The sequence below is a fragment of the Leuciscus leuciscus genome (genome assembly GCF_965113295.1).
Source record: "Leuciscus leuciscus genome assembly, chromosome: 18".
In the NCBI taxonomy this organism is placed as follows: domain Eukaryota; kingdom Metazoa; phylum Chordata; class Actinopteri; order Cypriniformes; family Leuciscidae; genus Leuciscus; species Leuciscus leuciscus.
This window is the reverse complement of record NC_138742.1, coordinates 22,931,988-23,204,730: the sequence shown is the minus strand read 5'-3', so window position 1 is coordinate 23,204,730 and position 272,743 is coordinate 22,931,988. Positions and strand designations below refer to the sequence as shown.

At 37.8% G+C, this 272,743-nt stretch overlaps 9 protein-coding genes across 14 annotated transcripts; 4 read left to right on the top strand and 5 right to left on the bottom strand.

The window, feature by feature from the left end:
• Positions 1 to 44,045: 44,045 nt before the first annotated feature.
• Positions 44,046 to 76,394, top strand: pdzrn3a (PDZ domain containing RING finger 3a). The gene is made up of 10 exons (XM_082144521.1): positions 44,046 to 44,863; positions 47,628 to 47,714; positions 50,292 to 50,399; positions 72,909 to 73,174; positions 73,300 to 73,390; positions 73,597 to 73,692; positions 73,881 to 73,943; positions 74,037 to 74,138; positions 74,374 to 74,454; positions 74,603 to 76,394. The coding sequence occupies exons 1-10, from the start codon at positions 44,150 to 44,152 to the stop codon at positions 76,088 to 76,090; spliced, it is 3,096 nt and encodes a 1,031-aa protein (XP_082000647.1). The 5' UTR covers positions 44,046 to 44,149; the 3' UTR covers positions 76,091 to 76,394.
• A 176-nt stretch (positions 76,395 to 76,570) lies between these two features.
• Positions 76,571 to 91,470, bottom strand: ppp4r2a (protein phosphatase 4, regulatory subunit 2a). The gene is made up of 9 exons (XM_082144522.1): positions 91,317 to 91,470; positions 90,645 to 90,726; positions 87,186 to 87,356; positions 85,806 to 85,899; positions 85,675 to 85,712; positions 85,460 to 85,534; positions 85,156 to 85,293; positions 81,691 to 81,989; positions 76,571 to 78,018 (listed from the first exon to the last, which is right to left on the bottom strand). Exons 1-9 carry the CDS (start codon positions 91,348 to 91,350, stop codon positions 77,678 to 77,680), a joined length of 1,272 nt encoding a protein of 423 aa, XP_082000648.1. The 5' UTR covers positions 91,351 to 91,470; the 3' UTR covers positions 76,571 to 77,677.
• Positions 91,471 to 92,613: 1,143 nt separating this feature from the next.
• rybpa (RING1 and YY1 binding protein a) lies at positions 92,614 to 106,380 on the top strand. The gene is made up of 5 exons (XM_082145218.1): positions 92,614 to 92,766; positions 93,189 to 93,314; positions 98,746 to 99,384; positions 102,140 to 102,232; positions 104,901 to 106,380. Exons 1-5 carry the CDS (start codon positions 92,741 to 92,743, stop codon positions 105,148 to 105,150), a joined length of 1,134 nt encoding a protein of 377 aa, XP_082001344.1. The 5' UTR covers positions 92,614 to 92,740; the 3' UTR covers positions 105,151 to 106,380.
• A 2,463-nt stretch (positions 106,381 to 108,843) lies between these two features.
• eif4e3 (eukaryotic translation initiation factor 4E family member 3) lies at positions 108,844 to 114,433 on the top strand. The gene is made up of 7 exons (XM_082145263.1): positions 108,844 to 109,177; positions 110,385 to 110,457; positions 110,905 to 110,999; positions 111,350 to 111,410; positions 111,585 to 111,651; positions 112,254 to 112,409; positions 112,601 to 114,433. Exons 1-7 carry the CDS (start codon positions 109,002 to 109,004, stop codon positions 112,645 to 112,647), a joined length of 675 nt encoding a protein of 224 aa, XP_082001389.1. The 5' UTR covers positions 108,844 to 109,001; the 3' UTR covers positions 112,648 to 114,433.
• Positions 114,434 to 114,920: 487 nt separating this feature from the next.
• foxp1a (forkhead box P1a) lies at positions 114,921 to 159,564 on the top strand. Of its 4 annotated transcripts, XM_082145125.1 has the most exons (18): positions 114,922 to 115,191; positions 116,350 to 116,437; positions 134,739 to 134,890; positions 138,132 to 138,221; positions 144,544 to 144,681; positions 146,480 to 146,569; positions 146,863 to 146,989; positions 147,730 to 147,895; positions 151,696 to 151,800; positions 153,831 to 153,918; positions 154,182 to 154,265; positions 154,377 to 154,584; positions 154,784 to 154,860; positions 155,021 to 155,122; positions 155,209 to 155,330; positions 155,403 to 155,466; positions 156,032 to 156,195; positions 158,262 to 159,564. In XM_082145125.1, the coding sequence occupies exons 3-18, from the start codon at positions 134,753 to 134,755 to the stop codon at positions 158,419 to 158,421; spliced, it is 1,923 nt and encodes a 640-aa protein (XP_082001251.1). In that variant the 5' UTR covers positions 114,922 to 115,191; positions 116,350 to 116,437; positions 134,739 to 134,752; the 3' UTR covers positions 158,422 to 159,564. The 4 variants fall into 4 exon arrangements, with proteins under 4 accessions (XP_082001252.1, XP_082001251.1, XP_082001250.1 ...); XM_082145126.1 differs by lacking the exon at positions 116,350 to 116,437 and having other exon boundaries at positions 114,921 to 115,191; positions 146,866 to 146,989; XM_082145124.1 differs by lacking the exon at positions 116,350 to 116,437 and having other exon boundaries at positions 114,924 to 115,191.
• A 158-nt stretch (positions 159,565 to 159,722) lies between these two features.
• tns2a (tensin 2a) lies at positions 159,723 to 211,866 on the bottom strand. The gene is given in 29 exon segments (XM_082144971.1): positions 159,723 to 161,145; positions 161,355 to 161,384; positions 163,410 to 163,478; positions 163,613 to 163,781; positions 163,861 to 163,938; positions 164,361 to 164,438; positions 165,015 to 165,110; positions 166,296 to 166,427; positions 167,036 to 168,030; positions 168,166 to 168,325; positions 168,460 to 169,911; positions 171,139 to 171,255; positions 171,435 to 171,500; positions 172,016 to 172,145; positions 172,275 to 172,350; positions 173,599 to 173,659; positions 173,883 to 173,995; positions 174,096 to 174,179; positions 175,115 to 175,179; positions 175,585 to 175,707; positions 175,836 to 175,886; positions 175,982 to 176,165; positions 177,231 to 177,280; positions 177,779 to 177,817; positions 178,650 to 178,688; positions 191,567 to 191,604; positions 192,773 to 192,878; positions 211,471 to 211,683; positions 211,685 to 211,866. Coding segments are annotated over 29 exon segments (4,986 nt in total). The 5' UTR covers positions 211,715 to 211,866; the 3' UTR covers positions 159,723 to 161,003.
• A 7,734-nt stretch (positions 211,867 to 219,600) lies between these two features.
• eif4ba (eukaryotic translation initiation factor 4Ba) lies at positions 219,601 to 237,172 on the bottom strand. 3 transcript variants are annotated; one of them, XM_082145111.1, is made up of 15 exons: positions 237,105 to 237,172; positions 235,135 to 235,275; positions 232,642 to 232,847; positions 230,979 to 231,095; positions 230,445 to 230,499; positions 230,181 to 230,324; positions 229,073 to 229,192; positions 228,064 to 228,252; positions 227,723 to 227,963; positions 226,313 to 226,401; positions 225,347 to 225,590; positions 224,734 to 224,771; positions 224,324 to 224,453; positions 223,640 to 223,712; positions 219,601 to 220,524 (listed from the first exon to the last, which is right to left on the bottom strand). In XM_082145111.1, exons 1-15 carry the CDS (start codon positions 237,115 to 237,117, stop codon positions 220,447 to 220,449), a joined length of 1,878 nt encoding a protein of 625 aa, XP_082001237.1. In that variant the 5' UTR covers positions 237,118 to 237,172; the 3' UTR covers positions 219,601 to 220,446. The 3 variants fall into 3 exon arrangements, with proteins under 3 accessions (XP_082001237.1, XP_082001235.1, XP_082001236.1); XM_082145109.1 differs by lacking the exon at positions 237,105 to 237,172 and having other exon boundaries at positions 235,135 to 235,817; XM_082145110.1 differs by lacking the exons at positions 223,640 to 223,712; positions 237,105 to 237,172 and having other exon boundaries at positions 235,135 to 235,818.
• A 22,145-nt stretch (positions 237,173 to 259,317) lies between these two features.
• Positions 259,318 to 262,548, bottom strand: krt18a.2 (keratin 18a, tandem duplicate 2). Its single transcript, XM_082145220.1, has 6 exons — positions 261,272 to 262,548; positions 260,750 to 260,832; positions 260,282 to 260,438; positions 259,984 to 260,148; positions 259,766 to 259,891; positions 259,318 to 259,676 (listed from the first exon to the last, which is right to left on the bottom strand). The coding sequence occupies exons 1-6, from the start codon at positions 261,623 to 261,625 to the stop codon at positions 259,443 to 259,445; spliced, it is 1,119 nt and encodes a 372-aa protein (XP_082001346.1). The 5' UTR covers positions 261,626 to 262,548; the 3' UTR covers positions 259,318 to 259,442.
• Positions 262,549 to 262,696: 148 nt separating this feature from the next.
• krt18a.1 (keratin 18a, tandem duplicate 1) lies at positions 262,697 to 266,592 on the bottom strand. The gene is made up of 7 exons (XM_082145187.1): positions 266,077 to 266,592; positions 264,476 to 264,558; positions 264,217 to 264,373; positions 263,938 to 264,102; positions 263,706 to 263,831; positions 263,329 to 263,549; positions 262,697 to 263,191 (listed from the first exon to the last, which is right to left on the bottom strand). The coding sequence occupies exons 1-7, from the start codon at positions 266,503 to 266,505 to the stop codon at positions 263,077 to 263,079; spliced, it is 1,296 nt and encodes a 431-aa protein (XP_082001313.1). The 5' UTR covers positions 266,506 to 266,592; the 3' UTR covers positions 262,697 to 263,076.
• Positions 266,593 to 272,743: the final 6,151 nt, after the last annotated feature.

Here is a 272,743-nt window from a genome sequence, read left to right as displayed (position 1 = left end):
GATTGCTAATGTGACCATATATATATATATATATATATATATATATATATATATATATATATATATATATATATATATGGATTGGATAAAAAATACAGTAAAAACAGTAATATTGTGAAATATTATTACAATTTAAAATAACTGTCTCAAAAACATAAAAAATCTTACTGACCACAAACTTTATACAGTATATAATAGTGTACCACTACAAGTGAGTGTGATTCTCCCATAAAGGTTTACCAAGTTTACCCAGTGCCTAATGTGATCATACTGCCTTCTATAATATATAAAATCAAATCATTACCTTAGTCCAAAAGCTCACATAAAAACACAAGAGCTATAACAATATTAGCACTTCCTAGTGTCACATTCGCTGGATTTAACCCTAATATCATCACAAATATCAAAATAGTGCACATGCTTTTAATCATTAGTTTTGCACAAGCAGTTTAATTGTGCTTATTTTTGAAATATCTGTCACAAATGCTGAATTATAAGTTTGCCTTGCACCACAGCTGCCTTTGTCCCATTGTTTCACTATTAAACCAGTTAGAAATAATGCATGAGCTGTTTAGGCCTGTTACATGACTAATAGATTGGAGTAGAACTGCACTATTCATCTTAGCAGTTCACTGACAGCCTCTAACCCAGGGGTGTCACACTCATTTTAGATCAATGGCCGGACTGGATTAAACCATTTTCTTTTTTTTTTCCTGGTGTTATCCATGTTGTACGCAGTCTCTTTGGAGGCTTATAAATAATTTTAAAAAACTTGCAAGCTATGGTAAAATGACCCAGGCTACCACGGGACAGTTGTGTTACCCATTGATCCAGTTTCAGATGAACAGAGAGAGATATACTGTAGTACTGCTGATCTCCCCTGAATTAACAGCTGATTTTGATTATAGGGCATGTGAGAGGATAATACAATACACACACAGGTTATGTGATGTGATTCATACATTATAATGGTTCTGGATGAAGGGGGGCGGGGATAATTGCGATGGGTTTTAGTTTTTGCTCATTTATTGAGAAAATGTGTAAGCTATGGCTTTGACTTATATGAAGGCCAATGACATTCAGAACACCCATGCTGTATAATAGATCTGTATTTGGTATTTGATAAATATAATTTGAAGTTATACATTTTATGTAAAGTCTACAAACTAATGTCAGTAGGTCCATCAAACTATATAAATATAGTGATACTAGATACTACACAATAGTGATACTAGTGAAACTGACTGGACGGACGGATGGATAGATAGATGTACAGATAGATAGACAGACAGACAGATAGATAGATAGATAGATAGATAGATAGATAGATAGATAGATAGATAGATAGATAGATAGATAGATAGATAGATAGATAGATAGATAGATAGATAGATAGATAGATAGATAGATAGATAGATAGATAGATAGACAGACAGATAGATATAGATAGACAATATCCCCCCCCCCCCCCCCCCCAAATAGTCAGGGCTTATTCGAACAAATTTAGATTCGTTGGTTAGTAGCAGAAAAAAAACCCCACAGGAAATGGCGAAGTCACGCGGTCTGTGATGGACAGATCGTGGCTGGGTCATGGTAATCGGGCAGGAACTCCAAACATTCGCCTACACGCTAATACGAATACCAAAACGCTATCAGACGTGAGCAATGGAATGAAAAAAAAGCAAGATCTCTAGATCAAGATCATGAGACGCTGCAAAAAACCTGTCCCCCGACCAAGCGCATGTTTACAATGGAAAAGCAGCGCAGTGGAATGCAAAAATGTGTATGCCATCGTTTTGGGAGTAGAGCTGTGCTTGCATACAGCTGCATATGACCACTGCGAGCTCGTTGTGCATTCAGAGTTATTACTGAGATTTATTGAGCGTCGCAATCATCCCTGCTATCCCCTATGTGCTGTTCTTGAGGAGTCTCTATTGGTGTCAAAAGCCGTGATGTGCAGAAGGATTTACTGCAGTCCATTTTTACGTATCGTGGGGTGAACTATATTTTTTTAAGTGTTTTTTCTCCTCTTTTCCTTTTCTGTGCCTTTGCTTTGGCAGTGATTCATGCTGTGCCTTGCAAACTGGTAGCCCCTGGAATTGCTCTCCTGGCTATGTCCTGGCTCCCTCTGTGATGAATGCTGTATGCTCTGTGCCCTGTCTATGATAAACTGTCCATAGTGCCCTCATAAATTGCTGTGTGGTCGAGTCCGAAACAGCTGTCACGGGGAAAACAAACAAACAAAAGTCCACCGTCAACCGCGGTGAAATGCTTCGCGTGTCAGCCAGAAAACATGCCTCCCATTTCAGCCAATCTGTTTGCTCCTAATTTGCTTCAACACATTTATGAGCACTGGGAAATATTGAACGGCGCGGGCCTGTTTTATGCTAAATATAAAATGAAATGTTATTACAAAGTACAGTTATTAAAAATGACCTCATTATATATGCATATGCATTTCCATTTCCATCCAATTAATTCATAAGAAAGGCCTATATGTGGAAAAAGCCTTGAGGGTTTATTGAAGAGTCTCTCTAAATTTAACAGTGACAGCGGCCTCTAGAACCACCTGACATTTAAGTAAATCTTTTGGATCAATATCTCCACCGAGTATTTTACAACCTCTTGGCTCAGGTAGAGGTGATTTAAAGGGAGAAAGCCAGCGGTGCGCAGAACCTTATTAGATAAAATTTGTCAATTAAAACTGTCTCCTGAGTCCTGCTCTAAACGACCCGTGGCTTTAATACAGCCGTTGCCATGCATACTCTTCCTTACGCTGTCCGCTTCACTTGGTAACTTCAACATTATCTCTATTATATGTGAAACACCCGCAGTTTCCATGTGTCTTCTGCGTAGCATAGCGCTGTGTGTTTAAGAGTGTGTGCTGCTGCTCTCAAGTGCTAATGCGTAATGGGCCTGAGCGGAAGGATGAAAGGAAGAACATAAAAAGGACAGACAGACAGATAGATAGATAGATAGACAGACAGACAGACAGACAGACAGACAGACAGACAGACAGACAGATAGATAGATAGATAGATAGATAGATAGATAGATAGATAGATAGATAGACAGACAGACAGACAGACAGACAGACAGACAGACAGACAGACAGACAGACAGACAGACAGACAGACAGACAGACAGACAGACAGATAGATAGATAGATAGATGTACAGATAGATGTACAGATAGATAGATAGATAGACAGACAGACAGACAGATAGACAGATAGATAGATAGATAGATAGATAGACAGACAGACAGACAGACAGACAGACAGACAGATAGATAGATAGATAGATGTACAGATAGATGTACAGATAGATAGATAGATAGACAGACAGACAGACAGATAGACAGATAGATAGATAGATAGATAGATAGATAGATAGACAGACAGACAGACAGACAGACAGACAGATAGACAGACAGACAGACAGACAGACAGACAGACAGATAGATAGATGTACAGATAGATGTACAGATAGATGTACAGATAGATGTACAGATAGATAGATAGATAGATAGATAGATAGATAGATAGATAGATAGATAGATAGATAGATAGATAGATAGATAGATAGATAGATAGATAGATAGATAGATAGATAGATAGATAGATAGATAGATAGATAGATAGATAGATAGATGTAAGTGTTAAAAGGATCATCCTGTGGGAGGAATATCATCAAATTCAAGCAGAGCAATCTTTGTTGAGGTCTTCAAATAAATGCTCTGTCTAGAGAATAAGTGTCTACCTTTTTATAACTGGTCTCTTGTTCAGACGCTCTGGTGTCAAAGTCAGCTCTTACAACTGACAAGGTTTTTTTTACATGTCAAATGTTTTATTCAGTTTGCATCAGAAAAAAAAATAAAACCATTTACATCATATAAAGCCGCAGATCTCGACCAGGGGGCTGGGGGCCTACTAGGGGGCCTCGGGATTACTTAGAATTATTTAAATTAATAAATGATTGTTAATATATCAAAATTATCTACATTCAATCTAAATTAAGGTGTTCGATTATAAGGTGTTTTAGTGAAGAACACACAGTTTTTGGTAATTCAAAATGATTTGTGGTTCGTTCATTTAATATATCAATACTCCCAGTTTCAGTTGATATAAAGTTTGAAAAAAAGTGCATTTGTCATAAGCAGAAATACTGAAAATATCTTATAAATAGCATATCCAATGTGTTATTTGGGTCAATGACATGAACAAACATGAACATGAACAAAGAATGAACAGCTGTATTTTAGGAGTCACAACACATGACATTTTACAACCTGAAGTAATCAAATTATATTTACACATATTTTAAGAGTCTAATTAATCTTCATACACAGTGATTCATGGGTCCTCTCTCCCAGCAGCAACATATAGTGTCGGCCCAGATCCGGGCCGTGTGGAATCCACGTGTACCACGTGTACCGTTTTATGTTTGTTTCTCAAAATAAATGTAAATTCAGAAATTAAAACATCATGGAAGTGATGTATTATTTTAGGCCTATGTACAGTACAGTAAGTGTATGCAAGTCTGTGTCTTGTATGTATAAGTTACATTTGTATGTATTTTTGAAGGAATTCAAAAATACATCCGGACAACGATGATAGATCACATTCACAATATATATATCACAAAATATTGTGAATGTGATCTATCATATATATATATATATATATTTATTTTTATTTTTATTTTTTTTATGGGGGGGGGGGAATAACATGCACTTATGATTCATGCACAAAGAGACCAGCATGTATATAAAAAATAGGTAGGGTCCATTTTGATTTCATGTTGACTTTAAAGCTGACTAAGATAGCAAAGCAGCCCTGGAGTATATTTGGACAAGAATCCAGTAAGACTCATGGGACACTTTGTCATTCCTGAAGAAACAGGACAAAAATATAGTCCCTCCCCCAGGAGAATATAAGACTAGAATAAAGAGACCCCATGAGAGCAGTATTAGACACGACTTTTAAAGTTAACACGCAGGCTCTGCCAGAAAATAAATTACTGATAAGAAAAAAGGTTAGTTTATTGTTATATTATCACATTATACATGTGTTGTGTGGGTTTCCCAAATGTGCGTTAGCACCAGATCCTCAAAAGTAATCTGCCTTCAGGGAATTTAAATATCATTGCTATGACAACACATCCACATGAGCACAATCCCAGAAAGTTTGGAATGAAATCTAGTTCCTCAAACTATGCTCTCTTGCATTCAAACGTGAAAGTCTGGCTGTTCAGTGTGTGGGATGCTGGAAAGAAAAAAGTAAAAAATAAATAAATAAAAATAAAATCCAAGATGGCAAGATGGAACAGGGAAATCGGATACACATATTCCAGGACAATAAGAGAGCCAATTTACTGTCCAATGCCACACAGTCCAGCACAGTAATATATTGAGAAAAATTCACAAATACATACAGACAAAACTATATTCCTTCTCCAATCAAAGTCCATCAAATAATTTTGTATCTAAAGTACCTTTAGAGATTTTCTTCGGCGACCACTGCATTGTACTTTCAAAACCTCCATGGGAATGAACAGTATGAGTCTACATCAGTCGATCTCCCTATTTTTTATATATATATTTTTTTATCAAAGCATGAACGATTAGTACCGGATGAGAAGAAACACTGAAGAATTGCTCTTTCAACACTTTAGAATCAAAGCTTAAAGTCCTAAAGTCTTAAAACTCATCTTTGATCACCAAAATTACATATGTAAACGTTTTTTCCTTGAAAAAATAAATTCTTCATGCCTTAAAGGGATACTTCAGGATGTAGTGTTAAGCTTTGTATTAGTAGAAAACCTGTAGTATTTTCAAATTACCGTGCTTTCTACCCTCATATCCCCCTGAGACGAGAGATTTATGTATTTTTTGTCTGGAAAAAATCCTCCGATGACGCAAAAATCGTCATTTTGCGTCATCGGAGGATTTTTTGGCCAGAGGCTAAAGACTACAGCCAGTAGTAGGGGCTGTCCCGCATGTCTTCAACCCGCCCATAGAGGGATCTCACTCACAGAATGTACACAGTATCAGCCGTCTTTCTTTGGAAGCTAAGCTAGCAGGCTCTTGTTCTGTGGAGAAAGCTGAGTAGTAGGGGTTACCATCCTCTTTTTCGGCCGTCGAGATCGTCCAAAATGTCCGGGATTCGGCTTTTGGTTTCTGCAGTTGCCATTCATTGTTTACATGCACACCTTTTGTTTCAGTCTTACTGAATTCATTTAGATTGGTGAATCCAAATGTAGTGTTAACATGAACGCTAAACAAGTGATCGGTTGATGTGTGTTTTAACATTGCTAAGAAAATTCCCGCTCCTCGTCTCAGTAATCATGCCACCGGCCTCGCGCCATTCTCCCGCGCCCGTCAGCCTCGTCCTGCTCGCCACAGTAAACATAATGAATGGCGACTGTAGAACGCAATAGCCGAATCCCAGACATTTTGGGCGATCTCGAAATCCCGGGCAAACTCGTCAGTGAGTCTCACTAGTAGCCTAGCCTTGTTGTTTTCAACTGCGCTCTCTTACCGGTAGGCATGGCTTGGGAGTGGCCTCGTAGGGCAGCGAAGCAAGTGCATTCTAGGAGTTGTTGTCTTTCATCCACATAAGCCAAAAATACATTTCAGTCAGGACCACTTCGCCAAGTATGGATAAATAGATTTATTGCGATAATATAGCATACAGTTAGTGTTGGCGGTATGGATCTGTTCTGGGCAAAACTCCCACGCCTGTCCATGCAGCTATGCCTGGACAGAGCGGGAGAGCAGCAAGGCAAACCCCCCATGGGGTACAGAACAGAACCAGTATATGCATGATTACAATTCTCAATTACATGAGTTGAAATGAGCAATTACATGTGAAATACAATACATAATAGAACATTTGCCAAGATTACCCTGTAAAGAAAACAAGTGATCAGAAGATGAAGGTTTGGTTAGGAGGAGTTGGGGTTGGAGGAGGGAGTTTAGATGCGAGCAGCAAGCTATGTGGGAAATGCTGAAGGAGTGAGATTTATGTGTGCCGCTGAGATAGATGTCGACACTGATTGGACCACGTCATGAACAGCTGGCTATCAGCTGATGCGGGCTTGGCTGACGTGGCCTGCCTGAACTAACGCGATGCTTGATTTTCTGGCTTTTCTCAGTCTAGAAAGCTTCTACATAAATGACCTACTTTAAATACACATTCATCTTTCCAGAGGTGCAGTATCCCTTTAAAATAGCTTGAATGTAACTCTACACCTTGCCTCATTTAGTATACGCTGTTCTATGAATATGCAAATGAGCCCCACCTCAACTCACTCACACCAGCTCAGAGATCCACTGGTTGACGATCACACATTGACCTGATTGGTTACAAGGTAGCTTGTGACGTCAGAAACACCAGCGATTTCAAACCACGTTTTTGTGACTGTCTTTGGTTCACTGCAGATTTAAGGAGAAAATATTTAGCAATGGTGTGTGCTTATGAATTTGCGCATGGTTTGTCTGAAAGCATATTAAAAACACCATATAGACATATAAACACCATTAAAAGGTGGATTTTCACCACAGGGGGACTTTAAGACAGCCAACAAGTCTCAACGAAACAAAGATCCTCGTCCTTCCTCACAGAGCTGTTTCTGTGTGCTTTTTCCACTGCCCTTCTAAATGAGTGTCATCTTTGTTTTTTACTTTCCTCGCCACTATTTGAGGACCATTAAACCCTAATTCCAGAGGAGCAAAAGGAAGAAAAGCATCGGCTAGGTGAATCTGAGACTGAGGAGGTCATTGTGTTGTTCGGTTGGTGGTGACTTTTAGCAAGCAAGAGGCTCCATAATTTCATTTGCCTGGGCTGTGATTCTTTAATATTGGCGTGTTGTCTAACATCCATGTCCCCAGCCGCTCTGAAAGAGGATGCTGCTTATTGCTTTTTGGAGACGAATTCAATAACGTGAGATTTGGATCTGAGGGAATAGTGACACCGAAGGACCTTGCAGGTCATGGACTAATGAATGTATCTCCTCTCATCTTGAGGGTTGTAAGTGCCTTAGCACCCCGCTAAAACGTGTTATCTGCCTTCACAGTCAATGCTCATGGTTCAAACCCCCACGCCTGACTCAACGGCTTGTCTTTAAGCACTACAGTACATCTAGATATCATGGTGAGTTTTCAATAGTTAGGTTTGAGAACTAACTCTGGGTTTAGCCAAATACATTGAAATTTTTCCACTAAGATGTACAGTAGACGTATTCTTCTACTCTAATTACTTTCAGTAGCCCTTGCAAGTTCAAAGCAACTTCCTGGCAACACAACAGCCTTGCAACTACATAGCAACTCCCTGGCAACCACTCAGAATAACAACTAAATAACACCTTCTTATCAACCACCCACAACAACCTAGCAACTGCATTGTGATGTCCCAATAACCATCCACAACAGCAGAGTAACTTCCTATAAACCATATTTGTATCCACCCACAACACCCTAGCCACTACATAGCAACACCCTGGCAACAACCGACAATGACAACTGCATAAAAGCTTCCTATCAACAACCAACAGCACTCTAGCAACTACAGTGTAATGCTCTAGCAGCAGCATAGCAACTTCCTATAAAGCAGCTATGCAGTTGCTAGGGTGCTGTGAGTCAAGTAATCACTCAAAACATTCTAGCTACTTCTTATCAACCACCCACAACACCCTAGCAACTACATAGCAATGCCCTGGCAACCACTAACCCACTATAGCAACTGCAGAGAAGCTTCTTTACAACCACCCACAACAACCTAGCAAATGCAAAGTAATGCCCCAACAACCATTCACAATACCCTAGCAACAGCATAGCAACTTCCTATAAACCATATATAGGGTGTTGTGTGTGGTCTAGCATCCACCCACTACACTCTGGCAACTGCATAGCAACACCCTGGCAACAACCAACAACACTCTAGCAACTGCAGTGTAATGCTCTAGCAGCAGCATAGCAACTTCCTATAAGGCAACTATGCTATGCAGTTGCTAGGGTGTTGTGGGTTTATTTATTATTATTATTTCGTTTTTGTAGTTGTCACAGTGTGGTTGCAGCAGGGATAAAAGAGTATGATCTATTTGCAGAAGTATCTTATGTAACAAACTCAAAAAATAACAAAGGTAATCAGGAAATAAAGGAATCAAAAAACATGATCAGAACAACCAGCTAGCAATGAAGACTGAAAAAGACTAACTAAAAACAGACTCAAACACTGCGTCCGAAATCGAATATACAGTATGCGAAAAACAGTATGCCAAAAGAGTTGTATGTCCTAATACATATTATAAAAAAAACAGTAGGCGAAAAGTCTCCAGATGCCCTACTACTTCCGCGGAGATTCTGAAGTGTGCATTCGATGGACACTTTACTATTCCATGAGGCCACGGGAGAGGATTTATGAATGACAGTGAAGTGACACAACTGACACTGGTAGGTCACATGATAGCAACAATATGGCAGATGTAGTACGGATTACATTCATACACACATACTACTATGGAATGTACTTTATTTAACATTTGCAAAGTAAATTCTAATTCAGGTGTAGTACCTACTCACACAGTATGTGATTTCGGATGCAGCAAATATATACTAAAACAAACCAATGAAAAAAACAAGAAACAGGTGCAGTGCATAATAAATCAATGAAGAACCAATTGTAACAAAAAGTAAACAGAACAGAAAACCAACTCAGAATACAACTAAAACTCATATAAAACGTAACTGTCAGGGATTATCTGTTCGTTTCAGTTTCAGGTGGTTTTATCATGTGCTTTTGTTTTGTGACCTAGTTTTCAGTTACTTTCCTTGGTTACTCATTGTTTGATTGATTTCCACACCTGCCGTTCATTTCTTTAATTAGTTTGGTCTGTGTATTTAAACCCTGTGTTTTGTTCAGTTCTTTGTCTGATCTCATCACGTTATGTTTGGTTGTTTTGTTCTTGTTGCCTAGTTCCTGAGTTGTAAAATAAACCTAAAACTGCTGCATATAGATAGTGATGGCAAAATCGAGGCCTCGTGAACCAATGAAACAGTTGAACCAAATGTGCCATATTGTTTCGAGGCTTCGAATCAATCCGACACCCGTCTCAACGGTGACACCTAGTGGTCACTTGCAGGTGTTGATCTGAAACAACCTTGACGAGCCATTAAAAAAATTTGTTTTTTTTTTATTATTATAATGTTCTAATATGTGAAGCTTGTAACCTATAGGCTCCTCACTGTGCATAATGTTATTTTGGTCATGAAAAATGAATATTAATAAAAGAAATCAAGCCACAATGTCTCACTTTTTTAGAGATTTTTATTCAAAAATATTAATTTATCTGCTGTGGAAGGACTTAGCCTACTTCTTTTTTTACAGATAATTTCTCCAGCCTTTGAAAAAATCCTCTCACAAGGGACACTTGTTGCTTGTCAAATGGCGCATCATGGATGATGTATTGTTGCAGTAGGCTAGCTGCCGATCACAATACACACATCTCACTTTATTTGGGGTTTCTAAATGGAAATGCTCCCACACCACAGATGTACGGCATCTCTTCTGGGGAGCCTCCATTTTATCTATCCATCCAAATCTATCTATATATGAATCGATCGATGTATCTAGATATGTATCTATAATCTATGTATCTATATATGTATCGATCTATAATATATGTATTTATATATGTATCTGTAATCTATCTATATATGTATCTATCTATTAATCTAGCTGTCTATATATATTTATATCTATGTATCTATTAATGTGTCACTATATGTATACTCTGTCTGTCTCTAGCCTATCAGTCAATGTGTTGTGTAAATTTAAATGTAAGTCTAAATTGCCTATAACTAATCAAATCGCACTATGTCACTATATCACCAAAAATCCGCTATCTCAAAATCAAACTCCTCTCACAAAAACCCACGAGGTCAAAATGCGTTTATTTCACTTTTATACAGATGTGCGATTGTGTGGTCTGTTCCCGACCGTGTCAATCAAACGCAGATTCGGCGGACCACACCTGATGAAACACTAGTGAAACACTTCGAGGCTTCGTTTGGTCATAGTCACGTGACATGGGTGTTTCGAATCACGCTTCGGATCAGTGTTTCGACACATCTGCGCTTCGGGATTTCGCAAAGCTTCGGAACGACTGTTTCGCTTCAGCCATCCTTACATATAGATCCTTTACTCTTCTTTATTTTCAACCAAACTGTGACAGTAATAGTAGTGTTCTATCAGCTGGGATGTGTGGGTCCCATCTACATCTGTATCTGTTTAAAATGGGGAAAAGATTTATGTTGAACACAAAAACACAGGCTTTAATATCAAATGCATGTGTCAAAGAATGTGTGTATATATATATATATATATTTCATGGTACCAAGACCAAATACACACGGTTTGACGATCTGGAGAAAAAGACAGACAATGGGGAATGATGTGCTGTTTTGTTTGTTTCTTTTTCTTCAGGAGCACAGCCAAGCATTTAATAGCAGCCAGTTCCATCAAGTTTATACACAAGAGGTATTTTGGATTAATTGCCTCTAATTTTGTGAGGGTGTAAGAAATTTTACATATTACACTTCATAAAACCAGCAAAACTGTGACCAAAAATTCACACCAGAGCAAATGTGATGAATAACACCATGGATTTTGACGATGCCTAAAGCATAACCTATTTTACTCTCTCTTTTTTTTAACTCCCATTTTATATTCCTGTTTTAAAGTCTTATTTGACTTCTAAAACATCTAATTATTAAATTCAAATTTGTGAGCATATCAAATATGACAACTGAAATATGTAATTGTTACACATAATTTTCTGGAACTATGGTCACAGAATATTAAAGACACTGTATTCATTATCAAATCATTTATCGTCACATTAAATGTAAATATGTTGAGATGAGACCACTGCTGAATGCTTTATTTTTGCATTTTAATACACTTTCTTCATTATGCATTATTTTATCACCATAACAACTTCACTGAAATGCTGAAATGTTTCAGCAGCACTCATTTCAAAATCATTTTACATCAGAAAATGCCTCTGTTTAAATTATTTTCTTTTAATTGTATTACCAGGTTTAAATTAGATTTTCAATCCCCGATTTTCAATCTTGCAGGGATATTTGAAGCCAAAATACACTTAATTTGATTTAGATCTGAAGCATGCTTAATTTGGCCTAATTACAGTAGTGTGCTTATTATTCAATTCATTTTTCAGTTCTAGATTATTCTTAGCTTATTTTGACATCTGATTTTAAGTACTGACATCAGATGAGTTTTATAGTGCATGCTGGCTCTCACATAGTGCAAGATGAATATAATAGAAACTCTTGCACTCTCCAAATAATATGCTTACTCTATGCCAAAAAATCTCTCTAAAGTAGCGAGAGGGCTGGCACGTGTTCAGAGCCAACACAATCGGCCAGTAATGCACTAATGACTCTCACTGTAAAAACAGATGAATAGGGAAAGGGAGGGGAGGAGGAGATGAGAGATTTCTCCATCTCTTTCATCAGGTGTCTCACAAGACTGCAGAGTTCCAGCTAATCCTGCTCTGTGGAAGCTGGGGGGTCGATGCAATCAATGCATGATGCTCCGATGCAATCAGAAACAAGCAGGGCCTGAGCTCCATGCTCTTTAAACACCAGGGAGCTCTTTATGATTACACTGTCTGACAGCTGCTGTGACAACTCACTGCATTTTAGCCAGAAGCATCTTAAGCATGTCTGTACGGTCCACCATGCCATGCATGAGCCCCACGCAGTGCCAGAAAACATGAACTCAGCGTTTCAACCTTTTTAGGCTTTCTGATGTTCAAATATCAATCAATCAATCAAGTCAATCAATCATGGTATACTACAATTATCTTTTAGCAATCTGAATGTTTCTGTTTTACCTCTGTTTTGGGTCTTGAAATTAATATTTTTTTCACTTCACAATAAGGTTTATTAGTTAACATAAAGAAACTAACATTGCAGATACTTTTGAAGCATTTATGCATCTTGGTAAAATTGCTATATTTTTATCAGAGTATCATGCTGTTAGCTTAGAAACATGCTCTTTTGAAATCAATATTCTAGACTTCAAATGAGACGAAGAAAAAATAATCTATCTACAAAAATGTGAGTGGTGCATTCATTTTCTCCATAGACTTTCTCCATGATAACTAAGTACTGTGAGATTCGAGGTTGTCAATCGATCGAATGGGCTCTTGTTTAAGTTGTCAGCCAGCATTATTTCAACTTCTTTTTCTAAATAATCGCATTTAACAGTGGAATTCCTGGTGGGAAAACTACATCCACACATGATCATGCAAAGAAATCTCCACCAATCAGAGAACTGAAACAAGCAAATCGTGCAAAAAAACCAAAACGCTTTACCGGCCATGTGATAGTCAATCTGCCTCTCAAACTACTCAAAGTTGGAATGAAATGGAAGTCTTTTCTTCCCTATTTTGACATATATATATAAACAAGTAAAATGGCTTCTGGAACGAGAAAAATGTAGGAGGAACTTAATTCCGTCCTTAGGAATTGATTGGCTCGTTAGGTGTTGCTACTAAATGGAGGCAGATCTGAATGCCAGTTTGCAGTCAGTTGTGGGGGTTATTTAGTCTCACCAGGGCCGGCCCGAGGCATAAGCGAACTAAGCGGCTGCTTGGGGCCCCCTCGCCACCAGGGGGCCCCCAATCGAATTTTTTTTTTTTTTTTTTTTTTACATAATATTATTAATTAACTTAAACAAGTGACATAAATGAATGAAAGGATTAATAATTCAAGACAAGAAAATTCTGATTTCATGATCAATATACCTGCCTACAACTGCTGCTGTGTCTGCCAGTGTTTGAGTCATGCGCATGTAACCTCGCGTGCATAGACAATTTGTGCGCAAAGTCACGGTAATGTTAAGCCATGTCACAAAAATTTGATTTGATCAATGATTTATCCTTTAAATGTAATGATATTCAGAACAGAACAAGAATAAAAAAATAACTATAAACAAGCCAAAACGAAATAATTTAAAGCGAAAGTGAAAGTAAGCGGCGTTGGGCTCACGTATCTCTCTCATTAGAATCAAAATGTTTCAACATTCGCGATGGATTTGGATGGTAAACTATTCTTTATCATAGGCTTTGTACTTCACTCACGTTCCAATATCGACGGAAAAAATCATCCTCTTCACATGTGCAAAAATGTGCTTGGAAACATCACAGTGGAAGATTACAAAGCTGGAATATGTTGTGTGTGTGTGTGTGTGTGTGTGTGTGTGTGTGTGTGTGTGTGTGTGTGTGAGTCGCGGGCGCGATCGAACAGTGGAAACATAAAAACATACTCCGTCATGTTCATACAAGACATCATTCAAACTGCAAAGTGTTGCAAAACGTTGGAGGATATTTTGCAAATAATTTTTTTAATATGTTTTGTGACAGTTTGTTTTCAGAAGTTTCCAAGAGTTAGTAAAAGAGTAAAGAAAAAGTTAAAACTTTTTTAAGTATCTATTTTTTATTAAGTATTTATTTTGTATTAATACATAACCTCATTGTATTAATTTATAATGTAACATTATAGCGTGACATTGTGTCAATAATCGTCAAGCACAGGTGACTCTGCGTGGTGGGAGGGGGCCCCCAAATCAAATTCTGCTTAGGGCCCCCAAAAGGCTCGGGCCGGCACTGAGTCTCACCCTCCGCCGAGATACACAAGTCACGAGGAGAACAGATATTGTATCAACACTCTAAAAATGGCTGGGTTAAAAACAACCCAATTGGCAACCAGTGCTGTGTAAATATTGGACAGAACACATGCTGGGTTAAATTAACCCAGTGACATTTTAACCCAGAAGGCTGGGTTTTTGAGAAACCCAAGATGTAGTCAATTTTTTTACCATTAATGGATTTGCTATTCTGGGTTATTTTTGATGGGTTATTCTTATAATTTCACCTGTGCTTTACTATAAAACTATGAATTAAGAAATAATGAAGAACATGTTTAGACTGTTAAAATAATCATTTTTAATGCTTGTCAACTGACATTCACAAATGTGTTCAAATTGCCAGCAATGACAACAAACTGCACATTAAATTTAAATGCTAAAATCATTTAGTGCTGACATCAAAGTAGTTAAATATTACAGTTTTAATAAATAAAGAAGATTAGTTCTAAAACTATTACATGTTTAATGGTTTAAATACAGTGACATTGACAATTATATTTTAAATTCAGCGAATGCAAAATCATTTAAAAATACATCAAGTATTAAATAGTCAAATACAATTAAAGAAAGAAAGAAGATTAGTTCTGAACAATGACATTTATACGTTTAACTATTAAATGTTTAACGGTTTAAATACGCAGTGAAATCAGCAGACAATTCATTTTAAAGTCAGCGAATGCAAAATCATTTTTAAAATATGCAAAAATGTACATAAGTATAGTTAAATAAAGTCAAATACAGTTAAGAAAGAAAGAAAATTAGTTCTGAACAATGTAATTTATACCATTTAATTCTTAGGAAATTAAAGTGAAATTCACAGATGTGCAAAATTTTATTTTACAGTATGTACACAATGAAATTTAAATTATTTAGACTAATCCAAATTAAGAAGACTCTTAGACGCTGGTTTTGTAGACTCTGTTCGTTCCGAACTATAAAAGAAAATAAATACAATACAGATTGTCTCAATGGCAACGGTTTCATTATTCAGTTGAAGTCAGTTCAGTGTTGATTCAATTCAGTTCAATAACTGTGTAAAGTTTATCATGAAATGAAGATCATCATGATTTCAACAATCAATATTTTTATTTGGCGAAAAGCCATACAATAAGTGGTATGCTTTACATTATGTCTTGTTTGATCTTGTTTTTTTGTCTAGGATCAAAGTTGCTTAACAGGAATTGTTTTGAGGTAATAAAGTTAAGTTAGATAATGTACATCCAGTCAGTTTTCATCACAAAATAAACTCCTTCAGGGTGATACGAGATCCCTCCACTTTGTGTTGATTACCCTTGTTGAAGTTTATTCTGCAGTATCAACTGGCTGGATGTACAGTATCCCTTGCTTAATGCACAGGCAGTTCCAGTCAGGTTACAATGCAATTTAAATAGCAGTTATGCGGTTTTATACTTACTAGTTGAAGATCAATGAAAGCCTTTCTAGCTTCGTCAATAGATGGACAAAATACCTTCTGACCAATTATGTACACCGTGGCAGCAAGAAGAAGAGGAAGGACCAAAAGAGCAACATCACCTCTATTCTCTGCAGAAAAGAGACATAACATCTCAGAAACAGGACCAGCTACAACAAATATATACTAAAGTTAGTGCAATAAGCTACAGACATAAAAAATAAATATGCAATAATGATACTAAATACCTAAGGTTGCCTTTTATGTTGTATCGAAGATTTAAAACAACAAACATCACCTTGTGGAATGTTTTCCAAAGAATGATTCAACTTTTCTTCATTAATTGCAATCCTTAAAATTCTGATACATAAAATAGGCTATCTCCCTTTGGAGTGACTGAGATTTGTAACCTTACAGATCTTTTTTATGCTCAAACAGGAACATAACATACTAACTAAAGTTGAAAAAATTAAAAAGCATAATAGGGCCCCTTTGAGTCATTTTTTACTTAAAAAAAATTAACGTAGCTACTGCATACGATATTTATAAATTGCTAAATTCAGAAGTTGGCAGCCTTGTGAGCTACCTATATTTAACTATAGCACGGATCAAATTTATATGCGTTAAGTTACGCGAGGTTGAGTTGATTATCACAGGCAGTCAATTATATATAAAAGCAGCAAAAGTGTATAATAAACATGAACTTACCGTTAAACTTGTCGATAAGACTGGTTTACATCACTTACCAAAAACGAATTTAGGTATGTAAAACATACTTTTTGTACCACACATGCATCAAATCACCTCACTGGTCCAACCCACGGCACTGATGCACGCACGCACTTTGAAAGTTTTCGCAGTGCTGAAAAGTCGATTAATTTCCGGGAATCATTTTGTTTAAAAATTGGTGAACCGGTTTATTTGAACCGGATGGTAGTTTCTTTTAGACCTGCGGTCCCACGACATTTTACGTAGGCTACTTTTTATGCCTCTTACATGTCGGTATGGACAATTGCAGGCGTTTTACATAAGAGCAGTGAGTCATATTACTCATTGTTTTGTTTTGAGTGACTCGACTCACTTTGTTCAATTCGCTTGTCAGTGATAGAAACGACTCTTTCCTCTTTTTTCACAGATATTCACATATTTCATGGTTCCGTGTGATACAGAATCATTGTATTAATCTGTCCTCTCACCTTAAAAGGACTATGCGAGTCAATATCTGATTCATGCGAGTCAATATCTGATTCTGAGGTAACAATTATTTGTCGTAGAAAGTTGCATCACCAATTTTAGTCTGTAGCCTATAAGTTTAAGAATTATTGCTGCGAAGAAAAGTTATAATTGTGCTAATTAAAACGAATTATTAATAAATAAATAAAAAAACATTATATAAACTTACCTTAAAACAGTTGCACCCAGCTGCTTTGCCCCTTTGTCCTCTCAAAAGTTTGGGAGCGAATTTAAACATCTCCAAGGCGCGAAGCTCGTGAAACAACCCAGCTGGGCAGAAACAACCCAGTGTTGCGACCCAGCAGGTTTAACCCAACAACTAGAAAATTAAAACTACCCAAAGGTGTTTAAAATGTGATAAAATAACCCAACAACATTACCCAACAGACTTGACCCAGCATTCTGGGTTAAAAAACAACCCAGCATTTTTTAGAGTGTTACTGCTCCGCACTTTGCTCTATCGCTTTTATATTTTATCTCCTAATTTTAACTTCAAAAAATCAGCAGAGTGCTAAATCGACATCAATGTTAAAACTAGAAACTTTTGTGACTGGAAGACTACTACAAAAAAGCGGTCTTCCTATCCGACCAGCCTCCCACTGCCATCAGCTTACATTCCGGAGAAGGGAAAACACAGCTGCCTACATCCAAAAGGATAAGAAAGAAAATGCCTCTTCTAGAATCTACTTGCTGCACAAACTGCCACAGACTTTTACAAAGGATTCCAGTTCTTGAAACAAAGTTAATTACGGGACTAAACCAGACGGAACACCCAACAGAGCTTCGTCATGGAAGTCCCCAGCAGACAGCCGGTGAATCCCATGAATCTAGTGCTCCTCGACAAGCCATACTGAGTGTAGAGAAACAAGCCGATCAACACACTAATCGATGGCACAAACAGGGAGCGAGACCCAAAGACATCAGATTGTCACAAGCATTACATATTGCCGCAGTAGCATCCTCTACCCCAGATATGGCTATGACAAGGATTGCAAACACTGATTTCCTACCACCGCCTATACATCTTTAGAACAGATTTGTAGTATTAATGAATGTAGATGAGGAATCTCCAAACGAGATGAATGTGATCAAATACAGACCGAATAAGCCAGTAGCTAACACTGAGGCCGAGCAGACAGCGGCACTCAGCTCAGAGCGCAGCCGAGCCCAGGACTCTGATAGTGGGTGACTCTATAATCAGAAACATTAGCTACAACTACGTGCTGGCTTCCACAAGCAACAACTTCTGATGTAAACAGGGAACTTGAGAACATTCTGATTAAACATAAGATTGCTAATTGACTTATCATTCATGTGGGGAAGAATGATACTCAGAAAGAGCAGTCAGAACTCCTAAAGAGGAATTTCAATGAACCTTTTGAAACAGTTAGAAGACTGAAAGTTTAGACGTTCATCAGTGGACCACTTCCAGCGAGAGGAACAAATCGGTTTTCACGGTTGCTTGGGCTTAATACATGGCTGCAAAAAACCTGCAATATAAAACGAGTAAACTTCATTGACAACTTCAATCTTTTCTGGAGTCAGAGACAACTGTTCAAAGAGGATGGCCTCCACCCAAACAAACTTGGTGCAAAGGACAATATTAACTTCTCCTTCCATCACCCTTCAGCAGTGTGTGCCAATCAACTCAACCTGAATGTCACACACACACCTGGAGAGAGTATAAATGAACACAGGAATTGACATGTGGTTGACATATCACACAAGGAAAATGAAGCGGAAGTTCCGGGAGTCTCCCGCATATTGATAGCGGCTCCCTGATGCCCGCAAATTAGTTAAAATCTCCCGGAATCTAGAGCAAGCGAGCAAGAGCGTGCATGCGAGAGCAGTGAGACAGAGACTGTGTTCCAAACCGTGTAGTGCGCACGGCAGAGAGGGAGAGGGAGCGAGAGACCTTGCGTGTGTGTGCGTTTGTGCCTCATGAAGCGCATGAAAGATAGAGAGCATCCTGATTGGCCTGTTTCGATAAAACAACCAATCAATTGTCAGTGTGGGCGGGCTTTTATCTCTTCCCCCGAACCTAATTAATCGGTACAGTGTAATACCTCCCTGAAATGACTTTTTTGCAGGTTGGGATGTCTGCCCTCCTCCATCTGATCTAGGTGAACCAAAAACAACTGATACCAGCTCTCAGTGATATGTGTCGGGTACCCGCTATGTTAAAAGTAACTTTCTCAAATGTTTACAGAGCAAGCGGGAACCCAGTGTTCCTGTATCTTTCTCTATTTCTGTTATATTACTTGCTAGAAAGTCTAAGGTCTTCCCAATCCGTACAGCAAACCAATCTAATCTGCTGCCTGTTACATGTCAAACTAAGATTGCTGTGGGGGGGAAAAATGTATACTGTCAATAGGGTTGGGTACCGAAACCCGGTTCCAATAGGGAACCGGTTCTGACGTAAACGGTAGTAACGAGACCGAATAAGAACGAAACGTTCGGTGCCTGATTTCGGTGCCTGACTTTTTTCACCGCCCCCTATAAAACATCTCGCGGCACGAATGATCCAATAACAAAACATCTCCAGTTAACCAGCAGAGCATTCATTTAGTTCGTTTGTTAAATAAGACGTGATCTAGCGCTGAACTGTGTTTTTTAAATCAAGTGATCAAAGTGCTCGTTGCCGCTGCGATCAGTGGCGCGGATACAGTGTTTTCTCTTGTGGCTCGCGCACACCGCACTTTCTTCACTCGGACGCGCGCTTCAATACGTTGCAGAGATCGATCTATTTATGAGGCGCCGTCTATATGAGTATGTGCGTGGAGAGTTTGTGTGTACGTGCTCGCGTCTCAGATGAGTATGTGCGCGAGTTTGTGTGTATGTGCGTGTGTGCTCGCGTCTCAGATGATGTGCGCGGAGAGTTTGTGTGTGTGTGTGCTCGCGTCTCAGATGAGTATGTGCGCGGAGAGCGCGTCTCGTGTGTGTAGAGTTTGCGTGTGTGTGCGTGAGCGACTTTAGATGTGACGTTGTGCATTTCATATAGTTGGAGCATTCAGCAGTATACATGTATGTGTGACTACAGTATATGTGTATGCAAGCGTTTTATGTGTGCGTGAATGAAGTTCGATTTAAGCCCTAGACGGCGCCTCATATCTATTCGTTCTGGTGAAATCACAAAATATAATGCACACAAAGTGTCCCTGCTTGATATACAACCTCTGATGAGCATAATCTGTAAAAAAAAAAAAAAAAAAAAAAAAAAATCTACGAATGCGGATTAGAACCCAAAACCTCTGACACTCTTGACTAAAGTTCAAGTTCAGCTGCAGTGTTCCTCTTAGGGTAAGTCTAGTATTTTAATGCCAACTGCAAATCTTGCATATCAAGTATGAAGTATATCAAGTATATTTATATGAGGCTATACTATGTGTGTTAAATATTTCTGCTCAGTGTCAGATATTTCTCTGTTTTGTAAAAGTCTATAATATATAATATGTAATATAATATATATATAATATATATAAATAATATGAGAAGACAAAATTTTGATCTTAACTTAAGTGTATTCGGCTACATCAGTAGCCTTCTAAACGGCACAATTTTTTATTTAATCAGAAATCAGAAAATCTTTTTCAGAAAACACACACAGGTATTATTTTTTTGATAAAGTGTGTGCGGTTTCGTTTCTTAAGCACCGGTTTAAGAACCGTTTAAGCACCGGAACCGTTTGAAAAATACCGAGTAGGTACTGGTATCGGATAAAACCCAACCAATACCCAACCCTAACTGTCAAGTTAGCACTTTTAAACATCCGTTCACTTAAAAATGAATCACTTCTAGTCAATGACATCATAACCACAAACAACCTGGAATTTATGCTTCTAAATTAAACTTGGCTATAAGACAGCTGCAGTGCAACAGTCCTCAATGAAACAGACCCTCCTAACTTTACTTTTATGAGTGTCTGCAGAGGAGAGGTGGGGGTGTAGCTGTGCTATTTAAAGATGTCTATCAATGTAAGCAAGTATCATTTGGGAATTACCCGTCTTTCAAATATTTAGGTATTGTGTTAAAAGGTGCTCCACGCATTTTACTTATCATTATTTACAGACCTCCAAAAAACTCTCCAGCCTTTGCTGAGGACTTCACAGAGCAAAATTTATCAAATTTCCTCAGAGTTTGACTGTTTTGCCATTGCTGGGGATTTTGATATGCACATAGAAAATGCAAAAACCAATATGGCAAAAGAAATCATAACTGTTTTAAATTATTTTGATCTGACTCAACATGTACACGGACCCACACACGATCGTGGGCACATTCTATATTTACTTATCAGTAAGGGTCTAAACATTTCATCGATTGTTATTAAGGATGTAGCACTGTCTGATCAATTCTGTATTTTCTTTGACATATTGATCTCTCCTACTATTAAAGCTGTTAAGAAGAGATGCTTAAATAAAAACACTTAGTGTGCTATTTATGAAGGCCATATCTTTAACACAAAGCATATCTGCAGACTCTGTTGATTCTCTCCTTGAGTCCTTTAACTCAAAAGTACAGAGTGTAATTGATGATATCAACCTCAGTCCTGCTCAAAAATACTAAATGTTTAAAAAAAAATCTGGATTTTAACTCTTTAATTGCCAAATTCGTAAATGATGTCACTGATTTGAAAAAAAAAAAACACAAAATTACTAATTTTCAATATAAAATGTGATTGTGGACTGGATTTTTTTTTACCTTTTATCACAGTCTTGGACATGTCAAAGATTAGAAACAACATTGGTTTTGATGCATTGTTAGTTTTTGTGCAGCATCAGATTTGAACTTTTTCTCCCTCATTTACTGTTCGTGGCTGTTTTTGCCCCATTGACTTCCATTATAACCACATTTTTTGATTGCAAAGCCATGACACCATATAATCATGCATTTTTGATTGTTGGTGGTTTTCCCTGTTGGGAAGAGGTCAAATTTGTAATTTTTACTGTTGATAACCAGGTGGCACCATTAACCCTTTAGATAGGCCTGTGCAAAAAAAAGCTTAGTTTCTGGCTTTTACATGGAGTTATATGGAGTATAATAGCATATTTGTGTGTGTGTGCGTGTGTTTGTGTTTGTGTTGTGTGTGTGTGTGTGTGTGTGTGTGTGTGTGTGTGTGTGTGTGTGTGTGTGTGTGTGTGTGTGTGTGTGTGTGTGTGTGAGAGAGAGAGTATGAGAACTCACCTTGATGCGTCTGAGAAAATCAAAATATGCACCTCAGCTCTCAGAATTACAAAGTAAGTGTATTTATGCATCTGCTGTCTTTTGATGGTGAGAAATGCAGACTAAACAAAGCAAGTGGATTTAAACACTTGCATGCAAGCCTGCTGGTCATTTGATGGTGAGAAGAGCAGCAAGCAACATGAGAAAGGGCTTGACTTGTAGTGAAGTTTTAGAGATGATTATGCAGCCTGACCCCTCCAGCGAGCTGCAGGATGTATCATCTTCTCCCTCTGACACCACAGACTCAGGAGAGTCAGATCCTGATTTGGATGTGGCACCCTCATCATCATCTCTCCTTCAGTGGAAGCTAGAGGAGGATCGGAGAATCCTGGATCTGGGTGGATTGGGAGAAAAGGCGAAGTGTGGTTTTCCACCAACGCGGAGACAACTCCCTTTCTTCAGCCTGCCAACTCCCCTGACTCCAGGGCCGACGCGCTATGCCATCGCAAGGGTCCAGAACATGGATTCTGTGTTCAACGGATTCTGTTTTTTACGGAGCAGATGATTGACCTCATTGTCAGCATGACCAACCTCCATGGGCGCCGCACAATGAGAAACTGGACCGGGGTGGACTCCACAGATCTCCGTGCCTACATGGGGCTACTGATTTTGGCCGGCGTCTACAGGTCCAGAGGGGAGTCCACACGTTGCCTGTGGGATCATCGCCTTCCCCTCCTATTTTTACACCGTAAAAAACAGATTGAACACAGAATCCATGTTCTGGACCCTTGCGATGGCATAGCGCGTCGGCCCTGGAGTCACGGGAGTTGGCAGGCTGAAGAAAGTTGTCTCCGCGTTGGTGGAAAACCACACTTCGCCGTTTCTCCCAATCCACCCAGATCCAGGATTCTCCGATCCTCCTCTAGCTTCCACTGAAGGAGAGATGATGATGATCTGGATGATGAGGGTGCCACATCCAAATCAGGATCTGACTCTCCTGAGTCTGTGGTGTCAGAGGGAGAAGATGATACATCCTGCAGCTCGCTGGAGGGGTCAGGCTGCATAATCATCTCTAAAACTTCACTACAAGTCAAGCCCTTTCTCATGTTGCTTGCTGCTCTTTCCACCATCAAATGACCAGCAGGCTTGCATGCAAGTGTTTAAATCCACTTGCTTTGTTTAGTCTGCATTTCTCACCATCAAAAGGCAGCAGATGTATAAATACACTTACTTTGTTTTTGTTTACTCCATGTAGTTCTGAGAGCTGAGGTGCATATTTTGATTTTCTCAGACGCATCAAGGTGAGTTCTCATACTCTCTCACTCACACACACACACGCACACACACACACGCACACACACACACACACGCACACACACACACACGCACACACACACACACACACACACACAAATATGCTATTATACTCCATATAACTCCATGTAAAAGCCAGAAACTAAGCTTTTTTTTTGCACAGGCCTATCTAAAGGGTTAATGGTGCCACCTGGTTATCAACAGTAAAAATTACAAATTTGACCTCTTCCCAACAGGGAAAACCACCAACAATCAAAAATGCATGATTATATGGTGTCATGGCTTTGCAATCAAAAAATGTGGTTATAATGGAAGTCAATGGGGCAAAAACAGCCACGAACAGTAAATGAGGGAGAAAAAGTTAAAATCTGATGCTGCACAAAAACTAACAATGCATCAAAACCAATGTTGTTTCTAATCTTTGACATGTCCAAGACTGTGATAAAAGGTAAAAAAAAATCCAGTCCACATTCACATTTTATATTGAAAATTAGTCATTTTGTGTGTTTTTTTTCCCCAAATCAGTGACATCATTTATTAATTTGGCAATTAAAGAGTTAAAATCCAGATTTTTTTTTAAACATTTAGTATTTTTGAGCAGGACTGAGGTTGATTAATAGATTTATGCAAAAAAAATTGAAAAAAATATTTATCTGATACATTTTTACAGCAGTTTAAAGTAGTGGCTGTTTTCAGCCACGAAACATAACGAAAGGGTAGTAAATTTGCCCACAGTGTACTGTTGAGTTTTTGAAAAATTTCAAAGCATTTTCCCAAAATATGTATCAAAATAAGATTAGTCACCAAAAATCATTCCATTTGCTGAAACATGGAGAAAGTTATGGCCAAATTAAGACTCAAAAATACCCCGTAGTGGATGAAAACATTCCCAACAGCACATAAGGGTTAAAACTGCAGTTGTCAAGCCCCTCCTGAATAAGAGCAATCTGGATAGCAACATATTGAGCAATTACAGACCAATCTCAAATCTTCCTTTCATAGGCAAGATCATTGAAAAAGTTGTCTTCAATCAGCTGAACAAATTCTTAATCTCAAATGGATACTTTGACAATTTTCAATCTGGTTTCCGACCACATCACAGCACAGAGACAGCACTCATAAAGATAAGAAACGATCCTCGTTTAAATACTGATACAAGCAAAACATCAATTCTGGTACTACTCGACCTCAGTGCTGCATTTGACATTGTCGATCATAACATACTTATTGACAGGCTGGAAAACTGGGTCAGGCTTTCTGGGATAATCCTGAAATGGTTCAGGTCATAATTAGAAGGGAGAGGTTATTATGTGAGTATAGGAGACCATAAGTCTGAATGGACATCCATGACATGCGGAGTCCCTCAAGGCTCGATCCTTGCGCCACTCCTGTTCAACCTGTATATGCTCCCACTGAGCCAAATAATGAAAAAGAACCAAATTGCTTACCACAGCTATGCAGACGACACACAGATCTACTTAGTCCTATCGCCTTACGATTACAGCCCCATTGACTCCCTGTGCCAATGCATTGATGAAGTGAACAGTTGGATGTGCCAAAACTTTCTTCAGTTAAACAAAGACAAAACTGAAGTCATTGCATTTTGAAACAAAGATGAAGTTCTCAAGGTGAACGCATACCTTAACTCTAGGGTCAGGAATCAGGAAGTCAGGAATCTCGGTGTGATTCTGGAGTCAGACCTTAGTTTCAGTAGTCATGTCAAAGCAATAACTAAATCAGCATACTATCATATAAAAAAAATATTGCAAGAATTAGATGCTTTGTTTCCAGACAAGACTTACTTGTTCATGCTTTCATCACCAGCAGGGTGGATTATTGTAATGGACTCACTGGCCTTCCCAAAAAGACCATAAGACAGTTGCAGCTCATACAGAACGCTGCTGCCAGGATTCTGAGCAGAACCAGAAAATATGAACATATCACACCAGTCCTCAGCTCTTTACACTGGCTCCCAGTTAGATTTAGGATTGATTTTAAAGTATTATTACTGGTATATAAATCACTCAATGGCCTAGGACCTCAATACATTGCAGATATGCTCACTGAATATAAACCTAACAGATCACTCAGATCATTAGGATCATATCAGCTAGAAATACAAAGGGTTCACTCTAAACAAGGCGAGTCCACTTTTAGCTATTATGCCAGCTGCAGCTGGAACCAGCTTCCAGAAGAGATCAGATGTGCTCCTCCAGTAGTCACATTCAAATCTCAAAACACATCTGTTTAGCTGTGCATTTATTGAATGAGTACTGTGCCACTGTGCATCCAACTGATTACAGTGTATTTTATTTCTGCATCCTCCTTTTGATTCTAAACTCAAATGGCGCTGAAAACTGGGTAAGAGACAAACATAAATGACTTCATTGGAGAAATTGAGAGATGAAACCATGCTGGTGGCCTGGGTCTGTGGTGGAGTAGTGAGTTTGATGTGTCAATTCTGTGGGGTTCTGAGGTTCTGTGGGGTGTGGACTGGATCGACTCCATAGATCTTCCAAACAAATGTGTTTTTTACGGATACGGACTGATGGGGCAGTGAACCCGAGGTTACCCCATGAGCTCCTCCTGTCCGATTTTAGGGAAAAACCGGGTCCATCGGAGACATCCAATGGAATTCTTAGGCGCGCCGAATAAACACCACAGACTAAGTTTACAGTAAGTAAAAAATATGCAAAATAAGATACACCGGTGTTTTGCCAGATGAGAAGTTTATTCATAAATTTTTTTACTACTTTAATTCATTTTACTCTAATTCATTTTATAACTGTATCATTTATCTCTTTTAATTCCTTTTATAACTGTTTTAATTTCCCTTGCTTTTATTTTGTGCTTATTTTCTATGCAAAGCACTTTGAGTTCCAATAGTGTGATATTTTAATTCCTTTCTATGTAAAACATTTTGAATAACTGTTTTAATTTTCCTTGCTTTTATTTTGTGATTATTAGAAATAGAAATAGAGCATTGCAATAATCCAGACGTGATGTGATTAATGCATGAATTAAGGTTTCAGCATAAGCTAAAGTGAGAGAAGATCGAAGATGTGCAATATTACGAAGATGAAAAAAAGAGTTTTTAACAAGAGAAGAAATATGAGAGCCAAAAGATAGAGTTGAGTTGATTAAGACACCAAGGTTTCGAAAAGATGACGAAGGCTTAACATGAACTCCATCAATATCAAAGGACAGGTCCATCCTTTTGACTGAGGCAGCAGAGCCAATCGTCAGTATCTCAGTTTTTTGGGTATTTAATTTGAGGAAATTCAATACCAAATTCTGATACATGCAGTGAATGAGTCAGGCAGGGATGGCTGGTGGTAAGACAAATTCGAATGTCATCAGCATAGCAATGAAATTGAAGATCATGAGAGCCTGTGTATGATGTCACCAAGTGGATATATATAGATGATAAACAATAGTGGGCCAAGAACTGAACCTTGAGGAACACCCTGTTTAAGCGAAGCAGTGGCAGATCTATACCCTTGTATGGTGATATAGTACTTCTGTCTTGCTGATGTAAGAAATGAGCCAGGTATCAGAAAGCCAAGAGATAAGTATTTCATGGCAGACTGTGTCAAATGCAGCGCTTAGATTGAGAAGCATCAAGATGTTTATCAACCCTGCATCCACGGACAAAAGAATGTCGTTAACCACCTGAAGAAGAGCAGTTTCAGTGCTGTCAGATGGGCGAAATCCTGACTGAAAAGGTTCAAAAAGACCATTAACATGTAAATATGATCGCAATTGCAAAGCCACAACCTTTTCAAGGATTTTGCTTAAGATTGTTAAATTAGATATTGGCCTGTAATTGTCCATATTTAGATGGTCATGGCCTGTTTTTTTTAAGAATGGTGGTCACCGCAGCCATTTTGAGTTCTGCTGGGACAATGGCGGAAGCCAAACTAGTTTATAATATGTGTTATGAAGGGTACAACCTCGAGGACACACAATACAGCAATACAGATAAGCAATACAGCAATACAGTAGGTGTAGGATCAAGCTGGCAGGATGTGGAATTAGACTTCACAATTAGATCACTTATGGCAGCAGGAGTAGTCAGAATCAAAGCAGAGAGAGAGTTTGTTGAGTGAGCTGAATCAGATAACATCAAATGAACATTTGAGTCACTTGTATGAGGGGTGTCTTTGGTGATGGATTCAGTGATTGACTTCAATTTGTCTGAAAAGAATTGGGAAAAGCTATTCACAAGCACCCCAGAGCCCGAAATAACATGTTGTGGTGGACCATCTGACCAATCAGAGCAGAGTAGACTTTCCGAAAGGAGGGCTTTAGAGAGGGTGAATCCTTGATAGAGCCGTTTCAGACTCTTTGATTAAAGAGGTGATGCTACAATGTGTAATATGACCAAATTAAAGTGTTTCTTTTTTTTTACCTTGGATGCATGTAAACCTATTGTAGGAGACCTCCAAAACAAAACTAGGAACCTTTAAAATAGCATAATAGGTGCACTTTAAAAACCCTGTGGGAAAAATACTTCTAGAACCAACTCTGCTGAAAAAGTGCGCAATCTGGGCTCAGCTGTTCTGATTGGTTGCTATGGTGTTGCTAAATGGTTACAAGGGCATTGATGCAATTTTTTATGCTTCGAATACCATGTTGTTAGCTAACATGCTAATCCCAGACTCAGTTCCAGACTGAACTGAAATAAATTCCAGACTGAACTGAAATAAATTCCTCTCCTCAACCAGCCACGTGATCTGAGTTATGTTCGTAAAACAAACAGTGTGGGAAGTTTAATTCTGAAGAGCATTTGAGCAAATAGAGATGTCTGCCTTAGCAAGAAACACTAATTATCCTACACGATAACACTGCCTTAGCATGCACCAATTATTTTTATTTGGCATCACGGCAAACAGCACTGATAATTCGACAATGTATCAGCATTGTAGTCAGACAGGGATGTTCTCACCTTATCAAGGCCAGTGTTCCAACATGATGCCAGTTAATGCATTTTCATTTGAAAGCAAACTACATTCCTGCCCGGCTGGAAGATAAGGAAATGAATTAGTCAGGGTTTGGGGCACGTCATTAACGGAGGTCCTAGAACATATTAAACCTGAAACATATCTGAGCTGAGTGACCTGGGTGAGAACAGGCAGGGAAATCCATATCTGCCTCCGTCTGAAGTTAACAGTGCACAGACCCTCTGGGTCTCTGCTTGTAATGAAGAGCCACTCTTTATCTTCCAAATCAATGCAGAGACATATTAAAATGTCTGGTGCGTGCACTCTGCCTTGTAACTCATGATTGGAAAAACTCTAAAATGTTCACCTCAACAGAGCTTTTGTTATATTTAAGATTTTGTCACATTCACGTCACATATTTTTTTAATGAAGATTATATGATTTGTTTTACATGACTCTAAAACACTGTAAAGATGTAAATAAAACAAAGATTATTGGAGTCTGTTTTACAAGAAAATACTATTTCAGTCTTTCTACTTCAAAATGTAACGTTTACTTCAGTTTGTACGTTTCTTTGTAATTATTTGTGAAATTTGACCAATCAGAGCAGAGTAGACCAATCACAACAGACTGGGCCATCTGACTAATCAGAGCAAAGTAGATAAATCACAACAGACTGGGCTATCTGACCAATCAGAGTAGAGTAGACCAATCACAACAGACTGGGCCATCTGACCAATCAGAGAAGAGTAGACCGATCACAACAGACTGGGCCATCTGACCAATCAGAGTAGAGTAGACCAATCACAACAGAATGGGCATCTGACCAATCAGAGAAGAGTAGACCAATCACAACAGACTGGGCCATCTGACCAATCAGAGTAGAGTAGATCAATCACAACAGAATGGGCATCTGACCAATCAGAGAAGAGTAGACCAATCACAACAGACTGGGCCATCTGACCAATCAGAGCAGAGTAGACCAATCACAACAGGCTGGGCCATCTGACGACTAATAGCAAAGTAGACCAATCACAACAGACTGGGCCATCTGACCAATCAGAGAAAAGATTTTCAGAAAGGATCCTGAGGGGTTTAGAGAGGATGAATCCTTGATTGAGCCGTTTCAGACTCTTTGATTAAAGAGGTGATGCTGCAATGTATAAATAGCAAAAATAAATAGCAATGTCCTTGTAACCACCCTAGCAACACCCTAGCAACCAATCAGAACAGCTGGGCAACTGCACAGATTTTTTTCCCACTTATTCAGTTGAGTTGGTTCCAGACATATTTTTCCCATAGGAATTTTAAAATAATTTTGAAATTCCTAAATTTACTACCAATTTCAGAGTGAAAATAGTTTCAACGCCTTTTTTTTTCTTTTTTTTTATGTAGATTTTCTCCCCAGATAATTTAGAATTTTTTAGGCTGATTTTATTACATAAAATAAATGCCTGTAATTTCCCATGAGCAATAAATCCCAGCTATAAAGTATGATTGATGCTTTGTGTCATCAGACAACATTTTACTCTACCACCATGAAATGTATCTCACAAACCGCTAAACAGTCTTGTTCAGATAAGCACTTCACTGCCAAGATTCTGTAGCAGAATAAAACAACATTTGATGTATAAATTCATGGCTTGCCCTTCTAACACCAATCAGATACTAAAATAAAATGTCTCAATGGAGGTTTAGCTATTGCAGAGACTAAAATTGATCTTTGAGTCATAATATAGGCCTAGTCTCAATGCAATGCTGATCCTGTGATTCAGAATAATAATAGACTTTGTGTGTTTGTGTGCGTGTGTGTGTTTGTGTGTGTGTGTGTGTGTGTGTGTGTGTATCAGTAAATTCACAGACACATCCTGAAATGTTTTCAGATTAAACTGAGGGCAACCTCAAGGTCCATGCTAAATTACTATTGATTGCCGCTTTCTGTTCCTTTCTAGCTTTTGTCTGTTGATGCAAAACTATAACAGATGTTTGAATTGGTAGAGAAATTAATAAATAAATAGGCTACATTTTAGCATCCAGGTTATTTTTAGTATATTCCACCAATCTCTCGCTCTCTATGAGGTGTAAATTCCTGTCAGCGTGATGTGCCTGGTGGATTAAATCTGAGCCGAGCATCTTCTTCCACAAGCCTATCGCTTTATCACCTTTCCGTATTCCACATTTCAAGCCTTTGTTCCAGATTTTTAGCTGCGATGGTTAATTTGTACAATCAGAGATGACAACCACTTCAGAGAAAACAGTTGGACGCAGAGAAGGAAGAGGTTTGGAAATGTCTTTGTTGCATGTAACTCATGGCAGGAGCACTATTCAAATATCACAGACTGTAAGCACTAATGTAAAGCTGGAAAGGTAGGCCTGATCATCTCTATTTCCACATCAGCGCCATTGATTTTCAGGACTGGTCTTGTAGAACCAGACTTTTGACAATCAGCATTAAATCTGGTCCACTTTGCAGCTTATTCTGGCCAAAAACTGCCCAAAAACGGCCAACTTTGTTTCCAACAAATTTTTAACTCTAGTTCACATATACTCACAGGATTACATATACAAATGTCAAAAATAAATCATCTTTTATATATATTTTTTTTTTTTTGATGCAAAGACATTTTTGAATTGTTATTTAAGAGTCCAAATGTATATCTGCCACTGTATATTGTGATATATCTCTCAAATAAATACATTGTGGATTTAATGGAATAATTAAAAAAGAAAAAAAATGTGATTGTGACTTTTTTCCCCTTGCAATTGCGAGTTTATATTGCACGATTCTGAGCAATAAAGTCAGAATTATGAGAAATAAAATTGCAATTGCAAGAAAAAGTCGCAATTACCTTTTTTATTTTGTGGCGGAAACAAGCTTCCATTGCAAATTAATGCATTGTGTAATGTTATGTTAATAAACTGAAAGAAAATATGTTATGTGTCAAAAAAATGTGTTTGAATTTATTGATATGTTTGAAAAAGAAAGCAAATGCAACGACTCAATTTTAGATTTTTCAGTTTTGCATTTTTAAGGCTATGTGCTGCTGTGCAGTAAGTGACATACATTAATAACTGTCTAACAAATTGTTTAATAATGTATAATATTTATTAAACACTGCCATATGGGAAAGATAATTTGATAGCTCCAGCATTCACAAATCTAAGCTTTTTTTTCTTCTTTTTTTTTCACTTCCCCAAAAGAAGAAAACAAAGGAAACAATTTAAGACCTCCAGCATGTGTTTTGTCTTAATTACTCCTTTTTTCACACACAGTATACTGTGGTTAATGGGTGAACTGTGATGGCTGTTGGTCTTTATGTCCACCTGCCTGAAGATGAAAACAGGGCCTTTAAATCCACCATGGCTCTCCCTCACTGAGTCAGCCCGCTTTCAGAGAGGAGAGACACCATGAGGGTTGCTGAGGCAGCACATTCACTTTTTATTTGAGTGCGGTGTTCACGCTTTGACACACACCGTCAGATCACATCCTCTCTAATGAGTTCTGGACTGATAGCTCCTGTAACACGGCTCCTTTAATTCAGCAGGCACTCACCCTATCATTGGCTTCATAACTAAAGCATGGTGTCGCAGCCCGCTGAGAAAACTCAAGGTCTGCAAGACGGAGATCAAGATCTAAACACAAGCATGTCAAACAAGATAATAAATTGTGGATTTTTTGTATGAAAAGCTTTACAGGGCAAAAAGCATGGTGTCTACTTGAAATAAAATATTGTATTCTGAACAAAAAAAGCCAAGGCACACTCTTAAAAATAAAAGTTCTTTATTGGCATTGACGGTTCCATGAAAAACCTTTAATATACCATTACACAAAAGGTTATTTTAGTGGGAAAATGTTTTTAGATCATTTGGGCCATAACAGAATATGGTTATCAGTCCTTGTCATTTGAGCTACTTTCCGAACAGTTCAGTTATTTACGGGAAGAATACATTCAGATTTACTCAAAAATGTATCACCGGTTAATGAAGATTTAATGGATGAACTCGCAACTCGATTCGACTCTCGTCGTGTCAAATGTGATAAAACTTTTCATTTTTATGGACGTCGCCAATCGCCATCTTTGATATTACTTGGTCACTGTCTGTATGGTTAGCTGGTATCAGAATTCAGCCTTGACTCCCATTGAACGTTCACATAAACAGTATCCAAGACGCTACTGTAAGTTCCTGTGTGAACGGGACACTTCTAGACTCACACCTGTAAGTAAACCAACGCGGTTGTCAATCCCAAAAATTGACAGTGTGAACGTAGCCTTAATGTCTTCACGCTAACAACGGTTGACAGCGCTGTCAAAATAAAAGTCCTGCACAACAGCCAGAGTTTACGTCAATTAGAGTTCCTTCTGCCGGTGCGAATGCAACCAGGAAAATGTCCGTAAAAGAAAATTTTGTTCTCTGGGAACCGCCCTGGTGGTTAGTTCCTATAATTGAGTTCCTAGTGAGAAAGTCCCTACATTGCAAAAAATCTTTTCGGAACCTTAATTTTAAGAGTGCAGATCAATAGCTTTTTCTTACCTCAGTCAGACGGCGCAGCACAGAAGGACCCAGAACACCTTGCCTCAGGTTCACCTCTGAAGGACGGACCATGTTGTCCATTAAGGTGTTCTGCAAGGTGAAGTCTCAAATATTTAGGAGAAATAGGTTCAATGTGGCATTGTGTCCAATTTCCCGCGGCCCACGGTCCAGTCAGGCAGGTGACAGAATGATGTTTTTGCTGATGAGAAAGCTGTTTAATGAGATTTTTTCCACAGCATGCTATAATGGCGATGATCAGTTTTGGACAAAAGACGGTGATGAGAAGTAAATAATTGATTATCCTGCAGGCACAGAAGCAGAAATTATGGTTTTATGTGAAGGCCAATTGAAGGACATTGGATGGGAAAAGCCAGTTAGATCAGCTGTATTAATCTAAAAAAAAAAAAAAAAAAAAACAGAGTCTTAATTGATTTAGACGTTTCTAGTGTTTCCTAGAAATCACTGGACTGTGTTTCCTAGTGAAGTTAATTTGTTTGGACATAGAGCAATGGGTGCGTTCAGAGTCCATGAATTAATCAAATACTAAAATCTAAGTACATGTTACAAGGTTTCCTCACCTGGAACAATTCAATAAAAGCTATTATTTTTCCATTGTTCTGAAATATTCAGTGCCGGAGATATGGGCGGAGCATACATGAATATGATTTGCCTGTTTTTCATGTCAACACATTAAAACTCTATAAGAATTAGTTTTACCTGGATCACAGGAAAACAAAAAAGGACCCTAACCCTATCCCTGGATTGGATATTGTTTCAGCATCGAACAAAGCTAAACTGAATTTGAAAATGTAATCTATATCAATTTATAGATTGTGCTGTGTGTTATGTTTGATCTGACTGAAGCCATTACACACATTAAAAAAAATGGTTCTTCAGCGGTTCTTCAGGGGTTCTTTGCGGTGGTTAAGGTGCTATATAGCACCACTACCATTTAAAGAACCTGTTAAGCCCAGTTTGGTTCTTCAGCGGTTCTTTAGCGGTTCTTTGGGGTGGTTAAGGTGCTATATGGCACCATTACCATACAAAAAACCTGTTAAGCACCTACAGTTATTTAAAGGCTCTCTTAAGGGGGTCGCACACCGGACGCGCAGCTCGGCGGCGCGCCGCGCAGCGCCACGTCTTTTAAATTCGAACACACTATTCTCTATGAGAGTACACACACCGGCGGCGCCTTTCGGCGTCTGTCCGCGGCGGCTCAGGACCGTGTTCAAAATCCTGCCGCGCCACAGAGCGCCATTTACATAGTTTTATATTAAATTTACATGTGTGTGTCTCAAATCGTAGTTAATGTATATACGGACCTCACCCTGTGCTGCAATATACATTTAGTTGTATATTTATTTACAGAAATCAGAAAATTGCTGATGTTATCGGATTTTCAGGTGACAGTTGTCCTAGACGTGGCGCGGCGCGGCGTTGAGCTGCGCGTCCGGTGTGCGGCCGCCTTTAGTCTCCTAGTTTAGTTGGTGATAGGATTAGAAAAACGACATTAAAATATAGTGATTTTCCTGAATACAAGTCCCGCCTATATATATTCCAGGGCCCCCACACAAGACTTTTTGACCACAGAAAAAATTTGTGTGGATGTGAAGTCAGATATATAGCCTGCTGAAATTATGTCACAAACTTCAATAAAAAGCTATATTCATATATTAACTGCTTTTTGTTATTTGTGTAGGCCTAGTCAAATAATTAGGCTAAACAAATGAGTGACGAGAGAAGTTATGTTTAAAAACGTGTTTAAATTTATACTTACACAATTTGAAAATGTGTCAAGAACTTGTTGTTGAATTCTGTCATTTTGAAAGTAAAAAATAAATAAAAATCATAATAAATAAATATATAATTAAATAAAAACGTACGCGCCGATTAGTGTGCACTGTGCATGTCAGGTGCACGTGAGCGAGCGCGAGCGCCGCATTCCTCAAAGAAAATTAAGTGCTATATAGTACCAAAAGAGGTTCCCCTATTATTACGAGCCAAAGAACCACTGTTGGGTACTGTTGAGCACCATTTTTGTTGAAGCAATTATAAACAACCAAGGTGCTATATGGCACCTCTTATGGTTCTACATAGCACCATTTGACAAAGGTGCTGTATAACACCTTTAAAGATAGGTGCTATATGGCACTTAAAGTGGTTCCCCTATGATTACAAGCCAATGAACCACTTTTAGTGCTATTTAGCACCATTTTTGTTTAGAGTGTACAATGTAAATTCCCAATTTTTTATGGTAATAATTAACTTTGATATTTACAATAAAAGTGCACTATTACTGTATGACCTATTATTTTAATTTCACTTCTTTTGTAGCAATGCTTATGCCAGTGTTTTACTAAGACTTTGAGTTGAGTGTTCTGGCCATTACATTATTATTGCCCTTACTGTTAAATAAAATATGTAGACCTGGACCAATAACAGAGGCTCCTGTATTATTTCTGTTGAAGGAACCTGCTAAAATAATAATACAATCGGAGCAGCGGCGGTTTTGTTTGCACGTTCATAAAATAAAAATGTATTCCTGCAGGGATTTTTGTCCAACTAACACATAGGCTAGTATATAACTAATACATAGCCTATATCAAAATCTCTACACATAGCCTATAATGATCAAAACATTGGTGGAGTAGATCGAGTCCATCAACACCCCCAAAGCTTCAAATTCATATAAGCCTACCTCTTCTTGGGTCATCATTTCATTCTGTAACGTTAAGCAATTTTGAATTTATATGCTGTTTAATGTTTGATGATCGTGTTATCGTGATCGTGATGATCGTGTTATTTTAGGCTACATTTGCATAAGCAATCTTCTATCCATAGACAGTATATGCTTCTATCACTTGTTTCTGCTTCTTCACCTGTGTTCTGATCAGGAGATTCAATACTCTTTCAGAAGATGTGTAATAGCGCCCCCTATCGTATAACAGTGAAAACATGGGAAAGAGTTAAGCAGATTTTAAGTAAATTCCAATTTAACTGGATTTTAAGATTTTAAGTGGACTAGCCTATCAAAAAAATCACATAGGCCTATGGGGGGGGGGGGGGGGGAGTATTTAATAGGCTACTCAATCAAAAGAGTAAACACAAGTACAATCCACTACTTAGAATACTTAAGACTTAAGTATATCTCGATCAAAATATTGAGTACAAGTATAGACCAAATATACTTTTCTGTCAGTATAAGTTAAGTATACTTGAGTGCAATTTTAAGTATATTTCTGAGAAGTAAATTAAAAGTAAACTGAAAAAAGATCATTTTTAGTATAAAGGAAGTATACTAATAATAGCACACTTGAATAAACTTCTTTTTTGTAAGGGTTGTTGCGCTTCCTCCATCCTACTTGAGGAGACGTTCCAGTTAAAAGTTCCTACTGAGGCCTATGAATTTCCCACATCCGAGGACAAAGGAATGCGAAATGCAATCAGAAAGAAATGAAGTCAACATGTTGACCAACAAAATCTTACTGTGGGAGGAGCTAGAAACCAAAGCTGCGTACGAAATTGTATACTTCCCTATGTAGGCGAAAAACAGTATTTGACAAAAGAAGTATGTCCGAATTCACAGTACTCATAAAAGAGTAGGCAGAAAGTACCTGGATGACCTACTACTTCCAGCGAGAAGTGTGAATACGATGGACGCTTTACTATCCCATGAGGCCACGGGAGAGGATTTAGGAATGGCAGTGAAGCGATGCAACTGATGCTGTATGTCATGTGATGTGTATGTCATGTGACTTAATTTAGTCCCAATTTGTAAGTCGCTTTGGACAAAAGCGTCTGCTAAATGACTAAATGTAAATGTAAATGTAAATGTGATAAGGGCATCATGGTGAATGCAGTACATCCGGATTATATCCATACTACACACAGTCACACTCAAACAGAACATACTTTTTTAGCATGCTAATACCTACTCAAGAGAGTATGCAATTTCTGATGCAACCCAAACCTGTTGCTTTATCGCATCAAAATTACGCTTTATTAACTTGGTTGAAACCACAAAACCAGCTTGACTGAAATGTTTTAGGCCACTTAGAATGAAAATGAACATTTTTACCCAATAATGCAGCTCTATATCATTCAGTATTGTAAAGAAGAAGAAGAAATACTTCCAAGTCATGCATTGAATTGTCTTGAAATTTCCCTGAGACCCGAATCATCTTACAGAGTCTTTATTAGGGTTCCTGGGATCATTCCTGCGGTGGCGAAGTGAGCTTGTCAGTGAGTTAATGATTGGAAACAGTGAAGAGAAAATTACACTTCATTTTCACTTATCAACAGAGCTGGCTACTAAATAAAGACGCATCAATCAGGAACATTTCTCATACAACCTAGCATTAAAGTGCATGTGCTGAATACTGGCACTCAAACTCTCGTATGTGGGGTCTATTTTATTTGTATTATTATTTTGAATTCGTATTGGGAACAAACAGATTTTGAATTTTTTTTAACAACTAACAGTAATGAAAAACTGCACACACAGTTCCAAAATGTAAAGTATTTCAGATTCTGCAAATAAGGTGCATTAACGGCATTCGTCTTACGAGATACAGGTCCTCGTAGAAACTCGTAATCACAACTTGTAAACTCAACATTTTCTGAGAGCACCAACTTGTATACCACCTGCAGCGTCATGCAAAAACATTTACAATGGAAGCGGCTTCAGCAGTCAAATGGGAATAACATTGTACAAATATTTAAAAAAATCTATAATTTACATCTATAATGACACTTGACCTTGTCCTTACCCCTTAACTGACACTTAAACCCACCAAACCTGTCCCTTGTTGAAAAAAACAAATATCAAGCGATTTCTTTTATTGTAATTAACAACACTTCAGTCAGTTCATGTTCATATTATTTCCTCTCTGGTGCTGTTAGTCACTCCTCTCTTTTGCCAACCACTGGATTTGGAAGGTTTTTAGTTTAATCAAGTACTTATTTGGAGATTAGTTCTTATTAATGAAGCTAAATTTGAACCCAGGCTGATTAATCAGCTCAATTACATGAGGTTTAAGCATGCTATTTTCCACCATAAATTAGGGCGAGCATCAAGCAAACATGGTTCAGTCAAGGTAAATGAGCTGTGCTCTCGCTTTGATCACACTTGGTGTCTGAGTATCCATGTGTGGTCTTGTAACGTAGAAAAGTGCAATGTTAGCTGCGTTATCCGAACTCACTGATAAATCCTATTACCTCCTCAGCAAGTAAAATGCAATGATGGGTTTCAGTTCAAGAGGCCTCATCTTGAAATTGCTCCTCTTTGGGGGAGGGGTTCAGTCCCACCTCAAATGGATGACAGCGTGACGGTAGTTTGCCATCGCCCCAAAAAAATCAATACGCTTTTGAAATCTGCTCCAACATGCGTTACGGTGAAGCTAAAACTTCATGATTTATTGCTCATGAAGATAGGCATCTGCAGTGAAAATATCATCCTTCGTGGCCTGAAGGTCTAGTCGTGCTCTCAAAGCGAGACAGGGATGAGACAGCAAAGAGACACGGACGATATGCTTTATAGTTGGTCTTAGCACTCAGGGCTTAGTGAAAAGAAAAGAAAACAAGACCTTTTCAAGAGATAATGCACATTTAAATGTGAATTTAGCAACTGTATATTGAGCTTATTCGTTGCCTAGCAATTCAATTTAGTTATGTTTGAAACATTGCTTTTCCCCCTTTTTTAAGAGCTAAATCGGTCTACAAAGATAAATGTAGTTCTACAAAGCAACACATATGATCTAGTCTGAATATTTTGAAAGGATTTGCCTTTTGTGCAACAGTCATGGAGATGAAACCTAAATTTCTGAGATTAAATCTCACTGAAGCAGAACTTTTGCGTGCTGGCATTTTAATCATAACTCTAGACGGACAGTTGGTTTAATAAATAATTATAAAAGATGTTAGTGTCAAGTGTACTAAGAAAAAGAACTGCAATACATATTTCCCATATAAGCCTGTGGATTCTTTTTAGCCTATGTGAGCCAATGACTTGCTGTAGGATTAAAACAAAGCAAATTGTTATTTTTTTGCAGCATGCGTGCATGCAAGTAAGTAATTATATTTAGCAAAACAGCGCCACCCAGAGTGTGTGATGAGAATTACACCTACTGTTGCCGCATCAATAGATGGCGCTATTGCACGAAGATTCAGCTCGGTTTTATCAACTTGCGTTCTGAAGGTGAACTAAAATGATTTCATCAGCATTATCTTAGAGACCTCCACATGTATTTTGTGAAAGACAGGAAAATTGGTTATCTTGCTTTAATTCAAGCACCCGGTGTAGCAAATCGTCAGAGTTTGCAGTGTAATCAGGAGCAGAGATTACCCGAGATAAGAGCCAGAAGAGGAAAAAATACCATCCTCGAGCATTTGAAACTGTTAATTTAAGAAGTGCACTGTGGGCTCTGCAGATTTTTTTAGCTTGATTTACTCATTCTAATGGGCCTTTAGGGAACTAATTGGATCTGGGAGCTCTATAAGACCTAAATCAAGCCCCAGCGCTTCAGATAACCAGAGATGCAGTTAGCAGTTTTTCATCTGCAGAGAAATGGAGAGAGTATCAGAAAATCTCCTTTCACACACAAATTCATATTCTTTCTCTGTCTTTGTCATTTCACACAAAGCATTGGTCATGAGTGAGTGGCTTCATGGATGAGATGGATATATTGGTTTGGCTGTAATTCAAGGCAGAGGATTTAATGTGTGGCGTGAGTCATCGGGTCACACAATAATTCAGCAGCTGTTTCCTCTTGCAGATGTAGAGGTTGCCAAGCATTAGCCCGTGCCAAGAATCTCTCCTTGACTGCTTGCATCTCTGTATTCATATGTTACATTTGTCATGTTAAAAATGGCATTGTACTGAACAACATTACATGTTCGTTTAAGAGAAAAAAAATTTATTCCAAGAACGTTCTGGGAACGTTAGTTTTCCCAAAACAAGTGTTTGTGACGTTTGTTTTCGGTTATCCAGGTGAGTTTCCGTTACATTTCCTTACGTTCTATTAACCTCTTTTCATCAATATTTACAGAGATCCCACCCTGCAAAAACTCATGGCACAGTTTCGTAGGTTATAAAACAAATAATCTGCAGGGAACATTCTTGAAAGGTTCTCTGTACCTGATACATCTGGCCCAGTTGTGGTCCACATCTCACACATTCTTCTGGCCCACATACCGCATGGAATGGCGGCAATGACTAAACCGAAGTGTGGCTGGCAATAGCATACATATCTGGGCCTCATCTGGGCCAACTGTGGCTCAGTTCTGGCAGCGGCAGAGGTCACATTATTTATTTTATAACCCAGGTAACATACAAATCCGGGCCTCATCTGGGCCAACTATCGCACATACTGTATGGCTCATTTCTGGCAGCGGTAAAGGTCATATTGGCTGTGTCTGGGCCACACACATCAAGCCAGTTTTAGTGTGAGGCTGTGGCTTGCTGTGTGTGGCCCATGTGACCACTGCCGCTGCCAGAACTGAGCCATAGTTGGCCCAGATGAGGCCTGGATTTGTATGCTGTCTGGGTTATAAAATAAATAACCTACAAGGTACATTCTTGGGAGGTTCTATTTAGGTTATTAAATAAATATCCTGCAGGGAACGGGGAACATTCTGGGAAGGTTCTCTTTATGTTCCAAAAAAAAGAACCTACAGAGAAAGTTCCTAGAACATTCTTATTTGGCCCCCATCCACTTTCATATAGAACAGTGCAGCGTGAACTTTCTTCAAAACTTCTCCTTTTTTCAGAGAGTAAAGAAACACAGAAGGGTTTGGAACTTGAGGGTGAGAAAATGATGACAGTATTTACATTTTATTCTAGCTTTAAGGCATTAAATCACACTAATGAAGTGACAGTTCACACAATTTAAGTTGTTACATGTTTCCTTTTTTGTCTATCCTGTCATGCAGGCTTCATGCAGACAATGGCTGTTAATTTTCACTATTAGCTGTCAGATGTGCTCTGTTGTCAGTTGATTTGTCATCTTTCCCTATACGCTTAATTCAACGCAAGTGCTGATAACAACATGAGAACACGAAGCAAAACATCTGCAGTCTCTTGACAGCTTTCAAGCAAACCACAGACCAAATCAAGCAAATATGAAAAATATGGCCATTGTTTTGTTTTTTACAGTTAATTTCTTTTAATACCACACCAGAACATAATCAAATAATTGAATTTTTTTGATTGTTCATCTTTTTGCTTGTGTCTCCACTGGGTACATTAGCTATTTCTTATCAGCACCTGCGTTGAATGAGCCATGACAGGCACCTTCTTTATGCTGTGAATGTTTGCTTTGCCTTTTTTATGAATGGTTCCAATAGACATCATCATAATAACTATGCAGAACACTAGATCCAGAGGGTTTTTTGGGGGGGGGGGGAGACTTCAAAATCGTTCATTTACAAGGTGAACTGTCAAATGGCCTGTCAGAGAATCCCAATAGGTTGAGATAAATGCCGTTTACCCACACATGCCTTTAAACAGTGCCCTTTACCTCCCCTTTAATTAGGTGCTGAAAAAATAACAAGATGTTAATGAATAGCGTTGTTCCTCGTAGCCTATGCCTAACAGAAAGTCTTTAATTATTGCGCACTCTTCCATCTTCCTTTTCCTCCAGCAAAAACAGCCAGCTGTCATGTAAGACGCGGAAGATTTACCTCCCAATCTTCAGGAGTTTGATAAGGCAGCCTCTCACAACACTTTTTCTGCCATTTGACCCTGTGCTGGGAAATATATTAACACTGCTGTATCTACACAGGGGGATCAGGCAAGTGCTGATGCTTTAGAAATGCAGCAGGCCTGATAAGAAGCAGTGCATTGCTGACATGAGCTTCCACAGCAGGCCACAAAATTCAATGTCCAGCTGGCTTAAAGATATAGGCTACTATGTAACTTTACACCATGTGATCTGTAAAGAAATGCACTGCATGCATTTTGTGGAAGAACATTATTTTGGTTGTGCTTCGGGTGTGCATGACTGCGGATTAATATAACCCTTTAAAATAGATAATGCTTTACAATTAACTCTGTTAGCTAAATATGGCAATTTATCTGTTCAATAAAATACCATACTCACCTGTTGAGTAACAACGCAATCTCTTTCGCTTCAAATCCCTTAGTTGTCGCTATCACTGAGCCAAGCCAGTGTTGATTCTTGTTTTATTACAAGCTCTCTTTCGTAATTCTCGCATTCTCTTTTTGCCTGCAGACTCTCCCCTGTTCGCCGTTTGTTTAAAACTGGTGATTCCCCGTGATCCATGTCAACCTCTCTCTCTGTCTCTCATCGTGACATCTATGCCACTCCCACACCATACAAAGTAGCCAGAGCAAACTTTTCTCTATTACAATTCAAATATGACGTGATATACGTGCACAGGCGAGTGACGTATGTATGCAATTTCCCATGAAAAGGTGACAGATCTTAAATATAAACACTTACATTAGGCTTACCATAATGAATCAGGGTAAGACAAAAACACCTTTGGAAGAAAGATTGATGATGTAAGTTACATTGTTTACCCTTAAACCTGCCATATTATTCAGTGCGTAATGTATGCTGCGATAAGGTGTGTAATGTGTATAATTTTATCATTTAGATTAGATTATGTTAGCGACATTTATGAAACATACCATTGAAACAAAAGAACAATGTAAAAGAAAAAATATATATATATTGTTATTAATTAACTGAGGACAAAAAACTCTTAAAACCAAAGGCAAAAACTTTTTGTCTTCCTTTTATTTTTCATATTCTAAAGTTTTGGGTCAGTACGATTATATATGTTATATATTATAATGTTATAAAATATTTATATTTCAAATAAATGCTGTTCTTTTGTGCTTTCTTCCTCAATGAAATCCTGAAAAAAAATGATTGTAGTTTCCATAAAACTATTAAGCAGCATAACTGTTTTCACCATTGATAACAATAAGAAATGAGCACCAAATCAACATATTAGAATGGTTTCTGAAGGATCATGTGACACTGAACAACACTTAAACAGTTTTTTTTTTTTTTTTTAAATGTATGTAATAATATTTCACAATGTTAGGGTGATGACCCCTCCACCTTAATTTTTTGTCCTGACCATAACACAAAATCTAATTTCAGCACTTTTGATGAATGGCCACGCTATGTTTAATTTTGTCATTTAATCTGAATATTAACATTTGTGAACACTTAGTAAGCTGAAACAATTTTGAGGTTAATTGATCTAATTTTGTATCTCTGGAAAATTGTGATCTATGACATTGTATTATGTTGAATATCAAAAACAAAATTTGTGTCTATTTGTTAAGAATGGATTTGTGGACACATTCATGTTTTTAGATTTGTGGAGTAAAAGTTAGGCTACAGTTTTGATTTTGAAATAATTGTAATTATTTTTATTTTTTTTATAAAAAGACTTCTTGAGAGTTTTTATTTAAAGAAAATAATACTTTTATTCAGCAAGGACTCATTGAATTGATAAAAAGTGACAGTATAGCAATTTATAACATTTCAAAAGACATTCTATTTAAAGTTAATGTATCGTAGTCATCACAAAAATAATATGAATCAGCATTAGGCTAGGCCTACTGATCTGCTACACTCGCTTCATCTTCTGTATAGCCTATTCTTAATCGAGCACTCGTGCACGCGCGCACTGCTCTGCTCGTTGAGTGTTTACGGTAGCTCGCGCCTCTAGTCCTGAGTGAAACTCGTAGTTTATTCTCTCATTTCATCCGCGTGGGAACTGGGAAGACAGCTCTTTCCTTCTTTCGGAGTCGTTCCCGTTCGTCACGTCAAGAGTATGGGTTTTGATTTAGACCGTTTTGAGGGTCCCGTGGACCCGGACTTAATCTGTAAACTGTGTGGGAAAGTTTTAGAGGATCCTCTCAGCACTCCGTGCGGGCATGTCTTCTGCGCCGCGTGCGCTCTACAGTGGCTCTCCAAAGTCAGCAGCTGCCCTGTCCTGTGCCAAAAAATCACCACTAAAGAGCTGAACCACGTCCTGCCCCTAAAAAACCTCGTTCTCAAGCTGGACGTCAAATGCGACCACCGTGAACGAGGCTGCAACCGGGTGATGAAGCTCCAGCATCTTTCAGAGCACGCGGAGATGTGCGAATTCTCTCCGGTCAGATGCAGGAATGAAGGATGCGACGCGGTGCTCATCCTGAAGGATGTGGCTTCACACATGCGGGAGAGATGCGAGCACAGGGCGGTGGAGGTCTGTAAGGATGGATGTGAACTGGTGCTGAGCCTCAAGGAGAAGTCGGAGGACCACAGCTGTCTCCAAGCACTTAAGACACACATCTGTCTCCTCCAAACCAAAGCGCTGAGTCTGGAGGAAGAGCTGAAGAGTCAGTCCCTGAGCTTCAGTAAGAGAGAGAGGTCTCTCCTGTCCAAACTCTCTGCTCTCCACTGCGAGCTGCACATCACAGCGCTCACATTTCAGAAGAAAATCACCGAGTATAAGAGCAGGATTGACTCGCTGTCAAACAGATGCCTGTTGCCTCTTGATAAGGTCAGTATATCGTGATGTGTGTGAATGGAGTGAACAACACTTTAAAAAATCCCCCAAAAAACAGAAATCTAAATCTTGAAGATCACGTTTAAATTTGTAAGTCAAATCAAAGTGGAAACCTGCTGTAAATTGTATTACCTTTTCGCTTTGAATTTAATTACGGATCAAGATGAAACTAAGAATAGGTTACTCTTTAAAACAAGTCCTTTATGAAACTAAATGGATGGAAACAAAGATATTGTCAACGTGATGTGAACATTTTGACAGTGAGGCCATGGGACCCCTCAAAAGTGCAGATTAATAACTGGAAAATGATGACAAGGCCTATTAATGTTTTGAGGAAAGCAAAGAAAAGAGAATTTCTTTTGAAATATGGAATATCATCTAAAACAAAAGGCCATCTTTGAATTTACAACATGTAGGCTATTATAGTCAATGGCTTTCATATAATTTCTGAAAACAAATGTAAACACAGGCCTACTATCTGTAAGTATTCCCAAACTATCTGAATGGCGGATAGAAATTGCAGTTAAAGGGTTAGTTCCCCCAAAATTAAAATTATCCCATAATTTACTTAACCTCAAGCCATGTGTATATGACTTTCTTCTTTCAGCCGAACACAATCGGAGTAATTAAGTGATATCCTGGCTCTTCCCAGCTTTGGAATGGCATAGAATAGAGTTTTTGAATCTCCAAAAAGTGCATCTATCCATTATAAAATAACCCATTCAACTCCAGGAGGTTAGTAAAGGCCTTCTGATGTGAAGTGATGATTTTTTTTTGTAAAAAAATAAAATTCATATTTAAAACTTTATGAACGACAACAGCTGTGCGCACATTCACAAGATAGTTACATGGTTTTTGCTAGAGCCGCCTATTCTATTCTATTCTATATGGATATGTGTCTTACAAAAACCCATCGCTTCGCTTCAGACAGCATTTATTAAGGCATTTGTGGATTACTTTTATGGTGGATGGATGGACTTTTTTGGGCTTCAAAATCCAAATTACCATTCACTCCCATTATAAAGCTTGGATTTTTTATATACCGTAACTCTGATCGTGTTCGTCTGAAAGAAGAAAGTCATATACACCTAGGATGGCTTGAGGGTGAGTAAATTATGGGATCATTTTAATTTTTGGGTGAACTATTCTTTGTATAATAATATTAACACTTGTCTCAAGAGCTACAACAAAAATATGAAGATGTTTCAGATATTACGGGATGGCATATTGGGGCCTGTGTAACCAAATATTTTTTCTGAAGTTAGCATTAGCATACCAATCTCTGCTTTTTACCTTAAATTATTCTAATAACCAAGATAATTAAATTAAATCGATGGTACAATAGAAAGCTACATGATGAATCAGTTCATCTTCAGTAGCATGTCCATAAACCATGACCATTACTCATATAGCCTATAGACGTTTACAGGGTCATACAAAGACTAAAGACCATTAGAATAAAACACACCACTAAAATAATGCAATAAACAACAGAAAATGCATCACAATAATGTATATTATTGATAGAATAAATGAAAAAAAGCTTAATAGTTGAGATAAAATATAATCACTTGTGATGTGTCACATAGGGACATCTGTTTTTGCTGCATTTTTACATTTGTTTTTCCTGTAAAAATACAAACACTATTTACAATGTATAGATTAAGATTCTACTGAAGATTCTACTACAAAACAACTTCTGGAAGCCTCTTTTTTTGAAATTTTACATTTCTCATTACTCTCCCTTCACTAAAAACACTTCACTGCCACCAAGCCAGCATTGTCAGTTCATTTTCATGTCAGTTTAAAGCATTCACACTTGAATGATCTAGATCTGAACAAAAGAAACAAAACTCGAACGTCTTCATTCTGTATTCAGATGCATAATTATGGTGTCTCTCATCTTATGCAAGCAGTCTGAGTGGCATTCTGAGAGGATAGTCTGTGAAACCAACAAACTTAAGACATAAGTCTAATTGAATTGACAGGAGGCATGTCTTGTGGACTTCAGGGACATTATACGTTAACAAAAGAGTCAGACTCTAATCAAGAGCTCATGATGTTTGTCTCACTCACTGTGACAGATTTCCGCCTGCAGCTTCTGTTTCAGCTGGGGATGTCACTGCTGGGGATGTTTGATAGACAACTCACTTAAAGTTCAGATATTTTAAGGCTATCTTAAGTCTGTCATTCTTGAAAAGTCACAGGCCTTGCCTTGAATTCCACTCGGGCACATCTGCTTCATGACAGCTGATCAATCCCAGCTGCTGAGACATTTTGATGCCCGTCATAAAACAGTAAATATTCTCAAATAAACCCTTTTCCACACCTGCCGCTAAAACATATCTCCTACCATCCATAAAACTACCAGATATTTGTATTTTCGCCCTGATCTGAAGGAAATAAGTGTGGTTTAATTCCTCTGCAATTTCTTCTGCATAGTTCACTGTGTCGCGAGTGTGATATACACCTGGCCACATGTTCATAAATTATTTGTAGACATTTATAGTACCTTTACTGTGATTTTGTCAGGTGTCTCTGAGGGTGTGATCTGTCTTCACTGCTTGATATATGAAAATACCCTGAATCTCATGTGGCTTTGCCGTTTCATTGGGTAACTAATGGAGAGAGCCCCGCTTCTTAGGGGAGAGATGGTTAGTGTGGTCAGTGAAGCTGTGTTGAAACCTGCTGTATAGCAGTCTGTTGCAGCATCTGAAATATGTCTTCTTTCTTTTTCTCTCTTCCTGTCCTATCCCAGGGAGAAGAGACAAGGAGCCTTAAAGTCACCCTACACAGAACATCAGGATCTCTTGGATTCAGCATCATCGGAGGAAGATTGTGTGAGGTGTGTAAGCTTACATTGCAAAGAACCATGTATAATATAGTTTTTAATCATAATTTTCTTTATTCCGTCCGTGGAACATAAAAGCATATATTTAGCAAATGTTCAAGTTGCTTATTTCCATACAATGGAAATGAATGGGCAAAAGGAGGTGTCAAGCAAAAAAAAAACAAAAAAAAAGTTCTGAAATGTACATTACGTATTTATATTATACATATAATATATTATATATATAAATGACAGAAATAGAAAGATAATGCTATGAAATGCATGTAAAGTTCGTCTTTTGACTCAACCAACCCCTCCATTGTAAGAAAGAAAAACAAAATCAGCAACTAAGCCATGTGTAAAAAAGATAATTGCAGATCGCACTATTTGAGCTCCACACATTTCTCTCGAGTACACTGTGTGAAATGCGAGCGTGGGAGCCATTAAATTCTCACATAGATTGTGTCCAAGTGGAGAGGAGAGAGCAAGCTGTGGGTTTGGCTTTCACTCACATCACATTCTCTTCTCTAATCTAGTGGAGATTCACCACAGGCTGTTTACCACCTGTTCACTCCTAATGGACAGCCTCAGCTAACCTGTTTTTCATGCAAGTTTATCCTTGCTGTACATACATTTATGCATAGAGAGCGTGCCCTTGAGTCAGGCTCATGGACCATTCAGAATTTAATTGAATGCCTTTAACATTTTAATTAAATTCCCAGAATGCTCTAATTTACGGAGCCAAACAACATGAAGGGGTGTACAAGATAAAAACAGAAAAGTCCTTGAACATTTTGTTGGACTAATTAAAGTCTTCTGTTGTGTAACTGTTAAATTTAGTTTGAATTAATAATAAAATAAAAAAATAGACGTACTAATTAAACTAATTTTTTTTGTTTGTTTTTTGCTTTGTTAAAAAATAGCTATTGATTTTTTATTGTAAGCTATTGATCTAAAAGTAATTGGCAGTTGTTGTTTTTTTACCATTAATAGTTTAGACATACCATAATCCTCTCTGGTCACCACCTGTGCACACTCCACAATCCCCACTCCTGTCTGCCATCAGGTCCATCAGTTCCTCTATATAAAGACCAACACCAAACACACATACTTTGTCCGGTTACGTTTACACATAGCGTTTGTTTATCTTGTTTTGTATTACCTTCTGAGTGGATTATTAAAGACGTTATACCTGATCTTCATCTTCATCATCGTGTTTACTGCATCCGTTGGTGACATTCACAAGGAAAGAATATCTACAATACATTGATTTCTTGAATTGACATTTAAGCTATTGAAAAAAATACTTAAAGTTTCCCTGTAGTCAATAATTGTATCCCTTAAAATTCATCTTTGATCACCAAAATGGCATATTTAAACGTTTTTTTTTTCCTGTGAAAAAAATTATTCATGTCTTAAAATAGCTTGAATGTAACTACACCCTTGCCTCATTCAGTAACTATGAATATGCAAATGAGCCCTGCCTCCCTTCACTCACTTATACAATGTCGTATACGAGTCGATGTATCAGAATGGTAATGCATTTTATGTATCGCTCTCTATGTTTGACACATAACGTATTATTTTAATTTAATACTGTGAAGCTGCTTTGATACAATCTGTATTGTGAAAAGCGCTATACAAATAAACTTGACTTGACTTGACATAACGGTAATTAATATGATTAGCCTTTGGCGTGACTATGTTATCAAACAGCTAATAATGTGTTGCTAATAATGCCACACAAACTATGTTCCCATTCGCCATCTCAGAGTCAGACAGAGTCCTTCTGAAAATCAGCATCCTTAGAAACTTAAAACATCAGTGGAGAAAGTCATATAGTTCATCATAACATCGTAATATACATCATATACATAATTCACCCGCTATATTGCAAAATGTACCCAATTTTTCATATCAACAGAAAAATATACCGGGATAACCTGGCTTCTCTTGAGACTTCACTGCCTCTGAGTGGTCATAGTTAATGATATGCTAAAGCCTGCCAGCACATTGAAAAACTGCCACAAATAAACATCAGAGATTTCAACCACGTCTTTTTTTCACTGCAATTTTAAGGAGAAAATACTCAGCAATGCTGTTGACTTATGAATTTGCACATGGTTTGTCTTAAAGCATATTAAAAACACCACATCAACATTTAAAACTTGATTTTCACCTTTAAAGTGTAACTTTCTCGATTGTAACTCAACCCGCTTTGTATTGTTACAATGCCGGTAGTTTATATGTAAATAAACAATGTTTACTTGTCCTACGTCTTACCTGGACAGAGAAATTCATGTTTATTTGTCAGCAAAAGTAATTTAAGCATTTGCATCATCCGGCGGACTTTTGACAGCTACAAGGCAACATGCTCAATGCATTATGGGTGTTGAAGTTTTCCTACCTATTTGGCAAAAGGGAACCCAACAGCCTTTTTTTCTCTGTTTTCTCTAGTCAGGTAACACATATAAAAAATTTTTTTTTCGCCTTTCTACTGTATAGAGAGCTAAGTTTTATTGAAAGCCCATTTTGCCAGCGGTGAAGTACCCCTTTAGCTTGTCTAATTTTCAACATTTGCTTCTATCTAAGGAACCAGAGGAGCATGAAGATATCAGTGATGGGATCTATATATCCAAGATAGTGGAAAACGGAGCAGCTGACAAGGCCGGACTGCATGTTCATGACAGGATCATTGAGGTTTGTCAGTGATGGGGATGAGTTGATTTTATGGGTGCAAAATGTATGTTCCAATTGCATATAGCGCAGGTCATTTGCACAGTTTGTGAAGGTTTTTCTTAGACAGGATGAAGGCCAACATGCTGGATGCAATCAAATTCAAAAGGGTCACCAAGACAACCACTAGACAGATGAAAGCCAAAGTAGATAGACATCATACCGCTAGTCTGAGCTCCTCAACTGGTGCCAATGTTTTCACAGTCTGTCTGTTAGATTTGTCAGATCTAGTCAGACTAACAATGTTGGCGCCATTGTAGGTTGATTTCACACTGGGCAGATTCCTTTAAAAGGGGTGTTAGTCTGTTCATCCAGCAGTACTGTTTCAGTTATTCACATCTAACAGGAACAAAATGTTTCATCTAACAAAAGAGAACGTTGTCTATAAGGGCACATAACAATGACAACACAACATCAAGATTTAGTAGCTTGTAAATATCAACAAAAGAGCAAACAAAACCTCATCTCGTCATTGAATGTCTAAGAAAAAACCCACGTTTTTATCGAGTGGCCTCTTATACAAGCAGAGCAAAGCATGATGATTTCTTTCTTGACTCACTTTGTCTCATGTGGGCTCTTTGCTGTCTGTCTGACGTGATGAACATAACAATGGCAGTAGAGCCTTTTGAAATCTGTGCATCACACCAGAGTTGTTCCCCAAAGAATGCATGATACAACTGCTCGTTTCAAAGAGGATGTCAGCCATGGAGCTTTTGTGGTGGTCTCAGGGCTCCCCTTTATAAACTGAGAAGGTACAGTTTGTTCTAAATTGTCGTTTCAAATCTGTATGATGTGTTTTTCTTGACATACAAAAAGAGAAATTATAAATTATAATTATAAAAACAATTGATATGCCTTCTATGCTGTATTGCAGGTTTCCTGAAGTCACGAGATTGGATTTTCCATAAATAATACAAAGCTATTGTACGGTGCATTGAATGCTTGGAATATAGCTCACAAAGTCAAATAGACTGCTTTTATTGTGCTTTTTCTTGATAGTCATGAACATAATGAATAGTAGACTACCTCAATCGGCACTGTGTATGCATGGCTATATTAGCAGAGCTCGACCAAAGAAAAGAAAAAAGAAAAAGAAGAAAAAATCAGCTTGGGATTATAAATATATAGAGATTATAATATATAAAGAGAAAAAAAATTATATTTAGATTTATAATTTATTATTTTATATGATCATTTTACACAAATGTATCATTTTCAGACATACATTCACAAATGATGGCATACATGGCAAATGTAACGACGATACTGTGGCTGAAATGAGCGCACAACGAAGAATAAACAGGAACAGTCTTTATTTTTACTAACTAACACACAGGAGATCGCTGGAGAAGTCACATAAACACAACCACAATACCTAACAATTATACAAAGGAAACTACGGCAGGCCACACACTTGAAGACTTTAAGCACGATTTGCAACCCCCAACGATCTAGGGGGTGTGGCCCGATTCTAGGCTTCTTCTCGCTACCGACTTTTCGTCCAAATAAACCAATTGTGCGGTGTTATTACAATTATTTTACTGCTCACGATCGCGTCGGAGCCCACACAATCCCAAATCGTAAATATCAAACATGTTTGTTTGATATTTGCTGGCTGACATCCTCTTTGAAACGAGCAGTTGTATCATGCATTCTTTGGGGAACAACTCTGGTGTGATGCACAGATTTCAAAAGGCTCTACTGCCATTGTTATGTTCATCACGTCAGACAGACAGCAAAGAGCCCATGTGAGACAAAGTGAGTCAAGAAAGAAATCATCATGCTCTGCTCTGCTTGTGTGCATTTAGAGAATTATAATGCTAAAAATCGGTTGAAACTACCCTTATGTCTGTGGTCTCCCACAGTTTTTAAATCGATTAAGATTTGAGAATCGTCTTGTGTGTCCCAGGCCTAAAGGCTTAAATACATGGAAGAGTAATCAACTGAACAGGAACAGGTGCGTTGAACTAATTAACAACCAAGGAAACTAACTAAGGAACACAGGCAATCCAGAACAAGGAAAACAACCAAAACACAATGAAACTAAACCAAAACATGTATATTCCAAAAATGTAGCGTTGGCCTAATATGTGTATGCCTAATATGTTGAGCCCAGATTAACAATTGTTTGTTTGTTTGTTTTCTGTTTGTTTCTTTGTTTTTAGATGTGTGGTATAGCAGGAAAATCTGCATGCTGCAATGACAGTTAGATGGATTAACTTAAGGCTGTCTTGCATGTACCTAAAGACATGCTCAGGTGATTCACATACTGTAAACATGTTTGTGACGTCCTGTAAATCTGGACAAACAAACAATTGGAATGTTTTTCTCCTGAGTTAATCTGCACGGGCAGGACAACGGCAAGCACGTTATACTCCTCCCTCAGGTTTTGGGGTTACGAAAGCATTCCTCCACTGATACTTTCACTAAGCACACCGGTGTGTGGTGAAAACTATTGCGGTGAGCCAATTCAGAGGTTAAGACCACCAGCCTGGGAGGTCAGTGTCAGCAGGACAGCAATGATATTTTAGCCTTCAGTGTTTATAAAAGGTGCTTTGAACTTGCATCTCACGTCAGGGGGTCTGTTGCATCCTACAGGAAATCTAGGTTAGAATGAGGCGATCTGGATCGGACGGGGTTTGGAAGAAATAGGAAATATGTTTGAAGGGAACTTGATTTTTTATCTTTTTCTCTGAAGAAAATAGTCATTCTCAGGCTTGTCTTTGAACTTGACAGACCTTAAAATGTGAAAGAGATTCTCAAGAAAATCACTCATGTGCCTGTCATGTGCCAGAAAAGTCATCATCAGAGAGAGCCCGTCGTACCGAAAGGAGACTGTCCTTTTTATGCGATTGTCTAATGTCCGTTTATGACCAAGGTCCATCTCATTTGAGAAACAGTGTTGAGAGCGAATTCTTTGATCTCGGTGTGCCGTGTTTATGCGAGTTAAACCCTGACACCGCCTTTCTCGACTTCAGATCTCCAAATGCTGCTTAGAATAATCGCAACACGTGGTGAATTAGATTAAAGGTACAGGAAAAAACATCAGAAAGGATCATGGAAAGATTAGAGGAATGAGGAAACAGGGCTCTGACAATAGTCACTGTGCCGAACGGAAGCTCAGTGAATGAAGGTAATGCAAACTGTGTTTGGCCTTGGGAATGAAAGCTGTGCTGTTGTATAGACAGTATGTTACATAGTACAGCTGCAGTTATTTCGTATGAGTGGTGGTGTATATTTTTAAATAAAAATGAGTGAATTAACATTTTCGTCAGTATGCTTGTTGATGATATTGAGTAAGTATCATGTATCTGGTGGTTGTGATAAGATAGTAATGACAGAATACTGTATTAACTGTGTGTGGCTGCATCTGATGTTTTATGGCAGAACAATTCAAAGTATGGACATACCATAGTCATGATGATTGTGAAATGTTCTTCATATTTAAATGCAATAAATGTGCTGTAATTATAGTTTAATTATAATTATAGTATATTATATATTATATATAGTATATAATTATAGTAATTATAGTAACTAATGTGTGTGAAACTAATGAGATTAAATTGAGGAATGTGTGGACATGTACAGCTCCACATAGCTGTAGCAAAAGATGGTATTATTATACCATATTATACCATTACCATTATAATTTGAATATTAGACTAAAATAAACAAACAGCAGTGCATTGGTTTATTCCAAACACATATATTAGAGTGATGTCATTAATCACAGGGATGTTAAATGCAGATGTTGTGTGGTCCTGTTGGGCCGTATGAGGACATGCGATAGCTTTGCCCTATTTCAGACTCTCTTCTGTCTACTGTTGAGGGCAGTTATTTTAAAGTCACCATGAAATTAAAATTGGCAATTCTTGTTTGTTTTTTGGAATTCTGCAGTATTTAGCCTACTATTAATGATTTATCCGTGCACATCATTATTGATTTTTAAATTCACATATCCTCGGAATCTGTAATCAAAATAACTTCCCCTCCCTCTTGCAGCTCATCTCTTCTCCTCTCATGACGTGTTTACTGGTGTGAGGGCGGGACAACCTGTCACTCACATGAGATCCACCAATAGCAAACCAACACCGTCCAATCAATTCCCCATAGACAAAATCAAGTCCCGACCTATATTTTTTCTTGTTCAAGAAGCCGTTTCAGATATACTGAACAACAAGGGCTTTCGCACCGGAGGAACGTTTTCATAGTTCCTAGAACTATTGATGCTTTTTAGTGTGTTTGGACCGCACTAGGAACTAGGAACGGTTTTAGTGAAAAAAGACTAAATTCGCTTCTACTTCAGAGTAGGGTCTAACCCAGAACGATAGGAAAAACCAGTGACGCAATTGTACGTTGATTGGCCGAACGCATGTGAAACAGCAGCACGTGCTATTTTAAAAATTCTGTGTAAACACTCGGATTATAGCCTATATATTTAGTTTAGAATTTAGTTCTCGGCATACCGCCATGGTGACTAGTTCCTATAACTGACTTCTTATAACTACCCAGTGCAAAAGCCCCTAATAGGGAAGAAACAGCAATCGCAAATTCAATTTAATGCTGACTTTAACACAAGTATTTAGACTGTGTTCGAACTCAAGAAGTTTGGTACTTTAGAGTCTGAATTGTGTGACTTGACTATTATTATACAACCTACTTAATTAACCATACACAAACATGGTAAAAAGGTTTTTAAAAAGTACATTTTGTGATTGGTTATGTTACCATTGTTGGTTGTACCTTGCGGTACGATTAGATGTAGGCAGAGTGCAAATGAATGAAACCAAGTGGAAGAGTCTCGAGATGCAGATTCAGAATATCATTTTTTATTGTATTGTATTTTTGTAGAGTCCTTGGATGGTAATGAGTGCACTTTTGTCAAGGAAATTTGATGCTAATATTTTATTATTTTAGCATTCTGATATCTGCATAGGAAATATTCACATCTCAAGTAAAAGTAGAGTTATGTTTTTAGCTGTGGTGTAATGGCAGAATGTATTTTTACTGTGACTTCTAAACTCATTGCATCCAAGTGCAGATCTCACCACACCTGACATTTAGAGCAGATCATGAACGCAGTCATGTGGTGCATTGTTGTTCTGTCATAAACGCTTAAGACCAGATGTGTATTGACTGTTTACCTACGTCATAAAACATTCAGATGGAATGAAGATCAGAATTGACATAAGATGATTAATGTTTGTGGTATGGTAATGGTAAACAAATATAAACAAAACCAGCGAGATTAGTTTTACCATCGGTCAGCATTCACGTGATCCAATAAATGTCTTCCATGCAGATTTATTAACATTCCTTTGGTAATTCATCATCAAATGATGCATGTGTTGTTTTGTTCTGTCATGTGTAAGAGATACTCTGATGTACATATTATGTGTCACTGGACACATGTACTCAGAGTTTTAGTAGTCACATTTAATGCCAGAGTGAATTCTCTAATTTGAGGTTCTTAACCTTTCTTGGGCCTTTTGTGTTCATCTAAGACCCACAATTAAAAAAACATGTATCTATATCTATATAAATCTATATATTTACTGTTATTCTTTCACAGACATAACAAAGTGACAAATGTTTTTTTTTATTTTTTTATTTTTTATTTTTTGATTAATAATAGCAGTAATAATAGTTGGCGGAAGCTATGGAAGATATTAAGTAAAAAAAAAATGGCCAAAAAAAATTTGTCAAGAAAATCAAAGCACACTTTTGTGAACAAAGTATATAATTGCATTTTATTCGAATGTCTTAACCCAATACTTTGAGAAACATTGCCCTAGATTATTGTTCTGTATGTGTATAAAATACATTTGGATGATTCACATAATGTTAAACATAACCACTGCAAAACTTTATACCTAGATACTAAAAAATTTTATGGTGTGATGGTTATTTTAGACATGCGTTTATAGGGCCAGAACTGTGGGCTTGGCAAGTTCACTTTGAAAAGTCTGGCACAGAGAAGCTCTTGTGCTTCACAGATTTGACTGCTTGTGCAAAAAAAAAGTAAAAACTATTTTTGACTAAAAAGCTTCATACTGTAGTGTATTGGGCAGCCAGCCATTAATTTGCATTAGTGTGTGTGTGTGTGTGTGTGTGTGTGTGTGTCTGTGCATGAGTTCAAATGTCACATGCCTTCCTTGCTTCTGGTTGGACTACTCAAGTATATTAAGGCATTGCTATTAATCATATAATCCTATTTTAAGTCATTTAGTCTTTGCTTTATAAATAATGTTGCCAAGGATACAACAATCCAAGTGTGTCAGTAAGGTGTCACTGATTGCACAAACAGAAAGGAATCAGGGTTCAGTGTTCAGAAAATTCCTTTGAAATTTCGTGATTTTAAACAGATTTGTGTTTAAATATCCATTATTTAAATTTCATTTCATTTTTTAGCATGTTATTATACAACATATGGGATAGTTCCAGAAATTATGTTAGATGACATATATTAGATGATATAAATAGAACTATAGAATTATGAACTATGGAACAAATTATATGTGTGTGTGTGTGTGTATATATATGTATGAACATCTCTTGTTATAGACCAGGATAAGCTGAATTTTTTTTGTAATTTATTTAAATTAATTTTATATATATATATATAAAATTAATTTAAATAAATTACAAAAAAAAATTCAGCTTATCCTGGTCTATAACAAGAGATGTTCACGGTTTAGCATTTTTCCTCATATGAATAGTAACAAAAGCTTTGAGTGCATTATGAAAGGTGACTGCAATAAATCTGTTTTCTTTGGATAAATAGAGGTATGAACAGTTGTGAATGGCCCCTGTATAGATCATCCATTTACAGGTTGCAGTGGCCCAACCCGGGACAGCAGTTTAAAAGTAGCCCAATTCCGCCTGAAAACCGTGGCAAACCTGAAAGGAAGTACCTTCTTTTGAATTCTGTGAATGTGTGCTATTTTTTATAGGAGCACTGAACGGAAAGGCACATCTTTGCAAAGCAAACCATTACAGCGCTTCTCTTCAAGTCATTTCAAGTAATAAAGCCACGTTTTCATGGCTTAATAAAAACATGCAGTACCTCCTTTCCTTCTTACAGCTTGTAAGGTCATCTTATATAAATAGCCAGAAAACAGACCAGACCTGTTTAACTACAGTATTATCTGAATTCACCAGTGTTAACAAATTATGTCTAGAGCATAATGCACACTCTGGCTGTGCATGTGTTAGATGTACATTAAAGGAGTGAAAATTCATCATTTACTATCCACCATGTTGTTCCAAACTGTTTTTATCTGTCATTAAACGTGATGGTCAAATCAAAAGCGATGTGAATCTCCTGAGCCACAAACATTTTAGCTTGCTTCTACAAGTCTTTGAGCTCTTTTATTGAGGAAACTGCAGTGATTTGTATGTATATGTACATATTTGGAGTTTTGCACATTCTACTCAGTATAATGTGATGTCTGAATATAAAATTGTAAAATAAATTTGGACCAATCACCCCAAAAATGATTTTTTTTTAAAACTATCCCTTTAACGGAAAATATTCAGTGAGGTTATATATATTTTCCTTTTCTTTTTGTCATCCCAAACTGCTGCTTTTCATTTGCTGGTGAAATTATTTCCCTTTAACAGAAGTAGAATTAGCATTTGAAATGTTGCTGTGATAAAGCAGACAGACAATTGCAAAGAGCAGAATGTTATAACACCTCAGTTTGTTTTGGCGTCTGTTGGGTTTGTACTAAGGGTCAGCTGTCGGTGTTTGAACAGTTGTTGTTGTTTTATTTCATAAGCTCCATGTTTCATTTCCAAAAATATCCATGCTTAATTCTGCAAGGAAGCTATGTAGCATTAGCATACTCCATGTAAAAGCCGCTCGACTCCTGCCCCCAGAAGTTTGATGGGTTTATTTGTGGTTGTTATTGTACAAGTTGTCCTAAATGTGCACAACGAGGTGTCGGTGTGGCAAGTGCTTTCATGTCAAGATGTTGAAAACAGGTTTACTGGCTCGTCTTCTGTGGAAATCCTGAGTGAGTGTGGTGCGACTGTGTAATTATAAAAATGTTGTTGATGTGACGAGAGAGTATCTTATGGTGGTGAGGGCGAAAGTGATTGTGGAGAGTGTGGCTCCTTTGCAAGCAATAATAGTCACTATTTGAATCATGATTCATTAGGATAAAAGCAAAGTGTTACAATGATTTTACCACAGTTAAGTGTAGAGTTGCATGATTCAGGTTAAATAGAGAATCATGATTTTTTGTTTCAAACAGAGATCACGATTCTCCCACGATTCTAAACAGACAACTAAACAAAATAACATGTAATTTATTAGAGGTTCTGACAAAACGTAAATTGCTGCAGTCTATTTAAAGGGGTCATGCCCATTTTCCACAAGTTGGTATGATTCTTTAGGGTCTTCATGTAAAGTTTGTAACATAGGCTACTTTGGTTAAAATTCCTCAATGGTTGTGTAAAACAACACCCTTTTTTACCTCCTCAAAAACAGCTCTGTTCACAGCGACCCTCGGTGCATGTCTCTTTAAATGATAATGAGCAACTGCTCACCCCACCCCTCTCTTCCATGGGGGGCGTCGACGCAAGACACGTAAAGTGATGCCTTGGCAGTCAGTATACAAATGGCTGAGGGCGGAAATATGCTAATACGGGACAGTCCATCAGCGGTCATGGGCAGAGCATGAGCAATATGACATCATATTGGCCAGAAAATCCAAACGGCTTGATTATTGAGAGTGTTTAGGCTTTTTGAGGGTAAAAAAAAGAGGCGTGAATGGATTTTTTTCATTGTATGGTGGTTGTGTCCACACACTGCAAAGACACATTTATATGCAAACACCATATAAAAGTGAATTTGCATCCGATGACCCCTTTAAAATGTTTTTGAACAGTTGAACTGTTTTGAATAAAATAAAATAAATGGTTTGAATGAATGATTCAATGACTCACTCATAAATACTTCAAAAACGCTGATTAATTCAGTAATGAAACAAGTAAATGCATCTCTTGAATGAATGATTCAATGACATACATTAAGTCACTTGTCGCTACCTGTTGGTATAAAGTTACTTTGAAAAGGTGATTTGCTTGATTTTGATTGCTACTGTAGACATCAGTGTTTATATCTGAACTAAAAACTTTTATCCCAGTACTCCTGTGATAATATGAATATTTGTAACAGAAATAACGGAACTGTGTGGTTGCAAAGACTGTTTGTTTCATACCTATACTGTACATGACAACTGCTCTCTCTGCATCAGATCTGCGAACACAGATTTGAATGTTCCGGTGTGATTTTGTCAAAGATTTAATAGACGCCGATGAATCAATGTCATTTAGGAATGAGATAGCATGAATGTTTGAATCGAGATCTCAATCTTTTAACGATTAATCGTCCAGCTCTAGTTAAGAGTAAAAAGACATGGTGAAATCAGTAACTTGATGTGTTTAGATTTACATATTCAAGGTGTACATTTATTGGTTTATGCATTACCTGGGAATAAAACCCATGACCGTGGCGTTGCTTGCGCCATGAAATACTGGAATGCTACATGGTGACTGTCGTACAGCCTTGAGTTATATTGTTTGTGTAAAATGGCCAATAGCAGACACCAGTGTTCAATAAAACAAAGGCATTCATGAATAATAATAACGAAGACTTAAATAGTTCAAGCAAATTTGAATTGATAATGACTTGATCTGAAATTCCACTGAAGCACAAATACACCTGTGCGTCTGCCACTCTCTGTTCGTAGTGCTGTGTCAGAGGGATTGAACCGCTTGCAAGCAGCTGGGGTGATAGAACGCAATCGACGCCTCTGCATGGGTGTCACCAATTGATGTTACGCAGAAAAAGTCAGGTAAAATTAGGATGTGCGCTGACCTCAGAGAGCCAAATAAAGCAGTGATCGTGGACTTTTTTTACCATTGCCACACATGGATGAACTACTCTCTGTTCTAAAAGGTTCTACTGTTTTCTCTACCATCGACCTGACTAATGCTTACTACCGAGTGCTGCTGCATGAGGACAGTCGTGACCTCACTGCCTAGAACATAAACAAAATGGATGAAGTTCGCTACTCCTGTCTCGTGTGCTTTATTACTTAAAGGTGCACTAAGCGATGTTGGGTGAAGTCACTTCTTGTTGACGTTCAAAGTATTGTCAAACAAAACGGAGGCTAGCTCGACCCTCCCTCATCCCGTCCCCTCCCCTTCCCTTCCATGCTTCCTGAAACAATCATGAACCATTTAGAAAAAACAAACTGGATTTACTCACCTGTCCAGCAAAAACAGAGCCACCTGAATGTCGGATTGGAAGCCCTTCTGCCGTCTTAGTTCTCGCCACCTTTTGAACGCTTTTCCGATGTAAATTCGGGACTTTGCGCGTTCCTTCTCCTTTTCTATGGCGGCAAATCAATGCCAATAATAAACGAGCGCACAACTGATGCGGGCGCGCGCGGTAAATGACATACGCGAGAGGATAACAGATCTACACGCGAAGAAACGGGAACTCGCGAGCTCATTCAAACCCTGCGCGCGCGCATGACATCATCTCTGCACGCAATACAAGCCCTCGCGTGCGCGCATGATCATTCCCCACGCGCTCGCGCTTGATCTGCTCTCGCCTGCTGCTTTTGCTCGCTCGAACACTTTTATTTTTGGCAGTCGAGGGGCGGGACTTACTGTTTTAATAACCTCAAATGTCATTGGTTACTTTTCCCCTTTTCCAGAAGTCAGTTGCGATTGGACGCCTGTCCAATGACTCGTAATTCACTTGACTTGAGACATGAGACATCACTTCATTTGTTTTATTTATTGTGTGTAATGTGATTTAATGCATTGTTAATATAGAATAGATTCTTACCAGATACTTTATTAACAGAAAGTCTTATTGCATTGTGTTGTTAAGAGATATTTAGGCTACAGACTATGACGCATTTCCATGGTTATTAGCATTGCAAATTGACCCAAATTTGTATAAATTTTTACATTTTATATTTATAACACTGTGATTTGTGATATTGGCATTAAAATATCTAAAATAAATTGGAGAAAAATGGGAATATAAAGTCATACAGGTGAAACTCGAAAAATTAGAATAAGTTCATGTGCAAAAGTTTATTTATTTCAGTAATTCAACTTACAAGGTGAAACTAATATATAGACTTGTTACAGGCAAAGTGAGATATTTCAAGCCTTTATTTGTTATAATTTTGATGATTATGGCTTACAGTTTATGAAAACCTTTTCACAATATTCTAATTTTGAATTTGTTTCTATTTTTGAACTTTTGCACGATGTTCTAACTTTTCGAGTTTCACCTGTATTTGCTGTATATCACCACTACATTACCACTATACTCTCATTCACCACTATTTACGTTTACCCAACCAAAATTATATTGGTTCTGAGAACCTCAGAAATGTAAAACGTGTCCATTAAATAGTTGCAAATATAACAAGGGCTTTGGGTGAAAGATACATTACTTGTTTATCAATATTCAAGAGTTGTTGTGTAAGCTTTTGTTATCATCCTGTGTATTACTATTATGTCAATTTTGAGTGGTTTATTATATTTTCTATTAAATGTAAAAGGGATTCTGGCTTCTCAAGTTAAGATACAGTACACAGCATAAATGATTACACCCCTCTGAAACCCAAACAAATTCAGATTTTTTTCTTTATCTAGGGCTTTTTTTTTTTTTGAAGATATGTTATGTTCAGATGGGGTGTAATCATTTATACGGTGTACTGTACTTGCCTCATACTTTCTCTTATTAGGTTATTAGCTTACAAAAAGTTAGATGGTTAAGATCACTATATAATATTTTAATATCTAATTTGCTGGGTTTAATTTTGTTCCTCTATATTTTGTAGCAAATTCTGAAAAGGCATTTGTAAGCTAATTCATGCTGTGTACTGTATCTTAACTTTGAGAAGCCAGAACCCCTTTTGCATTTAATAGAAAACATAATTAACCACTTATATTACCTAAAAATTTATAAAAGATTTGGTCAATTTGCAATGCTAATAACCATGGAAATGCGTCATAGTCTGTAGCCTAAATATCTTTTAACGACACAATGCAATACGACTTTCTGTTAATAAAGTATCTGGTAAGAATCTATTCTATATTAACAATGCATTAAATCACATTACACACAATAAATAAAACAAATGAAGTGATGTCTCATGTCTCAAGTCAAGTGAATTACGAGTCATTGGACAGGCGTCCAATCGCAACTGACTTCTGGAAAAGGGGAAAAGTAACCAATGACATTTGAGGTTATTAAAACAGTAAGTCCCGCCCCTCGACTGCCAAAAATAAAAGTGTTCGAGCGAGCAAAAGCAGCAGGCGAGAGCAGATCAAGCGCGAGCGCGTGGGGAATGATCATGCGCGCACGCTAGGGCTTGTATTGCGTGCAGAGATGATGTCATGCGCGCGCGCAGGGTTTGAATGAGCTCGCGAGTTCCCGTTTCTTCGCGTGTAGATCTGTTATCCTCTCGCGTATGTCATTTACCGCGCGCGCCCGCATCAGTTGTGCGCTCGTTTATTATTGGCATTGATTTGCCGCCATACTTTTCCCTCTTCTTTGTTCACGCGCTCTAACCCCCCAACCCCCACCCCAAAATCATTCTTGGCGGTTATTGGCTGGAACACTGTTTGTTATGTTTCGTGGTCCAGGCTGGGCCAGTTTGTTTTTCTTGCCGTTTGTGGAGCCTGGGCTGTCTACAGAGGCCGTGTTTTTTTTTACAGTGTGTTCAGGGGACAGGCAGCTAGCGGATAATTAGGAGATGTTTGCTGTATGTGACAAAAAAATGTTGGGCCTAAAACATGCGTGACATCGAGCACCTTTATTAACTCCGAACAGATACCACAACAGGCTTTGGTACACTTTTATATAAACATCCAGATGGATTAGAATAGCAGAACAGAACAGTTTATCTGACAGTCAGTGTGTGAGTCATGGTTTTCCTAAGATGTTCAAAAGAGACGAAGCTTCTCTCAGCACAGTCACGAAAGGTGACTCAGTCCTGACACTGTGTTCTTCCACAAACTGAATCATCTTTCCTCAGTTTACAGGCAGAAATCGAAGATATATGACCGCACTAAACTACAGCACACAGACACAGCTGTCCAAAGACATTATGGATCTCTACAAAGCACAGAACAGAAAAAGCTCTCTATTTCTGTAATGAATCAGTTAAATTACCAGCCATTGCTGTGAGTTTCATGACAAATGTTTTAAATTGATTCCACACTGGAGGTTCCTGCAACTAAATTATAAGTGGGATGTTTAATTTCTGCACCACTTGCATTAGCAAACGTAATTGCAGGAATAATGACTAACGCTATTGGTTGAGGAAAGTGCACATTAAATGCCACACTTCAGCTTTAGGTTGGCTGTATGCACTGCGGAAGACACTGCAGCTCTGTGATACACAACCTCGAGCAGAGATTTTCATTAGCCTGATGGAGCACTGAACCATGTGAGGGGATTATATGGACCCCAAGGAACAGCTTAATGATATCTGAGTATCAGCACACAATAGTCTAAAGGGACTTTCGACCCTTTACCGCTGCTTTTACCATGTGCTTCCTCAGTGGTTACATGCATATCAAACATACTGTATGGAGTCACTGATCTGGAAGAGGCTGAATGTTACGTTTTCTTTCCCTCGAGAACGCCATGTGTCTGGTTGCAGTCACCAAGATTACTCAGCATTCGTCATACTTTTAGTTTTCTTCCCTTTCACCAAGTGTAACATGGTATTTCCATATGTACATATGTATTTTTTTTTACCCTTTTTAGTTGAAGCATAAAGAGATGAGACAGGAAATGATGAGGGGGGACAGAATCTGTAAGCATCCCATGTTAGATCACCCACATGAGCACCAGAGTTCAGTGTGAGTCTCCAACCGCTGCTGAATCTTCAGTGACATGGCAATTTGACGTTACTCCACTTGTGAATGTGAGTTTGCAGTCTGAATGTGATAAATACACATCTTTCTGCTGATTTGTCCTTGCAGGCTGCACTCAAAAACAAACGTTCCGAACCGCCAGTGACATCTGATGCAACTGAGCCGGATCTTTTAAAGGTGCTCTAAGCGATGTCGCACGTTTTTTAGGCCAAATTGAACCCTGACCACACTGTAAAAAAACGCAGTCTCTGTAGACAGCCCAGGCTCCACAAACGGCAACAAAAACAAACTGGCCCAGCCTGGACCACGAAACATAACAAACAGTGTTCCAGCCAATAACCGACAAGAATGATTTTGGGGTGGGGGTTGGGGGGTTAGTGCACATGAAGGGGGGTGTGGGGAGTGGAGGAGAGAGAAGCATGAAGAGGGTTAGCTAGAGGAGAGATGTCCTAGACAACGACAACGACTAACGTTAAAAATGTATATTCTTGAGAATTTTGATATGGCCGACACATGACCAAAGAGACGACGTTCCGATGAACAAATAACAAAGAAGAGGGAAAAGGAGAAGGAACGCGCGAAGTCCCGAATTTACATCGGAAAAGCGTTCAAAAGGTGGCGAGAACTAAGACGGCAGAAGGGCTTCCTATCCGAAATTCAGGTCTGTTTTTGCTGGACAGGTGAGTAAATCCAGTTTGGTTTTTCTAAATGAAGTTTTATGTAACAAAGTTCGGGAGGAGCATGTTCAGGTAATCATCCAATCAGCGCAAGAAGAAGCCAGTATAAATAAAGCCTTCCCTTACCTCCTGTCTCATTTCAAATTTCTCAGCATTCCGCCACCACCCCATCACCTCACACTCGGCTGGGTCTGCTCATAGATACCTATGATCTATACATTCATAGGGGGGACTGGGGTCGGGATTCATAAGGTACTCTGGGGTCGGGCCGAATTCCGAGCTCGGAGCCCTCCCCCGGACAGCAATATTATTATTTTATAATATAATATATTATATATATTATAATATCAGCATAATATTACATCAGATTTCATTAACATGTGAACTCGTGAAATGGTTCATGACTGTTTCAGGAAGCAGGGAAGGGAGGGGGAGGGATGGGATGAGGAGGAGGGAGGGTCGAGCTAGCCGTTTTATTTGACAATACTTTGAACGTCAACAAGAAGTGACTTCACCCAACATCGCTTGGAGCACCTTTAATGAATCATTCAAGAAGACCGGTTACTGGTTTGAATTAGTCAGATGAATATTTCACTGAACTCACTCAACTCACTGATTCAGTCAGAGCGGTGAATCAATCTGAGAAAAACAAATGTGAAGAAAACTTAATATTTAATGAAAAATTTAAGTTTCTATATTCAAATATAATTATTTTACACAACCATTTAAAAGTTTAAGGGTCTATAAGGTTTTTGCAATTCTCTTCTGCTCACCAAGGGTACATTTATTTGGTCAAAAAAATCAGTTAAATCTGTAATACTGTGTGGTATTAATACAATTTAAAATAACTGTTTACTATTGTACTATATTTTAAAGGGGTGGTTGATTATGGTTTAGTAAATAGGCTTTTTTAACTTTAGTCAATTTTGTGTAATGTTGCTGTTTGAGCATAGCCTGATGTCGTCATACTCAGATTCTAGTCAGAATGTGAGTCTGATACTGCTCCATTGAGCTTTGATTATGGGGCGTGTTTCAACCGAATCAGGAAGGAAAATGCCTCTGCACTCAATTGGATAGACCTACAACCAATCAGAGCAATGGAGTAAGTTTTCATTCATGTTTCCGATCGACAAATACCTTGATCGCGGTTCTCTGTTCCTCTTTTAAAATTAATGCGCTGTTGATATCTTCTATAACAGCAGCCATATCACCCTGTAGCCAAAGACTGGTTGCCCACTGAAGCTAAGCAGGGCTGAGCCTGGTTAGTACCTGGATGGGAGACCTCCTGGGAAAAACCAGGTTGCTACTGGAAGAGGTGTTAGCTCACCCTGTGGTCTGTGTGGGTCCTAACACCCCAGTGTAGTGATGGGGACACTATACTGCCAAATGAGCACCGTCCTTCGGATGAGACGTTAAACAGAGGTCCTGACTCTCTGTGGTCATTAAAAATCCCAGGATGTCCTTTGAAAAAGAGTAGGGATGTATCCCCGGCATCCTGGCCAAATTTGCCCCTTGGCCTCTGTCCATCATGGCCTCCTAATCATCCTCATATACTGATTGGCTTCATCACTGTCTCCTCTCCACCAGTAAGCTGGTGTGTGGTGGGCGTTCTGGCGCAATATGGCTGCCGTCGCATCATCCAAGTGGATGCTGCACATTGGTGGTTGAGGAGATTCCCCCCTTCTATGTAAAGCGCTTTGAGGTCTCAGAAAAAGCGCTATATAAATGTAACAAATTATTATAACAGACGCGATGGCGGAATCTACACATAATGTTTCATAAACAAAGTTCGGCAGGAGCACGTTCACATAATCAATCCAATCAACTTGTCATCAAACACCATGTCTACCCTATCAGAATGAGAGGAAACATATATTTACTCTGTCAACTCACCTAACATTCCTTGACAGTTTCCAGCATCCCTCCACTCACTCTCGGCTTGTTCTTCCACAGCCTGGAATACGGGGGGAGTACTTTGGGTTCGGGCCGAATACCGAGCCCGGAGCCTCTCCTCGGACAGCACACCAAATATGCATTTATTCTATCTAACTTATTTGTAAGTATGAACTCGTGAAATAACAATTCTCCAGCGGCAGTCATCTTTGTTGTAAACGAATTCAACCCAAGCGCTCGTTGGTGACGTGGATGATTACGTTGCTCATCTGTCCATCATCGTATAAAGCCTGCCCTGACAATTTGATTGGTCCGAAGAATTTTTGTTCGGGCATAATAGTTCCTCAACGGATCGAGTCCAGACCAAACTTCCCGACCTAAACATTTTGTGGGCGGGGCTAAGTTCGGCTGGCATCCAGGCTAGTTTGAGCATTAACAACAACTGAAAAGTTACGACCCTCAAAGTTAAAAGCAATGGGAGATTTTTCTTTTACAGAAATCGCTTTTTAAGGACTACAACAAACGGCTGGCTACACGAGCTTCCTCCCGGGATAGTGACATCACTAACCCTAAAATTTACATAAACCCTGCCATAAAACCGCGACTTATAGATTATCATGAAAGAATATGCTAATCAATAACTAGAAGATAGTTAACTCCACATAAGCTACATAAATTCATCAACTAACCATTCAGAAATGTCCTGTTCGTTTCTACATGTTGTCACTTCTTCTTGAGTCTCTTCATCTTTGTCCAACACCGGGTGGAGCATAAAAGGCTAAACATTTTTTAAATGTTCAGTGCGTGTCTGTGTGAGGTAATCGGAGCTGTGCCTCCCTCTGTGCCGGAAGCAGCAGCTCATTTGCATTTAAAGAGACAGACAAAATAACGGTGCATTTTTGCTTACCCTCAAAAAGTGACAATTTTAACATGCTATAAAAAATATCTGTGGGGTATTTTGAGCTAAAACTTCACATACACACTCTGGGGACATCAGAGACTTATTTTACATCTTGTGAAAAGGGCATTATACCTTTCCTTTAAAATTGTAATTTATTCCTGTGATTCAAAGTAAAAAAAAATGCATCATGACTTCCATGATCCTTCAGAAATCACTCTAATATGATGTTTTGATCCTCAAGAAACATTCATTATTATTATAAATGTTGAAAACAGTTGTGCTGCTTAATATTTTTGTGGAAATCATGAAATTAGTTTTTTTGTATTCTTTGATGAATCCAAAGTTCAGAAGAACAGCATTTATTTGAAACCTTTTAAAGTCATGCTCGTTGTCACTTTTGATCAATTAAATATGGAAGCTTATTTCCACCATGGAATAAAACAATTGCGATTAATTTTGACTTTATCTCACAATTCTGACTTTTTTTCTTGCAATTACGACTTTATTTTTTGCAATTCTGACTCTTTTTCTCAGAATTGCGTGATACAAACTTGCAATATCATCCAATGCTGAGAAAAAATTTGCCTTTTAATATACCTTATAAATACCAATTACCTTTTTAATATTTATTTAGTGGTGGAAACCAGCTTCAATAATTAAATGCATCATTGCTTAATAAAAGTATTACTTTCTTTAAACAAAAATAAATCTTACTGTCATTTTTACAGCTTTGTTTCAAAAGACAAGATTTTGAAATTACAGTTTTTTTTAGCTCTTATACGTGAAAGATCAAATAAAATTTGATTCATAATATAACCATTTAATTCCTGTTAATTTTTGCAGAAATATGGTCCGAATGAATGAACACATGGTGTTCCTCAGTAACCTTTACCCTGTCTGTGACATGCCAGATTACATCACAGACCGGAGCCCACAGGCTGATCATTTTGGAGGAAAAACAAATGGCAACACCCTCCGGTTGTGCTTGTACCGCTGTTGAGCTTGCTGACATTACAGGAGCTGCTCATTTTATTGCAAGAATTTTCCTATCGAAATGCTCGTGCCAGTAATTGGAGAAGTGAGCTTTTTAATTGGCCTGCAACAAAACATTTTCACGACTTGTTTCCGCACATTACGAAACCTGAGGAACGTGGTTATTATCATCTTTGGTAATGCAGTGGATTGTTGATTACAGGGTTGGATTATTTTTATGATGATAAAAACAACATAGTTGAGGATATAGAGAACACTCTTCTTTAAAGAGAGAGAGAGAGAGACGGTTGCACTGAATGGGAGGAGGGAACAAGCTCTCACATGCGTGTGGCTTACAGACACAAACACAGACTCACGCTGCTGTTGTTGTGTCTGTAAGCTTCAGTCTCTGTAGATACTTTCTCATGATCACGTTTTTGAGCCGGTGAACCATTTGCTGATGTGTTTCCACCATGGGCTGCAGTCTCTGTACTATACAGCGGTCAGATGAGCACTACAAACTACTACAAGGCACATGTCAGGTAAAAAAACAAAAAAGAAGAAGAAAAAAAAAGCTACATTGTGTTGCAGTTGACTTGACACAGTGTCGTTTTGGTTTGTTTTTTCTTCATTAACATACTCTGGATGTCTGATTAAATTTAAATTAATTAAGAAATGTCACTCATTTTTATTGCATTAATTATAATTTGATTGAATGAGCAAATTTCAAATGCCTTTGAGGTTACGCCGGTTGTTTGCATGCTAAAAAGGTTGCAAAAGGTTATTTTGCCGAAGGAAGGAATGTGTTTTGGAGACTGTGTACATTTGACAGGGTCATGAGAGGGTCACACTCTATTGAAGAAGAGCGAGACATGTTTGAGGTCCTGTCAAAATACTTAAAGGCTGTGTGTTTATTTGTTTGTTTATGTGGTTTGGTTTATTATAGAACGGTAACATTCCCACAATCCCTGTGAAATTAGCTTCCACTGTAATTTAACCTCCAGCTGACCTCCTATATGGCTGGAACTGTGAACTATACTCTTTAGAAAAAGGCAGTGCGCAAGGGGGAACAAATGCAGTAACACTTTACTTAAAGCCTTTATGTATAATGCATTATGAAGGTATTCATAATGTACGTTATAATGCATTATAGTATTTCCAGATTCCTTGTTAAGTCTGAAATTAGTTGTTTGTAATGTGTTTTAATGCATTATACTTATTTAAAAATATGTAGCTGTAGCATAAGTATTGTATTATAACTGTGGTTACGATTTTTAATTATTCATGAGACCATATAATGCATTAAAAGGTGCATTACATGGCATAATTAATGCATTAAAAATAGTTTTGTAATGCATTATATATAAAGACTTTAAGTAAAGTGTTACCCAAAATGCAAAATGCAAATAATAATAATAAAAACAAAAAAATGTATCATAGTTATGATGACAGAATAAATAGGCTTATTAACTTAATATCACATTCAGTGCAGCCAATCGAACTCTATTATATTTTGGTGCATCACTTTGCAGAAACTAGGCAGATGCCAACATGAACAGGTTGTAAAAAACTGAAATATGAATAGTTTATGAATAATTTTTATATGGTAAGTAATTTCGGTACTGTAATGTCTGTTGTGTTGTACACTGTTAAAAATGTGTAAGTAAAACAAAGATCAGTCCCAGGCAGCCGCATAGTGTCGGCCAAGATCCGGCCCACATCTGGATTCCAGTGTTATCAAACTGCAATTCTACAAACAGAACGTGCTTTACGACAACTTTAAGAGTCGCTATAGCCAGGCAAAAGGTGTCTCGTTGAATTAACCTCAAGTATATTCAGTGACTTTTCTGCCCCGTGTGCCAAAAGGCATGAGAGAAACCGTGTGAGTGAGTGAATTTAAAGTAGTTTGTCAGCTCACACATGAATGGGCACACTGACAAAGTTCCCATGTGTGCTATTGCCACTGCAAGATTCCAGAACAGACAGCAGATTGAGTCGAGGTCCCTGAGGACATTAGCTTTGAGATTTGAGACTTACAGCGCTTTGATAAATGAAGTTCTCTCCCATTAGCTATCTGGCACATAGCCATTTCCTTGTGTGATTCAAAAGCTTTTACACACCCTGTTGGACTTCAATCAATGAATGAAATCTCACTAACTGTGTGATAATGTTAAAACTGAGCTTCCGGACATAAATATCTCGGTGTATTGCCCTTGCACATTCAGGACTGACTTTGCAATGTTTAGCCAAATGAACTGTTTTAGGTCAAGAAGTCAGTGTTTCAGATGACAACATTTGTCCTGAGTCTTTCGTTCTTGGTCACCAAATCATTAACCTGTGTCTTGCAGGTTGTTCGCAACTCTAACAACCTTATGGTGTCTTATAGTTTCTATACGCTTTTCTCATTCCAGTCAGCTAGTTTAATAATTGAAAAATCAATATTTATATGGCTATTAAATTAATTCATTGAGTTGAATGGACAGCATTAGACTTGCTTTGTCTTTCCGTACCATACACCTGCTTGAATTCCCTTACCAAAAAAAGAAAAAGTATACTTCAAGTTCATTTTATTAAATATACTTAAGAAAGCTCAAGTAAATGTTTAAGTATACTTTATGTAGTAAGTATACTAATACCAATGTACTAGTAGTATACTTGTAAGTGTACTATTTCAATACTACTTGGGAATAAATTGGCCCACTTTTTAGTGTATAAATTATACTTTAAGTGTAACAGTAGTAAACTTTGAGTACACAACTAGTTTACAACTAGTTTTATACTACAAGTATATTTGTAAGTTTTCTTTAAGTGAACTTAACATCATACTTATAGTTTAATATTAATATTTTATTTTTGCACTTTAAGTATACTACTATGTTCCTTTTTAGTTACAAATTTTTATACTTGAAATATACCTGTACTTAACTTTCCCCGCAACCATTTTTTTAAAACAGTTGCCAGTCAGTGGCAACAATTATTGATCATTTTCACAAAAATGGCCCCGGGAATATTTTGTTGGTTGGTTGATCTGAACATGCTATATATCAAAATATAGCATCATGCATTTTTTTTATCAACACTTCAATGTGGGTTAGTTTAATAAAGCAACATTTTGAACAAAAAGCTGAGACAATCACATCAGACAATGTCCGGATTGGATTCAGAACTATGATCAAAACATAGATCGAGTCAGACAGGTTTTGGGATTTTGACCTCACATCTGGTTTTAAGGTTAATGTACAGCCACACATGGCACTCAAGTTCAGTATATATGGAAAAGTTGGGATGACAAAGCATACAAATGCAGTGCATAAGATTAAAAGAGTTTAAAGTGATATTTTAAGTGTATTCTCTAAAATATAATGAAATGCTCAGTATGCATGTCAGAAATAGACAGAATGGTTTTGTTCCTTACGTTATGAACATGTCAGCTTGTAGAAGACTATTATATGAAGTGAACCTTGCAAAAGCAGAGCTGAATTTAAAGTCTGCTTTTGTACAGTAGCTCAACTGGTGTTGGAGTGTGGCACAAGCAATGCCAAAGGTCATGGGTTCGAATCCCAGGGAAAACTCATACTGACACAGACTGACCCACAAAATAAGTAACAATATTGCTAATAAGGTTAGTCGCTAATGGACTTGACCTGCCAACAGTGTTGGGTAAGTTCCTCTAAAAAAAGTAATTAATTACATATTCAACAGTGTAATCAGATTACTGTACTAATTACTCTCCAAATATTAAATTACGTATTACTAATTACTTTCTAAATCCCATATCAACCTCGAGCAGTTTAACAATACAAAGACAGACATGAAACTGCTCTTTTAATTCATTCATAAATTGATCTTGTATTGTATTTCTTGTATTTAAAGGGAGGTTACATTAAAACATACATTTTAACTTTAGACATTACATTTTGATGTCAAATTGATTGAATTGTTCTATAGTCTATACAGTATGTACTGCAATTACATCAGAAGTAATTGTTATTAAATTACAGGTTTTTTTTAAGGTTCTAAAAGAGCATCCTGTAATATACATTATTATACCCAAAAAATAGTTTTCATTTTTTTCATTTAAACTTCCCCTTTTTTGCGTAGGTAAATGGTAGGAGCCTTTCCGCCACAACCCATGACCAAGCAGTAGAGGCCTTCCAAGCAGCCAAAGACCCCATTGAGGTCGAGGTACTGCGCAGGGCGGCACACAAGACTCTCAATACTCATGAACCAGCCCGAGGAGTGGACAGCAGTACTCAGACCAATGTTACACTGACATATATGAAACATCTAGAGACCATGGCTAAGTTACCGTCACCTCCGACACCACTGTGTATGGCTGTGCTGGACAGTTTCCATTCACCTTCACAGTAAGTGCTTGTCAGCATTTGTCAAGCATTTCTTTGACCAGTTTTATCATAACAGTGAAACTTGAGATTTTCAGATTTGCTGTGAACGAGACTTCAGTTAATGTTAATTTTTCATTATACTGAAGGTGCCAAATGGCAAGACGTGACTCCCCTTACTCCACAGACTTGCATGATGGCGTACAGAAAGACATTGAGAGTAGAGGACTGGAATATGAGGTATTGTGTTGGTATAGACTGTATTCACTAATTTTCCCAAGACCTCATTAATTTCACATGGTTTTACTATGCAAATGAATCATCTACCGTATGTAAGAGCAGCAAGCACTATACACTCTCAGAAATGCTTTGGCTAATGTTTTATGTTGCCAATAATTAAAATGGTAAATCTTTGTCATCCAAATAAAGAATCTGTGTTTTCATAGGAAGTGGATCTGCAGAGGAAAACTACTAAGGATAAGCTTGGCCTGAAGATATGTTACAAGACTGATGATGAGACGACTGCCATTTATATTAGTGAGGTAGGGTTCTTAAGAAGGAATTTCTCAGGACAGCAATTTATCAGGCAATTTTTGCCTGCAATGTCCAATTACACCTCTGATTTAGTATACAGTATATATTCACCAGACTTGCTCAGTGAAGCTTTAGGTATTCCAGTGTTTCACAGATCAAATGTTAAGGCTAAATACACTGTTCTTACCATGCTTAGATTGACCCAGAAGGAATTGCAGCAAAGGATGGCAGAGTCCAGGAAGGAGACCAGATTATCCAGGTAGACTTTATTCCATATTGCTTTTTGTTTTTTTGTTTGTTTGGAATACTTTGACTAAAACATAAAATCTATTTTACTTTTCACATGTTGAAGATCAATGGAGTGGAAATCCAGAGCCATGAGGAGGCAGTGACACTTCTGACCAAGGTGGAGAGTAAGAATGTGACCCTCCTAGTGGCTCGACTAGAAAGTCAGGTCTGCAAATTGTTGTGAACTTGCAGATGATTTTGGTAAATTTCATTTGATTTATGTCAGGGGTTTCCAATCCTGCTCCTCTAGGACGACCTTTCTGCAAGGTTTAGCTCCAACTCAATTTAAACACACCTGAACCAACTGGACTAAAACTCTGGAGGAAGGTGGCCCTCCAGGAGAAGGTTTGGAGACCCCCCCAAGTAAAAGAATAACATTGCATTTTTGGTTTGGGTTGCAGGATGTTGGCTGGTTGGAGAAGGATAGAAACAACTTGGCAGATGACTTGCACATGCGCATGCTGGAGCAACAGCATAACAAGGTCAGGGAGTTCACTGCAAGTATACTGAGGCAGATAAGTTAATGAGGGTCAAGTCAACAGTAAATTGCTTCCTTGATCCAGTTAAAGGTGCTAACATCACTACAATGATTTGCAAGCCATTTAAACGTCTTCCCACTCACTTTAACAGAGCACACATGAAGAAGATGGAGGCACTACTGATACGGCAACCTTACAGTCCAACCATCACGAGAAAGACAGTGGCGTTGGCCGCACTGATGAAAGCACTCGTAATGATGAAAGCTCAGAGCAGGACATCTTAGGAGATGACCAGAATTCCCTTTGTGACACTCTCCCAGAAAACCACAAGACGTATAGTCAAGGCACTTTTGAAAGTGGGTACATGCACTTAAGCAATGACTCCTTCCTTTTAGTTGACAATGGAGACAGTGGAAACTTCCTTGGCATACCTGGAATGGCATGTGAACGTTTCCAGAAACAGCTTGAACTGAAATGCCTGGTCAATGGTAGTGGTCTTCAGGGATTTCTGGAGCATGACAACACACTACATGGAAAGAGGGTTAGTGTAGACTGTGATGATCAGGAGGTTCAGATGCTTAATGAGGAGTTGCTGAACATTGAGCTGGAGTGCCTGAGTATCATACGAGCACACAGACTTCAGACTGAAGGTGATGATCAGCAAGCCAAAAATTGCTGCACTAAGCATTCAACGGAGCAAATAAATACTAAAGTCCATCAGGACCTCATTAAAAACCAGGTTGACTACGAAGGCTCTACTAGTGCTTACAACACTGGAGAGAGCTGTTGGAGCTTACATCCTCCTCTGGAGTCAGATTCTCCTGACTCCCAAAGGATGGTTCCTGGAGACAAGAGTAAAGGTTCTCCCATGCATAGACGCAACTCAACAACAGCTTGCTCCAAACATCAACTCTCTCCAATTCAGGAGATCAGCCCCACCAAGAGTTTACCTGGAGATGCAGAGGTCACAAATCAGGGGGAAAGAAAGCAGAGTAAGAAAAGGAACCCAAGGAAGACTTCCTTACACCATTCTTCATACAAGAACACCTACATCCCAGCCCATGCTCAACATTACCAAAGCTACATGCAACTTATCCAGCAGAGGTCGGCTGTGGAGTACGTCCAGAGTCAAGTCAGCTTGGCCAGCCTGTGCAAGAACCCAGAAACCACTCCCACTAAAGCCAGGCCCAAGATGGGGTGGAGAGTAAAGATCCGTGGCGATGGAACAAGGTACATCACCAAAAGGCCCATCAGGGATCAGCTGTTGAAAGAGCGTGCTTTGCGCATTCGAGAAGAACGCTGCAGCGCAACTACAGATGACGATGCAACAAGTGAACTAAAGCTGGGTCGATACTGGAACAAGGAGGAGCGCAAACAGCATGCAGCACTAGCCAGGGAACAGCGTCAACGGCGTGAACTCATCAAGCAGTGCCACACGGAGAACAAGGGACAAACGGGAGCAATGAACGACAAGGACAAGCCTGATATTATCCAGCTTAGCCGTAAAAAGATGCTGAAAAGGAGGAACAAGAGGATATTTGACAACTGGATGACCATTCAGGAGCTGCTGACACATGGCACAAAGTCCACAGATGGGACTAGACTCTATAATTCCTTTCTTTCTGTGACTACAGTGTAAGGGATTTTTTGGTTTCGGGCACTTTACTTGTTTACTGTGTAAAATTGTGTGCGGGTGTTTGTGGGAAATCTTGCCTCATTTAAGGAGGTGGGTAATTTTTTATGAAAATCTATAGCGATTTGTGTGACGCAACAGTTGGAGTACATAACAATGATGAGGAAACAAAGTACAGATTTCATGTCTTAATACTTGAGGCCGCACCAAAAATTCACATCAGTTTATATAATATGAAATATTTTATTGAATGACTGACCATAATTTGTCCAAGAACTGATGCAGATTTGAAGTAAAATTCTAGCTCTTATTTGCAGTCACTGCCCATTACTCACATATCACCTACTTATTAAATGTGATGGCTAATCAGTTTTAGGTTTCACTTACCAAATATTATAGTGCAAATGAATTGTGTCTATGACCTGATTATTCCAAAGAGTTTTATTCAGATAAAAGGTTAGAAATGCCTCAGATTAAGCATACCACTGCTTTTAACGTGAACTTTTATTGCTCTTCAGGAATACTGTTGAAAGCCCAAGCATTCAGTTCACATGGAGTTCATACAATTTCACTTTTCACAAAAGCAGTGAACACTTATAATCTACAAAATCTAATTTAAAAATTCTACATATCAAAAAGGAGCTGTGGAAATAAGTATGGGTTGAAGGGGATATACATGTCTGTAAGGAAGCATGTAAAGTACAGTTTAAGAGATGTGGGTGTTGACAGTGTTGCTCATTTAAACCTTCATACAAATGTTTGCCATTGTTTGATGAAACGAAATGAAAAGCTTATGACAAATAAGGATGGCTCAATAGTGGTTAAGCATATTATGTCAGTTGAAAAGACAGGCTCACTATATTAAGTTACACATTGCAACCAACAGCACTCAAGTATCTAGTGCATGGAAAATCACATTAGTCCATTTTAGAATCTATTTACCAGCATCAGTGGATTAATACATTTCGGTGCTATGCTGGGAAGGCAGTTAAAATCAAAGGATCTAAAAATAAAAGAAAAAGGAAATCTGTCTAATTCTGCTACGAGCCAGCAGATGAATACAGAAGGCAATTTGGGAGAAAAGGGGTGTTCTCCTGGAATGTTTAGACACTGGTCTGCAGGTCAACGGGAATCCTGAGATCATTCGTTGACTAATCAAAACTAAAGGAAGTGCACATACACCCCTTTCCCCTACAAACATATGCACACATTCACACAAATTCAACCAAAGATTTGCCACATTTTCACTCTTAGAAGAGCAGGAGAAAGATTGATGTGAAGTGAAAGGTGTTGATAGACGCTCATGATTAGAACAGGATAACAGAAAACTGCCATGTACACAAGGCTTTCTTGTTATTCGATGGCAAATGCTCCCCTAAACCACCAGAAAGATGAGCTTCCAGTTTTTGAAGTTGAACCCATATTAAGTCAAGATGCCCTGAGAAGGGTCATAAGGAGGAGATGTTTTCACGAGAGGTCTTTAGGGACGTCACCGGATGCCCTCCTCTCCTGGTCTATAAAGGATCTGCTAAACTTGCAGGATAAGTGATTTTTGGGGTGTTTGTACAGTAGAGTGTAAAAATCAACAACGCCTCAGTCTTGCTCCATGGTGTCTTCTGCAGTCTCTGAGCTGTCTGAAGTGATTTGTGCAGTAGTACTGCCCTCTCCTGCCGGCTCTGTGGAACTGCTGGGACAGGCAGATTGAGTCTCTGCGCTGGACACTCCCTCGTCTCTGCTGTTTTTGCTGCTGCTGCTGCTGCTGCTGCTGCTGACTGGGTAATTTTTCTCCTCGGCGCTCTCTTCCCTCTCAGACTGCTGCTCTGATAGGTCCGATTCCCTGACGGTCGCCTGACTGTGGGAGGGGTCGGGGGAATCTTCCGAAGCAGATTTGTCAACCCCGTTTTCTACGACCTCTGACTGTGTACTGGAGGGTTCTGTAGAGAGAGGAGCAGAAAATGTCATGTATGCAAACAGCTGCTGATATGCAAAGATATAATATATTAGCACTCACGTGACCAAGCTGGTTGAAATAAAACAAGAACAATTTACATTAGTGACTTATTTTACACCGATTGAACCCAAATATTATGAACACACACTAGAAAGTTTGGAACAATTAAGATTTTTATAGGTTTTTTAAGCTCATGAAAGCTGCATTTATTTGATTAAAAAACAAACAAAAACTAATATTTCACAATATTACCATTTAAAATAACTGTTTTCTATTGTAATATATTTTAAAATGTAATTTATTCCTGTGATGTAAAAGCTGAATTTTCAGCATCATTACTCCAGTCTTCAGTGTCACATGATCCTTCAGAAATCATTCTGATATGAGGCTTTATTATTGGAGCTCAATTATAAAAAAAAAATTGTTCTTATCAATGTTGATAACAGTTTTTACTGCATAATATTTTGTGGAAATGGTAATAGATTTTTAGGATTCTTTAATGAATAGAAGCTTCAACAAACAGGATTTTATTTAAATAAATAAATACCTTTACTGTCATATTTGATTAACCCTATTCATTTCTCTTTATTTATCTTACCACAAACTTCTGAATGGTAGTGTATTATTGTTTCCACAAAAATATGAAGCGCAACGGTTTTCAACATTAATAATAAATGTTACTTGAGCATTAGATCTTCTTTTAACAAATTGCTGGCTATTTCAAGAACCAAATATAAAACTAAAGGAGAGCATTTGCAGTAAGGGCTCCAAACTTGTGGAACAGTTTGACAGTGATACGATCTGCTGAATGCGTGTTGTCTGTTTTTAAATCTCACCTAAAACTTTTAGTATTTTGTGATGTCTTTTTGTGTGCTTTAGGGTTTGATATTTCATATTTACATAAAGCTTGTTTATATATTGTGTATAGCTCTTCATGACTATTCTTAATGATTGTGTTCTTATATTGTGTAAAGCTGCGTAGTGGCTATAAAAGTGCTATATAAATAAAATGTTACTAGATCATATTAGAATGATTTCTGAGGATCATGTGACACTGAAGACTGGAGTAATGATATTGAAAATTCAGTTGTGATCACAGGAAAAAAATGACATTTTAAAATATATTGAAATAAATGTTTTTTATTTGTTATTATTATTATTTCACAATAAGACCGTTTTTACTGTATTTTTATAAAAAAATAAATGCAGCCTTGGTGGCCATAAGACGCTTTTCAAAAACATAAAAAAATCATAATTATAAAAAAAATTTGACTGGTATTTTGGAATAATTATGATTTTTAATGTTTTAATGTTATGGCCACCAAGGCTGCATTTATTTATTTATTTTACTGATGATTTTCAGTCACCCAGGCCATTGAGGAATGTTAAGAAAAATACAATCAATATATAGAATATGCTACAAGACTGAATGCATTTCTTAAGAAGTCCTAAAAATCCAAATAGGAACTTCTTTTTGTGAAATTTAAGTTGTATAAAGTACATTAATATCATTATCATCAATAATCATAATTAAATTTAACATTTAACTAAATTAAAATGTTATATTCCCATACTTTCATGTGCGTTCTTAGTTTTAACCTTTCTAAGATTCTAAAATATGTATAATAGTAACAATTAATAACGTGTCCAAACTTTTTACTGTTAGTGTATAACTGCAGAGCAACTCTTCATTTGTTGAAGGCATTCACAAAAGCTTGCAATGACACTGATTAAGACCAATTAAATGTCCAGTGTAAACGCCACCAGACTGAAAGGCAGAGGGGGACGAGTCTGCTTTCTGAACGAGGCTGCGCACCAAACCTCCAAAATGGGATTTTGGGGTATGGTTTACGTGAACTCCAGTACCGTTAGCAAATGGGATCAAAGTAATCTGGTTTGTTATGTGGAAGCCAATTATAGTACAATGCATTTTTCATTGCTGCTCGTGTCTGCAGAAATTGCCTTCGCTGTGCATGTCAGGATTTAATTTTGCTTGCAAAGGAAAAAAAACAAGTGAAAAAAAGTGAACCAAAAAGCACTTTCCATTTTTGGCATGTTCTCATGAACGGTTTCCTAGCAACAGTGGTAAACAGCTGACACTAGTACTCATTTTGATAATACAAATGCATTGCATTGTGGATCTGAGTCACATAATACAATACTAAAAAGACCTTCGGTGGAATGAGAATGAGACTAAATTTGAAAACAGCCTAAGATATATGCCAATAATCCAACAGCAATAAAGCATCAGACAGTCCTGGAAACAGATGAAGCCACTCTGATGATTAGCAAAACACTTTCAGTGAATGCTTCAATTAAAATGTACCTGACATTCTCAATCTCTGTCTATAAGGGGTGTAGTGGTTCTCATTAAAAAAAACAATCGAACAATTCTCCACTCACGGTTCGGCACGCACTTGCACCGCGGTTAATCTCAAATCTGACAACGCATCTATGATATAGATTGTTGGGGAAACATTGTGTGAACCCTAATGTATGTTTCTCTCAACGGATACGCTCCGCATGCGTATCACATGCGAGTAGATGATCAATCAACTGTTAGCATGTAAATCTGTTGCTGAACTCAGTTCCTCACATGCTGGTGTTTCACAGACAATCTCCTGTCTGGGAACTTTCTGGCTTCCCAACACCTCAAAAAAACAGCCAATCTTTGTAAACTGTTTGATGCGAGTGCCGTACGCTCTAATATGAGCAGTCATTGACACCATCATTACCCGGGGGTTGATAATGCGCGAGCACAGGTGAGACCGAAACAGCACACATTGCCTTATGCGTTTAAACAGGCACTCAGTGCTAATTCGGACAGGCACAAAACAATAACGAAAGCGCTGGGCAGGACTCGACAATAAAGACTGCCCGAGGGCCCAGGGCCAGTGTAAAAGACACTCGGGACAGTTGACGGAGCGGACGGGCCAGAATCTTAATCCTTGGCAATTTAAACATTCAAGCGCAAGAAGACGCAAAAGAACATGGAAAGCCGCACTTCAGTCAAGGCGTGACTACTAAATTGAGTTCGCTTTCAAATCTTCTTATACTTGAACTGACAAAAATGGTCAACATGCCCGTCTTGGCGAGTATCCTAGCAAACATGTCTTAAATGTAAACAGCCGAGAAAGACAACGCATGTGTGTGTGCAGTAACAGTTTATTGAATCTATGCATTATGTCTTAAAGTGACGGCAGCCTAATATTCCTGCTGCTGTCTGTGCTTTAATGTTCATCAAACAAAAGAAAAAGAACAAGATCAATCACTCACTGCTCTTGACTGAAGAACTTTTTGTAACTTTAATAATGATTTATCTTCTTTTAATTTAAAGTGAAGATTAAATGCAGTTATTTTATATTTGATTAGTAATTTCTATATCTGAAAACTGTTAGATCTACCTGAAAAACTTGTAAAGCACTGTGTATTTTATTTGCATCTTTGATCTATTGTATTCTTTTGTACTATTACTTGTAGTTTGATTATTTGTTCTTATTTTCTTTTTCTAAAATGTATTTGCTAGCAGTCATTTTGTCCCTCAACATGGCACATACCGAACCGTACCGAAACCGTGACCCTAAAACCGTGATACAAACCAAAGCGTGATAATTTTGAATACAGGATGTTAGAAGCAACTGTACAAAGGACATACCTTGGTCTTCAGCGACAAATTCGTCAGGTTTATTATCCTTCACCTCCGCAGTGACGTCTGATGAGGACTGCGGTAGATCCGATGAGCTCTCTGCTATTGATATGCAGGACAATGGCTTTTCAGCTGGTTCTTTCTCCATCCCATCTTCATCATCATCATCATCATCATCATCTTCCTCTTTGTCAAACTTGAGCCTCTTTGCTTCAGGCGTCTCAGGATTCGTTGCATCCTCGTCTTCACAATGTTTACTCTTCACTGAACCGACGTGTGAACCTTCTGCTTCTGATGCTGAAGAGTCACTAAAAAAATATATAAAAAAAAGTTTAAGACTCCAAATACACACCATTACAGATCCATGAAGTCACAATTTAACTTTCATGGCTTTTATTCCATAAGTTAACTGCCAAAGCCATGTATTTATTCATAAGTTTTTTTTTTTTTTATGAAAACTAACAGATTTCATAATTTTTTTAATATAAAGATGACATTTAAACTGTCTTGGAAACTTTTTATTATGCCTTCATTTATTTTTGTTACTTTTAAAATGCTTTAAGTATAAATTTGTTGTGCCTTTATTTTACCAGACTTGAATCTTAAACTATACAAATCATAAAAATGATTGCGATGATCTTAACAAATAGGGAAATAAACCTTTAATATTCATTATGTGAAAATTATCAATAAAAAAAAAAATAAAAAAAGTGACTGCACCACAGTTGCGGTGTCATTTCCACCACACAATTCAATAGTTCAATTTTCATTTTTATTTTTTTCCCTAAAATCCAATTTTCCGAAGAGCAGGCATGTGATCAGCTAAAGACAAAAAAAAGAAAACCTGACCATGGCCCCATCTAATTATTATAATACATTTTTTTATCAAATTAAAAAAAGATATCTTATATTGCTATAATACATACTATTGTACTGTAAAAGTCATGATAATATATTGTAATACAACATATGTTATAATAAACGTATTAAGCTTATCGCTTCTCTTTGTTGACAACAACAGATTTATAAACTATTCTCATGCCAAATGACAAACACAGTGCTGTTATAGTACTCAACAGTTACACCGTTGTGATTTGATGATCGCACTAAGCCAAATCACATTCTCACCACCATGCATTGTCAAAATTCATACAAAAAAATAAATTAAAAAAAGTAACCGGGCACCTGGCGAGTAACACCGTTTCAACAGATTTACTCACATTTGGCACTTTGAACCCATGCTATTAGTGTCCCGCAGATGGCGCCGCGAGCATGTGCAGCGCTGTCAGGAGCGATCCGTGCATGAAATAAATGTATTAGAAAACGTAACATTTTGCAATTTATTTACTAATTGTTAAGTCCATTCCGCGATTTCAATCATCATACAGTAACCAGCATTTCTTCCCTCCAAAACCATTTTTTCCCTTAGATTTACGCAATTCACGTGGGTCATACTTTTCAGTTAGCCTGGAAATCCAGACCTAAATCTGAGCAAATTCAACTTGTGCTCTCGCGAGAACTCTGGTTTACCAGGGTACTTTTCAGTGCAGAAAATACAAAAATCCATTCAAATATGCAAAAATCACATCTTTGAATGAGGCAGTCAATGAGAAAGGCAAATATCCTTTCAGTTAAACTGATTTTTTTTTTTGTGTGTCACTTTCTGCAATTGTCAAATTATGCAAAAAGTCTGAAAACATTACGATTTTGAATATGTAAACGATAGCTGTGAAATTAGTAACACACACGCACAAAAAAACCTGCATTCATCAAATCTTCCATATGGTCTTTAAACAGTGGGGCTACAAGGTTTGAACAAGAGGGTCACATGCACACCAGTGATGTGCGGACAGCGGCCAAGTTATAAAAAAATAACATTTCAATTAATTGCAGGTGGATGAGAGATTAATCAAAGAAAACATATGCCTCAAGAACCTCCTAGTGGTCATTATATAAAACACAAAGGAAAAAACTTGAGTGAGATATCGCTTAATAACTTAACAGCTTTAACTAAAAAATATTCACAAGCTTGACAGAAATCATTCTAAAAGGTTCCTTGCACGAACGGCGAGTCTGAAATCTTCGCACGTTAAAAAATGAATATGACATCAAGTGTCAATCACGTTAACACACTGCCTCCGGAACTTTCTTCCGTCATATAAAAAAAAAAAAAATTCGGACCGGGTTCGATTTTCTGCGTTTTTCGCATCCGTAGCAAGCATTTTAAGAGGCGTTTTGACAATTCAGAGCCATGAATTACTAATACAAAAAAACCCGCATATGAATATTTCAGACTTTGTGCAAGGACCTTAAGAGTGTTGTCCAACATGATGGAAATATTAAGGCGTTTAAAGCTTCATTTGCAGACTCATTTAGCTACGGTGTTGTAGGGTCCACTTGTTTAAGCAGCAATGGAGGCAAAACAGATCTGAGAGAATTTTTTAAAAAGGAGAATTAAAAATAAAACAAAAGGAAGGAAAGGAAAGTACAGTGTGGGAGCGTTTTACTGAAGTGGTTAACCAGTGCCAATCAAGTGCTGGGTGTGTGATGTATAACGGCTGTGAAGCAAAAGCCTTTGCTTGGGCTGAACATATTTAATTTCTTGTGCGTGTGTTCGGGAAGTTGCAGTGACGGAAACAGTGACAATTTAAGTTTGAAGGGAGTAAAGCCTGTGTTTAGGCTATTAAGGAAATGTAATTTTGCCAAAGAAGAACTACATTTAAGATCAGCCTAATTCAGTGTATATTTTACCATATCATCATGCTTAACACTGAGAATTAGACTAATTGTAATGTGACGATGGTAGCCTACATCAAGATGTTAGGTCTGGCAACTCTCCATAGACCCGGCTCAATCCGAGGGGCGGGATAAACGGCTGTCTTTCAAATTCCCTCTGCACGCAATAGGACATCGCTTCAACCAACCAGAGCGTTTTCCCAACAGCAGAGCTAACGTTCGTTGATAGATTCAACTTTTGAATCTGGTCGGCAAAACTACGAACACATCTTCCTTTTTTAAGAATGACTTAAGTGCCGTTCTTTGCTCTTTTCTCAAAGAAAAACTCAACTCCAAGTCCTCCAGAGTCGCGGCCAAAGTCGATTCGAAAGACTGTTCTCCAGCAGCCGTCATTCTTTGTTTTCAAGTAGCTGGGAACCGTCGCAACTCTGTCGTCATTATGTTAAGCCCGCCCCGCCTACTCTATACACGATGTGATTGGCCTGACCCAATTTAGGTTTTTCCAGCTCGAAAGTCAATGGAGAGTTGCTAGACTACCCTGGCTGCAAAATACATTTTGCTGCCGCTAGGGTGCGTCTAGATTTCTAGGCCATGACGATGGGGCACGGATATCTAAATCAGAGAAAATCATAGGTTCGGGTGTGTGGCGGGTGGATGATTTATTTTTAACAGCAGATTCGGGTGATGTTAGAGCTGATCCACGCATCTCTAATGCACACACTGGCATTTGGGACTTACTTGACCGTTCTCTCCGATTGCTCGGAGGCCTGTTCTTTGCTTTCTGTGCTGTCGGGAAGGCCGTTGGTAGCTACACTGCTGGACAAGGAGAGTTTTGGTCTGTTCAGTGGCCGGGGTGTTCCTGGACCATTCACATTTCTATCACAGACAATCAAAGACACATCAAAACCATTGGACAGTAAAATTAGGTTCATCTACTAGTCTCTCTTTACAGTGAGCAATAACATTTCAAACTGAATTGGTTTAGTGATCCATAAGGATATTTTCAAAGTTTCCACAATGGTGGTTAAAGCGATAAACTCACCTATCTGGAAAAGCTGAAGTGTTGCCAGGGAACATGACACCATTCATTCTGTTCACACAACCTGACCCTTTTTTCCTTTAAAAATAAAAGATGCATAATAGTATTAAAGACAGCGGAATGGTTTTTAAAAACATTATAAGCATAATTAAAAGCTGATATTGAAAGCTGCCCACACACAAAACCATAAAAAAGAGCAGGAAGAGAGTTTAACTCACTCTGAGGTAGGATACACACAACTGACCACCATCACATTCTGAAAACAAAACAATTTATACGTTTTAATCTTCCTGATTCAGGGAAAAAACCTGTTCCCAAAGAATTGGTCATTTCATTAAACACAACATACCTTCTCCACACCCCTGAGGAACTTTTCTGTTCCTGCGTAGTTTCTTTTTGGCTCAGTAAGAAGCTCACAAAGACGCTGAATAGTGAAAGGAATCCTAAAGAAAAAATCATTTTAAATTTTAATAAACAACTAGGGGTGGGAATCACCAGAGGCCCCACGATACAATATCATCATGATTCTTAAAGGTATAGTGGAGGATTTTCCCGAATTTTATTAAATAACCGCCCTCTCCACTTTTTGAAAAAATGCACATGTGCAACACTCTTGGACTCTTACAAGTTGCTGTTGGCATGGCTCATATAAGCCTACTTTGAGTGTGTGTCAGCGGAGTGGATGTAATTTTATCATAGCTGTAACAAATATTGAATTATACACATGTTAGTTGTTTGTTCTAACAAAGTACAAGCATAAAACATCTTTTAAATTTTAGTGCACAGATATGCATCAAAGTAGATTGTTTGGAAGGTCATCCAAATTTGGCTAGTCACGTTTGGTGGCACAATTATGTTGCAAATTATAAACTAACTCAAAAACATTCATGCAAGACAAAATGTAAAATGCCCTTCCGTGTTTTATTTACTTATTATACTGATCGATTGAGTGAGGACTCAAGACATGATCTGCAATGGAGAAGTAGCTTGTTGCTACTATGGTGAACACATTGGAATTATTAGCGAAAACTACCTAGGGATGAGCACGTACGACGGCCTTACGTAAACATATCACCAGAATGATTGACAATTAGGAGGATCAATAGTCTTGATGATCCACCCGGAAAAAGAAAATCCTCCACTATACCTTTAAGCCACAATAAAATATTGTGATTTTAAACATTTTGCGACATGCTGAGTATTGCAGTAAAATGCATTGCGATTACCTTTTTTCAACAGCAAATGTCCCCAAAGGAAAACTTTGTCCATATACGTTTTTATCTAATAAGATAAAGTTCTCAGTCTGTTCATTTCTCATCTTCATATCCATCTCCTTCGTTCAATTTTTTCCTTCCTCATATTTTAGACATTTTAATAAAAATTACAGTTGTCAAGTGAATTTGATTTGCACATTTGAAGCCAATGTATTTGTTTTTAAAATACAAATTATGTGAATGTGCTTCCTTAAAACACCGCTCACTGTGTGTCTCCGAGAGAGAAATTATTTACTCGTTCTGATCGTGAAATTACAGCTGAGAGAAAGATTTCAAATTATTATTATTTCCCGTATTTATGCACAATAATCGCAATCCTGAGCTAAAATTCAGGCGCTAAATCAATTAATACTTGGCCTCCATTTATCAATAAAATAGCCCCACTCAAAATAAAGATTATGCCATATCAATGTTTTCCCCACCTCGAACTGTGAAATACGTCAGCTGTCTCTTACCCGTTGTATCCATTGACGATTTTGAGAATCCTCTGCTTCATCTCCTCAAAGGGAATGTACTCAACGTTAGGATTGGCAGGTCCCCGTTGCTCTGGACACGAGGCTTTAAAATCATCCATCACTTTCTCCAGTTTGAAGAGGAAGTAGTTTTTAAACTGAGACCACTGAATGCTGAGGAATGTTGTAAATGATTCAATAAAGGAAATTAGAAACTTCTCTATTTTAACAGTTTACTCTCACAACACACTCTGAATGGATAACATCGTGTTTAAGGTCAGCATGAAAAGAAAATTATGATGGCCATTTCCACTCTATTGTGATGTATATCCGAGTGAACCGGCTTCTCAAACGAGAAGAAATGTAGGGCGAGACATCAGAATTGAACTGTTGTTGTTTTCTAATTGATGCGATCTCATGTGAGTGGCAGGTGCTGAAGGGGAAGGGTTATTATTGTCCCGCCCTCACGCCGGTGCAAACTGTCACTCACATGAGATCAACCAATAGCAAACCACAACCATCCAATCAATTCCCCATAGACAAAATCAAGCCCTGACCTACATTTGTTCTGGTTTAAGAAGCCGTTTCACTAGTATATACGTCACAACAGGGAAGAAAAGACTAAAGAGAATGTAAAGATGACATCACAATGTGTTGAGTTCTGGGTAACTGTCTTTAGACCCCATATCAGGAGGATCGCGCTGCCTTTCTGCGAAGGCAGAGTGATTGTGAAATATGTCGCCATTGTAGGTCATTCACACTGCATCGAGACATGCCATATTAACTCACATCATCGTTCAGTGAGAAAACTGGACAACACTATACATTTTTTCACCTTTTCTACGTGTAAAAACACTATGGGAAGCAGGTTGAGGGGGTGATGAGAAGACATTGGATAACAAGTCTATTAACATTGACACGGATTAAACCCATTGAATATCACTCAATAAAATAATCACATTGCTGAGTGTTTTTGAAAGTTTTGTATTTTGTTTGGTTTAACATTACCTTTGCAGATATGACTGTTGCAGTTTATCGGCTTGTGAATTAGCAGAACTTGCACGCAGCCACTACAAAACAGTTTACAAGCTTTAGGGATTGACTTTGGCGGTCTTGTGTAGAAATAAATATTTTAAAAAACCAGTCTGTGTCGGCGTCTGTCCACTGATGGTGACCCACAGTCTCTGATTCCCCATCATGACCATGGGGAAGTGGATATTTACAATGACATCAATAAAACGTTTCCAACTAAAATATGGATCGACTTCTTTCCGCTTGTTGAACACGTTTTTGTTGTTGTTGACTTTTATTATCCCCATGGGGAAATTTTGTTTCAATGAGTTTCATCATGCGTTCACACACAAAAAAACAAACAAAGTAAATGTACTAAATCTTTCTGAAATATTTAGCTTAAGGTTTAACATGTCACACCAAGAAATAACTTCATTCAAAACAGGTCCAAGACTGTCCTCATCCCCCCAGAATGACAAATGCAGTATCATCTGTAAATTTAATTGCGTATCTCCCTGGAAGGGTACTACTTATACAGTTGCTTGGGTACAAGATGAACATAAGGGTGAGAGGACACAGCCTTGTGGGGATCCAACATTAATAATTTGTTTCTCAGACAGTGAGCCACCCACGCACTTGTTGAACTCTGTTCCTTAATAAGTCCTGCATCCACAGAATCAGTCCTCAATCTAGGAAAAACTGTGGCAAGTCTTTCAACCAAAACAGACAGCAGGATATTATTAGGATTTAAGATGCGAGTAAACAATATGCAACAATGTTAAGATTGCATCATCCACTCCCTTGGTTTGACACTAGGGTTTAGCGGTATACTACCAGTATGATAATATATTGCGGTATGAACACGTACGATTATCATATCATGCACATTTGCTTTTCTATGGAATTAGGGAAAAACATTAGACATTGACGAACTAAAAACATTTAGTTTGGTTGTCCTCGAGGATAGATATCCAATTTGCAAAAAATGTGGTGGCTGCAAAAGAAGGAAGTACATCAAACCTATATTTGAGAACACCATCCCTCCGTGCAAATAAAGGTATGTCCCGTTTATAACTTAAAGGGATGGTTCGGAGTAAAATCAACCTAGGGTCCTTTGCACCATGACCTCGAGGTGTTTGGCTCGAGGTCATGGTGCAAAGGACCCTAGGTTGATTTTACTCCGAACCATCCCTTTAGGGGCGTATGATTTCCGAAATGCAGAAGGAAATGCGGAATCCAGTCATGAAAATGGAATTTAGAGCATCACGTAAAACGTTTCAGAAATGTCACGTAAAACACATGAATCGATGGATGGATAATTAAGTATATCGAAAGTAGAGCTGTACAATAAATCAAATCGTGCAATGGACTGTGAATATTAAAGCGCAAAAGACTGCTATACAAGTATATAACCTGCTTATTCTGCGTGAACATATCCAGAGTTGCTCTGAGAGAATGCTTAAAGAGCATTTCATTTGAGAAATACCATTGTCAAATATACTCTGAAACTTCACTACAACCAGTAATTTAATTTAATGCTTAAAGAGCATTTCATCATTTTATTTGAGAAAAACCATTGTCAAGGTTTTAGTTTAGTAAATTACTGTTGTGCAGCACTTTGCCAAAAATAAAAGGAAAAAGTTGTTCTTTTAATTTGATCACATTTTAAAATATTAATCAAAATGTTAAGCATTTATTTTCTTACCACCGTTTTTTGATAACATATTTGTATTAAATCATAAAAAGAAAAAATACATTCTCTATTATTCTTAAAAATGTTCATTATTAATGAAAAAATAAGTTGTTAATCTAATCCATAATCAATTCTGAAATTTAATTGATTAGACACGTTTCTGATTATTGAAATTAATAAACAAAAGCAAATGGTTTCAAATTTGTTATAATAAAGTATTTGTTCAACCAAAAAAACCCTGTTTTCATTCATTTAACGCTCATGTTAACTGATGATAATAAGAAGAATTGATTGTTTAATACAGTATACCGTGAAACCGTGACATTTTTTGAGACAGTTATCATACCTTGAAAATATCATTCCATTACAACCCCATTTGACATTATTATTTGGACAATTCTACCATGTGACGGCTGAAGCAGCAGCGAGTGCCCAGCGTGTGACACTGCTTTCATTGTAAACAGAATTCTGTAAAATCGCAGTGAAAATGTCAAATTATCATGCAATACAATATGAATATTAAATTAAGTCAAAAACATCAAAAAGTGCAGGTATTGGTATTAATTTCAGTATGTAGCATAGGGCGACCCTCTAAAGATGGAGGCACCGCCCCAGAATGCAACGCGGTGTGATGTAACTTCACATTCTCATTTCATGCTGACTTTAAAATACTTGTGAATAAAGCAATATTCTCTCTACAATAGCATAAACTAAAGAGCATTTGACTCTGAATCTGTCTGTGAGAGTGTTGGACTTACATGGTCTCTCCTGTTCTCGCAACATGCGATAGAAACTGATCCAAAATCGGGCAGGTTTCATTTTCTCCTTTCTTCTCGAAATCTACAGTGAACAGAGTAAACAATAAAGCTTCATTAATATCATGTGAAATGTTTATTTCATTCTATTGTGTTTATCAAAATGACTGACATTTTATTGTCATTGCCTGTCATCGCTTGTAGTGTGCGTTCACGCGGTTATTTTGTATGAAAAAATGGCAATAAAAGCACTTTGAAATTGACATTTCTGCTCCAGACTCCTCTACAAAGTTAAGTCACACAAATAAGCGCCCGACAAACTTTTTTTGCTGACTATGCAGCAAAAGTTAATGCAAGTAAGAAGTTTCAGACAGTAAATAAGCGACTAAACCTGTGTATTCTGTGCTCACATAACAGCAGTGTAGCTCACAGCTAACCGGCTTTCTATCTGTTACCGTGTAGCAAAATACTTTATCAACTTCCGACGTGGTACATCTACAAGATAAACTCATACACATTATCTGTGTATTGTTGAGAATCGATTATTAGTGATATTTAAAGCTTTTCCGGCATGACCAGCACTTAGCATTGGCTGCTAGTTTGATTTCCTAGCTTAGCTTACAAGCTAACGAATTTGCCAAACCTTTTCTGTTATTCATTATTTGTTAGCGGTACCTCGAAATGCTTCCAGAAGTGTATCGATTTCCATTGTGGAGGTATGTTTGCTACTCTCTGGTCTCTCTGAGTCCAGCTGGAAACAGAAAGATGGCAACAGCGACACAGAGAAAACAGCAGCAAATCTTTAATATGGCGCCGATGACGTCACTGCCCGACCGCTGCTACTGAGCATGCGCCAGATCTGGATGTTTATGAAAAGTGTTCATTTTGCATAGAGGAGCTAGAAACAATCTTGTTTGTTGCTAATATGTTAGATATTGAACTGTAAACCTTGTGCATCAGTCTACGTCAAATAAAACGTTGACGGTAATATAGCAAGCAGAACTTGTAACATTTATACTGTTTATAGGCAGAGGCAGTGATTTCTCTGTCTAGAAAGAGCATAATAAAGCATTTCTGTTTTTTTGTTGTTGTTATCTTTTATGTCTTGCTTATGAGGTTGCATTGAAATAGTACTTACAATGCCATCTAATGAAGAATATCATTGAGGACTAACTAAATAATAGCATAAGAATTTTGGATACATACATGCATACATAAATACATACATATATACATGCATGCATACATACATACATACATACATACATACATACATACATACATACATACATACATACATACAAACAACGCATACATACAAATTACATCTGAATTCTCATAGAGTGCTAAAAAAAGTGTATGTGGATCTGATCTGATTTTGCTGTCATTTTCTAATCTACTACTTTTTCTTCTTTTTTGAATTGCATTATTAAAATGAAGTTACATGCTAAACCTGATGATCATGATTTGAGATGATACAAAGTGCATCTTGTGCTTCAATAGAAGCAAGAACATCTGACCCTTTTTGTTGCTAAGTCACAAGATCAATGGCACATTTGCTCATTTCATTAGGGAGTTAAATATTACATTTTCAAGTTACTGTATATCAAAATCATGTTTTTCTGCAGACAACCCAGACTGGGAGACCAACTAAAACCAGAAAATCATCTTAGGCAGGTTTGAGCTGTTTTTTGTTTTGTTTTTTATATCCAGAGTTGTTTTAAGTCCTAAACATTTTTGCTTATTTCCAGGTTCGAATTACAGATTTTCATTTTCAGTGTGGACTTATTTGGACTTCACTCTATATCCTATAAAACGTGCCATACTTTGTTTATTTGTTTGTTATTTAGTTGCATAGGTTACAATAAAAGTATGCTGTATATAGTTTTCCAATGAGCACATTTCTTTATAAAACATTTAGACTTTTAAACGTGCGGAGGCTGTGATTGGCTCAGGGCGAGGCCACGTGACGGACCGACGCCTCGCGCTGCAGCGGTCAGCGAGTGCAAGTGTGCGATATCAGCAGCAGCGGCTCTGTCTGGAGCTCACACTGTACATTACAGAAGCCCCCTCCTCTGGAAGACGGTGTTTCTCCCATTATGGGCGACAAGAAAAGCCCATCCAGGTATAGAAACATCTAATTTCCTCTGTTTTTTCATAAAGCATCTTGCGCGTTTGTGTACATGGAAGAGTAGCCGCGTAGTGCGGTTGAAGTCTACTTATTTTTCCTGGTCGGATTTAACGGAAAAAAAGCGCAGCCATGGCGGATACGAAGCCTTGCCTGACTCCCGGTATCCAGCTTTAGACAAAGGGAATTTAGGAAACGCCTCCCCTCTTCTTCTTTCTTCGCCTTTTTTTCAACAGATAAAGCCCTTTTAGCCTTTAGGCATGCAAAATCGTCAAATTGCAAGTGTTATTGTGTGTTTGTAAAGGACAGGCGTCTTCTACGACAGCACGCAGAATTAAGTGCATATGATGACACTCGCACTAATTAGGGTGCAGCATGCTATTTAAATACCCTAACCATTTCCTCTTTAAATCTTGCAGGCCAAAAAGACAAGCCAAGCCCTCTGCAGACAACGGATTTTGGGACTGTAGCGTCTGCACCTTCAAAAACAGTGCAGAGGCATTCAAATGCAGTATATGTGATGTGCGGAAAGGTACATCTACAAGGTAAAGTGACACTGCAGCTTATAAGAAGGAGTTAGGCATTCATAGCCACCATAAACACGTTGCACATGCATGCAGTGAGGATGTCAAAATGGATATTAAGGCTTGTTGTTGTGGATTGTGTCTTTATCCATGCTGACGTCATTTGATTCCTGTAGAATTTCAATGACACTCTAGGACAGGATCCGACTGGTATGGAAGTGTCCTGGTCTGTGCGCAGGGCCCCATTATATGATCCTATAGGAAATGAAATGCTGCATTAAGCATCTGATTCGTTAGTGCAGCGTTGATGTTTTGTAATGCACGCTGAGCTGTTTGTTCAGTACTGTGCAAAATATGAAACATGCTGCTGTTTTTTGCAGCTACTGCTGTGGTCACTAATGCACTGATGCTATCATATTAATGATGTTATGTGCTAGAATTTAGGGTACGATTGGCGCCTATGGCATGCAGCCAAGATGTAGGAAAGGGGTCTGTGTAAAAAAAGGAAAAAGATATATAGGCCCATGGTGAAGAAGGATGCATTTAAAAATGTTGGAGTTGATCATCAGAATGTGCGTAATTCTTTTTCTAGGTCACTAATCAAATAAGCAAATGTGTGGCATTGGACATGTGACCTGATCTGTACAAAATATCAGAAACATTAGGTTCTTTCTGGAGCATTCTCAAAAAAAGATGGACATACCAAAGACATTCTGAAATGTATTTTTTTTTTTATGCTGACAATTCTAATAAAAAATTGTGTATTATATCCTTAAAAATGCAACAAAATATATATAATTCGGCAGTGGTCTCAGACGTTTAAACCCCAATATATTTGCAAAGTTTTTCATCTTTCATGTTTTTCAAAAGGGTTGCTCTTGAAATTGACCGATCATGAAAGAAACACCACGTCCTTTTAAGTTTTGCTCCATTACCTACATGTTTTCAGCTAGATCTTCTAGTGGGATGATTGTGGCTCTATCGCAGGTGTTATATATCATATCAAAGTGACAGTCTTTTCATGTATTGTGTGTACGGTGTGAAGTACGCAGGCATCTCCTCTCGGCATAAATTGCATGCTTGAATGTTGATTTTCTAGCTTTGTTGAAGCAACAGGATCAGTCCGTGCTCTCTTGTAGAGTGGTTGTTTGATGATGCCGTTCTGCTGACTTGAGTTAGTGTCATCTACACCAGAGTAGCAACAGCTGAGGGAAATTTCCCTGCCAATACCGATAGCCGATTATTCAGAATGATATCTGCCAATACTGATACAGATAGTTTAATTTTCTTAAAGAGTTGGTTCACCAGAAAATGAAAATGGTCCCATAATTTACTCCCCCTCAAGCCACCCAAGGTGTGTGTATATGACTTTCTTCTTTCATCCAAACACAATTGGAGTTATATTAAAAATGATCCTGGCTCTTCCAAACTTTATAATGGGAGTGAATGGTAACTTAGATTTTGAAGCCCAAAAAAGTGCATCCATCCATCATAAAAGTAATCCATACGACTATGTGGGTTAATTAATGCCTTCTGAAGTCGAAGCGATGCGTTTTTGTACAGAAAATACCCATATTTATAACTTTATTAACTATATTTACTGGATTCTGGTAACAGCCGTACGCGAGTCTAGTTTCGGCGTAAGAGGGACCTCTGACTGGACGCATGACGTGACGTATGATCTAGGAGTAGCGTAAGCTTAGATGAGAGTAGACGCCTCTTGCGGTTCAAACAAACCTTAGTCACAAACTCAAGCTCCTCCTACATTTCTCTGTAAAAATTCTCGCTTTAGACTTCTGATTTGTGACTGGTGTTTTGTTTTGCTCTATCCTCTGCGCTTCCACGTTCGTCAATACGTCATGTGTCAGGTTAGGGGTCACTCTTCCGCTGCAAATCGATGCATACGGCCGTCTGCTGGAAGCCAGTTATTATAGCTAATGTAGTTTTAAATATGGATATTTTTCTTATGCAAACACATCGCTTCGCTTCAGAAGGCCTTTATTAACCCCCTGGAGCCGTATTGATTATTATTTATGATGGATGGATGCATTTTTTTGGGCTTCAAAATCTCACCCCCCATTCACTACCATTATAAAGCTTGGAAGAGCCAGGATATTTTTAAATATAACTACGATTGTGTTCGTCTGAAAGAAGAATGTCATATACACCTAGGATGGCTTGAGGGTGAGTAAATCATGGGATAATTTTCATTTTTGGATGAACAATCCCATTAAGTGACATTATTCACAAGCTGTTTTATTGATGTCTTTCCGCGGTTGAAACACTGATTGAGCGATTACATGAGGCTGAGGCATGATACATTTCGGTAAGTTGTACTGTATCTTTCAACATGCCTTTTGATGTTCATGCATGTCTTTTTTTGTGCTATAACATGTATTGAAGAGGAAGAGAAGACTCGCGCTCCAGACACTACAGCAATCTGTCACCTCACATTTAAGAGCGTGAAAACACCATCTATTGTTTCAATTTCGTGATAAAATGGACAGAATTTAAAAGCTGAGACGTTGTTTTTATCAGAAGTACAAAGCTCTTTGCGATTATTAGATGGGAGGCGCACTACAAATAATATTTGGTGTGGGCAAAACCGTGGAGCTGGTAACCCTGGCTTGAACTACAGGTGATTCATAGGGTCAAATAGAGCCTGCTTTATGTCGCTATTGTTATTGTCACGTTAACTTAGACAGCCCTAGATTCAACACAAGATATTTTCTTCACACACACACACACACACACAGTATGATTTGCAGTCTGACACGTTTTTCCACCCTCTTATGATTGACAGGATATCATTGGCTGTTTTTAAACAGGTGGCCAAAAATGATTGGCTGATACATCTGTGCATTCCTAGTACCACACAGAAACCCAGTACTGTACTGTAGAGTGGACCACACACCTATAATAATGCAAAAAATGGTCAAAGTAGTTTTTCAGTTGTCAAACTTTGCAATGGGGATTTTGGCAAAAGTCGAAACTGTGATATAACACCATAATCGCAGTTAATTGGTGGTGGTGGGGGGTTGCAATTTGACCAGTCTAGGTATTATAAAAAGGGTTTATGTTAATGTTTAGGACGTTGCAGCAAAGAGAATATTTTTTATTTGGATTTATTTAGCAGAATGAACTTCTTTGTTCTTTTAATGAGATTAGGGAATGGAGATAATGTGCCGTCAGTATGAAGTTAAATCTGGAGCAGGTAATATAATTAGAGCATCATAGAGAGCCGCCAATCAATGACTTGAACTGCCAGCGGGGTATTATTAACTCAGATCCATGAATATTTACTGCGATTCTCTCTGAAACTCACTCTTTTTTTCCAGAGAGGTAATGTTTCCAGTAGACACCCCTCACTCATACCCTTACAGCAAGCTTGGTTGCCTAGTATTGATCTCTTAATGCTCTAATATAGTAACTTCATGTGTTGTAATTATTGATAGAATGATATATCCAGGGCTGGATTTACCTCATATTGTGACATATAGGCAAAAGCTTCTTTTGGGCCCCCTCACACCGTATAACCAAAACCGCTACTTTTAAAGGAAATAGCCTAAGTGGGAAAAACACTTCTTTTTAAAAAATAAAAATAAAACACTGTGATTGTCAAATTTGATTTTGTGGCTTTATATATGATCATATACTTGCATGTGCCATTATTATATTATTAACACTTTACCAAAATCAAGCTCAAATGAAGTGTTTTTCCAGTGAATGTGTTTTTTTGTCATTAGATCGGCTGCATTGGAGGCAGTCAGTCCATCACATTATGTTTTCATCAGCTTAAAGTTATGAAGATTATTGTAGCTGTAGCTTTGTGGGCGCTTGTTTTTACCCCTCTGGTTTTCTGTTGTTGATTTTTCTGTCATTTGGCCAAAAATCCACATTATAATGTAGCGCTACGCACAGGCTGTTTTGGCTGTGACTCGAGGACAAATGAGAGACGCTCTTATCCACTCCTCAAATACATAAAAGATTACCCTTTAATATAGTGTTTCTTGACTAAAGAAAACACTGTACTTATTCAGAGAACCAGTTTTTTATTTACCCTTGCATTGTAAATAAGCTGAGACGCTCCAAACTGCTTGTCGCACTTCATTCAGGATAGAGATGTGCCGGAGTTATGAGGTTTGACTGACAGTTTGAGGAGGCAATGGAGAGTTTTGTCACAAGCACTTTTTAATACTTCTCATTGATTAAATATTTGCAAAACCCACAGGCAGACGTAAAGGGTGACCATAGTTATGATTTATGTTTAAAAAAAAAATATATATTTTTTTTATTAATTTATAGGTTAGGGTTAAATTATTGTCTTACATAGTTTTAGCATTAGAGTGAAATAATAATAATTTAAAAATATTATTTCTCCTCCTGGGTCCCCCCTGGACATGCGGGCATAGGCACAGGCTCAGAATGCCTATGCATAAATCCGGCCCTTGATATATCAGGCAAGTCATTGCCATTTTGAGAGTATCTGCTTTGGTCAATAGCATGCCATTTTTGCAAACAGAAGAAGTTGCTTCCATAAGTTCTTATATATTGACAGCCTTTAACAATAGACAATTCACATTTGGCAATATTTTCAAATAGTTTAAAGCTTTTTAATTAATACACTACTGGTCAAAAGTTTGGGGTCGGTAAGATTTTCTTTTATGGAGACCGAAAAAGAAACGTAAAACAGTAATATTGTAAAATATGATTACAATTTAAAACAATTTGTTTTCTATTTGAATACATTTTAAAATGTAGTTTATTCCTGTGATTTTAAAGCTGAATTTTCAGCATCATTACTCCAGTCTTCAGTGTCACATGATCCTTCAGAAATAATTCTAATATGATGATTTGATGCTCAAAAAACATTTCTGATTATTATCAGTTGAAAACCGTTGTGCTGCTTCATATTTGAGTAGAAACCACAAATCTTTTTTCTTTGAATATAAAGTTTAAAAGAACAACATTTCTTCAGTCTCCCATGTCTTTACTGTCATGATTTAATGCATCTTTGCTGAATAAAGGTATTAAGTTCTTTCAAAAAATATCTTTCTGACCCCAAACTTTTAAAGAGGGGTGTCTTTTTGATTCATTTAACATTTTTAGGGTCATTATAATTCCCATACATCCATTTAATAGTTTTCATGATTTTACTATTAAAACTAATATGGAAACTAGTAGTACTTACTATGTGTGTCCAAAATGTACTGAACATATTAGTATAAATGCAGGTAAAATGGGACATGTTAGGTTTTGTATTTAACATTTCATTTTGCATTTCTTTTGCATAACATTTCTAAAATGGTGTCGTGTGAGGGTTGTCTGGCATCATATATTAAAACACCAGTGGCAAAGTAGCAGAAACGGTCCCACTTTACCTAAGTTCATCCTGTCCTGCTCCCTATATATTGGCTTAGCACTTGATTTCTGGTAACATTATCTTTTCCAGAAAACCTAGGATAAACTCTCAACTCGTGGCACAGCAGGTCGCTCAACAGTGCGCCGCCCCACCCCCAGCCAAGAAAGAAAGAAGGGAAAGGACAGACAGACACCTGCCTGACGACGACCACTTCGACATGGACAACTCCGACTCAGATAGACTCAGCAGTCTCCACCCTGACTCCGACCATCCCGAGAGATTAGGTCTGGATGGAGTTCAGCTTGAACGTGGACATTCTCAAAAGGATCGGAGACAGGAACGCGGGCTGGACAAACCGCAAATGCTCGATACAGACAGGGGGCCTGAGCGAACAGGACTGACCCCAAACCTGCTGCAGCAGCAACAACAACAACAACAACAACAGCAGCAGCAACAACAGCAGCAGCAGCAACAGCAGCAGCAGCAGCACAACAGAACAGACAGAGAGCACACGGACAGAGCAATTCTGGAAAAACTTCAGCCTCACAGAGAGCACATGGATAAGGATCATCCGCACACGGCAGACTCTGGAATGCAGCCCGCAGAGCGGATGGGTGCAGAGAGAGAGGAAATCAAAAAAGGGAAAATAGAGCGAGCCATGGTGGAGAAACACAAAGAGAGACATAAAAGCCTGACGCCCAGTAAAAAACCCACTGCTAAGAAGATAAAGTGAGTGGTGTTATGCAACCATGCGCTGCAAATAGTCTTTTATGGTCCTGGTTTGATCCAAACAGATTAGGGCTGCACAATTAATCGCAATTAACATGAAATCGCGTTTAAACCGATTTGGCTAATTGCGATTATGAAATAAAAAAAATTAAAAAAACGTATTTTTTTATGTGCAGCTTGTCAGTGAGGTACGGCTCTGTGATCAGTAGTAGGAAATGCTGCTCCATCTGAAAGCACTGTGAGTTTGAGTCGTTTATAACGTGCATTTGAAAAAGCAACCAAACATCTTTCCAAACATGAAAAGCATTTATGAACTTCTTGTCCACCAAAAGTCAACATTTAATAACATGTTTTTACTCCAAACTCACTTCATAACGACAGTTGAGCTCATCCTTTTGTGAGATGATGTGGCTTCTTATACAGAATAAGGCAGTCGTGTGTTTATTAGTCAAAGCGTTTCAATCCTCTGTTTATTCAGCTACAGCGATAGTATGATGCCCATAGGGATTTCCTAGAAAGACATGGGTTGTCTACTTCTGCGGGGCATATTTGTCTGCGTGAGAGCGCCCTCTAGCTTTCAGATGGAGCAGCATTTACTACTGGTCACAGAGCCGTGCTTCACTGACAAGCTGCGCATTAAATAATCGAAGCCTTTGCCTAATCGCTTGCGGTTTCATTTGGATTAATCGTGCAGCAGTAAATCAGATATTGGTATAAGGGCTGTCAAAGGCAAACACATGCAACTAATTCATGATGTAAATTTCTTCTAAACCTGTTGACACGTTGTCAATTTTACATTAGGGTGCAACAGTCGGGTTCCAGAAGTAAAAATCCCATTCATTTCGAATTGATTTTTGACGATAACTTATAAACCATTGAAGATACAACGACTACTGTGAGCTACACGTTTGTTAATCGATGGTATATTTGTTGAAGCCATCAGCCTGCATTATTTCAACTTATTTTTAAATAATGTTTAAAGGTTGGGTAGGCAATTTTGGAGAGGATGGCAATTTTGGAGAGGATAGCAATAGCAAGCTTACTTTGAAAGTATAAGATCCCTTCAGTGAGTCTCCAAAGCCACACCTCCTCTACAAGACATGAATGTGCACAATTTCGTCATTTCGGCGTTGATCGTGTTGCCAGAGAAACTCATAAGAGTCAGGTGAATCAGGTAGAACATCACAGGTTGCTGTCTTGTGCTATTATGGTTACGACATGGTGTGAACGCAGCATAAGCTCATTGTTTTGGTTCAGGAGGAACTGTGTAAGGTGGCTGGTGTTTGTTTGTGGTGCTTGGTGACTGTTTGTCTACAACTTGTCTGTCTACCTCATGAAATGAGGATGATGTGTGATTGTCTACGTGAGTAGGTGCGTGGAGGTATGGAAATGCATATGTTAACAGGCAGGTAGAACATCATGTAATAGCTTCAGATATCGGACTGAATGCAATAATTGGACGAACAATATTTTGGTCCTGAGACTTCCACAGAAGATATATATATAATTTTATTTAATATATATATATATATATATATATATATATATATATATATATATATATATATATATATATAATTTAGACTGCTACTGTTATTGATTGCTATCAGGATGTGAAGAGAGTTTAAACCAGAATAACAAAGTGTTTTCTTTTTTTTCTTTTTTTTGCCTACCCTACCTTTAACGGGAATTCCTGGTGAAAAACTACATTACCCATGATTCTGCAGTGAATCTCCACCAATCAGAAACAAAACAAGCACACTTAATGGCCGCCCACTCCCATGAAGCAATTTTGAATTTGTCATTGGCAGTGCTCTTTCGAGTCAAGCCATCTTTATTTATATAGCGTTTTATGTGATAGATTGTTTCAAAGCAGCTTTGCAGTGATAACAGGAAAATTATTCAATGATGCAGTTCGTTTCGGCTGTACAGCAGCTCTAAAAGAAAATAGTGTCATTGTTCAGCTGATGTTGATTCAATTTCCGTTGTAAAGATCATCAATTATTAAATTAGTTAATTTTATATATATATAGAGCAGTTCTGCAGAAAACAGTGATGTCATCATCCAGCTCAGTTCAGTTCTCATGCAACCGTGTCAGTACAGTAATATTGTTGAATATTAAGTGTCCTCCACTAAGCAAGCCAGATGCGACAGTGGCAAGGAACCCAAACTCCATCAGATGACAGAATGGAGAAAATAAACTTTGGGAGAAACCAGGCTCAGTGGGCAAGTTTTATCCCATTTTAAATTACTTTTTTGCTTCAAATCAAAGTTTGTAATGTTGGGATTCACCTTGTAGCTGGTTGGTTTGGTTAATGGCTTATAACGCTTTAAAAAATCCAGATGGGAAAAAATAATGCTTCCGGAACCAAGGCCGCTGCAAAAGTGGGCGGACACTGTTGCGCTCTATAATGGTTTCATTCTGTTTTGTCTTCTTTCTATTCAGGGCTGATTGAAACAGGAGCAGTACAAGTATTGTACAAAAATATTCACTTTTTGGACACTTGACTCATGTACTGTATGGGTGATAGTTAAATGCTAAGCTTAAATGAGACAAGCACCCATTTTTGTAATGTTCCTCATTTGTAAGTCGCTTTGGATGAAAGCATTTGCTAAATGAATAAATGCAAAAGTTAATGAAAACACGAATGGAGGACTGCAGGCCAGCTACAAAAACGTGTTAACACTTGAGTCTAGGAAGTGTGGGAATAATTGAATGGTAATAGTTTACTAATGCATATTGTACCTTTACAGGCCCAAACTCGTTCAGAAAGGTCCAGCTGGGGAAAGTAACGGCATGAAGGCTGGGAAGTCTGTCACGAAGAATAACAAATCTATCATTTCACGGTAAGTTCAAAACTGATCTGATCTTAAACAGTTTTCTTAAAGTCGGCATGAATTGGTATGAATGGATCTATCCATCCATTCAATAACCAATGGATACAGCCAAGTCTCCCTCCCCGTCACCCTACTTTTTTTTATTTATTTTTTTATAATGGCGTTAAACTTGGTTGTACATCATGATACGTAAAAAAAAAAAAAAAGCTTTGTTGTTACTTCAATTACACTGTGACTTTAAGGCAGGTTTCTACCTGCATTATTCGAGTATTCTTGATTCCTACTAAAGACTTCACATTGAGTTTAAACTGTTACTGCTTTGAGTTATTAAGGGGAAATCCAATGAGCGGCTAATAGTCTTTTCCATTGCATAATCCATGGGCTCTTTAACTTGCCTGCAATGTAGACCGCTAAAACTGGATTATCATATATGCAGAACTTTGGGATGAATGACACATTTAAATATACACTCCGTAATGAAAGTTTCACAGTTTAAAGTACTTTTAGTGTACATTTATACAAAGTATATTCGTATAGCCATATTAGTGGCCTAGAAAAAGCTGTTTTATTGTGCAGAAGAGAGTCCAACCCTTATAAAGGGTGTTATCACATGACCAGCTAAATAATACTCTTTATCCTCTTATTAAAAGACTGAATTAATTATTGGTTGCAAAAACATTTACTTTTGCATACACTTTGCCAATGGTTAATTGCCAATGGTTTTTGGAAAGACTGCATCCGCTGCCAAAACAATCAAAAAACTGCTCGTCACACCTTTAAACGATGCTAACTTGCTTTATATTTAAATGGATAGGTCAAAAGAAAATGAATCTGTCATTAATTACTGTTTTTCCAAACCCGTAAGACTTTCATTCATCTTCAAAACACAAATGAAAATATCTTTCATGAAACCACCACGGAAATTTTTGTCACTCCATTGTCCATTCCACCAAAACTTTGACACTTCAAAAAACGAATAAAGATTGTAAAATTAATCTGAATGAATTTAGCGGTTTAATTCAAATCTCCTGAAGAGACACGGTCAATATACATTGATCAACGCATATAGAGCACTACAAATATTGTAAATGTAAGCTCAAACGCACTTGCTTGATGCAAGGGAACAAACCTCATTGGTTGCAAGCATGTTTGGGCTTACATTTACAATATTTGTTTATGTGTGGATGAAAGCCTAGACTAATCTGTTCATCGTGTAAAGTGATAGTGTCTCTTCGATTCATATGGATTACTTTTACAATGTTTTTTTTTAACTTCATGATGTTTGAAAGTTTTAGCTGTGTGAACTTTCAATGGAGGGACCGAAATCTCTCAGATTTCATTAAAATATATTTATTGGTGTTTCGAAGATTAATAAAAGCATAAGGTTTGGAACCAGTGTTATTTTAGTTTTTTTTTTTTTGTGTGTTTTTGTCATTTTTATAAATTTTTTATTCAGTTTAACTAATCGCAAATGAGAAATGATGCCTTGACAACTAGCTTCAATAAATGTTGAATATTTTTATATATATATTTTATTTTAGTAAACATTTATTTCAATGTAATGTAAAACATTTTTTTTTTTTTTTTTTTTAGTTAACAATAATCAGTGTTGGTTAAGTCACCATATCGATATAGGCTGATATATGTAAAAAAAAATAACGATGTTATATTGTTATCGATCTGATAAGAAAATTTGGTCAATATCTTGAAGCCGATTAATAATGGATTATTTCCTTCAGTTGAGACACTTAAGATGCGCACTGTTTTCCATTATGGTTTTGAATTGCTTGAAATTAGTTAATTTTTCTTTTTTTTGGTAAGGAAAGTTGGCCATAGGAGTGTAAAATTAAACTTACACTAGTTCAAACTAGGCTACTGTACTTTTTATGTTTGATTTATGTTGAAGTGCTTGGGACTTCTGTTTTCTGACTTCTCTCAAAAATTATATAAAAATTTGGATTTAGATTTATTGTTTGTCGGGTTTCAAATGTAAAGAATTATGAGTTATCGATATCAGCCAAAATGTTCATATCGGTGCATCCCTTCTAATAACATCTTGCAGTGTAATCTGATTACTGTATTAATTATTCTCTCTAAAAAGGTTTGAAGATGATATACATGAAACTGCTCTTTTAAATAAATAATATAAAATTGCATTTTATACATTATAAAATTAGACGTTAAATGTTGATGTTAAATCCACTTTTGTTTTATATAGAATTTTTCTATAGTCTATACATTATTTAATGCAATTCCATCAGAAGTAACTAATTAAATTACAAAAAAATTAAGAGTAATCCCTTACCTTACTTTTTCAAGTGAAAAGTTTGCAGTAATTAGATAAGTAGATTGCAGTAATTAATAACTTTGTAATGCAAAATGCACTATAATATATATATATATATACACACACACACACACACACACACACACACACACACACACACACACACACACACACACACACACACACACACACACACACACACACACACACACACACACACACACACACACACACACTACACTCTCTCTATAATACATATACATATACATATATATATATATATATATATATATATATATATATATATATATAAAAAATATAAATAAATAAATAAATGTATTTTAATACATGTGTAATTCCTTCTTGCTCTGTTTTTCTGTTGCTCTTCAGACCTAAACTGAAGAACATAGACAGGAGCTCGGCTCAGCAGCTCGCTATTACAGTGGGCAATGTGACTGTCATCATCACAGACTTTAAGGAGAAGACTCGCTCCTCCTCCACCTCCTCCTCCACGGTCACCTCCAGTGCTGGCTCTGAGCAGCAGCACCTGAGCTCCAGCTCGGAGAGCACAGACAAGGGGTCGTCCCGCGCCTCCACGCCCAGAAGAGACCACTCCTCTGGGCAGAATGAGACCCTGTGAAGGGGAAGAGATTCAGACACGCCAATCTCACTGGACGAGGCCTGGAGCTCCTACACTCGTAACTGTACATGGAAGAGGGATCTTTCCAACCCATTCAGACAATGTCCATCTTGACACACCGGCAGAAACGTACCTGTCGAAAACCCTCGTGGAGCACCCTGTAGATTGATGTGTTGATGTTCACGTGAGTCACTGTCACGCCGAGACCCACTGTATATTCTGTGCCCTACTCCTACCAGATATAATCCATGTTCGTGCACCACGGAAATCAGCGCTCCCAAGTTTGCATTATTATTGTTCATTGTCATTAAATCGTGCAGACTTTGTGTTTAGAACGTAGATTCGTTTATGCTAAATGTACAGTATCTGAGCTCATTTCTTCATTTCTCAGACAGCTCCGAGTCAACGATCTGTTGCTGCAGCTGTTCTCGACAATAAGATCACGCTTGACCACCGTGTACAGGGAGATTTGTTCCCTTATTATTTCATATGACAAACTCTTGTGTGTTTACATGGTGGAAACACAAACTGTGATTATGTGAGTTTACAGTATTATTATAAATGCAAGGCCAACTTTGAAATCCATACGGTGTACCATGTAGACATGTTTTGTGGTTCACAAGATGATAAGAGAGTATTTAGAATATCGGTCTTTATCTTTCTCTGTTTTTAGACTTTAAACCTTTGAATATTTCTTGTAAAATTATATTGAGATTCACAGGACTGTCTATTATTCATCTTCATGGCAAAGACGCTCAGAAAGTGTGAAGAATGAAACTGGCAGTTGTTGGAATATGAAGCAGCTTATCTATTTGTGAGATTTCATACAGTATATTTACGGTTTACCAAGATCTCTACTGAAAATTGATCACTGATTAATACTCCCAATATAGCATTATGTTGTAAAAACTGGCTTCTTCTCGCCCATAAGGACGTTTTGCACAGGTTTACACTCATTCTGACCTTTGTTAAAAATCTAGAAGCTAATGAAGCTAATAAAAACCTTCTCAAACTCATTGAGGTCTCCAAACGTTTTGGGCATTTTGATGTGATCGTTAACTTTTTCCACAAGCGGTTATATTCTTGTATTGTAACCAATGTTTAATGTGCTAAAGTCAGCATGAAATGGAAATTTGCCCTATCTATTCTAAATGTGTGTTGTGGATCTTATTGTGAATGATTTATCTGTGCATATCTTTCATTTATAAACATAATTTTTTTTTCTCTTCATTTTTAATCAAAATGTCATAACTGTACCCTCTGGTGAAGTGACAGACTTCTCTCTATGCAGGACTTTTCTAATCATTTAGTTGTTTGTCTCCACTTTTGGGAGCAATTGCAACATCTCAACATCCAATCAACAACTGATGCACAGAAGAACCAAGTCAGATGTACGTCACAATACTGGGGGGAAAAAAGATCTGATGCTACTTTCATTTCATTGTGACTTCAAGATGGGTGCACATAATCCCACAAGCCCTTTCACTAGTTCATTTATTAATTGTTTATTGCAATTTTGATGTAATAGAGTTCTATGCTCATCCAATATTGTTTGCATTTGATGCATACTAAATGTATAGCTGCAGTCCGTCACTTTTTGTGTTCAAAATGTATATAATGAGCGAGCACATCATGAATCCAATATCCAAACCGTGTTTTTGTCTTATCCTGAATCACTACGGTACACCTATAGTGTTTATATTGGGACTGTTTTAGACTGATACTGGTCGTATCGCTGCGGAGTATCCCAGTACCCGTGTGACTCGTCATAGACATAAACAGAGAAGACGTTCCGGCTATAATGTTTTTCTGGTCGACCCATTCAGTTCTGTTTATTAACCAGCTTTAATCATTTAGCCTTTATTTTAGATAAATTGACTTAATTCCCCCAAGTGAAATATACTTAATGATCATTTGTTTAAATGTTGATATTTAGGCATATGTACATGACCCCACTGCCTGAAGCAAGAGATCTATCTACATGTTTAGCAAACCTGCGCAGCTTAATTTAGAAAAGTAAGACATTCTTGTCTTGTTGTTTCTGAAATTCCTTCCCCCTAACCCTTTAACTTGAAGGACATACAGAGGAAGTTGATACAGTAACATGTCTTATCCACCCTCTGGTGTCTGTGTTTTGGAACATAATTTAGTTAGTTTCTAGCTGGTTTAAACTGGTCGTTAGCCGCTGCCATGCTCCAAAAAACTACCTTAAAGTCAGCATGAAATGTAAGTTGCGATAGTTTTCGTCCCTATTGTGACATATGTCCAAGTGAAACAGCTTCTCGAGCAAGAAAAAAATGTAGTGAGGGACTTGATTTTTTTCTATCAGAAATTGATTGGATGGTTAGATGGTTGTGGTTTGCTATTGGTGGATCTCATGTGAATGACAGGTTGTCCCGCCCTCATGCCAGTATCATCAGAGAAGAGAAGAGATGTCGCTGCAATGTGAAAAATAAGATTTGTCAATATTGATCTCATGGTGACTTTAATCCGGCCAGAGCAGCAAACTGGTTTGGTGTTGTTTTAGTATTATTTACAAACGTTTCATATTTAAATTAGTCATTCAATTTATTCATTTAATTTAATTGAATTTAAATTTTTTAGTTATTTTGTTGTTTGCTTTTGTCATTTAATTATTTTTTTTAATTTTTTTTTACATTTCAATTCAGCTTTTACAAATTTTATATTTATTAGGTTTGTAATTTTAATACTTCAATTTAAATGTAGATGCCAAGATGCCATTATCTTAACTCAATTTCACTAATCTAATCACTAATTTGCATTTAAGAATTTTAAGTTTTTCATGTAATATTTATATTAGGCTATATTTAATTTTATTTTGGAATTATTTCAAATTTTAGTTAAACTGTTTTTTGATGGTCCAAGATGCTCAAATAACTATCACCAGCAAACGGACAAGCTAGAAATCAGCTACCAGTTTATGATTGCTCTTTCATCAGGGTTTTTAAAATTATTTAAAGGGATATAGTTCACCCAAAAATGAAAATCCTGTCGTAATCGGAGGAGTCCAAGACAAGACACTAGGACTTTTGTCGCACTTGAAACAAACACACACACACACACACACACACACACACACACACACACACACACACACACACACACACACACACACACACACACACACACACACACACACACACACACACACACACACACACACACACACACACACACACACACAAAAATGTTTTTAATGGATTCGAGGAGATTTGATGTATTGTTTTTATGTATTGATCAAATCTAGTAGTTTAAATGTAAATAAAATAACAAAAAATCTCCAAAAAAATGCATTAAAAATAGAAAAAAAATATTTTCTGGACAAAAAAATGTAAGTATAATTTTAGGGCTTCGGGTCATTTTGACCCGCGAGTGAAGGATTTGTTACAGGACGCGTTAAAGAATGTTGGTAATCAGACAGTTGACTTCCATGGGGAAAAATACGATGGAAGTCAATGGGTGCCGTCAACTGTAGTTGATTAACAACATTCTTTAAAATATCTTCTTTTTTGTTCAGCAGAAGAAAGAAAATCATACAGGTTTGTAACAACATGAGGATGAGTAAATGATGACAGGATTTTCAATTTTGGGTGAACTATCCCTTTAAAACATGTCTGTATGCTTTTATTTTGAAATGTATATTATTTGAGACAGAGTGCGCTGTGTGTGGCTTCACCCTCTGTTGTTGTTGTGTCGGTGACGCGGCAAGTCCAGCCGGCCGAACTGCAGATGAGTCAGCAGCATCAATAATCTGCTATCTTTGGATGTGGAAGTTAATATAGATCTCCCAGCAAAACACTCACATATCGATTAGAGGTAATAAAGCAAAAATGGCGGTTCCTGCAGCCCCGAACCTGCAGCTGAACACGGCGAGACAAAGCAGCCCTGTGAACTCTACAGAGAACAACATCCACATCGACGAGAGAGAGCTGGAAAACATCACCAACAGCGTCGAGGACGGCACCTCTCTGCCTCTACACTCGCCCTGGACCTTCTGGCTCGATCGGTAGGGTGATGTTGTCATATTACTGTTATAATGGATTCGACTTTCTACATTCACAAGCCTGTTAACAAAGGCCCAAGATTTAAATTTCTAATTTTTTTTTAATAGTTAATCTTACTCTTTTCATGTTCTAAACGAGCACATCTAACACCATTACATGGTTCAAGTGCCTATATTTAGTGTTTGTATGATTTCTGGGCTCTATAATGCAGAGCTGATATAATAACTTAGTAAAGTAGGTCGAGTCACCTGTAGGTCATGGTTGTTATTTAATATCAGATATCATGTCCTTTCTGAAGCTCTGGAAATCATGTAGCAGTGTAAGGTAATACTGTAAGGGTGTACCTCAAGGCTCTGTCATGAGCCCAGTTAAGTTTTGTTTTGTTTGAATTTTTTTAAATGTAGGACACTGTCAATGCAAAACAACTTATGAGATTGTGAAAAGGCCACATCTAACGTTATGTTGATTGTTAATTTGCATAAAGTTTAATTTACACTATATAATGTATCTGAAAAAATGCTGTAAACCTTTGATAATGTAGTTTCTTTTTTCTTCAGCTTATCTTCTACAATTCTCTTTTGGTAATGATTTTCAAAGGGTTGAAGTCCTATTTACTGACTGACATTTGGTTGCCATAACGATTGTGAAAGGCTTGTGTTCTGTCTCGTTACATGACCACAAGCACTGCATTTGACATTAGACTGAAGATAAAACCTCTTTGAATCTATGATTTATGACACAGATATGGGTGATGTTCCCAGCTTAGTGAAGCACATGTCTTATTTGAAGGGATAAAAATGAAACCTCTATTATTATTTGCTCACACCCATGTCATTACAATGACGATATTGTATGACGTTTTTGCCTGTGGAACACAAACGGTGAATTTCTGAAGAATATCCTGACCTGACCGCTCTTTTATCACATAATACGAGGCTGTCAAGCTCCAAAATGACAAAAAGCACAGCTCTTCACAGCAACCAGCTGTCATTTTGAAGCGTGACGGCACCAGTTCTCATTCACTTTCATTATCCTGACCACTCTTTTGATAATATTACTCAGAAATTCACCTTTGTTCCAGAGAAGACAGAAAGTCATACAGGTTTGGAATGACATGTGGGTGAATAAATGATGACAGAATTCAAAAATGTATTCTTTAAAGCTATTTGTCAACATACACCTTGTAATTCTACTTTATTTATCTTCCAGGTCATTACCAGGTACAACGGCAGCAGAGTGTGAATCAAATCTGAAAAAGATATATACCGTCCACACTGTACAGGTAGGTGTTGCACTTTTATTATAAGTATTTTTTAATTGCCATTTACAGCTAATTGAGCACAAAATGTGTGTTTTGCCGGACCAGCCTGAAAAACGAGTTGTTTTAATATCTATGAAGGTGTGGTGTGTGTTGTTTCTGTTTTGATTGTGAAATATGCAGATGTGGAGGCAGTCAGAATTTGACAGATGCTAATAAATTACTGATGTTTTTTATGTTGGTACTGATAATAAATATATTGTATGATTGTTTTTTTCCTGTTATTATATCTTCAATTTGGATTTGAATGCCTCAAGTGATATTAGGAATCAAAACATTATTATCTACATTAGTAAACAACACAATTAACTGTTAAATGCTTTTAACTAGCAGAAATTGTTTTTTTTTGTTAGAAATGGAAAAATATTGTCTCACATACATTGTGTATCATTTTTTTTAAATTACATATAGAGTTTCTGGAGCGTGTACAACAACATCCCTTCTGTGTCCGGCCTTCCTCTGAGGTGTAGCTATCATTTAATGCGAGGAGAAAGAAGACCACTCTGGTGAGTTTGATTTTCATGCAAGAAAATTCAGCCAATTAATTACTTTTATTCAGCAAGGATGCATTATTGATCAAATACATGCTGTTTTTGTACTCTCTATTCATCAAATTATCCTAAAAAAGTGTTTCCACAAACATATTAAGCAGCACAACTGTTTTCATCATTGATAATAATAAGAAATGAGCATCCAATCAGCATATTAGAATGATTTCTGCAGGATTATGTGACACTGAAGACATTAAAAAAAAATCTTTTTAACGGTAGTGTACATTTCATATGTCTTTAGTTTTGGAAATGTTTTTAAAGCAGTTCACACAAACCATTTAGTTGAATCCTCTATGTCAACCCAGGGAAGAGGAAAGCAATGCAAAGGGAGGCGTTTGGAAAATGAAAGTGCCAAAGGAGAGCACAGTAAGTCTGTTTATTAATGGTTTCAGTTCAAGCCTAAAGCTTTTTGACTGTTAGATTGCATAATGTAAATACATAAAGTTCACACTTCACAGATTCAGTATTTTCCTACACTTTCTGCTGTGTTTTATCGCTGCCAGATTGTCATTTTATTGCCCGTATCTGTTTTTCTTACAGTCAGCTGTGTGGAAAGAGTTGCTGTTGGCCACGATTGGTGAACAATTCACGGATTATTGTGCATCAGGTGAGTGTAGATATTAGTTTTATTAAATTATTTATATTTGTTTGTTTTATTGATATCATTTAACCCCTCTGGTGCTCCTCATTTAGGGGTCACACTCATAATTATCCCGGTGTAGAACAAATATAAAAAAAAAAATTTTTTAAATGTATTTTTGTTTAATAATATTTTTTATTTAATGTTTTTATTTTGAAGGAATTGTATGGTACTAAATAAGATTTAGGCAATAATTATGATGTTTCCACAATTTTCACTATACAATAACTTTATTAAGCATCGTAACTGATTTGTAGATTGTAACAAATCTTTATTTTATTTTATTTTTTTATTTCCCATTCATTTCTATGGTAGTAATTTTTGACTGAGGTGTACAAGTGTGTCTAATTTTTTTTTTTTTGGACTATTTAACCTTTTTGAAATAATGTCCACAATTTTTAGCCACAGAAGTCACAGTGTCATACCATTCCGATGAAGTACACTTTTTTTTTTTTTTTTTTTTTTTTTAAACATAAGTTTTTAATCAAAAGTGACCGAAGAGCACCAGTGGGTTAAATTTAAAATGAATAAGAATTATTAAAGAAAAATAATATCTGTCTGTCTTTTAGAGGATGAAGTTGTAGGAGTGAGTGTCAGCGTGAGAGAAAGAGAAGATGTGGTTCAGGTCTGGAATGGAAACGCCTCTTTTGCCAATGAGGCAAAAGTTTTAGGAAGAATCTACGAACTTCTTCCACAGATATCTTTTAAAGCAGTATTTTATAAACGTAAGTGTCAGTGGTTTGCATTCTTCTCACTTAATGTCACACTGTTTATTGTTAGAACATTAGATGACATTAACATTACATTAGTTCCTATGAAACCATAATGCCGTTCATTTATGTTTGACACGTTTTTTTATTCGAATTGTATTCAAGTGTAAGAACAGTGACTGATTTAAAACTTCTTCTTTTTTCAGCACACGAGGAGCACCATGCATTTGAAGGTGGTCGCTCAAGACATTAGCAAGCTTTGCACATTCGTCACGTTTTTCCCTCTTTTTGGACTGATCCTAGAAAATGGACTGAAAACGGAAGACAAAAACAAAAGAACTCTTGGGTTTTGTAGTCGTTTGATATCATAGGGAATGTTAAAGCCCTGTTTTTAAGTTGTAAGCGTTGCAGATGATCCCTCCAAGCTTTGCGTGAGGAGTTTTCTCACACCAGGTATTTAGGCGATATCAATAAAGATCACGTAGTAGCATATGTATTATAAATCATCACAACAGAGCAATGTTGCCAATTGTTATCATTCCCCCTCCCCTATTTCTAGGTTTATTGATTAAATGTGCAGACAGTTGCTGCTTGTCAAAATATATACTCGATGTGTTAGACATTTTATTTGAAGAGTTCGAGCGTCCATTAGGATCAAACTCTTAGGGCTGTTTTCTCAGACGCACATTAGGCATAACCTTAAACTAAAAGAAATAGTCCAAGGCTAAGCTTAATGCGTTTCTGGGAAACTATTTTTTATGCAAAAGTATTGCACATTTCTCTTTAAAAAAAAAAAAAAAAAATCTCTTTGGCTTGGAGGTTAATGATTTCAGAGCAAATGTAAGTGGGTGTAAGACAACCTTGGTTGCAACCGTAAATATACAGCAAAATGCATATGCAATTCCTCGTTTTCACCCCCGAACTGAATATTTAAGGACATTTAAATAATCCTGAATTAATCACATGAGGGTAAAAATCTTGCATCTTGCAAACGGCTTTGCTTTTATGATTTGGAGAAAACTGTATCCAGACCTCCTCTTGTAGTATTTTATGTAAATGAAAGCTGTTTTAGAATGGCGTCTGAGCACTGTTTAACTTCTCTTTTCTTTTTTTGGTTACTGCGTTGTGGTTTGAAATCCTGCATTATGTTATTAACTGTAGCCCCAAATCCCATAAGTGTCTCGTCTTTGTCAGAATAGTCCAAATGCTTAATATAAGTCTATCTTTTTTTCTTTTCTTTTTTTACGTACGCATTTGCTCCTAACTGCCTTTTTATTCAGTATAATCACACTGTGTCTTGTTTCAGAGTGCTTATTATTGTAGTTTGTTTTATTGTGTTTGGATGGATGGTTATGTTGGAAAACCTGAGTCGAGAGGGGCTAGTGTAGATATTGTCAAACTATGTAACTGAAAATGACTTGTGTAATCATCAGAGCATATATTTTTTAGTTTTTCAGTACCAAAGAAATTTCCTTTCTGTTCTCCTATGTTATAATTTATCATGTCCTGCGTCCTTCTGCACAGGCACAGAGGGAGTTACAACCACGTTTCTCATGTTTGTCTTTACCGATGCTTTTTCTTCTCACTTTATGCCGTGTCTCCCATGATGCTGTGTGCCGATTTTATTTAGGTTTGTCAAGCCCGAAAAGACCTGCATCACGAACCAGGTCTCTCAATGCACTAAAAAAAGCACAATTATGAGTTTGTCCTTCATATGGACAGGGATGTGCAAAATAACCTGTACATTCAGCTGACCTTTCACATTTAAGCCTTTTCCTACCTATCACTCATCTCTAAATGAGATATGTGAGTTCTGATGTGGATTTCTGGAGCATTTGTCGGTTTTCCAGGCTCCCAATCAGGATCTGAAACCTCAAACTGATTGTCAATCTTCTGGAATGGTGCCTTGTGTTCTCCCAGGGTTTCACTCATAGAATGTTTTGGTTTTTCTCTATGTATTTAATCAGTTATATTATTCTTTTTTTTTTCTTTTGCTTATAGGTTTTGAAATATTGAATAAATACGAAGCAGAATTCGAAGTATGAGTATTGCAGTTATTTTCGACATAAAATTGTGTCTTTTATTTAAATTGCATGCACTAATGAAGTACTTACTGATTGTATGTATGTATGTGTGTGGTCTGCAATGAATGAAGAATCCTGTAATTGTGCACAATTTGTTCACCGCAAGGTGGCGCTGTCCCTCCGTCAAACGCAATTTCACGTCGTCACTCGTCCGCATCTACATTACATTTAGTTAATTCACATTTCACCAGATTTGTGGAAGCTCTATAGATTCTATTTTACCGCCCGCTCGTGTTTATCATGTCAGTGATCAATGTACCATGAAAGGACTCATATCTAGTCTTGTGCGCAACAGTATTTGTTCCTCGCTCCTTGAGCGACGAATCACTTCAGCCCTCAGCAGCAGGTGGACGTGACGTCACGCCTCTACAGTTACCCTGAAACCTACGACAAAAAAATCAGTTTTGCCTCGACTCACACAATAACTTTATCCAATTAATATCGTTTAAGGTTTATAATTCAACGATCGCGGTAAACGGCACCGTATACGTGCAAAAGCTGTTTGCGTTGTCCGTAAAGTAGTTCCTAGGACGCGCACTGCGGATGAATACACTTGTTTACATTGTGCTACACGCGGCAGTGTCGGCCAGCGCGCGCTGCTACGCGAGCTTCATGGGAGAGCGACGCACTGCGCTTCACAGCTCGCGAAAGTTCGTTCCGCGGTCACCGTGAAAGTTTTCATTTCTGCCCGTTGAGAAACCATTTCATCCCCGGTGAGTTTATTCTTTTTATCAAGTTTCTATCTCTGTGTTCATTCCTAATTTACATGTGAGGTTGATTTGCTAGTTATTAGCCTTATCACAACTAACGGCAGCGCTTGAGAGTAGACAGTCAGACAGGAGGGGCAGCTAATTCAACGCTCTCCACAGTTTTATCGCCATTTATTTAGTATTTTATTACAGGTAATTTGCCTTGAACAGAGTCGGTGGCTTGCATAACACACAGTTATTGTCGTAGGGCAGCATTTAAAGCCCTCATGAGAGTGTTAGCTGGCTAACATGTGCCTTTGGTTCAGTTCATGTGGAGAACAAAAACACCCTGAGTAACTTCAGTTCAAGACAGTCTGTCTCTGTCGTAAATCACCTCGTCTCATCACTGTTTTTTATTAATAAATTGTTACGACAACAAAACAAATATCAACACAGCTTGCATAAAATATATGTACTGTACATATATCCTACAATCTTATCTATGAACGAACGTACAAATTATACATACATTAATTTGACTATTTATCATATCAAATATACCTACACATATTGTTTTCTGACAATATGAATCAAATAAAATACATTTAGAATAAATAAAGCGAAAGTAAAGCATCCTCGTCCATTCAAACGTGACATTTTTTTTCCTCCACACTTATTATACAGCCTATATTACAGTGTTTGTCATTTGGCATTAGTCAAACATAATTCAACTGAGTGTTAATCCTAACTGGGTGGTTTGATTTTGGTCAGCAGGTTTAAACAGGGACTCACATGCAGGATAGAGGTGTAACTTTGGGTTTGTCTCAATCTAGTGAAGCTCCTTCCTAGACAGTATTTTTAGGCACCTCTAATGCCTCAAAGTGCTGCCTAGGCTCGCAGGACACTAGGCTTTTACAGCCACTATTTCTTTTGTTTGCTCGGTGTGCTCAGTTTCGTTATTCTTCATGAGTGTACTAAAGAGTTAAAAAGTTCTCCTTTAGTTTCACTGTTTGATTTTAAAGTTGTTGAAACTACAACAAACAAAAAAAATCAACGCCCCTTGACATGTTTCATTTCTCCTTTTGCCTCTGAGCGTTTACAATTCACTTAATCATTTGTTGGAGCACTTATACAGGCATCCCATTCTGTCTTTATTACCCGAGTTGTCTGTTCTTAAACCAGGTGTTACCTGCCCTTAGGATCGGGTTCCCTCACTTTACAAGTCCATTGTGAGGATCTGTCTATTCAGCACAACTGGAAAACACTTTCAGTAAGGCATTCAAGAGATTTTAATTTGTTAATGCAGGGGTTTCCAAAGTTTTTTTTTGTTTTTTTTGTCAACCAAAACCCTTAGCATAAAATAATTACTTGAAGTTCACCCTGAGATTTAAGTTAATATTTAAACAATTTAATGACACATGTTCACAGTTCACAGTTATTGGTCACATGACATGCAGGTAAACAAAATATTCAATCTTTTTATAGTTTTTATTGTTTTTAATGTCTCATGTTCACTCCTTACAGGAACCGACCAATTCTACAAGGTGCAATACAAATATTTGTCTTATTCTTCACTTTCAAACATTCCTCAAGCTTTTAACATGTAAAATCATCAAGCGTTTATTGGAGGAATGCTGTAAACTTCTTTCCCTAAAAATGTTTGACGTAAGAAAAAAAACCTATAGCACACATTTCCTTCCCAATTCCCACTCTGAAAACACAGTATGGCCACGTTCACACAGCAGCAGAATACAGTTGTCAGTCCTGTATTTGATTCCTTAATGTGTTTGTTTACACACAGCTCAGTTATATACGGGAGTGACACCGTATTCTATAACCGAACTCACACCTGTACATTTTCAGGACAACCACATTCTTGGGAAACATGCGCTGTGTGAAACCGAACCGGACTGGACAAAGTTGTCTGTCTCGTCATACAGCGGGAGAGAGCCGCTCCGCGTTGCACAAACGCACTTCTAGCGCGTGTTGCGGGTTTTCATGTGTGGTTTTCATGTCCACCGGAGCGGCTCCCGTCAGTTGTGTGTTCCACGTGCTCCGCTCTCCTCTAAGATGAAGAGTCACTTACTCCTGTCAGTTAATGAAGAGTGACTGTGTGAAGGAAGCCTATATAAGCTGCATGCAAATGAACCAGGGCTGCACAATATATCGAAATATCACAAATGTATATATCGCAACAGCTTGCAATAACTGGGATCATGATGAAAGACAAAGAGAAAATCAATCACTGGCTAAATAACTTTTGTAGCTTTAATAAGAATCAGTATATATTTAATTCATACAGTGAAAACTAACCAGTGTTTTATTTTTTACATTTGATTATTCAGTTTTTGTTGTTAAATAAACCTAATGTAGGCCTTCCTGAAACCCTAAACCCTGTGGTTTACACTGATGTTATAATACCACTTCTTTTGTTTCAGTAAAACACTGCTGTTCACTTTCAGAAGTTGTAGGGATGTTTTCTTGTCACTAAAAGAATGTGAAACACGTATGTAGGGTATATCATTTAAAATATATTTTAAAGATAATTTAAGTTTACTTTACACGCTTTTTAAGCATTATATCGAATATCGCATTATTTAATGAGTTATCGCATTTTTCTTCAATATCGTGCAGCCCTACTATGAACACACTCCCGCTCTTCACTCTGAAACTTCTACTACATAAACTAAATCACAGCCTCTGATTTGATCATCTCTATTTGATAAGATAATCATTATTTCAGTTTTATATTTTAATTAATTGTGCTCCATTTGTTTGTAATGTGACGTTCAGTTTAATTAATCATTAGCTTTTCATCAACTCACAAACCCCCTGCGGTTCCCTCCCGAACCCCAGACTGGGAAACCCTGTTCTTTCAGATCTTTCTCCTCCAGGCATTTTTCTATATCCTGGAGCTTCGTCACATTGCTTGCAAACCTGTTTTGTCCCGTCTGGTGTTTCACAACTGTGTTATTGAAAGAGTTATTGTCTATTTAGAATTTACAAACTGCACATTGCCTATTTCTGTCTGTTGCTCTCAGTATCTGACTGAATTATGTGGCGATTGACAGATTTTGCCATGATTGTGTAATAACAGCTTCAATCACTTGCGCAAAAGTGATGCCTTAATTCTTAACCTCCCCCACCTCCTGCTACACAATGAATTTAGATGGTCAGAAACCGGTAGTGTCCCAATGTAATAATCCGATTAATGATTAACAGTTTTCTAGACGTGTCTCGATAAACACTTTTATGGCATATCATACTCAGATGTCTTTCAGTGATTGTTGTCTGCACAAGAAGCAAAAATCTATACTACATTAATTGCTATATTGCACCTGTTAAGACAAAATGGTGTGATAGTTGAAAGGAGCGCCACGAGTTTGAGAGAGTGTAGGAGTAAGTGTAATGCGGTTTGTTCTTTCCGAGGAAGCGGCACGTGTGTGGCGCTCATAGGCGTGGATGTGTAGATGAACGTGACAGATATTTCCTTTTTAGGTGGGAGTGTTAGGTTCTGTTTCCCCTTTCTTAAATTCTGGCTTCACTGAGGGTTTTCCCCACAGGTGAAGGGGTTTCAGACGAGTGCGCTAACATTGAGCAAACTTTGTTGTGGTGAGGAAGTGTAATGGCTGGTCGCGACTCGCTTGGCTGGCCAAGGTGACAGGTTCTTTCTTGTTTAGTGTTATTCAGTCGGTACATTTTCCCGTTAGAGTAGTGAATAAGCCTAGTCCTTTTGTGTGGGTTATTTCTTGTTGCAAACGAAACTTATAGCTCATAATGTATGTGCATAATAATCAGTTTCTGGAAAAGTTGACCTTGTGGGCTGGAAAGGTGTTGCTGAAGAGTTGAGAAGGAATTGCTTGTCACTCTTCGCTGTCTATTGGTGTAATCTATGGAAATGGTGATTATTCTGTTGCCCTATCTCAACTGACTCACACACCTATTCAAATGTTCCGGGACAGTAAGTGTAGTTATGCTTATGCTATCTGTGTTTGCCATCCTGGAGAGTTTGAGCACTTGGTGCACCACTGATGTGATCTATAAAGGAGCATACGCTGCAGGTCTGTTTTATTGTATGATTTGTTTGCTCGAGGTTAACGGTGTGTCATTTTTGGAAATGGAAATACTTTAGGTTACATCAAGATTTGTGGTGTTTTATTTGTATTTTATTTTATATATATTATATTATATATTATATATATATATATTATATATATTTTATATATTTTTTTCTCTCAAAATGAATGTAATTTTTCATAATGAACATTATGATGTTATGATGCTTAAATTTACTTGTAGCATTAACAACATTAAGTTTAGTTTTTAATATTTTATACTAGTACCATTCAAAATTTTACTTTTTTTTAAGACGTCTCTCATGCTTACTCACCAAGTTCATTCAAACATTCAGTAAAATTCATTCAGTAAAACAGCAAGATTGTGAAATCTTACAATTTAAAAGAACCATTTTTTTTATTTTAATATATTTTAAGATGCAATTTGTATTCATGTGATGTAGAGCTTCACGATTCTGGATAAATTGAGAATCAAGAATTTAATAAAAAATAAAAACATTTAAATAGAGATTACGATTCTCCCATGATTCTGTATCAGACAACTAAACAAAATAACATGCAGGTTAAGAGGTTCAGACAAAATGTTAATTGATGCAGTCTATAGTCTTTATTTATTTATTTATTTATTTTTTATATTCTTTTTATATATATAATATTCACTTTGACGGACAGGGTCGTAAAAATTTGTCGTGATAATCGAAAACGTCATAATCTATTATTACCAATATTTTAAAGATAATTAGACTTTTAGCTTTTTGTTTTGGTTCACATTTTCATTTTTAATCATGAACTTACAGGACGAGTATATAGGCTAGCCTATATTATGCATTTTATTTATTTAAGAAAAGAACAGATGAACAGAGACCGTGCTTCACTTTTCATGTTCAACACCACACAAAGCAGATGAATGGTAACATTTTTGGACTAAATAGTATAAAATTGTAATATTGTTTAATTATCCGCCATAACTTGAAATACTAATTATTGGCTTATCAGTGTTGGCCAGATGTTTAATATTGGTGCATCCTCCAATATTGTTCATTTTTAAAATCTAAAACCCCCCAAATAATACAATGTATTAAAAAGCAAAAGGACAAACATAACAAGCTACAGTCCTATTTGCTCATCTTATGTCCTTGGCAACAAAATGTGCTTTTCAGCCTTGGCTTTTGTAATCTGCACACTTTATTTGTGAAGTTTAAAAACTTAAATGGACTCAAAATCTAGCCTAATGCTTGACAAGCACTCATCACCCGTGATGTTCAGTCTCTCTGTAGAAACCACATCATTTCCATCTCAGTAAAGTGTATTTACATAGTAGTACACCTGAATGAAAAGCAGGCACTAAAGCAAACTGCTCTCTGTCCTAAGCCTGTCACACATCTCCAAGATAATATTGTCTAGTCCTGTAATTTCACTTATGCAGCCTGCCTATCTTTTACTCGGCTTGTATCCGTACAGTGTGGTTTTGTGTATCTGCACAATTTGTCATGTGTTCGTAACCCGGCTATGAAATGTGATATTCTATGAGGGCTGCCTCTTCCATTATCTCAGAAACCTCTCTAAAAATAGACCCATGCATCCAGACACTATAGCCTGGCTACTACATAGTCCCATTAGCCCCTTCTTTTTGGCAACTGCTCCCATCAGCCTCGCCCTGCTGCCAAATTTTGATTGAATGAACTCCTGATGCTCATTTTTAGCCGTCTACAGATCATTTGCTGTTCAATAATTTTTAGACCATTTCAGCCGTAATAAAGTGTCTGATGTGAATGGAGTGAGAGCATACACAATTGTCATAAATCGCAACTCTCATGAGTGTTAGCGTTTGAAATTAGCCTTCCCAAAATACGTGTTGTACAGGTTAAAGGTAAATGATTGATTGCTTCATAAAGTTCATGGAATATGGATGTCTTGTTAAACATTCTGGTTGTTCTGTTAGTAATAGGGGTGGGGGAAAAAATCGATTCTTCGATGCATCGCGATGCGGACGTGGACGATTCTGAATCGATTCACAAATGTCAAAAAATCGATTTTCTAAAAAAATATATATATATATTTTTTCTAATAACGTAATATTGACGGAACGCAAAAGGCGGAACTATACAGACTCATGATGGCTGAGCGCCAAATTCGAACGGCACCTTCTTCGTTAAAAGCTAACGTATGTAAAATTGGCAATTTCATTGTTACCTATTTAGTATTTTTGTATGAGAGCTGCTTTCTGTATTGTTTAGTTTTCACATCAGTACACTGTGTAAACCGATATGTTACGTACGTTATACTGCAATATGTGCAATTTCAGTCACAAAAAGTTACATTTTGACTGTGCTCTCTGCAGATGTTCATTCACTTTTTTTTGTATAAGCTGTTTTTGATTGTAGTATACAGCAAACATTTCAAGTCATAACTCTTTATTATTTAGTTGTGTATAAGAGTGGCTTTGTATGTTACTAATTGAAGCTACAGTAAGTTGTTCAAAAATGTTCATTTTGTCTTCTTAATGATTAAATTGGACAATTTTCTTCTAGAAAGACAAGGTGTTCAGGTGGAGAAAACTTTTTCTTTACCTTGACATGTTTCAACTGCAACCTGCAGTCTTCTTCCACCTGAACACCTTGTCTTTCTAGAAGAAAATTGTCCAATTTCTACAGTATGTTGGTTCTGATCTACTTCCTAAAGGAAATAAGCCTTTCATTTATTTGTTAATGTTTAGTTCAACTTGATGAGTCACAACACAATGTGATGTATTCATTTCTGTGTTCTACAGAACATAAGAAAGTGCTTTGAGTTGTTGCTACTCAATAAAAGAGTTAAGTAATTCAGTAGCTGACTTTTTTTAATACTGCAATCACTTTGTAGTGTATTTTCGTTTACTGTTGTGAAATGGAAAATCAATAATCGCTAATCGAGAATCGTTAATAATCAAAAATCGACTGTAATCGAATCGGGACTTCAATAATCGTAATCGAATCGAATCGGGAAATCAGACAGATTAACCACCCCTAGTTAGTAAGCACCTTCTTGAGTGGCTTTTAGGGTGTGTTCACTCTTGGGATGTTTGGTTCGATTAAACGAACCCTGGTGTGGTTGCTCTGTTTGTGCGGTTCATTTGAATAAGTGTGAACGCGGCCATCCGAACCCTGGTGCGCACCAAACGAGCCAACCTAAATCGCTGGACAGTAGGGCTGTCAACGAATATTCTAAATTCGAATATATATTCGAATAGTTTTAAAAAACAGAAATTCGAACGTTAAAATTAATATTCGAATGTGAATTTCGAATATGGAAAAACACGCCCGCGGAAGCAGAGGCGCGGCTGTCTGCTTTGCGAGTGGGCGCGTGCGCTGCCTGAGGGACAGGTCACACGAGTCGAACTGTCTAGCACAGCGTCACTGCTGAAAGTGGACAGTGCACTAAAAGACAATGGAATAAATTGCAGTCAGTTTTTCCTTTTTTTAATACAAGTACCAATAATGTAAGTAGCCTTTTTCTTTTTTAATAGCGCTTTATTTTTTTTGAACCTCAGGGTAAAAGTTCTTTGTTGTCACATTTCTCGGAATTGTGTGCCTCATTTTATTTAACGTTAAACAGAAATGTTCCATGTTTACCACAGCACAGCTCGCTCGGAGCGTTCAATGTCGGTTCTATACTGTAAAACTTAAATTAATGTTAATAAATTTGTTTCAATCACTGAATGAAGCCTCCTATATTTGGGGCAAGAGTCGCGACCTTAAATTGCTTGCACAAAACTCTTGATCAGCACTTAACATGTGCTTATTGTTGTTAATTTAAACCGTTATGCGCAGAGAGAGCGTGAGCGCGAGGGCGCGCGCGAGAGAGAGAGAGAGAGAGAGAGAGAGAAAGAGTGCCTGCGAGTGAGCGAGAGTGAGGTCTGCGGTCTTGGCCATTAGTTTATTTACTTGGTTTTGTGTTGGTAATACATTGTCAAATATGTTTAGCTACCTATACAAATGTATGTATGTCTCTTTGTATTAATTTGTCCTGTTATTGACGTAATGCGCGTCATTGACAAAATGCGCAACCAGATGTTCGAATAGTTCGAATATTCGTGTGTTTTTTAGAGGGAATATTCGAACGTCATTTTTGAGCAATTTTGACAGCCCTACTGGACAGATGGGTCTCGGTCCGCTTCCAAACGAACGACCCTAAAAAGGACAGAATGCTCAAGCATACCTGGTTTTTTTCTCATCAAAGTCACGATGTGTCCCATCACAGTTCAGGACAGGCGTCAGAACCGCGTCTCCTCGCAGCAGATCTTTGTTTGTTTGTGTGATGGAGGAATTCCTGCCGCTGTTTTGACTCCTTTACACATTTTATCATTTTATAATCTCTTCACGAGTTCTCAGCTGGTCGAAATACCATCGTATTTAGGCTACGCACATACAGCGAGCGCATTTAGCCCAGTACACAGCATTGTTTTGGATGTTCGGCAAGTTCTGTCGTGAAATATACGTAATAAAATCCAACTAATCAGGTAGTGAACATATGCCTTTAGGTTCGGTGTTAAAATTCCAATGTGAACGCTAAGCGAACCAGGACAAAAACTTTTTTTGTTGTTGTTGGTCCGGACCAGACGAACCAAGCGAACAGAACTACATGTGTAGGGCTGGGTATCGATTCAGATGTTACAATTCGATTCGATTTCGATTCGCAAGCTCTAATTCGATTCGATTTCGATTCTCGATTCGATTTTCGATTTCGATTCTCGATTCGATTTTTCCAATTTCGATTCGACTCACTCAATGAATATTAAATACAAATCCTATATTTATTAAAAAAAGAAAAAGAAAAGAAAAAAAAGTGAACAAGTTTTCAAGTGTTTAATTAATAAAAAGAAATTAAGACCTACAAACCTGTATATTAAACTCTTTTTATTTTAGGTACACTTGGGTACATTAAAACAGAACCCAACTCTATATTTCAAATGCATACAATGAATAGACAGGATTTTGATGCAAGATGAAAAATTGATGCTGAAAATTGGACAAGTCAGAACAGTCGCATGTCTTGATCAAACAGGTTAACAATCCTCACATAAACCCACATATAAAAACGTTGCATATAATATAATATGTGCCCTTCCTGTCTAACAGCTAGGCCATACAGAAATTGAATAAAATTATCAAACAGTCTGTGTTGCATTAATTATAAATTATATATTGACTAATCAAAGTTACAAAAGTTCTTTATTCAAGAGCAGTGAGTGTTTTTCTCTGTTCTCTTTGTTCTTTGATTAACTTAAATGACAGAGATAATTAGTGGCTACAGTGTACTGTCCCTTTAAGACCAGCCGCTGTTGACAGAGACGCGGAACTCACACGCGGACTCATTCTCTCACGAGGCACAACTCTTCACGTTCGTCATAAGACTGCTCTTATGTTATAAAGATACTCGACAAAAATACATTTTGGCATAATTGTGTGTGTTCTTCGTTCAAGCGCGAAAGATAATTCTATTCTGTGCTGTCTTGTGCGCACGCACGATATCATCGCAAGTTTTTCTGTCACAGTCACGACAGCATTTTGGCAGCATTTTGGTCATATAGCCTAATTGCGTATAGGCTTGTCATAGCGATTGCGATATGATTAAACGTGCAGCACTAATTGAGGTTATTTTATGATTTAGATAAAACTACCATAAAATCTCACAGCATTAGCTATAAAATTGAGTTTGCAAGCCTATGAACAGTGGAGGAAAACTAATACATAAAGATGGAAAAAAATCGATTCTTGGCGTTTGAGAATCGATTTTGAATCGACCACATTTAAAAAAACGATTAATCGAAAAATCGATTTTTTTGCCCAGCCCTATACATGTGTATGAGCACGCCCTTATTCATCTTGTAAATTCTGTTCACTTGTGGCCTGTCAATGACACAATATTATCCCTGGTTTCCGCTCGTACTGCCATAGTAACCATGGCGACAGACGTGGGCAACTGCGTTACGTCTAGCGGCACGCTCACGCTGTTGTTGTTTCGTTCAAACATTATGGATCATGGCAAGCAGACTTTGGGACAAAAGGAGAAGGGCAATTCCACGGAAAACTGTCACATCCATAACGCAAACACAATGCCATGGTATTTAGTTGGCGTTATGGATGTGACAGTTTTGCGTGGAATTGCCCAGAACTAAAACGAGGATCAATATCAGCGTGGCGTTTTCGAGATGCCGAGAGCTCTGTGTCCGCCACTAACTTCGACTTGACAGAGACGCCACTCTTGCATATACTTTATTAGACAGGTGAGCAAATGTACATAAAACTAATCAATGTTATAAATCTCAACATGATGAAATGTAAGAATATGATCAGTAGGCCTATGTTATTATGATGTTGATCTGGTTGCCTAAATTGAACCACTGGGACATCCATAGTCATTAAAAAGCTTCTAAATGTATCTAAATTCAAAAATTTTAGAAAGTTGCCAGTCAGCATTTTTGATCATTTTCACAATTTAACGGACCCTAGAATATTTTGTTGTATGTAAATCTGAACATGCAATATATCAAAAGAAAGATCGATTGGTATTTGGTATTGGTAAAATCGATTAAAATCTATTATTAAAAGAATCAATTACGAATTTCATTATTGATTCTATTGTTCCACTCAATAAGTCGTGGAGATTTTTGAGTATAAATAAAAAAAAGTTGAGCGCGGAGCGGAGCTATGAGGCGCCGGATAGACAGAAGATATAACTTCACTATATGCTTAAAGGATGAGCTGCAAAATACCTTACACACCATACCAACAAAAAAAATCCATTGTTTTTAATTTTTAATTTTTAATTTTTAATTTTGTATTTATATTTTATATACATTGTATTTATTATTAATATTAGGATAGACTAGAGATATTATCTTCTGTTATAATTATTATTATTGCTATATTATTACCTATTATCCGACTGCGTGAGACTTTTCTTTTGTGTGCATGTGCTTGTCAAATAATGTCAAACATTTTGTTAAAGATTATAACATCTTTGACAAAAACCAAAAAAACAAGTTTGTGAGTGAGAGTTTGTGAGTGTGTGCGTCTGTGAGTGAGAGTTTGTGAGTGTGTGTGCGTCTGTGAGTGAGAGTTTGTGAGTGTGTGCGTCTGTGAGTGAGAGAGTGTAGTGTAGAGAACAAGTTCTGATGTTAAAACAAATCACGTTAAGTTTTCTGATTTGTATTTTTCTTTGTTTTTTATAATTTATTTATTGTTCTGACAGCTCAGGTCCCTTTAAACAAAATATACATCTTTTTGTGCACTTTATTTAAAAAAGCCTATATATTTGGCAGATGTAAAGCATGTGTATGTTTTTTGTGTGTGTTTTTTTTTTTACTTTAACAGCTCAGGGATGTTCAAGGAGCAACCAGTTTGTGCACTTTGCACTGTGAATTTGCATTGTCAGTTCTGTTTTTGAATAAAGGGTTGGAAATTATGATTTTTTAATTTTTTTTAAAATCCGATTCATCGATTAATTGAAAAAATAATCGACAGATTCATCGATTATTAAAATAATCGTTAGTTGCAGCCCTAGAAAGAACTTCCGGATAGGATTCAGAACGGTAATCAAAACATAGATGGAGTAGATCAAGTCCATCAACACCCCAAAGCTTCACAGTCCTATACCTCTTTGTGGGTTCGACATTTCATTCAGTAAACTTAGGAACTTTTGATTTATATGCTGTTTAAAGGGATAGTTCACCGAAAAATGAAGATTATCCCATGATTTACTCACCCTCAAGCCAACCTAGGCGTATATGACTATCTTCTTTCAGACGAACACAATCGGAGTTTTATTTAAAAATATCCTGGCACTTCCAAGCTTTATAATGGTAGTGAATGGTGGTCCTGATTTTGAAGCCCAAAAAAGCACATCCAAGTAATCCATCCGACTCCAGAGGGTTGATAAAGGCCTTCTGAAGCGAAGCAATGTGTTTTTGTAAGAAAAATATCCATATTTTTAAAACTATTTCAAAAAAAAAAAAAAAAAAGAACTACCGGCAGACGGCCCTACGCAAGTCAACTTACTCCAAAAGAGTAACCCCAGACGCGATGAGTGACATAGGATGTAGAGTAGCGTAAACGTTGATGCCCTTCATGGTTCAAACAAATAGGGCTGGGCAACAAACTCAAGCTCCTCTTCTCTTCTTTAGACTTCTAATTCGTGACCGGTGTTTTGTTTTGCTCTGTCCTCTGCTCTTCGTCAATACTTCATGCGTCGGGTCAGAGGTTAGGCCTACTCTTTTGCCATAAATCGATGCATACGGCCGTCTGTCGGAAGCTAGTTATTTTAGTTTAAGTTTTAAATATGGATATTTTTCTTACACAAAGGCATTTATTAGGCTTCTTCGCTTGTTTTTGTATCCAGAGATTCTGTGCTATTTCAGAAGATGCATAATAGTGGCCCCTACCATATAACAGTGAAAACACGGATAGACGGAAAAATTCAGTCAATGGCGGGGAAAAAGTTAATTGTAAGTTAACAAGCATTGGTGGAACGTATTAAAGGATACTTGATTCACCTTCATCACCATAGTCCCTCTGATCACATGATCCAGCGCGCGTGTGTGTGTGTGAGAGAGTGTGAAAATGTGGTGAAGGATACACATGGTTTCAAAGATCTGTGAAATATTAGATACTTATTTTGAATGAACTTTGAGGCTAAAGTATTTGTAAAGATTGTCTAGACTTGTGCCTTAAGTCCATATAGACTCTTATATGGAGCATATATAGCCTAGTAGTCAACATTAGAAGTGGATCAAAACCTTTCATCAAAGTTATACATGATTTTTGAACAATACCCGTTCTTGTCTTAGGACAACTTTGATGAACGTTTTTGATCCACTTCAAATGTTGACTACTGTAGTAAGTACAGTACAGTCTGACTCTGATGGTGGTATGTCAATCTGCATCTGGCGGAAGAAGTAAAAGTATCATATTGTGAATAATTAGCCAAATGTATACCTAGCCAAATATTTTTTCTTTTCCTGAACTTTATTTTCTCCCAACATCTTCCTGTAATACAAGCTCTTTTTCTTCCACATATTGTGCCCCTTTTTAAACATCTATTTATCGAGTGATTGATTAATTTCTAGACTTTGCACAAGGTGTTTGCCTGTTTTGTTTTTTTCTAAAAAACTGACTTGCGCTTCACGTTCAGTGTAATTTTCTGTAACAGAATAGCCTGAGGCTCTCTGTTGATCAACTGGTTTTTATTTTTGAGTCGGAAAAAAAACAGATACTTGCTATAATGGAGAATTAATAGGTAGAATGAGTCTGATGAATTTGTTTTCTTTATGTAATTATTTGGTCTACTGCGCCTGGGCATATTAATTGTCCAGTTGAATGTTCAATTGCATTATGGGTAATAACCCCCACCATCCTCGGACCTAGTTGTAATTGCACAACAAACAACCTTTTTTTGTTGATGTTCTTGCTAATTTTATTACTCTAATTCATTTTAAGAGCCACATCTTGATGCCACGTCATATGAAGCACCTCACAATCTAACTCCTGATATTATGCTGAGAGCTTGAGAGTGTGTGTTTATGGCTTTGCTTTCCTCCCTTTTTGTGTTATGTATCAATATCTCCTCATTGAGACTTCAAAGGCATTCCTTCAGGTTGGTGTATGTTTTCCCTTCCTGACTGTTGAAGTCCTTCGAGGCTTCACCTCTCCCCTAAAATCTTCATGTTCGTGTTGCTTGTCAGCTAAAGTTTGTGTCTATGGGAAAATGAGGCATTAGGAATGCAGAGGAACGTTCATGAGATGAAGGCCTATCATCTGTACAAATATACAGATGCCAGTGTAAGTCAAATAAACAGAAAACATTCTTCAGCAGTTACACTGTTGACAAGCTTTTGTTCTCTTTCATGTTTCTGACAATGTAAGAACGTTAAACCCAAACAAACGTCCATTAGCGTTTCTTTTAAACAGTCAAACAGGCCAATACTGGTTTAGATTGGCATTTTGTAGTTATTTCTAAGACATCTATTTACAGCAAACATGCCTGTTGGCAGCCTGTGACAGAATAACACAGTAACTCAGAGATTCATGTTTTTTTTCCCACACTTGTGGACAGGTTGCATTACATTGTAATGCACTCATTATGTACACTGCATGTTTCAGTACATATTTGACATGTTTCATGCACCCTAATGTTCTCTGAGTTTGAAGCAGGATATTTGTACAATCAGCGTTGGATGCCGTTTTGCTCCAGATTTCCTCCTCTGTGATCAATGAAGTGCTTCCTGCATACATTTTACTGCAATTGACTTTTTTTTTTCTTTTATAAATGGATAGTAGTAGAACTGCATTCGTCCTGAACCGTCACCGTACTGATGTCACGGTTATTCATCACACAACGAATACACATATTCACAGGTGATCCACACTCCAATCCAGAAGGGGGTGCGCACGGTAATGCAACACTGTTTGCTAACCGTCACAACAGGAAAAAGAGCAGAAGAAGAGACGATCAATGCACCAACCAACCCCAAGCAAGAGAGGTGTTTAACAACCCACTCAATAGCGCTCAAAATTCTAGGGGGAAATACTGGTGTCACATTTTTTTAATTGTCGGTGCCTTTGACAACACTGTTCCCAGGTTTATTTTAAGGAAGCTGATAAACACTGAGAATAGAGAACCTGCACTTAACCTTTTCACAGGCATTTTGTTTTCATAGTTAGACAGATATCATGATGTATCAATATTGGATTGTCTAGCAATATATCGACTAACGCAGAATTGTGATATTATCGGTATCGTATCGGGCCGTACCCTGTGATTCCCACCCCTACTATACTCTTGAGTTTCGATTAATTTTTGTGACACGCTCCACTAACTTCACGGAAAGGAAACCGGGACGACAGAAAGCGGCATCTAGTTTGTTTTCTTTATTTTTCAAAAGCACAATGTTTTGTCTTTATTGAGTGTAGCCTACACAAATAAAAACAGACTTTACAGTTTCGAATGATGTGTTTCTCTTTTCTGTATGACCATAAATGACAGAGTATTTTAAGTTGTTTCCACTGATATAATGAGACAAAATCATTTGGCATTGTGCCGATTTGTGTGATGGAAGTGCAGTGATGAAATATGTCAGTCCTGCTTCACTCTCTGTCTCCTCGTGGAAAGGTGAAGTAGACTCAGATGTAGATGGCAATTTTTCTCCTATTCTCTCATCTTTCCGTGATTTCTTGAAGAAGCGTAATATTGAACTTTGTGCACCAAATGTTAATGAACTCACAGGCGCAAAGAAAACTAATCTCTGCACAAGTTTTATTTTTCATTATTCTATCTATTTTGTACTTTTATGACAAGAGATGCTTTTCAGTTTTGTAGCTGATTGCGACCAAATACCTTTTTGTTTTTTATCAGCCCTACAACAAAATATGATCTATGCAAGAGTGCACTCTGTTTACTGCTTAGTGCTTGATACTCTAAAAGAGCCTGTACTGTATCAGCTACCTCAGGGGGGACTAATGCCGCTAGGTGGAACAAACGGTAATTTGCACTACTATCTGTTCAGAAATAAATGGGGGAAAAAAACTAGCATTGGGGATTTGTTGCTATTAATGGTGTACCGAACTCGTATCAAACCGTGACCCCAAAACCTCGGTATGTACAGAACTGTGACTTCTGTGTACCGTTACACCGCTAGTAGATCCGGTCCTGGGTGCTGATTGGTCAATTCAGTGTAACTTTGATGTGAAACAAATTGCTTAATGAAATGCTTTGTCGCCAATAAACGGAAGTAACATCCGATCTTTTGTTCTTTATTGTGATCCAAGTAAAATGGAATATTGAAATTTAAAAAATATCAGGTGGGACTTGGTTCTGTCTGTCGGTTGTTGATTGGATGGAGGCAAAAAAAAACAAAAAAAAAACGTATGCAATTATTCACAGTAAAATCAATAACATGCATTTAGAAACTGGTGCAAATTTTGACAGAATTTTTATTTGGAATTACAATGTAATGTAGTGACCGTTTTAGAAAATGAATAAGACACTAAAAGTTAGCGATATATTCAAAGGTTAAAGGGGTTGCAGACACTTTGCATCTTGCCTAAAAAAGTGTTGTGTTTTAGTTTTCAATGCACTAAAGAATATGCACTCAATGCACTTTCAATGCACTCTGTTACATCAACCGTTGGGTCAATTAGGATGTTTTGTTAGATAATCCTAATTTAAATGAGTGACAAAGTAGTTCACACAAAGCACATTGTGATATTGCTGTAGTGACTCCACCTCTTGGGGAACATGTGGCATTTATTTAAGCTTTAATACTTTGGATCACCTCTTTTTTACACTGGGAAAAGAGTATTAATTGCTCCATGTTCCATGTATTATGGACATGTTTAGTCCATAACTTCAGTGCTAATTATTTTATGGACCTCAACACCATACACAACCTCACACCAATCTGAAATGTGTCCTTCGCCAGTGAAAGTACAACAGTGTCTGCCAGCCGAAACAGGCAGCGGCTGTGTTAGCAGCACTAAATAACAAGCACTCAAATCCCACGAGCTCTGTTCTGGTTCACATTCATGTCAGGAGAGGGGTTGCTTGTTTGTCTAGAGATTTTCTTCGCTGTTTACTCTAGCTGTGTTGCTTTTTGAGCCGTTCCCCCGCCCTTCCCAGCTGTTTACATAAGGCCCTCCCTGTGTATTATGGCACCTGCCAGATCTGCAGATCGTACCACCTGGTTAATGTTAAATTGCTCCAGAAGGAAGATGTGTTTGTTAATAAACACCAAACCCAGGGCCCCAGTGTTTACTGTAGTCATGGTGGCAATCAGTTATTTAACAAATATCGGCCCCTGCTTGTGTGGGAGAGTGTTTAACTATGTACGAACCAGAGAAAATGTGCAACCTGCCAAAGCAGAGCTATATAAAGCGCTTGGGGTTGAAAGAAATGAGATTTTATGAAGTAAAGATCTGTTGTATTGTAACTTCAGCTTTCGTATGACTAGTTCACCTTTAAACAAGTGGACTGGGCTGGTTTCTCACCATTATGAGGATTGGATAAAAAGAGAACCTTTAGCATATCATTGTTTTTTCAACAGTACGTAGCCCACGCAGTTGCATTGTCTTAAATGGTTATTTTTAAGCTTCGTGGAAGGCAGGCAGACAGGTTATACCAATATTCATAAGAACCTGTCCCTTGCAGTTGTGTTTGCTGAAAAAGTAATACATTTAACTTTTAGTTTTTCAACAATAGTGCTTTGAATTGATGACTTTTTTATTCAAATAGCGTTCAATATGCTGGTTGATTAATCGCAATTAATCTCAATGTCAATATTTTCCCTCGAAGACAAAAAAAAAGAGATTATTCAAAGGTAAATAGTGACTTTAGAAAACATTATGTTGTCAATATGTATTTTATATGATTTATATTCAGTGTTATTAGTTTTATCATGTATATATTGGGATATAATTGGGGGGGAAAAAAGAAGAAAAAAACCTTATTAAAGACAGTCAGGTTTATTAGCCTGCTGGAAGACCCAATGCACGAACTCCAATATACTGTTACGCATGCCTTTTTGAACGTGAACTGTTTAAGACATAACTTATTGTGTTTGCGAGGATATTTTGACACAATTATGTGTGTATTTGTTCTTTCAAGCGCAAGAAGACGTGAAAGAGAACTTCAGTATTTGTGCATGCGCTGTGGATGTGCCCAGCACAGTGTCAGTGCAGAATTGAGTTATCTTTCGTGTCGTCTTGTGCTTGAATGGGTTAAAATCTACAGTGGCCGAGAGAGCTCAACGCGCTGCAAATAGCACTGACCACAACAGAAATGTTTCCAGGGGATCCCAATAAGTGACGAACCCGGCTGGGACGTGCTTATTGCTCAAAGGCTACTATTTTTTTATTTTGTTTATTTTTTTATACATATAGAGATGACATAACTTTGTACATGTCATCAGAATACAAATGAGAAAAAAAAGATAGAGAAAAAGAACATGAGGGTAAGATATTAATCTATACATCAGTTACATTTTACAAATTTTGTCAAGTTTCATAAGAAATGTTAGGTAATGCAGGGTCCAAAGATGAGAAGGCAAGTTTTAAAGTTGAGACACACAGACACGGATATAAAACTAATATTTTTAATTTTTGTATAAAATGTATGTTTATTTGCAACAGTTATGTTAACAGCAATAATAAGACATTTCTGTCGTAAGAACAGCTATTCAGCTGATGGACATCGTGCTGCGTTATCATGGGAACATCCCAGGTGAAAATAATTAGGAAATTACAATCTTTCGTTGCTCCCTTCGTCAAGTGCGTCAAGTACATAATGTACACTAGTGCCCTGCTCCCTCCAAAGTCCCCACTTCAAGGGCTCTGCCCATCGAAGGGAGTAGGGCATAGGGATGCTCACGAGCAATAAGCACGTCCCAGCCGAGTTCGTCACTTATTGGGTTCCCCTGGAAACATTTCCATTGTGGTCAGTGCTATTTGCAGCGTGTTTCTGTATTTGGTTGGTTGTGTTGTGAACTCTTGCAGCGTGTTGTGAGTATTTGGCGCACACAAGTGTTGTGAAACTGAAGATGTTTTCTTAATTTGTGAGTGTTTTTCCATTTGCATGTTTTCTTCAGTTGCAGCGCATTGAGCTCTCTCGGCCACCAGAAAAATCACATTAAAATACGCACACAGGAATCGAAATTTTAATTTTAGAACAAGTTTGAATCGATTTTCTATTCCCAACCCTAGTCAAGTGGCACAATTAATTGCGTTATCATAATTGATCACAGTTATTAACACAGCCCTAGTTACTAAACTAACATCAGCATCTCTGATACTGAAAGTGAAGTACAGTTACAACTCAAGCCTTTCTCTTTGCTGATTGTATCAGGCTGAGAAGAATGTTGTCTTTGTTCGTGTCAGTTTTTTGTAAACACACTGATGAGATCAGGCTGTTTCACACAGATGTTTGTCGACTTTAAGGAGAAAGATGCAGGATATTGATCATCAAGGTCAAAACAGATATTTTTCTGATTTCAGTCCTTCAAAAGGCCCCTTTCCAAAGACAAGTGCATATAAGAAAAGGTTTCCTTTTAATTTCCATTCTGCTCATATAGTCCTCTGATGTCTTTCTGATCTTGCTACAATGCTAACTTTTTGATCTTTAACTGTGACATGGTTATTTCTTCTAGTAAAAGCTTAATTCAGTCTCAGCAGCACAATATAAGATTCGCCTTAGTGAGCAATTGTCAGTTATTTGCGTTAACATGTCTGTAGGCATCAGATGCTTCATTCTCAGAACTCTTTGTTTATAATGCATTATCATATTTGTGAACAGTACAAACACAAATGTTTGTGTTTCGATGTCAGCTCTGCTGGCAAAGTGCTTGTTTTGTCATGATCTAGTCTGTAGGCTTATGTGGGGGGAGAAGGAAATAAAAGAAAAGAAAAGGCTTTCCAAAGCATATGTCAGAAGAAGCAGCTGTCTTATTTTTCTCCTCCTGTATTTAAGGTTGTCGTATCGACATGCAGGAGTCCAAGACCGATCAAACAACCAATAGCAGTCCAATTGGGCAGGAAGGTCAGAGCTCAGAGAGCGAGAAGAGGGTAACCAGAGAAACGTCTTCATCCCCATCATCCACAGCCCAGACACTTCCAACACCGGTAAGGACCTAAAGCTAACTGAAAATACATTAGCTACAAGTTTCTTTTGTGACTTGGAACTAGAGCTAGGTACACATTTTCGGATTATTTATAAATGACATTTGAACAGTTTAATATGAATCCCTTATTTTGTAGTGCTCCTCTCGTCCTGTAGATCTTTTCCAGTCTGCAATGCAGACTGTGCTTCTAGTAACGCTTCTGGTGCCGGGTTTTTTTTTGCACTCATTCTAAGCGTTGTGACTGTTCATACTTGAGAGATAAGTTGTCCTTGCAGGTCATGTTAACTCTGGTATCTTTTCAGTTCCCTGTGTGCTCCTCAACTGAAGTTTATTGTGAATAGCGCTGTATAGTACAGGTTCATCAAGTCAGTGTAACCAATTGAAACTTAATTTAATTATAAACCTAATATGTTAAATAATATTGCAATAATACTGTGGGACATGGACACGTGACCTTCCACTTTTAGCATGTGATTCACACCACTAAACCACCTAAACAGTTTTTAAAGAGGAGACATGCTGTCATCTCCTTTTCTGTATTTTTGTGTTTTATTTACCTAGTATTTTAAAGGGATAGTTCGCTCAAAAAGCCCAATTCTGTCATTTACTCAACCTCATGCCATTACTCAACCTCATGCCATTCCAAACCCATAACACTTTCGTTCATCTTAAGAATGCACAAGATAATTTAAATTGTCTCTTTTTTGTTCATCCATTGAAAGTCCATCCATCAAAATGTTCAAGAAAAAAACGATATACTGTATATCGAGCAGAATAATTCAACTGCGTCTGAAATCGCATAGCTACTACATTTGAATAATTTTTTTATATAGTATGAATATGGGTAGCATGAATGAAATTTGGACATACTACATCTGCCATGTTGTTATTGTTACTGTCACGTGACCTACCAGCGTCAATTGTGTCGTTTCAATGCCATTCTCCTGTAGTCTCATGGAATAGTAAAGTGTCCATCAAATGCGCTGTTCGGAATAGTAGTAGGGCATTCGGGGACTATTTCGCCTGCTGTTTTTACGAATACTATGTATATTCGGACGTACTACTCTTTTAGCGTACTGATTTTCGCATGCCATATAGTAGGGAAGTATTGGATTTCGGCTGCAACTCAAGTCTTCTGTAGAGACTATCACTTTATGAACAGATTTAATTTAGGCTTTTATTCACATATAAACATTGATCCACATGCATACATGGAGAGCACATCAAATAAATAAAGTTATAGTGATAAAAATGGTTTAAAGTGTAATGTTTTTGATTACATAGTTCAATGGATGATATCAGAGAATATCAAAAGTAACTTCATGTGTGTTCAGGCTATATTCTTATCGATTCCCAGTTTTGATTCCAGTATGGTAAAAAAAATTAAGTCAAACATTTAGATATATGAAGTATTAGATATCGAGTATTTGATAACAAAAACTTAATTTCTAGGTGTACTTGCTCCTTTTAAATGGAAATAAAGTCACAATCCACCTTTATGCATTGCCATAAGGCACAAATGAATCGATATTGAATCAAAATTGTAATTGAGCTGGAAACAAATTGTGAAATCTGTGCCGATACCAAGCCCTACATGAGACTGACATGTTGAAAACGTTCCAGGAAATGCTTTCTCAAAGCAATGAAGTTTTTATAGGTATGTCAACATTTGTTACACAATAGCTTTGTTGCTTGTTAGAAAAATTGAGCAATTCTGTGACACACCCGTGTTAAATCGTTTAAATCATTGACGTGTCTTACGTGAATCGGAGACTCGGTGCTTTTAAGTTCTGTCTTTCAAAAATAGTCATTGTCATTAAAAATCTTACATGCTTTTATCTCTATGTATGTGTGTGTGCAAAGTGGATGTGCACATGATGAAATTGTGACAACAGTGACTAAGTGCAGCAGATTCATGCTGAGAGCACCCACACATCTCTTCAGTGCCCCATGTTCAGATTCCAGATGTATGATGTCACCTCTGGAGTATAGGCCAGACAGCTGTGGGTTCAGGGCACCGTCCTGTGTTTAAACAATGAGAGAAGGCTCTAAAAAGCTCCTGTAAATGCTTTCCCATGTTGTTTTCATCTCCCAAGGATTACCGTGTCATGATCTGTCTGCTTTCCCTTTTCTTTTCACACTCGTCTATTGAAGTCTCCCATATCCGTTTGCTCATCTCTCCACCCTTCTTTTTGTAAAGGGGAGTTCCACAGGGCCAGATGTTTGACCCTACAGAGGTGTAAGAGGTCAGATCCGAGAGGATGGTCCCACCGCTGTGGTTATTGTTCGCGTTCATTATTTGCATTTCTCTTTCCTTGATTTCTATCTAGAGGGCCTAACAATGGAAAATAAGACAAAAGCAACAGAGAGTGAGAGAGACATCCTTTCATCAACTTTTGGAGACCTCTCATTGCTTTGGCACAGCTGATGTATTTACTTTGTTACTGTTTCCTGACAACTGTTTTTTTCCATTTCAGAAGGCGTATAATGTTCTGGTTTAAATAAAAGAGCTGGTTTAGATCGTCTCATGCAAAGAATTATGCTAATGTTTTTACAAATGTTACCATGTGATAGTCTTCAGAGGAATGTATGATAGGATCCAATCACCAAGGGACTGCTGCGGCTGTTAATAGTCAAAGGTTGAATACTCTGCACTTTGTGCAATGCGCGCAGTGTGAGACTGTTATAGGCGGATGTTCACAGGTTATTATAAAATAAAAATATTGTGCAATCATCTTCATTTTTTTTCTGTGAGGGCTTGTCAAGATTTTATGGCTGTGGTCCACGTGCAATAATAAACCATCATTTTATCGCTTGGATATTTCCAGTGGAGCTGGAATAAATAAAGGTATAGTTTACCTTAAAATTGAAATTCTCTCATCATTTGCTCACCGACTATCACGTCATTCCAAACATGTATGACTTTCCATACAGTTTTGGTTAATGCATATACCACATGCATATATGGTTTAATGCATCCTTGCTGAATAAAAGCATTAATAACTTTTGAACAGTAGCATATATTTTGTGCTCCACAAGATGGTGAGTAAATGATGATAGAATTTTAATTTTTTGGATGAACAAGCTTTTTAATAGTTTGACGGGAAATTAACTTTCATTAAAAAACCTTAACTACGAAATATGTTGCCTTTGCATCCGTGCTTCTTGAAAACAATGCGAGTGATCCTGGGAGAGCAGAGCTGCTCAGAAACCAATCAGAAACTTGTTATTGTTTTTTTCAGGCACTACAAGTTGCTCAACAACAGCAGCAGCAGCAGCAAGCGAGTGGTGAAAAGTCCCCCAAGAGCACGGAAAAGGAGACCGACACGCAGGTAGAGCCGTGCCCTCATCCACCCGCAGCACACACACCTCCAGAGAACCTGGCTGTTTACACTATTACACAAACCGACTTGTTTATGCTGCCTTCAACAGATCATAAACAGATGGTGCAATGAAGGGTGTTTTATTATTACATATTTTTATGATGGAAGATTACACGTCCTCTTTATTGTCTGTGTAGCCTATTGTAAAACGAGTATTTTCTGTCTTGTCAGTTAACAGATAAGGCTGTACTACTGAGGAGAAATAGACAGCTGTAGAGTTTAGCCACAAACAAACACGCTATATGCCACCCAGTTCACAGCTGCCTTTATTTATTCATCATGAATGTAATGCTTATTACATGAGTCTCATGTGAATGCAAGAGGTGGAACTAGGGTTCAGATAGTCAATAGTTCAAGTCAACGTGCCACTATGGCAAGTGTAAGGGGCGGGGTTACTAGCCCGATCCACATGACTGGATGGTTGCATTAGATTTGAGATCCTAGTGAGAGTGTTATTGGAGGGGGAGGTGGGTTGGTCAGCGAGGCTGGGTAGTTGAAAGAACAGTAGGGAGGAAACTGGCACTCTGACTAGTCTTCTGCGCAGCTCTCTGTTCTTACTGCCAATGGAGTTATCAAGGTCTGTGAGTATTGAGGCGAGCTTTGCTAGTTTAGTCGGAGAGGGAAAGAGATATAATGTTTGCTTTAGTGTGTTCTGGTATTTGATGTCTGTATCGTTTAGTCTGTTTGAGTTTTGTGGGTGTTTTTCAGGCTGTTTATTACCACTTTATGCTTTTATATAAAACTTTGATTGCATTTTCCCCAACCAATTTGCTTTTAAAATCTCTAAATTACTGCAATTCTCTGTCATTTTCTGTATGCTCACATTTTAATTAACAGATCATGAATTCAAAAGCAGTTTGCTGTATTAATTTGTTGATTAATTCTTAATTGAGGGGTTTTGTAAGATTTAATTGCTGATATTGTAGAATAGCATTGTTTCAGAACTTTTTTTAATTGATTTATTTTTAGATTTAAAGAGAGAATGGGAACTAAGTGAATGACCACTAGGGTCCATAATATCTGATCTGACATGAGGCTGAAAGCTTTGAATGTTCACTGGGACCTTTTTTGTGTGACTCACTATCTTCAGGCTGTCATTTTGTTCCCTGAATTACTTCTCTTTGTCTTTTAAAGGCTATGTTCACAGAACTGTGCCTTTTTCCCCTCTTGTTTTTTTCCCCCTTGCCTTTGCAATTTATATTTACCCAGATGCACAGTGCAGGAAAGAATGTTATTTTTACTTTGGGTGGGGAACCACACCAAAATTGTTCAAGGTATTGGAGGGGAATAACAACAGGCTCTATTTGTTTTTGGGCTGCTGAAGCCTGTTGATTTATGGCAAGTGATCGCTTGTTGACATGTATTCACTCATGGGGAGTTGGTTCTCTGACACACTGGCAAGAACAATAACAACAACAAAACAATGTTTGGACTTGTCTGTTGTCATGGAGACAACACTCATTAGTGCTTACTGTGCCCCCGAGAGAGAATATTTACATTAATATGCTGGCATGCTTACATTCTTCTTAGGCTTTAAAGTATTTCTGTGTTGAGACTCGAAGGCCTGGTATTTTTCTTTTCAGAGCTCTTTCACAAGCAAAAGCATTTTTGTGTTTACTTTAAGTTACTTAAGTTACAGTATTTCTGGTTCAGTTGTTCAAAGGAACAGAATGGGTGTAGTTTACAAAATAAGTCATTTTTCAAGGAAAATCTTTGCCTGCAGTGTGTGGTCATGTATACAAAAACAGCATTGGGAACCAAGCACTGGCTCCATTTGTGGTTCTTAAATGTATTCTTCTGTTGATGAAGCGAGAACACTATAAAACAATAGTCCATGGCAGAACAAATCATAGTTCAGCTGACTTGTGAGCTTGGAATATGAAATATCTCAGTAAAAATAAATAAACATGTGTCAGTTGCATGCAACAGTCAACTAGGAAAGCCCTCATGAATCAGTTGTAGCAGAAAGTTACTGAATTAATCTGACTCGCTCACTGAACTGCAAGTCATTCATTTCAGTCATGTCCGGACCAAGAGCTGATAGGGCCTACTGTGTTGTTTTTCATGAGACTAAATCAGACTGATTACTCTTATGACAACATTTATTAAACATGTATTAAAGATACATTCTATTTAAAAAAAATGTTTTTATTAGCTATATACTTAAAATATATTACAAAATATTTAGTTTTTTAAATTATAATAATTTCTGATCAATATTTGTGTATTTTTATGCCACCCTTGTGCTGTGTTAAAGTCTATAAACACCTCTTAAAAGTTGCATTCAATGTGCTGAAATATCAAATGAGCTCATTATTCGGCAAAAGCGATCTGTCATGCCACATTAAACAGTGCCAAAATGGTATTTATTGCTTGATTAAAATTGACTAAATTTGAAAGCTGTCAGAGTGCTTCATATCAGAAGCAACAAAGCTTATTGTGATTTATTGGATGGGAGGCGCTACAAAGTTCTGTTCAATCATTAACTGAAAACAGCATAGACTGAAAGATCGATTCTTGGGATTCAAGATCGTTATCTGTTCTTCAAAATGAGAATGTGTACTATGTACTAACATTTAAAATAATTATTTGATACAATGCATGTGTCCATACCTGTTGTTACAATGTACTTATATTTTATTATATTAAAAATACCTGCATGTAATTACAGCTGTAATTCATTTCTGTAAATACATCTATAATGACACAGTTGACCCTTCCTTTACCCCTTAAAGGCATAGTTCACTTTGAAATTAATTTTTGGTATGTTTTAGCTTACCTCAAGGGCATCCAAGATGTAGGTGTCTTTTTTTCCGCAGTAGTTTCAATTTTGATATTTTTAGGTCAAACCGTTCTTGTCTGTCAGTCATATAATGCAGGTCGATGGTCACTGTCTCAAAACACAAGCACAGAGTCCAAATTAAAACAATTCCCCGTCGTCCAAATTAAACAATTCCCCATCGTAAGTACACATTGATGGCCTAAGACACGAAACGAGCGGTTTGTGTGAGAAAACGAACAGTATTTATATCGTTTTTACCTCTTATACACAGCCATGTCGAAGTGATCTGATCTGACGTGTGCGCAGACTGGTGCATAGATATATATACACTAGATGTCGCCTTGTCTACGGCAGTTCATTGGAACGAATGTCTTTAAGGCGACATCTAGTGTATATATATCTATGCACCAGTCTGCGCACACGTCAGATCAGATCACTTGGACATGGCTGTGTATAAGAGGTAAAAACGATATAAATACTGTTCGTTTTCTCACACAAACCGCTCGTTTCGTGTCTTAGGCCATCAATGTGTACTTACGATGGGGAATTGTTTAATTTGGACGACGGGGAGTTGTTTTAATTTGGACTCTGTGCATGCTCTTTGAGGTGGTGACCATAGACCTGCATTATATGACTGACAGACAAGAACGGTTTGACCTAAAAATATCAAAATTGAAACTACTGCGGAAAAAAGACACCTACATCTTGGATGCCCTTGAGGTAAGCTAAAACATACCAAAATTTATTTCAAAGTGAACTATCCCTTTAACCCACCCTTAAACCTAACCATACCACCAAACCTGTCCTTAAACTTACCTGTATTCCACCTCAATAGCAGCACTAGTGTTTTGTAATGCAACACCAACACAATAACTACACTGTACTTATTTTTTGATGTAAGCACATAGTAGTTAAGGACACCAATATTTTTAACCCAGCCCTAATAATAATCATTAATGCAGTCAAGGAACCAGAATCATTAAATTCCTTAAAATTGCCATTTGCTGTGGCGTGTGAAGATGTTAAGCTAGGTCTGTCGTCAATGTAATACATTGTTATCAGACACAAAGGGCTTTTGATCACACGTGAAAAAAGTTGGAAAAGAGCAGCGTGAACATTCTGCTAAATACTATCTCTTTTTGTGTTCCATCGACGAGAAAGTCATAGGAGTATGATGTCTAATTCTTACATTTTTGGATGAACTGTTTCTTCAATTGTCAAAATTTTGGACCATGATCTTGAACACACACACACACACACACACACACACACACACACACACACACACACACACACACACACACACACACACACACACACACACACACACACACACACACACACACACACACACACACACACACACACACACTGTATGGGAAAGACTTGTTAGTATAACAGTCAGCTGTTATTGTTCTCCCATAGTTGCAGTATCTCAGTCCAGAAGTATGTTTATATGAAACTGAACACAGACTTCTTTACTGGAAATTTGTGTTTGTTTGTGTTTCACAGACTTAATTAAAATGCAATCTCGAGTTTTGTTTTTACAGTTGCTGTGTACCCCAGTATGTATTATTTATACGAATCCGTAAATGTGACTTTAATTATTCTGTTTATGTTTATTGTAAACATCTTAAAAGCAGAGAGAGAGAGAGAGTGTGTGTGTGTGTGTGTGTGTGTGTGTGTTTTGGCTTGAGATGTGGTAATTGCTAGAGGCCAAGTGATGCATGGACTAACTCATTGTGAATCCAGTGCATTTACATTGAAAACACTCGCCTCTGTTGTGGGTATTTTTGTTTTTCTGTTTTCGTTGGTAGCATTTTTAATGTCAGTGTTTGAGCTGCTGTCAACAAATGAATAATGTATTTGTCTTTTTAATCTTGACTGGTTGTTTGCCTCAGTTTATGGGCAAATTAAACTGAGATAACTGAAATGAATGCTTGTGAGAGATGTTTTTTCCAATTGTAGGCACAGGGGTTTGTCCTCGCATTTTATTGAGGACTGTAAGTCTTGTTATTTTCAAAATTGTTTGTGTATTTGTTTACATGGTCTTGTTGATGTTGACCGTTGAGGCCCAGAGGACTTGGAAACTATTCGCTGAATGTCTAAACAATAAAATATACAGAAAGGTCTGGCAGAGTCTTACTCTGGTATCTCTTTTTAGCGGTTCACTTGTTTTAAAAGTGTTTACTATCCTTGGGGAAGAGAATTGAAATTGGGTTTGTGGAAAGTCCTTTGTTCTTGGAGTTCGTGATTTACTTTTTTACATCACAAGGTATGCAGCGTGATAAAATCAATCTCAACCAGGATAATAAATGTCTTCTTGACATTCTAAAGCTTATCATATTGTCTGTCAAACAATCAGTGTGTTGCTAGAAGTAGAGACTCGCGCTCCCGCAAAAATGTTACCTTCTCCCACTCCCACCCACAACATTCATGTTTTGTCCCGCTCCCGCCCGCAAAAGCCCCCAGGTAAAAATATAGATTTTTCCCCCCAGTAAATCCATGAAAGTTCCATTAAATAGTTTTAAGTTACTTGTCACCTAGCCACAGCCTACACATCCCAGCATAAACTGAATTAATTATTATATGTTCATAATAAATATTTTTTTATTAAAGCATCTACATTCACAAACCACTGTTAACTTTAACAGAAAAGCAAGCATAGGCTTGTGTATGCGTGATTTAGATACCTAAATAGTCTTTCTACAGAATCCAAGTTCAATACCCACCAAAAGCTATCTGATTATTTTCAGATGAACGTTAAAATGCCTTGGTATTAGTAAAAAAAAACGCAGTCGTTTATGTTTTAAGAGAATATAAATGTGTAACAAAACATTAGGTTTTCGTCAAAATAAATATTGGTTCTGTAATGATGTTAATATTAATTACTGGTAATCTTGAAGAAAAATAGACAACCTTTCACTGCACTTGGCTGGATAATTGTATTATCTTTAAGTTATTTAAAAACAAGTATTAACTCAACATTAATCCTAACTGGAAGAAAATGCACATCTCATTTTAATCATAGACCTGCCTTTCAGTCAAATTCTTACAGCACTGAATTAGTAATAATATATAACTAATAATTAAGACTATGGCAATAATTTAAGTCGGTTTTTTTTCACATTTGATTACTTTTTGATTTTTGTTTTTAATTTATTAATGTTTATTTGAATATTTTATACTTTTAGATCTGCAGGTACTATTTACTTTATATATTTGTGAATTGTTTATTGGATCTTTTTTAATTACAGACTGTTTAATTAGAAAAGCTTGAAGCTTTTTTTATTTGATATACAGCATATGTTGTTAATTATATTAAATGCCAAGCAGCGTATTACTTTTCGTTGTGGTATTGTCTTGAGAATCATGAAATTTCACTGGTATTGGTATTGACTACTACATTTATGGTTTTGTGATAATCCTAATACTAATAATCCTAGTGTTTGATCAATAATGAAGTGGTGTGTGTGTGTGTGTCTGTAGGTGTCTGTATCAGTGGGGATGATTACTCCTCAGGCCATCACTCCTCAGCAGATGCAGCAGATTCTCCAGCAGCAGATCCTGAGCCCTCAGCAGCTCCAACTGTTACTGCAGCAGCAACAGGGCCTCATGTTACAGCAGGTACACACACACACACACACACACGCACACACACACACACACGCACACACACACACACACACACACACACACACACACACACACACACACGCATTGGGTTTTTATGTTATATGAAGACTCTGAGACATAGTGATTTTTATACTGTACAAACTTTACATTCTATCCCCTACACCTAAACCTAACCATCACAGAAAACTTTCTGATGTTTTACATTTTCAAAACAACAACTGTTTAGTATGTTTATAAGCCGTTTCCCTCATGGAGACCGAATTTTGTCTTGAATCTTGTGGGGACATTGGTCTTGAAAACATAGGCAATATCTAGACCACACACACATACACACACACATATCAGGGTTTCTTAATTTTTTTGTAAAAAATTTTTTTTTCTACTTACTAAATTGGTTCTCAACCTTTTTTACTCAAATGCCCCCCCACCCCTTGTAACCGAAGAATTGTGTTTTTTATTATTACATTTTTTACATAAATTGGGAGCTTTGATCTATTCAATTAGTGTATCCATTTTATAAAATTTACTCTGTGATTCCAGAAGATTTAAGAACTGTATGTTTTTCAGTTAAAAACAGTATTTGAGGGTGAAAAAGGCTGTATGATTTCAGTTGATTTTGTTTTAGTTTTTTACATTATAGTTTAAATTAGACATTGTTTTACTATAATAGTACAAATGATTATGATCATTATTATATTAATAATAAATTGAAATACTTTATAGTCAGCCCCCTTGGAAGTTTGCTTGGGCCTCCTATACCCCTCTTCCATCAGAATGGTTCATGTTCTGGAGCCAGAGCCTGTTCTTGGGCCGGGCGAACTGGAGCCTTTCGCGAACCGGCCGTGTGTTTCCACAGACTTGAGGAACGAACGCTGATGTAACGCTACTATATGTTGTTTACCTGCCTATAATGTAACCAGTCAAAAAAAAAAAAAACGTTCTAGTGAACCAAGAAATCGAGAACAAATCTGAGAACAGCAAGTTTTTAGGGCCGGAGTTGAACCGTTCTTTCTGGCCCGGAACCCCCTTTTCTGCAGTGGAAATGCACGGAACGGTTCGAGAACGGACAAAGACCAGGAAACCCGCACCGGAACTGTGTCAGAGGAAAAGGGGTAATAGTTGGCCCTGGCCCCCTGGTTAAGAACCACTGTGTTATTGCATTTTTACACTAAAGCGTTTGTGAAACAGTGGCCAAACAAAATGGGTTTTGCTGTGCCACATACTGATACGTAAAGAGAAGTGTGGCCAATACACTGCCAGTGAGATGTACACAAAACTGTGGAAGTTATCAAACACTGCTTTTACTAAACATTTACTCAATCTTCTTATGTATTTGAAAACGGATAATGTACATAATACATTGACAAAGCTAATGCAAACATAAGCCAACATTGACAAAGCAAAGCTAAATTGACTACCACTTCTGTTCGTCAGCCAAGCACATTCATGAGCCAATGTGGTCATCTCAAAATATCCAAATTGTAGATTATTACTTGACATGGTCAATACTCAGGCTGCATCCGAAGTCAGTGGCAGTGAAGCGATGCAAGTGACGCTGGTGTGTCACATGATAATGACAACATGGCGAATGCAGTACATCCAGATTATATTCATACCACACCGTACACACAAGTCGTGAAGAAATTACTTATTCAAAATAAGTACTTACTCAAGAGAGTATGCGATTTCGAATGCAGCCTCACTCTTTCTCTAGTGAGAAAACTACCTTGGATTGATGTGTGACTGGTTTTCTGGTGTTAATGTTTTGTGTCCTCCCTCTGTGTCTCAGCAACAGCTTCAGGAGTTCTATAAGAAACAGCAAGAGGAACTCCACCTGCAGCTCCTGCAGCAACAACATGCTGGGAAACCCAGTAAAGAGGTAAAAACATCACAATTTAAGACCGAGGACCATCAGAGCCATTTGCTGCCCTTGTCCTCAGCAATCTCTGCCAGATTATGGTCACACAGCCTACTTTTCACTAGCCACATTTCTGTCTTTTGACGGCTTTATGCGACTGTACTGTGAGCGAGTGAAGACACCGGCTGTGGTGTCGGCAGCTTTATCACTTGAGTGAAAGTGCCGGCTGTGCGGTGATACTATGAGTGGATGAAGACCCCAGCAAGTGACTGTACTGTGAGTGTCAAGTGTCTGTCTCTGTATCCCTCTAACAGCAGATGATGGTCCAGCAGATGGCTATACAGCAACAGTTACTCTCCGTTCAACAGCAGCACCTGCTCAACCTGCAGAGACAAGGCCTGTTGTCTGTCCCGTCGGCTCTTGCCAGCGCACTGCCTCAGGGTAACAACACCTCACTGTCACGTGACATGAAACAGTGTTATGAGAATGTTTACCAGGTTCAGGGGGCCAGCAAGTTGCTGTACTGTTGTTTTTAGTAGGCATTCCTGTTCAGATCATTACGTTCATTCCACTCAACTTTGTTGCATCACCAACGTTTTTATCACTCATGTCCCGTAAAATAACTTTCTATTCATAAAATAATTCTGAAAATAATGTATATATTTAAATGCAGCCTTGGTGAGCATAAGAGTCATTAAAAAAACAAAACCTTTTTATCTTATCGACCCCAAACTTTTGAACAGTACTGCGAACGCTGCTTTTCAGGGTTATTGTTTTCTCAGAATAGCTTTGTTTCATACGTAACATATTTGTTTATTAATGTTTTATTTTATTGAACCTTTATTCAACCAGGAGAGAAACCTGAAATTATAATCTCTTTTTAAGGAATAGCGTGGTCAAGATAGGCAGCACATTAAGTGTTTCATTTGTAAATGGCTTGTGTATAATTAAACAACATTAAAACAGGTTGGTTGATGATTTAAGATGTTCTCTTGCTGAAATGTAATTTATATGAAATGAAACAAATGGGTTTAATGAGAGATTATTTGCAGTCCAGTAATCCCATGGCTGTCAGAGGTTAATGATTGGTGCTTGGATGGATTGGAATAGACAGAGAATCGTAGATATAGAGGTCTTATTAGTTGTCTAGTGATCTAATAAAGGCAGTGTCTTACTCACAGGCCTAAATCCTGCTGAGCTTCAGCAGCTTTGGAAAGAGGCGGCAGATGCACGACAGGAGGAGAAGAGTAGAGGAGACAAATCCCCCTCTCCTCCCAAAACTCAGATCCTCAACCACCACTCCAGCACCAACGGACACCATGTGCATCGACCCAGCCGGAGAGACAGGTATTTCATCATTCAATCGTTTTTTTTTTTTTTCTTGAGCCATTATTTTTTTTGCATACAAGCATGTGCCATTTATTTCATCATCGTGTGTGTGTCGTGCTTAAGAATTCTGTGTTAATATTTGCTCTTGACGCTCTCGCTCTCTCTCCAATTTCTGAGCTCAGAAGAGTAAATGAACAACGGTAAACTGAAGCACTGTTGGTAGCACTGCAGGTTTATTAACTCACCAAGCTCATCCTATACGAGATTAATCAGATATGTACACAACACAAACATATTACAACTTACATCTGCACAAAAGGACACACATGCACAAGGGAACTGGACTGTTCTAGTCAGAGTGTGTGACTTCAGTTGTTGATGTGTTCTTCCAATTTATGTCATTCTGTTGTAACAGTTTTCTCATTATAATTACCTCAAGGTACAGCCAAAACGCTGCTATAACCAATCAGAAACAAAGAAAAATATACTTTTATATATTTTTTTATGTCACACGATCATCAATATGTCGGTGAGATTTTATACTAACATTAATACTTTAATTCAGCGAGGATATATTCAGCAAAAATTACATTTATAATGCTACAAAAGATTACTATTTCCAATAAATGCTGTTCTTTTATTAAAATTATCACGGTTTCCGCAAAAATATTAAGCAAGCGCCACTGTTTCCAACATTGATAAACAAAGAAATGTTTCTTGAGCATCAAATCATCATACTGTATTAGAATGATTTCTGAAGCATCATGTGATACTGAAGACTGGAGTAATGATGCTGAAAATTCAGCTTTGATCACAGAAATAAATGGCATATTATAATATTTTAAAATAGAAAACCGTTCTTTAAATTGCAATATTTAATAAATGTACTGTTTTTACTTTTTTTGATCAAAAAAACTTTTTTTGATGCAGCCTTGGGGTGAGTATAAGAGACTAAAAAACCCCTCAAAAACAAACTTTTATGTTATGCTACGCAATGTCACGTTATGTTAGTGACAAAAAAAAAATATCTTAAAATGACAGTAATATCGTTTATTGCAATTATTTTTGGGATATTATTTTGTCCAGTAAAACTAGTTATCGTGACAGCCCTGACAGTATGTGTGACATGTAACATTAGTATTTGATGACCAGTCAAACCAGTGGAGTTGTGAGGTTGCCCAATATGTTGTATTAGAGGTAAAGTGTTGAAAACAGTTGTCAGGTGTTTTAAGAGGCATTAGTCTTCTTTGTGGCTGTGTGAAAGGTGTCAGTCTGCGTCAACGTGTTCCCTGCAGGCCTTTCTTCATATACACTCACGAAAACACCTCCATCTCTGTTTTCAGAGGTCTAAACCTGTTTGTCTATATGTTCCAGGAGCTTGTTTGCCGAAAGCACTTGACTGTTGTCAATCCAAAACCTGTGACTTTGACTATGTGAACTTTGCTTATAGAATGTATTGCTGTTTGTTGACTGGTTTGAACTTGTTTATGCATCTGCGTGAACCCATTACCCAAGCAATTGGGGTTAAGAACCAGCAGCCTTCTGGTTCCCCAACCCCGAGTCTTAACCACTACACCACACTACCCCGTTAACAATAAACGCTCGGATTACAGGAGGTGCCATCGTGTCCTGGTGTTGCATTGATGTGGTCTGATATGTCAGCAGAGCCCTCTTATGGCCCGCCTGTGATTGTTTGCATGATATTGGTGGAGGGTGAGAGCTCAAGGACTGTATGGTCAGTTTCATGTGTCATGTAAACTCCTGCCCGCCAGAGAGACGCCTGCAACTAAAACCTTAAGTGCAGCCACTGGCACCAGAGAACAAACCCTTAACCCCTTCCAAGAAGACCACGACATGCGGGCATTGTCTATCCATCTCTCCTTCTGGCTCACTGAGTGACATGCAAACACTCTCACGCTGATGGACTGAGGGATCAAATGTAATCAATCCTTTAAAATCTGTCCCACTCCATCTTGATCCGTTACTACTGTAGCGTTCTCTCCCGAGTGCTTTTTCCTGTGAGGCGGGTGTTTGACATTGGGCTGGGATCTCCATCTGCAAGAACAAACAGTTCATTGCGCGCGTTTGTTTTATTGTGTCTGCTTGCTGGCTTATTTGATTGTTCAGTGCTATAAGGATGGAAATAACAAAGTCTGTTTTAATTTGTCATGTGTGAGTCATCTTCCTAGTTAGGGTTGTGTTCAAGCACTGAATGAGAAAAGATGCCCGCATTAGACCTCTCTCGTTGTTTTTTTTTTTTTTTTTTTGTGTGTTAGGGAAGGAATCTGCTGGCAGAAGCACACAGGGCTCTCTTAGGCGAGAAAAGGAGAGGGTCATGGTCAAAGGACACAACCTCTCTTGATCCCAAACAAATAAAGCATTCTTGACATTTTTCAAAGTTCAAAAATAAATCGTTTTCTCAAACAGTCCACTGTTTCATACAAAGTCCCAAACATGTCCTGCTACTTTCTCAGCTGGAGCTGAATTGAAGAATAGAGCATTATGAAAACATCTGACAAAATCCTGTCTGTTACATTTCAACCCAATATATGATTTTGGATTAAAAAAAAAAGTCCATATAGAAAATACAGAATATCTATAGGGCCATTAATTAATTCTGCTTTTTCTCATCGATTATTCTCATTACTTCAAAGCATTAATTTTACTGTACCACAATATTGTCCAAAAGTTTGGTGTCAGTACCTTTTTTTTTTTTCTGTTTTTCTTTTTATAATAATTTTTTATAAATTGATGCATGAAATTGATCAAAAGTGACAGAAAAGACATTTATAATGTTATAAAAGGTTTCTATTCTGAACTCTACTCATCAAAGGATCGTGATGTATCATGGTTTCTACAAAAACATTAAGCAGTTAATTATGAGAAATGTTTCTAGATCATCAAAATTAGAATAATTTCTGAAGAATCATGTGACACTGAAGACTGGCGTAATGATGCTGAAAATTCAGCTTTGATCACAGGAATAAATTACATTTTTAAATTCAAATTGAAAACACCTATCTTAAATTGTAATATTTCACAATATTACTGTTTTTACTGTATTTTTTATATATAATTTGTCACATGACCGTAATGGTGCTTCATTATTATAATGGGAGTTTGGGAGTGGGTGAATTCTGAGGAAAAATATTTGAAATCATATTCAGAATGATCTTAATTAGATAACTTGGGCATCACCAAATTACCTGACGATACATTGCGATACATATGTCATCACAACGAAATACATCACAATATGGTTAATGGATTGAGACTGAAACCGAGCCTGTCGCGTCGACTCGCGTGAGAAAGACACTCGTCGGAGAGCATGAATTTGCAGTATCGGTTTCAATCTCTCTCTAGCAGTTTCCTTCAGCTTTTTTTTCCCATACCACATCTCCTAAAAGCATCTCTGACCACAGTCAGAAACTACGGCTCAGAATTTATGCAAAAATGAAACCTTTGTGGGATTAACTGAAGGAAATTAAATGAACGCAAGTACCTCAAAAGATTGATTTCCATTTAAAGGATGCAAAATAATTGTGTGAATAATAGCCCAGGCATGTTCTAGACATGCTTTGTGAGATTCACAAGTTTCTGAGATCACAGATGTCCGAAATCTTGGAGATCGAGGACAAATGAAAGTGCAACAGTGTGATTATGGATGAAGCAGAGCCATGTGGGTCACAGAGTCGCTCAGTGTCACAACATACTGCACGGCAGTGACATTTTCCATTGCAAACCTGTATTATTAACATGTAACGTACCCAGAACTCAAGCTTCAGATTCTGTATTTATTGTCTCTGTTTTTGCTTCAGTTCTCAGGAGAGTCATTCTCAGAGCGCACATCCTCTTTATAGCCACGGCGTGTGCAAGTGGCCAGGCTGCGACGCAGTGTTCGGAGACTTCCAGTCATTCCTCAAGTGAGTCAACACTCTCATCCTCCACGTTTTATTATGCTGTTTGTCCTGTTTGCAGATCTGTGAGGAGGAGCTGTATGCGGCTGTAATCTAATTACCATTTCTGAGTGTGCTCGCTGCTCTTTTAATGCGTTTCTATCCCTTTTACTCTGTTTACTTGTTTCATGTTTTTTGTCCCTCTTCCCTCCTCCCACCTCGGTTCGCTTGTATGTATGTATGTATGTATATACCACCCATGTGTCTTTATTTTCTTTCCGTTTCCTTCTCTCTCTCACTCTTTCCCCTGTGGCGGTGCAGCCGTGGGGCCCCTCAGGGTTGAGCTCAGTGCACTGATAAACACAGTACCCATGGTGATCCTGGCCATCCCTCCCAAAACAAACAACAGGAGGATGTTTATCTGTGCCCCTTCCACTGACCCTGACCCCTGCTCCCAGTCCGAGGCCCCGCCCTGTCTATTGCCACAACACTGCCTTTGTTCCTCAGCTCGGTCACAGTTCCACCATATAAAAACATGTTTCTAATGATCACATCACACTGAGATTCACGTGTCGTACCTGAGAATAAGGTGTTTAGATATTGTTTTTCAACCTTCATGAATATGCATTCTTCAATCACAAATATTGCATGAAAATTGCATTGCTTTAGAGTTTACACCATTTAAAAATATCTCCCTCTCTCTTAATTCAATAGCAAATGCATTACTGTAGTTTTTGGTAATATAGATTCTCAAGATCATTTCATGGATAAATGTGCTTGATATGCAACTTTGCTAATGATTTTTTTTTACCAAAAAATATGTTTTTTAAAACGAGTTTTCAATCAATCAATCAATTTATTTATAGAGCACTTTAAAATCCAAAGTGGACACACAGTGCTGTACAGTAAATGAATACATAAAAGCCCTAAATACAAAGCTCACACAACCCATAAAATACAAATAAAAACAATAACAAACCATACATTGAACCAATACCATCAATATAACCAAACATGAATTGTCAATTTCAGTTATCAAAGGCCAAAGAATAGAGGTAGTCTTTTAAAGATAGTTGTTTGAGGAAGTTGTTTGGATGAAAGCCTTGCACAGATTTTCTTTGCATACAGCACCCTCTACTTCTCAATAATAGCATTGCATCCAGCACAATCATTTTGATTAGTAATGTATGAAATACGAACAAATCATTATTCTAAATTGATTGTTTTAATTAGTTATTCAAACTCTCAAATACCGTGTTTGGAAGTAAAAAGCTGAGGTGATTTGATTTATCATTATTGCTACATTTATGATGTGAACCTGTCATGCACTACACTTTCAAAAGTTTGGTGTCAGTAAGATTTATTTTTATTAATGCTTTTATTAACTGACAGTTATGACAGTATTCATCAAAAATCCTTAAATTTACCAGGGTTTCCACAAAAATATGAAGCAGCAGAACTCTTTTCAACATTGATAATAATCGGAAATGTTTCTTGAGCAGCAAATCAGCTTTCATGTGACACTGAAGACTGATGTCAAAACTAAATGTTCATCATTACTCCAAAAGAATAAATTGTTTTAAAATATATTAAAATAAGATATTTTTAAATGTATATTTTTATATTCTATTTCTGTTTTAACTGTATTTTTGATCAAATAAATGCATCATTGGTGAGCAGAAGAGACTTCTTTCAAAAACATCAAATCTTTCCAACCACAAACCTTTGAACACTAGTACATGAATGATTCGCTAAAAGGAATGAAACTACTCAGTGGTGATGTTGTATTATTCTGCTGAGTGTGTTTTCAAATGAAACTAGATTTATTTTCCGAGACAACTATAGGCAAGGCAGGGCAAGTTTATTTATAAAGCACAATTCATACACATGTTTTTTTTCTTGCACTTTGAAATACCACTAAGACAAAACTCCAAAAAGAAAATAACACATTATAAATAATTTAGTGCTATCAATCCACATGTTAACAGATGTGTTTTAATGTCTGGTCCTGTCTTGATGTATACTGAACGTCTGCATGTGTCTGTTGTGTTTTTCAGGCATTTGAACGGTGAACACGCTCTGGATGACAAGAGCACAGCGCAATGCAGAGTTCAGATGCAGGTGGTTCAGCAACTGGAGCTGCAGGTAAAGCTTCACAAACATTCAGCACAACTGCCTTTTCTCCAGACACAACTGCTTCTTGATATGCTGATATTTTATTCTGATTAGACTAAAGAAATGTTTGTTTTCTGCTTTGCATGCAGTTAAACATCCTGCTCTAATCTGAGCTCTAATCTTTTTCCTGCTCTGCATGTGCTGAATGTACACACGAAGAAATAATCCGCCATGTGAACGTTAGACAACAGAAAGCTCCATGTTTATCAGTGGTGTTTGTGTTTGTCAAACAGCTCACTAAAGACAAAGAACGCCTTCAGGCCATGATGGCCCACCTCCATGTCAAGTCTACTGAGCCCAAACCAGCCCCTCTGCCAGTATGTCACTGGGTTTACCATTCACTCTGTTTGATTATAAACACACTTCTGTAGTTCTGAAGGTACACTTAAGATCTCTGGTGAAATAATAAACTTTCAAATGTTTGTTAGGTGAATCTGGTGTCCAACCTCACTCTTGCCAAGGCAACCGTCCCGAAAACCACTCCCTCCATGAGCCTGTCCCAGAGTGCCACGGCCCCGTCGACGCCCCTCACGTCGCTCCCCCAGATGCCCTCCGTCATCATCCCCACCAGCCTGCACAGCGTGGGACCCATCCGCAAACGCTACTCGGACAAATACAACATGGCCATGGACCAAGGTGAGATCGGTGACCTCTAGCCCACTGTCAATGTCAGAGCCAGTATTACACTCACTGTAGTGTAGTTATCAAGGCTCTACAACAAGGATGGCCTGAAACCAGTGTAAAGGCCTGTTCACACAAGGACGATAACTATAACGGTTGCTTTGATAAATGAAGTGTAACTGAAGTAGCAGCACCTCTCTCCTGTGTCTCATAGATATTGTGCAGAATAAGGAGTTCTACTTGAGTGCTGAGGTCAGGCCTCCATTCACTTATGCAGCTTTGATCAGGCAGGTAAGAAACCATCATGCAGCTCTTGTTACCTCACCATCATTTCTGATGAGACTGTCATCAACCAGGCTGTCTGAGCTATTTTAGTTAAACCTTTACTTTTATCTGTCATCAGCTGCTGTATGAGAGACATGTTGATCTTGTTCCCTTTTTTAATTTACAGGCCATTTTGGAGTCTCCAGAAAAGCAGCTAACACTAAATGAAATCTACAACTGGTTCACTCGAACATTTGCGTATTTCAGACGCAATGCGGCAACGTGGAAGGTAACTGAAAAGATGCACTAAAAATATCAGTCTTGATTGATTTCCTGTGCCCTGGATCAGTTTGTTCATTTCTTCTGCAATCTCAGAATGCAGTTCGCCACAACCTCAGTCTTCACAAGTGTTTTGTACGAGTTGAGAATGTGAAGGGGGCCGTTTGGACCGTGGATGAGCTGGAGTTTCAGAAAAGGCGGCCACAAAAGATCACCGGGTAAGTGCGCATCTGACTGCAACGTTTTCATTTGCACTGGTCATTAAATGACGCTGAGGTCTGTTTCTTCAGATCACCTCTGGTGAAGAACATCCAGTCCAGTCTGGGTCAAAGTCCTGTCCTGTCTGCTCTCCAGGTATGGACTCACCTGAGATTCATTCATATCTACACTACCATTCAAAAGATTTCTCTCATGCTCACCAAGGCTGCGTTTATTTGATCAAAAATACAGTAAAAACAGTAACATTATGAAATATTATCACAGCTTCAAACAACTGTTTTCTCTTTGAATATATTTTTTATTCCTGTGATGCAAAGCTGAATTTTCAGCATCATTACTCCAGTCTTCAGTGTCACATGATCTTTCAGAAATCATTCTCATATCATGATATGCTGCTCAAGAAACATTTCTTATCAATGATGAAAACATTTGTGCGGCTTCATATTTTTGTGGAAATTATTATTATTTTTTTCAGGATTTGTTGATGAATAAAAAGTTCAAAAGAACAGCATTTATTAGACATAGAAATCTTTTGTAACATTATTAATGTCTTTAGTTTCACTTTTGATCAATTTCATGCATCATTGCCGATAAAATGTATTAAAATCTTACTGAGTCCAATCTTTTGAATGGTAGTATATATAACTTGTTTGGGATACGAGTGTTATTTTCGATGATGTTAAACAGTGTTTCTCCTCAGGCAGCGATGGTGGACAGCAGTCTGCCCCTATATGGCTCGGCATCTATGGGAGTGTCCAGTCTGAAGGCCCTGACCGGTGCGCTGCATGAGGACACTAGTTCTCACGATCATGATGAGGGCTCCCGCAGCGACTCCAGCCTGGAGCTCTCTCCTCTGCCCACACTGTGAGTCCACTGTCCTGTCTAATGTCACTCACGTAAACCCTGAGAACACTCACTGCCGGCTCACTGAAACATTCAAATAGGCAATCAAGTTATTTAAATGGTGTGTCCACAGATCCTTAAAAAGTCTTACATGCAACCGAACTGACACAGCAGTGCAGAGTTAGATTTCATTTTTGCTTTTTGAAATCATATAAATCTAACACATAAAAGTGATTTAGGACAAGGATATCACTCTTGTTGTATTGCTATTTATATTCCCAAAGAAAAATTTTGTAGTATTACTATATTTTTAAGTATTTTGAAATGCCCCTATTACGCTCTTTTAAAGGTTCCTAATTTTGTTTTCGATGTCTCCTACAACAGGTTTATATGCATCCAAGGTCAAAAAGCACTTTATTTATAATAATATACATTGCAGCGTCATCTCATTTCTCACAGTGTCTGAAACGGTTTGATGAAGGATCCAGCCTCTCTAAACCCCTCCTTTCCAAGAGCCTACTCTGCTCTGATGCACATGTCGAAATGAAACGCTTATTGCCATATCTGATTTTCAGCTCTTCCGCAGTGCTTAATACACTGTGATATGAGCAGTAACAATTGCGTCGGTTTTACCGTATCAATTCGAGTTTCGATTCCTCATCCTTTGGAAGTTCATGCAAAATGGATTTGCTTTGGCAGAACAGAAAACAGTGTTTTCTCGATGTGTCAAAAACACAAACCAAACTCTTCCAGTCTCGACTACAACTACAGTGTTTGAGGGTCAGAGTAGATGCTGTTCATGGACGGCCAATGAAGATCATAGAAAGGAATCACTGACAACTCGTTTCAGCCAGTTCAGACTCAGCTCTTTCTTTAACTTGATTTATCATGCACTTTTATCTTTAAAACTTTGCAGACCTTTTACATTCACAAACAGATTTATTACACAATACATGAAAGGCAATATGTGAAAAAGCATTACAGGGGCAATTTAATATATGTTACTGTGAAAAGGGTCCACTTTTTCATTTGTATAGATCAGTGTCGACCACTAGTGTGCCATGGAAATGATCAAATTCCAAAAAATAAATAAAAATAGATGCTTCAAATAAGAATATATTGTCTCTGTCGGGCAGAAACCTTGTATGTCTATATTTTGTCATTTTGTTTCATTTAAAAAAAAGATAAATGCTATTGGTCATCCTTTACTTCTGTCTGGGCTTTACCATAATGTAACCAAAAGCATTTAAAAGAGGTTGTTACTAAACCTTGTAACTGCATTGGATCCTCAAACTGTCAGTCAAACCTCATAGCTCCGCCCCTCCTCTATCGTGAATGAAGTGCCACACACAGTTCAGAGGTAAAGAAAGAACTGTTTGTTTAAGTACAGCGTTTTCTTTACTTAAGAATCACTCTATAAAGGCAAATGTTTTTTTGTATTTAAGAGTCTTAGTCTGGTATTTGCAGTCTAGTTAAACCAAATTTAAATATCCTGTGCATAGCGCTTCATCTTCTATATCATGAGATTTTGGCCAAATATATTCAACAACAAGAAAAAGTGAGCGCCCACATAGCTACAATAAACTTTAAAACCTGTAAGTTGATGAAATCATAATGCGATGCACTTGTTCCAGTGACGATCAGAACATGCGTTCGCTGGTCAAACACCCCGTAACTCCATTTGAGCTTGATCTTCAAAAAAAATTAAAATTATAATAACACATGCAAGTGTCTGACCATATATAAAGCCACGATACCTACTTTGACTACACATTGTCCCTGTCGGCTAGAAACCTTATGTTTAAAAAAATAATGAAACCCTGTGTAAATTTGTTGTTCCATGACCTCATTGTGTTCTTACCTGACTTAAGCTCAAGATTCACTTTAATTGTGAATGCTACTTTTAATATAATATCCAGTTTTAATATGCCATTTGAAGCAATGCATGTTTGTGCAATTTTGTGTCGTAGGATTTTTTTTACTTAGAAAATGTAGTCCTCAAAACGGAGTATCTATACCAGTGACTTGAAGTTTCATTTGTGCTAAAGTGTAAGATCTTGGTTGATGTGAGCTGTGTGTGTTCACAGGCATCAGTCTCAAATTAAAGAGGAGCAGATGGAGGCCGAGGACTATAATGGCTCCATGTCTCCAGAGACAGAAGACCAGCACAGTCCAGACACCAACCACAACCCAGAGTACAGCGAAGAGCCGGGATTCTCCTCGCCACCTCACGCCTTCCACTGCTGAGATCAGACTCCTGACGCAGAAAAGTTACAGCTGCAACTTTTCCTTTTGGGAACGACCCTTTATTTATTGTTTCGATTGACCTGTTTCTGTTGTATTGCAATGGTTTGACCTCACTGGTACTAAAGGGCTCCTCTGTGTTTGAAAAGGTCGCCCGTCAGCTTGCAGAGGACAATGAGGGCGCGCTGTAGGCCACACGTCATCTTTGCTTTGTATATTAAACACTACGGCACCTGAACTGAATCAAACGCTCACCTTGAAGGGAAGACTGTTTCCCTGTCAACTGAGGAAAATTTGAAGCTGTCTACGACAAGATTTATTTAGCTTTCCACAAAATCTGTTCACCGCAGCTGTGAATGCTGAATGAAAAGCTCTTTATCGTAAATCACCTCAGCCTCAATACTGTAGGGTTAGTCGCCATCGATGGCCCCGGCTGCCATGACGGTAACGTGTGGCCTTCAATTTCGGCCACTTATCGGTAGAATGGAAAACGAAATTGTGAATGTCTATCTTTTTTACCTCTTGTTTTTTCAAGATAAAAACAAAACCAAAGGGGAACATTTTATAACCAGCACTTGATGATGAATGTTTTTCAATTGTAGTTTTTGATTTGTTTTTCACTTGTTGTGTACAGAAGGTTACTGTATTTCCATTATCCAAAACATTTACGCAAACAAAAAGCCTCATTCTCAACAGTCCCAATCATTCGGTTACTAGTAAAGCTGAACCAAACATTTCCGTATTTGAGTAGAGCAACTTTTCTTTCTTTTTTTTGTAGAAAGAATCAAGTTACCAAAGATTGTGAAAGATGTTTTAATGTTGTGTACCCTTGTTTACATTGTCCCTTTTGATATGGCCAAGACTAAGAAGTCTTCACTCGAGTGGATTAGATGAGTATTGGAGGCATTTAATGTCGCACTCGTGACATTTGAGCAGTTTGTAAACCGCAGTCGTTTGATTTGACAACGTACCACACAGAAAAAAGAGTTGATGATGGAAATAATGCATAATTGTTGACTGAATATCTTGTTACACATGTCCAAAAGAAATAGATGGCATCCGTTTCAAATCAACTATTTCAGTTTGTTCAATACTTCTGAATAAATGGCCTTATGATTAATAAATTCTTGTATAAAAATGTGAAAAGTGTCCGTTTTTTTCATTATAAATGTTTATAATTATAGATTATATTTTCATTTATACAAATGTCTATACATATGTGTGTGTATGGTTTATATATATATATATATGATAGTAATAGAATAGTGCATTAGAATTGAAATAATTCACATCATGAATTCAGATTTGGTACCATGACTTTACATTTATTATATTTTTCACTTGTGCATACACTGAAAAAATAGCATAAGATAATAAAAAAAAAATCCTTTTCTTATCAAAATCCTTCCATGTAGTGTTTTTTTTTAACTTTCCAAGTCAGCTGCATGTGTGAAAATATATTACTACATACAAAGATCAATAAGAAAATACAGAATACAATATATTAAAAGTTGTCATAGACGTGTCTTACTATCTGTCAAAAACAGCAATAACTCGTTGATACAGGCCAGTAAAATAAATGGCACAGCTTAAAGTAACTGAATGAGTACATGGCCACACGTCTTTGGTTATAAACCGCTTCTGGAGATCATGGAATCATTATGCAAAACATGAAATGCAGAAACGTCCACCTGTCCTGTCAGTTTAAAGACCGATTACATTCCAATATAATGTTCTACTACACCATACGGTACAGCATGATGCGTGACGGTCAGCTGACCAGGCTATGGTTCATATACGATGTGGATGGTTATGTAACACAGTCTATCTTATTCCATGTATGAATGGTGCATAACATACACCATACACAAAAGGGGACAAAATAAAGTTATTTTCTTCCTACTCTACAGGCAACCAAATTCTCTCTGGGTAATAATCACATGACCATCAGCCTTCCATTGTGACATCATACTACATGACATACAAATCTTTCTTATACTGGAACCCCGCGTCACGATTACGCCATGTCTGGTCCTCCATCTCAAACGCTCTGAAACTTCCACTATCATTCGCCGACACCGGGCCAGATTCAGAAACCATGGCACCTCCTTTCCAGTTAAAAAGCAAAAATACACTTAAATTTGGTGGATTAATATAATACATATATATATATATATATATATAAACGTATGATTGTCTTTCTGCAGAGGCTGTTTTCTGTGCGGTTCATATGTTTAAATGCATATATATCATTTATTTTATTCAGGGGTCAATGCAGTGCCTAAAATGTACATATTTAAAAAATCTTGGTGACTATTTTATAAAAAATCATTTACAATCCCACGAAGCTCCAATAATGCGAAACCACAACAGATGGTTGGCTTTAGTTTGGTTACATTCTCTATATTTTGGTTTGAATGCGTTTTGGTCTCGTGTTAGTCAACAGTAAAGCCGTTGTCTTTGCCAAAAAGTTCCTGCAGTCTTTAGTCGTGAAGCTCTTAAACTTGACAGAAGGTGCGACATCAGAGTCCTGTGATGTGCGGCAGTGTGTGTGAAGATAAACGCTCCTCCTCGTCCCCGGGGCTCTAGCGTCTCTGCGGTGCCAGCATTACTTTGTTAATGAAGTTGACGATGGCGGTCGCGGGCTGTTCGGGATCCAGCTCTGCGAAGAGATGGCAGACGTTCTCCACCACACTGCCGGGCTTCTTGGCAACAAATCCAAAAACTCTGAGAGGAGGTAGAGGGATACGCAAATGAGTGATAGTGGATACAATATCAGTCAATCCAAATCCAAACAAGGAGTGAACGGACAGACAGGAAGATCAGTACTAGAGGAAAATAACATGCACATAAGCACATAATCAGAGGAAACAAGCTGTCACAACAGTCCAGACGACACACACACACACACACACACACGTTTCATTTAGACTTACTTAGAGGTTGTGCTGTCTGAGTTAGTCCACCTACGGCAGCAAGAGGGAGACAGAGACAAGACTGAGGAACAGACTCTCTCACACACACACACACACACACACACACACACACACACGCGCGCGCGACGCTGCTGCAGCCACACATGAACATGCTCTCAATCTCAGGTCAAAGCATACATGCAAGTACACAGCTCCTGCTGTTCATACTTAGCCTGTTCCTAGATTGCTGTGGTGGAACCATATGTGCGCTGAATCTGAATTCCGTTCTGACACATTTCCGATTGCAATGATACGTGAAATCGAGCTTGTGTAGCTTGAAGTATTTTCGTTCATATACATGCTGAGTATGCAGCGGTTGTAACACACACACACACACACACACACACACACACACACACACACACACACACACACACACACACACACACACACACACACACACACACACACACACACACACACACACACACACACACACACACACACACACACACACACACACACACACACACACACACACACACACACACTCTCTCTCTCTCACTGCTTTGGGGCTTCATTTTCTTTACTTCTACACATTATAAAATCCTATTTCGTATATTACGAAATCTAACGTGAGAAGTAGTTTTAAAATTTGCCCGTAGGTTCATCCATTTTTTGGTGGCTCACCCCACAAGCCAAAAGCTGTTTGATCCTGTAACATCTGGTTTAATGTTACTGCCTCAAATTCTTTAGACGCAAAACTGGTGGCTGTCTGCCATGAAAGAGCTTTTACAAAATAAAAAAATCACAGAGCCCAAACTATCTACGGGGTTCAAAGTGATGGTTTAAGAGAAGACGAGTGTTTTGTCTGCACGGGGTGGGCTTACATTTAATGAGCCCCGAAGATTGTGTTTTACATGCAACTGAAATTATAAACATAAATGATTAAACAAAAAAACCTTTACTGTATGCACACACAGACGGAGCAGCCCACAGAGATTCATGCACTACCTGATTAGATGGATGTGTACTACTGGTTCTAGGCAAGCAACTGTTAAACTCAACTAAACAATGATAAACTGTCTTTCTTAAAAAAACAAAACACAAAATCTAAATAAAAAACAAAACATTGTTGAAAAAAACAAAAAAATCATCCTATATAAAAAATACAAATTATATATATATACACACACACGTTTACCTTCCTATAATTACAGTAACCTTAAAGTGCCTCTATTATGCTTTTTCAGATATTATCTTTCATGTAGTGTGTCATATAGATGTTTGTGAATGTAAAAGGTCTGCAAAGTTTCAAATATCAAAGTGCACGATAAATAAAGTTTTTTCCTAAAAGAAAACGATTCTGAACTGTAATCAGAACTGACAAATCTGCATGACGGCAGCCTATGATCTCCATTGGCCGTCCATGAACCGCATCTACTCTGACACTCAAACACTGTAGTTGTAGTCGAGTCTGGAAGAGTTTGGTTTGTGTTGTTGACATGTCGAGAAAACACTGTTTTCTGCTCTGCCAAAGCAAATCCACTTTGCATGAACTTTCAAAGGATGAGGAATCGAACTCGAATTGATACGGTAAAACCGACACTCGTTGCGGTTTGTATAACTGAGTATGAAGTGCTGAGGAAGATCCAGAGCTGAAATTCAGATATGGTAATAGCGTTTTGTTTCCGACACCAACAGACTGGGCCGTCTGTCCAATCAGAGTAGACCAATTACAAATTTGACCAATCAGAGCAGACTCTCGGAATGGAGGGGTTTGGAAAGACTAAATCCTTTATTGAATCGTTTCAGTGTCGAATGTATATTATGAGAAAAATAAAGTTTTTTTTTTTTTTTTTTTACCTTGGATGCATGTACATTTATTTGAAGAGTCCTCCAAAACAAAATTAGGAACCTTTATATAGCATAATAGGGGCACTTTAATGGTTGGTAATTGCTTTAGATGTGGAATGCACTGCAAACTTGGAATATTGTTGTTGTAATATATATAGAGTAGTATATGTAGAGTAGAGATATAAACCACCCCTAGCATTTCTGCCACTACAATCTCACCTCCTGTCTTGTGGGTCCACACTGCTGAAAGTCACGCTGTTGATTGGATAATGTCTCCTGAAGAACACCCTGAAAACCCAAACCTCACACAGTCACCTCGGTGTGACAGTAACAACCTGTCCTCACATTTCTATTGCTCAGAGAAAACTGAAAAATTGTATAGTTATACTTTCAAAAGCAAAAAGGGGGATCGGTGGGCGTACCTGCGCTGACTGTCTGTCAGTGTAATGCCCTGGGCTGACACCTTAAAGTGGACCACAGTCGCAGAGGGCCGGGGGCTGCGTGACATCGTGGCCCCTGTGGCCTTGGCGATCGCCTGGGGTCCCGTGAGAGACTCGGTCTCCACTGAGTTCAGGTACAGCACATTGCAGGCTGAGGAGAGACACCAGAGGTTACAGACGTCACAGTAAGGAGGTCTCACATGAGGACAGATGTGCTGGTTCACACTCACCTGCTCCCTGTTTCAGAAGGTCTGCAGCTGTGCTCATGTTACTGACCGGCTGAACCTCTAGAACTTCACCTATCGGGTCTGAGAGTGCAACACAATCATTCAAAGACCGGCTCTGAGATTCAAACACGGCCATTTGCTTAACATTCTGATTCTTATGAGCAGCTCTTTTGATGAATCAGTAAAAAAAAAAAAAAAAAGACTCCTGAGTTGTCAGTTTATAATCGAATTTGTCAGATCAGTTACTTATTTAGCTAAAAGTCAAGTTACGTTTGTTTTAATAAATGGCATTTTATTAAAAAGGTATCGTTTTATTTAGTGTGTAGCTATGGTCTATAGTACAGAATGTTGTGGGAAACACCGAAAGACAGTTTTTTGTTTTATTTGTTTCATGCATTTCAACTCTTCACACACTCTCACTTCACATTGAGTGTATGTTGTGGCTGTGCTTTCATCGTAGTGATATCTCAGCGTGGCGTGTTGATGTGTGCCGTAGTGTTTACCTTTCTCTGGGATGCGGAGGGCACAGGGCAGAGAGATAGGAGTAATGGAATGCTGATACACCAGTGCTGAAAGACTCCCTACCGATGACAAAACACACACAGAGCATCTCAATACTTCAACATTATTTACCTTAAAAACTGATGTGCCAGATTGCAAAAGCACCAACATGAAGCCAGACAGCAACTAATCGCAGGCATAAAAGAACTTCCTAGGTTTCTAATACAAAGATGTGAGCTTTATCTCAACTTCTAAACCTCACGGCTGTACGTTCACTCTTTATGAAGCAGCGTTATGAACTTGGTAAATTCAGCGTTCTGCTAAAGTACATGACTGAGATATCATGGAGATTTAACAGTATACCTTTCAGCGAACTGATCCTGCACTCAGATATCGCAGGAAAGTCATTTTCACACTAACCTGAGCTCAACTTTCAACTTTATTCAGCCTAGCTGTTCTATTAACTCCACATTTGTACGTCTATTGGCCTTCCAGATCAGGTCTAACATCTTCATGAAGAAAGTCATACAGTTTTGAAACATGAATGATGACAGAATTATCATTTCTGGGTGAACGATCCCTTTAAGCTCTGATTTAAACCAGGACTAAGCTTAATCAGTGTGTCTGGCGAATGAGAGGATTCTTGAACTGCTCACCAAAGTAGGGCTCGTTCTGACAGCCCTTGATCTTCACTCCCCGAGGCCCTGTCTCAATCAGGAAGTGTCGAACCAGCTGTTCCAGAGGGTCTCCTCCTGCTAACAGACAGGACATTACATCTTCAACGCAAACTATGATGCTAATATTGGTTGTATACCAAACTATAACAACTTTTTGATTAATGGATATTTAGATCCACATACATCACTGTTTAAAGGTGGAAGTCATACAAAGCATTCCCAAAGCATTCCCAAAGCAGTTCCCAAATGCTGTCTCAATTAAATATTTAGTTGAAGACTACCAAAATAAACAGTGCACAGTGTTCTCGTTTGCGCTTGGTCTGGTGTTAATTATTGCACAAATCAATCAAATCTATCATTCCCTCTGTCTGTATGGCCAATAAACATTCAAACTGCGTTTTTAACTTTTTTTCAAAGCTTTCAGTAAAAAGCTGTCAAGATAATTCAAATCAAAGTTTGTCTGGACTTTTCTAGTTACAAATTAGTCACATTAATATCATTGAATTCATTTTAAAGGGAAACTTAGCAACTATTTCAACTTAATAAAACCGTTTAGAAATCATTTGGATGGTTAAATAACCTGTTCTGGTGAAAACGGTGACTTTCCCCGCTCCCCCTAGTGTTCCCAGACGGAAAACCAACCTTGCAACATGACAGTCCTATCTTGACGGCAATTCGACATAAACACGGCAATTCGACATAAACACACACGCCATATGATACTGTGTGTGATGTATTACCCACCTCGGTAGACACAGCTCCACACGATAAAGTTGGCCGGCTCGGATAATAACAAATGCACATGAGCATTACGACAGTGTTGTGAAATATACGCCCCACAGCTGTAGGGGGAGCTCTCCGAGAAAACATGCGACAACAAATCAGCAAAGAAATGGCTAGAGTTGCCAAGTTCCCCTTTAATTGTTCGAATTGCACCTCTACTTCCTGTTTCATCCTCAATTCAATTTATTTGGCATTCTCAGTTCAATTCACACAACCCTATCAAGCAAGGGTTTGAGTTTAGGGCGGGACGATCTGTTTGTTTTTTGAAGACAATCATCGTTTTTGTAATTCCGTTTGGTCACGGTAATGCCGCAGAAATGACACACTTCAGCTTTAGCTCTGAATTACTGTGATGTTTAGCTCTGCTAGAGTACTTCAGGTGCAGTCGTGTGTTTCCTGTGCAGACAGACAGCTTTGGGAGCAACACTGAAGCAAGATAAATGTTTGTGTGAGGAAATGACTGCAGATGTGGCGTACCTTTGCTGCTATGGTTATTGACGTTGGGGGGTGGGCTGGCAACTTTCAGGGCCAGACCGTAGGCCCCCTGGAAAGAGTTACTGTCTCGGATGAGGAAGGCCCCTGGCTCTCTTTCCTTCAGTGCTGCTATAGCTGTTGAACAGAGACAGGATAGTTTAATGAGACATCGCTATTTATAAAAAGGATCCAAGCATATGGAAAAACAATCTGCAATTTGCTGCACATGTAAAAACACTACAGCACAACAGTAAACATCACTATTAGTATAGCTTATAGTTAGGGTTATGAAAAGTGCAGCAAACAGCAGTAATTCTGGGTATTGTTACACATTTACTGACACATTTCATATTTTTGTAATAATGTCCATTTTGCTTACATATGAAAGAAATTCTTCCTCAGTTATTGCAATAAATTACACAGGGAACCTTCTAATTTGGTACATTAAGAAAATAATCATTTGAAAAATTAACATCAGGGCCTAAATAATACAATTCAGATGAGTTCATGAGTCTTTTTGACGGATTCATTCAAAGGACAAGCTCGAAAGAGTCAATTTGTTCATGAATCGTGAATTCTCTTAAAAAAAAATATCATGCCAGTATTTTCCAGTAAACTTCCCTTTAACTCTATGAATCGAGATCCACATTTTTACTCAGCCTTAATCAGCAACTGATTAAGAAGATACCTCTAAAGTGCATATATCATATAGTTAAATATAAGGTCCGAAGTGGTTGTCTCACCTTGCTCTCTGGAGATGCCAGGTTTATACCAAAACCGAGAGCTGTCCTGCACGAATTTTACACTGACACGGCTGCCCATCTCACCCTCCACGCCAACTTCTCCCTGATCAGCATTCATGGTCAGCTCTCCTACTGAAGGTGAGAATGTAACGTGGTGCTGCCCGGGGGCGTGATGACTCATGGAACCCCTCAGCGTTCCAGGCCTCCCATTGGGAGAGCCTGGCTGCCCGGATGGGCGGCGTTTCTCAGGGAGAGGAGGCTGTGGGACAGAGGTGGCTGGGCACCCTGAGTAGGAGCCTGGTGGAGGAGATGGGGTGCAAAAGGCTGGAGAGATGGGGAAGGTAGGAGTGGAGTTGGGGCTGCCGTCTATACTGTGCCCTGCAGGAAGGGAGGTTTCAGAGCCCAACATCAGCTTCCTGCCCAGCGTGGCAAATCCAGGTACTGGGGGTTCAGGGGAGGAAGAACTCTCGTGGTCGCTAGTGGGTGGATGAGGGGACACAGGGGCAGAAGAAGCAGGTTTAGGGACATCTGGTTCTGGAGATGGTGATACTCCATTGCTATGCAAGTGAGCTGGGATGGATTCGGTTGGGATGGGAGAGGAGGGACGTGGTGAATGTGCTGGTTTAAAAGTCTCAGTTGATTGTGGTACCATTTCCCCTGTGGGTGGCACTGTAGCTGCAGCAGGCGAGCAGTTTCTCTGGGGTTGGGTGGATTCTGATGGAGATGTTAAGGGGGCAGGGTTTACTGCTGAGATTTGTGGGGTGGGGGGTGTCGTAGGCGGGGAATGGGTGGAGGGTTGTTGGGCAGTGGTGGGTGTGGCAGGAAAAGGGTGTATCTCAGCAATCTCTTGATTGGAAGACAGTAGAGTTTGACGAGACCCTGGACTGACACTGTTGCACTGTAGGGCAGGTGGGTGCGGCCTGTTGTGGGAGTGGGCCAAACTGCTTTCACTGTTGACCTCTCTTGAGTCATACTCATGGACACTCAGGATAGGACTAAAAAAGGAAGTGGAAATTAACACAGTATTAAAGTCAGAAGATAACATATGCATCTACTGCAATGGTAGACCAAAGTTCCAACCCTGTTCCAACAGCTACCCCAATCTACTAATAAATGCAGGAGCTTGTTACCTCTCCTGCGTTCGCAAAGGGCTGCTTGTGTGGACTGGTGTTGGAGATCCTGAAATATCAGATGGTGTTGAATATGGAGCATGTGGATCTCGATGTGTCTGTCGCAGGGAACCATGGGTAATGTGACTACGCCAGCCTATGCTATCTGCGCCAGGACAATCTGATAGGAATGCACATTTCTTTAATTTTATAAGATGACCCAAAAAATTATGTTTGCAAAAGCTTCAAAATTCAAAGATAGTCCAATACAAGGTACTAAAAGAATGTAATTGTAGCTGTCAAGTCATTTCTCACCTGTATTTGTGTTAGAGGGGTACTGCTGAGGATGGGGGTCTGTCTGGTTCTCTGTAGGTCCGCTGGCATGGTGCACTGGGCCAGGGCAGGAGGCGGAGGGAGGTGGAAGAGGAGACGTGGACTCAGACTGGTAACCCGAGGCATATCCACGGCTCTCTGAGGGTGACGGCTGGTAAGGGGAGCAGGGGCACGTCTGGTGCGGTGTCTGGTACCCACTGGAGCTGCTGCTGTATTTGAGATCAAGATGGGCATGAGAGTGTGAACGGGAGGGTTCGGGGTATGCGGGATGGCCTGCAGGGAGGGGATCGAAGTTAAATGCTGGTAATTCATGACCGTGAGGCCCGTATGGGGTTACGGTGGCCCTTCTGTGCCAGTATTCTGCCTCTCGTTCTCTCTCCCACTGTAGTTCTGCTTCTCGGTCTCTGTCCCAGTGGAGAGTCATTTCTCGTCCCCTCCTTAGCCCTGCCTCCCGATCCCATATATCCGTCCCTCTTTGCATATCAGCCTCTCTGCCTCGTCTTAACCCTGTGTCCCGGAGAAGCTCTGCCTCCCTCTCCCAGTGTATTGCCTCCTCTCTGTCTAAACGGAGAGTGTGGTAATCTTCTCGTCGTAGACAGCAGTCCCGACAGGGGCAGACAGGCGTCACTATGCCATCTACCATCATGACATCGTGATAGGGACCGCTAGGTTTGGGGTGATGTGGATGGTTGTGGTGATGATGGGGGTATGGAATGTACTCATCCGCCCTGCAGAGCAGTCGGGGAGACAGACTATGAGGATGGGTGCTGACCTCCTGGGACGGATATGGACACAGGTGGCGTGATGGTCCCTCTGTGCAAGTGCGATGAAGATAGTGCTGTGGACCTTGTTGGCGGTCCCAGAGCAGGTCAGGAGGCGGCAGGGTTTGGTGAGGAAGGGCACTGTGGTGTTGGCAAAGCCCTATGACAGATGGCATACCTGAAGGAGGAGCCCCTGTTTGTCCATTAGTGGTGGTGGGACGATCAAGGCAATAACCATTTGATAAGTGGTGGAGTCCATCGCATCCAGGCTCAGCACACCGCTGGGATCGGTAGCCCACCCGGCATGAGCATGAACGACCTAACCTCAGTGACCCAGTCCTTTCAGGAGGCAAGGAATCACCGTCATCCAAAATGGCTGTCTCTCGGTCACGATCCCTCCCTCCATCGCCTTCAATCCCACCCAGTAGGCGCTCAAGATCCTCCCTCTCTTGCTGAGTAGGCGGGGCCTGTCGAGTTGGTTCATCGAGCCGGTCAGGTGGGACAGATGAGTGTCCAGAATCAGTGCTGACAGACAGAAGCTGACTTGGCCTTTCCTCAGAGCTCCTTGCAGGGCTCCCATTGGTGGACAGCAGGGAGGTGGAGCCTGCGGCACGGCGCTTTTTAACCTGTGCGTACAGGCTGCCATCTACAGGTCCACGTGTGTGTGCAATATCTGAAAGGATTTATGAAAGAACACTTTTATATTTCCCTGAAGCCCACTTTTATTATTAATCAAGGTTTATTGCAGCAAAACATCATTTAGTTTCATGCCTTCATTTCCCTCCTCTCTCTGAACTTTAGAATTAAACAGGCTGTTTTTGCGACCTTTAAGTCCATGGCACGTACACTACTATTCAAAAGTTTGAGGTTGGGAAGATTTTTTTTCATGTTTTTAATGTTCACCAAGGCTAGATTTATTTGATCAAAATACAGTTTATAAAATTTTTTTAAAAACAGTACTATTGTGAAATAGGATTTGAATTTAAAATAACAGTTTTTTATTGAAATATATTTTAAAATGTAATTTATTGCTGTGATGGCAAAACTGAATTTTCACGTCACATGATCCTTCAGGAATCATTCTAATATTCTGATGACACTAGACTTCTTTACTGTGTAATGTTGCTGTTTGAGCATAAAACAGGTCTGCAAAGTTACAAAGCACAAATCCACCCCGAAGGCAGTTATTCTCTATATCAGTAAGCGCTGTTTCTGAACTTCCTGAACGCATCAATAGTAGTCTTCAGTTTTCTTCTGGGAATGACACGTCACAAGAATTCCCACCCAAAGCATACACAAAATCCAAGAGCACTCCAAGACCGAAGCTGCCCGTCCCTGATGTAAATGTATTCTAGTAGACCCCATAAACAAAATGATGAACGTGTAATATAAGAACCCTTAGCATAAGAACCCTTTAAAATGGCATGTTACATATATTGCAACATTACATTTTCCCCCCAATTTGTCAGTAAATAGATTAAACAGAGAAAATTATACATTATTCATTTGAAAAAGTAACAAGCATTAAGGTGAAAACTCAAAATGTAGCATGTTACACATTACTTTCAAAATGTTCTTTTTACAGAATGTGCAACACTTGTATGCTTTACCCAAATGCTGGTTATGATTGGCAAACTTATAATTAAAAACACCTCTGCATGTGTAAACATGACCATATGTTGATGTGCTTATGGTTTTGATGCCAAAACCATGAAAAATGTTTAATTACCCAATTAAGCTTAGTTTCAAATAATGCTCTGGCTAAATGTAAGAGTACTGTATGTCTACATAGTATCAACCACTTTTATTTCTAAAGAAAAAAGGGAAAGTCCTAAATACTATCTACAGAAGGGCTGAATAAACACCAGTGCGTAGTTGTGCGTAGAATGAATAGTTGTACCCTCTAGGCTGTCCTGATATCTCTGATTGAAGTTCTCATACGAGTCCCAGCGCACCACCGGATCATTCGTGTTATAGTCCACGCTGACAGCAGGATCATTCCTCTGGGTCACTCTCCCTGAATCACACACACACACACGTCTGCATTAAGACCACATTACATGGTGTTTCAATTGGAAATACTGTGCGTCAGCTCAGACAAGAAAATAGTTTGTCAAACAATTTCATGGTCCCTTAAATGGCAATTAAACAGTTAGTAAGACCTTAATCTGCAGTTTGATTAAGGTTTTAAGTTACCTTTGATTTTCTCAGGCCCAGATGAAAATACAAACTCCACTGTGGCATCAGAGGGAAATTTGTCATCTACAGGAAACAGTGGGAATTGAGAGTGTTCATCATTAGGAAGACAGAAGACCCTTTCCAGCTAATAATATTTATCATTAATAATGGGATTTGTAAATTCATATTAGTATATAATATCCTCTCCAAACTACACACTGCATTAATGTTTTTGATTATAACAGCGATTCATATGCAGGAATTTTCCCAGAGTTTTACGAGCAATTGAAGTTGCCTCCCATGCTCATATGTAAAACCCACAGAGAATCTATTATCACGTAAAAATCTGTATCTCATCTCAATTACACAGCTGTGGTGCGCAGGTGTTACCCAATGGGAATGAGGGCAATAATTTACAGCACAGCTAAAAGAACACAGACCACCGAAATAAAAAAGCACATCATAAAAAACCAAGCTCAGCTGATATCCCAAGGCCATTTCAGCTCAAGGCGGTCAGACTTGGACAGACGGCTCTGGTTTTATTGTGATAATATATGAGTTTGGCATCTGACTCTTGGCTTGTCCCACTAAGAACGTACCTGAACAAGCTTCATCCAGTTCCCCTTTGCCGAACCAGAGCTGAGCTCCATGAATGGTGCATGTGTGAAACTGCAGTCGAAACACAGAATCCCTCTCAGCAGACTGAACCCGTCTGTGATAACACTTCACCTACAGGACAGACAGGTAGAGAGACCACAAAAGTGACAGAGAGCAAGAGAGGGAGATTAAAGTGATGGATGGATCTACGGTTTTGACAGTTGTAATATATCAGGGTCAGATAAAAACAGACGCACATACCATGATGTCTCCTTTCAGCAGCAGTGCAGGCTCAATAGTAACAATCAGCCGTCTGCTCCCAGAGCCCTGCAGATCACTACACAACACATACACATATATACTGTTTAAACTAGATTTTCATTTCCTGAAGATGATGTGAAGGGTTAAAAACTATCCTTTATGATTTTAGGGTGTTGCCATGGTGTTGCTATGCAGATGCATAAAAGGTGTTTGTGGGCGGTTGTACTTCATGTTACTAGTTCATTCTGGCAGGATGCTAGGTTGCTTCTAGGGTATTTTGGGATGTTGTTCGGTTGCTGCTAGGGTAGTCTGGGTGGTTGCTAGGGTGTTGCTACAGCATAGTGGATGATTGACAAGGTTTTAGTATAGCATTCTAGATGGTTGCTAGGGTGTTCTGGGAGGTTGCTATGTGGTTACTTAGTGGCTAAAGTAAAAAGTCTATCCACAAAGTATTAACACCCTTAACACCATATGTGATTTTAGGGTGTTGTCATAGTGTTGCTAGGCAGTTGCTAAGGTGTTTGAAGTTTAATTTGTTTTCATGCAGTGCTAGTGTGTTGAGTGTGTTTGCAAGGGATTTGCTAGGGCATTCTGTGTGGTTGCTCAGGAGTTTTAGGATGTTGTTTGGGAATTCTGGGTAGTTGCTAGGGTAAATTGTTTAAATAGTTTGCATGCAGTTGATAAGGTGTTGCTAGGGCATTGTGGATGGTTATTATGGTTTTCTGGGAGGTTTCTAGGGCATTCTGGGTGGTTGCTAAGGTGTTGTTAGGGTAATCTGGATGGTCACTAAGGTGTTGCTATGGCTTTCTGGGTGGTTGTTATGGTGATCTGGAAGGTTGCTAGGGCATTCTGGGTGGTTGTTAGATGGTTGCTTGTATAGGGTGTTGCTATACAGTTGCTAAAGTGTTCTGAGTGTTCTGAGTTTTAAATTGTTTTCATGCAGTTAATAAGGTGTTGCTAGGGCATTGTGGGTGGTTGATAGGGTGTTAGGTTGTTGCTAGGGCATTGTGGGTGGTTGATAGGGTGTAGGTTGTTGCTAGGGCATTGTGGGTGGTTCAGGCCCTCCTATAATGAATGTCTATGGGATTTTTTCCCCACCAGGTGAAAACCTTAAGTGTGATTGCTTAAAAAAGTTGCAGCAAACCTTTTTTTAAGAAACTACAAAATGTGAGGCATAATTCTACGTGCCAAATTGTAATACTTAGGATTAATGATTTGAACAAGCCCCTAAGTAATAAGCAGCAGTAATTGTAATATTTGTCCAAGCAAACACCTCTAATCATGCTTTAAATTATGTGAATGTCTCCAATAGATCCGCACTCACTATATGCCAGAAGTGTAGACGAGCTGCATGGACTGATAGATCTTCAGGAAAGGAAAGAAACCTGTCAAGAGAGTGAGGAAAAAGCGAGATATGAAGGAGGATTTGGCAGACTCCCTCTGAGTGTCTCTCCTCCACTGCGAAAGATTAAAACAAACTTGAAATGTGTGTGTGAATGTGAAGGAGGTTTCGCTTAACAAATTAATACAGCCTCACAGACACACATGACCTCATCGAGGGCTTATATATGAATGTCAGGGAATAATGTCAGGAAAACATTCAGTCACCTCCATCTTCCTGGAAGCCGGGGATGGTAGGAATGAGGACCTGATGGAGGAAGAGAGGACTGCTGTTCATTTTGATGGCCCCTGAGAGCAGCCCTCCAAAGTAATAGATATACCTGCAGAGAGACACATCATCGTTAACAATGAAAAAACAAGTATGTGAATAGCAATAGTCAATAAAGAATCAACAAAGATTAAAAATCAGGAACGATGTACCTGTTCTGAGAGGGTTGGAGAGAAGACGACACTTTATCTTCACAAAACTTCCTCATTGCCAATGTGCTGAGGGCCTGATCTGCCCTGTGTACATAAATGCAGTTGAAGACATTAGAGAAAAAGCACACAAACGACACATGCTGGTTTTAAAGACAACAACCAAAAAGTACGTTTATAATTTTAAATTTAAGCTGTTTGATCTGGACTAAATTCCAATTCACTCTGCACCGACAGACACACTTCGTCTGGTTTTGTTGGATCAGTGTGTTACTTCCACAGACGATATGTGACCCTGTACCACAAAACCAGTCACATGGGTCAATTATTTTGAATAAATAAGGTTTCCATTGATGTATGGTTTGTTAGGATAGGAATATTTGGCCGAGATACAACTATTTGAAAATCTGGAATCTGAGGGTGCAAAAAAATCGAAACATTGAGAAAATCGCCTTTATAGTTGTCCATTTATGTTCGCGATTGTGCTGCATTCACTCACAAAAATAAATGTTTTATATATTTACTTAATATCCTAATGATTTTTGGTATAAAAGAAAAATCGATCATTTTGACCCATACAATATTTTGTTGGCTATTGACACAAATATTCCCGTGCTACTTGTGACTGGTTTTGTGATCCAGGGTCACATATATACAGTAGTTAACATTTGAAGTGGATCAAAACCTTTCATCAAAGTTATACATGAATTTTTAACAATACCCGTTCTTGTCTTAGGACAACTTTGATGAACTTTGATTCACTTCAGATGTTGACTACTGAATATACTGTACATATAAATACATTTGGACAATTTTACTTATCAGGATGTGAAGAGACTTTCAACCAGCATAAAAAAAAAAAAAATCTGGAACAAATCACCTACCAGGCCTTCAATTCAGTATTTTAATACATAACGAATAAATTAATAGCATTATTTTATAGGAAGTTTGCTCAGGCCCCCTAGAGGGCTCCAGTCCCCTGGTAAAGAATCACTGATCTAATGTAGAACGGATGAACTTACCCTGCTGATATCTTGCTGTAATGCATGTAGGCAGCAATGATAACACCTGTCTTTCCTTTGTTGCCCTGAAAAACAATCAATACTAATCAATACAACTATTACAGATAGGATTAACACTTACAATCTGTTCCAAATAAAGAAGGCAATCAGAGAATCAGGTTTTGAACTCTCTTGTACAGTCGGGTATAAAAGTATGAGACCACTATTGAAAAGCCAAACTATTTGAATTCATTTGAAAAATTAAACATGAATTTCAAAAAATTACAAAATTTGACATGTATCACTTCTTTCTCATCTCACACAAACTAAAAGCTTGTCAAACCAGACATCCTCTGAGGTCTGGCTTCATGTTATCATCTGTGGCGACTCTCTGTTGGGTGGTCCTTAAGGGTCATGTCAACACCCATTATTACTCTCTCAGTGTCTGTGACCCTGACATGAACTGTCCAATGACTACTATGACCTCTGACCTTACAGTGCAGAACGACCACATGATGGGGGTCGGAGTTCAGCCAGTTCTCCATTGCTTTGCACATGGCACAGATCTTATCCAGTGGAGGAGCGTGCATATCTGGCCAGCCGAAGTCATGAACCTGAGGGAGAGAGAGAAAGAGAAGCTTTTTAATCTTGGCTGGTGTAATCGCCTAATTGGGTCTTTAAAAGTTCAACCGCAAAGCGACTAGTGATAGAAACACATACAATCATAAAAACTGAGCCTTACCTTCGGGTTTAAACGGGTGATGTCATGCCTTCGCTCAGACAGATTGAATAACTGTTGGATAAAAATGGACCAGAACAATGAAAATGCCTTTAACACAAGCTTCCTTCAGATGCAGACATACAATAAACACACACTGAGTGGCGTACCAGAAACTTGTCCTGGTGTTTGGACTTGAGCATGGCTGTCACCTCCCTGAGGTTGAGGCGGTACCGCTGTTCTTCCAGCAGAGGAGGAAAAAACACAGAGATGATCCTCTCCGTGATGTACGTGAGGTCGAAATCATAATTCCTCTCCATCACTCTGTCCATCACCCGATCCACACTGAAGCTCCTGAGAGAGAGAAGGGAAAACCTGATCACGCCAGCTTAAAGATCCCGTGAAATGACTTGAAAAGCTAAAAGACATGAACTAAAAGCCACAAAACTTCAAAACTTGTTGCTGGTCCAAGATGACCCACTAATACCTCTCGGATTGAGCAAGATGGTCAACCAAGTGTAATCCCTGTCTACCAGGTTTCAGCCCAAACAATTAACCATCTAGACTAGTTTGGACAGCTAGAAACAAAAATTACCAGAAGGGATGGCTCATGGCTGGGAAATTTTTAAGAAAAAAAGGATGCATGATTATATGATATAATATGATATGATATATGATATGATGTCTGTCTGTCTGTCTGTCTATCTTCTATCTATCTATCTATCTATCTATCTATCTATCTATCTATCTATCTATCTATCTATCTATCTATCTATCTATCTATCTATCTATCTGTCTGTCTGTCCATCATCTATCTTTCTGTCCATCATCTATCTGTCTGTCTGTCTATCGATCTATCCATCATATATCTGTCTGTCTCTGTCTGTCCATCCATCATCTATCTCTCCATCCATCCATCCATCCATCCATCCATCCATCCATCCATCCATCCATCCATCCATCCATCCATCCATCCATCCATCCATCCATCCATCCATCCATCCATCCATCACCTATCTGTCCATCCATCCATCATCTATCTGTCCATACATCCATCCATCCAAAACTGCTGAAATCATCATCAAGAATGATGCGAAGTTTTATTGGATGACTGGAGTTTGTCCTGAGAGTTGTGTTTGATTGGACACAGCTGAGCTGTCTAACCACGCACCCTGACACACATCAGCTGTCTGCTCCTCACCACACTGCGGCCAAAAGAGATTTTTGACTTTTCACATCAAATCCAAAGGGAATAAAACCCTGCTGAGATGAGGTAACTTATCTGAGATAAGTAGAGATTAGCAGAGGAAATAAAGTCTCAGAACTTAAGCATTCTCCACCGATCCTGCAGCGATCAATGAACTTCATGGTTTGAGATTTGATGCTTTAAAAGCTTTGATTCTTTACAGCCAAACATACCTCGGGAGAGTGTTTCTCTGTTTACTGTAGGTCAGAGACTTGGTCGAGCCCTGTAAAAAGGACAAAATAAGATTATATCCTTGTGTCTGGTAACAATAAATGCAATAAACTGTTTTGTCTAGGTGACTGTGTCAACTCTTGGTACAAAAGATTGTATTTTCTGTTTATTTAAACCATATTTCTTCTAAATATCTTTTCTACTTTTAAGGAGATCCATATGTGCGATATGTAAAATGGCAAATGCCACTAAGAACTGAAGCACTGTCTGAGGCCCAACAGCAAAAGAAAATGAAGAAGAGGATAACTTATTCTTGAGACAGTGGAGTCTAATGCAGACAATTAAATATTGAATCAATGGCTTCTGACGTCACAGAATACAAAAATACAAAATTATAAAATATATTGTGGTGACATTTTTGGTTATCATCTTGATTTAGATCTTAAATGGTCAAAGGGGTTGACCAACAAGCTTGATCCCTGATCTAGAGGAAGAATCATGTGTCTCAGTTGTGAGAGAGATAATGAAAAAATAATGAAAAAGTTCTTACCAGATGCTGAATGTGTCTAGAGGAGGATGTTCCCCTTCGCTGCAGAAGATGAGAACACAGATATATGAACAGAGGAACACCACAAAAATGTACCATATCTTTCATTCATTACTTCCAGAAGCATAATGCAATATTTATGTATTATCTGAACAAGGAGTGCAACTGGTGACCCCTCAAAAAAGTACAGGACACCCTTGATTACATCAACATACTTAACTAAATGAAAAGAATCAAACAGACTAGCAACCTAAATATTTACACACTAATGAAAGTTAAAGTTACCCTGAATTTTTAGGACATCAATCACACAAATATGGTCTCAGCATTTCTAAACAGTAGTTTTGGCCATCATAGGCACTATGTTAGACAATGCTGGTCTAGGTAGGCAGCTCAAAAGGTTTTGAGAAACCACCAAAGTCATAAGACACTTTAATTCAGCTAATTCATGATTAGCACATTAATACACTACAATTCAAAGTTGGGGTCAGTAAGATGTTTGTTAAAGAAATTCATACTTTTATTCAGCAATTCACAATATTTCATATTGTGACAATAATTCACAATATTACTGTTTTAGTGTATTTTTGATCAAACAAATTCAGCCTTGGTGAGCATAAGAGACTCTTTACTGACTCTTCAAAATTTGAATGAAGTTTTACATGCTTTTAAAACAAAGGATAACAGAAAAGTCATTTTTGACAAGTGACCAAATGCCAGTGTGAATGAAAAAGGAATAAATGAATGAGTAAATGAACAAGGAAGTAAATAATGAGTGAGCCAGCGACTGGTATAAATGGAAGAAAAAAGAATAAAGATGATAAATGATGAGATAAAAGGAAGGAAACAAAGAGAAATAGAAAGAAAGTCTTACCAGTTCGGAGGGCTGCGCTGGGATGCAGGCTGTGTTGATCTGAAACAGAGAAAAGGAACATGACTCAAACCCAAATTCTGCATCGCTTCCACCGTCCAACACGGATACATTCACTCATAACCCTGTTGTCTTCCCCTCTCCATCCGTTTGTCCTGAGACGAGGGGAAGGGAGTGGTGAAGAGGGATCGGTTGAGATGGGGAGAAGGAAATGCTTCCCCAAAGCAACAGATAAGCAAACTATCTGCTGATAACACTGAGACTGGAGAAAAAGTGAGATGCAAGGGATTGTGGGTGATGGGCAGTAACCAAACACATTAGTACGCACATTCCTCTCGGATGATCTTGTACAAAATAACAGGACACAACAACATAAATTGTGGCACAGTATGTACATGACAAGTCTCTTACACACCCAAACAAGACACACACTATGTTTACATGTCTACATGTTTTGCCTTGTGGGGTAAAGGGGGCGGAGGCATCATTAGTGTGGCAGGCGGGAAAACGTGTGTGTGTGTGTGTGTGCTGACATTCACGCTTATGTAACACGAAGCGCTCCCCCTCCCCGCACATCCGATTCCCTGCCCAATCCTGCCCTGTTTGTTTGGCCACAGGAAAAGGGCTGAGGCATGGAGAAGTCACTCTGAAGTGCACAGACACTACACTAGGCCTTGACCTACGACTGTGTGTGTGTGTGTGTGTGTGTGTGTGTGAGTCTAGGGAGTGAGATAGAGAGTTATTAAAAGATTTTATGTTTTTGTTCAACAAGACAATGAAACATAACTTATGAGGCACTGGAGGATGGAGGGTCTTGTTCGTTTGGGTGTTTGTGTCTCCGAAAATACATGCTGGAGATGCGTCTGTGTTTCCTTAAAACCTGATGAAATCAAAATCAAAAAGTTTTGTGGCTTTTAGCATGTCAGTTTGGACTGGAGTCATACATATGCTAGCATAGCCCAAAAGTTAGCAGATTTACATTTATTCATTTAGCTGACGCTTTTATCCAAAGCGACTTACAATTGCTATATATGTCAGAGGTCGCACGAGCAACTAGGGGTTAAGTGTCTTGCTCAGGGACACATTGGTGTCTCACAGTGGATTCGAACCCGGATCTCTCACACCAAAGGCATGTGTCTTATCCATTGCGCCACCACCACCACAATTTAAAATTGAACAAAATTGGACCAAAAATCCTGATGACTCATCCTGGACTCGTGGGCGTGTCCTTAATTTTATCCAATCAAACACTCTCTTGATTAGATGTACAGAGCGAGTGATTAGTAGTGTGATGCTCTCTACTACACTACTCATATTTACAGCTTGTCGTTTTTCATTATGAATTGAACACCTGGATTACCAACTATTTTTGCCAAAATATGCATTGTACAATAATACACAATCAGTGTACGTTACACTATCCTATACAGTGCAATGAAAGTACTGTAACTTAACCTTCTATTTCCAGTTTGATGAATAGATCAAGATTTTCTGCTTCTTAGATTACAGTATTACTCGATCAGACTGCCAAAATATAATTTTACACAAAATTTGATTAAAAATTATTTTTATTTCAGGATGATAACCAGACATCACTGAACTACACAAGCAACATGATGAGGTCATGTGATCAGTACACTACTGTTCAAAAGTTTAGGGTCCGTACAATTTTTCAAACGTTTTTGAAATAAGTCTCTTTTGCTCAATAAGACTGCATTTATTTGATCAAAAATACAGTAAAAACAGGAACATTGTGACATATTATTATAATTTAGAAGAACTTTAAAAAGCTGAATTTTCAGCATCATTACTCCAGTCTTCAGTGTCACATGATCATTCAGAAATCATTCTAATATCAATGTTGAAAGCAGTTGTGCTGCTTAATATTTTTATGAAAACCGTGATACATTTAGTAACACTGCAAACTGTTTTACTGTTCTATTTCCAGTTTGATGAATTAATCTGATTTATCAGCAGAGATTTTTAACATTTCTTTCTTGACTCATTATTTGATCCGAGATCTCCAGTGTAATTCTGTGCAGTGCACTATTATCCCAATAGCCAGTGTTTGTCCTCATCAGTGTTTTTGTGTGTTGCTAGGTGGGATCCCATTATGATATCAAGTTTCCTCTTTTCTTGGCTAAAAAAGCTGCCGTCACATTTGAAGAAAGTGAACGATTATGTCTCAAAACGCAGTGTGGACAGAATTCAAGGATAATATTTCACTCCGGTGGAAAAAGACATCTTCCCCACGGTATGCAAAGACAAGAAATGTCTCTGCATCTCTCCCCACACACAGAGAGCTGCAGAACCTGCCTGTAATGCTGTGAGGGAAGAGAAGTGTTAGGTGAAACACAGTGTAACTATTTTTACCAGGTGTAAAAGATATCACTGCGACTGTGTTAAAGACATCAGCAATTACTGACCCTCTCACACTCTCTTAAAGTCTGTCGCTATGAGCAGATGTTTCTTCTTCAAAGCCCCTATAGCTTTTTCATTTTCCTTTTAATTCCCTGGGAACATTTTCCCGCTTCCTCTGGTAACTTCCCCCTGCTTCCATCCATCTATTCCTTTTTTTTTCTCTGCGTGTCAGTCATTCCATAAACATTTCCTCATCCATCCTGTTCATGTTTTCATACACTACTCGTTCACCCTTTCTCTGTAACTGTATTTTGGTCTTCCTTTAATTTACCTAAATACACTACCTTTTAAATTAGCCTTTTTTTAAAGGGGTCCTATTATGTCCTTTTACGAAGTCTTGATTTTGGTGTGTACTAGAATATGCTTTACATTATTTTTCACATATTTTATATTATTACAGCTCCTCTCTCCCCAGTCTGTCTCAAATGTGTCGTTTATTTCCCGTTTCGATGAAGCCCCTCCTTCAGAAATACGAAATGTGCTGTGATTGGTTAGCTGGCCCAGTGTTTTATGATTGGTAGCGCGTGTTCGGGAAATGTCCCGTCCCTTACCATAACTGTGAGTTTCATTGGCTCAGGTGTAAATATTAAGGATGGCGTCAATTTTAAACCAATTCATGCTCGATTCAGACTTAAGAATGTTAACAACATTGACTCAGCAAGCATGGATTTCACAGGACGTTTCAGAGTGGTATGTTTCTTTTGTAATTTTCTTATACATTTTAGATACAATGTAGTCCACCATTTAATCGTGATACTTTTCGGAAAACGATGTTAATACAAACAGTAATCGATCGTAAATTTCCCTAAGGGGCAGCGAACAATCTTACAAAAGCTACAGTAAACACTATATCAACACTAATGTTGGCTAGCAGGTGAGCAGAGGCAAACAGCTCTGACCTTTGTTTACATCGTAGCAACAACATACAACTTATAATTGAATCTGTTAATAGAAAATGCAACTACAAATAATAAGACACTTTGTGATCCACAAATTGTCCCGATAAAGTTGGAACTGCTCCATTTCAGGAGAAGCTTTTGTGCGTAGCCTGCATTGTACTCTCTTAAGTGTCTGGAAGCTGTTCTTCGTAAAATGTGCAGCACACAAAACTGCCAAAGGGTGGTTGCCAGGGCGTTGCTATGCAGTCACTACTAAGGTGTTCTAAATGTTTGTTTGTTTATCATGCTACTACAGTAAGTGATGGTTAGGATTTTATTGATGATTACTTACAGACCTCATCAAAAAAGCTCAAGTATAGATATATGTGTGTCTTTGGGATTCTTTCAGCTGTTTCAGTGTCCAACAACAAAAAAATTTAAGTCTATCTGCTGAGAGAAGTAATATCACATCTCTCCAAAATGAGATTTTTAGGCATCACTCATGTCCTTAGCACAAATAATGCTGGACGAGCTACACGCCAAAGGATTAGGGGTTTGTTCAGATCCCCAAGTATGAGATATAACCACTAATAAGTGCAGCAACTATGCTATTTTGGTGGTCACCATGGTAAATTTTTGTTGCCGCACAAGCCTGATCGTTCCTTTTGAATCCAAAATACTTCTCTCTTTCCTCTCGCTAATCTTTTTCCTCCTCTCCTCGCCAGCACTCTTTTGTTTCTTCCTGTAACCTTCTTTCTCTCCCTCCATCACTCGCTCTTTCTTTCTCCTTATCCAATCCACACTTTCCGCTTTTCATTTTTCCCTCATTTAACAAAATGCCAATCCATTCCACCTCCCTCAGACCGGCCGGCCTGCAGCCAGAACAAACTCAGAATTCCATCTGCAAGACCAAATCTTACGCACGACTCCTGCAGCAGCCTTTCATCCCTCCATTCCTCTATTTATCCATTATTCTTTCTTCCCCTCCCTCCATATGTCTGTGCAGTAACAGCAGACCCCTGTTCTGTGCCCCTGTGTTCTGCAGAGAGCCCAGAGGAACATGTTCCCACGTGTAATGGGACGTTAAGGGTGAGGGGCGGTCCACAGGCGAGTCCACGTGCCAAGTGTAATACCACAGCAGTAGTAAGGAGGCTTTTTTATACGACAGGGACGTGTTTTGACTGTAAGGTGGCTCCACCGAATCACAGCTCCAAACGAAACATGGCTGAGCTCATAACTGATTTAATATGCTCGGAATAAGACTCAATGTTTACGGTTAAACGGCAACTTTACACAGCCTACAGCACGTTTAAAGAATCGGTTGATATTAGCGATTATTTCATTTATCAGTATTGGTCGATATTTAAATTTTTATTGTGTTGCTCATTTATCCTATTTTTTTATTGAGATTATCTTTGCCATCATCTAACTCTTACTTAAAGTTAATCTTACTAATGTAACATTCAGATTGATTTTGGTTTCGTTTTCATGAGCTGTGTTTGAAATCGTCATCTGTACCCTCATTTACTATTTTCTATAGTTGACTTGAAGGAGTGAATGAAAACGAGTGAGTGAATTCAGACACTGAGTGTGTGGGAAGGGCTGCCGCTTTCGCAAAGCTTGTGTTTGCTTTTTAATAATCATCTGAAACTTATCAAACTGGCAGCTCCTCTGTCATGGAAACTATCATGTATAAACCTAATTAAACAATTTAATAATCACTTAAAAAGGAGTTTATATGATATTATGATATTACGCTGTAGCCACAATGGACCAGCGGTTTGGAAAACGGATGGATGGATGATTTATCTGCGGGTCGCCATCTTCTGGCAAGACACGGGAATTCATTCGGCGTACGACTCTCACAGTGCATTGTGGGTATTCTCTAGCCATTGTGTGTACATCAGTTGTACACTCGTTATTGCAGTGCATTGTGGGATTGAATGAGTGCACTCGAGACCGTCCACTATGGTTTCGGACACCACTACAAATGGCTGTCCCCTCAAATAGTGCCCTATTTAAGGGTATAGGGGGCGATTTCAGACACAGAAACTTCTAGTTAGTAGTTTTCCTGTTTCCTTTTTGTTTCCATGGTTTCTAGAATTTTGTCATTTGTTGTCAAAGGAACTCATTGTTTGATTGATTTCATTCACCTGTTCCGTGTTTAGTCCTTTAGTTACTCTGTGTATTTATAGCCTTTAGTTTGAGTCATTCTTGGTCCGTTCTCATTTATTTCTAGTTGGTTGATATTCTCCTGCGTCCCAGCATTCTCCCGTGCTCCTACCTGTTTTTTTGTTTTGGTTTATTGTTTAATAAAGTGACTGCTGCATATTTATCCTGCCTCAAGTACTCTTCCTTTCTGCAACTATGACTGATAAAACACTAATAATTTAATAACACTGTTAAATGTAATCTTTAACAGATCTCAAAATAAATATACATTTTTCATAATATACATTATAATGTTGTAATTCCTAAATAAACTTGTATCATTTAAAACGACTGTTTTATTTGTACATTTATTTAGACCAAATATAGAAATTTTGACTTTATACAGTATCAGCACGTTCTGTTTATGTACTGTATGTACACTACCATTCAACAGTATCAAAGTTTCCACAAAAATATGAAGCAGTCCAACTGTTTTCAACATTGACAATAATCAGAAATGTTTCTTGGCCATCAAATCATCATATTATAATGATTTCTGAAGGATCATATGACACTGAAGACTGGAGTAATGATGCTGAAAATTCAGCTTTGATCACAGAAATAAATTACATTTTAAAATATATTACAATAGAAAACAGTTATCTTAAATTTTACTGCATTTTTTATTTAAAAAATGTAGCCTTGGTGAGCAAAAAATAATAATAATTGACAAGTGGTGTGTGTGTGTGTGTAGCAGTTTTACCCAATGAGATTAACAGGATTTTATTTTATTTTTGTCAGAGGTTGTGAGTGCTTTGCTTAGGCTCAGCATCTAGGAAGTTCCTGGACTGAATTGATACGGTCATCCCAGTAGCAGCTGCTCCATCCGCTTCCTTTACGTAGAGGTGTGAGGCTTTTTAAAGAGTTCCTCGGAGGCAGAGAGGAAATGTCCCTTGTTGCTGTGTGTACACGTGTGTGTTGGGGTCTGGAGATGCATGTAGAGATAAAAACGTGGACAGAGAGAGGAGGTGGTAACAAGGAGTCATACTGTTAGCAGTCCAGGTATACAAGAAGGGTGGAGATGAATATGAGAGCAGAGGAAATGGAGAAAGGAGGGGGTAGAGATGGAGGGATGCGTGGGAGGAGAGTGAGGGTGGACGGTGGGCTCGGGTGTAAACAGTGTAATTATTGTGATTAGTCTGAGCTGAATGCAGAGGTTTCAGGAGAAGCGGATACTAACGTTACACACGTTCTTCACTGATGACTAACAGAAACAGCATTCAATAGTGAGTGAACATCTCAGGAAACATGTCAAGAACGTGTCATGGTCATATTTCAAGAAAAATCTATCAATTATATTTTGCTTAAAGAAAAGCCTGTTTTAAGACCATCAAGGCTTCATTGTGTCCTTTTCATGAAAATAAAGAACCATTCCCATTAATTGAAAATAAACGTGTAGAAAATAAATAAATAATTATTACTATTTATTATTCATAACAACAACAGGATTATTTTTATTGAAAATAAACGTGGTAAAAAAAATATATTATTAATTTGTAACAATAACATCATCATTTATATATTACTTTTATTATTATTAAAAGATAATAATAATAATAATTATTATTATTAATTATTGTATTGGGTAATTATTACAATAATAATAATACTTAAATAAACCTAAATAACTTTAATTGCTAAAAAGGTCATAATATAAAAGTATATTTTAACCAAACCAGAAAATTAGCTATTAGGATATATGTGTGCATATCCCCTGACAGCACAGTCTAATGCATCTCTCCTTATTTCACTGTGTGTGTGTTAACATGTTCTCAAGCCTCGAGCAGCTGTGAGCGTGTTAACACACAGTCAGCTTTAAGCAGATCCCACGAGATAGTCTGGGAATACACAGAGGTCTGCTTTCACACACAATATGATTACATCTTTTTATTTGGATTGATTCCCTACATGGAGATCGGCCTATTCTCCAAACTCCAGCAGACACAATGTCTATATAAACCAGTCTGAGCTGTAATCATCTTCTAATGAACATCTTCTTCTTTCTCCATTAGTCTCTCTAATAGGAGTTTCAATATTAGCTCACCCCTTCTATTGTCTTATTGCCAAACTAAACCGGAATCACAAATCTCCAGAGTGAAGCAGCCTATCAAAAAGGTAAGATATGAATAAACCGAAGTAAATACATTCCTTCCAAATATAAACAAAACTAAACAATTAACAGAATACAATCAGCAGATACGAGCAATGGAAAAATCCCACCTCTGCTAGCATGGCTACTTGTTATGATTGTTTATACAATCCTTCATGGATGCTATAAAAACAAATACGTGGACATGTAGAATGTACAAAAACAAAATGAGGAACTTTTAGAACAGCATAAACACTTTAATGAAGGCCTGAAGCATCAATGCAATATTGTGACAAAAAATAAAACGGACTGAAATGGCACAGGCTTAAAAAAAATTGTGTTTAACTCGCACTGTGCGCAATGTCAGCTTGATGTTTGCTTAATGAATCATCAGCTTGATCTTTTCATATACCATCTGCCAAAACATGAGCTGTAGATTCAGGCCAGCCTTCGTTTTGCTATTGAAATCACGGTCCAGTTCTTTAAAATTACTGTTACAAGTCAAACGCATGAGTCTCGCAATTGGAGGACAGAAAAATTCCCATGTTTTGAGTTTAAATTGCATGACACCACGTCCTAGACTGCATCAGCAGTTGATACTATCATGGTTTTATACCCTGTTAGTTCTGTTAGTGTAGGTTTTTGGCATACATCTCTCCTCGTTACCCAACATTAGGAGTCGGATGTAATCCAGACCTCTGAGTCAGAGCGCCAACCTCTAAATGATGCAAAACGAAACTAGCACTGCTTTAGACAAAGCTGAGACACACACAGTTAGAATCATATATACACACACTGGCCTGGGGGAAGCTTGGGAAACACATGGCATTGATGAGCTTATAAAGAGGGGTGATGAAATGAGAGATTTACTGGAAGAGCCCACCCATTCACTTCCCTCATTTATATCACTTCATATCCCACTTCTCCAGTACCATGACCAACACAATAGGAAATAGGATCCTCTTTCCTTGAAAAGTGGCAGGAATGATTCTTCCTGCATCTGACGGGCTACTCTACCATCTATTTCTCTTTTTTTCCCCTCTCTGGCCCCCCTAAATATTTTTTCCCCCTCCTTCTACAACTCTTTTTCTCCATGGGCAGAATTTTCCACTCTGGCACATAGTCTAGTCAAGTCACCTTTAATTATATAGTGCTTTTTACAATACAGACTGTATCAAAGCAGCTTCACAGTGATAACATGAAAATAATACAACAAAGTTTGTTTCTAGAAGAAAATTGTGTCATCGTCCACCTTAAGTAAGGCAGATCAATAATATTGTTAAATATTAAATGTCCCCAACTAAGCAAGCCAAAAGCCAAGGCAACAGTGGCAAGGAACCAAAACTCCATCAAATAGATCACATAGATAAGACCTTACCGTTCACAGGATGCGAGGAGTTTTGATCTGATGTGCTAAAACAGCACACTCAAAAGTGAGGGATTTGCAACGCTCAACATACAAGGCAACTTCACTTGCCAAGCAATTGTCTCGCAATTGTCTTAAAAGAGTTAGTTGTTGTAGCTAAGTTCAAGGGGTGACACTATAGTAGGCATACAAATCCATTGCACACACAAATACTGGGTGAAATACTCTAATTTAAACATTTATTTAATAACCTAATTTATAATAATTTAACATAATTATTTGTAATCTTTTATTTATAGCGTTTTAATAATTTATTTTTCGCATCTTTATCCGCCTTTTTGGATTATTTGGATAAGTTTGTTGAAATGCATTATGGGATTGCCTTCTTGGATGGATACATATGATGGTGAAGAATTAAAATTTGGCTAAAGCGATATATACAGACGCCTACCATAAAATGCTGCCCCTTGACCCCTTGTGTGCTTAATTGTATTGAATATGCAAATCTGTAAAAAAGTTTTTTTTTTTTTTACACTTGCAGATAATATGTTAATTAAATAAAAAGCCATTTAAGTTTACTTTAAAGTACATTTGAAATCATTGCTGTAATAACTTTTGTCATGCTTTAAAGAAGTGCACTTATTTTGATGTGTTTTAACTGTAGTGTGTTATTTAATAATACATTTAAAGTTTCATATATTTTAAATGTACTAAATTGTAACTGTGTCATTACAAATATATTTAAATACATGACACACAAGTTTCAAAAGAAATTACATTAATGTACATTTTGGATTACCATAAATGCTTGTCAGTACATTAGGACACTTTAACTGCAGTTCAAAGACAATAGAAGTAATTATGAAATTACATAAAATTACATTTTAATTCTGCCACCATTTACACACTCAAGTTGTTTCAACCCTGTATGAGTTTCTTTCTTCTCCAGAACAGATATTTTGAAGAATATTTATAACAAAACAATTGATGTACCCCATTGACTTCCATAGTTTTTTTTTTTTCTACTATGGAAGTCAATGGGGCCCATATCAACTGTTTGGTAAGTAAATGATGAACTCGGGTGAGAAAATGAAGACAGAATTTTCATTTTTGGGTGAACTATCACTTTAAGAGGGTCAAAAAAGCACTTTTTCATTTCAGAACACATTATATTCAGTTCGCTCTTAAGTTTATTATTTTATAGTAGCCTATATTATTTCCATAATGCGTACTCTTTTTAAAAGTATCCAAAAGTGTACTTCTTTTCCAGAAAGGTAGGCAGCACACTAGCTTTTGGAACAGAGCCCTGAGTCTTTTTTACATGTGCTAGGCTTCAACAGATTTACTCAACAGATAATCTCAACTTTACAGCCTGAAACTTTATAACATCCTCCACAGGCGTGATCTGAACATGACAATGTCAACATTCAGTCAATTAAGCAAATTGAGCTGAGTCAATTTGACTTCGTAACAGCTATACGCTTGATCTTCAATGCTAAAAACAAGTTGAATATGAGTCAATCGCTTGTTAGTGGGCTGGAGGTTATTTCCTGTGGTTTAAAGGTTGTAGACAAGGGTGTATCACACCAGACAGTCACACAAACAAAGAGAGCAGTACTGACAATAATTCACTTTCATCTCTGTTTTCAGGAAATGCATTTCGGGAAAACAGAACCGGGGTTTTCCATGTAAGTGGGTAAAAGAAAAAACATTAACAGACCACTGAGGTCTGAGACTTTTGGTCACCGTCACTGTAGGCTACGCTAGCGGTGGTTAAACTATGTTTACTGGTTACAGACCAGACACAGCCAGCTCATCTCGACTGTACGACTCAAGTGAACAATTCATCCAAACAATGACGGATATTAATAGAATTTGTCTTAAATCAAAAGAGCAAACAGTCAGTCCTGATAAACACCACCTTCTGCCAGCTGTTGTCCTGGAGAAGGCTGGGATATTTATATACAATGGCCCTACTTCAAAAAGTTCACTTAAACAGACTATTTAAATGCTATTTAGAAACTGAAGTGTCATCTCAACTTCTTATAGTTATCATCTTTGGTGTGAAAGGTCCTTTAAGCATCATAGATATGCTCATGAATGTAAATTTCCCACTAAAGTGCTGTTAGAAGATGCTTGAGTCACGACAGAAGTTGAGGAAACATAAATTAGAAAAATCAATAATCGAGTTGGTTGGCGGACGGACGATCACCCAGACCAATTCCTACATGATACTCAAGTAACAAACTACTTTATTGAGAAACTGCCATTAACAGGTAAAACACGGTCAGAGATCACATCTCAAACTGTCGTCACATTGTACTTCATAAGGAACTCTATAAGGACTTCTACGACTCAAGCGATTGGAGTTTAATAACTCCCCAATGTCTTCTGAAGTTAACTAGCCATTTGTGTCTGAGAGTGCTTCCTCTATAAAGTGTTTGGCTCCTTTCCCTTTCTCTATGGTCCACATATCTGTATTTCTAGAAGAGCGTTTAACATATGGACGTTCCCATTCAACTCACAGATGAAGCCATCTAAGTGTGCAGCTCCAAATCTGTGTAAAATCCCATAAGGCCAGTGCTATGAGGAGGTGAATAAAAAACCATTCACATCTAATAATGAGACAGAGCCGAGGGCGGGGACAAAAGCTTAAGAGAGGAACATGAAACAGCTGAACGGCGTTTGAGTGGATTTTCTATATTAAAGAGCAGAGGAGAAAGGCTTACGTTGATTTCTGCTGTGCTGCATAAAACATCTGCAGGTTATACTCTGAAATGAACTACTGTTTAGGGTCAAATACAGTGTGTAATCATTAAAAAAGTGAGATTTGCGTTGCAGGATTGCTCAGTGTTTTTTGTTTTTTTTTGTCTACGCTGCCTCACGTTTTCATAATATGGAGCAAGAGTTAGTCGGACCCTCCCTGAACCCATGACTTGGACCACTGCCATGGTATCCTATAAGAGGGCTTAAGTGTACTTGAAATTTGTCTTTGTTCTGTCTTGCGAGGTGCTAAGAGAGGTGCTGGTCGACGCTCTAGAGGGCCAATAAGGTATTCAGTTTTCTTTCAAGTTGTGGTCTCTAGGGTGGACACTCCCTACTAGGACAAAGATGACGACTATCACAGCCAACACTCAGGGCGCTGATTCGCCAAGACTGGTGCATGAACTTGTCACTGAACAAGCACCCAGATGTCTAAAGAAGAGTGAGCATGCATGAATCAAGACGGACAGACATCACTAGTATTTAGCTCAACCAAATCCACACAGGATACAAACTTAAACAAGGATCATGCTATCTGCAAAAAGTATGTTTTGAAGAAATTCCACTTAATCATTGAAGTACATCCATTGCACATAATTTAACCTAGTAATTACAGACACTTACACCTGAAAATGATCCTATTGAGCTCAACTCCCTGCATGATGCAGCTGTAGACAAACTCTCTACGTCATAAAGAGCGTTTCAGTGGTTTGGCGATTTGCTGATTGAATAACCATGTGCCATTTTAAACCACTCACAGTTTCTCTGCACATTGACCAAACTTTTGCCAGTGCCAAGGAGTGACGAAAAAAGTTATATAAAACTGGGTATCACAGTAGTTACTCTATCTAAGGTCAGTAACTGTGAATAAAGCAAACAGCTTAACAGCGTGGTTTGGGAGTCTAGATCCCAGGGTGCTCCTCTGGAGCCGTGCCTGATATGGGTGTGCCAGCGCTGGCATCCATCGGCCTTATCAATGAGTCTTTCACTACGGCTGTGTGGTGCTGGGGTGCGGCTGCCAACACTGCCGCCCCAACACAGGGAGGCCTTCAGTTCGAGAAACACAGAGAGCGAGCCTTTAACTACATAAACTCCCAGTTTATACACCTATGTTAATCTAAAGAGCGAGTGAAAGAGACATTGATACATGATTACATTATGAACTGGTGAGAAATGGGAAAAAAATTCTTACCTTGGCTTCGCATTTCTTGTGAGTGGCTGTTTTGCAGACTGTGTGTGGTAAAGAGATGTGATGGTTAGGAAGGAATCCTGACTAGGTTTCATATAGTTTCATTAGGCATCAGTGGCTTACGGAGAATCTTGGGGAACCCCCTAGACTAGTGAACTATTAGATTCATGGGAGTTTGAATCAGGGATGAATAGCTGAATAGTATCTAAAACCTTTCTTCTAAATCTTTTTTCTTTTGATTATTAAAAATACCAATAAAAGTTTAGAAAGAAATAGTGTTATTTTAGTATTACTTATATACTATTATAGTATTTCTTCATATTTTTAAATATAGCTATAATTTTTATATTTACAGTTTTCATGTTAATTTTAGTTTTTTTAGTTTTATTTCATTTACTAAAAAAAAATTATTAATAAAATAAAGTTTTAATAAAATAAAGTTTTAATAAAAAATGTTTTGAATAAGTTTTAATAAAATAATTTTAGAATTAGTTTTAGCTAAAAACATGTTTTTATCATGGAAAGATTTTGACAAAAAAAAGTTTAAATTAAATTTAAAGTAACTTAAAATTAACTGTAAAACTGTAACAGGATTTAGTGTGAAAAGTGCTGTAAAAAATTGATATTTCTCTTCTTAGTTTTATACTTTATTTAAAAATGATTAGTATTAAGAATAAACATTTTCAAGATCATATCTAATTTCATAAATTATTTAATCTCTAATATCAAATAACATGTTATTTTTATAATAACACACTCAGCACTCAGCATTAATTGTGAGACAGAAATACATCTTTTTATAAATAAAAAGCCCACAGTGATTTCACCAAGTATGCAATATGTTCCTTGTTCAACATCTTTGTTGATCCTGGAACAACAATCCAAACAACCAATCAGATTTGAGGGACAAGCAGAGGACAAGTTTACAGTTTATGTCAAGATTAGGTTTACAACCATGATTAAGTGCTTATACATCAGTGTTATTCAACTATCATTTCCCTCTGATTTTAGGGATAAGTTATGGGTAGGGTTAGGTTTAGGAGTAGGGATAGGACAACATTTTCAGATAGGAATGTCATTCCAGGATCAACAATATATGTTGATCCAGGAACATGTCTTACTCTGCAAAATCACGTTGACCCATATGTGGGTGTCCTTGGCAACATAAAGTGTTAAAACCTTTTGCAATAATGTTCAGATGTCACTCACCTCGACAAAAAGAGCCCGAACTCTCCACGCTCTGCCTGCACACCCCACACTGGCGCTTCTTTTTGAAGGTCTTTTCTTTAAAGACGTGGGGCTCGCCCTTCCCCGCCTGGAAAACACAAACACAACATTTAAAAAAAAAAAGAGGCTGGTTTTTTACCCTCAACTCAAGCTTCTCTCTCAGTCACCTTCTGAAATCCTGTCATTTTGTCATTAGTTCACTATTTCTCCAAATAAATCTCTTGCTTTCTGCTCGGTCATCGCTACCGTCCGATCCCCCTCACTGACCTGTACTCTCTTGTGGATGTCAGGCCTCTGTCTCTCTTTCCTTGTACAGCAGCTCATCTTTCAATGCTAAGAACAAAGACAAAAACCCGACAAAACCTTTTATCTGAAAGTGACGCAACTGCGGTGAGAAACTTGATGAAAACGCTCTGAATCACTCAAAAAACTCTATGTAACAATCCTTACGTGTAGCGTCGGACTATAAAATGCCTCACGTCCAAGTGCCCTCCTCAAATGCCAATATGTTTGTTAACACTTCTGATTAGGACCAAGACTAACAGACAGCACAATCACATAATGCACCATGTTTGTACACTCGGTTTGGTTTGGTTTTAACTGTGTATGACGTCCCAGCAGAGGAACATAATGTAGCTTTGTGTTTGGATGTGCACTTTTCCATTTGGCAGAGAGGTAGAGGAGTTTAGCACTCTTTTCCACTCTCTCTCTCTCTCTCTCTCTCTCTGGACCCTGTTTGGACAGCTGGCGAGAAATGCAGCATGTGCCCGTTAGGTGCCATAGTCACTGCTTCAATGAGCTGGCACCATCACATACAGCCACTTGAGTCCTTCACTCTTCAGCCATTGTCTTGAAGTACAATGGCATCTCCAACTATCACCTGTGAATACCCTCCTGCAGAACACATACTTAAAGGTGAAGTGTGTTGTTTCCAAGTTTCAAGTTCCAAGTAAATCCAAGTTTAATGAGTAAAAACGATCAGAAGTAGTATTTATGATTTACGAATGAAATTTCCCTTTTGCATAATAAAATAGATGAAAAATGTGATCTCTAGCCAAGAAACCACATAGAACATTCTAGCAATGAACTAGAAACCAACCAGAACACTTTACTACCCACATTATAACCCTAGCAACCACCCAGAACATCACAATAACCACATAGCAACACATCAGAACACCCCACTTTCCACATAATGACCCTAGCAATCACCTAGAAAATCATAACAAACAGATAGCAACACCCTAGCAACCACCCAGGGGTGTGTTTCCCATACAACGACGTAACTCGCTGCTTAACTACTATAGTATGATACATCGTTGAAGACATCAACTATCTAGTCACGATTGTTTCCCAAAACCATACTGTCGCAAATTGGCCGTTCAACCACGTTGGTTAATGATGTCACTCAGGTAGTTAAGTAATAACTTCTTCTAATGAATCTGTTTGAGATCGAATTAATGCTTGATGTTTTGCTGTAAATTACGGACATGGCATCTGAGGACTATTTCTCATTATTATTATTACTTTATTTCTAAATTCAATCATAGGGTCCTACATACGTACTAGAGCACGTATGCACATGTATTCTCTTAACAAACTAAAAGACGTAAATGACATTTGTATGTATTCTAAATAAAAGATACAGATTGTACTGAATGTCAGCTTGCTTATTTGGCTCAAGATAAGGATTTATTGAGTCCACATGTCATGCAAACAAGAAACTATGCTTCTAAACACAGGTTGAGAGCTGTTGTTCCAACCACACAACTTTACGATGCTGTTTGCGAATGTTCGTTAGAACTATGGTTTTGTGGAACACGACTCGTTTTAACTATGCTGAAAACGACAGAACTTGTGACCATAGTTGGCTAATGATGCTTTTGGGAAACGCACCCCTGACCCCCGAACTTCCCACATAATAATCCTGGCAATCAACCAGAACATCATAACAAAGATAGCAACACCCTAGCAACCACCCAGAACCCCAAGAATATCATAACAAATAAATAGCAGCACCCTAGCAACCACCCAGAACATACCGGTAATAACATCCTAGAACACGTTCAGACCCAAGCAACTGCATAGAAATGCGCTAAAACATCTAAAGCTTAGCATATTGGACCTATATAGTTCATAATAATAATATTTAAAAAAACTGATCGATGTTAAGGACTTTTTTTGTAATATTTTATAATAAATAATTGGCAAAAATGGTACAGCGTTCGGACATCACTCGATGTCCAATGTAAAATCTGTTCCTGAAGCAAAAGCACTTGAGAAGCAGAGGAACATCTGTTACTGGTCACTACATCTGTCACCACAGCCTGCCCTCTACACATTGAGATGTCACTTTAATAGGGTCATAACCGTTTGTCCCTTTGACTGTACTGTGACATCTTCAGTATGACTAATACGGTTGAGAAACCATAATATAATTGCCTAATAAGAGGAGCAAGTCTTTAAATTCGCTTTGAGCAAACACTCAAGATCAGCTGCTTTCAGACGTTAGCAAATGCCCTGTAAATGTGCCCCATGACAAACGTTATGTATGTGTTATGTATTAAAGAGTCACATTTAAACCTCCACAGTTAGTAAGAAAGCCTACTTTCTTGGTTAATCAAACCAGATTGTCTTGTGTTATTATCCCTGACAGAGACAGTGAGAAAGTGAGAGCGAGATCTGATTTGCTTGGCTACTCCAGGAGTTCAGAAAGCTCACCCAAATGAAAATCATCAGCTGCTTCTCTGTTTCTCTTTTACAGCTCCTTAATGCTTGGATTTCCTCTCTTTCCACTAATTTCAGCTTCCAGTTTTTACTCGATTCATTTTCCTTAGCTTCAACCAATAACATATAAAACTGTCCACGACAAAAAATGTAAAGAAAAAAATATCTAGTTGAAAACACGTGCTCAGTTTACGTGTATTCATGCTTGTTTCATATGGTTTTGAAGGGGTTTTTTTAAACCATTTTCAAGTTTAATCCATCAAAAATTGTCAAATATTAATGAAGCATATATATATTCAGTTGAACTGGAGACCCAAATATGCCACAAACTACTGTCAAATGTTTTTGTTTTTTTAAGTAATAATTACATCATTAGGGGATTAATCAATCAAAAAATGTGCAATTAAACACAAATATCGATATTTGCTTAAAAAAAAGCCTAAAAATTAAAATGATACAAAGCCATTATTGTTGTAGATGATTAAATGGATGAATAGTCTATCACTGACCTGCAGTATATTTTCTCTAATTAATTGTACTAAAGTTAAAATAAGTTAAATTGAAAGCCCTAAACACAATATGTTAGTGCTTCGGTACTCACATAAAAACACTTTAAAAGCTTAGAAAGAAATCATTAATGCCACTGATGGAACTAAAAGTTACTTGTCCTCTAATTAATTTAGTGTGCATGTAATTTAGCCCAAATAAAGTAAGCTTTCTGTGTGTCCTAGTGAGGTGAGCAGAGAACGCACATTATAAAGCTTACCTTTCCAGTGCTAAAGTCCACAAGGGTCAAGGACCCGACAGAAAGCAAGAATCAGCGTGCCATTACCTGCACTAAGTAACCCCACCCCTTTTAACCAAGTGTGCAAAATCACGTCTCTCAGGTCCAGCGCTCTCTGAGGTGTGACTGCACCACCCACCCGTCAACAGACTAACCTACTGCCCGGCCGACAGTGTGCCAAGAGCGGGTCGTCAGGGTAGGGACGGCCCCCGGGACGCGGAGCAGAGACAAGGAGGGACTGTTCACTTAATTTTGGCCATCCAGAACAGGCATGCCAAAGCTCTCCAGCAAAAAGGACAGCCTTTGAGAAAGAAAACCCTCCCCTTCAATCCCAAATGAAAGAACAGAAGAGGAATTGAACAGACAATCTGGACATAAACAGACATAGAAATGACAGAAAGCAAGAGGGAAGTCTGTATTTTGGGTGAAACGCACACCCTCGGACCAATTTTCCCATGATTCTTCACCTCTGCACTCTCCTCTCTTCCAAAAATAGCTCCAGCTTCAACAGATCCTCACATTGTGCGCAATATCCTGCAATGAAACGAACTTTGTGTTCCAGCCCAACTTGGACATTGGTACATGCAAGCTCTAAATGGAAAGCCCTACAGGAACATAAACACCGATTGACATTTAGGGGTCAGTGACATATACAAGTGCTCACGATAAAAAAAAAGGGAAAAAATGTCATATGGTTTTCAAATAGCTTTGAAAAACATTTTTAATGAAAAAAAAAAGTAATAGAAGTAAAAAAATAAAAGCCTGCAGAAGACTTCTCCATGATATCATTTCCTGTTTTATGTTTTTTTCACTTTTTTTTCGAGAATTATTCAATGAGCCATTTACACGTTCATTTATTTAAAACGGGTTTTAAAATGCAAGTTTTTGAAAGCGATGCCGTTATCATCTCCGTGTAAACTACAAAAACGTGATCTTGTGAAAACGGTGATGTCATGTGCATGCGTATTACATGTTCAGTCTATAGGCATGTAGTGTTTCTTTACAAAGTGACATCGCCAACTACTGGCCTCGCAGCAGAATACAGCGTTTTCTTGGATCCGTGTAAACGGGTATCGTTTTGACCAACGTTGTGGTCTGTACGCGAAAGATGCAAAGGAAAAACGTTTCCGTTTTTAGTACATTGTTGTCATGAAAACGTTCCCCCAGACCAATCAAAACAAGCCACTGAGACACACAAAACATTCTGTATCTGTCGCTGTAGTTGAAGGCTACGTTTACACGTGGCCGGTTATTTTCATAAACGGACATTTCACCCACTCCGTTTTCTGAAAAGTGTTCGTTTACTTTACACAAACCCGTGTATATGCCGTCAAGAGCATGCCAAACCTGTAGGTGGCAGTGTAACGAGAAGCTCAAGCCCATGTTAGCCAATCAGAATCCCGAAAATATAGGTCGCACCTTTGACGCAGTGCAAGTTCTGTCGCATACTGTGACGTCGACTGCCTAAAACTGTTTTCCAAAATCCCCACTCTGGCTGGAGTTTTTAGAAAGAATCGTTTTCATAGGCGAATTCTCCGTTTGCGTGTAAACGAGGGGCACAACCGAAGGGAAATGTCTCCGTTTTTCAAAATAACCATGTACGTGTAAACGGGGCCGAAGATCTAAATAAAAAAAATTGGTGGTGGAGCCAGATGGTAAAGAATTTAGACCTCTAAGGTAAAGTAGAAGCAGCCCACAAACTGGGGAATTGCTAAGATCTCACCACAAATGTTCTCCAATCAGCATGGCATTGATGCCCAGGGTGCCCCAAGGAGACCGTCCCTGCCATCATTCTGCTGGAGGTCGCAATAAACAAAAAGCATCTGCGAAACACCACATTATCAATCACAAAATTGTGCCTACGACGATGGTGGTCCAGCAACAGATGCTACCCATTACTTTTTCAAATCACAGAGACAAAGAAGCTTCGGTAAGCCGGCGCAAACAACAATTCAAGAAAATCAGAAGAATAAACATCAGCGGGATGGAGGAAGGGAACTGAGATCTTATACATCAAACCATCCTCATGTGATGAGCCAATAAGGGAATATCCAAGCAACTGATTAACTGCTGCTATAACCTACACTTGCTGAAAAAGTGCTTTTAATGCCAGAGGAATTAGCTTTGCTGCCCAAAATATTCAGATGAGGTGTTTATAGTGGCGTTCGATGTAATGGTACTAAAACCCTGTCATTTCCCCCACTTGCAGATTGTAGTCAACAAGTGGTTGTTTTCTAACTGTGCAAAACTCGCAGCCACAATGCTATATGGGTGTGATGCAGCTTCTAGTGTGTTCTACGCTCTCAGAAATATCTTGTTAAATTTACAGTAAATAACAGTTGCTTCAATTAGTGATATAATGTTAATATACCAACCTACTTGAACAATCAAAATATGCTTTGTACGTTAAAATGTATAACCATCTTTAATATTAGGGTCACCGTGATTTTGCTGAGTTAGACACATTCCTGGAACAATATTCCTGTCTGAAAATGTAGTCCTAACCCTATAACATACCCCTTTAACCTAACCCTACCCATAACTTATCCCTAAAATCAGAGGGAAATGATAACTGAATAACACTGATGTAGAAAGCTCCTAACATAAACTGTAAACTTGTCCCTCAAATCTGATTGGTTGATTGGAATGTTGTTCTAGGATCAACTAAGATGTTGATACAGAAACACGTTGACTTGGTAAAAATTGCATAATAATAGAAGTGGCACAATAGAAAGCCACATGATTGAAAAGAGTTCATAAGAGGTCTGTCCATTCAACAAAATCACATGGCAATTTATAACTATTTTATATTTTGGCAAATTGGTTGCTAATTTGTATGAATTTGTGCAGTCTCATTCACACGTTTTCGTACAATCTGCTTATGCCCCAGAGACGGGTAAGCTTACTTATTACTTTTTTTCTAACAGTTGAACGAAAATCGGCACCTCCTAACAACATAGTTGTGTTTTCCTGTGAGCTCTGGTCAGGAGATCTTATATGCGCAGCACAGGGTCATTTTTTATTTTATTTATTACCATAAATTATATGGTAATTCATAGTTTTTGCTTGCATTTTTTTAAATAGTATATTTTATAGTAAAATTACACATTTAAAAAAAATCTTACAAGAACATTCTGGTCCCTGGACAATTCATTTCCCTCCTTCATTGGTCCCATGCATGTTTTAAATATTCATCAAAGTCTGATTGCTTCAGCAAAGTATTAGAACATCTCTTCCCAACAAGCATCATTCACATTTGGAGCACAGCATCCGGAAGAGTGTTGAGCAATGAGCACCAAACCTTTAGGGTTAATACATACTGAGTATCTCAATTGGGGAGTATAAAAGAGTGTTACAGGCCTCTTTCCTCACTGAGGGGTGGTGAAGGGAAAGCAAGGGAACCGTGTGTGTGAATACAAGTGTGTTTATAAGTGTGTGTGTGTGTGTGTAGGGTGGGACAGGCAGTGGAAGAACAGAGACTGCCTGTTCCAGTGATGAAGTCAGCGTAGCGCCATTACATACTTCCTGCGCTAATCAAATATGTCTCCATGACAAACAAACTGCGCAATGACCAAAACACAGAACATGCAGCATTCACAGCGAACCATTTGTATTTATAATAAGCACGTCAGATTATTCAACTATTAGAATTGCTCATCAAAAAAACGAATATATTGAATATTGGAGCGGACGTTGTGCGACCTTTCCATGTCTACGATGGTTACGGCCCAGCATCCTCAGGATATGACGGGCTAAACTGCCCATCCTCTATTGTGCGAGTTATTATTTGCACTTCCTCCTGAAAGCCTATCACCGAGACTTCACACACTAATCACACCGCAGTCTATTAGCGGCGGACTGTTATCAAGAACTTACTCTACTGCACAATGTTGTCGTGTTACTATATATAATCCAAGAGAAAGCTAAGGGAAAGTCAAGAGACTTCAAGGCCGCTCGATTCAATTATATAGGCTATAGATAAACTACAATAACACGCATACTTCCGATTACTCATCAGGAATTCCTGTGGCGTGACTTTTACGTGAACCTTCATGTCAGTAAACGTTCGCACACTATAATCTAACCGTTGGCGGTCGGTTTCCAGGCTGTTATGATTGAGCATTTCAATATGATGTGAAACTTGAAACTTCAGAAAGAACCAAGTAAAACACACTAATCAGTAACCACACTCGTTTTATGACTATACATAAATGGCTCAATAAGCTTGTAAAGAAATCCCCCTGATTATGGCTTATATCACATAGTAATTACTTGCGACTTTTTTTACTGCTCTAAAATCAACAGCAAGAATTATTAAAGTGTGCTGCTAAGTAACACGTCTATCGTACTGCTCTCTTACATATCTATAACTCTCTTCAAGCAGAACGATTCATAGACTTTACAGTTGGAGTGTGATATAATAAAGTTCGCACTGTGTATTCAGGTGGAAATATATGTAAGCTGAGGAAGTCCAAGCGAGGTCCGATATTAATTGACAGCTCATTGAAAGAGCATGTGAAAGAAAGAGGGAGAGATGCACACACTGGACAAAGTAATTATCATGTAGGCCTAGGTGGCAAATCATATCAGCTATTACTGAGCTATTAACATGCAACCAACCCATTGAAAATTAAAGCTTTTCCTACATTCTCAAAATTGTGGTCTTGCTGTTTTAATGTCTGTTTTCAGAGCTTTATAGCAGAGGAACATCCTTCAGTGATGATCTCACACCAGATCCACAGACTCACAGCATTGCATCCTCGGCAAAGACAACAGCATCTACAAAGTTAGTGTATAGTGCTAGAAAAGAAAACTTGATATTATCATGGCAATAAACCATGGTAATACGCTTTCAATTTTCAACACTGTGGTGACTTGGTCTTATACGCTGTCATGAGAGAGAAAAAAAAGTAAAAATAAATGTAAAAATGTGTAAAATGTTATGTAAATTCCAGATACCGGTCAAAAGTTTGGAAAAATTAGTAAATTGTTTTATGTTTTTGAAAGAAATCTCTAATGCAAGACTGCATTTATTTGATCAAAAATCCAGAAAATAATTATTACAATATTATTACAATTTAATATAATGGGTTTCTATTTTAATATACTTAAAAATGTAATTTATTCTTGTGATCAAAAATGAATTAGAAATCATTCTAATTTGATGATTTGGTGCTTAGTTATTATCAATCTTGATTTTTTTTTATTAAAAGAACAGAATTTATTCAAAATATAAATCTTTTCTAAAAATATACATATTTACTATCACTTGTTATCAATTTAACACATCCTTGCTGAATAAAAGTATTAATTTATTTTTAAAAAGAAATTACCTCAGACTTTTGAACGGTAGTGTATATTGCTACAAAAGATTTCTATTTTATCTATATGCTGTTCTTTTTTTCTTTTCTTTTTTTTAATCAAAGAATCCTGAAAAAAATATCAAAGGTTATAAGAAATATATTAAGCAGCACCACTGTTTCCCACATTGATAATAAATCAGCATATTAGAAAAATTTCTGAAGGATCATTTGACTCTGAAGACTGGAGTAATGATGCTGAAAATTCAGCTTTGCATCACGTAAATAAATTATATTTTAAAGCATATTAAAATAAAAAACGGCTATTTTAAATTGTAATAATATTTCACTATATTACAATTTTTTCTGTATTTTTGATCAAATAAATGCAGCCTTGATAAGCTTAAGAGACTTTTTTCAAAAACATAAAAAATAGTATTGTGTCCAAACTTTTGACCTGTAGGCTACTGTGTGTGTGTGTGTGTGTGTGTGTGTGTGTGTGTGTGAATTTTTTTTTTACTGAAAAGAAAGTTTATTCAAAATATAACTTTAACAAATCGTGCAGGTTGATATATGCTCTTAATGCGCTCTATGAAGTGAGCTCACTGTTTTGAGACTCAGCCGTTGTCTCTAGTGAGGCGTTTAATGCATGATGACGCAGTTACTATTAGTTACCAGCTCGTGAAGTCATATGATGACTCTTTCTTTCTGCTCCAATTTTCAGCGCAGTTTCACCCCTGGCAAAGAGTGGGAAAAACCAAAGCTGTGCGTTTCCTCAGACTTTCATCGACGACGAAACGCAATAAACATACAAACTCAAACGCTGGTCTCAAATTAGTTCTTGCCAGACTTAATTAGCAGAGTGATAAAACTTTAAAGCGTTTTATGAGGTTTTCATTTGTGGTTATGTTAGAGAAAGAGGGACTTCGCTCATGCTGCCTGCTGTGCATCTCGATGCCTGACATGCGTCATGCTGTTTAGCCATGACAGTGAACATGGAAAGAGAGCAGGAGCACCAACACCAGCAAAGACCACCGTGCCTCTTATTCAAGTCTATTCAATTACCAATATGGAATAACAGTGTTGTTAAGCTCAGATCGAAACTATTGTATCTTTTTACAGATAAACACACAAACTAGAGTACTTTTCTCACAAGCACTCACCTATAGGATGCTGTAATAGAGAAAACTACGTATCAAATCGCTCCCATTCCAACATATTATTTGAATAACATGCACTCAATACTATTTAATAGAAATAAATTCCAAGTCATTTACACTAAATAGATCAAATCACATCTCATTTTAGTTGTTTTAATCTTCTTTTTTCTTGACATTCAAGACCTCTAGACATTCGTGTAGCTATAATACTGAATGAGAATCATTTACCTTACTCATGTTGTTGGAGAATATTCCAGATAAAAAAGGTTTCCTTAAAGATTTCATGGGCTACATTCCCAATGATTCAATGGAGAAGCACTCGACTAACTGATGGAGTTGTTTTCTTTACTCTCAGTAAACTCGTAGTCTGGCGGTGTGGGAGGAGTTACAGCGGGAAAAGAACACTGTGGAATGTTGTTACTGGAAGCAAACTTTTCTGATTGGCTGCATCCTGTCGAATCGATTGTTGATTGGATGGAATGCAAATTAGACGCGCCTCTTTATGAATGCAGCGTGCTCTGCAATGCATCTTTCACTATATGCCATGGCATGACTTTTTCATTAACAGCATAATTATGCATTTAGACATTTATCACATTTTTGCTTAGAATATTCAAACATTTATGACTTAATTCTATCACCAATTTAATATTATTATTATATTATATTTATTAGGCCAGGATGTCCTTACAACAGTAAACTGTGGTATCAATCAATCAATCAATCAATCAATCAATCAATCAATCAATCAATCAATCAATGGTGGTCGTCAGATATCATTCACACTGTGCTTCATATTTGTCCGCCAAAAAGTCACTTTGAAAGAACTATTGAAAGCACAATAGAGACATCAAGTGGTCACAAATAGAGTTACATCTGTAGTCGCATTCACAAGTGCTCAGAGATGCAGAATGTTGTAAAGATAAGTAGGCCTAGTATTTAAACACCATTAAAATACTTAAAACATCATTTTTGAAAAGATGCAAGTTATAAACACCCAATAAAAATGTTATTTTCCACCCATACCGAACATCCCGCAGACTCAATGGTGAAACAGCCAAGTTTGTTCATCTTTTTTTCACCAATTTAGAAACATTTTCAAACACTACATGATCATAATGAATGGCCTTGATGAATGCAGTCCATCAGTTCACGAGCAGAATAAACACAAATGTGCTGCAATCGCACAGCCAAGTGAATGTGGCTTCCAGCACTGAAGCCCCAAAGATTGTGTAAAATGTAATGCATTTAGGAAATAAGTTGCGTATAAACATAAAATAGGCCTACGTAACGACTGACATGGGCCTATTAAACATCCAAACGTATAAATAAACAATGTATTGTTGAATGTTTATATTCCTTAATCAATGTTTGTGAATAGTCTGAAATAGTAAAATATGGGATTGTAAAAAAAAAAAAAAAAAATCACCTTGCATCAAACACAGAACGTTCCCCTAACGTTAGTATTTGGTTCCCGTTTGGTTATTTTTTGAGAACCAAATAATATTGTTCTATGAACGTTTTTTTTAGGTTGTATTTTTTGCAACCTAGCCTATATTACCTAACTAGTGAACATTCCCTAATAGTTATTTTTTGGTTACTATTTTGCAACCATACAATAACGTTCCATGTTATTTTAAGAATAGTGTGAAAAGCACAGAAATCATAAATTCTTGTTTTTCTATCTTCATTTACTGCCTCTGATCTGCACGTGCGTAATTTAATTTTACCCAGTCATTTCGTTTTAATGTCTGACTGACTAATATTCGTTCTTTTTACGTTAAGAAAACTTTACTGGCTTACCAAAAACAAACCTTAAAAAAAGAACGTTCTGGGAACCAAAAACTAAGTTCTGCAAACCAAAAATTGGGTATTACTATAGTAGTACATAGTAGTAGATGTATAAAATCTTAAAAAAGTAAAAACAGAGTAATTCACTGTGCAGGAATTGATTTAGGCCACTCTTTAAATATCTGGTTCAACCTCTGGTGGTATTTCCCCCCCCCCTGTCCTTGATGCCAATCATTTCCACATTTGATTCAAAAATAAAAAAATAATAATAAAAAAAGACAAGGAAAATACAGTAAGTTAGGCTATATGTCTTGAAATGATTTGATTAAAATAACGACAAAAGCCAGAGGAGAAAAACAGATGTGTTCGGCTGTGCTCGTTGTGTTCGGTCTTCTGGTTTGTGTTTCCACTACATGAAGGTAAGATCTTACCATTATTAAGAAAAAAAATATTCCCGGTCTACTGACATCTGTTATGACATCCGCTTCAAACATTACACAGCTCATGATAACTTTTGTTAACTCTACAAAAGTGAATCCACTTCACCAGCTAATTACTCTTTGACAGCCATGCATGATTTTTCCCCCCAAACCAGTTGAGCAGAAATCCCGCCCTCAGCTAATTTCATTGGTTAAGGTTACAGTGACAGGTAGGATTAGGGATAAGTGTTTGGTGTCTGGCGCAAAAGGTCTATGAGAATGATTATGCAAGCGATTATGTTTGATAGCCACAATACTGTATATACTGCCATATCACAAAACATAAGAAGAGAAGATACAAGATGTTTGTAATATAATTATAACAGAAAACAATGTAAAATGAGGGATGACAGGAACTAAAGTGAAAGGAAAGGGCAAGGGGAAGAAATAGAAAGGGGGGGGGGGTGATGCAATCCAATTAGAAAGAGTAAGAAAGGGTAAAGAGACACAGAGGCCATGGGAGTGTGTGCAGACAGGATGTGGAGGGCACATGTTTGAGGAGAGAGGGGCCCTGGAGCAGCCACAGACTGGGAACACTAGAGAAACATGTCCCGTTCCACTCGCCAAACCATGTGCATACGGATATATACTGTTTACAGAACCAGGAGAGAGATGAAGAAAGAGATTTCTGTGTCTAGAATTCACTTTTAATAATAACTTGCACTTCTGCATTTCCTGTGTGCATGCTCTCACTTTTCCGTCTCTCTTTCTCTCACTCTGTTCTAGTCCTCATATTTAAGGTTAGCGATTTAAACAAACCCACCAAACACTAAGTATTACATCAATTAGCATGTAATACATAATATATTATTATTAGCAATATATTATTTATAAGCTTTTTACATAATTTGACAAATGATACGAAATGATTTTAAGAAGTTTGTGTTTGTAACAAGGGTAAAACAATCAAATCTATGCATTAAGGCAGTTGAAAAATAGTAAAAAATAAATGACGACTCAAAAAATAAGGACATTTAAGGCATTGTCCTTTGTTATTTCCTTACAAAATGTAAAAGCTGAAATCTTTCATGAAAAAAATCAACCCTGCTGGTTCATAAAAATGCATGTAGTTGAAGAAACTTCCAATGTTTACTCTGATTTTATATGTTGTGGAAGTGGAACCATGTTTCAATGGAGCCATGTTTCTGCCGCACAGAGGAGACTTGTGTTACCGCAACACCTACAATCACTCAAAATAACAAAACGGGAAGTCCTGGATATTTAGAAACACCTGTGGCTAAGGCAACGCATAGACATGTTTATACTGTAGGCCCTTTTCAAATGAATGCGCTTCGAATGTAGTGAAACACATATTTGTCGTGTGGTGATGTAATGTTGTCCAACAGTTTTGGATGGAATGTTAAAGGGAGAACACAAACATTATAAAAAAAAAAGAGGAGAATGCTAGAGAGAGAGAGAGATGAGAACATGCAGAAAGAGGAAACGGAGGGAGGGGTGAGTGCAGGAATGACTGGGTACGAAAGAGCCAAAGGCTGATTAAATACAGCTGTGGCGGGAGGGAGAGAAGTAGATGATGGAGATAGAGAGAGAGAGAGAGAGAGAGAGGCAGGATGGACTGAATTTCGGTGGGGTAGAGTAGAAGGAGTCAAAGAAGAGACATGCTGGAGACAAGATATAAAGACTTAAGAGTATGCAGACTCCAGAGAAACAGGCGCTGGGCAGGATAGGCTCCACTTTTGTGGACTTTTAGAAAACCTTTTTTTATTTTTTTATACCTTGTTATTTAACAATATATAACAAAAATGCTGTTCATTTTATGAAAGCCATTATAATTTCCACCAGTGTCAATTCCATCACATCTCAAATAATGTTGTTTAATGGATTTCTATGGTGGAAATTCCATTTATTTATTTATTTTTTAAATGCCGTTCTAGCTGTGAAATTAGCCTTTGCCATTTTATGTATCCTAAATACAGATGATCAAATAATGTATGCATATTTTTCAAATATGCATCATATGACAAAATTGCAACTTGGTTGGAAATGATGCACAATTAAAAAAAATTCTGTTGACAAGTGATATTTAACTTTGTTTTCTTCCAACATCATGTCTCATATTTAATCTGAAGCTCTTCACTGGCACTTTTGTCTGGTTGGTAAACAAGTATATTAACTTTTGCTAAAACTTTAAGAGATAAAATGGTTAGTCATGGAAACGCCAACAACAGAGGGAATAATGTGGAATTTGTGAAACAAATGACAAATGATTATACAAATGATTTTTGTGATTACTAAAAAATATTATTTTTAATGAATGGTTTAAATATTTGTCAAGGGTTAAAAAAGGGGGTTGTGATGGAAATTACACCACAACAGAGGGAATAACTCAATTTCTGTTAAAATTGTTCATAATACAAATATTACATTATTTTACTCTGTTTTTATTAGCTTTAAATAATAATAATAAAAAAAAAAAATATATATATAAAGAAGTCTGGGTTTGGGACAAGAGTAAAACAAAATCTATGTATTGAATCATTTGAAAACAGTAAAAAATGGTATATATTTCAACAACAACAAAAAAGCTGTCATCTTTAATAAAAATATGGGACATAAATGCCTATAGCAGAACTGATTTGTAGTGCACTGATTGTAATGTGTTTTTTATGAGTTTTATGAAACGCTGAATCATATCCCTCTGCTCATTCTCTGCCCATTTCCCAACTCGCTCCCAAAACATTTACAGTACCCGTAAACTCTGCGGACTGTCAGGGCGGTATTCCGAACGGTGAAGGGAAGCAAACAGAGGGATTTCGGAGATTTGTTTTTATGACCCCAGCACACTGGCGCTTTGATGAAGTGGCACTAAAAGGACAGGGATGGCTTTCCTTTTCCTTTCAAGTGTTTCCAGTTCACATTCCTCATTGCGCACACATGATTTTTCTCCTCTCACAACACACGCATCCTCATTCTGTCAGAGTAACACCCTGATGTCTGACCATCTACTTCTGAGAATATATAGATACACTGGAGGTGTATGAAGGAATGTGATACAGTAGCAACATAGAAAGTAAAATATTTGATTGATTTATGCTTCCAGAATTGCAATGTTTGTGTGCAAAACTCACCGGTTACAAGTATGTTGTGGCCAATGTGTTGCCAAATGGTTGGTAAGGTGTTCCAAGTGGTTGAATACATGTTGCTATGCGGTTACTAGGGTGTTCTGGCTATGGGTGGTTTCTATTGCCTAAATTTAAAGTCCAATTGCTCAGAAATGTAATTGCACATCTCTTTGTGTAACCAACCACATCATTCATATGCATAGCACAAACTTTCAAGCATGTTTGTGTTGATAATTTAAAATGTGCAAAAACAAACATGTTTATGTCTCTGTATATGTTTAATACCAGCAGCATGCATGAGTGTGTGTTCCTTACGCTGTGGGGAAAAACAGAGCCTATTTATACATTGACCATTCGTTTTCCTGTGTGGCGTTTATAGTGGATGCCTGTGGATTATGGCTGCAGTAAACTAGCGCTTGTTAAAGTTTCTGTCATTCCATGGATATTCTAGGAATATATCATAAGTCCCAATGAGCAAAGATAAACAAAGAGCATGGTTTGACAACAGCTGTTTTCAGATTGCAGAGAAGAACGAAAACTCAAACGCGGTTTTCTAGACACTGGTTAGAACTAGCAATGGATTGAAATAATGCTCTTAATAGAAAATTCATCACTAAAAATATTTGGTTAGTCTCTGCATCATCAATGTTTGGAGAATTGGCTCAAGTGAGCGCATCACAAATTTAGCAAAAAACAAAACAAAACCAGATCAAATAAGACAAACGAAATACAAAAAGCAAAATAGATAAAAACAACAACAACAACAAAAAAAGAGAAAAAACTAAGTAAAATAAGATCAAAACAAAACAAAACCAGATAAAATACTGTAAGACAAACAAAATACAAAACAGCCAAAAAAGAAACAAAACAAAAGATAGAAAACAATGCAAAATAAGACCAAAAAATAAATAAAAACAGAACAGAACATATAAAAAAGCAAAATATGATAAATACAAAAAACAAAAAATAAAATAAAGTAAATAAAAAACCAACGCAAAATAAGTTTAAAAAACAAAACGTGAAGAGAACTGGCTTTACGTGCAAGTTCATATTCGCCAAACTCAAGTTCCCATGTCAAAGTGACCATCCAGAAGTATCGTTCTCCCTTACAGACAAAGAAGAATGACACAACAACACAACCTTGGTATTCGTGACACTAAGACAATAGCAGCTCAGTGAGGGCAAGATTCTGACAAGCTAAAGCCCCTCTTTGTTAAATTACAAAAAAAACAAAAAATAGCCGTGGGCAACGAATAATGCAATATGTAGTGCAAGGGCACAAAAGATTGATTTGATGTGACGAGTAAGTAATACATGTGCGCAGCTTAAGGCACACACACACACTACAAGATATTAGGGCCGATTTTGGGCCCAATTCTCCCCTTCCGACAATCCCAGGTAAAGTCCTGATTATCTTGATGGTTCTGCAGATTATCTTATCAGATTGTCCTATGTTGTGACGTGCGTTAAGAATGATTGAATCTGCTCGGAAGAATGTCGGAGGCGCCCCGATCTCGAATAGTTTATGTCTTAGTTTCACGAATACCAAGGCCTAATCCCTGTGTTTTTGAGTTGTGTTGTTGTGTCATTCTTCTTTGTCTCTAAGGGAGAACTATATATTCTGGATGGTCACTTGGACATGGAACAGAACTTGGGTTTGGCGAATCAGATATCCTCGATACAAACGCACATGCACACTGAACGAAACAATACACAGTCAAAAAGCGAGCTGACGGAAGAATAACACGACTTCATTCAAACCTTTTTCTTTTTTTCCCCCAGTGAATTTTCTGTAAAAGGCAGTCCAAACACTGTTATCGCCATTATTTCTTGCCCGTCGTCCGCCATATTAGATTACTCTAAAGTCACGTTTGATGGGAGAGATTTTGCAAGATTTCCCATGTTCACGAACGGGACTCTTGGTCACACCGTGGCACTCCACGTACTATAGGAACGAAACCGTTAAATCTATGCTTTTTTATCGTCATGTTTGTGCTCTTTCACATTTAAAAAATCTGATAAGATTTTAAAAATCATTTAGTGTGGGCCAGCCTTTAGTGGTTAAGTATCTGAAGGGTCATAGGTTCAGATCCTGCAAGGACTGATCTATGAAGCATCACCATGGGCTGTTCACACCAAAACCTTGGTTGCTCCACAGGGGCTTTAAAACATTAGATGAAAGTCAGATTTGTTAGATAGATAGCATCATAAATGGGTTATATGCTTGCATAACATAGTGTTTCATTATAGTCTCATTACCAGACCAAAATCCTTTTCTACGTGACATGATCATGCACTGATTTAGGAGTATTACTATTAAACTCTGCAACCACAGCAAAAGAAAAGGAACTGGGCTGGTATTAAAATGAAAAATGTCTATAAAAACAAACATTATGGTTACAGTAGTAGAAGGAAGCATTCAAAATACGCCACAGCCTTATGCAAGTTTGCTATTAAAATATCAACAGGACAGTGGATGGACTCTTTCGCAATCCCAGAGTGACATGGCTAAAATGTGTGTGTTTGGGCACAGATGCCGGATCTGTGGTGATATTATGAAAGAGTCATTGCTGAATAAATGCTGGGAGAGTCATCTAATGATTCCCAGGATCAACTACAACTTTCTGACATCATACAGAGGGCTCAAAGTTCCCACGCTGCACAGCACGTGAACGAGCCTCGGGGACCAGACCATTACAGACTTTCACTCTCAGGCATGTAAACACACAATCAAGCCCTCCTCAAGTTTTCCAGCCCTTCTTTGTCAGTGTCAACAATCAGGGAGACATTGTTACTCCAGAACACAAACGCTTATCCTTACATAAGGATTTGAACAGACCCATAATCCTAAGTATTCAACTTCAGCGTGTAACTCATCCCACACTACTTGTGCTACGGGTGTGAATGATACTAGTTCAAACCATGCTGCTTTTCGAGGAGAGGTGTGCTATCACTTTTGTAAGAGATCAGACTTATGATTTTTTACATTATGTAGAATAAAATGGGTGAAAAACATCCCACAGACTTAAATCAAGGGAGAGATCCAAGTTAAATCTAGCACGAAAATGTTAAAAACACTTGGGAGTGGGCTATTTTGTCTTGGGGCCACCCAAAATACGAAGCATAAAACACACTTTTAGACACTCTATGTGTAGCAAGCATGTAAAGGCACAACATACAGCATCTGATGCTGTCTTTTCTCATAACAACAACTTGCATAACTTTTAATTGAGCCTTAGGACATCAACAAACCCGACTCCTCACACGGGTTTCACCACAATCATTCGACATGGGAGCACTCAAGTAAACACGTTCCCTGAACTCATCACTTTGAAACAGACTGTAGAAGTACCCACCTTGGTCAGCCTCATGTTTCCCCTGGACTTTGCTCTCTCCCTCCTTACAGACCCTCTCACGGGTACCGGATCTGGCTCGTCTCCACAGCTATCCGCACACAGGGCGCAACCCATATAGAGATCTGGACCCTGCTGGTCCGTCTCTCCTCTCTTCCCTCTCTCTGGATGAGGTTTCCCCGAGCACACAAGAGCAGCTGTTTTTGTCCGCTCACTCCGAGGCCCTTCCCCTTTTCCTGGCTCTCATTCAAACACACACACACACATGTTCGCCAGTTCACACTCATCCGTCTCCCGTGAGTACACAAATTTAAACAAAGGTGAGAATATGCCTATTAAATCAAAAGTCTATTAGCACTCTGAAAGCAGCACGCGTACGGTCAGCCAAATGTACACAACTCGCCAAGTCAACATCTAGAGGACATCAGCCCCCACCCCCTACTATTCCCAGAAACACACACACCATTGTGCTCAAGTGCTCTGTCTTTCAGACTGTAAACAGACGTATGTTGACTTTTCTTCCTTAATAGCTCATTTTTAGTGTTAGGAGAACATCAAATGAAGCCTCAAATCATGCAGTTTGTTGAGGAGAGGTGTGCTAGCGTTCTTCTAAAGAATACGATTTATGATTTTCGTCTGATGGACGATAAAATGGGGAAAAATAGATGTACATTCCCATAGACGTACATTAAAGGAGGGACTTGAGCCATATCTAGAGACCGGAATAATACAGAGATTTGGAACACCCTACTAATCACATAGCTACACATTAGTAACCACCCAGAATCACTTAGCAATGCCCTAGCAACCACCCAGAACACACTAGCAATTGCCTAGCAATGCTATAGTAACCACCCAGGACAACCTATCAATCACCAGGCAATGCCATTGCACCCACCCAGAACACCAAAGCAATTACTTAGCAACACCCTATTAACACAGAATACCATAGCAATGCCCTAGCAACCACCCATAACACTCTAGTAATCACTTAGCAATGCCAGAGCAACAACCCATTACACCCCAAAAATCACTTCACAACACCCTATTAACCAAGAATACAATAGCAATGCCCTAGCAACGCCCTGGCAAGTAGCAACCACCCATAACCCTCTAGTAATCACTTAGAAATTACATAGCAACCACCCAGAACACCCAAGCAATCACTTCACAACACCCTATTAACCCAGAATACCATGGCAATGCCCTAGCAACCACCCATAACACTCTAGTGACCACTTAGCAATGCCAGAGCAACAACCCATTACACCCTAAAAATCATTTAAAAATTACCTAATGACCCAGAATACCCTAGAAATGCCCTAGCAACCACCATAGCACTCAAGCAGTCACCAAGCAACCACCCAGAACACAGCAGCAATTACCTAGCAATGCCCCAGTAACCATCCAAAAACACCAGACCACCAAAGTAATCACTTTTCAAAGCCCTAGCAATCTCTCTGAACACTCCCTAGTGACTGCATATCAAAGTACTAAAAATCACTTAAAGTTTCTTTAGAACCTGAAATTTTTCTTTTTCCTATAGTTTGCACCACGTCATCAAAATGTGACCTTTTGTTAGATTCATGATCAAAGTATGGCTTAGACATGAAGACAAAAGAAACAAAACACATTGTCTCTAGGAGCCACAGTGCAGAACATGCAACTCTTACAGATCTTCCAACCTCAGAAGGATTTCTTATGCTTCTCTTGACTTCTCACTCATCCATTTCACTCATTTTTCTTTGCATATTTTCCCAGTATTCTTGTAGAGCAGGCCAGCTGAAACCACGACTATTCACCAGGAAATGATATGGCATATCAGACCACAACAACCAGCAAGGGAAGCCGCAGCTCTGCAGGGCTTTGGGCTGAGCTGGTATGCAAGTTGGCAGCGTTGATGTGTAGCTGCTGGGCTTAGGCTGTGTAACTGAGAACCTGTGTGAACAAAATCGGCCCTTCAGAGACGATTTACCCTGATCAGGCCTCCGAGAGTCAAACTCTCTATCTCTGGCTCTTTAAGAACATTTTTTTGTTGTTGTATGTTTTCAGTTTTCCTAAGGACCTTTTTTTCTTTTCTCAAAAGAGGATAAGAGATGGAGAGGAGGGGGATGGGGGTGACAGGGTGGCCTGTGGGACTATTAAATCGTACCCCTTTTAAGGCAAATTCCACTCGTGCCTCCTCAGCCCCTCTTGTTTCCCTCCCTCCTCTTTTCCTGTTCTCTCTCTCTCTATCTGAATGCACTCATAGGCCAAGTCTCTACTGAATGCCAAAGTCCCTTTAACAACTTTCTCGGGTACATAGAAAAGATTTTTCTGCCTGAGTTCCGTGCTGTTGTTGTTCAGAGATCGCAGGTCCACATGAGACCTACCTGGAAACATCATCAATTGAAAATTCTAGCAAAAAAACATTAGCAGGTCAGTCAAGTAACACTATGTTTACATGCAGCCTACTAATCAGTTAGTAATTCAACTAATAGATCCATTTAAAAAAACAAACAAAAAAACATCACATGCATCTGAAAAAAGAGATATGATTAAACTTCCATATGAATTTTCAACCGGACAGAACGAGGAGGTCATCCTAAAGAAATTTTTTTTTACATTCTTTCATCATTTACTCACTTCAAGTTGTTCCAAACCTGTAAGACTTTCTTAATTCTGCAGAACACAAAAGAAGATAATTATGTCAATGAAAGTCAAAGAGGTTCAAAGCAACATTTACCAGAAGTCCATTTAATAATCCAAATTTGACTTTAATGAAGTGGTTAATGACCATCTCTGAACTCCCCAACGTTCACTGTTCATCCAAACAGGTATTCCCACTCCAATGTTGCTCACTGGGCCAGATAAAAAGATTAAAATGGCACACTTCACCTTAAAATTCACATTCTCATTTCATCGAGATAAGCTTAGACAAAACCGTCGCTACACAAGCATTTTTGAATGTATTAAAAAAGACAAGCCAGACATTTTTTAGAAGTAATGCGTCACCTTGCGCAAATAGAGAACTGAGTGATCTATGGACTGTTTCTAATGAAATGTGTTTGTCTGATACACAGACTCAGGCACCCCATGAAGTCGATGAGCCTAGCGTGCAGCCACACATTTTTCAACACCTGAAGAGATCGCAGCAGGAAAAACCTCCAAAATGCTATCAACTAAAAAACAGCCATTGCCGTTAGCTGCCGAGCACTTTTTGGCAGGGAACGTCCTCCTGGCAGAGGCCCCGGCAGACATAATTCTCACTATCTCCTAATGGTGTGGGGAGGCTTTTCAAGCAGGGAAACAGAGGACAGAGAGACAACACACTATACTGACAAGATTAATTATGAACTGAATGGAAAGGAAGGGATTTAACATAGGATTCTGTCTGGACTTTGGAATTCTTTTTTTAATTTTTTATTCTGATTGCTGCAAAAGAAAGGAAAGGAGGAAGGAAGAAAAAATAAGGAGTCATATGAGAAAAGCTGAAGAGACTGCTTAAAATAGAACGATAAAACAAAGACCATATGCTCCAAAAAAGGAAAGATAAATAGACAGACGGGGGAGTATGGGAATCTACGTGAACACTTGAGACAACGTTTTTAAACAAATACCCTGGATTGGCCACTAGGCAAAGATAATACAAGCAATTGCAGATGAAAATATTTAAACAAAACAACAAAGTCCACAGTACCACTGTTAAAGAGCGGACAACATGTCATGCACGTTACAAATACCTGAGCACACACAAATAATAATGATAAGATCGACAGTACAAAATCTTGATTTCTCATTTTTTAAAGAAATTGAATAAAAAAAAATGGTGTTATACATTCAGGGTACGCTTACATGACAACGATATGCTTAAAACTGATACGTTTTTCCTTCAAGTTTTCCACGTACAGACGACACCATTGTCAAAACGATCCCCATTCACACGGATCCACGAAAACGTCTAAAAACGCTGTATTCTGCTGCCAGGCCATTAGATGGACACTATAGATTGAACACGTAATACGCATGTGCATGACGTCATCGTCTTCAGAGAATCGCGTTCTTGTTGTTTACTCGTTTTCTAAAGTTCATGTTTTCAGGCACCCAAAACGCAGTTCTATAAAACGTATACATTTTTTAACGTTTTTTAGTTGAAAACGGTGTCGCGTAAACAGCCCCTTAGACTTTTACCTGTCAGAAGGAAAGGTTAGATGGTGGGAAGACACTTTTGGAAGACCAATTTACTGTAATTCTTTTCAGACTGTTTATGGCAGCTCCTTTAACTGTCTTCCAGTTTATTTCAATTCTTTCATGGTAACTTTTGAGCTCTGTGGTGCACCTGCATCTGGCCAACAGGCTTGCAGTGCCGCACAAGGAGGACAACAACACAAACCAAAGTCAGGGATTCATTTTCTGAAAGATATATAACTTACTATAACTATAACTTACTCCCGAAGTGCCACTAGTGCAGGGTATATCTCCAACCCTAATTAAATACAGCTGAACCTGCTAATTAAGGTCTTTAAAATTACTAGAATCTTCCAATGCTCATGTGTTGGGGCAGGTTAGTGCGAAACTATGCTGAACACAGGCCCTACAGGAGCAGGACTGGACACCCCTGGACACGCCAGCTCAAAAGTGTTCTGAATAGGTAATCTCATTAATCAAGCCAGGGGTGTCCAATCCTGCTCCTGGAGGGCCAGTGTTCAACATAGTTTCGCTCTAACACCAACACACTTGCCTGATGATTCTGAAGACCAAGTGTTTTAAACTCTGCAGGACAGTGGCCCTCAATCTTGCCCTTTGAACACTTTACAGAATGTAAAACTCCAAGGTGCTTGCAATGGTTCCTTGCCTTTTTAAAGCAGTCATTTGGCCCTCAGCATGTGTTGTAATGCCTGAACAGATCAAACTAGAAGTGGATGATCTCACAACATGACCCACCCACAGAGGGCGTGTGAGAGACTCTGAAAAGGCCACCTATTGTTTATTCAAAGCCATCACCTCAACACCCTCAGAGTTTACAAGAAAATTTCCAAGTTTACCGCAGCGTATTTCACAGTCTCCTCCTAAACAAGTGGTCAGTTTTCACATACTGTCCTGCAATCTTCCAGGGCTTGGTTTGGTTCTTTATTTTTAGATCTTGACACTCTTGAGCATGCTGACTGAGAATGAAACCAATTGTGCCCGACCAGGGTGGCTGCGAGATCTCAAGGACCATAATTTAGTCACTTTTTCATAAACATGGGAGACTGGGAAATCTTGCCAAGTTCTAAGAATTGTTGCATCACATGCCAATGACAAATAAAGCAAATCTCGCTTTTCTCATTTAACCACATAACAATAACACAGTCTCAAATCCAACACAAGTAGATCATATTTTACGTTACCTCAACAATTGTTTGTTCACTATGCTAAGAGTAGCTCTGCCAAGAACAATATTTTAAAGATATATCTGGGCTACAGAAGTGCTTGCAATTTGTTGGTTTCTGTAGAAAGCTATGCTCTGTTGCCAATTTAGGGCCACAAAAATGGCTTCCATATGTATGGAGACCAACTTCACCTAGTTAACCTAGGAATCTGTTAAAGGACAAGAGGAATCAGGCTAAAAACTTGTAGCTTCGGTCACTATACTAAATGCAATAATGCTCCTTCCAGCACTTCCAGTACACTGAGAGATCTGGGCGTAAATACAAGTTATTCTACTTCTAAAATTAACAAACAATCTTTCATTTTGCTTAACTATCAGCAACTTTATTAAGTTAAATAAAGGAGATACATTCTTGTGATTTGAGGGAACTTGGCTGCAAACTGCAACTAACATAGCTGGAAATCAGACTTGAGTGCCGGGAAGGAAAAGAAAAATAGTCATCAATTCCCTGTGTCACTAAAGCAGAACACAAAAAGATGTGTTGTGCTCAAACTCAAGGGTACAAAAGGAGGATGTGCAGCATTAAGCTATTAATAGTGGCTTACAAGAAATGCGCAGTGAGGATGTCGGGATGCTACCATAAACATCCGGTGTGAGAGATCTGGTGTATCTGCACATGTCCAGAATCAGAAGTATGGAGAGTCCAACATTAGAGAAGTATAAAAACTGCTAATGTAAAAGTTAATCCCTGTTTTTTTGGGGATTAAAGTCAACATAAAACAAGAATTGGAACCCATTTTCCAATTCAAAGTGAGGAAAAGCTTCTTTTTTTTTTGTGATTGTGGAAACCAGATGATTCATCGTAGAGTTTGACTAATCACTTTAAAAACATGTGGTTGAAAGTGGCCTTGGTGATGTCATCAGAAAGAAAAGTTCTTTCATTTTGATGGGATACTGCAAAGACAAAGAGTTTTTTATCATTTGAATAACATTCACTGAAAAATCACCACAATAAGTGACATATGAAAGCCAAGTATGGTAACCCATACTCGAAATTTGTCCTCTGCATTTAACCCATCCAAGTTAGTGCACACACATTAGGAGTAGTGAGTAGTGAACACACACCTGAAGCAGTGGGACCTCAGTTATTTCCTGTTGGTATTGAGAATCGAACCCGCAACCTTCGGGTTACCAGTCAGACTCTCTAACCCTTAGGCTATGACTAAATCTTTGATTTCACTTTGTCTTCAATCTTGCCCAATAAACAGCTACTGAATGAGGACCAGGCTGCTGTTCACCACAGGAGAACTCCTCAGCTCAGAATAGATTGATACGAAAGGCAGAAACCGAAAGATGCTGAGAAAATGTCAAAAAGACACACCACATGCAGATGTTCTGAGAACATTGAGTTCGTTCTCTCGTCTGCATCCCACGGCCCAGTCTGCTTCCTGTCAGGCTTGCTGTACTAAGAACAGAGACGACCCTTTGGGGCCTGGGCTCAGTTAATGAGGCCTGAAAGGCCGGGGTGAAGGGCACATTCTTTGGCCTCCGTCCAGCAGAAGGTCACAGGATGAAGGGGGTGTTAAAGGGACGCACAGCATGAGCGGAGTAGCATTTATCATGTTTTGATACGTGACGTCAAACGGTTCAGAGACACAATCTGTGCAAAAACACTCTGTCAGTAAAACTTACTTCCTGTATAACTCCCTTCAGTTACTAATTTAACTTGAATTAGTCAGAATAAATCTGCACCAGCCTCTCAACATATTTTGAAATGAGTACTTAGTTACGCTTCAGGGTAAACTATTTATTAAAATCCTGTTGGATAAAGCATTCCCACTTTAATAACATCCTGGGATTAATGAAACTTCGTTCCACTGGAATTTTCATGGGAAATGATAATTGTCAGAAACCTCCAGCCCCCAAGCTTGTTTCTAGGATATATACACAAACACTAAGTGCTGGTGGTGTTGCAGACATAATTTCTAGCAGTATCAAGGCTCTGGGTCCTTTGAACATAGTGGCCAGCCAAAGTCAGACTGAATGACTGGTGACCTTTGACCTCAAAGTATGCCAATGGTCTAGGAGAAACAGAGCTTTGGAGTTAAGGAGCCTGCATTAGGGACCCAAATGAATACTCCCTAAGTGCCAAATGAGTACAAATACACTTAGCTTTGATATTCTTCACATGACTTAACACAGTATCTATCTATCTATCTATCTATCTATCTATCTATCTATCTATCTATCTATCTATCTATCTATCTATCTATCTATCTATCTATCTATCTATCTATCTATCTATCTATCTATCATCACCACCAACTTACTTATCTTATCTGCCCATCCATCCATCCATCCATCCAGTATGATGTACTAAATATTACTTTATAGTATGATGAATAAAGGATCATGTGACACTAAAGACTGGAATGAGGCTGAAAATGCACAGAAAAATACGATTTAAAAAAAATTGTATTAACATTTCATTATGTTAAATGCAATATTTAGCAAAACTGTCCTTTATTGTTAATTGTTGAAAATTATAAGCTGTATTTTGTATTATACATATTATACAAAATAACCCTTTCTTCACAATGTTAGCAGGTTTGGCAAAATGTTAATTTTGGACCCTAGTTACACTCATTTTATTTATAAACATGACATCAGCTCAGAATGCACATGGCAAATGTGCTTTCTGTGGTATTTCTTCAAAGGGTGAAAATAATACTGAAGAAATTACAATCTTCTGGGATGCAACATAATCCACAATGTCCTCCAAACTGACTCAATGCAGTCTTTTATTGTTTTTAAGATGGTACACAGTTTAAATCAATAAGCAATTCATGTCACTACCTTCAGATATATGCTCAACCCAAAGCTGCAGCAGTCTCTGTTGTTGAAACATTGAGATTAGGAGGAATACTTTAATTCCTATTGCACATCAGTCCAAAGGAGTGGCTTAAAAAAGTCCAAAGGATAAGTGCGAAAAATGGGAGACTCCTGCCTAAAGCAGCGCAGAGAAATATCAAACCGAAACTATCAAGTTCTGATCCGTTGCAGGCCATTATTCAGCGGCTATTATCCTTGAATATAAATCACCAGAACTGTCGGTCAACACGAGTTTAAAACATAAAACCAAGGTTAGTGAGATTTGGGGGAACAACGCAGGTCATGGACCCCTTCACTTGACCAGAGATCTCAGTAAAGCAGCTGCAGTGGAGCTTTCTTTCGGAAAGCTTAGGAAGCCCTAAAAGTCAGGGAAAACATTCATCTTGTGGCACTTTTCCCTGATTCTACACTTTCCCGCCACTTAACGTGCAATCAAGCTAACGAGAAATTCACTCATGTGATGTATGCAAGAGCAGGATCCATCGTATTTTGTATTTTAACCCCCCCCCCTAAAATGTATTAGTTATAAGCATTCATCCTTCCTCTTTAACTTCAAATATAGTCCTGTAATTTCCCACTAGGTTTTCGGTTCAGTCCTGAAGAGGAGGGGTTGCTCTAAAATGGGTTTTTGCTCTCAAAGGGCTCATATCTGGGTCCTTCAGTGCTGCATGAAACAAAAGCTGTAGGTTTAATTTGTAATTCAATGTGGACTGTCGTCCGTGTAGTCCGTCCACCTCTTAATCTCCGCCGCGCTCCTCGTCTCCCTGCTCGCCGTCCATCAGTAAGGCTGCATATTTACTGGCTGAGCTGAATTCCTGTTAAAACAAAAAGGGGATAGTGAGACGTGACCAAAACACGCCTGTTATTTAAGGCTTATGTGTGCTTCATGGTCTCTTAATCAGGTGATTTTCATAGAAATTGTTGTTTTGCATGCTCTGACACAGCTTAGTGGTGTAAGATATTGAGCTTTAAGAAATAAAGCTATGTTAGTGATGGTTTGTGCCTATAATCGGTGTGATGAAAGAAATCATTAAAAAAAATTAAATATACCAAAATACCCATTTTTTTTACAAAGTGTATTTTCTTAAAGTGCGTTATAGTGTCTTTTAAGGTGTGTTCCCACTTGGCAGGCTTGGTTCTATGAAAACGAACCCTGGTGCGATTGCTCTGTTAGTGCGGTTCATTTGAATAAGAGTGAACGCGGCTGTCCGAACCCTGGTGCGCATCAACCAAGCGGGCCGAGACCGCTGACAAGATGGGTCTCGGTCCACTTCCAAACAAACTCTGGACCAAAGAGATCTAAACAAACCAAAAACAGGATGAGATGCGACGATGCTAAATAATTCTTGTAATAAGAGATAGGCTGCACATAACAGTTCGGTACAGGCATCGGAAACGCCGTCTCCTTGCAGCCGATCTTAATTAGTGTGTGCAACAGGAATTCCTGCCACTGTTTTGACTCCTTTACACATTTTATAAGCTCTTCTTGAGTTGTCAACTGGTAAAAATACCATCATATGCACATACAATAATTTTGGATGCTTGGTTCTGTTGCAAATTATATACCATAAAAGACGTTTTTTGTTTTTGTTTTGTATCTTTAGGTTCTGTCTTAAAAATGACAGTGTGAATGCTAAGCAAATCAGGACTAAATGTATCGTTTTCTTGTTTGGTCCGGACCAGAAGAATCAAGAGAACTGAACTACAAGTGTGAACACACCGGTAGAGTCTATTTATAAAATCAATTTTTAAATCAAATTTCTTTTGTTCCTTTTTTCTTTAATTGATTTGTGCGTTTAATTTTCTCTATTAAAAAAAGCTTGAGACAACATGCTTGCTAGCTAACAATTAGCAACCTCCCCACCAGATGCCACTATCACCATCATTTTTGTTGCGTATGTAAGCTATTTTCTGTGAATGTGCAAAACTTCTGCTTCATTAGCCACTATTGGTGAATAACTAGATGAATAACAAAGTGCAGTAAACTGTAAAACTATTTTGCGCTACAAAACAGTATGTTTATGATTAGGATAATAAATAATATGATAAATACCAGTTTGCATAATAAAATCAGCATAACAGATGTTTTCACACGTTAAAAATTAGTATGATAAGCAAGCATGAAATCTTAAGGGTTACAACATGAATGTGTTACTTTGTTGATTTTTAGGTGAAAAACAAAATTACAATGAGGTTGTGCAATTTCATTGAGGTTGTGTCATTTGTTGCCTTTTTGTGGATAAAAAGAGGGGGGAAACTTTTTTTTTGAGGACATAGACTCAGGAAGGCACTAAAACACACCTTTTTTTAAATATGATCTTAAATAGAAACTGAATTTTTTTTGAAAAAAATATAACAAAAATAATAAATCAGCTCTGTTTATAGCTGAACATCTTTGAGGTATACGGGGCCTTTTAACTGCTAAACCTTTAACTGCTAACGCTGTTAATTCCAGGTTATACAGGATAAACCCAGGACTACCGAAATAATGGCTCTTCAACACCTGGTTTATTTTTAAGGTCTGCTCCATCTGGTCCATTAAGTTGGTTCATTTCACTTGCCGTGAAAGCCGAGTTCAAACTCCATGTGTTTATTTGAAAAGGTCTGTCATGGTGAAAATCCAGATGGACCCCAATATGTGAAAACAGATCTGAGTGGATCTCAATTACAAGTATTTTTCTTAATTCAGAAGCTGTTGCAAGTGATGCAAGAAAAACAGACCACAGGAAATTCCAAACAATAGCTGAGACGATCGCATGATTCATTCAGTTATAAGATGCCACACACATACAAAAGATTAAATTAAAGCATTAAGGCTGCACGGTATTGGGAAAAAACTGACATTGCGTTGTTAACGTTTTCTGCGATATATATTGCGAAATACAGAATAGAAATACAAGAATGTTCACCAGATGACTCCAAAATGAACAGTGTGATTTTGTTGGTGAGCAAATAATTATAATTATTTGTTTGGGGAATAAATAAAATAATTTAAAAAAAGCTAAAATATTCTTTTTTACTACTGAAGACATTTTTGAGTGAGAGCAAACCATGCACGATTTGGGAATGTATATATTTATTTATTATTATTGTAATAAAAAATTATGTTCACACTTCTTTACGCTTTACAAAAACTAACACAAATCTAGAACACAATCCCAGTGTAAACAAAGTTTTAAAAAAATCTCTCCACTTGAGTAGGAGTTTTTGACCAATATAGTATAAAATAATAGTGATTTTTATTGCGATTATTATTAAATATATTAAAATAAGAAATATGTTATAATATTGTACCTGGTGTACTGTAAAATCAAGAAATCAAGTATTTAATAACTATTTACATCCTAATATTTTCATTTTTAAACATTAAACCCTCAAGCATTTATTTTGACAAGTTGCCGCCAAATGGATATATGTGCTACCGGATTCATTAAATCACAGTCTGCGCAATTTCACAATTAATTTCTATATATCATGCAGCCTTATTAAGCATGGAAAACATCTGCATCTTTAAGACTGATCAGAGACCAATAATTTTACCATCTGTATGAGATGGAGGAGGTTAGAGGTCAGGCACAAACTGGGAATAGGGTGTCAAATGTAATGTTTTCACATATAAGCATGTATTGGAGAGGTTTGTGTCAGTATTCTCAATTCAACAGCTATAATTCAATGCTTGCATCAGAATTATGTGTCTAGACTCAAATAAATATTTACATTTTTCAAGTCACATATCTTCCAAAAAGAAGCTCACAATTACAGTCTGAGACCAACATTGTAATTTCCATTACAGAGAATGGAGCATCTAAAAAAAGGCACTAGAGAAAATATTCATTAAAGGACAGTTGAACAATGAAAGCCAGAAGTAAAAGCACAGGGAGCAGGGATCATGGGATCACACCCAGAGAGAGCATTAGCTCTGTCACTCACAGGGCTGGGAGGCTCCTCAAATTTCTTTGGCTCAGGTGCTGGTCTGAGATCTCGCTCTCTTCTTGCTTCCTTTCTACAAGCAACGTACAACACACTGAGACAGAGTCTCACAAGTACTTCTACACTCATTCAGAAAAACACTCCAGAGCAGGGACAAAATATCCAATTGCTAATATTATAATCAATACTGTTTGTTGTTGAAACGCCCCTGCTCTGGAGCCATACACCATTTCTATTGTTCCTGAGGCCAAATGCATCTTTGCCCAGAGATATTTGCAAATACTTGCACAAGTGAAAAATTCAAACATGTTTAAAAGGTTTTTGGGTCAAACAGCCCACTGACTTTTCACTGTTTGTATCTTGTCACAAGACTGCCAGTCTGTGTTTTAGCCGTGGGGATTTTTCAGTAGCTTTCTTCATCACAAGTGACTGACTTTATGAGTGAATCACTGAATTATCATTCATTCGGTTAAAAACATTATCAAATGAGACAGGAAAGATGCGAATGGACACAGTGCTCTACAGGCTAAACTAGCACAGAGACAGATTTGTCCAACCACCACCCAAAACTATTATAAAATCCAAGTAGAAAAATCTCATGATAGCAAATGACTAAAATGTCCTTCCAAAAGGAAGAAAAAGCTCTGCACTTTTGGGCAGAAGGGGTGCCAGAGGGCAGCTAACCTGTCTGTCTCCTTCCTTCGGTCTCGGCTGGCTGCGTCTCCACGACCCCTGCCTGCTCCAGAGCCCGAAGCCCCACCGCGACCCCGAGAGGGGCCCCGATCCCGGCGCACCCCGTCTGCTTTGATTTCATCTGTAAGGAGAGCCCAGTGTTCAGCAGAGGACAACTCTAGTAGCCTCCATTAAGCTGTAGGCTTCTATAAAAGCTTTGAGCAGTTTACTGCTTTCAAACTGAACTTTTCTAAGAAGGGAGCCTCACGACAACTGCAAAACTCCCTGACGTCAATCCATTGTCATGTTAAGAGGGGTTTCCAGAATTAACTTGAGTGTGAAAATTCATATATGGATTGAGCTGATCATCCACCAGCATTACTTTTCATGTCTAAATGGATCTGCACATCTATAAATCTTACCTTTAGTTCTCTGAGGAGCATCAGCTGAGCTCGTCACACTGAAAAATGAAGTACATCAAAAAACTAAAGTCAGAACAATTCGAAAGAGCTCTACATGTATACACACACACACACACACACACACATATATATATTAGAGATGATCATGATTTACAGGTTAACTGTTAACCGACAGTAAGAATTTTGACCGATTAATACTATCAGGTAAACGGTTTTTGAGTCACATAAGATGCATTTTATTATTACATTCAGAAAAAATTTGAAATACCGGTAAATAAAGTGAAATGTTTACAAACATTATAAACACTATAAACATTTATTTATGCTATTTTAGTTCTCCTCACTCCCCAACAAATCCTTTAGCTATTCAGAACAGAACAAGACCGAAAATATAAGCACCTATGCAATTATAGAGTAAAATTCTATTTAAAATTAAATCGTGTGTTTAAAACGTGTGTGTGTGTGTGCGCGTGTGTAAGGTGATCTGTGCAACTGAATTGATGAATTGTTTCTTTATAACTTATTTCCCAACATTATATTATATATGATGCTAACAATTCTAAGTCTTTGGGTAATATATATCTAGATATAATATAGCAATCCAGAGAGAAACCTTATGGGAGAAATGTTGCTGCTGGGAGAGACGACAGGTTTACTGTCACTCTCACTGGATCCTGCACTCATGGTGCTCCTCTTCGCCCAGGCGTTCTCTTTAGGTGGCGGCGCTGGAACAACTTTCAGTGGCAGCACCTCCTGCTTTAGAGTTATAGTCTGGCTTCCATGTGAGGACAACTCCTCGTCACGGCTGCTGAAAACCTCGTTTTCTACAGAGCGCTCACGCTCTCGACGCCTCGGCGCTGTCGGAGGGGGAGAAGGATTGGATTCTGAGGGTTTCTTTTTAATAAATCATAGCAGCAGTTAGCCTAGAAATCTAGACGCACCCTAGCGGCAGCAAAATGTATTTTGCAGCCAGGGTAGTCTAGCAACTCTCCATAGACTTTGGAGCTGCAAAAACCTAAATTGGGTCAGGCCAATCACGTCGTGTATAGGGTAGGCGGGGCGGGCTTAACATAATGACGACAGAGTTGCGACGGTTACCTGGCTGCCACTTGAAAACAAATAATGACGGCTGCTGGCGAACATCTTTCGAATCGGCTTTGTCCGCGACTCTGGAGGACTTGGAGTTAAGCTTTTCTTTGAGAAAAGAGCAAAGAACGGCACTTAAGTCATTCTTAAAAAAGGAAGATGTGTTCGTCGTTTTGCCGACCAGATATGGCAAAAGTTGAATCTATCAACTAACGTTAGCTCCGCTGTTGGGAAAACGCTCTGGTTGGTTGAAGCGCTGTCCTATTGCGTGCAGAGGGAATTTGATAGACAGCCGTTTATCCCGCCCATCGGATTAAGCCGTGTCTATGGTGAGTTGCCAGACTAAACATCTTGATGTAGGTCTGGCTTGCCAGGCTAAGCAGCAGTTAGTATGATGGTAGATTTACATGCATCTAATGATCAGTACCCATTAAGCCAGTTAATGTTTTGCTCTCATCTGTTCATGCATAAGGACGTGTCAGTGATCACTTACCCCGGCTCGATGTGCTTCCTGTTTGTGATGACTCACTTCCTGTCCGTGAGCGCTCGGTTGCTTGGTCCTCACTACGCCAGCTGGGATGCCTGAGTGCATTAGAAAATTAGAGTGAAAACATTTTTTTTTTCAGTCTTTGCTAGCAAGGATGTGTTCACACTTGGCAGGTTTGGTTCGTTTAAAATGAACTTTAGTGCGATTCATTTGAAAAAGTGCAAACGCTGCCATCCGAACCCTGACGCGCACCAAACAAGCGGATCGAGACCCACCATTTTAAGGGGGTCATTGTCTCCTTTCTAACAAACTCTAGTGCAGTTTGACTGAAATAGGTACGAAACACGGACCAAAGACATCTAAATGAACCAAAAAGAGGACGTGATGTCACAAGATGCGAACCTAATAAGGACAGAATCCTCAAGCATACCTGTTTTTCTTGTCATATGAGTTACGTTGCCCATTACAGTTTAGTACAGTGTTTTTTATTGATTGATTTTTTTATGTTCTGTGTCAAACATGACCACGTGAATGCTAAGCGAACCAGGACTAAATGTATCTTTTTCTTTTTGGGTCTGAACTAAAAGAAGCAAGGAAACCAAACTACAAGAGTGAACACACCCTAAATTTCATGATCCTACATCTGTTGATACCTTCACATGACAACGATTTAGTTGGTGGGAGATGAAAAATCAGATTAATATGCAAATGAATGAAGTCTTCTGAGTTAATATCACATTAATTCATATTATTACCTAGTTCTGGCATGAAAGTCTAGATGGCGCAGCTGATTGGTTGCTGTTGCATCAGCGGCCAATGAGCTGCAGCTCAACATTCAGAAACCCTCCAACTTCCCCAGCTCCACCTGTATAGATCTGCTACAGGGGTTAATTCATGTATGTTACATGTGCAGCAGCAGCTGCATGTCTTACATGCTCACAGCAATGTCTGTGAATGTATTAGCAGTAGCAAGTCTCGGTACTTGCTCTGCAGCAGCGTAGCAGATCTATTCCGACAAGACCAAATGCATCAACATTGCCATCTTCACTACCATGCCAATCTCCCGAGAGTTGTCATGACAGAAATATAATTAACATCACACTAATTGACATTCATGAAAAGAGTACTTTGAGTTACATGTGATTGTTTAAATTTATATTAATTCATCTTTAATGCAAATTTGTTAACTTTTAAAATATTATTATATTATTTTTCAATGATTCTGAAGTTCAATTTTCACTGTATTGATTTCTGAAATTGTAGTGTAGTTCTAGTTTGACTCCTTAGTTTAAGTCCTAATTGTTCACTGTCCAGATATGAAAAATTTGAGAAATGAGAGAATTTTATATATACTGTGTATTTATATATATTATCAAAAAAACTTGAATATAAAAAAGGTGAAGTGTGTGAATGTACCTCTCTCTGGGCTTGCGTTCAGGTCCTTTGTTCTTGTCCTCTTCCAGCTGTCTCTGCAGTCTCTCCTGCTCTTTCTTAAGCCTCTCCTCCACCTCTCTCTCTTTAGCGGCCGTGTCCACTGGTTTGGCTCCTCCGAAGATGGACGCAGCTCGTCCTGAAGCGGTTGAAGGGCTGCTGCTCTGGTCTTCCTCTTTGGGAACACTGCGGGGCTTCAGGTTTAGCTTGGGCCTCTGAAGGGGACCTAAACACATGCAGTACAGTCTGTTTAGATGATCTGATTAAAGATTTTCTTAGGTTCATTTCCTGGAGTGACCCAGGCAGATGCGAACGCATCGGCTCACCTCTGTCCTCGCGCTTCTCATCCCGTCTCTCGTATCTCTCTTCACGGTCACCAAAGCGCTCTCCATAGCGCTCCCCGCTGCCCCGAAAGTCATCCCTCCGGTCATCCCTTCGGTCGTCCCTTCGGTCGTCATAGTCACGTCGAAAACCACTTCCAAATGGTCGACGTCCGCTACTGCGTGAATCATATCCTGAATAACGACAAACACAGAATTAAGAAGGTTAACAAACTAATGGCAATAGCTGTTTTCAATGATCAATGGAAAACCCTTTCCTAGGGAGCAAAACTTTTTTCTGTTTTATGTAGATCACAGTTTTTTTTTGTTTGAAATGATTGTTCCATTCTTATAAGCTCATTTAAGAGTTTTCATTGTAACAAATCTTTAACCTCAAACCAGATGCAGGATTTTTTAGCATTAACAACACGCTTAGTCCAAGCCAGCACTCCCATTATTTCGAGAGCTTCTTTTTGAACCAGGGGCAATAATAATTTAGTTTAAATAATAACAATAACAGAGAGGTAGGAAACAAATGGTACGTTTCAAGTCTTCCTGGGAAGTTTGTATTTTTGAGTTGGGAAGTCGTGTTTACAACGTCAGGTGCGTTCAAGACACTTTCTTAGGAGCATGATGCTACACAAAATACAGTAAGGTTTTTAATCTCTACTTCTAGAAAATGAAGAACAAAGAATGTGCATCAGATGTGGTTTGCATTTCTATGTTTTCAATTTATGAAGCCATTGTAAACTTTATTGCTACATATTATATTTATTACAATGCTATTATATCTTGTGCAGGCAATTATGTTGTAAATAAAAAGACCTGACAATGTCACTGCTAAATACCTGTAAGTATTTTGGTATTCCGCCACGTTTCTCACTGACACGCCCCAAACTCGTAAACTCAGGGCTTAAAGAAATCCCAAGCTTCTCACTTGCATTTACCACATTGTAAAAAACAGCCTCGCACAGACCTCTAGTGCAGAATTGAAATGAATGAAGGTGTTTTATACCTCTGTCGTAGTCTCTGCGCTCTTTGTCATCATAACGTTCCCGGTATCTGTCTCTTCCGCCATCATTGCGATCGTTGTCCCACCGCTGGCCACGGTCTGAATCAAATCGATCTCGGGATCCTGAGAAGAGGATGGCAAAAATCCATTAATTTGAATCAAATGTTAAAAACTTTAAAAACATCTGGATGTATTTTATTTCTAAAATACTTTAAGTATTTATTTTACTCCCTCGTCAATGCTGTCCAATAATCAATTACTTAAAGGCACACTATGTAAGATTTGTGGATCAAAATATCCAAAAACCATTAGAACTATATTATATATTTTGTTAATTTGTGTACTTACATTATCCCAAATGTATCTAAGAATGTTTAAATCCCGAGAAATAAGTAGTTTTAACCAGGACACAGACATCAATGACATTGTGGTTTGTAGAAACCATGGAAACACCAAAGACGCTTTAATATATTATGTGTTTTATTAGACAGGTGAGAAATAGTTTGGATACATTCAATGAACATTCAACAAGTGTCTCATATAGTAGCTGCCGAGCGAACGCACAGAGTAGCATCATAACAACTTTCATCACACTAAAATGTATCTAATATGATAAAGTAGCGCTTCGTTATCCCACATACGCATGACTGGACGAAGCGGAAGTGGCGTCTGTGGCATAATAAAAGCTCCTCTGCTCTCGAACTGAGACTAACTAATCATTAGCGATCGCTCCAGCGGCCTCTTTCCGCTCCAGCGGCTTTCATAACGTTAATAAATCTTTAATACATTACCGGTCATCCATGAATATGATTTCTGCCCGAGTCCCGTCGTATTCTCCACCGGCTGTTGAGGTGAAGACAACAACTTCCATGATTCCACGAAATGAAGGCGTCATCAAGCTACGCCTTTGTTTTGAATAAACGACCTCTAGTGGCGAAAAATTACATAGTGTGCCTTTAATAGACTGTTGTAAATAATCTTATTTTGTTGGTAGCTTGCCATGTGGCATTCAATGAGAAGATTTTTTTTTTTGGTCAAACTAAAGATACAAAGCAGTGTCCTCTCATACAATTGCTCCATCAAATACTTGTCGGATTAAGTAATTGCTTACGCTCTCCAAAGGCGTCGTCCCTACGTGGTCCGTCATCAGTGTCAGATTTAGGCCTTGCCCGCCAGTCAGAATCGGTCTTGTCGGGGCCCATGTCTCGCTCACTGCGGTTACGGTCCCGCCCGGACATGGATCGATCATCTCTCTCTGAGCAGGAGAAAACAAAAATTATTGTGAATTGACATGTGAATCATTTTTGTCTCCAAGAATTCAAGTTCACAACTGCATTATAGTGCAAATTAACAGATCGGTTTCTCAGATCCACACCTTTCTCATTGGACTGGTCAGCGATGTCTACACGGATCCTACGATTTCCAAGGTTCTAGAAAGAGAGTAAAAAGATGGGGTTAATATGAAAATACTACACTGCTGCTCATTACACAAACTGTGAGCATGCACCTTTATTTTGCACAAATGTAACAGATAACATGCACCACCATGTGGCCACCATTGAAATAACCCAACCAACAGTGAGGAGAGGCTGCTTCCCCTCTCTGGATGAAATATGGGCGCAATGGGTGGAGCTAGAAGGTCCAACCACACCCTAACCATACCCATAACTCTACCCCTCCACCCATTAAATCCACAGAGGTGGATCTGGACAAGGTCAAGCTCAACCAATGATGCCCAGAAAGGGGGAGCTGAAAGTCATTTGGCTCTGCAGTGAGCACCACTTGACAGTGAGTGCTATAATACAGAACCATTTACGTACTTGCACAGGTTTTCAGGTAAAGAATAAGTTATATAATTAGTCATTAGATATACAACAACAAAGTAACATGACTGACAATTCGTTCTCACCTCTTCATTGAGACTGAGTGCCCGCAACAGAGAATCCACGTCATCGAACTCTGCATAACCAAAGCCTTTCAGCCGCTCTGGGTTACTGGGCTCCCTCGGGAGGCGAACTGCACTGATCTGTAGGAATAAAAAATATATTAGTGCTCGGCAACGTTTAATCGCATCCAAAATATAACTTTGTGTTTACATAATATATGTGTGTGTACTGTGTATAATTATTTTGTATATATAAATACACACATATGCTTGTATATATTTAAGAAATATTTGCATGTATATACTGTATATATATTTATGCAATTTATATTATATATAAATATTTTATATATAAATAACACATTTTTCTTAAATATATATATGCATGTGTGTGTATTTATATATACAAAATAATTATACACAGTAGGCTAGAAAACTGTTCTGTCCATAATGTTATTTAATGTGGCATGGTGTTTGTCTGTTTTCCGGCATCTTGAAGCATATGTTGCATTATGGAGTGTGAAGTTAAAACTTAATTAAAGATGGTACCTTAATCTAATTAAAGTTGCATTTCAAGACCTCTGCATCCTGATCCCTTTTATTAAATTAGTTTTGTACCCTCTAGCTGCTTTTGAACAAAAGGCAACATTAGAGAGAAATGCTGGTTTCAGGGTTTATGCTGATTTAGACAATCTGCGAATTGAGATAATTGAATTTAATTGAATTAATTGAAGGATTATATGAACAAATACATTACTGCTGAAAAAAAAAAGTGTTTTTGAAAGTAGTTTCTTATGTTCACTAAGACTGCATTTATTTGATAAAAAATACAGTGAAACAGCAATATTGTGAAATATTATTACAAATCAAAATAACAGTTTTCCTGTTTTTCCTCTCTATTTTTTTTTATTTCTTAGATGTCAAAGCTGAATTTTCAGCATCATTACTCCACGCTTCAGTGTCACATGATCCTTCAGAAATCATTCTTATATGCTGATTTGCTGATTTCTTTTTATTATCAATGTTGAAAACAGTTGTGCTGCTTCATATTTTTGTGGAAACCATGATGCGTTTTTTTCCAGGATTCTTTGATGTACAGAAAGTTCAAAAGAACAGAATTTATTTGAAATAGAAATCTTGTAAAATTTTAAATGACTTTACTGTCACTTGAATGGTAGTGTAAGTACATAAAATAACAACACACAATGGAATGCGATATTGCGCAAAAAAATTAAAATCTAATGTCTAACCGCTATACTAGAGCTAACACTGTGTTCATGTAAAAGAACATTCGACAGAAGAAAGTTTAGAGTGTTTTTATATTAAATGGATATACAAAATAAACTTTAGTATTTATTAGTATCTTGCATTGTTGGAAAAAAAAACTTCCTTGTAACTACTCTCGAAACTCATGTTGCTGAAACTCAGCTGTGTTCTCAAAATATCTTTGAAATGATCTTTTCATGCCCTATTTACAACAAGGTGTTATGAGACATGCAAAATAGCACAAGTCTAAAAACTGTAGCAGATGCTGTTTGGCAGAACCCATAATGCTCCCCTCAAACACTCGCACCAGGGCCTCAGCTAGAATTTTTATAACTAGCGTGTGAAAGGGTTCAAGTATAATGTATGCGAAAATTCACGTGAACATTCCTTCTGCAGGCTCACAGGAAGAGAGGAAACTCACACTGAGGCCACGGAAGAAGTTTTTGATGGAGTCTTCGGTGACGTCATAGGGGAGGTTTCCCAGGAAGGCGGTGTAGGGGGGGCTTCGGGGCAGACGTGAGCGGTCGATGTTGGGCTCACGGGCGGCACGTGGAGCCGTCGGCAGGATGGACCGATCGATGGGTGGTGCGCGGTACACATCATCTTCTGTGTGCCAGGATGTAGTAACTGTAAAAGAAGAGAAGTCGATTAGGGATTGTTCTACCTTCATTTACTAACCCTCATGTCGACTTATTCTCCGTAACAAGCTGCTCTTTCCCATACAATACAAGAAACAGTGACAAGGGGTTGTCAAGCTCCAAAAAGGCACCATAATAATAATAATCCACATGCATTATATTCCAAGTCTTCTGAACCCATTCGATAGCTTTCAGTGAGGAACAGATTGAAATTCATTTTAAAAGAATCCTAAATGTGCATTATAAAGAGGCGTTGTGCTAGGTTTACCATCAATGATGGAAACACTATTGGTTCTTGTATTGAATGAGCAGAAATGGAAATGACACAGTGCGAGTGTGACCAGAGTGTGACTTGTGACTTGACTGTGCCAAGCTGAAAGTTACTGGAGAACTGTGTGAAGAGTCACACAGTTCTCCAGTAACTTTCAGCTTGGCACAGCAGTTCATTTCACATTCAAAATGCACTTAAACTACCAAAACACTTCATTCATGTCTCAAATCAACTCATTCTTCCTGAACATAAGCAAAAGTTGTCATCCAACAAACAAACTTTATCACTTTATCTTAAAAACAAGAATGAAAGTCCCTACTGTTTAGAATTCACTGTACAGTATATGTTTACATTTGTATATGTTTACGTTTACATTTCAGTAAAGTTATTTGTACTGTAGTGTATTTGTACTAAGTTTACCCGTTTTGTATAGGTGGTAATGAAACAAAGACTAACACCTATGTTCATCTAACTGTTTTGATAGTATTTGGAATATATTTCAATATGGTATTACTGTAGAAATCTAGCATATTACTCTCTTCTTCCGTATTGTATTGTATTATGTTAGGTTTTGAACTTAAGTTTAATAGTTTTGGAAAGATCATGTAAACAGGCCAGAGTTTTGGGGGTGGCTGTGAAAGATGAAATTATTGAATGATAAATGGTTCACAGTTCAGCCCATAGACTACTGTTGTGATCATTGTGTGAAGAGTTTTGAAAAAGTGATACAAGTATTGAGAAATGTGTCCTAATGACTGTAAAAAATAAAAATAATTTTTTTTTTTTTTTACGAATATAAAAATGTACGTATATATTTTTACATAAAAGTATACTTTTATGCTTTATTTGACATCTGGTCACTTTATTTTTTATTGAATGGAAAAAAGCAGCACAAACATTGTGCAAAACAACTTTTTGTTCCATGGAAGAGAGTCATGAGTTTGTAACGTCTCAGCATTCAGAGAAGTACGTTCTATGCAATTGTTTTAATAGAAGGAAACAAGATACATTTTTAGTTTCAACATTATTTGTTCTTCAGACATTCTTCTTTAAACACAATAAGTATCAGCTGTTTGAAAGGTTACCCACATTTGGTTTTCAACCATTGAAAATGGCTAAATTCAAGAATTTGGACATGGAGTCGCATATAGGGCCATATAGGGCCTTAAAAATGAAGATTCCAAAAGAAAAGTTTATTAAGAATGAGAATCATGAGATATTGAGAGATCTTTAATACTTCTTTACAGGGATGCAAACTTTGGAAAAAAACAATATTTATGGCACTCAGACAGGAATGTTCTATGCAATTGAGCTGATAAGTTTCTAGCTTCAACATGATCTATTTTCAGATATTCCTCTTTAAAAGAAAAAAAAGTATCAGTTATATGAAAAAAGAGACCCACATTTTGATTTTGACCACTGGAAATGTGTACAATTTACCAATTTACTCATTGAGCTGCATTGAGATTTTAAAATAGAGATAACAAAAGAAAAGTTTAAAAGCATATTAAGATATCTTTAACACTTCTTGAGATACAGGCATGCAAACATCAGGCATGAAGTGCTTTTTCCCATTTTTGAACTGTCACTCTTAGCATACAATGAAACAAATATTGCTAAAGTCAACAGATATTACTAATAGACCTACCAATCTCAATGTAAAAAATTAAATAAAGATGCTGTCATCTTCCTACAGTCATTTTTACCCCCCAGTAATTTGGCTCCAAATCTCAGGTGAAAATTGTCATTTTGACCCCCCTCCCCCCCTAAAAAGTATTATTACTCAGTCAATATACATCCATTACATGTATAAACTTCATTTATGTATTTTTTTCATCAGAAATAAAATGATAAAAATATTTTTTTTTAGCCGGGGACGTCTGGTTGAGTTAATGCGGAATGACCCAGATGATAGATTATCGAAATAAAAAATAAAGTACATTTTGAAAGCAAAGTGTCAACATTTCAGATGTGGTAGATGTTTAAACCCATATTTGAATCTCACCATCTCCCTCCAGGTCATCGGTCTCGTCGGCCCAGCTTGTGGGCTTTGCGGGCGCGTAACTCGGCGGAGCATTTCCCCCGCTGTCCTCCGCTAAAAAGTCGGTCAGGGTAAGGGTCTTACCCTTTTTCTTATTCTTTTTAGCTGTCAGGAAATACACAATTAGTATGTGCTGAAAACAGCATGAAAGGTCTTTCTCCATTACGCTCAAACATTTACAATCTAACATCATTAAGTCTGCAATTAGATGACAAAGATAGTGTACTTCCTTAGCAAAATGTGGAGTAACCTGCTCTACATACTTTGCATAGACAAACTGAGGCATTTGGAAAACAAGAATATCTATTTCCATGCTTGACTCATCTGTTGCGGACTGGTGCGGTTAACACTTGGAGAGAGGCATTGTTGTGAGCTACTACATGCTTCGGGACTCTTTTGTGACAAACTGCACTGTCAGGACATTCCAGTCCTGTGAAACTGAATCAGTGTTTACTGTAGGGCTACGAGACCCCGCTGCAAAACCAAAACAAAGCGCTGAAGGTCCGACAACATTATCCTTCAGCTCGACGTAGACGCTGGTTAGGACGGAGGAGGAAAGAGTCTCTGAGTGACAAATATGAATTATGATTATACTGTCCCATCATACCAACAAAGTCAAAACACACTTTCATTTCAGTAGTGAAGCACATTTGAACACTAAAACTAATAGTTTGTCAAGGTAAAACATTTAATCTGATAGTAACTTTGAACTAAATAAATAAAAAAAGGCTTCAGTGCGCCGACGCACTGGTGAGGGTTAACAGGTTAAAGCTTGACAAGATGTGTAAAATGTGTTTCTGTGCTGTTTTCTTTTAGGAAAGCTGCAAGGGAATTTGGGGTGTGAGGAAGTTACAATTTTTCAGAGACAGAAGGACTCCCAAAAAAGTACCTTAGATTTAAATATGAATGCATATGAGATTTTTTTGTTTTGTTTTTGTCTCAGGGCAGTGCAGATACAACAATACAAATAACGTAAAAATACAAATAAGTAAAAACAAAAAATGTAATAAAAGTAGAATTTTTTTTTTAAATAAGTAAAAACAATAAAAAAGTATTTTTTGCAATAAAAAAGTATTTTTTGCAAAAAAAAAGTAGAAAAAATACAATAAAAGTAATAAGTAATTTGTAAAATATAATAATAATAAATAAGCAAAACAATAATGATAAAAAAATTTAAAAAACGTACTAAAAATTTAAAATAAAAATTAAGTTGGTGTATGTATGTTATATAACAGGGCATTAGGGAGGGAAACGACAGTTATTTTTTTAAACGGACCTTCTAATAAATCAACAGAGGGTTCATCAAAAAACAGTGACAACTGCTTGTCCCGGGACAGCAGAAGATCTCCGTCCTGAGCGTTTGTCCCGGGACAGTGCAGAAGACCAATGACAGCAGCACTAACATCATAAATACTGGCGATCTGTCAGTTAAACGCGGGAAGGAGTTCAGTGAATGTATGAAGTTACAGCCGCCCCTCCCTCAAATCTGCGCCTGCGCTTGAGCCAACGGTTTAATGTAATTCTTGTAAACAGAGCAAAGAAATGTTGCATTCACACTAGGACAAACAAAATAGTTACAATGCAACAAAAACAACAACACAAAGCAGACACGGGCTTGGCTGCATGTCCTTCATTTTCTGAGTTGATATGTGCGTTGAAACAGCGCTCGCGTGTTGTCTGAATAGAAAGTAAATAAGCTGATCAATGTTTTCGCATTTGCACATACAGCTGCTGGTGCAGTTTCGACGCAGCGTCCCTTCACAACTCAAGAGCAAGCTATTGCAATCAGCCCTCGCCGCTAATTCACTTCCGTCACGGTCGCGCCCATCTCGGACACACTTTATCTGCCACTGAAAGAAATCTCCCTGACACAAATGACGCGTCGCACCCAAAAATTTCCAACCGGCCCAGGCACAAATCTATAAAATCCTCACCTGCAGCCGCCATGCTGGAGAAGGAGTGCGTGTCATATCCCCGGATGGGGGCGTGGCTCGGTGCATGACGTCAGCGCGCACCCAGCGCTGCCATAGATGTATTTACGTAGATCCACATTCAACCGCTTCAGATTCGTCGGAGTCAGAGAATACTTTTTTTTATTTTTTTTTATGCCATGAACCAGAACAATACAATGAGACATAATCATTCAAAGTAAAAAAAATACAAAGTCAATAAAGTAAAATAAAATAAAACAGTACCAGAGGACAATAAAAAAATATATAAAACAAACAACAGAAAAAGGGTGCTACACAACACCATACCTGCTCACAATGCTATAAGCTCTAATTGCCTTTTTACTTGTGTAATTACACAAAACAGAACAAAAAAGCTTGAAATCAATTTTAAAGCAAGAAAGTTAGGATTGGAGTCTCACTTTAACGGCTTTGACCGTTCCAATATGGCGGACGGCTTACGGCCCATTGAAACCATAGACAGTTAAAGAAACAGTTGAAACGGCCGCTAATAAGGTGTCTATGTATATATTTCTATGAGCGCTGCGATCACGGCAGCCTGGGTAATGTAGGCTTTATGGATTGGGTTAGGGTGGTTGTCAATGTACGTAAACAGTGTCTCCCAAAATTATTTGGACACATAGACCGTCTCTATTTAAAATGCATGAATACCATTGCATTAGATCAGGGGTTTTCAGACTTTTAGATGTCATGGACCACCAAATACTGTAAGATCATCATCCTCAAATGATGGCAGCTACTGTATATATTTTCATAGACCCAATTTATACTGTGGAAATTTAATATAAAAAAATATAAAAATATATATATATATATATGTTTTCACTTTATTTTATTTTATAACTTTTCCACGGACCCCCTAGCACTATGCCTACACTATGCCTTACCCAGCTTGAAAACTCTTTATTAGACTGTAATAATGCAGAACACATCTTGTGATGTATTGACCAACAGAGGGCACTGCTCGCGACTGCGACTTCAAATCATGTTATTATCATTCAGTCTTCCTTCAGGCTAATTACCTGAACATTTTACTAGAGAGCGTACAACTGCTAGAGCATCAGCATCGTGTCATCACTATCAGCTTCAAAGTAAGGCACATACTGTCACACATAAACTGCCTAAAGCGTTTTATTCATTGCTTATTAACTGTGGTTTAATACTTTTAACTACTTTTCATCCAAGCGAACAGAATAGTGTACACATGGAAATCACACACACTAGGCCGTCTTACGTTTCCTTCGGTTATGACATCTTGTCCATTCTGTGGCCTTCAGTTTTTTTTTTTTAGCTTTTTGCACCATGAATCTTTTTTAAGAGTGTCAAGTAAGATATATTTCAAAATGTGTCAAGAGATAAATGTGTTCTTTAACATTGCGCTTCCAGCTGGCTGACTTTGAACCGATAGCCTATATAGTGCATGGATATAAATATTAAAGTCACCGTGAAATCAAAATCGAAAATTATTATTTTTAATGGAGTTTTCAGCATTTAGTATAAATGCTTTCAATGATTGCACATCATAATTTTTTTAATTATAGTGTGCCCTCATAATCCTTTTATCAAAATAACTTCCCCTCCCTCTTGCAGCTCATCTCTTCTCTTCTCTGATGACGTGTTTACCGGCGCGAGGGCGGGGCAATCTGTCACTCACATGAGATCAACAAATAGCAAACCTCAACCATAAAATCAATTCCTCATGGACAAAATCAAACCCCGCCCTGTATTTTTATTGTTCGAGAAGCAGTTTCACTCGGATATACATCACAATAGGTAAGAAAATAATATAACAACTTGTGTTTCAGGCCTACTTTTATGCATGAACCATTCCCTTATAACGATAGGATTTGTTTATTCACCAGTATTAGCAATGTATTTCTTTCAATCAATAAGTTAGGGCTAATGGGTGAACACCACCTATCTAATTAATATTCATGAGCAACATGAAGTACAGCATGAAGTACACATCTGAAGTACAGCATGCGGCCTATTTATAAATGTGAGGTAGTTTACTTAGTATTTATATAAATTAACGCTTCAATAACTTTAACAAAGAATATACAATGTTAACAGATCATTAGTTAAAATACATTCAAAAAGCTATTAATTAAATCATAAAATGTAAAATTAAAATACATTTTAAAATAAAACAATGGTAAATACAAAAAAGAATAATCATTTGTTTATCTTCATGTCATGTGACTATAACTAACATCAGTGAACGTGAATGTTTTATTAGTTTCTAAATTAATATAGACTATATGGATGAGTAATTAAAGAAAAGATTAAGTAAAGTTTATTTAAAATGGTTTAGATTACCGGTAAGTAAACTTTAGTCACATAAAACTGCATTTAATGTCAGCATAAGACACAGGGTGGCAGTGTTGTCATTGCCAGATAAGAAAAAAATAAACCCATATTGAAGATCATTTGTTCTTTCCCGGAAAGCCGATACTATAAACCGCATGTGACGCACAACGTTTCATGGTTAAAGTGTAAACCAGATGCTCAAGTGAGTGAAAGAGTCAATAAGTGCCTGTGAAGGGTTTTGAATGCATGCCATGGGATTGTATCGCATGACACCAAAAGTCATTCTTTTATCCTTTCACCTACTCAAAAGTCTTTCAGATGATGGAAAAAGGAATTAATTCGGCTAATATTTCAGAATTATTGCAGCAGGAAGCTGATGCCACATGACACCATGCCTCATTTGAGAGTAGGAATAAGCGAGAGGCCATCAGTCATGACTGCAAGACTTTTCCCCTTTTTTATTGGTTTGTTTTTACCCAAACTTTACAGCAGTAACCATAGCAACGGCTTCTGCGTGTCCGATAAGTCCCTGAAGGGCAAGGCCGGAGCACGTGGGAGGATTGGGATGACGCCAAGCTTCAGAGCACATCCCACAGTTCAACAGCGATGAGGCAAAGGTGACGCCCACATCCTATGCATTCATTTTTTTTTTTTTCATTTCACGGCTTAAGGTTGTGTATTAGATAGTGACCAAATAGCTCAGTGTTTGTTTTGGCAACAGGGATTCTCCCCTCGCGCTCCTCACCGGCCGTCATATGATGTACTTGTGAAATCATTGATTTTGGAAGTGATAGTGTACTATGATTGGCTGCTGGCTGGTTTCTGTTCCATTTTTTCACTTTTATTTTAGTTATGGCGATAAGAGATCGAGGTTTTTGTTTTGAATTGTTTTTTTGTTTTTTTTCTCTTTGTTTGTTGGTTTTGATGTCACAGCGTTGCCAGGAAGAGCTTTGTTTTTGTTTGTTTTTCAGATAAGATAGACATCTTCCGTGAGCACTTAACCTCATAAAAAATAAATAAAAAAAACCGATGTTTTTCCCTTTGAAACATCACTTATCAGGCTTATGCTACTCTGAATAATACCTGAACTTCGTATTTTGAGCACTTCTTGTGTTGTTGTTGTTTTTTGCCTGTTTATGATGACTCGCTTAAATTAGTCCTAATTTGTAAGTCGCTTTGAATAAAAGCGTCTGCTAAATGACTAAATGTAAAAAAATTTACATGTAAAATCTATCAGTGTTGTTATTGTTAACTAAAACAAAAACATTTCTGGTGATTGAAATAAAGATAAAATAAAATATAAATATTAGATATAAAATAAAATAAAAATATCTAACTATATTTTACTAAAATTACTAAAACAAAAACTTAAATAAATATAAATTAAAGCTAAAAAAAGGGAAAAAACAAATAAACATGACAAAAACACATAATAAAAGTACTGAAATCAAAAAGGAAAACATAAAAATTTGAATATATTTATTATTTAATATAATATATTTAAAATAAAATCTAATTCAAATATGAATAATACTATAATAGTATAAAATATCATAAATATACTGTATATGTATATATATATATATATATATATATATATATATATAGGCTAGTGCTGTCAAATCGATTAATCACGATTAATCGCATCTAACAAAAGTGTTTGTTTATATTAGGGCTGTAGCTATCGATTATTTTAGTAATCGAGTATTCTACGGATTATTCCATCGATTAATCGAGTAATCGGATAAAAAATTGTGGTAATAAAAATAGATCCAAGTGAACAACAGCCTTTAAAATTACTTAAAGACAAATAGGTAACACTTTACAATATGGTTCATTAGTTACTAAGAATGAACAATATTGATTTCTACAGCATTTATTAATCTTAGTTCATGTTAATTTCAACATTTGCTAATACATTATTAAAATTAAAGGTTGTATTTGTTAACATTATTTGTAATGAACTAACATGAACAAACAATGAACAGCTGTATTTATATGAACAAATGTTAGTTACAGATGTAGCTATTGTTCAATGTTAGTTCATGTCGATTAATACATTAATGTTGACTAATGAGCCTTATTGTAGTGTTACCCAAATAACAATAACAAGCAAAAAATTATTGGTTCAAATAAAGTATCAAAGTAATCATATGGGTTTTATTGAACAACGCTGTTAAAATACACCATGTAAAATATATGATAACTAATAAACATAACATTTAATTCAAATGTCAACTTAATCTTTCATATTTGGTCACTTATGTACGATAGAAATGCAACAGCTGTCGTAATTTCTTGAAAAGAACATGTGCACGTCAAAACATGCAAGCAGTGCAAGGGTTAAACTTTTATTTTGAAATCGCAATGAACAACAATTCGCACATGAGAATATATGCGATTGCGAATATATTTCTGAATATATTCAGAAACATACTTATGTATTCTCCTGTGTTGGCGAAGATTTATAAATGAGCTGCGTTACGAATCTTGTGAAACTGCGCAGACTGCGTGCAGATGAACGTTATAAGCCGCACAAACTCAAAGCACGCAAAGATGGAGTTTGAGAAACCCGAGACGCTCCACGCATATAAAATGACAGTAAGTTACTATGAAACACGCATCCGGGGTTTTGCGTTCCCAAATGCACATTATTGGAAACTTAAACAAACAGCACATGCAGAGACTGAGTATGTTTGGAGCAGCGTTTACTGTGAACGGAGCTGAGGTACTTTTAACACAATCTGCACGCATGCAAATAATTAAACCGTCATGCTTTCTCTGTGGGAGAAAAAAAACAGCGCACATATTTATTTAACTTAATCTTAGCCTTTGTGATTTCACGATATCATGATTGTAAACAGTTAAATATATCGCGTAGCCTTAGAAAACTGTGTAATAATGCGGTTCATGGACTCTCGTCTGTGGAATGCGCCACTTCCGGTATTTTGCCGGTTACTCGACACGGGTAAATTGCAATCGAGGATTTTTTTAAATCGAGTACTCGACTTAAATCGAGGAATCGTTACAGCCCTAGTTTATATACATGCCGTTCATGTATGTATATATATATATATGTATATGTATAAATGGGTCTGTACACACACATATATATATATACAGTATATTATAATATAAATATAATAATATATATACACACATATATTATATAAACAATTTTTTTTATGTTAGATCCAATTAATCGCGATTAATCGATTTGACAGCTCTAGTATATACTCTATATATGAATAATACAAAAATAACACTGCCACATATGTGCCCTCTGCTGGATTACGTGCATTATTTGAAATTAGAGCCGTATTTTCATAACTGCAGCTCAATGTCGGCCGGAGTATGCTGTATGTGTACTCACTGGCAAGAATTAAGGCAAGTTCACACCAAGAACCATAATTGTAAAGATAACTATATCAGTGTCCACAATAGCACAGGATAACTTTCTGTTTATTATAAGTACACGCTTTAGTTTTGTCATCTGGCACTTTAAAGTCTGATGGATACTGATCGGCTGTTAATGTTTTTATTGTTCTTCAGCTGGAAATAAATCATAGTGAAAGTGATTCCAATGATATTGTTTCTCTGAGCCATTATGGATTCTGCTATTCTTTTACAATTGAAAGATTTTTAAAACTATATCTTTATCGTTATCGTAAAAAGTTATCGTCCTTTGTGTGAACGCGCATTTAGTGATGCGCAAATTAATTTTGTTTTACCAAAACAGACATGAAGATTTTCATGCAAAAAACAGTTCAATTTGAACTCTGTATGCTGTTAAGTGTGTCGTGTTCTCAGGCAATGCATTAAAAAAAGTCGTAGTAAAGTTCTTGGGTAACGAGTCACATCTCGATATTTCAGCCGAACACATTTCACATATTGCTACGTCATTTTTGACCGTGGTGAAGTACATCCACACTGCCGACTAGCACTAATTAAACGTCGCTATTTCCGCCGATGATTTCTGCCCTCCGAATCTATTTCAGCCAAAAATGCTTTAGTGTTGTGCAAAAGGCATAGGATATGCTTAATCATAAAGAACAAGCCTAGTGAGCCTTGAGTTGCTGAGTTGTGGAAAGTTTGAAAGGAAAGTGCAAACTTGTTCTTATTAAAACGCAACCTGCTGCGTTGGATGTTTGGTTGCCAGGTTTGTGTTCTGGTGAGTCAGTTGACTGTTTATTCTCTAGGGTTTGTTTGCCCACCTGAGTGCTTTATCAGCACTGATGATGGAACTATAGACCGGATCCTTTAGAGCAGATGACAAGCTCTCTTCAGACCAGAGAATAGAAGTCCTGTCTATCACAGCCTCGTGGCGGATGAATGAACGGAAGCTTTTGAGAGGACTGACAAGAGCGAGGTGTGTCTCACCTGGTCTGTGACCTCGTTGTGTATAAACAGCTGTGAGTCTGTTTGGCTGCTGTGAGGAAATATATATCGCTGCCTCTTTAGGATCCCTTTTTACTTCATATGCTTTTATTTATTTTTACAGTAGCAGAATGACACAAACATTAATGACTCCAACACAACCCTAAACTGTGGTTTTGGAGATGCGTCATGTTTGTGAGTGAAAATGGTAGTTGGTACATGATTTACTATTATAGTTTTCATTCATATTTTGAATAATAAAAATAAAATAAAATAAATCTTTTTCATTTTAGTTAAATTGTATTTTAGTGTTATTTTTGTCATTAATATTATTTAAAAATAAATTTAAAATATTTGTTTTGTCTATAGTTTTTTATTTTATTTTATTTTTAGTAATTTTATTGAATCAAGTTAAACTAAAGGAGAAATGTTGCTGAAATACAGTAAGGTTATGTTTTTTTAATTATATTTTAGTAAGTATTTAACGTTTCTCTTATTTCAAGTAATGGAAGTGTTACTTGTTTTGTAATGGTTTTAGCTTAAATTTTAGTTAACTATATTCACCCTGGTATGAGTGTGTGTTGTGTTTACTGATCGTTCCCATGCGGAAGTCACATTACCTTATCTGACGAAGTCTAAATCTTGAAAGTGAAATGAGATCTCCATAGCTGGCAGTTGCATAACAGTTTTACAATTCACCTACACATGCTTTCTTGGCCAGATTTCCCATTTATGAAGCAATGAATAAAGCAGTATATTCACTTTATGATGATTTAGATTGAAAGACAAAGATAAGACAAGGCAATTATTCAACCCCCCCCCCCCCCCCCCCCCCCCCCTCCCCGTCTCTTAGACCCCCTAAAAATGCGATGAACTCATCTGTCGGCACTTAAATCTGTGATCGCCCTTATAAATCACTCATTATCTGTCTTTGCGATTATTGAAAACTGCAAAAGTAGAAAACTGATGAAGATGGGGCTAGTAAAATAATAAAGTTTTTAGGTTTTTAAAAACATCTTACACTGACAAGCTGAAGAAAAGTCTTTCACCTGCAGATAATGCTTTATGTTCTGTCAAGGCCTTTTCCCATGCTCTGCTATTTGCCTTTTTTAATGTTGTGTCAACATTGTAAAGTTATAAGTCAACTCAATTAGACAAATTTCTCTCTCACACACACACACACACATATGGCCAAGCAGCTCCTATCTAACTCTGCAAACATTAGGTACAGTGTACGGCCTCACTGTGAGTACAGTATGATTGCTGACTGTTAGTAGTAAAGTTTAAAGGCGGTTCTCTCCGTTCCGCTTTCATTCTCAGGTGGAGTGTATTTCCGATCTTTGCACCATACTCGGATTCTTACTGGAACAAAGATAAACATCATTCGATTGAAGTTTCTGAACTTTTGCTTTTAAGGTTACGTGTAGTTCTTCACTTTTTTTTCAGAAATGCTATGTGAAAATAGATTGAGGTTGACGTGACAACCGTTTCTGTTTATATATTTATCTATTTTATTTATTATGCAAGTTCGATTTAGTTAGATAGTTTGTGGAATATTTGCACTTTAACAAAACCATCATACTACAGCACCATTTAAAATGAACTACATAAGGCAAAGAGGTGTTAAAAATGGTGAAGAACTCAAAGGACACGGTGGCCAGGACCTAAAATATAGACTTTTGTTTATACATTTCGAATAATTTTAACTTGACATTTACAAAAACAATCCTCAAAGACATTATCATTATGTATCATCTACACCATGTTTCTGTCAGAACCTCTGTCGTCAAATACGATTGACCATTAGCATATAGTTTGGATTGGCGTTATGGTTCTGTTCTGCAGCCTAGCATGGATAAGAGCAGGGAGAGCAGCAATAACCCCCCTTAGGGTAACAGAAGAGAACCAACATGAATGTATTGCAGATATCATTAACTCAAGATTTTAAGTACAACATAATTTGAGAATTTATTCTGATTCAAGGGGAATCAGAAGGCCAAATCCTGAGTGGCGAGAGGAGGAGCTGGAGATGGAGGAGGGTATTAGCTCCTGAGAAACGCGATAGCTGTTGATAATACCGAAGGAGCTTATGTATACAGTGATAGGCGTCGTATTCATTTGGTAGACGTGTATCAGCTGAGAGTCAGCTGATGCGAGCTTGACTAACGTGACTTGCCAAAACTATTCGATTCAGCTTACAGAAATACGATTTACCATTAGCATATAGTTTGGATTGGCGGTGTGGTTCTGTTCTGGGCAAGAACTCCCTGCGCATCCATGCAGCCTACCATGGATAAGAGCAGGGAGAGCAGCAATAACCCCCCCCCAAAACAAAACCATATGCCAATACCCCCCAACACAAACGGACAGCAAATTTTCTGGATGCCCTTTTGTATTTTTATTTTATTTATTTTTTAAACGCACTACCCTCAACACGACTGATGCTGATAGAATGGTTAATACATCCTGATGTTAGTGGCATATGTTGAGTGCTATAGATCCAATCTTTTGGGGGAAGCATCAGCCCAGCTGGAGCAAGGAAGTACACATTGCAACAAGCATGTTGCTGTGGCCAATTTAACAAATGAATGGGATCTATTGGGGGAAGCTTACACCCCTTGCAGCAGCAAAATCTGATACAACAAGCATGTTGTATAATCGCGGAACTATTGCTAAAACTAGTGTAGTTTGGCAGGGGAAGCACACAACCCTACAGCAATAGCTCCGACTAGCAGCAGCAAAATCTGATACAACAAGCATGTTGTATAATCGCGGAACTATTGCTAAAACTAGTGTAGTTTGGCAGGGGAAGCACACAACCCTACAGCAATAGCTCCGACTAGAGGCAGCAAAATCTGATACAACAAGCATGTTGTATAACCATAGGACTAATATTAAAACCCATGATTCCACACTCATCCACGAGAACATCAAGCGTTTCCAATAGCACTAACAGCTTTTAGAGCAGTGGTTCTCAAACTTTTTTGGTCACGCCCCCCTTTTAACCTCTAAAAAAAATCTGAGCATGTTTCCAATAGCAACCAGATAGCCTTAAAGGACAAGTTCAGTATTTTACACTTAAAGCCCTGTTTTCAGATCGTTTCTAATGAAATAGAACGGTTAAGATTGAAATTTGGACACATGCTTCTGTGGTAGCATCCCCCCACCTCCACAATGGCTGCATAGGTGCACTGGAACAATCCTTCCTAAAACGCATTAAACTTTCGTTTACAAAGACGTGAAACTCACCGAGTGGTCAGGGGTGTTTACTGATATGCTCACACAAAAATTGCTTGTAAACAAAAATCTTTGTAAACGAAAGTTTAATGCGTTTTTGGAAGGATTGTTCCAGTGCACCTATGCAGCCATTGTGGAGGTGGGGGGATGCTACCACAGAAGCATGTGTCCAAATTTCAATCTTAACCGTTCTATTTCATTAGAAACGATCTGAAAACAGGGCTTTAAGTGTAAAATACCGAACTTGTCCTTTAAGCACAAGCATGTTTCCAATAGCTACCAAACAACCCTAAGAACAAGAATGTTTCAATAACAACAGATAGCCTTTTGAGCAAGCTTATTTCCAATACACTATGCTTTAAGAACGCTGTTTCCAAGAACTAGATAGACCAAGCGTGTCCGATACCCGACACAGTTAACGCTGAACTGACTCAACTGAAGTTAGTAATAAAATAAAAAATGCGACTTGACTGGAATGCCGAGTTGCAGAGCTTGTGCAAACATCCACATCGCTATGATCAGATGCTTTCTTAACTGCTGTTTTTGTTGTGTGATTATTTTATTGAGAGGAAAGCGCACAGCGGTGTCAGGATGATTGCTAACAGTAATTCACATATTTCAAACTTGTTTTTACCCCAAAGTGAAAAACGCAAAAGAACTTTGCCGTAACGTATATGGGGACCTTAACACTATCGTTTTCACAAGCTTGCACTTTGAAACCCATATTCAAAAAGTTTACGTTTTCACTATGTTTCAAGTTGTCATGTAAATGAACAGCCAAAATGCATATGTTTTCAGTTTTTAGTTAAAAATGGTGTTGTGCAAGACAGAGTATTTTGTTCCTTTTATTACAGTTCTCTCCTCATCTCTTCATCTCCTCTTCATTGCCTGCCACACCGTGACACATCAGCGTTCACATCTCATCATAAGTCTTGCAATAAAAACTGAGCTTCTTTCCCAGCACTGCAGTAGATAATGGCAGGACAAATTTCGACTTGCCACCGACACCATGTCATGACACAGGCATGGATGGATTCGGTGTGATCACATTTCACACCCTTATTCACGACAGTAGGAGGACTGTTAGCTCTCTAAATAACGTTAAACTAAGGATTGTCCTAAGCATTACATCATTGTGTCTCAATAGTCAATGAATCATGTCTACCGCCCAACAGATTTGAGCAAACCAATGATGTCATGATATCGGATGTTGACATAGCATGCTTCGAAAATACTACTTGCATGATCTCATTGAAAAACATGAAGAAAATCTTTTGTTTGCAAGAAAGACATCGAACTCAAAAGTCCCGTTGTTTAATCCAGCTCAGGATTTCAATTTGAATGATTTATGTTTGGTTAATGGGTGTTTACTGAATACAAACGGAAACAGTTATATGTATGTGTAATTGAGTTGGCATCTCATCTGACAGCTGAAATCCACTCAGTGAATGAGTGTAAATGCAGCTATGAACATGCGCTTAAAGGGATAGTTCACTTTGAAATTAATTTTTGGTATGTTTTAGCTTACCTCAAGGGCATCCAAGATGTAGGTGTCTTTTTTTCCGCAGTAGTTTCAATTTTGATATTTTTAGGTCAAACCGTTCTTGTCTGTCAGTCATATAATGCAGGTCTATGGTCACTGTCTCAAAGAGCATGCACAGAGTCCAAATTAAACAATTCCCCATCGTAAGTACACATTGATGGCCTAAGACACAAACGAGCGGTTTGTGTGAGAAAACGAACAGTATTTATATCGTTTTTACCACTTATACACAGCCATGTCGAAGTGATCTGATCTGACGTGTACGCAGACTGGTGCATAGATATATACACTAGATGTCGCCTTGTCTACGGCAGTTCATTGGAACGAATGTCTTTAAGGCGACATCTAGTGTATATATCTATGCACCAGTCTGCGCACACGTCAGATCAGATCACTTGGACATGGCTGTGTATAAGTGGTAAAAACGATATAAATACTGTTCGTTTTCTCACACAAACCGCTCGTTTCGTGTCTTGGGCCATCAATGTGTACTTACGATGGGGAATTGTTTAATTTGGACGACGGGGAATTGTTTTAATTTGGACTCTGTGCATGCTCTTTGAGACAGTGACCATAGACCTGCATTATATGACTGACAGACAAGAACGGTTTGACCTAAAAATATCAAAATTGAAACTACTGCGGAAAAAAAGACACCTACATCTTGGATGCCCTTGAGGTAAGCTAAAACATACCAAAAATTTATTTCAAAGTGAACTATCTCTTTAAGGAATATTCTGGGTTCAGAACGAGTTAAACTCAATCAATAGCACTTGTGGCATGTTAAATACCACAAAAATGTATTTTGACTCCTTTGAAAGCTGAAATATGTTACAGTGAAGCACTCATAATGATAGTAAATGGGGCCGGTCTATAAACCATAAAATACTCACTCATTGATTGTAGTGTGAAAATTGTGTCCAATTTTACAACTTTATTGCCATGACATCACAACAATAAAAACCCTACTACTGCAGCTACAATAAAGCACATATTTTAACAGGAAAATTCATTTAAAAGCTTTTAGTGAAATTTTACATTTGTCAAAATCATATATAATTATACTTACAAAATTGTATTCCAAATTATAGTCAATAATCCATTACATTACACATTTTAGGTTATATAATCTGACTACTTTTAGATTACTTTTTACCTGACTTGTTTATCACATTGAATTGAATAGGATAATCTTGTATCATATTAATATAAAAATAGAGAGGGAAAGAAAATATATTTGTCACGATCGCTGGTTGCAGCACAAAGAATGGTTGTGAGGATCTAGATCCTGCAGCTTCTTTTATGAAACAAACTCAAAACGTTACAAAACACTGAAGATTCTCTGGAACTTTGAACAGAACAACCAACATAGAACTGACAATGAACTGAAAGAAACACAGGGCTGTAATAGACAGTAAACAAGAGGGGCTAATTCACTAAACACACCTGGTCCAGAACAGAAACCAACCAGTAACCATGGAGACATTGAGAGAATAATATGTAGTCATGTAATCGAGAAAGAAAGTAACTGTAGTCTTATTACGTGTATTTTACGATTATGGAAGCTGTAATCAAAAGCAAATGTTTTCTTGGTATCTTTTCAATTGACCTTACATTGAGAGCTCTTTGTGAAACTGTGGCACCCTGACAAGAAGGCATAGTTTAACACTAAACTTCAAGTGATATCCAGACTGTGGCCTGAGATGGTTTGTTTAACAGATGTTTCAGATAAGATGTCATGACCTGATTTTACATTCTACTTTGCAGTGGAATTGGCACACCATTTTTTTTTTTCAGCCTTCACCCTAACACTTTGATAACAGGCCAACAGACTGACAAACACTGAGATAAAGCACAAAAAAGAGAAATGCTTTTAGGTTACAGTAATCGTAACTTTTTTTAATGACTGAGAGATATTTTCTTATCTTTATAAGTGTTCTCTGACAGATTTGTGCGTTCAGATTTATTTTTCACGTTAATTCTGTCTCTCGCTATCTTCAGCCCACATTATTTCTTCATGGGAATCGCTCTCTTACCTTAGTCCTGTTGTGCAACACATTACTGGATGAAAGAGAAATGTCAAGCTTGATTTGGTTAATGAGACATGTATTTGCCAACTTGATATAATCAAAACTACAGCGTTCATATGTTTACCAAATTACTGCTGATTAATTTTTACCCAACCAAAGTAAAGTGCAAACATTTGCACAGACGCCCCCGTCTCCTAAAAAGTTACACATTATCATTGACCACAAATGAGACACACATTAACTTGTCAGGTGGTCCACACACTTTCAGTGATAAACTGGCCATGAGTTTCTTGCCTCTGCATCTAATTTTGAAATCTGAGTTTGACGCAAATACAAATACACAATCACACTGAGATTTATTTGTCTTTGATGGTATCAGACACATCCAAGCCTCCACCCGCCAACAAAAACCCCTCCCAGCTGGAAGTAGCTCAGTGTGAATGAATGTAATGATGGGTTGATAGTATTTCGCCTGAGACATACCAGCACAGCTATGTCATTTAGCTAGAAGTTTTGTAAGCAGACACACTGTACTTACAGAAGAGTGTCATCATGGTCATAATATTCAGTAAGGAGTAAGTAAATATTTAGCAGACACATTGCCCAAAACAACATGCAATACTCTTATTATAGGGACAATCTTCCTAGAGCAACCTGGGTTGGATGTCTTGCACAATGGTAATCTCAGATTTGCTTCTAAACGGGACAAACATTTTTGTCCATTAAATAATATATAGATTTAATATGGCCATAAATACTCTAGCATTCAAAAGTTTATTTAATTATTTATTTATTTTTAAAAGAAGTCTCTTCTGCCCACCAAGGATCCTTTTAATCAAAAATATAATTAAAACAGAAATACAATTATTAAAAATACACATTTTAAAATAACTTTTCAATTTTAATATATATTTTAAAATGTAATATACTCCTGTGTTGGTAAAGCTTATTTTTCAGCATCATTACTCCAGTCTTCAGTGTCACATGATCCTTCAGAAATCATTCTAATATGATTTGATGCTCAAGAAACATTTCTTTAACAGTTGAAAGCAGTTATGCTGTTGCATATTTTTGTGGAAGCCAAAAAAAATAAAATAAATCAGGATTCTTTGATGAATAGAAAGTTTTTATTTGAAATAGAAATCTTTTATAACATTATTTCAAGTGTCAATTGATCAAATAAAAGGATTAATTTATTTAAATAAAAATGAAAAGAAAAACATTTTCTTAAATGTATATTATTCAAATATAAAAAAAATCTTACTGACCCCAAACTTTTTATTAAATGTACATTATTCAAATATATTCATATAAAATTAAAGATAAATTATATATATAAAATGTTATATATATATATATATATATATACAGTATATATATATATATATATATATATATATATATATATATATATACTGTATATATATATATATATATATATATATATATATATATATTCATATTCATATTCATATTATTTATTTTTTCATTTATTTTTTTCACATTATGTTTTTTTCCCCAAAACTTTTTACACAGTATATCTATATTGTATCCCGCCTATTCTTACGTAATAGCCATATACTCACATGTAATGGTCAAAAGGGCTGCAATCACTTGCTCAGTATTTTACCCACTGTCTACATGTAGTCACTTGTAATAAACCCTGGGAGACTTGCTGATATCTCTGCTTTAATAATGATCCCTTCATTCATACTGCAGAGGTATTCTGGGATGTGCAGATAAGAGTGAGGGAGTCTGTCCGTGTTCATGCCAGGCCAAACAGGGAGAGACTCCCCTGTCTTTTCTTCAGGACTTAGATGGTCTCTCTCCAGGAATTTGTGCTCTCCTCAGTATTTGTAATAATGCCGATCTGTATTTGCAGCATTCTTCCCCTGTCCCCCATACGGTGTAAGTCTTATTTTGCCTCAGAGTGCTGTGGGAGGAGCAGAGGGATTTGCAGTAGCGCCGAAATCCCTTTTTTGGTAATATCTGTGCTGGACGAGATCAGAGGCCAGTGAAGAATATGAAGTTGTCCACATCGAATCATTATAACGGTTTGACCTCTGACCTTGCGCTGTGTCATTTGGCTAGTGCCGCCGTATGGCTGGAATTTTAGATCTGTGCCAAGCAGACAACTACTGAAACAAGCCTCCCACAGAGATTCTGCTTGTTACATCCGTTTATTTTCTGTGTCATGAGGCTGCTGTGAGGGTTTCCAGAGGCTGTTTTCAAATTAAAGCGTAGTCTTATTACAGAATGTTTTTTATAACCCCTCTGAAAGAGCCGATTTTAATTAAAACTTCACTAAAACTACAACGCTGCACAAAAAAAAGGTAATGTAACTAGCTTATCTGGATGACACTGAGATAACACAATATATTTTTACTTGTCAAAATCTGAAGATTTACATGGAAATGTCCCAAATATATGTTATATATATTTAATATTATTAATATACATATTTTACAATAGGAAGAGGTAGTAGCCTGAAATGCATGGAAGTGAAGATGTGCTGACAGCTTCTCAGGGCTGTTTCAACAGCACTGTTGTGGGTCAAGTATTTATAATGGAGGTCACTTTTGGGGTAATGGACACTTGTGAGACATAAACACACTTGGAGAAATATGAGAAACTTCAAACAACAGCTACTTATTAACAAGATTGAAAAGATTAGATGTAGTTGGAATGTCATTGGAATAGTTCACCCTGTAATTATATTTTTGTCATCATTTACCGGCGTTCTCCTCACGGCGTTCCAAACCCATAGAATATTATTTCAGTTTGTGGAATACTTTGGCAGTTTGATGATAAAGGTTCCGAATCACTGGTTCGAACAAATGATTCGCAAATGTTTCATGAAAGCGTGTTTTGAAAGCGCCATCACTAATGGAGGGTTTGGGAAAAACATTTGTTGAAGCAGCTACATCGCAAACCGTAAATGAACATTTTCATAATGCTTTGTCTATAAATTATGGTTTTATATGGATAATGTTTTCAAAACACTCAAGTGCAATAGCAAAGAGGCATTTTTCCAATGACGTTAACAGGCAACAAAACAGATGATTTAGCCAAAGGGTCAGAATGAGGGTTGAAAATAATCACTTTTCAGCATAAACATTTCTTTGTTTGTGTGGGCGTGCAAAAAAAAACTTTATTAAAAATATAAGTGAACCTCAAGGAACAGATTAAACGAAAAAGAAATCCATGAATCAGTCATTGAAACATGATCAACCACTAATCTGAACTGTGCTAGTTATGTCATAGGGTTCCTATATAAAGGTGACTTTATGTTCACAAGGTAATTTCCATTGCCATTCAAAGTAAGAGGCTTTTTGAAGATGAGTGATGGAAATGACAGATGCAAGGTAAACAGAGTCAGTAGTTCAACTGTGTCAACAATTTTTATCCACCACCATATTTAGTGTAAATACAGTGTATTTTTTTTTATTTTTTTTTACACTTTATTTTGAAAGATATGAGTCATATTACATGATGGTGTATTATGTCAGTCACAAGAAAAAATCACAAGATCATGGAATAATAGAAAATGAACAGATTTGACATTTGACTTCTATTATGACTGTTTGGAAACCTTAAAGTGTTAATTTTATTTAAATCTCTTAACCCTCCCTCAATGTGGCAATACATTCCTCTGCTAAACTGCAAAAATATTATTATTAATTAGTACTAACATGACCATGGAAAGCGGAATATTATTTTTCCCCACACAATTTTTCCTTGTTTAAAGATGTTTTAAAGATGAACAAAACTTTTTTGGACTAATTAGCAGTACTGAAATTTGATTTTTATATTTTCTGAAGTAAATGTGAGTGGTTTAGTGATAGGTGGTTAAACATTGGCCAAAGTAAAAAGAGTCCATCCCAAAGTCTCTATGATATTTCTGGCTTCTAATATGGTTAGAGTATTATACATATCTAATATATCAAATAATGATACAGATTGTGAAAGATAAGTGATGTTTGTTCGAATCCCTTAGCAATCACCTAGTTATTTCAAGATTTCCAGGGCTGTGTACAACATTAAGGAAGATCTTAGTTTTTGTTTAGGGTGGGTGTACATGTGATTGGTCTATTCAGTTCTGCTCAGCTAAGCATTATTTGTTCAGCGCTCCTCTGAGTGAGTTTAAAATTATGCAGCTGTATATGATGACAGGAAGCCGCTATTTACACTGCAAACTGGTCACTTGATTTCACAGTGACCTCTCATTAACCCTGTTTTTCTGAAGCCCTTTCATTGATGCACCTGGAACTTCCCCACGCCCATTCAAAGCAAGTCTTCCGTGGTCTTGTAAAGTAAAAAGACCCACCTCAGCCCTTTTTCCCATTGTTAGACGCAATGGTGAAACAAACTATACAGTTACAACACTGATTTATCAGAGGTATTCTACCACAGATGCTCTGAATATAAGAAAATACCCCTTTCAGTCTTTATACTTTTCACATTTAGCCTAATTCAATGTGTTACAGTACTTGCCAAGAACTAGAACTAGAGTGCAAATGATGTCTGACACTATTTGTATGTATAAATAACATCTAACTACTATTTACACTATTGGAAAATAAAATATATTGCTATGTTCACTTAGTGCAAATAGCCGCTGTCAAAATTTACTGGCAATCTGAGTGAAAATTCTTTTAAATTAAATCTTACACCACTTTTTTTATTCAGTGTACTAGTGAATGTCTTTCTCTTTCCATTTATTTTCTTTGTACGCCAAATGAGAAAAGGATATTTTGTGTTCTGGTGAATCTTCAGCTTATACAAATCACGAGCCATCAGTTTATCCCAGTGATTTTGTTTAGTAACTGTCAACAAGAACATTTGAATTTATCGTTAGAAGTTGTAAACTCCCTCAAGAGTGTGGTTACTATAATGCTGTATAATAATCTCAAGTAAATGAAGTGTAATTTGAATGTGTAATTTTGGCTGAAGGGCTCCTCCCACTACTGTTTTATATATAGCTCACTGGACAAGCTCAATCCTTCTAAACTAACATACTGTATGCTGACTCTTATTCCCCTATACGTTGGCCAGAGTTTAGTTTCCATGGTGTCACCACAGTCTGGTTTGGATTTGTTATTGGTTGCCATAGTTATACTGGTTAAAATTCCTTTGGGTTTTCCCCCTAAATTAAAAACGGTGGTTGTCAAAATGGTTGGCTGTGTGCTGTTCGCCACATTACACTCTAAACGCGCATTGGGGAAATCTAACGGCCATCTTGCAGTCTTTCAACAAGCTCTATTTATTTATCTATTTATCTATTTATTTTTCTTAAATAGTTTTAGGAGACTTTGAGTCGACTAGTCCTGTTGCTCACCGTATGACTCTGGCCAAGAGAAGTTTCTGGAAGATTTTAGGTTTTGCTCAGTTGTCAATGACACACCAAAAATACTACGTGTGTTTGGGATGCAAGAGATCACTGGTGCTTTCAGACCAATCACCCAAAAATGCATGCGTTGTCAAGACAATTTCGGAAAAACTATACTATATACAGTTGTGTATCATTGTACATCTGTATTTAGTAGAATCTTTAAGGATAGCTTAAACATTGCTATATCATCAAAGTCCGCTTTATAAGTAGAACAGGGGTAATGCCCACCCTGGTTACACAAAAAAACAAGAGAAGGAAGGGGGAGTTTTGCTCAGGTTTTATGAAAGCCGCACCTGTGAGGGATATCTGGAGGTAATCTCCTGTCCAGGAAGAACAGACATGAGGAATGGGAGTTATGTGGGATTCAAAGGACTCTCTCTCTCTCTCTCTCTCTCTCTCTCTCTCTCTCGTTTCTGCAACCAGCAACTTGGCACTCTGAGAGCAAGTTTTGCATGACTAAGCACCATTCAATTTCTTCAAAAAATGCAAAATGTCCAGGTAAAGTTAATGTGTAGCACAAGTTTTCAAGAGCTAATTTATGCACTGGCCACATTGAGAATTTAAGGGAGCGTAAAGGAAATAGAAAATACCCATACAAGGGCACTCAAAGTGCATTCCGAGCGCCCTGGGAAGCATAAAGAAACAAATATTGATGTTTAGTAGTGAGTCACTGTTCAGTAAGAATGCGGGACCTTCCCATTATGGGAAAACAGAGGAAGTACAATTAAAATGTTTGACTAATGCAAAAGGAAAAATGTACCAGTCTACGAAAAGTCATGTGACTATGGAGTAAGTACCGAGTGTCAAGACACAGATGATTATTACACTCTTAAATGGATAGTTCACCCAAAACTGAAAATTCGGTCATAATTTACTCACCCTCATGTTGTTCCAAACCTGTACGAGTTTATTTCTTCTGCTGAACACAAAAGAAGATATTTCAACTGTTTGGTCACCTATATTCTTCAATATATATATATATTTTTTGTGTTCAGCAGAAGAAAGAAACTCATACAGGTTTGGAACAACTTGAGTAAATGATCATGGAAATTACATTTTTGGGTGAACTAACCCTTTAAGACTATACCATGACTATACTGCCTTGGATCATATACTGTACTGTATTGCTCAATTGTTGTTTTAAAGTGGCACAAAAGCATTTTGTGTAACTGTCTGGACAGAATAAAAATGAGTTGAGTGGGCCGTACAGAAGTGGGATACTTGTCGTATCATGTCTCCTTTTCCCCTAACCCATTTATTCAATAAGGCTTTGAAAAGAAGGGCACCAGTGTGTACAAAAGTACAAAAAAGTAAAAATTCGCACTGCACTTAACCCCAGGTTATCGCTGTTCTAAACCCCGCTTTTTTAACCCTGTAAAGGAATGTTTCACACTTGTAATTTAAAAGCGGGGTTAGCACCACTTTTTACCCAGGGTTAAGCTCCGGAACAGAATTAGCACTGCTTTTGCGAGGTTTACCCTTCATTGTGGTTTCAAAGTTGTACAGTATGAAATGATGCAGTGTTAGAATGTTATGATGCTCTGCAACCGACATCCAATAGCATGCCTCATATTCACGTGCTTTGGACAGTCACGGAAACATTGTGTATTGTATAAACAGTGATTTTAGCATTTTAGGGAGAAAATGTCACATGGTAACAGAAAATGTGACGTGAAAAAATCGTGCAATTGGAGGGAAGAAGAGATTGTTTCATTCTTACCTTTAGAGCCCGAAAAATCCCTTAACTGTAAACTTTAAGATACAGTCGGCGATTTATAATATAAGGATGGGCAATGCTAGAGCCTTATGTAAACATATTGCGTGCAGCGTTCGTCCAATCAATGACACTGACACCCCAAATATCCAAATAAGGACGTTAGCCCATGGATTAGGAATGTACAATGTGAAATGTCAGTTTATGAATACCCAAGATTTATTGTTAACCCCGGATAAATTATGTGAAATGTAACACAAGATAACCGAGGATTCCATTTGTGTGAAAAGCACTAAAATGACTTTAGAGTGTGCACATTTCAATTAAGATCGCAATTCTTCTTAATTTTGATTGAAAGGCTTACACAACTCTTTTATGTTGCATGTTGGAAGAAACTCAAGTATATTTTTATAACTCAAAAAACTTGCTCAGATTGTCAGCTTCAGTTTTCCATCCACTAATGTCTGCGTTGACAACGCCATTTGCAAACCAACTATTTTTTCCAGCTGTGACGAAGGAGGATTTGAGTGGAAACAGTGCTTCACAGTTAGCCGCAAATTCCCGCTTTTACAGGCCCACAGTGGAACATTCTATACTTAGTCGCTGTGCACTGCCACATTTTCAAAGTCAGTTCATGGGGTTTGCCTCCACAGATTTGTATAAAACTGAAGCTAATATACCAAATTTAAGTGGGAATTTGCACAACATAAAAACAAGAAAACGTGGCATGAAGCTTGGATTTCTGATGGGGGTTTCTCAGTAAACGCAGCAGACCTATAATGCTCAGAGAACTTATAATATTGTCATTGGATACTTCACAATTGTTTTCTTCTTAAATTCTACCCTGGAAATCGGACCCATCATGCCTTGGAGGCAAAATGCTTACAGGCTTAATGGATGAATATTGTTTATGTTTAGTCTGACAGCTTTCAGTTTCTCATTTAGACTGATTACCAAGAAAGATTACCTGCCAAGTGCTAGTTCCAAAAAGATAAGGGTAATCAATCATTCTTTTAACACCTTACTGGGCAAACAAATTATACTAGTGAAATCAACCACTAAAAAAGTAGACATGTAAGGACAAGAGAGCATGGTTTATATATTTTATTTGTCGATAGGTTAATTGTCCATAGTTGTTGTTAGTTTGAACCATCATTTTATTTTCATTTCGCTCTTTCAGTTATTATGATTGCCTGATGGAATGTTTTTGTGAAATGAAAATGGAATCGGATGCCACTTTCTGTTTTCTTTCACTGTGATGACATGTTCAAAATGCTCATTAGACTAGGGTCCAATTTTTCATAACAAGAAACTGAAACTTTGACATTGATAAAACAACAAAGTTCGAGTAGAGATACACTGTATGGTTTGAATTAAGAGCGGTGGCCTTCCAACATATGTTCAAATCTGATTCAACAGAAACACTATACTGAAAAATATTCATAGTATTTATGAATGGTTTTGATTCATGAGATATTTGGCTTGTGCTCTTTATCTTTCATGAACAGCAGTGATCTCGTTTTTGTTTATGTCACTTGTTGATTGTTTTCGAGATGGGGGACACTATTGTCCCATCCACTAGTGGTCTCTAATATTGGTCTCTCTAATATTTTCTCATATCTGTAAAAATATCTTATTAACATCAAAATTAAGTTTCCTGAAGGAGAAATAGCCATGGCCAACATGTATGATACAAAAATTACAAAGCAAATTCTTTATCTTCTCCATCCAGAAGTCTCCTGTACATGGCTATCTCAGCTTCCAGCTCCATCTTGATGTTGAACAGGACCTGATAATCCAGTGTTTGACTTTGAATGCTGTCACGCAGCTGCTTAAGCTCAGACTCCCGCATCAAAATGGCGCCATTGTATTGCTCCACCTGCATGCCATATCGCAACATTGTTTCATGAAGAGCTTCTTCCAAAGTTGCTCTCTGTAAGAAAAGGCAAAAAATAAAAAAAACATGAGTAATATGTTCAAAAGTAGGCAGCTCCATCAAGATTTGCAGGAAGAATCTCTTACATTTCCAGTCTGAGACTGCAGCTCTGTTTCCAAAGTCTGCATCTGCCTGTGGCTCACGCTGACTTGTGTTCTGGCTTCCTTCAATGCTGCAGTGTTCTCGGTTACTTGAACCTGCACCACAGTGATCTATAAAAAAAATAGAGAATTCACATTTTTTCTTGTCTTTAAAACAGAAATTAAGTGTAAACTTTGAAAAAACAATAACAAATATGCCCCACTTTTGATTCATGCCAGGCTTTGAGCTCCTCCTGGTTCTTGAGGGCGATCTTTTCATAATTGGCTCTCATCTTCTCCATGATCTTAGTCAGGTCCTGTCCCTTAGGAGCATCAACATCCACCTGCACTCCTGCCTGGGTGATCTGACTATATAATTCTGACACTTCCTGAAAAATAGATTTGAGGTTCCACAGGGTTAGATCTTGGGCCCTCATGCTGTTTTTGTGAGCTACTGCACTCTGATCTGTTGTAATTTAATATGATTTTTTATTTATGTGTAATATAATCAAATGTATTTACCAGTTGATGTTGTTTCTTTAAATCGATGAGCTCCACTTTCAACCCTTCAACATCATTTTCCAGATGCAGTCGTGCCACATTGGTGTCATCCAGCATCTTTCTTAATGTATTTATGTCTGCTTCAACAGACTGTCTTAGCTGAAATTCATTTTCAAACCTATAGACATTACATTAATGAGAATTACTATATTTTTATTTTTAATAAATTTTATCTTTGGTGGCTGGTTGAATTAAGGGGAGGGACATTCTCAATTTAGAGTTTCAATGCACACAAATTTGACTCAAGCTGATTCATCAGAATGTTCCCTGGAAAAGAAAGACTGTACATTTTAAATGCTACAAGTTTATATTGTCAACTTGCACATTTGCATATAGTTCTTGACATATAAATGGCCTCACATCTAATATAAATGGAGTAAACCCCACAGAACATAGTTTGATTTTATGTAGTCTTTAAAACCAGCTTACTTGACCCTGTAGTCTTCGGCATCCAACTTGGAATTGTCAATTTGAACACCCAAATTTGCATTGTTTAAAACCATTTCCAGGATCTAAATGGATATAACCAAAAAAAGTTACAATACAGCCTATTGTTAGTCAATTATCTAAGGCCAATATAAAGGAACCGCTTCTCAAGAATTTTTTTATATGCCTTACTCAAGGGCACGGTCAAGGTCCAGTACCTAAATCCCTTTCATTATACCCACATCTCCCTATAGTAATGATCAAGCATTAATGCCTAGTAAAAAATAAGCAAAAATATAACCTAAGTAAAGTAGTAAAAACTGTTGTGGATGAAGTTGGACAGTAATTTAGAGCAATGAATGAACCAGTTAATACTATCTATAAAATTGACATTCAACCTCACAGAAATGCAAATGTCTAAGCAATGAAGAAAATGTTGAAAATGAATAATGATGTAATATTGAGATTCTACAAATGGCAATATTGTTAGAGACTAGTATTTCAGTGGACGGAAGTACCAATTACCTGTTGGCGTATTTTATCAAGTGTGGCTTGGTAGTGACTGTAGTCCTTAGTATCTGGATCTTTTTTCTCCAGAACCTGGCGGATTTTCACCTCCAGCTCGCCGTTGGCCTTCTCCAAACTCCTAACTTTGTCCAGGTAGGAGGCAAGACGTTCATTCAGGATTTGCATGGTTACCTTTTCATTTGTAGCATTCCCAACATGCACCATTTGTGCAGTGTTAGATCCAAAGATCTCCCTGGAAAAGGAACCCCTGTTCCCAGCACTTCTCCAAGAGTAAAATGTGGGTCTCAGCACGCTGAGATCCTCTGATGACATTCTGTATATTCTTTTGTTCTGAATGCTGAAGTTTTGCATTTTGCTCAATTTTCTGCAGAGAGATCTTTAATGAAAAGGAGATCAGATGCAACTTCTGGTTCTGAGAGGAATGAGATTTTTATGGTTTTACACTTCACAAGATGTTGACACATTTATATTATCTTTAGACTCTGGACTCCCACCCCACCCACTGCTTAGTGTTATGGCTCTAATAACCAGCAAATCAAACCAATATGTCTCCTGATGAAAGTATTTCTCCCAAGAATGAAAATTCTGTCATCATTTATAAAATATGTAGAAAATATTTTTGGTCCGTACAATAAAAGTAAATGTTGTCCAGTGCTATTTTGGACCCTGTTGACGTTCATTGTGTGGACAACCACTTTTGAAATATTTTTCAAAGTATTTTCTTTTGTGTTCTGAAAAACACAAGAAAGAAATTCATACAGGTATGCAACGACATGAAGTGAGTAAATGATGACAATTTAATTTAATCTCTATCCTTTAACCACTCACTTGACCTCACTTGGCACTTTTTGAGTAATGTCTTTTAGAATCCATTTCAATTAGGGAATGTCTTCGAATAAATCCTAACATGGACTACCTGTATCAAATAGTTTGGTTCATACAACATCTTAAAGGAGCTCCTTGAATGCTGTCTCTGCATTAATGAATTACCAAAGTCAAGCTCCTTTTTCTGTCCTCGTGACATGAATATCTCTTAAATCACAGTGGCTTAAATAAATATGAAAGATAACAATTTCCACAACAAAAGGTCTTATCACAACTGACATTATTTAATAGTTGGTTGTAAAATGCGGTTGTCTTTCTTTCTTTCTTTGTGAAAACAAGCAGCATTTAGTCAGTTCTCCAGTTTTTTATCTAATTTTCACATAACCACCAATTATTTATTTTTCTTTTAAATTATAGACAATTTTGAATAAAAAAAAAAACGTTCAGGTCCAAGTATGCCACTTTAATTGTATTACCCTCAGAACTACTTTTATTCTAAAACTGGATTCAAAGAATGATTGCACCTGAAGCTCAAAACTATTTTGATCAGACTAACGTTATAGTCATAACTTTAATGACAGAAGCAGAATGCAAAGATTTGATAAAAGTGTCATCTTTTATTGGAAAAGACAAGACAGGATGACAACAACACAACATAGAAACGAAATGGGACAATCGGTGATGCGGCGTAAACAATCATTGTCATTACAAAAATATGTTGTAAAGTTTCAATAGTGTTCATTGACATTCAGTCTTTTTTGGCTATAGTCATTAAAGTGTTAAATTTGTTGTTTTAAATTAGTGTTGAAATGTGCTAGTTAAATCTCATTGCATATGTGCTCTGAGACCCTTACAATAAGGCAGTCCGAACTAAATAAATATCTAATGTGTTAAGTCCAACCTGTCTTTAGATAATTTTATCATTGGCCCAAAAGGTTTTTCTGATGTGTTGCGGAGTTTGATCTGAAATTTTATGTTCAGAGTTTCCTCTCTTTGGTCTCTGTGCTTGAAGACACCACCTTCCCATCCACCAGCGTCTGTGTGACAGTCATCACTTTAACCTTCTTTTGCTCGTCAAGAGCATCCTGGAGCCTGCAGGAGAAAAAAATGCTTGTTACCAAACACACAAAACAAATACTCCAGCAAATCTAGCCACAAACTTTTAAAACAATGCCAACTGTCCGACTACACAAATGGTGAACTTCTGTATGCTTCAAAAGAAAACTTACTTGAAGTCTCCACCGTCGAGAAGCCTCCTGTAGGTGGCAATTTCTGCCTCCAGCTTCATCTTGATGTTCAGCAGAGCCTCGTACTCCTGAGTCTGGTGTTGGATGTTGTTGCGCAGGTTTGTGAGCTCAGACTCCAGTTGCACGACAACGGTGTTGAGACTCTCGATCTCCATGTTGAAACGCATTTCTGTATCACGCAGGGTGGCCTCCAGGGATCCTTTCTGGAGAATGAAGCAAAGAGAACCCAAGAGTAAGTTTTTATCCAACTTCATGAAGAATAAGTCTCGAGACAAATTCAAGACACTATATTTGGAAAAATTATTGGAAAGTCCAGATGCAAAATGGTAGCTTTTACAATGGCTTTAAGGAAAACTCACCAGGTTCCTCTGTGACTCCAGCTCGATCTCCAACGTCTGAATTTGTCTGCGAAGTTCGTTGACTTCTGTACGAGCACCTTGGAGGGCTTCTGTGTTCTGTGTGACTTGTACCTGAATCTCTGTGATCTAGAGAGAGCCCGAAATTTCATATTAGCCCCAAAACAAAGGCATCAACATTTAACGGTGTTTAGCAAGACTTGTCGCAAGAAACTGAATGTCTTTTGGAATATACCTGAGATTCGTGCCAGGTCTTCAACTCCTCCTGGTTCTTCAGGGCCATCTTCTCGTACTTGGCTCTCATCTCCTCCATGAGCAGAGCAATATCCTGTCCCTTAGGAGCATCAACATCCACCTGCACTCCCGACTGGGAGACCTGGTTACGAAGCTCCATTACCTCCTGTTGGGTGGAGAGACCATAAAATATGTCTTAAAGTAACGCCCATAATAAATAATGCGGTAGACAAATGTTTCCATATGTGCTAATGTCCAAATGTGCCAGATGTGTACTCACATTGTCATGGTTCTTCTTAAGGAAGATGAGCTCTTCCTTGAGGGCCTCAATCTCGCTTTCAAGGTTCATGCGGTTCAAGTTGGTGTCATCAATGACCTTTCTCAAGCCGGTAATGTCAGCCTCAACACCTTGGCGGATGGATAGCTCAGATTCATACCTGCAGGCACAACATAGGTCAATGGGCCACTCTTCAAAACTAGGAAACTCTCCATGAGGTCTCCAACAAATGTTGGTTATACTTCACAATTCTGTTACTCACTTGACTCTGAAGTCATCAGCTGCCAGACGGGCGTTATCAATCTGGAGCACTAGACGGGCATTATTTGTGGTGGCATCAAAGATCTACAACCAAAACAGAAATCATTTGAATCAGTCAAAAGGGTCACACCAAAGAGTCAGGAAACCCACCATTGAACAATACAATGTGCAATTATGACACATGAAACCTCACCTAACTAACTGCTTTACAAATATGCAAATTTTAGTACATGATGTGTAAAACACATGGTCACTGGAGCTGTGGTGGTACCATCTTCTGCCATGATGCCTTGATTTGCTTAGATAAGAGGTACTGGAGGACAAAGTCCTTTTCACAGTCGATAATCATTAATCAACTGCCATGTTGGAAAAGCGTCTGGTATCTGTTTGACGGTTGTAAATTAAGTTGTGTAGCGGCAGGGGTTGAGTTGGATTTCCTGTTTTTTTTTAACCTGATGTACTTTGTTGTGTTAATGCTTTCCATGTTTGCAAGCCAGCATATCCTGTCATCATGGAAAAGGGTGGAGGTATACTATAGTTTAACACTAGTGAGCTCAACATATTTTTCCATATGCTAAGGGGTGTTGGCTATGTATCTACTAACAATAGTTCTACTTAAATGTTCAGTATGTTTTAATTGAAATAAATGTTTATTTCTATATAATATATATTAATTGTTATATATACTGTATACTTCACTGAGTTTTTAACCTTTAAACTGTAAAATTCCTTTCAGTGCCAAACGTCATCTATCTTTTCATCAGGTTAATCTCATGGCTAATCCTATTTACTTTTGTGACTGTAGAAAACCTTGAGGAATAGGAATTTAATTGTTTTAATTTAATCTACCTGTCACTTTACTGTATTGTGACTGATGAATGAAAAAACAATCATTCTGATAACACTGTCTGGTTATCAGTAACATATTAGCTATAAATTTCAGCTTCAAGAAACAGTTGGTGTGAAACTGACTCTATTCAGTATGTTATCATTAGCAGTATCTGCTTTATGAACTTACATATATGAACTTAGCAAAAATTAAATGAATATATAGCTAGCTTTGCTCCGAGGTAGTTCAGAAAAGTCTCACAGCTGGGCACATTTTGCACTTTCTCAACTCCCTCAACTTTTCCATTTCCCTTATGACACACAGAGAGAGACGCTAAAACATTTCAGATCCCAGAGTTTCCATCCACAGGGAATAAACAAACATCTGGATGTTTAACAGGACAATGATTAATACAGGATGGAAATGCTTATTCACCGGAATACCGGCTATAAGCAGAAGTTATGTCTGTCGTCCTGTTGAGACTGAGACTCCCTCCCCCATGCCTTCCCCTGTTTTTACTTTCACCCATAGTTTATTTTTTGGTTCTCTGCCTATCAGTGCTGGCCATCAGTAAACTCTCTTTCAGCCCTTTTAAATCAAACCAGCTTTAAATGACAAAGAAATGCCTTTGTTTTGTTAGTTTTTGTCCTGAAACCAAATAAATGTTCACTAGACTGTTAATAAACACTAAGCTGCACAATTAGTCTGTCACATTAAGTTCTTTATAGAGGCCATAAATTTCCTGTACCCTTCTCCCACTCATTCAAACTAACCTTCTTGCGCAGCTCGTCAACAATGGGCTGGAAACGGCTGTAGTCGTGGACATCAGGACCTCTCTTCTCCAGGGCCTCGCGGATCTTCAGCTCCAGCTTGCTGTTGGCCTGCTCCAGGGTCCTCACTTTGTCCAGGTAGGAGGCCAGACGGTCATTCAAGTTCTGCATGGCCATCTTCTCATTGCCCATGATCTCACCTGTGGACCCGGTGGCACTCATATGGATGGAGCTGGACATTGAGGGAACTCCCATTCCACTGCGGACGCCGGAGTAGGACGCAGAGGAGATACGAGTGCCTTGACCTCCAGCGCCGCCATAGATGCTTGCAGCCCGGTAAGTTGGCACGTTGGTGGTACGCTTGATAGACATATGGGACATCGGCACCTGGGAGGTGGAGGAACGCACACTGTAGCTTGTTCTCATACTCATGGTTGCTGGAAGTGAGTGAGCAGATGAGTGGATGAAGGCCTGGAGAGAGGTAGAGCTCAGTAACACACAGCCAGAGGAGTGCACAGGGCATGAGGGACACTCTCAGGCTTTATGAACAAACAGCTCTCTAGAGTCCCGCCCCAAGCCCCTCCTACAGCCAAAAGAATTTCAGTCTGTGGTTATGTGACCGCCTTCAAGAAGTCTGTTATTACAAGTGGCTCCATTTTTCCTTTCAGAAATTAGAGTGAAATGTTCCTCACATCAGGATTTTTAGAGTTTTTTTCTTTTCTTTTTTTTTTATCAAAAGAACAGGCACTCCTGTTGTTAACAAAATATAATGTAATATGAACATTCTTGATATGACATCTCTTATAAAGATTTACTAAACTAAAAAGACCAAGAAAACCTATTTGGTAACACTTTACAATAAGGTTCTACTGTATGTTAGCATTAGTAGATCATATAACTAACATGAAATAACAGTGAACAATACTTTTTAAAGCTTTTATTAATTTAGGTTTGTGTTAATTTATAAATGACTGATGTATTTATAACTTGAAGTTGTATAAAAATTAACATGACAAACGTGAAACAATGAAAAAGATTATTTCTGAATTAACATTCACCTAGATTTATACATAGTGAATTTTTTTTTTTATTGTTAGTTGTTGTAATACCTAAAGCATATTTACTAGTTACACCACTTATTCACACAACTGATATAGTTACTTTTATATTATAAATATACTAATGCAGTATGAAATATTGAGTAACTCTCTTCCTGGGAAACCAAACTTGTTAGACACTCATATTGAGAAATCATTATGTTTTGCAATTTGTCAACTCATTTTTCGTGTTTCGGCAGGCCATCTTATCTTTCTCATCTTTCTCTGTTAACCATTATGCTGGGGAAAAACCTGCCAAAAAATGGTCAAGAGAGAATATGATAAGCCTATAACAGTTTTCTAGTTCAGAAAGCCGATCACAGAAAGGATTTTCCTGCCTGCCACGCCTGTAAAAGGATGTGTGAACAAAGGAACAATTAGTCTGGCTCCTGAGTACACACACATGTATGGACAAAGAAACAAGCTAATCACTGAAACCTATCTGGACCCCCCAATAGTTTTAAACCCATTCACACAATGGATTAGACCCATACCTGTTTGAAATAAGTTTCAAAAGAGAAAGCTGATACTATCCACACATTCCCAGAGGATTTACTTTGGGTTTGCAAGTTAGAGAAAGAAAAACTACTGAAATTGCTAACTTTGGAAATACACAAGAGATTTAAACTGCTAAGAAATATTTTTATGTGACTTTTAGGTGTGTTTTCAAACGGATTTTTCCCATAAATTCAACTTCCTTACTCAAACGGCCCTTAAAATGTCCCAAGCGAGTATGAATTAAGCAATGCTAGTTTGTGTTTGGCTGTGAATGTGTTCTGTGGCGATCCTCCCTTATCCATTGTTTCGGAATGTGTTTGTTTGAGGCTGGATAGGGCACAGGAGGAATTTGATGTGAAAGAATGCAGATCAATGTTGTGGAGCTCTTTTCACATCCACAGGCTCTCAGTTTGCTCTTGTTTATTTACTGATGTAGGATATGAGTCTTTTTTTTGAGGCTATAAACTCAGTAATAAATGAAGTTACTATTTAATTAAGTTATTGTTGTTATTATTATTTCATTCAGACTTGTCTTGTATGGTACTCCAATGACATTGTTTATAATTTTAACCATAATGATTTTTTTATTTTATTCGTGGCTGAACATTTTGGTCACACCTTACAGTCATGTCCCATTAATGTTAGTTAATGCATAACTAACAGTGAGGAATACATTTGTTACAGTATTTATTCATATTTGTTAAAGTTATTTAATAAAAATACAACTTTTGATTTTAAAATTATTTTAGTAAATGTAGACATTAACTTTAAATAAGATTAATAAATGCGTTAGAAGTATTTTTCATTGTTAGTTCATGTTAACTAATGTAGTTAACTAATGTTAACTATTGTAAAGTGTTAACCCTTAAATTAATTTAAATCCCTTTATATTGCATTGTTGCTCTCTTTCTTATTCCGGGTGTGTGTGATCAATCTTAAAGCCTTTAATCATTTTTCCTAAACCTAATATAATCAGTGTTGTGGGTTGCCAGATCCTCACCACTCCACCCTTGGGAGGACTGAGAGATTGTGGCTGCAAAGTTATGATGGAGACATGACAAAACAAACGGGTGGTCCACTCATCTGACTTATTTGAGGAGTGTCCTCACAAAGAAAAAGGAAAAACATTCCGAAAAACAAACATGCATACAGCCACCCTCAGTTCATAAATCTATATGCTACACTATGTTTTTGTAAGACTGTTTTTCCTTAATAATTCTTAAAAAGAAAATATTGTCCTTCATAAGGATAATTTATCTGATTGTGCATCACAACTGTCATGGGAATCATAAGGAAAAACAGTTTAAACACGCCACGTTACATAATCTAATACAACAGAAGGGTAGGGAGGGTGGAGGGGGTCACCTGAGCACTGATAAAAGTGAGTCATTTTACTGTCAGGTGAAAGCAGTGCCATATATGGGCACATTTGAAATGTGCTCAGACAGGGTGTTTGTAAATGTGTTGGCACAGAACCCATGATTAAATACAGGGATTACTATTAATTTACTTAACTCAACACAGCAAACTTAATTTAAATAAAAACTGACCTTTAAAGTCTTTTAGTGATGTGCCGCATTGTATGTCGTGCTAAGTTTAGTGCAATAAAGTGCCTTTTAAACATTGTGCAGGTCACGGATCCGGTCGCATAATTGGTTTATGGTCACTTTCAGACATAGTCTGTCGATCATCATCTGAATGATCCTGCAGAGAGTTTGTTTAAATTAACTGTCTTTCACTCATAGTGGCGTTTTAAATGGAAGAACTTGTTTATCTAATATCAATCACAACACATATATAACTGGATATATGTATATATATATAACTATTAGCACTCTTAACATTAAAAATTTGGGGTCTGTGGGAAGTATAGGGCTGGGCCGAGAGCCTTGTGAACGGAGCGAGGCCGATGGCGCGAGTGCAAATGAGCTAATGAGTGACGACAGTGAAGGACAAGAGAGTATCAGGCCTGGGACATTTATGTTGTGTTGTATTATGTTTATATGTGGCAGTCATCCATGAGGGGCTTCCGCTTTACTTTTGTTTTGTTGTTTGTTTATTTTGTCATTCAAATTTCATTGATCATTTGCCGGTTCCCGCCACCTTCTTACCTGAGCCTTTAAACCTCATTACAAGGTCCTTAAGATTTCTTTTTAAGAAACTGATATATTTATTCACCAAGGATGAATTAAATTGATCAAAAAAAGACATTTATATAATTACAAAATATTTCTGTTTCAAAAAAATGTTGTTCATCTAAAAATATCTATCTATCTAAAAAATATTACAACTGTTTTTAATATTGATAATAATAAGAAATGTTTCTTGAGCATCAAATCAGCATATTAGAATGATTTCTGAAGGATCATGTGACACTGAAGACTGGAGTAATGATGCTGAAAATTCAGCTTTACCAACACAGGAATAAATAAAAAAAGGTCTTTGAAATTGTAATGATATTTTTTCACTATAATAATTCACAATGAGTAACAGACCTCTTCCAAAAACATTTAAAAAATCTTACCGACTCCAAATTTTGGAGCGGAAGTGCATGTCGTCTACCATTTTAGTTAACTTACTTCAATTTAATTTAATTTTAAATATTTTCCCCCAGATTTACTGGCCCCACTGCAAAAAATCTACATATAATTTTTTTTGTTATTATGTAGTTTTATATATTAAAAAGAAATGTATTAATATTTTATTAATTTATTAATACTTTTTGTTTTTAAAACATGTTTTATGTGTCATGCAAGGATTGGAGATTTGTGTTCAAAATGAGTTGTTTAAATAAGGAGTTGTGCAATTGTTAAACGTTTTGGTGAGATGTTTTCCAGCAGCAGCTTGCAAATTATGTGAAGAAGACATTGCAGGGGTCAGATTAAAGAAAATTGGGTTTCTTGTTATCCAGAGCAAAGGAGTTGCATGCTCAGCAAAGAGTGTTTTGTTTGATGACAGCATGGTGGAGGTTTAGACTAGGTTCATAAGTCATGCAGTGGTCAGAGACAGGTCAATCCTCTGCATCTGAATGTGAAATACCGGCTCTCAGGCTTTTCTGATGCCAGCAGTGCATAACAAAACTCTAGCCATAGACATAACCATTTATGAGCAATATGTGCTATCATCCTGGCTGGTAGTTTGAAAAAACAAGATCATTCAAATTTAGGATCTGATAAAAAATGTTCTCCTATCTAAGCAGAATCAGATGATCCCCAAAGTCCACACAGAGGGTGGGTTTTCCCAGTACCTTATCAACACTCAAAAAAAAAAAAAAGTGTGTCACATAGACACAGTCATGAATCATCACACAGTGAGTCAGAGTTGAATCCGGGAGGTGTGACACAACCAGTCAATAAAAATCATTTTATTTATCTTTTTAAAACGTTTTGACTACCTGCCTGTCAGTTATTATATATATATAATTATTTATAAACTAAAATGTATTTTATATTTATAGTTTATTTTATTTTATTATATCGTTTTGTTTTGTTTATCAATCAAACTTTCCTCTACACTGCACTGGGAAAACACTATGGTTGACAGAACTTTACCATAAAAAACATTTTACCAACATTTTTTAAAGTTTTACAGATGAAACTGTCAAAAATGACCTGAAAAAATTATAATATACCAGATTATAAAATCTGTTTAGATCTTTTACAGGTTTCAATCGTATATAAGGGTATAAAGTATATAGTAGTATATCACAGTGAGTATAGTATAGTAGTATACTTTAGTATATAGTAGGCTAACTTACTGTTAACCAATTACCGGTAACAGGATTTTACCATAGGATTTTTTACCATTAAAATTACAATAATCTTTACAGCGTAGGAATCTAATTGCAGTACCATTGTTTTGCAACAATCTTGCAATCTGAAGCATGTTTCATCTGAAATCAGTTCTTACGTCAAACTACGATTGTGACAAGCTGTTTGGTGTCACTAGAGCTGGACACCTGATCTGGTGTTATTTCGTACACATTCAGGCGTAGACAAAAAACACAAGATTGAGATGTTCCAGATGTGAGGACACCTGATGAAACACATGGCAGGTGTCTGACACATTCCTCAGATCTGAGACAGCACAGCAGAACAGACACAAGTCAGTCGGAGTTAGGGGACCCGCACAGATAAAAGACAGGGGAGGTGGTGGGAAAGGTGGAGGAAGAAGGGTGTGGGCAGTTACTGGATGTCTGATAGTGTGACTAAGATGCTTTGATTCTTGCAAAGCACATTCCACTGACTCTTTGTTCTAATACTCTGTTGGATAAAGTTTAGGAGGAGGAGAGTGAGGGGAAATGCTGTGTGTGTGTGTGTGTGTGTGTGTGTGTGTGTGTGTGTGTGTGTGTGTGTGTGTGTGTGTGTGTGTGTGTGTGTGTGTGTGTGTGTGTGTGTGTGTGTGTGTGTGTGTGTGTGTGTGTGTGTGTGAGTCAATCATCCCTTGTCTCATGTAAAATCCTCTCGCACTCTGAGCATATTAGATAACATGCAAGAATTCACAGAGACTTCCATTTGTACATATTAAAATATCTGTACGTAAATATAGTTTGTGTACAAACCATTAGTATTAACTCTTTCCCCGCCAGTGCTTTTTAAAAAAGTTGCTAGCCACCGCCAGCGTTTTTGAACAAAATTTTCATGGCCCCCAGATGTTTTTTGTGGCTCTTTTTGATGTATGAATGTATGTTTTGATGCCATTTAATGTTGATGATTGCGTTATTTTACATATGATTACATATGATATTGCTTGTTTCTGCGTCTTCTTCAACTGTGTTTTGATCAGTACTCTTTCAGAAGATGTGTCCTAGCGCCCCCTACCGTATAACAGTGAAAACATGGATAGCCGGAAAATTCTGTCAATGGCGGGGAAAGAGTTAAACTCCTACATGTAATTGCATGCATTTAACCTCCCCGCGAAATTTCGCAAACGAAATTGTCAATAGTGTAGTGGTGTATGAAGCACATCTCGTACTGAAGTAACTTTCAAACCAAGCCGCTTTTTGTTCAACCCCAGTTGCATGGGAAAACTTTCGTCCTCGCATGAAATTCCAGATTGCATGGATTCCTATTAAA

Bases quoted from the DNA above. Each gene is read 5' to 3' on its own strand.
- pdzrn3a (XM_082144521.1), top strand. From the start codon at position 44,150: ATGGGTTTTGATTTAGACCGTTTTGAGGGTCCCGTGGACCCGGACTTA. The intron at 50,400-72,908 runs GTTTGTCAGTGA...TTTTTTGCGTAG, and splicing joins TTCATGACAGGATCATTGAG to GTAAATGGTAGGAGCCTTTC. The intron at 73,175-73,299 runs GTAAGTGCTTGT...ATTATACTGAAG, and splicing joins AGTTTCCATTCACCTTCACA to GTGCCAAATGGCAAGACGTG.
- ppp4r2a (XM_082144522.1), bottom strand. From the start codon at position 91,350: ATGGAAATCGATACACTTCTGGAAGCATTTCGAG. The intron at 87,357-90,644 runs GTAAGTCCAACA...AACATTCCTCAG, and splicing joins GCGAGAACAGGAGAGACCAT to CATTCAGTGGTCTCAGTTTA. The intron at 85,294-85,459 runs GTGAGTTTATCG...TGTCTGTGATAG, and splicing joins ACTTCAGCTTTTCCAGATAG to AAATGTGAATGGTCCAGGAA.
- rybpa (XM_082145218.1), top strand. From the start codon at position 92,741: ATGGGCGACAAGAAAAGCCCATCCAG. The intron at 92,767-93,188 runs GTATAGAAACAT...TAAATCTTGCAG, and splicing joins GACAAGAAAAGCCCATCCAG to GCCAAAAAGACAAGCCAAGC. The intron at 93,315-98,745 runs GTAAAGTGACAC...TATCTTTTCCAG, and splicing joins CGGAAAGGTACATCTACAAG to AAAACCTAGGATAAACTCTC.
- eif4e3 (XM_082145263.1), top strand. From the start codon at position 109,002: ATGGCGGTTCCTGCAGCCCCGAACCTGCAGCTGAACACGGCGAGACAA. The intron at 109,178-110,384 runs GTAGGGTGATGT...TTTATCTTCCAG, and splicing joins TGGACCTTCTGGCTCGATCG to GTCATTACCAGGTACAACGG. The intron at 111,411-111,584 runs GTAAGTCTGTTT...TTTTTCTTACAG, and splicing joins AAGTGCCAAAGGAGAGCACA to TCAGCTGTGTGGAAAGAGTT.
- foxp1a (XM_082145125.1), top strand. From the start codon at position 134,753: ATGCAGGAGTCCAAGACCGATCAAACAACCAATAGCAGTCCAATTGGG. The intron at 146,570-146,862 runs GTAAAAACATCA...TCCCTCTAACAG, and splicing joins CTGGGAAACCCAGTAAAGAG to CAGATGATGGTCCAGCAGAT. The intron at 147,896-151,695 runs GTATTTCATCAT...TTTTTGCTTCAG, and splicing joins CGACCCAGCCGGAGAGACAG to TTCTCAGGAGAGTCATTCTC.
- eif4ba (XM_082145109.1), bottom strand. From the start codon at position 235,483: ATGGAAATAGATATTCTTGTTTTCCAAATGCCTCAGTTTGTCTATGCA. The intron at 227,964-228,063 runs GTGAGCCGATGC...GCATGTGTTTAG, and splicing joins TGAGAAGCGCGAGGACAGAG to GTCCCCTTCAGAGGCCCAAG. The intron at 224,772-225,346 runs GTTTCTCTCTGG...TTCATTTTTCAG, and splicing joins AGCAACATTTCTCCCATAAG to TGTGACGAGCTCAGCTGATG.
- krt18a.2 (XM_082145220.1), bottom strand. From the start codon at position 261,625: ATGCAAAACTTCAGCATTCAGAACAAAAGAATATACAGAATGTCATCA. The intron at 260,149-260,281 runs GTAAATACATTT...TCTATTTTTCAG, and splicing joins TAAAGAAACAACATCAACTG to GAAGTGTCAGAATTATATAG. The intron at 259,892-259,983 runs GTGGGGCATATT...TTTTTTTTATAG, and splicing joins AAGCCTGGCATGAATCAAAA to ATCACTGTGGTGCAGGTTCA.
- krt18a.1 (XM_082145187.1), bottom strand. From the start codon at position 266,505: ATGAGTATGAGAACAAGCTACAGTGTGCGTTCCTCCACCTCCCAGGTG. The intron at 264,374-264,475 runs GTGAGTAACAGA...TTGTGCCTGCAG, and splicing joins GCTGATGACTTCAGAGTCAA to GTATGAATCTGAGCTATCCA. The intron at 263,550-263,705 runs GTGAGTTTTCCT...TTCATTCTCCAG, and splicing joins TGGAGTCACAGAGGAACCTG to AAAGGATCCCTGGAGGCCAC.